Source organism: Tamandua tetradactyla, chromosome 6, assembly GCF_023851605.1.
Source record: "Tamandua tetradactyla isolate mTamTet1 chromosome 6, mTamTet1.pri, whole genome shotgun sequence".
NCBI classification, from domain to species: domain Eukaryota; kingdom Metazoa; phylum Chordata; class Mammalia; order Pilosa; family Myrmecophagidae; genus Tamandua; species Tamandua tetradactyla.
The window spans coordinates 152,424,565-152,645,619 of NC_135332.1; the positions used below are offsets into that span (position 1 = coordinate 152,424,565).

A 221,055-nucleotide genomic window follows, 5' to 3' on the forward strand; every position below is an offset into this window, starting at 1 on the left:
CAACTTATTAAATTCCCCTTTTTAAAAGCCATTCCATTTCTGGTATATTGCCTTCTGGCAGCTAGCAGACCAGAACATGTAATATATGTCTTGGGACTATATGTCTTAGAACAGATCAATCATCAAATCACATTGGCTTAGCATTTCTAAAGCTTTCTTATCCACTTTCAAAAAACATTCCCAACCTTTCTTCCTGTTTCAGTCCTCTATTGTTCAGATAGTCTGAGGAGTAGGGTACAGTTTCCCCAAATCCCTGTCTACCTTGCCATTTCTCCACACAAACACACGTGCTCTTTTTATTTTAAGGTTTTGTTGCTCAGCAATTCTAAAAGGTAATAAACATTTAAGAAATCTCACCTATTTCTTATGGTCCATAATTTTTCCTAGTCTTTATCAAAATGTAAATGGATTTGGATCATATTTCTCATAGTCTTATGTTCTAGTTTGCTAGCTGCCGGAATGCAAAATACCAGAGACGGAATTGCTTTTTAAAAGGGGAATTTAAGAAGTTGCTAGCTTACAGTTCTAAGGCAAAGAAAATTACAATTACAACAAGTCTATAGAAATGTCCAATCAAAGGCATCCAGGAAAAGATACCTTGGTTCAAGAAGGCCAATGAAGTTCAGGGATTCTCTCTCAAGTGAGAAGGCAGCACATGGCTAACACAGTCACAGTTTCTCTCTTGGCTGGAAAGGCACATGGCAAGCAAGGCATCATCTGCTAGCTTTCTCTCCTGGCTTCCTGTTTCATGAAGCTCCTCAGGAGGTGCTTTCCTTCTTCATCTCCAAAGGTCCCTGGCTGGTGGGCTCTTTGCTTCTCATGGCTATGTCATTCTTCTCTGCTCTCTCTGAATCTCTTTCATTCTCCAAAATGTTTCCTCTTTTATAGGACTCCAGAAACTTATCAAGACCCACCCAAATGGGCGGAGACATGTCGTCACCTAATCCAGCTTAACAACAACTGTTGATTAAATCACATCTCCAGGGAGATGCTCTGATTACAGTTTCAAACATACAGTATTGAATAGGGATTATTCTACCTTTATGAAATGGTATTTTGATTAAAACATGGCTTTTCTAGGGTCCATACATCCTTTCAAACCAGCACACCTTACATTACAGCTACTTACATTCTTCCATTTCTATGAGTGAAACTCATTCATTTTCCTCCAGTTCAGGTAAGAAAAAAGATGCAGTAGATAATTTAGCAGAATGAAAAAATGGAAGAACACCACTAAAATATTCAAATCATTTGCAATTAAGAAAATCTCCAGATAGGTGTGTTCTATTCATTTTCTCTTGTTTTTATAAAAGACAGGTCAAATTAGGTTACTATCTACATTATCCCATCCATGGGATTCCTTCAGAAGTTCTAGATATGCAAAGGATGGCTGCTTTGGTTTGCTAAAGCTGCTGGAATGCAATATACCAAAAATGGGTTGGTTTTCCAATGGGGATTTTCAGGTTACAAATTTAAAATTCTAAGGCCATGAGAAATGTCCAAATTCATGGCATCAATAAGAGGATACCTCCTCTGAGGAAAGGCCAATGGAATCCGGGATTCCACTGTAACAAGAGAAGGTACCTGGCAATGTCTGCTGGTTCTTTTTCCTGGGTTCTGGTTTCAATAACTTCTTCTCTCAGCTCCTGTGGGTCCTTGCTTGTATCTCATGGGGAATTTCTTTCTAAGCTCTCTGGGCATTTACTGTCTTATCCTCTTCACAAAGGACTCCAGTAAAGAACTAAGACCCACCTTGAATGGGCTAAGTCACATCGCAATTGAAATAACCTAACCAAAAGGCCCCACCCACAACAGGTCTGTCCCCACAAGACTGGATTAAAAGAACATGTTTTTTCTGGGGTACATAACAGATTCAAACCAGCACAATGGATCACAGCCTTATCTGATACATAATACTCTTCTTGGATTTGCAGTAGATTGACATACGGCTAGCAGTAATCCCACTTCTAAATAGTGACTCTTCCTTACACTAGACAGAAAGCTCCCTGAAGGCAAGAACCTTCTTTCCAAGCAAGCATTTATATTCTTAGATCCTATCAAAGAGCAATTTAGTAACTCTGTTGAATAAAGAAACCCTTAACTTTTGCTCTTAACGGACACTATTAAAAGAGATTATATACTGGGACAAATACAGGCAAATCACATATTTAATTAAGGACTTCAATCTAGAATATATAAAGAACTCAACAGAAAAATGGGCAAATTATTTGAACAGATACTTTATCAAAGGTACAAGGATAGCAAATAAACATATGAAAAGATGCTCAACATGCAAATTAAACACGAGATACCATTAAACACCATTAGAATGTCTAAAGCTAAAGACCGTCAGTATCAAGTGATGGCAAGGATATGGAGGAAAAGGATCGCATACATCACCACAAGCAATGGAAATGCTATAATCACACTGAAAAACAGTTTGAGTTTCTTAAAATCTTAATATACACCTTCCATACTAACCAACTATTGTACTCCTAGAAACCTGCCCAAGCAAACGTAAGCAAATGTGCTAACAAATACATACACATAAATGTTCATAGCAGCTTTTTTAGTAATAACACAAAACTGGAAATAATTCAATGTTCATCAACTGTTGAATGAATAAATTGTGGTACAGTCAGAAAACAAAATACTATTCAGCAATAAAAACAAATAAATTAATGATACACACTCAAAATAATCATACTGAAAGAAGCCAGACAAAAATTAAGACTGCATTGCGTATGATTGCATTTATACAAAATTCTAGAAAATGCAAACTAATCTATAGCTAGATAAAGCAGAACAGTAGTCACATGAGGATGGGGAACGCTGAAAAGAGAGATTACAAAGCGGCACAAAGAAACTTTTTTTGGGGGGGTGATGTTCCTTGTTTTGAGTGTAGTAATGGTTTCATAGGTGTTTACATATGTTACAACTCATCAAGATATACACTTTAAATAAGTGCAGTTTTTTGTATGTTAATTACCCTCAAAAAACTGTAAAAAGGAGGAGGAAGAGAAGTGAAATCCTTGCTGCTGTTCACTGTACTCAGGAAAACTGATAAAAAGGAAAAATATAAATTCAGAAGGACACTTGCTTTTTTTAACAAAAAGCTGCTTATGGAGTATATATAACTGTAAGAGAAACTTATTCTTTCATTTAACATGTGTTTATTTAATACATGTTATCTTCTAGGCACTATTCTAGGCTCCAAGATGTATCACTGAACAACGTGGGATAAGTTCCCACTCTCCTAGAGATTACATCCTATGGGAAGGGGAAGACATTCTTAACACCGAGACAAATAGACCCCAGTAGGAGACAGAGAGGAATAATGGGAATGAAGGATTGCGTAAGGATGGTCAAGGAAAGCCTGACAGGTGACATTTGAGAAGAAAATACTTTCAGACTATTAATGCTTTTATTGTAGAACAATATGTAATTTCATAATTTTTTAGGATTTTGGAGAATAAAATAATATTCTCCATAGTAACTGGTAATTCTTAGACCCTTACTAAGAGGTAACTCACCTTTTTAATCCTAATAAAGAATTTTGGTGGGTTCACTGGAGGTAGGGGTGAGCTATGGAGAGTTAAAATATATATAAATTAGAGCCCTGTGTGACTTGTAAAAGCCAAACATCAATTAGGAAACCTGTTTCAAATTCAAATCATTTCCCTTAATTACCGCTTTGGAGACAATTATCTTAACCCTCATAATGGAACATGTAGCTCCCTTTCATTTTGCAACTGTACCTAAATATTCTGTTTTTCTTTACCTTTTCTTGTCTGTACTGATTTTTACGTGTTGGAATCAATACCATAGAAATGAATGATGAGACTGTCTCTCTATGATCATAGTGGACTATCTATATTATGGTTCATCCATTCACACATCCACCCACCATAACTAAGCAGCCACTATGCACTTGGTACTGACTGTGTGAGGCTATGAGGATGAATAAAACAGGGACCTCGAACTACAGTACCCTACTGCCTACTGGGGGTAGACAACCTTATGTAAACAGACACCAGTGAAATTGTCAGAGTTACTGCAGTTGACTTACAAGATGCAAGAAGAAGCAGGAAGGTGGCTTATCAGGCCCGCTCTTATGTGACGACCTCCATGATCAGTCTGTGAACTGGAGCTTTTCTTTCTGTCCTCGGAACATCCTAAATCTAGTTCTTTGGAACCAGCTAGAATTTGATGAAATTCTTGTTATACTCTTTAACATTTTCCAGGTACTTAAACTCCTCCAGTCTGTTCACCTGTAAAATGGGAGAGATAGTAAAAAAGATTAAAGCATATAATAAAGAGCCTAACACATTTTAAGTATCCAACTAATGCTAGTTTCTTCCCCCCTTGTTCTGTTCAACCTTAAAACCAAGCTTGATTTTACACCTCAAAGTTAAAAAAAAAATGTTATGAACTCTTTGGGATGCAAAAGGGTTTAAAGAATAAAATGATAAACCCAGCTTCAGACTCTCTCTGCTCCCTCCCAGCAATATCCTCTTCTGAAAGAAGCAACCTCCATCCTGAAATTCATGTCTATCAACTCCATGCATTTCTTTCCGTTTTCACTATAGGTATACCTACTATCTTAGCTTTCCGGCTGCTTAATAACAATTCACTTAACAGGAATTTCTTTGTTTATGGTTTCAGAGGCCACACATTCAAACCGAGGCGCTGGCTTTGTTTCTTCCCCAAGTTAGCAGCGTTGTGGGAAGTCTACAGTCCTTCAGTTTTTCAGCGTTCCCACCGCAGGGTGAGGCTTTCTCCTTTCCCGTCCCGGTTCCTGGACTTCCGGCTTCTGTCTCATCCGGGCTTCTGGCTCCTCGGCGGCTTCCGGCTCCTCGGCGGCTTCCGGCTCCTCTGTGGCTTCCGACTGCTCCCCGTGGCTTTCTCTTCGCCAGGTCTGAATCCTTTCTGCGTATGAAGTGCTCAGGTGATTCCGTTTTAGGTTCGCCCTCATTCATTCAGGCCACGCTTCCACTGAAAAGAAAAATAGCATCTTCAAGAGGTCCTGTTTAAATGAGTTTACACTCCCAGGGGTGTATTAATATTAAGAACATGTCTAAATTGGGGTACATAATTCAATCCATCATATATACATAATACATATGCATGCATTGTTTGTTGCTTTGTGTGTTTTTTAAGCTTTACGTAAATGACATTTACTCTAGATATTGTTCTGGAAAGCAGATTTTTTTTGCAGTTTTTCAGCAAATGTTTTTGAGATTTGTCTTTGTGGATACATACGGAACTAGTTCAGTCATTTATCTGCTGTATATTCTTCAATCACGTGGAATTTATTTCTGCTCCTGTTGGTAGATCTTTAAGTCATTTCCAAGTTTTTGCTATTTCAGCAGTGCTGCGATAAATGTTCTAGTGCATCATACCTTGTGTATATATATATGAGAGTTTTTCAGGAGTATACTTACTTGGAAGTGGAATTGTTAAATCATCGACTATGTACAACTCCACCTTAGGGATGTTACATATAGTCCTCCAAAGTGATGTAGGCGGTAAATGAATTCCTATTTTTCTAATCCTTACCAAGTGCTACTATAGTCGTATATAAAAATCTTTTCAACTGGAGTGGTGTGAATTTGTACTTAATTGTAATTTTCCTTTACTTTTATTGACATGTCTTTTGACATGTACAGCGGTCTTTTGTTTTCCTCTTCTATGAATAATTATTCCTATTTCCTCAGTGTCTCCACATTAGAATAACGTTATTTTTTCCAATTTTAAATTTATTAAAATTTTGATAGAACACACTTGAAATTTTTTAAATACATACACAAAAATAAAATTTCCCTACCCTCAACTACTCAGTTATCCTCTTTGTAATTAACCTTTGTTCAACTTTGAAAGCTGGAAGCAATATATCGAGTATATGGTTTCCTTGATTTTGTCTGTGCAATGAGGAGGAGGAGTTTAGTCAATAGAGTAAAATTTAGGGTTCTATGCAAAGACCAGAACCAATCAAGAGGCTTCTCTTACTCTTTAGCAGAAAGACAGGATGGAGATAAAGAAGAGCAATGGAAATTGATGCTTGGAGGGCCCAGAGAAAATTGAGAATGGAAGGTTTCATGCCACTGGAAGGGTCAGGGTGGGACTATTCTCCAGTACAGCAGTGCCAGGAGCCACTGGCTTATGCTGCTGAGCCTGTCTATCCTCATATGGTATGAACACTTGGGATCACATGGACATGAGAGAGTCAGCACCCATTGACCACAAGTTGCTTATGAAGCCTGTTTAGTCATACACAATGCTGGACATTGCTTCAACGTTCTGTGACATTTTAATGAGCAATATAGCTATGACTATTATTTCTCACCTGTTTGCTACATAGGAAGCACTTTACAAAACATTAGCTCAGGTAAAACTATCACTGTTTGCAGATGATATGATACTATATGTCAAAAACCCTGAAAAACCCACAGCAAAACTACTAGAGCTAATAAACGAGTACAGCAAAGTGACGGGTTACAAGATCAACATTCAAAAATCTGTAGTGTTTCTATACACTAGCAATGAACAAGCTGAGGGGGAAATCAAGAAACAAATTACATTTACAATTGCAACTAAAAGAATAAAATACTTAGGAATAAATTTAACTAAAGAGACAAAAGACCTATACAGGCGGGCCGCGGTGGCTCAGCGGGCAAAGTGCTTGCCTGCTATGCCGGAGGACCTCGGTTCGATTCCCGGCCCCAGCCCATGTAACAAAAACGGAGAAACAGAGTACAATAGGACAAGAAAATGTTTAAAAATGTTTCCCTTTCTTCCTTCCTTCCTTCCTTCTATCCTTCCTGCCTTCTCTCTGTCTTTCCTTTAAAAAAAAAAAAAAAAAAAAAAAAAAGACCTATACAAAGAAAACTACAAGAAACTGTTAAAAGAAATCACAGAAGACCTAAATAGATGGAAGGGCATACCATGTTCATGGATTGGAAGACTAAATATAGTTACGATGTCAATTCTACCTAAATTGATTTACAGATTCAACGCAATACCAATCAAAATTTCAACAACTTACTTTTCAGAAATAGAAAAACCAATAAGCAAATTTATCTGGAAGGGCAGGCTGCCCTGAATTGCTAAAAGTATCTTGAGGAAAAAAAATGAAGCTGGAGGTCTCACATTGCCTGACTTTAAGGCATATTATGAAGCCACAGTGGTCAAAACAGCATGGTACTGGCATAAAGATAGATATATTGACCAATGGAATCGAATAGAGTGCTCAGATATAGACCCTCTCATCTATGGACATTTGATCTTTGATAAGGCAGTCAGGCCAACTCATTTGGGACAGAACAGTCTCTTCAATAAATGGTGCCTAGAGAACAGGATATCCATATGCAAAAGAATGAAAGAGGACCCATATCTCACACCCTATACAAAACTTAACTCAAAATGGATCAAAGATCTAAATGTTAGGTCTAAGACCATAAAACAGTTAGAGGAAAATGTAGAGAGATATCTTATAAATCTTATAATTGGAGGCGGATTTATGGACCTTACACCTAAAGCAAGAGCACTGAAGAAAGAAAGAAATAAATGGGAGCTCCTCAAAATTAAACACTTTTGTGCTTCAAAGAACTTCATCAAGAAAATAAAAAGACAGCCTACACAATGGGAGACAATATTTGGAAACAACATATCAGATAAAGGTCTAGTATCCAGAATTTATAAAGAGATCGTTCAGCTCAACAACAAAAAGACAGCCAATCCAATTACAAAATGGGAAAAAGACTTGAACAGACACTTCTCAGAAGAGGAAATACAAATGGCCAAAAGGCACATGAAGAGATGCTCAAGGTTCCTGGCCATTAGAGAAATGCAAATCAAAACCACAATGAGATATCATCTCACATCCACCAGAATGGCCATTGTCAACAAAACAGAAAATGACAAGTGCTGGAGAGGATGTGGAGAAAGAGGCATACTTATTCACTGTTGGTGGGAATGTCCAATGGTGCAACCACTGTGGAAAGCAGTTTGGCAGTTCCTCAAAAAGCTGAGTATAGAATTGCCATATGACCCAGCAATACCATTGCTAGGTATCTACTCAAAGGACTTTAGGGCAAAGACACAAATGGACACTTGTACACCAACATTTATAGCAGCATTATTTACAATTGCAAAGAGATGGAAATAGCCAAAATGTCCATCAACAGACGAGTGGCTAAACAAACTGTGGTATATACATACGATGGAATATTATGCAGCTTTAAGACAGAATAAACTTTTGAAGTATGTAACAACATGGATGGACCTTGAGGACATTATGCTGAGTGAGACTAGCCAAAAACTAAAGGAAAAATACTGTATGGTCTCACTGATATGAACTGACATTAGTGAATAAACTTGGAATATGTCATTGGTAACAGAGACCATTAGGAGATAGAAATAGGGTAAGATATTGGGTAATTGGAGCTGAAGGGATACAGTCTGTGCAACAGGACTGGATACAAAAACTCAGAAATGGACAGCACAATACTACCTAACTGTAATGTAATTATGTTAAAACACTGAATGAAGCTGCATGTGAGAATGATGGAGAGAGGAGGGCTGGGGACATAAATGAAATCAGAAAGAAAGATATATGTTAAAGATCAAGATGGTATAATCTACGAATGCCTAGAGTGTATAATAATAGTGAAATGTACAATGTACAAATTTTAAAAATGTTTTTGCATGAGGAAGAACAAAGGAATGTCATTATTGCAGGTGCTGAAAATAGATGATAATTAATACCTTAAAATGTCACCTTATGTGTGAGATTAAAGCAAAAAATGTTTATTTGTTACAAAATTTATATTTTGACTAGAGCATTTCCTAATATAACTCATGTAGATAGTTTGAATGTCGTAAGTACTTGGAATCTCAGGTAGGACATGAGATTTTGTTGGTTTGTCCAGAGTGATGCCCCGATGAATCCTAGAGTGATTTGATCAGTGACTGGAAAAATATTTGCAAGCCCCCTTTGGGGAATGTTGAGAGCGGGGAGAAATTCAACTTCCCCAAGTTGAATTCTTGATATTCTCACAAGCAGTGTGGACAACCAAAGCTATAGGCTGAGCCCCCAGTCTTGGGGGTTGTTCATATGAAACTTAACCCCACAAAGGATAGGTCAAGTCTACTTAAAATTTAGGCCTAAGAGTCACCTCCAAGAGAGCCTCTTTTGTTGCTCAGATGTGGCCTCTCTCTCCAGCCAACATGACAAGCAGTCTCATCACCTTCCCCCTCTCTTCGTGGGACATGACTCCCAGGGGTGTGGACCTTCCTGGCAATGTGGGACAGAAATCCTGGAATGAGCTGAGACTCAGCATCAAGGAACTGAGAAAAACCATAGAATGAGCTGAGAATTAACATCAAGGAATTGAGAGAACCTTCTCGACCAAAGGGGGAAGAGTGAAATGAGACTAAGTGTCAATGGCTGAGAGATTCCAGAGTCTAGAGGTTATCCTGGAGGCTATTCTTACATATTAAGTAGATATCACCTTATTGTTCAAGATGTAGTGGAGAGGCTGGAGCGAACTGCCTGAAAATGTAGAGCTGTGTTCTAATAGCCATGTTTCTTGATGATGATTGAACAATGATATAGCTTTCCCAATGAGACTCGGTGAATGTGAAAACCTTGTGTCTGATGCTCCTTTTAGCTACTATATCAACAGAAGAGTAGAACATATGGAATAAAAATAAATAATAGGGGGGAAAATGTTAAAATAAATTTAGTCTGAAATGCTAGTGGTAAATGAAAGTGAGGGGTAAGGGGTATGGTATGTACAATGTTTTTTTTCTCTATTATCGTTTTATTTCTTTTTCTGTTGTCTTTTTATTTTTCTAAATCGATGCAAATGTTCTAAGAAATGATGAATATGCAACTATGTGATGATATTAAGAATTACTGATTGTATATGTAGAATGGAATGTTATCTTAATGTTTTGTTTGTTAATTTTTTTAATTAATAAAAAAAGTTAAAAAAAAAAAAGAATAGCAGAAAAAAAAAAACATTAGCTCATTTGACCTCTCACTACTCTTAACAGATTCTTAAACCATTTCACAGATGAGGAAGTTGAGGTTCATATTGGGAAATAATTTGTCTGAAAATATTGTTTGTTTTGTGATTATGCCTATAGATTTACTTGAAATTGGTGGAGAGGAAAGTTTAAGCATGTATTCTCAAACTCAAGTTTTCTAATTGCCAGTTTGGAAGTGAAAATTACGTTTATTGGGAAACATCCAGGTTATTTGACACCACATCTCTCGTGATTTTCCATCATGATAAAGCTGTCATGTTTTCAGAGTATGTATGTTTCTGAGATGTATGTGGCATGTCACTACTGGAAAAGACCTGATTAGAAGCCCAAACAGTTTACAATTTCTAAAGATTAAGTGTTCTTTCCCAAGGGTACATGTGTAGGGAGAAAGTTCCATCCTCAATCATCCACCTCAGGATATCGGCAGGAAGAGTAACTCACTTTAAAGTTTCCACCTTTTGGATTTATCAGTAAAATTGTAAATCTCAGATTTAGGAAATTTGGAGCAGTTTTCATTTCCTCCTGATAAACAACAACAACAACCTAGTTCTAGGATCCCCAACTTTTGCATGCTGGCCAAAATGAGCATCTCGAGGATTTTCTTCCAGAGTCTCTAAAACATTCCCAATTCTCCGGAGATGTCTGGTCTCTGAGGCCATGAGAAGTAGTCTAACGTGAACTCCAGTCATCTAACAGCTGGTTCTAGAAGGTGAACTGCTCCATGAAGAAATTTCCCAGATGAAAAACTTCTTTTAAAAATAAATTTAACACTTGTTTTAAAAGGTGATATTCTCCTCCTGAAACTCTCTGTGCTTTCAGTAGAATGGGCCTAAGTCAATTTTCTTATTCCAGGAGAGGATTTTATTCAACTTTAAAACTCCAGTGACTACTAATCCACGGAAGCTGTTCATTCCTTTGAAGTTTTCCTTTCATTCTGAACTGACAGGTTTTAGCCAAGCTTGGCTTTAGGAGACCATGAGAGACTGTTCTCTGCCCAGGTTGTGTCCTCTTTGTGTGGTGATTGAGCCCTTTGCTTAAATTTCATGGGGAGGACAAAGTTGCTCAAGTCCAAGACAAAGTGGATAAATATTTCCAGCACAGAGAGAAGTTTGTGAGAGGGTTTTTGTTTGCTTTGTTTTGTTTTGCTGAAATGAGATGTATATTGAAAAAGGTAAATTGTACTTATGTGTTCTAAACGTTTTACATTTATCGGATCTGGAAATAACTTTGTTTCAAAAACATTAATGACTGTGCAATAATTATTCTCCATATATCATTATTTTTGCATATAATTATTAACTAAATTGAGATGATGAAATAATCTTAGTAAATAATCTAATAAAAAAATAGCATCATGCCAAATTGACTGTTAGCAGCAATGAAAAAGTAGCACATGAAAATAGTTAAGTGTATTACCCAAAGTTCCCATTACCATACTCAGTATCTCGCCTATATTTCTCTTAAATAGAGTCATGGATCATTAATTTTCTTGGCCTTGAAATCTCTTACTTTTAAAAGTGTTACTTAGCAACTTTTAGATATTGAAGTTAATCCAAATAAGAAAAGCCAAAAGGTCTGTTTGTCTGTTCACTCTTATTGTAAAAACCGATTGATGTCTTGTGCTGGAATATTTTACATTTGCTTTCTGAGAATTATATTGTCTTGACTGGGTTAGGAAAAATAAAGAGTAAAATGTGAATTTACTTGGCTTCCATAGATCAAGGAACAAATCACAATCATATTTGTTGTTCATCCCATATGTCTGCCTCACTATTCTTCACACATGAAAATAACTCTTCTAAATATTGGGTTGTCTTTAAAAGAACTGTACATGCTATCTAATACCTAGTTAATGCAAGCAGCAGAGACAAGTCTATTTTGCTTTTATCTTTTCCCCAGGTTCTATTCACTGTAGGCCGTTATTTGCCGAAAGTAATCAGGTTTGTATTGATTAGTACATACTAACTGGTAATTTCACTAGAATGGTCCAGAATGAGAGCATTATTTGCATTTGTTCCTATTATACTTTAATATATGCTTCCTTTTAGGCATTAACCATTCTGTACTGAACTACAATTGTGCTTACATTCCGGATTGGATTTATGGCCGTGTGACCTGTGCAAGTCACACAGGGCCAACACTTAGCAGAGTTAGCATTAAATTCACTTTTGGCTTAGTGCTCTGTTATGGATATTTTGAAGTTCTTAATAATTTTGAACAAGGGCCTTGCAATTTTATTTTGTGCGGGGCACCTCAAATTATATAGCTGATTTTGCTTATATGTCTGTCTCTACTGAAGATGAGTTATTTGAGGAAAGGGATTGTATTTCCATGTCCATTTCAGTGCATTGTGTATGGATTGATTAAGCTTCAGGGAAAAGCATGGAGCTTTGATTACTCCAAATGCAGTCTGATAATTCATCATTACTTTTTTGTAAGCTTTGGACAGAAACGTCTTTTTTCAAGTTGGAGTTTGTGTCCACCTGGTCCACTCAGTGTATTTTAAGCATATTGGTTATATTCCTGGAATACTTCTGGGTGCTGAGACATGAAAAAAATAAGGATCAAAGACAGTCTTTCCCAGAAGGAACTTAGAGTTACGTATGATCATAAAACTAACATATCAGGGTAGAAAGCTCCATATTATTAAATTTTAAATATCACTTATAGTTATTAAATTAACATTATTCTTATTGGAGAATGGGGTCACCAAGTAAATAGTGACCATCACTTCCTTCTCGGCTTACAAATCATGCTTGCTTTGGTAAATTTTTTTCCTTTTCAATTAAAATTTAAAAGTTACTGGTTAAGGGGTGGGCCATGGTGGCTTAGTGGCAGAGTCCTCGCCTGCCATGCTGGAGACCTGGGTTCAATTCCTGGTGCCTGCCCATGTAAAATACATAAATAAATAAAATAAAAGTTACCAGTAGGGCATTTTCATGTGCTGCTGGTAGAAATTGAAATTATGATATAGAAATTCAAAAAGTAATTTGGGCTCATAATAAAAAAATCTTAAAAATATGCGAGCCTATTGATTCAGTATTTCTATTCTAGGACTTCTTGAGGACGCATATTGCATCTAAAATATCAAAACATTGAAAACAGTTTAAGTGGCTAATAGGTAAATAATTTATTTAAAATGATATATTCAAGTCTTGTTGACATGATTTTATATATTTTGTATAAGAAGTTTTTTAAAAATATGGTCATAAAACATTTAAATCAAAATTTTCAAATTATATTTTGTAAATGTTAAAATGCATTGAAAAGTGGAAGTGCTAAAAGAGTGATGCTCTTTTCTGAAAGGGATTGTGATGGCTTGATGCTGTATGTACCCCAGAAAAGATCATGTTCTTAAAGCTAATCCATCCCTGTGTGCGTGTGTATGTGGTACCCACTGTGAGTAAGATCCTAACTTAAGATGTGAGCCACCTCATTCAGGGTGGGCCTTAATCCTTTTACTGGAGTCCTTTATTAGAGGATAAAAAAAAATGAGAGAAGACACAGAAGAAAACCCCAGAGAATCTGAGAGAGAAAAGACAGAAGCTTAGAGAGAAAAGCCAGAGTAGCTGAAAAAGAACACACAGAAAACAGAAAGAAGCCACAGAAACAGAGAGGAAGCCACTAAAGCCAGAAGCTGGGAGCAATGAAACCTGGAAGAGAATGGAGGGACTAGCAGATGTCACCATGTACCTGGCCATGTGACAGAAGAGCTGACGGTCTCTGGTAGCCATCTTCAGGGAAAAGGTATCATCTTGTTGATGCCTTGATTTGGACATTTTCATGGCCTCAGAACTGTAAACTTGTAAGTTAATAAATCCCCATTGTAAAAGCCAGCTTATTTTCTGATCTCTTACATTTTAACAGCTTTAGCAAACTAAAATAGGGATTATAAATACTTTTTATTTTCTTTAATACATTTCTATATTTTAAAATCACAAAAAAATAGTTTAAATTATCAGTCCTTGATAATTTTAAGAATATATCCACCTTTGTTAAATATATCAACCAAAAATTACATTTGTAGGTATAGATATAAAATATTTTTAGACCATAACAACTCTTAAGATGTATTTAAATTTTTCAAAAAGAGATGCAAACCACAATGAATCCTTAAAAGTGATGGTGTCATACATGGAAAGAGTTCCTATATACCAGTCTTTCAGAGAGTACAAGTTGGGAATCAGCATTGTGGGCAAACTCCAACCATCCAACTCTGCAAATACATTGCACTGTCCTGGGATACAGTAAGACAGTAAATCTCTGGAGGGAGGGCCTTAGAGTGACAAACCCCAGTAAAATGTAAGACTGTGACTATTGAGTTGATAAGAATATTTTCTTCTTAGCTCTCTGTCAGCCGTTTGTATTCTAAGTGCCTGAGTGTCTATTTGATGGTCTATTTCCATTGCTAAATTTTATGCTGTTTGAGGGCACAAGCCATGTATTTCTTCATACTTCCTCCCTCTCAACATACGGTGCAGGACCTGGTATAAAGTATGACTCCATGTATTTTGAGAATGAATAAGAAATGGGAAATTCAGATTGTCTTTATTTTAATATGTCATATTACTTAACATTTGTAGTTAAATAGGCTTCGTAAGTGCTTTTGATGAGATTATCTAAATGAAACAGAGCCAAGGTTTGGCACAAAACTTTGAGTAAAATGATGGAAGCATGCCTGCTTTTAAGTTCTGATAACCACTTAGCCCTGGAGAAATCATCTTTGTCCTATCTTTTTCAGACCATTTGCCCACTAATTCCAGGTTCAATTATTATTGAACAAACATTGATAGTCTGCTAAAAGAACTGAGGGAGCTGGATGAATCCATTCACTCAGCCTCAATTTGCTCTGATGTAAAATGGGAATACACTACTTGCCTATCCTACCTGGCAATTTTTTAGGGCCAAATTAAAATATATGTTACAAGCTATAAATCACTACAGAAACATAAGTTTAGTATATGCAAAAGAGTATGCCAAATGATCTGGAAAAACAATTATTCAAACCTAAGAACTCTCTTTATGAGTTTATAATCTCATTAACAAGCATGAATTGTGCAATCTAGTGATAGGAGTAATCAGTGGCTTTTTAGATTACAGAGCAAAAGCACCACCATGATGAGTCTAGCAAAGCTTCCCGTTACTACTGCAGACTTCACGAGCCTGCCCTTTAGCTGCTCAGACTTTAGATTGTTAGGAATTTTAATTTGCACATTTGCTACAGTGACAAGAGGCAAGGATTCTGATTGTTCTTTTCAGATGTTCTCTGCTTTGAATAACATGTCATTTCCAGCAAAAATCCGGGACCATAATTTTCCCTGAATTATACTTTTCAAGGTAAGTCAGTTTATGGAAATCTAGAGGGAAAGGGTAGGGGGAGAGGAGAAGGAGAGCGAAAAAGAGAAAGAGAGGGAGAATGAGAATGAAATCAGGACTCTTTTCTCTTAGGTTTGTAAAAATATTTGCCACTCAACTTATTTGTTAAAGATTTTTTTAGGAAAAAAATGTTATGATTAAACTCTCCCCAAATCATCCTCATCCATCATTCCCATCATCACCATCATCATCACCACCACCAAACAAAAGGAGGGATGAGGTTACATTTAAGAAGCACGTCCATGCAGTGGAATATAATTGGCACCACTAAGAAATTCGGCCACTTTAGGGCACCTCTGGCGTGTCCAATAAGTAAATTGAACTTAGATAGTTTTGAGTTTTACCTGGAAAAACACAGAAAGAGTTGCCCAGGTAATAATAGCCTGGAGATTTCTTGCAGAACACATGTGGGATGTGAGGGGGGAGAAAACCCCTCTTATCTCTCTTTTTTATCCGGGACCCGATTTCCTGTGACTCCATTATCTAGGGAGTGCAGACCAAATTCTAGATTTGCTAGAAACTTTGCCCAACCTTCAACTACATTCATTTTTATGTAGTTTTATATTAAATCATCCAAGGCCTTCACAGAATCATAGGGTGAATTTGTGATAGCATATCCCCCAAATTATTCTGGAATGTGTTTGGATTGGCAGCTGAGCACCACATTTGCCTCTGAGTGTAAATCAAAGAAATAACCATTTCTGAATAGATCAAGACTCAAATACCTCTAATACAGCCCTAGTTATATGCAACCAGTGGAATGTATTTCAGTTCATTTTGATAGAATAGTGTTTGTTTAAACATCAGGAGAATGTTTTAAAAGAAAACATTTCAGCACTATACTCAATCGGTATCGTGGAGCAAAAAAAAAAAAAAATTCACGTAATCTGAGAACAAATACTTAATAATTGGTGCCAAATTTTAGGAAGTGGTCTTTGGGCTTTTCTAAATTTCTTAATTAGGGTGTAGCAACTTTAATGACAAAGAACTGCACACAAGCATCTAATTACAGAGAAGCACCACTGATACCAAGGAGCTAAAGAAAGGGTAACCCACATACCATCCATTTCATCTGTTGCTATTCTAAAAAGCACACCAGAGTTCAAAACCATAAGATGAAACACATTCAGCCAGCCTATTTTCAAAAGCTCAACAGTCTGTGTTTTCAAACACACTAATTTAAATTTAAAGAAACACATTTAATGTTTCTCCCTTGTAGGATTTCAGCAACATACACACATGGGGTCACCATCTGTTTCCAGCCTGGTTATTACTGATTCATCCCCCTGCTCTGCATTATCAGATCAAGAGGATGGACATAAATTTGGCCACCTGGGCACTGGTGTCATTAACATGCACCCCAGCCACAAACTCATAAAATGGTTTTACTTGGAGATTTCAGTTCACTGTGCTTCATTTTTCCATTTGATCAATGTTGAATTGTACTCAGTCAGCTCTTAATAATGTAATTTCAGAACAGACTAGAGAACACCAAGAACTTTCAGGACTATTTTGACTACAGATCCGGGAGAAAATGATTTGTGTTTTCATGGACAGATATGGACTGATAGACAGACCCAAGGTAACATGAGTAGAGCCGAAGAGAGAGAAGCAGAAAAAGATACATGGAGAGGCAAGACAAAGACAGAGAGGCACCCAGAGAACTCGTTACTTTTTTATTTTAGTGAGCACATAGGTGAAAGAATTCAGAGTATGGCTCAGGATTGAAAATGGTCAAGCCACTTTTTCTCCTCATTTGTAAAGGAAACTCACAGCTATTCATCCGAAATTACTTAGCTCATCGCAGAATTGTGTCACATGTAAAACAGATGCTTTACTTCTCTAATTAAAACTTTAACTGACCTTGTGTCCACTTTGCAAACTACATAAAATTGAGAACTAATCTGATAAATTATGAAGTCAATTTAAACAGATGAGTGCCCTCATTCCTTTTTACTACCCCTTTTAAACATTGCACTAACTCACAGGAATTTCTAATTATCTTAGAAATACAAGAAGTAGTTTGGAGTATAACAATAACATCTTTTAAAGAAATTTAATATTATAATTGAAAAATCTAAAAAGTAATATAAAACTCCCACCCTTAACTCTCACAAAAACTTTCTTCATGGGACTCTGGGATAATGGAGTTTAGTAATCATAAAATAATTGGGGAGAAAATATTTGTCACAACATAATCCTTTTGATTAACCATGCATTTATGGAGTGACTACTGTACATGCAATTTTGAAGAAGAAGAAGATGGTACAAAGCCTCGTCTTTCACCTTAAAGAGTTTACAATACTGCTGGTGAGACAAGAAATAATTATTAAATTGTTGGGGAAAAAAGTTATTTCATTTAAAAGTTTTATTATCAAATTTTATTCACCTTAGAAATTCAGAGAAGGAGGGAATCAATGATAAGTCAAGGAAATAAGGCCACATGGAGGAGGGAATGACGAAAAAGAATCTTAAAAGATGGAATTTGGATGGGGATGTATTTTCTAGGGAAAGTGGCCAGTGATACAGTATGAGAGAATACACTGAAGGAACAGCCTCATCCACAAAGAACAATTATAAGCCATCACTAATACTGCTCAAGAGGTTGCCTCTACTTATTGCATGGCATAGGCACACAGAGATCATATGTTGTCTTGGCCAGCTAGCAAAATTGTGCAACTCCTCAAAGAAGTTTGACAACAAATGATTATACCACCATGATCGGAAAATCTCAATCCATTTCTTTTGTCCAAAGGAGACCCTTCATTTAAGGTAGATCTCACTGTCCTGGTTCTAAACTTCTGTATGTTGATTTTTCTGGTCCGATCTCCTTGACTGTTCTGTTTTCTGTATCTACTGATCAGGTTTCAGCTAACAAATAATTCTTAGATCACAAGGAAAAGCAAACTAAATAAATCAAAATTAGAAAATGGATAATAATAAATAAAATAATAAATAAATAAAAAGATAAGAAAAAAGCAAACTGAAAAGTTATATCAAGGTATAGGATATCTGTGCTAACACAGGGCGATGTTAAGGTAACAACCCCAGGATCTTAGTGGCTTAATACAATAAAGGTGTATCTCTTGCACATGCAAAGTCTCATTTAGGTTGCACAACCATCCAAGGCAACTGTTTCAATGCCGTAACTCAGAGATCCAGGCTACTTCCACATTACAGCTGAGCCAGAGTAGAAAAGAAATTGTGCGGAATCTCACCTGCTTTTATATGCCCAAGCCCTGAAGAGACACATATCATTCCTAGCTCCTTGATGGAGCAAGGCTCCACCTAACTGCTAGAGGGTTGGAAAGTGGAATGCTCCTGGATGCCCAGGAGGTAGAGAGCTGGATATGGGTAAGCATTCTATGGCTCTGTCACACTTAGTTTTTCCAGGGAGTATGTATAAGAGAATAAACTCAGGGGAAGCATGAGTGATGGGGAAAAAGATTAGGCATAGATTTATTAAATTTAAAAAAGTACAAATCTAGTTTTATACAGAAGACCTTGAAAAAAGTTACTTTTTAATATTTATTTTGCTTTCCAGATAAGTACCATGATTGTGCATATGTATACAATACCTAACTGTTCAAACAGGTATGCTCTCACAACAAAGACCTCATTTACCAAAGTACTTCAATAATTACAAGTCAGAAAATCCTCATCATTGAAAATTACAAACCTAAGGAACTGTAATTCACTGAATGCTTGTTGGTTGTTGTTCACTTAATGTTTCATCAAATTTAAAAGATATAAAAGAAAATTCTTTATCATGTCATTAAGATAATTGTTTTACTTTAAACATAAATGGAACTGGTAGGTGATATGGTACCTGGAATTAAGTACTTATGTGAAGAGTAGTTTCTGAAGTTTTTAAGCATTTAGGTAACTTATTTTAAATTATTTTTACATGGAAACATTTTCAAGGAGATTATAAACTATTGCTAAGTTTCACTCTTGGAGTGTAGACTGAAGAAATGAATTTGATGAGATCAAAAGATTAAATTATTTAAAAAAAATTTAATTGCCTTCAATTTCTCCTGATATTTTTATTCCAAAACCAGGGAGAAGAGAACAGGGTAAGTCTTGAGTCCCAGATCTCGGTCTCTCTAGAGACCTGGTTTTCTTCCGTAAACACTTTTTTCCAGTCTCTTTGTTGGTGCTGCCTCTTCTGATTGGTGTCTAAAGGTTGAGTGCCCATAGGTTTATTCTCTCCCCCTTTTAAGTTCTCCCCTCAGTCAGTCCATGAAGTTCCATGGCACTAAGTATCATCAATATGCTGATGTATCTCCAACTTATTTCTTTAGCCCTGACCTTTTCCTTAAACTCCAGACTTTCCTTAAATATGTAGCTGCCTACTCGGTGTTTCCAGGTAGATATCTAGCAGGCACCTCAAACCAACATGTGAAAAATGGATTTTATTATTCTCCAGTCTTCCCCATGTCCCCTGTTGTTTCTGTTGCTTAGGCCAAGAAACCTAGGAGATATCTTAGATTTCGTTTTTTCCTTTGCTGCATCCCCCACATCCAACCCGTCAGCAAGTCTTGCGGGCAATTCTGTCAAAATATGCCCTGAATCCAACCAGTTATCTCCTTCTTTACTGCCACCCACTAGCCCCACTCACATTTATTTCTCACCTGATTACTGCAAAAAAGTACTAATTTGTCTCTCTTTTCACTCTGAAAAATCCATCCTCCACACAACAACAGGAGTGAATAAAGCACAAGTAGACCACTGAAAAGTGCTACAATTAAAGGATGGAGAGGTCTTGATGTTGGAGAGATTCTGGCTCTTTTAAAGAGAAAGTTTATGGTTCTCCCATTAAGATGTCAGGGCTGGGGTTTGCTAGAAAGTAGTAGTACTACTTACAGCAATGAAGAGGTCAGAATGGAAAATATTTAAGTAGAGAAAACTTATTTTTCTATGGAGATGTTGATATTTCAATACAGGTATGGGGGAGAAATAAATATAATATTAAATAGCTAATAAGAGATAAAACTAGAAAAGGAGTGAGATGTCAAGAGTGGAAATGGAAATTGGAGACTTATCCCCATTCACAAGGTAGTTAAAATGACATATGCATTCAACACATGTATTGAACTCTTACCAGTCAGAGCGGATATACCAGACACAGAGATAGAGGCAAACTCAGAGAGGCTGGAAAGATAATCCATGAGCCAGCAAAGTTTATCTTCTATATCAGGGTCAGCTGACCACAACTTGTGGCCGAATCCAGCCTGCCACCTCTTTCTGTATGACTAGCCAGCTAAGAGTGGTTTTTATACTTTTTAAATGATTGAAAAAGAGTCAAAGGTAGAATAATTCGTGATATGAAAATAATATGAAACTCACATGTAGGTATCCATAAATAAAGTTTTATTGGAACACAGTCATGGCCATTCATTTAAGCATTGTCTATGGCTGCTTTTGTGCTACAACCACAGATTCGAGTAGCTGTGTCTAAGATCACAGAGCCCACAAAGCCTAAACTATTTACTCTCTGGCACTTTGCAGGGGAAGTTTGCCAAGCCTTCTAGATGAACATGCTTAAAAACAGGCCTAGAGAAGAAGATTTGTGGCTGAGTCTTAAAACTGAACTAGCAAGAGGAAGAAAGTGAGCCAGAAGGGAATAAAATCAAAGTCGTATGTGCTCCTCGAGAGCATGCTGCCACGGAAGCTTAGCTTATAAAACACAAGGCACAACCAGTGGGCAAAGCCATTAGGGGGATTCAGGGTACCACCAAAAGACCATTATTCAGCTTCATAAATGAGGATATGCATTTCTCCAAGGATAAGTGACTATGTGTCAAGGGGTATGTGAAACCACAGGACCCAATAAACACGGGACGTCTTCCTGGAACATGATTTTGCTCAAACATGTTGGGGACAGGGACCCCATTCAAATCTGGCAAGTGAAGGAGACTGGGGGAATAATTTAGTACTTAAAAGAAACAGTCATTTGAGTAGAATGTAAAAATTTGCATATTTTAATGTTAAAATCAGGAGACTAAAAATCTTTCAAAGTTGAAATACAGTTGCTTCAGGTTTTAATCCCAGAGTTATAAATTTGCTTTCTCTCACCCTTAGGGATACGTTAATGGAAAGTTTTGAAAAATATTGCATGGAATGCCCCAGAAGGGTATTTCTAAAGGAAGAGAGCCGTCATCCTCCAGGGCGTACACTTGAACCTGGGAAGCAAAAAACTGTAACTCCTCTGTCAACTCCAATTACTTGGTAATGTTTCCTTGCAGCACCTTGTTGAGAAGGATGGGCTTGGCTCAGCAGCCAAGAGTGTGTGAGTGAGTCGCAACCCTGGCTAGAGCTAGGGGAGGTGGTGCAAGGCAGTTGGCTGTAATGGCGCGTTATAGATTAATCATGGGAATCTGTCTAAATCATTATTCAACACACATTCTTCAGACTGTTTAACCTCTCAAACAGATTTAACATGTTTACCATGTGCTTTTTTTTTTTTTTGCATGGGCACGCACCAGGAAACAAGCCCGGGTCTCCAGCCTGGCAGGCGAGAACTCTGCCGCTGAGCTCCCATACACTGCCCAATCATGTGCTTTTAAAGCTATACTTGTCCTTACATTTCTACCTTCTTGATTCAACCAGTATGGTAAAAATGTCCGAATTTACCATAAAAGAGCCCTTGATGATTGGCTTTGCAATGATCATGATCAACCCATTCAGTTTTTTTTCTTGATCTCTGAAAGCAGTATGGATGAGATGGAGTTAAAAGGGCACCGATTTCTATGTCAAATTTTTAGATTTTTTTTCTGCAATTAACAGGGAGGTATTTAAACAAAAGAATGGAAGAATGAATATGTTAATAGAAAAATAAGTAATGAAGGAATAATTGGGGTGAATGAAGCAGGGAGCAAGAATGATATTTCAGAATAACGGTACAGTCCAGTTAAAAGACAAAGAGGACAAAGAAAGCAAAGAAATGGAGATAATTAAAAAGTTGTTTCTGAAGTAATTTAGTAACTGAGCAAATGATGAGTACAAGGGTCTTAGTTGAACCAATTAAGCAGGAAAAGATATTATTAACTATGAAATACGGAAGGTCAGAAGAGGAATAGTTTTAAGGGCATGTGTTGGTGGCTTTGCTGCTCAATTGCCTATTTGTCTTCGGATCCATTTCTCTGCCCTTCCCTTGTGCTATGCCGCACCACACGGAACTCCGTCACCCAGGCTCCTTTGCCCACTGACTTCTGGGAAGGTTTGAGCTCCGCTGGTGGTGCCTTCTGTGGGTGAGCAGCCCAGTTAGTCTCCTAGCTCTAGCTGAGTGGCTTTACTTCTGGCTCTGGAAACATCGTTCTGTTATCCTCTTACCCTAAGAGTGATAGTGGCTTTTTGCTGTTGCTAATCTCTGGGTTGTCTTGCCATCTTCTCTTTTGTTTCCTTTCTCTTGCATCTCCTTGAAACCAATCTCTTGAATTAAATTCACTGTTTGAGGAACCTAGATGGGTGAGGTTGGTCAGGATATAGACCTGTTTACAGGGTTATTATTTCTGCCTTTTCTAACATGATCGCATCAGCTAAGTATCCACAGTGCACAAACGTACTAAAATGAATTTACTTGACACTAACACTAGCATATTGAAAAAGAAGACATAGTTAAAAGATTGTTTTTTTCCCAAATGTTGATCTTTATACTTCTTAATTGCAGATTAGTAGTCTCATCTTTTGTGGAGTCTAAGCTGCCTGAAAATACTGGGAAGAAAGCTAGTTTCCCATATTCTATTTGTACACCATATCAAGCATAGGAATTGTATGGCTATTTGTTGTAAACCACCAGTCTGTCCCCCAACTTTGAATAATTACCCTGAAGCCATAAAAATTACACTGTAGTGTGCGCCTAGTATCTATAGTGTGTATGTGTATATAGTATACTGTATACACACTATAATAAGACTCAGAAACCAAATATACAGATCAATTCCCATAAGAATAAAATTTAAGCAAATAATACCCAGGCATCGAGTAGACAGATTGAAGAGAACTGATACTTTCACACATATATTCTATGTGCTGAAAAATGAGTATTTTTGAAAGAAACATCCAAGGAAAGAGATAATTAATATATGCAACAGCTAACAACTTGTGGAGTATTTAGTATATTCTATGCTTTGATAACCATATTTATATATTTTACCAAACTTAATCCTTAAATGCTAACTCTGTGACATAGTATTGTCAACACCATTTCACAGATGAGAAAACAGAGGCCTGGAGAGCTTAAGTAATTTGACCTAGGCTGCTGTCAAAGTTTGGATTTGAAACCAAGCAGATGGGTCTAAAATTCCCACTCTTACCCACTACACTCTAGTAATATTTACAGCTAAACTAGTAAGTATCTTACATATAGTACCCAGTGTTGGTTTTAAAAAATTGTTTCCTTGCTTTTTTTTTTTTGAGGACTATTATTTGGGGACAGAGTTCACAGAAACATTTTTCTTAACAGATCCCCAAAAGTCTGATTCCACATCTACTTTCCAGTATTATACTTTTTCAGTTTAAAAGGTAAAATCTAACATATTGCCTTTTCCTAACTTTATCTCTAGAGAAAATTTACACACACACACACAAATAATTTTGAAGTGTTTTAATGCACAAAAAGAACATTCCAGAACCAGAACAGGTATTGACTTATTAACAGTAAAGCACTATATAAAGGAGACACTGCCCCCCCCCCCTTAGTAAATACGAATATAGCGTCAATAGACATGAAAGGAAGTGAACCCTTTAGGATTAAGTGCAAACCCTAAAGTTGCATACAACATCCATATATGGCTTATTATCTCATAGCAATATTTTCATAATGATATATATAACATTTATACTTATTGGTAAGATGCTTTTGACTCAACAGTTAAACAAAAACGCTGAAGAGGTAGTTTTGCCAATGCAAGGTGAGAAAAAAGCTTTACCTTGCTTTTTATGCCTCAAAATCTGCAACCTTCTTCTTTCATAGATCAGCTAGGAAGACAATGATTCTTTTAGAAATAAGAAGCCAATTCACAGCCCTCTAAGAACCAGTTTCTCCAAGGGTGCAATGATGTTTTTCAAACAACTGCCCTCAGAGTTACCTGAGCATTCAATGTACTGTTTCTCTCTTAGTCTTGGATATGAAATAGATTCTGGCTTAATGGAAACTTAAGATCTGACCGGCAGTTGTGAAAATTCCCCTTAAATTCTACACCTGGTCTTATGATGGTGATTTCTACAATAACCAATTTACAATGTTGACAAATACCCTATTCCTGCAAGTCAGTGTTGGCTTTAAATTTAAAAATATATATATTAATGTCAGAAATAAAAGTTTGAAAATTTCTCTAGTTGGCCTGTGATATTGCATGATAAGTACTACAAAGTACCGCATGTGATTCTTCATATCTCAGTTGTATTCTTTGACTCCAAGGGAGTTTTGAGTGATCGCCAGAAGTTGCGTGTGGCTTTATCTGTGGGGGAAGACATGGTGGGAGGAAGGTCTGCAGATATTCCAACTCTTTGACAATGGTCTCCTGACTACATGTACTAACTAGCTTATCCTACCCTTACAATGAGAAATAAGCCCACAAAAGAAAGAGAAAGAGAGTGAGCTAGAGAAACAGAGAGCAAAAGAGGGAGAGGGGGAGAGGGGAAGACAGAGAGAGGGAGAGAGGTGTCAAGGGGCAACAAAACATTTGTCAATTTACAAAACTAGAACAGTCATTTACTGGACAATGGTTAGGGACCACTAGAAACAAAGTGATATAATATTAACCAGATATGACTTGTTACACATAAGAAAGCATAAATATACAGTAAATAAAAGGTTTACATAGCGTCAGCAGAATATATACATATTAGTGCTGCAGTGGAAGCAGCAGGAATTCCTGTAGCAGATCACCAGCTAAAAGCAGTTTCATCGCACAACAGTTTTGAAGGTTACAGATGCTGAGAACATGTGCTAACACTAAGCAGATATCCACATACATTTACCCTTGAAAATGCACAAGGTGAGAAATGAAGGTCACAAGTGAAATAGCACTTTGCCTGCCAAGCAGCTTCTTTCACATAAATCTGCACAAGTCCATTCTCCAATGCTGGTCGGCGGCCTTAGGCCTCTTGGATCGCCACGGTGCCCGGGACAGGCGCTCCTGGCAGGCACTCAGGCAGGTCACCTGTGGTGCACTAGGCCTGCTGCCACTGAGTCAGGTCAACGAGCTCCTGCCTTCACGGTCTCCAGATTCAAATCAAAGTTATAAATAACAGAGACCACGCTTGTGGCTCTTCCTTTCACAAAGTTACTGGGAACAGATATCTAGTGAAAGCCGTACCAGTGCTGTACACCAGTGTGTAGGAGTGGAGAGCAGCTTAGTGCACTTTTGCAGAAACAACCCCCCACCCCCCAAATCCACCAATGTGTCTTTTTTTTTATTTTACTGGTTAGCTTTGTCTGTAGCTAGGAAGACACTGTGCTGCTCCTGGGCTCTTTCTATCAGCTTCTTCTTCTTCCTCTTGTTCCTCCTCTCCTTTGCCTTCGGAGTTCTCTTCCCTGCAAGGAGGATTAAGGGAGAAAGAAATGAGACGTCAGAGAAAGGCTCTTTTTCTGTGAAAGAAAACACAAAGCACCGAGAGTTTTATGAAAAGCCCATCTGGAAAACATCACCTATGGAAAAAGCAGCCTCAAAGAGAAAATTGTTCACATTAATTTTGACGGAATAATAATAATTTACTAAATTGGATATGCTGTCTAAAACACAGACTGATCTTCCTGTTACAGGGAACTGGCATATTTTAAAACCTCCCAGTGGCCTGATCAGTCTTGCAAATATCATCCTGCCACAAAAATTCCATTTATCCCCTCCTTTAACAATGCTACCCTTTACTAGACATCTTTACATCTTTCTACTGCCCCACATGTCAGTGGGTCAAAGAAAATAAGCAGCTATCTATGGCAAATATACCAGAAGTTTCAAACTCCCCTCTCTCTGCCGCCGGAGAGAAGAAAAGTTTTCCTTTTTTATTAACATCATTCCCATCGTGTTCTCCAAAGGCCAATATATGAAATGACATATGTGGAATACTTCCTTATTTCCTATAAAAATTCATGAGGGCAACATTCATTACATGGCTTACAGCTTCTTGTACAAATCTGAAAATTTGTTCTTGTTGTTCATTGAGAGCAAGGAAAATGCTGGTGTGCTTTGATGAGCTGTTGGTGTGTATTTACCAACTACCCATCACACCAATTCACTCTGTTTCTCCTCTTTGCCTTTGCCGCTAGGAAGCCTAGAACCACAGGTTATATAGTTGAGAAATTCTTCCATCAGGAGTTTCTAGATACAGTTTCCCTTTTGCCTCGTGTGGTTATGGTTTATACTCCGTAAAGTCTCACCACTTCTTTCTAAGTATTTATTCATATGACTTAGAGAAAAAAAGAATAAAGGACCAAGAGTATTTAAAAACCCATTGCCTTCCTGAGCTTCTAAGGAGTCATGGGATTTTAGAATTGAAAAGGGCTTTAAAGTCACCTACATGTTACAGAATGCAGATCACCCCCCATGCACTTTCAATACAGGACCTAGACAGACTAGAAGGAATTCTATTGTCAGCTCTTCTTCCTCTCCCATCTGCCCTACTTCTAATTTTGGCAGGTAGGTCTACAAAACCTAAGTTACCTCTTCCTGCAACTTAGCTGTTATTGCAGCTCTTTTAGTCACCAGAGTAATCAGTGTCACAAATAGAACAGTAGATTCTAATCCATGTTCTCCAGCCTTCTTATACCTAAGAAACTCAATATTCCAGCCCCTTTCATCACAAAATATCACTGGCCGGCTTTTCAATCCAGACAACAAAGAAGGTAGCTGATTCCAGAAATGAAAAATAAACAAATCAGAGTTTAGGGAGATAAATGCCGTAGAAATCCAGCATCATACTAGATTAAGGGAGGCCATGAAATTTTTAAGCAAGGGAGGTATCTCCCATTTCTGCTCTTGCAGATAAGAAAGGGTCCGTTTTGTTTAAGGATGGAGAACTCTCTCACTCCTCAGGCTCCTAGCCCAGTGGCTGACACACAGTCAACACCCAAGAAATGTCTGCTAAATAAAAATCTTTATCAAGAGAAAAAAAAAGATGAAAAAGGCTAACTTACCTTTAATGGGACAGTACATTACAATAATGACAACACAATCATGCCAACATATTAAATAATAAAGTCCCTTGAAGTTAACTTCTGGTTCTCATTAAACTCTGGCATTAATGTTATAATGGCATTTTGCCATCTTCAAACCTAGTTAATCCTACCCAATGAAACCTTAATCCCAGCCATCATTAATCAAAACAGCTGTAAAGTTACAAATATTTAGTAACATTATGCGTAATGATGAGACACACCTCATAATAAAGGCAAGAGATGAAATACTTAACATAGCATTTTTTTTAACATAGTGTATTTTAAAAGAAGTTCCAATTTTAAAGTTTCATGAAAAGGTCTTAGTTCTATATTTTCTCTAAATAAACAACAAAAATTTTTTTAGTTTTTTAAAAAAATTACTGATGACTATATATTAAAATGCCTTAGGTTTATATAAAACCATGGGTTTCTTTTAAAAGCAAATCAAAATTAAGTAAATAGAAAAATAATGCTAACATTATGAGATTTTTAAAATGTGTTCTGCTAAAATAAAAATGTACTAAGTACATGTTAAAGAAAGCTTTTCATATTCACAAGTCCAGTTCTTCATATAAATTACATAGTCGAAAGTTAAATGTTTTACTTTTCATTAATAGCAAATCCATGCTAAATGACTGGAAATCTTCACTTTAAGACAGGGTCAATTTGATGTCATTTACCTAATATATTTTTTGATGTATCTGTCAATGTCAAATGGTCTTTGGGTTTGCTAGCTGATATGATATTTTGGAATAGACAGATTACTTACTATTTACATAAAATAATTTGTGCCTTGGTCAAATATTCAGCAATGCTTCAAATTGTATGATTACTCCTTTAGCATAAAGTTATGTGGTTCCAGGTAGAGTTATTTTGGGAGCTCTGATTACAACCCTAAAGATTTCCCCCCAAAAGTCTCCTTTCAATGACATCTCTTTATTATTGGTTGGTTGTGTTTTTGGTTAGTTCCATTTCTCAAGTAGGATATATTGCAAATCCCAAAGAATTAAGATGGTTAGCCAAACTCTGACCATGTGTAGGCCTCAACTGAATAAAAACATCTTGTGGTCTATAATAGGGTATTCTGACATTAAGCCAAACTCAGAGACATAAAAAAAAATTAAAACAACATAACATAAGGAATAGAAAGGGATTTAAATTTTCTTCTGGACACTAAGATTTTCAAACTTAAGGGCAAAATTAATCAGTAAGATTAAAACTAACAAAAAAATTCCTATTATCTATATATTTGAAAAATAAATTCTACTGGACCTAAAGGCATGGTAATTTATATTTCTACCTAACTTCCTTACATCTGTGGATATACAGGAAGCATTTAGAGACAAATATGATCCAGTTAGTCAAAGCACTACTCAACTCATGGATTCAACTTCATTGTTCACTGGAAAAGACTTGAAAAGATTCTGCCCAAGATCAGCAGAAAGGGTTTAAGTTTTATGTGGAGATTATCAGACTCCAGGCATGTCCAATTCTGATGAAAAATTCTGCCACTCTTTATCCTGAATGCTTAAAGAATGCATCTTAAAGAATGCATCTTGCCAAATCACTATTCAATGAATCTTCAGGATCAGGTAGAATCTGGTCTACAGAGCAGATCTTTACAGCTCTGTTATAAGGATACAAGAACTTGGCCCAGACATTACATATCGTTTTTAAGGAAGGCAGTGTGGTTTAATTAAGAAATACCCTGTCTGGGAGGAACCCTCAGAGCTAGGCATTAACTTGTAACTGAGATATCTCATAACATGTTAAACTTGTGACTCAGTTTCTATATTTATAGAATGGAGATGCTACAGTCATCTTTCACAGGAAAGTTATGAGACACAATGTAAAAAAGTTATGCTCCCAGGATGAGGAGATCTGAGCTATGACAGAGAGATGCGTAAAATTTCACTGGTAAACAAGATTATCATCAAAATGAAAGAAGTTAGAAAAATACTATCAAAGCCACACTCTAACCAACATAATTACATTAACTTGAACACATGTGGAAATGGCCCAAAGGATAACCTAGCAACTCCTCAAACTGAAAAAGGTGAACTGTCTCTGGGAATACTCCTATGGTCCAGTGTAGATTACTGCTATTAGAATCAGAAATAGGGTAGATTATTTTTTAACTGAAGTATCAGGAAGGCTCACAAATTACATGAAGCAAATACTGACTCTGTTGCTAGTTAGACAATGATTTCATTCTCTCATATGCTCTGCAATTCAAGGAAAGTCTTGAAATGCCTGTTCCTCTCACTAGGTTTAGGTAAGTCTGAGCACCTCCCCTCCACCAATACTTGCATTGGTGAGGAAAATTTGTTACAACTTGTGGTAGTTAGGTTCAGGTGTCAACTTGGGTAGCTGAAGGTGCCTGGTCTATTGCTGTGGACATGAGCCAATGGCATGTGAGCCTCATCTGTTACTGATTACATCTGCAGTTGGCTAGGAAGTGTGCCTGCTGCAATGAATGATGTTTGATTTAATTGGCCAGTGCTTAAATGAGAGAGCACAACGTAGCACAGCCCAAGCAGCTCAGCATACCTCATCTTGGCACTCGCAGCTCAGCCCAGGCCTTTGGAGATGCAGAAAGGAATAACCCCGGGGAAAATTCTTGGGACCCAGAGGCCTGGAGAGAAGGCCAGCAAAGATCGCCTTGTGCCTTCCCATGTAAGAAAGAACCTCAGTTGAAAGCTAGCTGCCTTTCCTCTGAAGAACTGTATGTTAGCTGAATAAATCCCCTTTTATTGAAAGCCAATCCATCTCTGGTGTGTTGCATTCTGTCAGCTAGCAAACTACAACACAACTGGATAGCACTTAAAAAAAATACTACTATTACATTTGTTATAATTGATGAAAAATTATTAAAGTTGTACTAGAAACTACTATCCATAACTTATGTAGGGTTTTTCTCCCACATTCCATGCCTATTATTATTATTTTCATGTATGTCTTTATTACTCATCTACCCTCAGACTGGATAAGGGGTATCAGTCACAGGAGGAAAAATGTTTTTTGTACATCAATCAGTGAGGCACAAAGGCTGTCTAGGGTTTGCATAATGATTACTAAATATTTGTTTTGAATGACTTTCTAAGGTTAAATACAATGAAAGTAAATAGAAAAAAAATTCAGTAGCTTTGATTATATGAAAAAGATAAAAGCGTCTAAGCCTATATATGTGTGTGTGTGTATTAACAAAATGGAGTGCATGTGCGCACACTAACTGGAATGAGTAAGCCACAATTATGACAAACCTAATTAATGGAAATTACCTTTGTCACAGCCATAACTATGACAATGGTAATCACCTGAAACTAGGACCAATTTTTAACAAATTTTGAGGAAATGCTTATGATGCTCTGATGTGAAACATGGGCCTCATTACATTTACGAAATTCACCATGAAGACCTCAAAGAGATTCAGGCATCCTCCAGAGCAGCTAAAACTGGGGGACAAGAAGCTCATGTCACTAACAACCTGGTGAATCTTGCCAGATTTCAGGGGACACTCTGAATATAGAAGGTTGCTTCCACATCTCACGTCACAAGGACTGAGTTGTAGACCTGAATTGCAATTGGGTTATTTCTTTCTCTCAAATGGGCAACCTGAGCTTGCTTAAGAATGAGGAGCAACGAAGATTTATTTATTTAACAGTGATTAATGGTTCTCTGGACAACTGCCAGCTGGTCCCTAAAATATTTTAAAAGCTCATATGAAAACAGACAAAAGACCTAAATACAATTCATGAAGGAAATAAAAAAAGCTCATAAATATATTTAAACAATCAGATCTCACTTACAATTAAAACTGTCAAATAAATGAGATGTCACTGCAAAGATTTCTAAAAGTGAAAATACCTAAAGATGGTGAGACTGTGGTGAGACAGACATCAGGATGCATTATGAGAATATAAAACTGATGCAACCTCTCTGAAAAGCCATTTGGCAACGTGCACAAAAGCACTAAAAAATATTCATAACCTTTGACTCAGATCCAGGAGTCTATCCCAGAAAAATAATCTAAATTTGGACAAAGACATACATGGAGAAGCATGTTATGATACCGAAAAGACTGTAAATTACCTAAATGTCCTACTACAATCTTTCATGGCCTTTTGTTTTATGATTACTGAAGCAGTAAAATGTACTTTCAAGCACAAATTGACGTCTTTTATGTTTTAAGGCCACGGCAATTAAATTTATGCCACAAAGTAGTATAATTGCATGTTCTTAAAACTTATCATAAATGGATATAACAAAAAGCCTGTAATACCAAAACATTCCTACTGTGGTGGTAAGTGATTCTTTAGTGGCATGATCAATGAGAATTGGATCTCAGCTGTAAAAATCCAAGAATCACTACCCTCAACGCATCAGATATTCAGTCTGGATGTTAATTCATGAAGCTTTCTGCTTTTATTTTATATATATATGTATCTAGAAAGCAGTCCAAGTGGGCAAATATGATGATCATGTCTGGGATCCCCTACATAGAATGGTATGTTCCATTTGGCCTAGGATGAAAATCTGCTCAGCCAATAATCTTGCAGAAGGACACATACTGATAGTTATTTATTTTTACATCAGCTGAGAAGTCAGAGGAGAGGGTAAGCTAGAGAAAGCAAGGCAAACCAGAGGCAACCCAGTCAATTCTGGTATCTTGTTTATGTATGGAGTTTCATAAGCGGCATTTTTTAGTGACACCCATCTGGCTTTTTTAGGCATACGCCTCTTCTTCTCACTAAAGACATTTCACAGAGAGACAGCTATCTTTCGAAAGAATTGGCATCTATTCTTTAAATGGTTGCCTGATGGCTCTGATGAAATTGTCTTTGAGGAAAAAAATAATAATCAAGAGACAAACAAAAAAATGGTCAAAGTATTGGAAGATAACAACAAGCTACCTACTAAGGAGCAGTTACTGGCCTTTTAAATTTCACATAGTAACTTTACAAAATCTACCAAGTGGTCACTGACTCATTTTAGGAAGTGCATGGGCTTTCAAAATTTACACACACCTAGAAGTAACTTTGAAGTAGCTGCTCCTCTTGCAATGCTATGAGAGTGACAACTATCCAAAAGAAATAGTAATTAGACAAAATGAACTCTAAACCTCTAAACATGACCATTCAGAATATCAAAATTCATATTAAGTACAGTAATTTGTAAAAAAGAAAACGGATTAAAAAAGCCAGTTTGACTGAATTCCAAGCCACTGATTATGTTTAACTTTTTCTATCTATAAAAGTTTGCCATATTTTTATTGAAAAAAAAAGACATAAAATGGCTTTTTGTCTTCAAGAATTTTAAACTCTTCTTATATAAGACATTTTGTTAGGCACAAGGTCTATTATCCTTATACAAAGTCCAATTAGGTTTTTAAATCTTGTTTTACATTCAAAATGACGAAAATAGAAAAAAAAACTATTTCTGAAGATAATCTAAACTTTTTTTTTTTTTTTTTTTTTTTTTTTTTTTAAGAGGGAGGAAGGGAAGGAAAGACAGAGAGAAGGAAGGAAGGATGGGAGGAAGAAAGGGAAACATCTTTAAACATTTTCTTGTTTTATTGTATTTTGTTTGTTTGTTACATGGGCTGGGGCCGGGAATCGAACCGAGGTCCTCCGGCATAGCAGGCAAGCACTTTGCCCGCTGAGCCACCGCGGCCCGCCCCAATCTAAACTTTTATGAATCAATTAAACCACCATAAGATTTCATGTACATGGTATATTAAAATGTCTTCATTTTATAGCTTTGAAGAAGGTCATTGTTCTCCAGGTGGATAATATAACTTTTAAAGATCAACAAGATCCTTCTACACCTCTACCAGCTCATTTAAAACAATAAGGACAACAGCAAAATAATCTGAATGAAATTTGGGCTTGTTCCATATAATATTGGGCACACCAGCTGATTTGTTTAACTTAAGCTCGTAGACATCTGTTATCTTAAAAAAAAAAAAAAACAGCTCAAAAGCAGAATTTTATGGAGTTGAAAGGTAGGTAAGAATAAACAAGGAGAAGTTTCAAAAGAATTCAAAGTTCTTTTCATAAATATTTTAGGTTCATTCATTGTAAAGAACAGAGTTTCAAAGTAGTGGATACTATATAATAATTTCACTTGCATTAGAAAATAAATATAAAACTCCACCACGAGGGGGCAATAACTCATTCTCAATGTACAATTACTTCAGGTTTAAAAAAATACTCTAAAGGGAAGCTTTGGGGCTCTAACCTTAAATACTCTTTTAAATCCAATTGGAAGCCCCCCACCCCCACACCTTTTTAAGGCTTCTAGCCAAAGGTAAGCTCTGTACTGAACAAAAGAGAAACATTAAGACCCAAGTGCAGCACAAGGAGAATTACGATTGTACTGCTGTTAAAAAGACATTTGAGGGTAGCAGGGGTGATGAAAGAAGGAAGAAAATTAAGACAAATTTGCTACTTAAACAGTGATTTAGGGGAAAAAGCACTACTCACAAACCTAGACTGCCATTTTTTAAATGTGGAAATTAACATAAACTATCTGCAAAGTTCTTTTTTTATGTATAGAAGTTACAAAACTAAAAATGACTTCCAGTATTTTCTGGTCCAGGGACGGCACATAGATTTTATGTCCAGTATGAAAGGTGATAGTTGTGTGGTGATTCCTGACATGGAATTCTGATAAGAGTTGGTCCCCCAGCACCTCAATCAGATGGCCAAGTTGAAGACGGCAGAAAGACAGCGAATTAGTGAACAGTCATTACCCCCTGCTCTGGTCCAACTCTGAATGAGACCACCGAGGTACAAAGAAACTAGAGTGACCTGCCTAAGTTCCTACAGCTAATTAGTAGCAGAGCCAGGCTTAGAACATAGGGTTCCATTTTTCTTTTTCTTAACATTCTTTCACTGCTCTAAATGTTACTTGATAAAGACATAGTTACAGAGTTATTTTACAAGAAAGGTATCGAAGCATTAGAAGACAGCTAATATTATCGTGACCAAGTTCTATGAGAACAGTTTCCACCGTATTACAACTGTGAAAATCCTTTATGAACTGTTAAATCATACATAAATAACTTATCTGTACCTTACACTTCCTGTAAATGTATGCCAGATTGATTCATAGTTTCTTCTTCTCACCTTGTAGCTAGAAGCAATCTACAAAATTTCCTAGGTAGGGTGAGGTGGCCACCATTCCTACCATATGCCAAGCACTGTAAATGCTTTATATACCTTCTCAATAAATTGAATATTGTAAAAAATTACAAGTACTCAATCCATGCTTCCGGAATGTTTTGCAGCTACTCACCTTAAATTTATGCAAAAGACATAAAATTCACAGAGAATGAGCAGGCTCATTTGGCACTCCTAAATTAAGTCAGAAAACCATCAGGATTTATAGAGAAAAATGATACAACTGTTTTCATTTGATTAGGAGGTATCAGATAACCAGAAAAGAATTTCAAGTTCCTCCATAACTGACTTCATCCTCTAATGGAAGGTACCTTTTAAGATAATTCCATTAGAACAAGAAGCTTTGATACCTTCTTCTTGGCCATAAATCAATAGCCATTACCTAAATGAAAAAAAAAATGCCCAAGAAATGACATTTAGGACTATCATCATATGGCAAACATTTATTAAATTTGGATTCAATACAATTTCTATGGAACTTGAAGACACATAAGCAAGCAAGAAGAAAGCTAACAATGGTTTCTACATGGTAGCTGTATAAGATCATGCGTCATATGTCCAAGCCCACAACTCACCTAAGCGGCAGGGTTTACATGAAGATATTCAACAAAGGATAGCATGAGAGGGCGTGTACTCGTGAAGGATCATAAATCTATTCCTTCCTCTGTGCCCCTATAATACACTGAACCTCCATCACTGTAAAATTTAGCACCCACTGTTGAAATTTTATGTTTGCATATAGATCATGAGTTACAAGCTTGTGAATAATTAAAAATAGCTCCAATTTAAAGCCAACATATGCCAGAGAGTCCTGCATTAGAGTCCTTCTTGGAATGTGTTATAGATGATTCACCCAAATTTGCCTCAACTAATAAGAGCAGTTAGAGTTAAGACATATGGGCTAGATCTAAACATCAAACATGATCTGGAACCAAAGATCTGTGGTCACTGTCAGCCATGGTTAAGACAAACTCTCTCACTCCTCTGGGCTCTCATGTAGCTTCTGCCTTCAACATCAGCTTAGAGTGAACTCTGTGGGCTACCCTGGCCCCGAGTAAACATGATCTTCCAGCTTATCTCTCTCATGTCTTAGTCTCTTTTGCCTTAACTGCATATTCCTAAGAGACAAATTTAGTATGCCTTGACCACCCCTGTAAACTAACTCACTGAGTCAGGAATGCCAGTTTGTGGATGGGTCACTCCCAGTTTAGGCTGGAGAGCTGGGGGATGGGGAGTGGTCCCATGACACTTGACTGGCAGATAATATTTGGGATGCATGCTTTGGTTAGACAGCTCTTGTTTCTCTGTTTGCCACTTAGAAGTCAGCAATCTTTTTTCTCCCCATGGGCAGGCACCAGGAATTGAACCCGGGTCAGAAGTCAGTAATCTTATCAGTTACTTTTTTAAACCTCAGTTTTCCCATCTGTAAAATGATCATTACAATCATGCCTACCTCTACATTGCTGTGAGGGGTAAAAGAGAATGTACATAAAATTCAAATCCTATACCTGGCATGTAAAAGCTAAAGAAATTATAGTACCATGTGAGGTACTTCCTGTGTATTATTTCTATTCTTTACAGCAACCTGCAAGATAAGCATTATTTCCATTTTGCCCAATGAAATAAGTTTAGAGAAGTTAAGTAAATAATTTAGCTCAAAATCACATAGCTCAGCAATGATTCAAACCAACATCTGGCAGATTCTAAAACCCATACTCTTTCCACTATACTCTTTGGATCCCTCATGCCCAGCAAAGCACCTCTGATCTCATAATCATTTAAATGGCTGCTGAACAAACAAATTAATAAGTAAATATTAGGCTAGAAAAAGGCATCAGCCTCCCGCCCAATCTCACACAGTATCAGGGGCTCCCTTGGGCCATATTAGCTCCCCAATGAGCCTGGCCTACAACCTATGGTTCTCACATTTAATTATTCCTGGGGATTAAGGCATTCAAAGCCTCAGTTTCCTGGGGTCAAGCAACACATTTAGCAGTTCCAACTCAGAATCAACGTGTACCCGTGGCAAAATCTAAAGGGAAAAATCACAGGTTGCTTATTTTTCAGTTGGCTGTCTATAAAGGTTTAGAGCTGTGGTTCCCCAAAGCCAGTGTATAGGCCAAAGGTGGTACAACCCACCAGGGAGCTTTTTTTTTTTTTTTTAATTTAGATTCGTTAGCCATACACAGGTTCCTGAAGGAGACCCAGAGGGAAAGTACAGAATTTTTTTTTTTAAACTTCAGAGGGGATTCGGTACACAGTTAAGATTGCATGCAAATCTATAGCATAAAGCTCTGGTGAGAAGGGTGCTGGCAGTTTTAGAACAGAATAAAGGAGAAAGTTCAAGGTGACAGTACCTGAAACTGCAACCATTTTACCAATTTTGCTAAAAATACACCTTCTAAATTATGAAATGAAACAAACCACATTCTACCTGGACTCTGTTCTCTAGGTTCTATTTGTGAGTGATGGCCCAAGAAGAATGGAGTAGAGATCAGACTGCTCCAGGGAAGGTGATATGTGAGCACCTGAGGAAAGGGCTCAGGCCAAGATGTTATAGGTCTTTCATGTTAAAGAAGATTCATTTATTCTCCTGCAGTTATATTCCAGAAACTGCTTTGCTCAAAAGAATATCTCAATTTATTCAATAAACAGGTACTGTTTAGAAAAGTAATCTAGTTGCTTTGCATAAACTGTAAAGAAGTATACAAAAAAAATTGCAGTTAAAAAAATTTAAACTATTGTCAAATTTGGAGCTTCTTCCTCAGTAGGGTGTAGAGTTGGTAGTCCACAAACTGGAGAGACAAGAAGAGTACCCCTCAGTCAAGGTGGCACAAATCCCAAAGTGTTAAGATGTTCTTAGCTGTACTGCAAAAAGAGGGAAAGAATGAAGTCTTTTTTCTTCTTTTAGGAAGGTGCTATCTACGGGTCTCTGCCAAATTATTAAATCATCATCATTATTACACAAGTGTTGGCTCTATGCCAGGCACTATCTAAGTGCTTTAGATATGTTAACTCATCTCATACTGAACATTTCCCTGTGAAATAGACACTATCCTTATCCCTAATTTGCAGAGGAGGAAACTGAGGAGCAAAGAGGTTAAGTAACCTGACAAAAATGGCACAGCCAGTAAATAGGAGAGTTAGGATTTGCACTCAGGTAGCCAAAGCTCACCTTCTTATTAATTATATAATAATGGCTATAACAGCAGTAAATGTAATCTCCAAAGGGTAATGGGTGTAATTGGGAGACAAGGGTTGAAGGAGGAAGTCTGTGTTACTCCCTTCCCTTCAATCATAGACTCATAAATCCAGTGAACTGGTCATTCCATAAACAGCTGTACCATTTAATTCATAAAGTGGAGCCTGGGCCATAATGGTTTGATACAAGACTAGGATATATTCTTAAGCGCATATATTCCTTGTTATTTTTACTGGACAAAAGGAAAGTAAACATTTTCCAAAGTAAAAAGTCTCAATCTATAAGCAAAAGGCAGCCCAATGTTTTGGTCACTGTAGAATCTTTGTCAACCATCCAAGTAGCAGCAATGGCTTTCAATTAAGAGAAACGATTTGACAAAGAACTCTAAATAGGATATTCAATACTCCTTGTGATTATGGGAAACATTACATTTCTAAGATTTCAAAAAATTCTGCCACCTTGCTGGATTATCTTCAATTCTAATATCTCTATGATTGCAGATAGTAAAACAACAGAACATGGCTAAATTATTTTTATAGACAGTATAATATTTAATAAAATGGGTTCATCACCCTCAAATGAAAGTGGTATTTTACTCTTAAAGCTATTTAACATAAAATGCAAATTACATGTGTAGACATATATATGCAATAAATTTCCGTAATATGTTTGCCAAGCATGTTATTGGCATGCCTATATCCCTAAATTCTTATCAGGTGCATTTAGGCATTAAAGAGGATATATGAGAAACCTTTATTTAAAATGTTACAGAAGTGGGCCACGGTGGCTCAGCAGGCAAGGACGCTTGCCTGCCATGCCAGAGGACCTGGGTTCGTTTCCCGGTACCTGCCCATGTAAAAAAAAAAAAAAAAGTTACAAAAGTGATTTGAAATAAATGACACCGAACCAGATACCCAAGGATATGAGCATTCAAACTATGCTTATAATTTCAGTGAGAGAAACTACCTGGAGGTCAACAAGAAAAACAACATAAAGGACATCAGTGGTTCACCACCATGTTATACAAGACCAGTTCTCTCCCCTCTCAGCAGGTTAACTCAAGGACCTGTTTAAATGGATCAGTACAGTCGAGTCGAGTTAAAGAACACTTCATGGGGAACAGAAAATAGTCCTGGGCACTGAAGCTGAAGCAAAGTGGATGGAGCACTGCACAGTTCTATGCTCGAATAACATCCCATTTGGCTTTTGGCAATTTAAGCCAGAGTACCCAAATGAGGGCTACAAAATTAAAAACATTACTAAAACAAATAGGGACTTTCAGGAAAGACTCTAGAAGGCTTTTCCAAGAAACAAGAAAAGATACCAGTGCTCTCAGGGTATGTTTTTAAAAAAAAAGTTTTTTTAAATAGAAATTAAAAAAAAAAATTTAACAAAGGAATTTTAAAAATAGAACTGTTTTCTATCTTTTGCTAAGTCCCCAAACAAAAAAACAGATAAAATTACAGGTACAGAGCTATAAGATAGCCACAATAGCGCCACTATCTACTAGGGCAGTTAGAATTACAGAAAACGGATGTGAAAGAGTTTTTCTTTTTTACTATTTTCAAAAATAAGGCAACCATTTTTCCAACAGTAGCTTAGAAAAAACTCAGCAGGAAGATAAGGAATGAATTAAGAGGCTTCTGGCAATCACCTCCAATCAGTTTGATTCTAAAACATATAACAGATAAAATGTGTGGGTGATAAAAGTTAAATAAGATTAATACTTACATTTGAATTCTTTATATGAAATAACTATACATATTTTAATTGCCTTTAATGTGCTCTCCAAGTTTTTCTGTAGAAAAATTAAAAATCCCACCAAAATAATATCCAGGGCTTATCATCTATAAATGTCCTATTAAAAACTAAACTAATTCTAGTGTAAAAGAAGTTTCTCTTTGAAAGACGATCATAGCTGTATTATAATGACCCTTAATTTAATCTTAAATTATGGATCACTGAAAGATTCAGCAGCAATGAAGCAAGCTACCTTAAAATTTGCAGAGACTGTACAGTTTCTGAGATGCATGTGTGTTCACAGGTGCACAGATATTTCAGAAACACCACTCTGGAGAAATGTGGGCATTCTGGTGAGAAGACAGTCTACTTCCATGTAAATGTGTGTGCTCATTCTATAGTAAAATTGTTGGTTTTTTTTTTAGGATGATGACCTACAAACTGTAACTTTCTTTAAAAATAAAACTAAAAATTCTGGGGAATTAAAAAGTATAAACTCAAGAAGAGTGCAAATGCCTATAGTAAAAAAAACTTTTGGCTTGGAGTCATAATTTAAGGTATTTTTCTGGGTCTGAAAAGAACATTTTACATTTAACAACAAAGCTTCTCTAGTCTATTAACTAAGGTCAGAGAGTGATTTGGGACCTCTTTCCCAGTATATGTACTTAAAAACAAAATACTGAAACAACTTAAAGCTGGATAAGGTAGGTTGTGTGTAGGGACAGAAGGTAAGGGGGGGGAGGTACGGACACATCTGCCAGATGTGAAGTGTTGGTTCTTAAAATTAAAAAAAATTGTAAAATTTAGAAATGAGTAATTATTATGGCTACCACTCAACTCAAAGTTGTATTTGTAGTGGGTTTTTAATGACTAGAAAAATACTTCTGATCTAAATTAGGTTAAAAGAGAGAGAGAGACTACAGAAACTGATACAACCAGTAAATTCATTTACATATAATATATATCAATTATACATACATATTTAGAGAAAAAAGTAGAAGAAAAATATGACACATATTCTTGAATAGTAAAATAATAGGTAGTGGTTATTTTTCCTTTATAAGTTTCTATACTAAGTTTTCTAACAGTGAACATGGCTTATATCAAACTTTTATAATTGGAAAAAACATTTTTAAACAAAGGAAATATTTTATATAAAACACTTACACTAAGGGCTACTACCTCTATTACAGTAGAGGTTAAAAATAATGAGTGAAGTTTCCCAAATTGTGTTACTAAGAACAATAAGGCTGCAAAATATTAAGAGTTTTAGGTCTTCTCATATTAATGTGATAACATACATATAGGTTCCAGTGATTCCTCTGCAAAATTTGGACTTCCTACTGATATTTCCTTTATTAGTGTTCCATGACACCAACTTAGGGAAGAACTGATGTAGCTAAAAGAGAGACTCATCTGGCTTCGTCGTAAGTTTTATTTATTTAACAATACTGTAAATATGCATATACACATTTAGTTTCTAAATTTGTTCATAAATGATGGATATTTGATATTTACATTCAAGCGTATTGCTTCTCATTATAAAAATAATACATTTTCATTTTAGAAAATTTATAAAATATATAAAGTAGTGGTAAGAAAAAAATTTAAAATCAAAGAATAATCAATATTAATATTTAGTTTGCCTTCCCACCACTTAGCCATGCTTTCTTTCATGTAAGTGAAATAATATAATAGATGAAAAGCAAGTTTAAAATTTTTTTTCAGAATTTAAAGACAACACATGCAAATTTTAGACAATATTTGAGGGGAAAAATCCCAATTCAGAATAATGAAGTAAATACAAGCCTTCCAAAATTCTACTATTCAGAGCCTCTGTTAACAAAAGGATAAATTTCTTTACAAACTATTTTTCTATTACTTTTTGTATTTACATAGCTGAGATCATACTGACTAAATGGACTTTTAAGCACTGTTAACATAAGAACAAATTATCAGTTCTGTGATACTCCCCAATGAAAACTTCAATTTAGTTATTGCAAGCCTAGGTTCCCTTCAATTCTGTTTCTCGCTCGACCGACCTCACTTCTAACCTGATCCTGCTGTCCCTTTATCTTAGTCTATTGACTATTGCTTTCTAACTGATTTAATGGTCTTCCCTGCATCCTATTAAGAACATGCTTTTTTTTCCCTAATTTTTTTTGTTCTTATAATGCAGCAATATCAGAAATATGAGCCCTGCTAAGTGTTCAGCATGATTTTCCCTCTTACTCTTCAATAGCTACACCCAAATTCATTTTTTTCTTCTTTAAATAAGTGAAAGTTTACTCAGATCCAAGAGACAAATCGTGGGAACTGCCTTTGGACCCTTTCTCTGCTCAAGGTTGATTAAATTCCATTTTCGTTTCAACAGCTGAGGAGCTCTTGATTTGCCCCCTCCCCAACCTAACTCCAGTGTTTAGCTAGCTTCCCTCTACTGCAACTCTGCTGAACTAACATGGAACCTTCTCCCTGCTAACACACCAAAGGGAGATAAGTTGAATTACTATCTTAAGCATTCGCTACTACCAGGGGTTCTTTCCGACATTCCTCTGACTTATAGCCCTTAAATGAACCACACCTTCCAGGACACAATGTGCCACCTCCTTCCTATATATTTGCTTTCTAGGAGTTGGTAAATATCTGTAGGAAAAGCAGTACCAATAGGCTTTAGAGAGCAAGGTGTAAGAAAGAAGGAATCAGGCTTCATGGGCAGTTCAGCATCATGATTAGGGGCAGAAGCCCTGGATCCAGAATGCCTGGATTCAAAGTCTGGCTTTACAATTTAACTTGCTCCAAAACACACAGCTAATATTTATCAATTTCTGTGCCTCTATTTCCTCATCTGGAAATCAGGAATAATAACAGTACCCACATTCTATGGAATTACTGAAATAATGAAATTAGTTAATACACTTAAAACAATAACTGATATAAGTAATCGCTATTAGTTATAATTATTGTTCTGCTGTTGTTATAATGCAAAGGGCCTGTAAAAAAAAAAAAAAAAGACATCTGCCCCTTCCTAGCTTTCATGTAGGCACAGTTGCCTCCAGCATAACACAAATGACCGCCCACTTATATTTTTGTCACTTAGTTGTTGGAACTTTCTTCTGGATTCTGAAACAGCTTGACTGTGGTTTTAGTTCACAGTGTTATCCATTCCATCCTTAATAAGCATTGTAAGGAGAAGTCAGGGAGGGTGGCGACCAGGACGAAACCCACCCAGATGCCATTCTACACCAGAGGCCAGGGGCCACTGAACCCGAGTACAGTCAACACTTTACATTAGAAAAAGTACAACTAAAGTTTACATGACTGCGAACAGCTCTCAAGTCCAATTCTGTTTTGATTATACCAACAGCAAATGCCAGATTCTCAAAATCTTCTGACTAATAATATTAAATACTGACCAAACAAAGAAAAAAATTACAGTGCTAGACAGACCTTAAGGCCTCATCTACTCCATCTACGTGTCTTAAAATATGACTACACCACCTATTCTGGAAAAGTATTTTAAAGACTCAAGAAGATAATTACATATTTTTAATAACTCAAAGTTCCAAGGAGCTCTTGATTGTGTGAACTCCTAATCCCCTTCTGTGGTTATTTATGTGGTTCTTCAGAGTGCGAAAAAGTGTTGGCCATCAGGTTCCATACAATCTCCATGTTTTTTAAACCTTTTTAGATCATCTTTTACCCTTTTAAAAGTATATAGTTAACAGATGTACTGCTTAGCTGACAAAGTTTGAATAAATAATTGGCTTTATAGAAACACAAACTGCCTATTCTTCTTTTGAGTTGTCATATTTATTTTAAATGCGACTAAAAATTTAGCTTTGCCAGATTATGTAAAGATTTCTCTCACATTGTGCTTCCAGCCGAACCTTTTAATTCCCTTTACTGCAGGTACTTAGATTATATAAAAGTAATGGAACTGGGAGAAATGCCATTCTGAATTTTTATATATGGAGCATTTACAAGGGGTGAGTTCTCAAAGCGGATACTTTCCAACAAACATCTTAGTTCAGGAAAACAATATAGCATAGAGGTTAATAACTTGCTCTTTGGAGACTGAGAGCCTCAGTTTAAATCTTGGCTGTGCCCCTTTAATTTCTCCAAAGGCTCATAGTTGTTATCTAAGGCTCAGCTTCTCCTCTGTTGAACGTGAGAAGCAACAGTTCCTACCACAAAGAGTTAGTACTGATTAAAGAAGAAAATGCAGTGAAGTGTTTAGCATGGCTCATGGCAAATAGTGGGCATTCAATAAATGTCAGTGGTGGTGGTGGGTGGTAGAGGTGAAAAGGTGGTGATGATTTAAAAAAATTATATGTATACATATCCACAGCTATATCTATCTATCCACTTAAATACACACATACATACACACATACATATCAGTGAAAGCCAAACAGCAAGAAAAGATCTTATGAGTTTTCCTTAAATCAACCACATAAAACAATCTAATTCAGAGCCAAACCACAAGGAAGGTTTGGCCACATGGCCTGATGCTGTTGTACGCCCAGCATCAAGGCAGAGCCGCACCAGCTGTCATGCCATGGACAAAACATAAAGATAACTATACTTAGTTATCTGCCTCATATTAGAAGCCGCTCTTCCTATTTCTGCTGGTTTGGATGGGATTCATTTTGCATCCTGTCTTAAAGAGGTTAGAAAGAGTAATTTTCACTGTTTTGAAAGAACATAAGTAACACTACAGAAGTACTTATGTCCAGCAAAGCAAAGATCAGGCAACAAAAGAAAAACACCCAGAGGAAAACAAACGTACAGAGGAGGTAAATCACTTCAGGATGGATGTTTATTAAAAAGAAATTGCATCCTCAATTCTCTCGGTTGGGGACCAATGGCAAGTTACATGCCCCCTGTTAAGCAGCTGAAAGCCAGCCAGACCCTGTGGCTTGGCTTCCTCACAAGCTTTAAATACACGAACTTACAGTACAGCGCCCAAATAAGCAAATAATGTCCACACTGCTCTTGGCTAAGAATGGAGGGAGAGAAGACAGAGACATTTTTCAATAACTATAAGCTTGAAGAGATTATGCAGATAAATGAGATCAGTTTTTGCTGTAGAAACCATTTTATTACATTTTCAAAATCTCCAAAGGGCACTATTCAAAACACGCACACACACATGCTTTCCTTAAAAGTATCTAACATAAGTTGTAGGACACTTCATCTTTTCAAGAGCTGCTTTTCTTTTTTTTATGTCTTCTACCCCTACACAAATAGGTTTCCCACCATGAAGAGAGATGCAAAGCAATTGTTTTTACTATTAATTCTGACTCATAAAGAAACTATAAGGCAAGATGTCTGCTCAAGAGGAGAAATATTGCCTGTGGGCACATCTATACCCATTCCTATATACTAAACGTACAAGATGAGGGGCAGTTACTAATTAAATAATTAAGAATAATATCAAAATGCAGAGAACAAGTTATCTTCCCAAAAACCAGAGGAAATACCACTTTGTCCTTTTTCCTACACAGTGGTATTCCATATGATGTATATTCCATATGATATGTCAATTTGTCATTCATGATGCTACAAAATCAGGATGTATCATAAGCAATCAGGAGGATGTTTTAAAAATACAGGTCACCAGGCCCCAAATCAGCTGTAGTATTCATAGAAAGAATCTGTTTCTTTCTTCCTATTTTTAAGTTCTCCAAGTGATTCTGATGCTCTCCTTGGTTTGGGAACCATATCTGTAGATCACGCAGTACCATCAATTGTTTTATTCATATTCTTTACAAGGGCTAATATTATCAACATCATCATTAGTTGATAGTAATATTTACCTGGTACTATGCCAAGCATTTTATACATATTGACCCATTTAGTATTCATTATAACTTCTGAGGTAGGAATTATTATCAACTTCATTTTACAGATTGAGAAACTAAGGGTTAGAGATGTTAAGTAAATGTCAACTTCACAAAGCTATTAAGTAAAGGAGTTAGGATATGAACTCAAGAGCTTGAACTCATAAACAATATGCTGTATTGCTTGGTTGTAAAAGACCTTAAAAAGTAAAGTAGGAGTGGGGTGTAGGATATTGGATTTGAAATAAGGAATAGGAATTACACTTTGCAGGTTTTATTAGCCTGCTCTCTGTCACTTAAGTTGCAGTATTTTCCCATTGTCTCCCAGCATTGAAACAGCAAGTCTCCTTCAACTGCTACCTTGCTGTTAATGAACCCTGCAGGTAGACTAAAACATCTGATCTAATAAAATGTCCTTTATTACACCCTACTGCCACTAGGTTCTCAGGATATGCAGATGCCTTCTGAACCACAACATTGATTAACAGACACCAGGCACTCAAATTACATAGTCTTGGTTTTATAATGATTTCAAAATATGTTGCTTCATGCCTACATAAGTCATCTAACTCATGGTGGGTACTCAATAAAGCCTTAGGAAATATACAACTATGATCTCACACTTGGAGAAACAGGATGATTGTCAGATGGGTACATCCAACTCCCACCAGATCAACATCAGAGCCAGGCATTGCAGCTGGCCCTCTTACCAGGCTCTTAGCTTGACTGCCACGTGTCACTTTTCATCCCATGACTGTATGATATGGTTCAAATCCTTACTTAACTAACAGACACGCTTAACTACCAAGTAGGGTTTTATAATCCAATTTGTTTCTCATCATTTAGGCAGCTATTTTAATGAAACGGTGCTAATTTGTTTCAGGGCAGACATAAAATCTAACATTTCTCCACCCACGCTGGAAACAGAATAGCACTTTGCCAGTGAATAAAACAGTTTAGATCACTCCCAATTAAAAGCCTGTGACATGAAATTAAGGCAACTGTAAGACACAAAATTTAAGTTTTAAACTACATATTAATTCTTCTTAATCTTACATTTTAAATTGGTACCAACAATGGACAAATGTTACTTTGTATACACTAGCTCTCTTCAAATTAGTACTATTTCCTTTATAGAAAAAAGGAATAATATAAAGTGGGTCTTTATTCTTCACATATCCTCAAAATCATAGTTTTGGAGTACTTCTGGCTCCAAGATAGCCAAAGTCCAGTAATGCCTTTGGTCATTTGAGAATTGCAGTATATTTTTGACACAAACCTCCTTTATTTTTCCTTTAAATGCTGTCAAAATACATGAATGTTATCACACCGCATTACTTTATATTTGGAATCTTGGCACTCAAAAATTAACCGAATCCTTTTTTTGTATATCAAGTTACAGAAACAAATAATGTGCTAACAAAAAAAAATGAATTAAAATAAAATAGAACAGAATTTTCAGAGAAAAGCTTTGTGTACTAAGAACTAACAACTAACATGAAGCAACAACTGACTGAAGTAAACTTTAGAGAATTTTGTGGCATTTATTCCACAACAGTTTTGTAGCATAAGAGTAGGAAAGTTCTAGGAAAAAGTCACATAAGATGCATTTACTTAATTTTGCTTTTTATCATCCCACCAGAGAAGTTTCCACATAGCCAGATAAATCTGAAATCTAACTCTGACATTCCCTAAATAGTAAAAAGAGAATATTATATATGCATGTAAGCTGTTCTCTGTGGGTCTGTTTTTACTGGAGAGGGGATTGAAGTGCGAAAGGAAGATCTTACATTGTACTTCTGCATCTGCTTCTATCACCACTTTGATACACTTCATTAGTAAAATATTAGAGCTCTAGGGACAGACGCTGGGGTTGGGGGTCCAGAACTCCAAGGCTTCAGCCCGTTTACCTGGAGCCTACCTATACCATTCAATCACACAACACTTCTTAAATCATCACAACATGACCTTCTCTTGAATGCTGCTTAATGGAGCCTTCACTTACACATTCACACACCTCTCTGATCCTATTCTGAGTTTAAATTAACCATGTCATTATCAACCAGAAAAATAACATGCCATCATTCTGCCAGTATTACAACCCGCTCCATGCACATGCTGGTCCTGATATAAAAGTAAACATAAAATCATATAACATAGCTAACTTTTAAAAAGAAATTGGCCAAAAGAAAGAAATTGGCCAAAGAAATTGCATACATACTCATATGAAATATACATGTATTTAAATTACCCATTCTGTTTCATTTTACTTCTTTGTTCATAAAAAGTAATGTTCTCAAATTTATCACCCATTCAAAGCATATACATTTATGTGTTGAAAAAATGTTAAGTGCCACCATATTAACAACTTCTAAAAGTGATGAAACCCATGAACAGATTTCTTGGAAAGCATATATGCCAAGTTTTACCTCTGAGGAATTTTTAAAAATTCATTTTTATAAAACAATTTTTCAAAACCAAGTTGACATGCCCTTAATTCTATTTGTCTTAGCTGGCGCCACTCATGACTTAGAAAGCTTAGAAGACAAAAGAAGCTAAAACTCTCACTGTACAAAACAACAAGTTATAAATCCAGCAATTTTAGTACAACTTTGAATCCATTTCAATCCATCTAAGAATTAAAGACCTCATTATTTGGAACTAATAATCTAGTCTTAAGTACTAACTGAAAATTTCAAAACTCTTTGCCACTGTGGAAGTGTTAAACCCTCATCTTAAAAATTAAAGTACCAAGTAACTTTGTATATTCCTGTTTTCTAAGCTTCTTAAGGAATGCATACTCTCTTTGCCCATTGTGGGCAAAGTTTACAAAGACAATTCACAAAATAGGAAATGCAACTGGTAAACAAAGAACTAGAAGAGGGTTCTCCCTCATTAAAAATAAAATAAATAGAAAAGAGTGATGAAGTGTCATTTATTTTTAACAGAAATTATGTTTTAAAATATAAAACAGTTCCAGCAAGATATAATAAAGTTGGTGCTATCACAGTTTTCTGGTACTACAATGAAAAACACATGTCCTCTGAAAAGATATTTGGCACTATGAATATGATGGGGGGGAAAGGTTCATATTCTTTTATACAGCAATTCTATTCCTCAATCTATTCTAAGAAAATAGAAAATACAGTATATTCATAATTATAGTCTCAACATATTTTCTTAAAATGTTTTTTTCCTAATTTTAACTCTAAAACAGTGTTAATCATACAAAATTTTGAAATAACAGAACGTATAAAGGAAGTACGTTTTAAAACATTAATCATTCCTTCAAACACTCACTACCAAATTGTGCAAGATTCAATAGGAAGTATGGCAATCCTTGCCATCTTAAACCATAATTCTACAAGAAACAACCATTAATTGTACAACTACATAAGGATACTGTAAGACACGGATTGTTTATTTTGGACATTATCCATGATGCCCAATAGATGGAGCCGAAGGTTAAAATGACTGAGAAACAGAATGGTGAACCATGATATATTTATATGAAGGAATAGGGGAAGACTACAAAATAGAAGGATATGGAGAGGTACACAATGAACCTAGGGGACAATGTGTTGTGCAAAATAAGCTAGAAACATAAGAATAGCTATGCCAAGGTCTCTTTCAGAAAATATTTGTAAGAAAATTGGAGCCTAGAGTGTAAGCCCTTTTAGCAGCCACACTTGCTACAGTCTGAAGCTGTATTTCTAGATTCTGAGACACTGAGCTGTATGTGTATCAGCTGGTATTTCCCTGGAACTTTGAGTATCTCTAAGACCCAGAAACATAGTGCGGCAGCCCTGAAAGACAGCATTGTTATACATGAGAACAGTTAAAGTAACTGAAAAAGAGATCAGGCCCCAATTAGAGATAAAAGGAAACTAATCAGGCTGGGACTAAGGTCAACCAGAATACAGGGTAAAAGACGACAGTATATGTATTCTAGAATTTCACCTACTGTATGAGACGAAAGGCAGAGAAGTTATTGTGTCTAGGACTTAAATTTTCTGTGACACAATCTAAATCAACATGTCTAGATAGCTTATTTAAACAATTCAAACTCCTGGAACCCAGAATAGGAATGAAGCCTTGTAATTCTAAATGGCTTAATGTAATATCAGGATATATCTCAGATGACAGTGGCTGATAATTAAAGAATATTGGTAGAGTACCTTGAGGGAATTAAGCTTTCCCACCTGGGAAACTCCAGGTACTCTCTCAACTTTGGGTGACTGCCAAGAAAATAGGCCAATCCCTTGATTTAGAGGCTTGCCCTTTTGAAAGGCATTTTTGTAGTGGAGAAGCTAAGACTACCTATAATGAGGCCTAAGAGTTGTTTCCAGGAAACCTCTTTTGTTGCTCAGATGTGACCTCTCTCTCTTAAGGCCAATCTCTGTAAGGAAAATCCTACCCTCCCTCCTATGTGGGTCATGACATCCAGAGGTGAAAGTCTCCCTGACAATATTGATCATGGCTCCCAGGGACGAGTCTGGCCCTGACACTGTGGGACTGACAACACCCTCCTGACCACAAGGGTGAAAAGATGTGCAATAAAATAAAGCATCAGCGGCTGAGAGAGATCAAATAGAATCGAGAGGTTATTCCGGAGGCTACTGTTACGCAAGCTTCAGTTAGACAGTGCTAACTGCCATGGTTTGCTGCTAACCCCCCACCAACATCACTCCTGTTAACTCTTAAGAACACCTAAGGCTCAAACTGAGACTCTATAAAAGTTTGCCTTTTACAAATTTGCCTTCCTGGAACCTATAATTTTCAGTTCCTAGGCCAGATAAATCCTGAAACCCATAGGGATCATCCTCTCCAAGGTTATCAACTAATTATATTCCCTGTGGTAGTTAGATTAGTTGTCAACTTGGCCAGGTGAAGCCACCTAGTTCTGTTGCTGTGGACATGAGCCAATGGTAGGTGAATCTCATCTGTTGCTAATTACATCTGCAGTCGGCTAGGAGGCGTGTCTGCTGCAATGAGTGACGTTTTGACTTAATTGGCTGGTGCTTAAATGAGAGAACGCAATGTAGCACAGCAAAGCAGCTCAGCATTCCTCATCTCAGCACTAGCAGCTCAGCCCAGGCCTTTGGAGATGCAGAAAGAAGTCACCCCGGGGAAAGTTGTTGGAACCCAGGGTCCTGGAGAGAAGACCAGCAGAGACCATCTTGTGCCTTCCATGTAAGAAAGAACCTCGGTGGAAAGTTAGCTGCCTTTCCTCTGAAGAACCAACAAAATAAATCCCCTTTTATTAAAAGCCAATCCGTCTCTGGTGTGTTACATTCCGGCAGCTAGCAAACTAGAATATTCCCCTATCTCTTAGTGTTGACGCCCCTTCTCAACATTGAAAAGAAGGAACAAGAAAAAAAGCAAAGGTATGGGCATTGTCTAAAGATCTCTATAGATTGGAAGAAGAATCAGAGGAGAAGGAGGAATTATAGAGAAAACAGGAGTTAACAAATGAGTATTACTGCTGATCACTATCCTGATATTTCTACTAGCTTCCAGTGTTTTGGAGTAGCTAGAAGGAAAAATCTGAAATAGTGGAATGGTGACACACAAACTCTGGAATCTGTTCTGCAACGACTGTTGAAATATGAAGTATGAAGTAAATATATGACATACTTCACAAGAAAAAACATTTAAAAAATAAACAATTATTATTATATTAGTGATTTCCCTTCCAATTCTTTTCCGTTCAAATATATTTATTACATTTTTTTTAATTGGCTGATACCCATGACTAGCAATGCTATTGATTTTGATTTTTTCACCTGGATCATTGGTCTAGAACCTTGCTAATAAAGACAACAAGATTCCCAAAAGCAGGAAAGTCTAAAGTACTCAACTTTAAAACTTTGGTATGGAAAAAAAAAAGTAAGCTTGTTACCTACAAAGCATCTCCTCAATTTGTGTGTATTCTTATATGCATATACTACAGCATATTATCATATGTATATAACAATACTCAGATATAAATATGCCAAGAAAATGTCTGGAAAGAGATAAACTTCTAAATATGACTAGAAATCTTTAAGCTATTTAAATTTTAAGCTTTAAATTTTAAAATGTGTTTCCAAAAACATGTATTAATAACCCAAAGATATCCATTATGAGAGAAGGGCCCAATAGGGATGTAATCTAAATATTTACCTTGGAATTCTGCAATCTCACAGCTTCTTCCAGGTCCTGCATTTGGGAGAAATGATCATCCTCCTGAAAGGACTTTCAGGATCTGGGGAAACCATGACCACATCTCTCAACACAGAAATTAGAGACAACTGCCCAAGTAGGTGGGGACAGTAACCCCACAGGGAGGACGAATCAGAAGGTACAAAGGTACAAAGGCCATTGTACCAGGGCTAAACAATTGTGATCTACACAATAACACCCTCTGTGCCGCATGAACAAAGGAATAGGTTTACCTGTATCACAGAAGAAGCCAGGAATCTGGACAGTAATTCTACATTTTTGGAACCTGAAAATCTCTAGAATCTTATTAAGCCAATCCAGGTCAGCTGAAAGAGTTGCCACACACACCACTGATCTGAAAAGCCATAAGAACCTAGCAAATGTTAGCTAGTGTACATGCTACACCGTACATTTTCCTTTAAACCTCATAACAGACCTCAAGGTAGATCCCGTAATTTGCCCCTACTTTACAGAAAAGTAAAACAAAATCAGGGATGTGTCCAAGGCCACCTAGCTATGAAAAGGCAGCACTGGGGATACAATTCTAGGGCTGTCCAACTCCAAAGCCTCTGCTCTCTTTACTCCTTTGCTATTGCCTCCTATCATCTGAAGGCTGGGAAAAAACAAAAAACAGAAATAAATGGAACAGGTAGCCAGAAAAGGAGCCTCAAGCTGTGGGAGCATCAAGATTGGAATGGGTTGACATCGACTGGAGATGCCAAGTCATCAAGGAACTGAAGAGAGGTCCAAAAGGTTCGCCCCACCCCCAGGTGTCTAAACTCATAATTCTGTATTATGACTTCTCTGTGAAGTTATTCTCACCAAGTCTTTTAGTAACTGAGAGTTTCCACATTGGAAACAGAGCTCCTTCTCAGTATTTGCAGCAGACTAAAAAAAAATACACACTTTCCTCATGCACATGTACAGAGGGAACATAAATAAATGACATATATGAAGAGTGATATTTTTGATATGTCTCCTTAAAATCCTGACCCTTTCTACAATAGGATCCTTAAAAAGAAATTGTAGTACAGCAGTGCTGTATCAGACAATACTCTTATAGCTACATAAAAATTTAGTGTCCTTTAGAGTTTAAATTTCAAGTTAGTAGAAGCAGATGAAACACTTAATAGAATCAGAAATCTTACTGTCACAGAAGAGATTTTACTTTTGCTACATTTCTTGGCATGTTTACTGAATCAAATATCTTGTTGCTGTTTACAGTAAAGTTTTGTGAAGTCAAGGCTTGAAAATATTCAAAAGAAAATTAACACAAAATGCTCAAGTAATTTCAGCCTTCTGACAGTTTACAACTGTTCTCCCTTTTCCTAGGCAAATGTCCCAGGCACTCTTTTAAAATGCATTATCTTAAGCCTTTCATTTATGAATTCCTGCAGAATTACTTAACATATTCAAATGAAAGGTTTTCTTTTCAAAATACACATTCCCTGTCCACAACACCATCAGCACAGAAGGCCATTTATTAAAGCTATAATATCCCACCTACTTAGTGAAAATAAATAAAATAAAACAGACCATAACTCTCCAGCCCATCAAACAAATGGATTAAAGGTTGGGTGGCTCACCTGACTGTGGCTATAGAAATGTCTAAAGTATGTGGAAGCTAAACACAAAGCATGGGTTCAGTGATTAGGAGTTCCTCCCAAGAGGCAAATAACCTCTGAGGAACGCAGGTGACAGATGTGGCTATGAACCAAAATAAAATAAAAGGTCTGGCCAAAGTAGCTGAGAAGGAATTTAAGTACAAAACAGCTCATGTTAGCACATGCTGGTGTCCAATGTATTCTGTAGCACATGTTGGTGTCCAATGTATTCTGTAAACTCTGAGAGCAGAGATTTTGGCAGTTAAGCCAAGAAGTTGAATGAAAATCTTCTAAACAGCTACCTCTGATTACCTCCCATAAATACTACCTACACTTTGCCAGTGTACAAGCTAACATTGCACTGTGGCAAAAGAATTGAGATTTTGCTGCTAATGTGTTTTTAAGGAATGGCAGAAATCAAAACAAAGCCTTGAGTCAGCACAAAATACATTTTGACCCTCTCTTAAAGAGTGAGCCAGGTCTTAAGACAGCCTAATGTGTCTACAGATGACAAGAAGAGGGATTGTGGAGAAAGGAAACATGTTTGTGAGCAAAAATAAGATTATAACTCTCACTTGTTATTAACTCTAGCCAAGCCTAAACAAACAATTTTTTTTCTTCCAGTTATTATTGAGTCATATGGCCACCGGCAGGAACTGTTATCACTTCATTTTCTGCAGAATGTTTCAGAAACTTGAAACCACCCACACTTTCCCCATGTGAATACTCTGGCTTTTTAAACAACCATAAAGTGTTTGCTTGCAAAACTGAATATATTTGATGGCCTGGTGGTACAGCTGATCCATCACAAGCCATTTAGCGGGGAGAATGGGGTGGGAAAATAAAACCCCAACAACCCTGAAATGTTACCAGACCAAAGGGTGTAGTAATGAAAAGGTAATAATGGGACAGTTACATAGAACAGCAACTTAAATTGATTGAATTAGCATTAGCATTAAAGCTGTCTCTTTTGATTGTGCTTTTGCCCATTTTGCTGCTTAACTCAAAATGGAGAGCATTTGCAAGAGCACAGCTGAGAATAAAGAAGAAGTATTTCAAAAATCTGTTCTCATCTTTTCCATTACTATCTGCCATGGAGAATTCTCAGCCTGTACAGGAACATGAGAAAGAAGATGCTGACTAATGAATTGCCAAGCATTTATCAAGAAATGGGGAAAAAGCTATCTGGAATCTCAAAGGCTAGTGTCTATTTCTAGCTTGGTTGTATAATGAAACTTTGATTTTCTTTTTTTCTGGGTCTCTTTTACCAAAAAAAAAAAAAAGCCCACTTTAGGTGAGTGTTTTTATAACAGTCTCTCTCCTAAAATATTGCAATTGCTTAATATCATCTTTGACCCTGAGGTAACTTTAGGGAAGTCTCTAACACCAACAGTTCCAAATTGACATGTGACAAGTCAGCAGAATAGAACCTGACTTCCTCAACATTATAAGCTGTAGCCCCTCCAGAACCTTCTGCTTTTGCTACTTTAACACGTTCTATTTCATCTATAAACAACTTGGGCAAAGTCCTGCCTTTTGCCACTGAACCAGCTAAAGAAACAGCTTTGTCCAGAGTGGATTTCCTCTTATACTAGTCTACTTCTTCCTGTACTTTGGGATAGTTCTTGAATTCTCACAGAGGTGGTCATTTCAGTTTAGCAGATAAAGTTTGGATTTTGCCTAAAAGGAACCTGAAATGTAAAACACCAGGTTTCCTAACTCCAGCCAAGTGAAGTCTGGGTGCTTTATAAAAGACACTAGCCAGAAATGCAAATCACTTCTACAAAGTTCTAATCCTGTTATCAATCCCTTGGGATACCCCCCTTACCCTTTCATCCCTCCCCTGGCTAGGGTTCTACATTTTTATTGCATGTTTTAAAAAAAGAAAAACACTAGTAAAGCTACCCTGGATTCTGGTTTAGGACTCCCAAGAGATGACACTGAGGTGTTGACTTGAGCAGTTTTCTAATTAAAAAGTCAGATGGTCTGTTTCTCTTAGAAAAGCTTCAACTCCAAGTGTATGCACAATGGATGCACTGCACATAGTTTCCTGGCCCAAGGCCACTTAGCATCTGCCTCAACAAAGCCCTTCCTGAAGTGGGGCCCCGCAAGCAATAGGGATTCGGGATCTCAAAGAAAGGACTTGGAAATCGGAAGAACCCTTCCAAGTACAACTTTCGAAAGAAAATTCATTTTATAGAAGAAGCTATTGAAAAATAAACATGTGCTGGTTTGAAAGGGTGTCTGTCCCCTATAAAAGCCATGTGTTAATCAAAATCCCATTTCATAAAGGTAGAATAATCCTTATTCAATACTGTATGTTTGAAACTGTAATCAGATCATCTCCCTGGAGATGTGATTTAATCAAGAGTGGTTGTTAAACTGGATTAGGTGACGACATGTCTCCACCCATTTGGGTGGGTCTCGATTAGTTTCTGGAGTCATATAAAAGAGGAAACATTTTGGAGAATGAGAGATTCAGAGAGCGCAGAGCCGAACGACATAGCCACCAAAAGCAGAGTCCACCAGCCAACGACCTTCGGAGATAAAGAAAGAAAATGCCTCCCGGGAGCTTCATGAAACAGGAAGCGAGGAGAATAAGCTAGAAGATGACACTGTGTTTGCCATGTGCCCTTTCAGATGAGAGAGGAACCCTGACTGTGTTCACCATGTGCCTTTCTAGATGAGAAAGAAACTGTGACTGTGTTCTCCATGTGCCTTCTCACTTGAAGGAGAAACCCTGAACTTCATCAGCCTTGTTGAATCAAGGTATCTTTCCCTGGATGCCTTTGATTGGACATTTCTACAGACTTGTTGTAATTGGGACATTTTCTCGGCCTTAGAACCGTAAACTAGCAACTTATTAAATTCCCCTTTTTAAAAGCCATTCCATTTCTGGTATATTGCATTCCGGCAGCTAGCAAACTAGAATAATACACAAATAGATGAATGAGGAGAATCAGATACCACTGAACTATTTTAGCCATTGATTAAGATCACAAATCACAGTTCCCTTCTGATTAAGTTTCTTGAGAAGGGTTTAATATACCTCCTTTATGAACTCGTTAAGCAATTGACATCAATGTTTTCCTATGGTGTTTGTGATCTCTGTTGTCAGCATTTGGTTCTTGCTTTAATTTCAGTTGCAGCAGCTTTTAAACTTTTACAAATCTTGAAGCAGTTCATCATATGGCTCATGGTTTTAAAAATACCTACTGTAATGAAAACTCATGCATCCAGTGAGGAAAAAAATAGATATTTAAGCAATTTCTTTCAAGCCTGTAGGTCAGGAAACCCTTATACCAAGAAGATGGCAATGATGTCCTGACTCCTAAATAACTATTTGAGATTCATATGGGGCTGGGACAAAAGATCACAAATCAAAATCCAGAAAAGAAGCTCAGTACATAACTGTAAGAAGTCAATCTCCTACATTCTTCATCTAGAAAATATCTTTTGTGTTAGCTTTACTTTAAGTCAAAATGGGCATACAAAAGCTTTACTACATCCTTGTTTAGATCAGAAGTGAAAAAAACATTAAGTTAATGCTAAAAAATTGATCAATATAACAACAGACAGATTCTGAAGTCATTATGTAAAGGTAATTTCTATGAATTATATAAATGTGAACCATTTTTAAATTGCATATTTTGGGGTTTCATCTGTAAAATCCATTAAGATAATCATGTCAGATAATTAAGTAAAGTATCATTAAATAATCTGAATATAAAATCAATGAAATTTACATCACTATAGGAATGTTTTCCATTCTGATAAATTTCTATGGATATGAGCCGTCAGCAGATCAGCATTTTGCTGATCCCATTCAGCAGTTAGCAGAATTTAGTGGTATTGTAATCCTAAAGTAGTTCTTGCTAGAGCACTCTATAAAACATAAAGCTAAGAAGTGAATTCTTTACTTAGTCATTAATAAATTAGGTTATACTCACTGAAAACTGACCCAGAAGAAAAAAACACACGAAAAGGGAAAGACATTTTAATTACATTATACAAAGGCATGAAAGCACATGATTTTGAAGAAATGTGCCATCTATAACTTTCTCCCAGGGCCGCCTTCTAAGAATTGAACTGCCTTCAATTATCTGCCACCAATTATCTACCTTCAATTAAACTGGCACCATCCATAAGAGTTTTGAACTGGGGAAGCTCTGTGCCAAGTTTTGGAGTTCAAAATTCTATGGTAACTTTAGGGAATCAACTCAAACCAGGAAACTGAGATAAATGGAGAATAACCTCTAAGTGTCCAGAGACCAGCCCCCATCTTCCCAAGAAGCTTCATGTGAGCTGGGCTGACCATGGTTACTGAATAAAAGCAGGATGTCCCTTCCAATGCCAGACCCAATGTGCATTAGACCTAGAAGACCTAGGAACAGCAAAAGATTGCTGATCTCCTTTGTTAGGAGGTAAAAACGTACTAGCTGAACAGCTAAATGTCATTTCAGCCCACAAAAACATTCCAAAAACTCTATTGCATTACCCTGACATCACCCAAAATCTCTTGGAATTCTAGCAGCAATGTCATTACATGATTTAATTATATAAAATTCCAATAACTTTTATTCTCTCCACATCATAAGTATCAGAAATTAAGATCTAAATTTGGGATATGGTCGACTCCTTTATAGTATTGGTTTGCAGCATTAATAGTACTATGACGTTCAATTAAAAACTCAAATTTTTTCTTCGCTCATAAAATGAAATAATATCTTGTACTTAAAGTACTAAAATCTTTTTTGATCCCTCATGAGAATCCAGCTAACTGGAACCAAAGTTTCTGTTCTGGTCAATAGGAACTATACATTTGTTTTTTTCCTAATTTGTGGATAAGAGTAGCTTGGGATAATAATTCATTCTGATTTCTTGTTGTCAAAAGGAACAGATGGCAAAACATTTTTAAAAACTGAAGTTTGAATGTGTATACCAGCTAGTTTTGAAACAAAGGTATAAAATGAACATAAATTGTGGTTGCTCTTTGTATTTGAGCTATCTTTGTTTCTTACTGGGCTTCTATCTCCAGTAGCGGACAAACACACTAATTTTCTCAATATGGAAAATGCCAGCATGAAAGCCAAATAAAATCAGGTTTAAGATGATTACACTAGATTTCATCAAAGCAACTTGGCACTCATCAAAATTCACTCCCAGTTGGCTGATGAGATTTCATCAAGCTCTCAAGAAGCAGGGAAATAAACAAAAGGAGAGACAATGAAAACAATGTGACAACTGTCAAATAAAATGCCAAACACATTGAACATTTCCCTAAATGCAATACTGAAACCACTAATACTTTCCCTCTTCTCTCTCTCTCACATACACACAAACATGCACATTTTGAATTTTCAATCATCTTTGCGCATTCATTGCACAATACTGGTGAGCATGGAATCATTTGTAACTTAGATATTAAAAGTTACATAAAAATCACCAAATTGAGGGCTGTATGTATAAAAAAAAGCTTTAAAATGTGGGTGCTGGGGAGGTCACCACCCTTGTTTGAACTCCTTTAAGCAAGTTCTTAATAAATGTAATCTATTATAAAAGGAATGGTTCACATTAGGCTATTACTGATGTTATAGTTTCGCAACTAGATATGTTCACATGTCATCCACCTGGTGGAATGATTTCACATAGAGGTTCTTGGGATCTATATGTCTTATGTTTCTGATAAAGTAGAGGCAAACTGGTAACGGCAATATAGAGTGCTCTGATTCAAACAAGCTACAGAAGCTAGCCAAAATAACTCTTAATTCAAAGCATATTTGATGACTGTATTAAGTCAATCTGTGCGCTTAGAGTTGACAATTATACTAAATAGAGGAAGATCTAAAATGCAACAGACACTTGACATTTGAAGCAGAAATTCCTTTAAACTACTCAAGTTAGCAATACTACTCTCAACATGTAAAATACAAGAATACTGTAAGAAATTTACACAGATCAAGACAGAGGCATGTGGTTTCCTTCTACAGGTTTTGACATAAGATGAAAAGAAGAGGGAGAACGGGAAAAGACCCTATACAATATACACCTGGTTTAGCACTTGGTTGCTTTTTATCATTTCATTTCATCAAAGGTTCATTTCCTTTAGGACTTTCAAGACAGATGTATAAGCACTAGGCTTTCTGGAAAAACAGATTTGTAAAATCAATCAGATCTGCTTGTACTTTTTCAATTATAAGTCCAATACAGTAATCAAAGACTTCTTGCTAATTCAACTTTCTAGTTTGGGTTATTTTCACTAGACATTCTAACAGCTAAATTTAGATTGTATCAGTGACTTAAAGTGACCACAGGACTGTATTACCAAAGAATGAGCAGAAAAAATGTGAGGTCTTCCAGAATTTTCTACTGTTCTACTGAACAGAATGCTAACGAGACAGCTAAACATGAAATACAGTGTTTTGAGCATATCATGAATTGTGCTTTCCTACTTTGTACCATAGTTATCTGTATATATTCTGTGAATCCAAATGAGAGACTGTAAACTCCTTGAAAGAAGATTGCTTTTAAAATTGGTCCATCATAGAATCTTGAAGAGTTCAACACAAATAATAGATATGTTACTGAATTTAGTTCATGGCTAAGTTTCATACTACAGGCATAATTTGAAGATACTGCAAGTTCAGTTCTACACTGAAACAATAAAGCAGATATCGCAATAAAGTAAGTCACAATTTTTTTTTGTTTTCCAGTACAAATAAAGTTATGTTTACACTATACCACAGCCCATTAAGTGTGCAGTAGTATTATGTTTAAAAACAAAAAATACGTTATGGCTAAAAAATTCTAACCATCATATGAACCTTCAGCATGTCGTAATCTTTTTGCTGGTAGAAGGTCTTGCCTTGATGTTAATGGCTGCTGACTGATCAGGGTGGTGGTTGTTGGTTGCAATTTCTAAAAATAAGACAACAATGAATCTACCACATTAGTTGATTCCTCTTTTCATGAAAGGCTTCTCTGTAGCACGTGATGCTGTCTGATTGCATTTTACCTACAGTAGAATCTCTTTCAAAATTGGAGTCCACCCTCTCAAACCCCATCAGTGCTTTATCAGTTATGCAACATTCTAAACCCTGTGTTGTAATTTCCACAATGTTCACAGCATCTCCCACTAGGAGCAGATTCCATCTCAAGAAACCACTTTCTTTGTGCATCCATGAGAAACAACTCCTCGTTAAGTTTTATTGTGAGATTGCAGTGATTCAGTCACATCTTCTGGCTCCACTTACAATTCTAGTTCTCTTGCTATTTCTACCGCATCTGCAGTTACTTGCTACCCTGCAATCTTGAACCCCTCAAAGTCACCCATGAGGGTTAGAATCAACTTCTTCCAAACTCCCGTTAATGCAAGTATTTTAACCTCCTCCCATGGATCACAAAGGTTTTTAATGGCATCTAGAATGGTGAAATCTTTTCCAGAGGGTTTTCAATTACCTTGCCCAGATCCATTAGAGGACTCACTATCCATGGCAGCTATAAGCTTACATAATATATTTCTTACATAATAAGGCTTGACTTGAAATTATTCCTTGATCCATGGAGTTGTGTTAGCAGGCATGAAAAAAGCATTAATCTCATTGTCCATCTCCAGTAGAGCTCTTGGGTGACCAGAATCGTTGTCAATGAGCAGTCATATTTTGAAAGAAATCTTTTTTTCTGAGCAGTATCTCTCAACAGTGGGTTTAAAATATTCAGTAAACCATGTTGTAAACAGATGCACTGTCACCCAGGCTTTGTTGTTCCATTTTCAGAGCACAAGACAGAGTAGATTTGGTGTAATTCTTAAGGGCCCTAGGATTTTTAGAATGGAAAATGAGCACTGGCTTCAACTTAAAGTCACCAGCTGCCTTAGGCCTTAACAAGAGAGTCAGCTTGTCCTTCGAAGCTTGGAAGCCAGGCATTGACTCTCTTCTCTAGCTATGCAAGTCCTAGATGGCATCTTCTTCCAATAGAAGGCTGATTCATCTACACTGAACATTTTTTGCTTAGTGTGGTCACCTTCATCAATTACCTTAGCTAGATCTTCTGGACAACTTGCTGTAGCTTCTATATTAGCACTTGGGCCTGTACCTTGCACCTTTATGTTAGGAAGATGTGCAACTTCTACTAGCTTCAAACTTCTCTTCTGCAGCTTCCTCACCTCTCTCAGAATCCATAGAATAGGGCCTGGCTCTGGACTAGGCTTTTGCTAAAGGAAATACTGTCATGGGTTTGATTTTCTATGCATACCATTAAAACTTTCTCCATATCAGCACTAAGGCTGTTTTGATTTTATATCATTCGTATGTTCCCTGGAGTAGCACTTTTAATTTCCTTCAAGAACTTTTCCTTTGTGCTCACAACTTGGCTAATTGTTTGGTGCAAGGGGCTATAGCTTTCGGACCCTCTTGGATTTTGACATGCCCTCCTCACAAAGCTTAATTATTTCTAGTTTTTTATTTAAAGTGAGAGCCATGGGATTCTTCCTTTCACTTGAATGCTTAGAGGCCACTGTACGGTTATTAGTTGGCCTAATTTCAATATTGTGTCTCAGAGAAAAAGGAGACCCAAGGTACAGGAGAGAGATGGGGGAAAAGCTGGTCAGGGACCAGCCCAAAAAACAGACATTTATGGATTAAGTCTGCTGTCTTATATGGGTGCATTTCATGGCACTCCAAAATATTGACAGAAGTAACATCAAAGATCACTGATTGCATATCACCACAACAGATATATAATGAAAAAGTTTGAAATATCATAAAAATTACCAAAATGTGACACAAAACATGAAGCAAGCACATGATGTTGGAAAAATGGTGCCGACAGACTTGCTTGACACAGGGTTGCCACAAACCTTCAATTTGTAAAACACACAATATCTGCAAAGTACAATAAAGAGAAATATGCTTGTTTTACTTCAAGAGGTAACACAGCAAAAATTAAGGTAAATCACCATAGAAGATATGTAAAACAGCATGTAAAATCCTAGCTATGCCACTTTGAGAAATTCCAAAAGAGTATTATGGGTGGAAAGATAATGAGGCTGTATGAGAGAAAGAACTCTGGGTTTGATGCTAAGCAAGAACAAGTTTTGCCTTTTCCTCCAACCATCACCTTGGGGAATTCACTCCGCCTCTCTGCACCCCAACTTTCAGAGGGAAGGATGTAAATGAACATGTTTTAAGGTTTTGTTTTATAGGAAGACATGCTCTTTTTTCAAAGTTGACTCATACAGAACTCCCAAAATCTAAAAGAAAACATGTACAGCTTCTCTGGTTGCTTCAACCAGGGTGAGGGGTCAGATCTCGACTTGCTAGGCTGTCCTTCCTCAAAAAAACCCAAATACCATGACTACCGCCTAGACCCTAGTTTAAACACCCTTAAATCTTGGTCTAGAGCTACCCTTCTGTAAGTCCCACCCTCTCCTCAAGAATAAACAACTGATAATCAATTTAAGGTGTTGGATTTCAAAACAAAATTGTCTCTTTGGGTACAGAGACACAACATACATTACTGAATTTATTGTATATCTGTATCCACATATTATTCTAACTTTAAGCTCATCATATTCCTATGACTTGGATGGCTAGTTTACCTATTATAAACCATGTAGCATATGCTATACTCATGCTTTAACTTTTTATTGAATATTAACATAACCAAAGCTCAAGGTTTACAAATGAACCACCACAAGCAGGCAGAAACTTCCTCTTCTCTGTGATAATTCTTCAGTCAACCTTCAAATTATTCTGGTACTGGCAAATTCATGAGGCTATATTTGGTAACCAACCCTACTGATTTTGACATCTCCTGACTTTATTCTTTCTACCTATTTCTATTACTTTTGTCCCTAAATTTCCCCTTTTGCTTATCGATACACGTTATTTCAAATAGATTCCCTTCATTTATGTAAATATTCACCTATGCTCATTCCACATTTCATATCTTTGCTTATTTTATCTTCGCCCTTTAGTCTCAACTCCTCATCACTTATTCCAACCCCCCATGACTTACGGTTTATATTCTGAAGTCTCGCCTCCTCAGTCACCAGTGGCCTGTCCTATTTATTCTACAATCTTCCTCCTTTTTCAATATCTGAGGTGTGCTCTGTACTGAGTACTAACTATGCTAATCCAGATACTCAATGGCTATCCCAGCCATTTTTGAATTTAGCATTTCAGTTTTGGCTTGCGATTACATTGTGAGATGAAATGAGTTCAACTCTGTACATGTTGACACATCTGTTAGCTGAAATGCAAACAAACCTTATTCCTTCTGACTACTGAAATATTTCAGTTAAAGAGAATTAAAAGGTTGCAACTAGAGTGGAGACAATGAAAATGAAGATGAATTGACAGTTGAGAAACAAGACTGGATGGGTAATTATAAAATTAAAAAAAAATAAGTAATAAAGGTCTACACTTTCTAATCCTTCACTTTGTGCAAGATGCTATACAAATGTCTTTGCATGGCTGATGTTATTTAATCCTCATAACTACCCTATGTATCATTATTGTCCCTATATTATTATTTACACAATATAGATACTGACACTGAAGCTTTGAGAAATTAAATAAACTTCTCAAGTTTTCCCACTTTTAGGTGGTTGAATTAAGACTTGAGTTCTGATCTGTCTAAATATGAGAAAGAGACTCAAAGGTGGGGCTTAGACTCTTACAGTAGTCACATCTATTCTGGGGTTGTAACTGTTAGTTTTAAATTCTAAGATGTTGAGCTCTCTGTGTATACCCTGGTGGTCCCTGAGACTTGGAACTAGAGTTCTGAAGCTGTGAAAGTCAAAATTACCCTATATAAAAACTATTAAAAACATGGAAAAAGTGATCAAACATCAATTAGAGATATGAATGAAGCTGATTCGGGTAGAACTAAGCTGACATAGACTAAAGCATAAAGGATGACATTGATTCTATTTTAAAACTTCATGTTCTGGGTGAGATCAAAGGAAGAGCTCTTTATTTGGTGCAAAATTTATATTTTTGGTAGCACACTATCTAATCTAACTTGTACCATCAGCTTATTCGAACACCATAATTACATGGAACCTTGAATAGGGAGTGAGAGCTTGTTGTTTTGTATAGGTCGGTGGGATGCCCTGATACATCCCAGATAAATCTGGGCAGAAGATTAAAAAAGTATTTTAAAAGTCTCCTTGAGGAACTGGGAAAAAGTTTGAAATAATAAACTTCCACACCTGGGGAAGACTTGATATTCTCACAGTCATTGGTGATTGTCAATTTGATGGGTCAGGCCCTGGATCTCGCCCCTATGAAACTATTCTTGCAAAGGAGAAGCTAAGTGTCCTTACGATTATGCCTAAGAGTCACGCCCAGAGAACCTCTTTTGTTGCTCAGATGTAGACTCTCTAAGCCAACTCTGCAAGTGAACTCACTGCCTTTCATGCTACATGGGACTTGATGCCCAGGGGTATAAATCGCCCTGGCAACATGGGACTTGACTCCCGGGATAAGCCTGGTCCTGGCATTGTGGGAATGAGAAAGCTTTCTCTACCTGAAGGCGGAAGAGAAACAGAACAAAATAAAGACTCAGTGGCTGAGAGGTTTCAAATAGAACCAATAGGTCATTCTGGAGGTTATACTTATACAGTATATTGATATTTCCTTTTCAGTTTTTGATATACTGGAGTTGCTAGAGAGAAATACCTGAAACTACTGAACTGTAATCTAATAGCCGTGATTTTCTTGAAGATGACTGAATAACTATAGAGTTTTTGAGGTATGATTGCGTGATCGTGAAAATCTTGTGACAGATACTCTCTTTAGTGTACGGACAGATGAGTAAGAAAATAAATAAATAAATAAACAAGAGGGGGAGCAGGGTATGTAATGTTTTGGGTGTTCTTTTTCACTTTTACTTTTATTCTTATTTTAATTTTTTTTGGAGTAATGAAAATGTTCAAAAATAGACTGTGATGACAAATGCACAGTTATATGATTATACTGTGAACCACTGAATGTACAATTTAAATGATTATAAGGCATGTGACTATATAATATATCTAAACTAAACTGTGTTAAAAACAAAAAACAAAATACAAAGATAGGGCTTAGAGTATGGGTGGCTGGAAGGCTAGTGATGCCTTAGAAACACTTACCATCCCAGGAAAGGTTCTGGAAAGACAGCAAGGTATATTTTAGCTATGTTTATTTTAATATGGTGGCAAGAAATCTAGGGAGAGGTGCCCATCAACACCTGGCTCTATGGGATTGGGGTTCAAGTGGAAGATGCACATCTGAATGAGAGCTGAGGTCAAGAGGTGGATGGAAATCAAAGGAGAGTGAAGAATCGTGAGTGAGCAAGCTATGGGAAGGATGGAAAATATCGGTAGAATTAACAGTAAAATCACTATGATGTAGAATAGAGAACTCACCTTTTCTGCATACATGCTCATTTACTCCTCACAATGATCTCTGTGACAAATTCTTCCCATTTTATACATGAAGAAACTAAGCTTTGGAAAATCAAGTAACTTGACCAATGGCATTCAAATAATAAGAGTCCAGGACTAGTAGATAGTTTAAATTTAAAGAAATTTAAAACTCTTTCTACTACTTTTGCCTGCTGTTTTTTTTCCCCCTAATATATAACCATCCGCCACCACTGAATGTACAAAATAGAAGCGAGATTATTTGTCAAAATGCCAGTGTATGCATAGGAGACTGGCAGGAAGGCAGGAGGAAGAGTCATGAGTAAATGGGTGAAAGGATGAGAATTAAAACTAACAAATCCATGATAAACACCCCACTCTATGTTGATAGCTACACTGTTTTCTACTGAACCTGGCACTAACTGAGAATTCTTCTCATGCAACACTCCAGGTAGCTGCTAGTAACATGTTGCTAGATAAAACCATCTTAGATGATACAATTGAAAGTGGGCCTCAAGGGAACATTTTCATCCTTGACTTGAATAATATTTCAAGGGAACATTTTCATCCTTGACTTGAATAATATTTCACTTGTGTTCTTTACATTTTCAAAACACTCCTAGCTGGCTGGTAAGAGAAACCCATTAGAAGGTTAGCATGGAAGGGTAGGAAATAAGAGACTAATACATCCAGAGAGCTTGGCAAATGACAAATGGAAGTAGCAGTTAGAAACAAATATAGTTCAGTTAGGGTGAAAGCAAATGTGCCTAGATTTTAAAAAACATAAGAAAAATGCACAAATACAAACTGGGAAATGGCCTGGCTTAGAAAGTTGGCAGAAAAAGATATAGAGGTCACAGTGGACTGTAAGCCAAGGCAAAATCCTGCACTCTTTAGAAAAGCAAGCATAACAGAAAAATGTATAAACATTAGAACCCATAACTATTTTCTGGTAATTTTCCCATTAAACTCGGACTCTGTTCAGTGCTCTTCTCCAAAATGGAGATGTACAGTTTATCCTCTTACATTCACCTCACCAGCATAGTCTTCAGTTTCTCCCATCTTAAATCAACTTTCTACTGAAATACCTCCATGCTCAAAAACCTCCCACAGTTCTCCACTGCATACAAGGTAAAATTCAAAATCTTTTTCCCTCTCCACAGAGACGCTTCAGTCAGTGTGCAACTTATATTTTCACTGTGAGCTTCTATTCTATGACTGCTGAGTCATTCACAAATCCTAAGCTCCAGCCAGGCTCAAGTGCTCCCTCTCCCTTGGACACAAGAGACACACACTTTAGTTTCCAGATCTTTCCTCAGAGTGTTCTTTCCATCTAAAATGATCTCCTCCTGTTTTTTACTCAGTTTCCACCCACCCTTCCTAACATAAGTTTCTCTCTTCTTGAAGCACTGTCTGGACACAAGAGCTAAAAATAATACTCTCTTTAATAATATCAACACTTATAACAATACTTAGCTGGCACTATTATATTCAACTTCGCTTCTTTTGCTATTTTATAATGTGAATTTTCTTCTAACCTAACTAGACTATAAAACTCTTGTTTGTATCACCACCTTCTCCCAATTTTTCCACTTCTCTAAAATATAATAACTAATGGATGTTTAAATTATTAATTTGATGACTCTACAGACATGACGATCGACAAATCATGGAGTGTGGTGGAATCACAGTTCTAACACTTACCACCTGAATTATGTTGGGGAAGTAGATTCAAAGAAGGAATAAAAAGGTACCTTGCAGCATAATTAAATAAAATCAGTTCAACTCAGCCAGCATTTACTCAAAATCCATTCAGTTCTCAGAGACATTTTTGACATAGATTAAAATGACTGAAGGCCAACTTGGAGAACAAACAAAATTCACAAAAGGATATCTAAAATATTAGTGCAGGACACACAAGATAATAACCAGGAATGACTCTGAAACTAAATATATAAATCTTGATCTTACTTAAGAATATGCTACTATCTAGACAAGACAGCAAACTTATTGACAAGTTTAAAGGGTAACTGCTTCCCAAAATAGTACATCTGTGCATTTTCTAGACCCCATGACATTCCAAATGTGTTCAATATTCTCAAAAAGAATCTATTAGATGATTACAGACAGTAAATATAACAGATCAGTCCAAAAAAAGTCCTGAGTCTGTATCACATGTCTCTACTGGGATTGTATATTACTGGGACTGGACCTTCAGCTTTCCTTGAGGGATATACACCAAGCTGCCTTCTGCCTCCTGGAAACAGATGATTGTGATATGGATGTAACTGAGGACACTGTCCACCTTACTACTCATCGTCCTGGATGTGATTCTACGTCCGAGAAATCTGTTCAAGTGCTGCAGAAGCTTTGTCTCCTTACAAACCCCATGATTTCTTTCCTATGAGAACTATCATTTGTTTCCTCAATTCCAAGATGTAAATTCCATACCTCTCACATTCACACAAACACAGGCTTTAAAATGTCTGAAACTGGAATGAAGTCTTAACATATACATTTAATGCAGTAGAGGTTTTTCTCCTCCAAAAGTTGTTACTAAACTGACATTTTATAATCAATCATTTCCTTTAAATGAAGACAGAAAGGGCCACATCTACTTTTCCCCTTCGCCCAGTAGGAAGCCCAAAGTCAAAGTCAAATTTGCGCTAAACTATTTCAACCATGTAGAACAGTATGGCCTATTTTCTTTATTGGTCCTGTGTTCTTACTTTAAGTTTTTCTTCTGATCTTTTTTAGTTTTGTTTTGTCTTCCTATATTAGTCTAGATCTTTTTGCAAGCTATCACTAAGTCCTTTGAGTAATGGCCAGGATATAAGTGTATAACGTTAGCTTTTAGATGTCCCATGACTATACAAGTTCAAATATTTTAATCCAAAGTCAAATAATATTGAGAAAAAAAAATACGGAGTCCAAGTATTACATAAAAAGGCCAATTTTAATGCAAGAACAACTGCCACTATAGTTTTGGGTTTAAATTAATGGTAATAATTCTTGCCACCTGAGCCTGTGTTTGCTCTTCTCTGCCACACAGAGTAATTTTATCCTCTTAATCACTTCTGTATGATGACAATGGGAACCATACTGGGGTTTTGGTAAAATTCTGTCATTATTTCCATTAAAATGTTTTCTTTTTGCCTCCCGATCCTGGAGGACATCCATGATCTCTAGGTCAACCCAGTAGCTGGAAAGTATTTACAGGAAATTTAAATGCGTGCATGCCAGTTCTCTTTTTATCAACCCCATTTAAAGATTCTAGAGAGGTGTCTAATGAGCAAAATAAAGTCGTTGCAAGAAACCATTAGGGTATTTATGCTTAAGATTCTCTTATCTTACAAGGGGGAGAAAAAAAGGCCAATAAGAAGGGGGAAAAATATCTACCACTGACACCATGTGTGTCCTATTAAAGCTTCTTTTTAATTTGGAGCGCTATAAAAATAGTTTTATATATTTTACATTAACATCAGAGTAGCTTACTGCTGTGTAAAATTCATAAAAGTAAGTCCCCTTTGGGATTTTCCTGTCCTTGCCTTGTTACACGTAGAACTTTGGGACTTCGGTGGCATATGTAGTTGAGAAATCCTTTTTTATAAGTACCCATAAAACAGACTAGTACACGCTGCTCTAGACTATAATTAAATAGGGCTAGTCGAGACTCCAGATGGGAAATGGTAGAGAATGGCACAGACCAGCAGGCAAAAGGTGTGGTCTCTTCTACTCACATGTTACTGGCCCCTATGATAAGTAAGGCTGGCACTACGACTGGCTCAAAATGAAACTGGGAGAAAAGATCGCCTTCTATCTTCCCTCGGCCCCTATGTTGTGGGTTTTCTGCACCCCATTAGATATCTATGGCTATGTCCATGTCTCTGTTTTGGACTACATTTCGTTTTACCCTCCCTGGGAAGCACAGGGGCTCTGAATTTTTCATTAACTCCCATGTACAGATTGAACCCACTTTTCTGCTCTCTCATTTCCTGAGACCATTATCCCCCACATGTGACCAGTGGTAAATCTGAAAGAATCCTTGCATAAAAACAACATAGGGGCTAAAAGTTTTACTCTACTAACTTTCCAGGAAACAAGAAAAAGAAAAAAATTTTAAAGCTGTGGGGGAAAGGCTAGGGACAGGGGAAAGAAACTCCCCTGGCATTGCCTAAAACCCCTTAGTTAAGATCCCTGAAGAAGGGATTTTGGACAGTTTAGCTACTAAAAGAAATGTTTGGAGGCAGGAAGAGTTTGTTAAAGTAAAATACCAAATTTATATAAGAAATATACATGAACATTTAAAATGTGGCTGCTTATGTAAACTCTCCTAGGTTACAATCACTATAAAATAAACATCGCAATTAGCTGCCATTTATCCAGAGTACCTGGGAAATAGTTTGACTTGCTTAATTTAAAGTGACTAACACAAACTATGGATTTTCAGAAATATATAATATTTAGCAGAGCAAAGAGAGGGGCACAAGAATTTCCCTTTCCCAGATGCTCTCTTCTTTACATAAAAATTTCAGTATCTACATTTCTAACAACTATAAAAGTTTCAAAAGAAAAGAGGTTTCCTCTTATCCTCTCTTCCAAACTACTCTAGGGGTTGGCATGTCTGAAACAGAGCACATAAATTGCAACTCAAATGTAAACAAAATGTAGAAAAATAAAGAACATATGTCTAAAGCATATTTTCTTGACCCTGTCCTACTGAAAATGTGCTTATTTCCTGCTCTCAGTTTAATCCATCACAATCTACAATCATCTTTTGTTATATCATCTTATATCTAGCCCACATGTTGCTGTCAGTTTACATACAGAAAACATAGATTAGAGAGGTCTCGTTACGATTGCCTTTTAAAAAATAGATGTTTGCAGAGATTAAGGTTCTAAGTTGCTAAATAATATTTTCTTTTGTTTCCTATCAAGTTAAAAGCCACATTTGAAAAGAAAAAAAAAAGTAGGTAGATAATGCTCAGGTAATGTCACATAAGAGCAAGAAATCATTTTCAAATTGAGATAGTATGCAGTAGCAGATTTCATACTTAACTTTTTAACACAGTGCTGAGGAAATATAATTAGAGCTTAAAGAACTGCCCAGCATTACTACCAACAAGCGCAGCATGGACTGGTTGTGGCAACCACACAGGCAAAAGAGGCCGAAAGCTTTCCGAGTATGTGTCAAAGCATCACATAAATTACTTTAACGGTCTGACTGCTGAAATGTGTCAGAAAGAGAAAAACCATGCTGGGCACAGAGCCATCCGATGGAGGGGCGGGGTCAGATCACCCAGGGCTTCTGTGCAGGGCCAAGGGGCCAGGGGTCCGAGATGATGAGTGCTCAACACACGGCAATCTCAACTAGAGGGCAGGCTATGAAAGACTAAAGGTGGACAGAACAATTTTTAAGTCACACTTTTTTTTTTTTAATTTCAACAAGTGAAGACAGATGACACATAAATCATAGAAGAAGAGGCTCTTAATATGGGCTGCTGAAACCACGCAAAGCCAGTGGCATTTAGGAACTGACCTTTGGGGTCTGCTTCACTAGCTATTCCAAGTTGGAAGATGTTAGGAGGGGGTGCTGATGGCGGAGTGTTATGTTTTAAAAAGGATTTCAGAGCAAAAATAAAATGATATTTAGGGGTAGAGGGAAAAATCATTAAAAGCTGGCAACTTTGATGTTGGACAACTATGGCTTTATCTTTGATCTTTATATAAGGAATATTGAAAAGGCACAAAAAATAAAGTTTCCTAGCCAGCAAGGCTTTAATCTTAGTTACTTGGCTCTACCCTTAGTAACTTGCTGTGTATCACCTTGGATCTGTCAGTTTCTCTCTGGATTTCAGTTCCTTCCTCTTTCCTAAAAATACGATGGTAGAATCATCAAGGATATAACCAAGGATATTCATTCACACACACAAAAAAGAGATGAAGTAACAACTTCAAAATAATTCCCCTTACATCTTAAAAAGGCTTGCTCCCTTCCTTCACTCAGATCTCTGACCAAAATGTCACTTCTTCAATTCCCCTGAGCATCCTACATAAAATATTACCCCTTCCCCTGCCATACCCAGACATTCACTAATTCCTTATCCTACTTTGCCTCCACAGCCCTCATCTCCACACGAGATTATACCATACACTCATACATTTACTTCTTTATTGCCATTATCCCCAATAGAAAAGTCTCTCTAAGGACTCCTTGGGCTATCCCAAGCCTAGAACAATGACTGGTACATAAACATGCTTGATCAACATCTGATGAATAAATTCATAAAATTACTTGTCATGCAGCTTTACAAAATAATGAGAAGCCCCATTTAGACTGGACAGAATATTTGACAATGAGGCTATCACAGAGGCCAATCCTGAAAAAAGTAGATGGTTGCAGCCACCTCTTTATAACAAAAATTCTCCTGCAAATGAGCACCCTTCAACTTCATACCTCAGCAACCACTATTTTGGTTTTTTTCTTTAAGCCATCAATTATTAAATATCTGATAATAGCATGTTTATATATATATTTTATTAAGATACAGCCCAATACACAGCATGATCCAGACTTTCAAGTTTCCTTCAATTTAAAGTTGAGTACAGCCTTCATTTTTAAATAGGCCATTCTATTTCTTTGTTTGCTTCCTTCACTGCCATTCAAAATTTCTCTCTCACCCACAGCCCATCTTTCTCTTTTCCATGATCTTTTACTCTCCCCTCTTTTTTCCCTTTTCTTATCCTCCACCCTCCTGCTCTCTTGGTAGCTAAATCACAGGTCATGCACAGCCATAAAAAGTTCTTTGAGGGCTGACTACAGAAGCAGAGTCCTTCATGGAGTAGGAGGGGGGAAACTGCCAGATGTGGAAGGTTTTGCAAATGCTCAATGTAACTCCTAGAAAAGTGCTCAGCTCCTTGTTTGTACAATGCTCTTGGCCTTCGAAGTCTCTTCCGCACCCTCCACTTGACCGCGGACTCTGCCCACATCTTCCAGCAATTAATCCAAAAATCATCAGATGTTTGAGTTGGACTGAACCGTCGGGAACACCTATCCCAATATCCTCAATTTACCAGTGAGGAAATAGAGGCCAAGAGAGGTTAAGTGACTTGCCAAGGGTCACAGAGCCAATGAGTTGACAGGCTGCAGAGAGCCAGATCTCCTGACCACCAGACCAGGATCCTGGAGAATGAGTATCCCAAGGGTCCAAGAAACTCCCACGGGTTAAGGCATCCGAATTGAAAGAAAAGATAACTAATCAAAAAGAAAAGAAAAGATTGGAAATGGACATTGAGTAACTTCCAGTGTAAACTATCCACTATTTAATTCAATTCAGATATTCTCTGATTTTTTTTTTAAAAAAAGCAAATAAGCCATATGACAGTTAAGGAAAAGAACAGATTTAGAAACAGAAGATTACACTCGCTCTAAAAATATATATCATTACAGCCATGTACTTTCAGTGTAATGTTTTATATACTTGGTGACTATTCCATTACACTGACCTCTAACATGCCGCTAACTAATCGAAAGCAGCTGATTTTAATGTGCCGGCGCTTTAGTGTGAAGGAGGTTAAGGCTGCGTTTGTATGCAGTCAGGTTAAGGCTGGCTCCAAAAGGAGAAAAATCCATACATATGTTGAAAAGATCTGAAAAATGCCTGTACTTTCAACCTGATTACGACTTAAATTTTTGCATGGTTTGTCAAAGCAGATCACTGAAATCAACTCAAGATGTAAAATGGGATAGAGTGGTTTTCATCTCCATCCTTCCATCCTTTCATTAATCACCGTGACTTACTGAAGAAAGGAACTTTCCTCTCTCTCACCTGAGGCAAGGTGGGATACTCCAGTGGAATGGAAGTTATGCCAATTTTTATCAATTGGTACTCAAGCTCCAAAATTAATTTTCAGGTTTTCATTTCCTACATTTGTAAACAGAAGTTATTTCATTGTAGAGTAATTTGCATGCTCTATCAAAAATTACATTTTAGTTCCCTTCTAATAAAACAATACAGCAAATTCTAATATAACTTTTAAAACTTACTTATTTTAAAGGCTTTATAAAAACCAAATCAATTATACTGAAAATGCAGGGAGGCCTGAAAATCAGCGATGGCCAGTCTTTCCTAATAAATAAAACTTAGTAAATCCTTGATAAAATCTAACTTTGAATGAAATCAAAGCCCATTACTATTTCACTTGTTAAAAATAGAATATTAGCAGATCATACATAAGGATTTGTTTGGGCATAATTTAAGTTGCTGACAGTATCAGATTATATTCCATTAAGATAGTATACTGTTGTTGGTAACAAAAATATAGGGATGCATTAAATATTTTGGGTTAACAATCTAGCTGTTATCTACAAAATTTTCAAGCAAGACTAGGGTCAAAATAATGAGTTTCAGTGGCGGGGTAGTGAATGTGCTGTCTCTTGTTACACATAAGCATGTTTGTTATAGGAGCATTTTCAGGTTAATTTTTGCTATTAACGTAAACCACAATTGAGGGACCACGTTGCTGGAAGAGGAATGGAGGGGTAGTTATATAAACAATATACAACAAAGAAAGCCTTTATTTCCAATACCTGAATACATCAGGTTTGTTTTTAGGCACAAAGTTGCAGGTTAAATGCTCTCAGCTATGCAAGTGGTGGCTTATTAGTCTTGTAAGAAAATATTTTCTTATATTTTGACTGAAAAATAACCAGTTTAAGTGAACAAAACGATCCTTGTTAGTGAAAAGCAGACCCCACAAAACTTTGTTTCAAAAACCCAGAGAGGAAAAGCAAAACAAATTCAAGAGGAAAAACTGCCTTCCTAATAGTAGCTTCTGAATCTGGATCTAACAGTTCTCAAAGGCCGAATGGAGTCTTCAAGTCTTAAAAATTTTGTCTTTCTCCATGGCTCATAGCTACTCTCTATGAGGCAGCATAATACAGATTTTAAGCAGATATATGTTCTCTTCTTGAGCTACAGTCATAAAGCTGAAAAGCTATGCACCAATAGAAACAATGAAGACAAACTAAAGTTCTGATTATTTCATAGGGCAGTTTTCCAAATTCAGTTTTTTCTTTTTTTTTGTTTTCCTGTTTTTATGCACTAGAAAATCCCAACTGTATCCCTGGCATTATATCATCTGCTTATGATACAATAAAAGGTGACAAGTAAGTATTGCTTTAAGAACCACAGTGACAGTGCTGAGTGTTACATTTTAACATACTGATCCTGCTTCACCCTCACCTTAGTTATAAACACTTCTCCTAATTTCTAAATGGGCCTAATCCTGTTACTTCAGAATAATTACTAAATCAGCACAATTACGACAAAGACATGGATAAACACACAATATCAGTAGCTGTTTTCTACAAATTATTATCAAAACAAAGAGAAATGGCTAATTGTGGTAAAGTTACGACAATGTTTATGGCCCCCAGCATTTGGGCAAGTTTATTTTAAGTTGTCATTTTCAACTAGTAACAATGTAGATGATTTTACAGATTCCATAAACCTTCTAATCTAAACTCTTCTCAAATGAAAGTTGGCTGCTTCCCTCATCGCAACATCTGCAAAGAACCTACTCTCATGGTACATTAACCAAAACACACACACTTTAGAAATCTCGTTTGTAATGTACCCTTCTAATTTATCTTTTTTTCCTAATTTATCTTTAATATATCATATAAGTAAACGAAACAGTCACTTTATATCCTTCTTGTATGAAGCATTTGTCTCTAAATAAGTACAATCGTGAATTTTACCCCCTCACCAATGTGTATTAAGAAGTTTCCTTCATGGATAGATAATCCTTTTTTGGGGAAAAAAAGGCAGTTTGCAAGGAGGAAAATTACCCACCCACAACAATGATCATCCAAACCTACCTCCTGGACAATGCCTCATGGTCATCTTGCATCTCCGGGACTCAGCAATGGTTGGGCATGGTATCGTGTCTTTTGCTGGCTTTTTAACAATTTGCCGTGTTCTGGTTTCCAGACCCCACTTAAATCCACACGTGCGATTATTTCTGCTACAAGCTCCCCATTCACTCCAATGACCAACTTCACAACCTTCTAAAATAGGGGAAAAAATTACAAATATAGATAACAATTTGGTATGCACTTGTTCCACAGTCATCAAATTTTATATAGCAATGTTTCTCCACTCCCTCTCCTCCTTCAAATTACAGCCCACAAAGATCTATACTTGCCTTCTGGAATCTAGATTTCTTTGAATACCATAAGGGTTACTTGTATTACAACAAATGGTCCATTCTAATGACACTGGAATTTATCATCTTTAATACATTACACAGCTAAAACAAGGCTGAGGCCACAATTTGCATATCATGACAGAAGATTAAATTTTACAGGTTAATTCTGAGTAACCCCTACCCTACCACTCTCCAAATTCACAAATGCATTTTCTTCATTTTGAAAGTGTCTAGTGAAAAGGATGAGAGGTTGTTTTGTATGCTCTTCTTCTCTGTATTCTTTCAACAGGCATTAGGAAATCATAGTATTTAGTATTTATTATTCACTACCTTGGTGTTATAAATTATTACAGCTTGAAAAGTAAACATCAGGTATTTGAAAAGCATTTAGCATCTTTTTTGGTAAATCCATGTGGTTGGAAAGCAGGCTTAACTCTATCCTCCTCAGGAGGTGGGTAGCAGTAAAAGATAAAAATATGGAAACTTAAACCCCATCAAACTTATCATTAAAAAAACCCTTCACCCTAGAGGAGCAGGACTCAGGCCCCGATTTCACATGCAATCATTTCAGCATTCCAGATCTTCAGCTGGCATCATGGCTACTCCGAGATTTTCAAAGCGATGGAAGATTTTTATTCGGGGGAACGCATAGGACTGTTTGTCATTTGTTTACATTTAAGAGTTTCAATCGAATATTTGTAAAGTATGTGGATCTTGCCTCTCAAAAGCAAACTCAACATTTTTATATACTCTTCTGTGACTTACTTTTAATAAGCTGTCACCTATGTGAATGTACTAACACAGATAAGTAATAACATAAGTACACTTTTCTTCAAAATCCCCTAATTTAAACATGTTCTCCTCCATGAGTTCTCAAATATATTACAGACTATTTCAGCAATACTTCTGCAGAAACAGTTCTCAATTTTCTTTAAGTCTCAATTTCAAGCAAATGGGAAGTCTCATTCAGAATACATAGTTCTGCTGTACATCATATCAGATGCATAATATGTCAGATAAAAGTCAGGGGTGGTGGTGAGAAGGAGGGAAGATATTTGTGATTAGATTCAGGAATTCATCAACACGTAGCTATTAACAAATCCTGACCTTTTAATCAGTGGTATAAAAATACCCAAACATTTTGCAAACACTCAAAAAATATAAAATTTATAAAATTTGTATTCCTAGTTATTATTTCCAAATGGTATATGTGTGTATACTAAATTATGCATTCTAGTTTAATTTAGTAAAAGTAGTAATAGTGATTTAATGCCCTTTGCAACATGCTGTCAGTTATCAATAAAATCTATTTGGCACAAATAATTTCCTTCCAACCGATTTTTTTTTTTTTTTTTTTTACACTTGGGCAGGCACCGGGAATCGAACCCGGGTCCTCTGGCATGGCAGGCAAGCATTCTTGCCTGCTGAGCCACCATGGCCCATCCCCAACCGATTTTTTTTTTTTTTACTCAAATGAATAAGTAAGAAGCTTCATAATATACCTAACAAAAGCAATAGAATAGATAACTGACATGATACAGCTTAAAGCATTTATTTTACTTTAAACAAAACTTTTTCTCTAATAGTTACTATTAATTTATTAAGACAATAAGAAGTGGAGGTATTACATAGATAAAAACTTTACTATCTAGCTTATCAGCACTTAGGTAGTTTAACCTGGCAAATGAACAATATACAAATTTCCTATCAAGATATAATATTTCATGCGATTTCATGTCATCACAATGCCTAAAGAATTGAGAAAGTCAGTTAAGTACTTAAAATTTTTTCAGTTTTAATTAACAATAAGAGAACTAATTTTGTTTTTTAGGCTGAATATACCTAGCATGCATTTTTCAAGAAACAGGTATTAAAATAAAAGTTGTAAGTTTGAGAGTTACATTAAAAACCACTCACCCACACATTCCATTGTTTCATCTAATGGTGCAAAACCATCTGGACATTCGTCAAAGCAACGGCCTCTATGCAAATAAAAGCCAACTTTGCACTTAGTACAAAAGTCTTTGCTAAAGCAAGAATCACAGTTTTCTATTCTGCATCCTAAAAAACAATTTTAAAGAGACAAAGAAAATTTCAAAGGAATTTACTTGTTTAGCAAATAAAGTTTTCACAAACTCACTGTTATGTTTATTATTCAGAGAAATACATTCATACCATTTGTTTCCTATTGCCATCTCTTTCTAAATCATACCTACCTCTTTCAACCGTTAACCACAACAACGAGCTAGGCAGAACTAGCTATTCCATAGCCCTAGGCAGCAAGAGACCCTTCAGATATTTTTGCAACTCTCCAAATGGAATTAAAAGGATTAAAAAGAAAATGAAAACACCCTCTACCACAATCATATCGTTGCTGGGACTGAAATGTGTTCTGCCCCTCAGATGACACACAATGAAAAATACAATTGGAACTCTTTAATTAGTATCTTCTGTTCAGGATACTAAAGAGTTAAGAATTTTAATTTTGAAAATATTTTTCAATGCTTAGTCCATTATCTAGGACATGGTTAATGTTGGATGCATCTACTGTCAGTCAGAAGGTAACTGGGCTTGGGGTACATATATACATATATATATATATATATGTATATATATGTATATATGTACCCCATATATATATTATATATATATATATATAATGAGCCTATATATATATATATATATATATATATATATAATGAGCCTATATATATATATATATATATATATATATATATAATGAGCCTATATATATATATATATATATATACATATATATAGGCTCATAATAGGTAGTCTGCATATAAAAACAACAGTGAATTAGAAGGTATTTTTCCACTAAACCACACACGTTATAAGAAGGTATAAGTAGAAGCAATAATTTATAGGATTGTATTCTAGGTCAAATTCCCTATTAGCTTAGCAGCTTCTGGGCCTGACATGGGCAGGTGAAAATAAACTCTAAATTCCTGTTTTCATGGAGATGAAGGAAGAGAAGGGTAGAAGACCGGTTATTTGAAACATCAGGTTTTCAATAGACTATATTACGTTATGACTTGACAGATTTAACTGATGACAACTAACAGCAGGCAAGGCTCTATGATAACTCTGTGACATCATATTTATTCATTCAACAGGCTTCTGAAGGGCAGCACTATGTTTGGTGCTTTAATGATACTGAAAACCTTTAAAATATATATAGTCCCTGCAAGCAATGAGATAATGGAGCAGAAAATACAGTTCAAATGTGAAATTATTGGATATTAAATTTTGAAAATTGAGAAAATAAAGCCAGAAAGTATTTTAATGGCTAAAAATTTTTTATTAAAATACATATAATAACCATCTCTAAAGACATGTAAAAAAGAAAATGGCAACTCTTTATTTTTCAATTTTGAGTCTAAACAGGGTTTTCATATACCAAATGACCACTATGAAAGAGTTCAATTTCTAAAACGTTACCAAGTTTACAATCAGAACACTAAACATGAGGGTTCAGGTCCACAGTCAAATTACACTATTGCTCTTCAGAGGGGGATAGATGGTGGGCACAACAAAACAGTTTATCACCCCATAAAAGGTTCATTTGTAGCCTTAAATGCTGTAACTTATATTTTAATAAAATGGTGGTCTACAGCTGGTCAGCAGCCTCTTAATCATGGTAAAAATACATGATCATTATGTCCGCAAATTGTGGGTTTTCTTGCTACACTTTTTTTTTTTTTTAGAAAAACAAGCAGAAATATTTTCCAAGAAATAATCATAAACATTCCAAAGAATAAAACAGAACTACGGGTAAAAAGAACAAAGCATTTATATTAAAGAGAAAAAAAAGGACTATACACTTCATAAATCAGCTGTTATCTACAAGGTCAGATTTCTCTTTAAAACCTGGTCTATACCAATAAGCTTTTGGCCAGAATGTTATAGCAATAAAGCATTTGGAATTAATTTTACAAGGTCCAGAGCTGGCTGATCCTTCATTGTTCCTCGTTTTATCCCATGTTCCTAATACCAGTTCATAGAATGTGGAATTTCTGAAACTCTCATCATTATCTCATAAGTCCCTTAGGACTTTCTTCAGGCCTAAATCCCACCTTAAGGAAGCTTAAATATTTGTTCTCAAAACTCAAGCAGAATAAAAACGATATACTTAAATAGTAGTAGGTTACAACCATTAAAATGCATAAAGGTGAATGATAGGCAATGACTGAGAATAAACTCTAAGACCTATAATTTAGTAAAAAAAAAGGTAAGCTACAGGATATATTTGGTATGATGCAACAAAACTCCGTTTGTGTGTATGAAATAGTGAGTGGGTAGCTTAGACAACTTAATTTGGGGAGAAGGCAGTGGAATTTTGAAAAGTTCTAAAAAATTACTTATCTCTGAACCACACAAATCTGTTAAATTCTGTTTACGTATTAAAAGCATAATAGAAAACATTATTTCAATTTGTGACCCACTTAAGTTTACACTCCCTCTACCCCCCAAAAAAGCCAAGATATTAACGTTTTGAAATAAACCCTTTCCAATTTTAACAGCAAGAATGAATAAAGGACACATTATCCCTCGCCAAATTTTTCAGATTTGGATGCATGAAATTACACTCTTTGATAATGCTAAACCTGTTGTGGCCTCCAAAACACACATTTATTTGACCATCTCTTGCCAGTAACCTTTGTTTTCATATGTTCAATGTTGTGTTTCCCTCACTCAGATCATAAGAAACCAAAATATTGTATATAAAATAAAACATTTGAGAAAAAAAGCTTAATTGGCACCAAATCTTAACATCCAAAGCTCCACTGACTTTCCTGGTCTCGGCTGCTTTTTGCCAAAACATAAAACCAGCACGGGCAGTTCACCCATTCAGCAGCCTGGACTTACAGAACTCATCTAATTGTAAACACTATGAATGCAAGGGTTTTTAAAGCTAGCACTTGCACAAAGCTAGCTCTCCTGGCAGCCAACTTCTTGTCATGCTTCAGCTCCTGAAAACCTTCGCTCAACTAGCTCCAGGCCCATCCACAACCCCTGTCATTTTCAGCTCCTTCTTCAACTGCTCACTCTTCCGTTGTGGGGAAAAAAACCACTGCTTGGTGGACCTTGTACTTCTACACCCTTTCCCTCCCAACAGTCCCTCTTAACGAGAATTTCTTAAACCTCTTTTGCTTTCATAAGTGGGATTCATGTCAATTCTATTAATTCATTTCTTAACACACAAGTAAAACATGATCATTACAAACAAAAAAATCAAGATACTACAGAGGCTTAACAGAAAATACAGAAATTTTCTTGGCCCCCTGAACAGAATAGCAAGCCTACTTCCCAGAGACAGCTGCTGTATTAACAATGTCGGATATCTACCTCAAGATAATTGCCATGCAAATTTTATAAATAGATGAGTTTTAAAACACTGATGGGGTCATATAATAAACTGTTTAGCTTTAGGAAACTTTATACAGCATGAGAAAACAGGTACATCAAAGCTTGCTAAATATGACTTTTTTTAAAATAAAAATCTGGGCTGTAAGTCACTGTTCAGAAATAGCTGACCCTGGTATTGCCAACTCATATGCTTCCAAAATTATAGTGCCTCCTCAAAAATGTAATCCATCAAATAAGGACTGCCAATACTGGTTCAAGTAAAATTACTGTCCAAGTGAAACTGTGTCCAAGTACAGTCTGATGGGGCTGTTACTCGGCAAGAAGGGCTTACCCTAGCCAACAAACAGAAAACTAGGCTGGGCATCCCTTCTTCTGTCCTTCTGCAGCACACAGTACAGGCTCTATCATAATATTTGTAAAGTTATATTGTAACTTACTTCAATGGTCATTCCAAACATTTCCCAAGCACTAGAATGTGCCAGGTAACGTGCCAGACCCTGAGAATACAAAACTAAAATACCCAGTCCCTGCCCTAGAGGCACCAAAGTCAAGGCAAAAAGCCATGTGGCACTTTCAGAACATTGCAACATGACATAGAGGTAAAGAGGAAGAGAACAGGGACCCTGGGTGCTATAGGGGCAAAGAAAAGGGACCTCTTTCTGTACTGCCATACAAATTTTCTTTGTATTTTCAATCTGTGAAATTCCTGTTTATAACACAGTGCTGGGCACATAGTGGTGGTTTAATGCTTGCCAAGTGAACTAACATGAATACCATTTAAAAACTCAATTCCTTTAATATTTGAGTGTTTGGCATGAGATTACATAATAAACATTGTACACATGAGTAAAGTTAAAAAAACAAAGAGAACCATAGTTGCTTTAAGGGTTACAAATCTCCCTGGAAGAACCAATAGTCAAACACCTGAAAATAATTATAATATAGGAGGTCAATATCAAAGTCTGGCAGGTAATATGTGCTATGGAAGCTGGAACTTCAGCTGAGCATCTTAGAGAGAAGGGGGGAAAAGCAGAACCTTTTACATTCATTTAAAAAGGCAATGGAAAATGTGGTATATACATACATTATTCATCAGTAAAAAGGAGGAACAGGGGAAAATTCAACCTCTCCAAGTTGAATTCTTGATATTCTCACAAGCAGTGTGGACAACCAAAGCTATAGGCTGAGCTCCCAGTCTTGGGGTTTGTTCATATGAAACTCAACCCCACAAAGGATAGGTCAAGTCTACTTAAAATTAGGCCTAAGAGTCACCTCCAAAAGAGCCTCTTTTGTTGCTCAGATGTGGCCATTCTCTTCAGCCAACACAACAAGCAAACTCACCACCCTCCCCCTGTCTACGTGAGACATGACTCCCAGGGGTGTGGACCTTCCTGGCAACGTGGGACAGAAATTCTAGAATGAGCTGAGACTCAGCATCAAGGGATTGAGAAAAACTTCTCGACCAAAAGGGGAAGAGTGAAATGAGACAACGTGTCAATGGCTGACAGATTCCAAACAGAGTCAAGAGGTTATCCTGGAGGTTATTCTTACCCATTAAGTAGATATCACCTTGTTATTCAAGACGTAATGGAGAGGCTGGAGGGAACTGCCTGAAAATGTAGAGCTGTGTTCCAGTAGCCATGTTTCTTGATGATGATTGTATAATGATATAGCTTTCACAATGTGACTGTGTGGCTGTGAAAACCATGTGTCTGATGCTCCTTTTATCTACCTTGTCAACAGACGAGTAGAACATATGGAATAAAAATAAATAATGGGGGGAACAAATGTTAAAATAAATTTAATTTGAAATGCTAGTGCTCAATGAAAGGAAAGGGTAAGGGATATGGTATGTATAATTTTTTTTTCTGTTTCGTTTTATTTCTTTTTCTGTTTTTTTATTTTTTCTTCTGAATTGATGCAAATGTTCTAAGAAATGATCATGATGATGAATATACAACTAAAAAAAGATCATGGTGATTGAATACACAGCTATGTGATGATATTGTGAGCCATTGATTACAACCATGTCGAGAATGTTTGCATGTCATGAATGTTAAAAAAAATAGAAGGAATGACATACTGATAATGCTACAACATGGGTGATCCTTGAGAACATCTTGTTGTAGGAAATAAGGCACAAAAATGACAAATATTGCATAATTCCACTTAAAATAACTAGAATATGCAAATTCATAGAGACAGAGAGTAGATTATAGATACTAGGGTCAGGGATTGGGGGGATGGGGAGTCAATGCTTAATGGGTACAGAGTTTTTGTCTGGGGTGATGGAAAAGTTTGGATAATGGATACGGTGATAGCAGCAAAACACTGTGAATATAATTAACACCACTGCAGTGTATACTTGAAAGGGGCTAAAGTGGGAAATGCTTTGTTGTATTTATATATTACCAAATAAAAGATAAAGAAAAGAGCAGTGGAGAAAATTAACATAGCATGTGATGTATACAGTGAAGAGGAGCTTAGGTGGAGGGGATGGCTATCGGGTTTAGAGGTTGGGGTGGGGAATTTCCTTATTTTATTTAGTACCCCCCAAAAAAGGAAGACAGGATTATAGATTATTTGTACTTTGGGTGGTTTTAAGTATTTAGGTAATTAAAACCAATACGAATGATGATAGGTTCCAGATCAGGGGCATGGTCTGACAATTAGTGAAGTTGCCCAACAGATTCTCGGACACGAGAGCAACATGACCAAAATGGCACCTTGTTTGTTCTCTAATTAAGGCAGATAAAAACACACTGAGGCCAGGCATATGAACAGATACAGACACACGGATAAAAAAGCAAGGTTCCTGCCCTCCTGAATCTTCAGTCTATTGAGGAGAAAGGTACACACAGGCAGGATATTAGGTAATAATGTGACTATTCTAAACCAGAAGTATAGACAGACTGAGCTGGGGAATGATAAGAATTTTCAATAAGTTAACCCTCCTAAAAGCAGGAAAAAAGTGGCGGTAAGGAAAAGCACCAGAAGACTAGACACTCTAAAAGGTAAATGGGAATAAGAGTTAGAATGAACCAATAAACCAACAAACTGGGAGGAGGCGATGAAAAACAGAGAACGCAAAGTTCACATCAATCAGCCTTCTTCCTTTGGTCCCACAGCTCTCAGGGTACTTCGGACACTGAGTTAGTTTTGTCTGACCAGCTAAATCTAGACGACAATTACTACCTCTTAATTGAATATCTCAGCATGGCCAATTTATCAATAAAAAATTAAAATTTTTAATTTAAAGCAGAGAAAAATCAATCCTTGTTTAATCCAACTGTGAAAAATATAATTCTATATATTATCAATCATTGGAGAAAGGGAAGAAATCAGTGAGGCAGAAGGGATTTCAAACATGAAGGGATCAGTTTCTATTAGTTCTTGATACTCATCAGAACTGCGGGCTTCTGACTGCCTTAGCACTCCATGGAAATCTAACTGCTTACTGTTCTTCAACGATTCTTAATTGTCAAAGTGCCAGTATCTCTATTTAGAATATGGCAGTCACAGACACCCACTAAGGGTCATTTAGTCTTCAGGTTACAGGTGCCAGGATCAAAGAGCATCAAGTCAACCCCCGGAAACTCCAAAAGGTTTCTCTGATTATTATATGCTAAAATTTGAAAAGACTAAAAGGACAGGTTATTCCAAAAGACATTTAAAATTAGACTTTTAACAATTTTTCACATTTAAAACTGTTTAAGTATTTTTAGGCTTCTCTAACAACTTCAACACTGCTGTTTAGCATCCTTTCTCAAAATTTGCAATGGTTTATAAATATCCATAAAGAAAATTTTTATGCTTTGACAAAAATGTGCATTCCTAAAATGTATTATTATAGGCATTCCAATTGAGCAAGGACTGATGAAAAACTTGACCTAAAGGCTAAAATTACAATTTCTGTACTATGTCCCAGTTACACACAGCTCCTGAGAAGCTTCATTACATTTCAACATGAAGAAAATATAAAGGACCAGTCCAGATGTATCAGGGATCAGCTCATGAGAAGCTTCATTACATTTCAACATAAAGAAAATAGCAAGAATTAGTCCAGACATTTCAGGGCTCAATGTTCACACAACTGAGTTAGTTGTGTGATGACACCAAAAAACAGCATTAAGTTAACAAAAGATCTAGGGTAGAAGTCTGTGCAAACCCTGTGGAACAAGTTTAGGTTAAAACTGCCTTCACTAATTAGGAGAGTAAGCATAGAATGAAATCCAACTATATCAAGTGCTAAACAGGATTCTTGAATCAAGAACCAAAGGCAGGAAATAAGAATTGGGCTGAGAATATAGTGGTCACTCAAATAGTACTATGGGTAGCTGACATGAGTTAGAATCTTGGCCCACTTACTAGTTGGATGACCATGGCAAAACCACTTTTTTAAAAGCACTTTGCCTCAGTATCCTCATCTATAAAAGGGAGGTCGCATTAGCCCCTATCTCATAAGATTGTTGAGTGGATACTGGCTTAATGAATGGAAAGAGCTCAGCACGGTATGTTCTGTGTATTTAATTTAAAAAAAAGTGAGCAATTATGAATATATAAATTGACCAACCAGGTCTTAAAAGAGGACCAAAAAAAGGTAGTCCATGATGGTGGCTGGAAGGAAGTGCAAGCATGATACTCTATGTAGAGAAGTGTGTAGCGTGTGTGTGTGTTGGTGTCTACACATGCACGAGCACACGAGTACTACTCAAATGAACAGCATTATCCAAAGACCACTATCTGCGTTAAATACCACTAAACAAACTGGATACAATAATCTGTTGAGCACCTACACGAAAAATCATCTGCTTTAAACATTAGGGACAGGAGTTAGGAAAGCTGAGCTCTAAAGGTAATGTTGAACTTCAAGGGGGAATCACTTCCTCTCTTTATCCTACTCCTCTCACCATCTGGTGGAAGTGGAAAATACATGACTTACCTATATCAGAAAACTGTTAAGAGTATCAAATAAAATATGAGAACAAAAATAATAGGTTAAAGTATACCAAAAAAAGTTGGATCACACTCCAGAGCCAAACAATCCTGTTTTCATGGTTAATACTTGAAACATGCACTATCCTTGTCTAAGCAAAATGAAGACGTTCAATTTATGAATAGAACAAAGATATTCTCTAACACTCGCAGGGGCTGTGACCATGAGGACATTAAAATACCACCCCAGGCAGTGAATTTAATCCTCAAGGTACAGTGGGGTAAGAAGAATGGGCTACTTCCTGAAATCTGTATATTATTACATGAAACATTTCTTTTAGATAGCTATAAAGTCCTATCTTGTATGCCTTGAGTGCCCTTTATTTCAAAGCTTCTAAGGAAATAGAGTTAAAAATATTTTTCTCCTGATACATTTTAACTTAAAGTGTTATAGCAGTTCATTCTAAAACACCCCAGACAAACTGGTGAAATATGTTGATAGTAGCTTCATTGTAATGCTTCAATGTTTAAATACTATATCTTGCCTAGCCACAAGAAGTAATCTGAAGAAACACTTAGGCTTGTATAAAATCATATGGTCAAATAACGGGAAACTATAAAAATGTTGGCTTTACTTCTTATATATACAATTGCTTATTTGAAATCATGCTCAAAATGAGTGAAATTAAAGCTTAAATATATTTGCTAGAAATACAAAGCTCTAGGTATTTCAAAGAATTTTTCCATTTAAGGGGAGTAGGGAGATGAGGGTAACTACCTCAAAATAAAAATAGGAAAGGAATGTGATAGCAATGAAAAAAGCAAAAAAAAAAAAAAATTATAAACCAAATTAATACCTCATATCAGATTTTAAATTCCTGCCAGTAGCAAACCCCTCATCTTTTTATTTCTTGTACTTTTCCTTCTTTGGTAATTTGTCACCCTTTCATATTAAGGTTGAACCAGAACAGTTTAATCAAGTTCAGGCCTGAGTCTTATTTGGATTTTTCCAAATGCTGAAAAAGGTAGGTCTCCCCACCCAAATAAATGGAAAAGCATTTTTAAGTTAATATATGTCTTGCCCTCTCCTCAACCCCATCCAAGGAAAATGAGAAGAATCTCTTAATCCCTTCACACTCCAAATAAACTAGAGCAGGGGTCGGCAAACTTTTCCTTTAAAGGGTCAGATAATAAATATTTTAGGCTTTGTGGGCCATACGGTTTTTGTCTAAACTGTTCAACTCCTATTTTAGTAAAAAAAAAAAGCAGTTTAGACAATACATAAATGATTACATATAAATGTTTTCCAATAAAACTTAATGTATGAATACTGAAATTTGAATTTAATATTGTTTTCATGAAATACAGGTTTTTTTCCCCCAACAAGTGAAAAATCTAAAAGGTATTCTTTGCTGTAGGGCCCTAATAAAAAGGTAGCAGGACATATTTTACCCATGGGCCATAGTTTGCTGGCCCCTGTGCTAGAGAATGACTGAAATCCCTGGTGGACCTCGAGGGGAAAAGGGAAAAAGAAAAAAGGTTTCATTTTTAAAACACCAAATGGTAACATTTAAGCTTGAGGAAGCAGAGTGATGCCTTACATACACCATCTGGCTGTGTGTGTAAGATAAATAATAAAATGAATCTGAGGATGCTGGATTTGATATCTCAACAAAGGAACACTTGTACCTCAATATTTTCACACTAGATTGAGAAATTAAAAAAGAAGACTCACAATTACCTATCAGTAGGTCAAAATGCCACTCTATTTTAATAAGACTTTAATTTCTTTTGAACTGTGACTCTGCTTCCTGAACAAAAGGACTGGCTAGAGAGAAAGAAGGAAGATAACTAAAAACAATGCAATTTAGCTGAAACCTGCACAATTTTCTTGTCTAGCGTATTTATCCAGCTAGATTTGTAAAGGTGGCTTTGTCATGTTTCTCAGCCTGGTTTAATGATAAATGTCCGTAGAGTCTCAGCTGTGTCATTTAGTGGCAGCGAAGCCTTAGCCTAGTCAGTGGACTTCTCAGAATTTCTGTTACTTGATCTGTAAATGGAGATGATGCTATTTCCCTAACAGGATTGTCAGGACCAAATGAAATGACGCATGAGAAAGAATTTTAAAAACAAAAGTGCTGAGTACGTGCCTTACTTGCACAAAGGAAAGCAGAGCCCAAGGTAGCATTTGCTTTAAAATATAACGTTGTGTAAGTAGGGGTTATCCTACAATAACAGGCACATTCATGAAAGTTACTAAACCTAAAGGAAACTTACAATGCGTGCCTGAAAAATAAGATTTCCCCTATGAAATATAAATAGCACGACAGGTTTTTTGCTTTCCAACAATTATTACCATTAATAAAAATAAAATCTTTTGTAAAGAGCAGGAAAATTGCATAGTTACCTTTGCCACAGGAAGGAAAATATTTATTCAGGCTTGTAAGGAATCTGTTTGGTATCACTTATATTTCCAATCAAACAGAGAGAAAGAGTGCCCTTTGAGTCTTCTATACAAGGTTATGTAATATAATTAAAACAATGCCTATCATAAGAAGCAGTTGCCACATTGTTACTATACGCCAGCAAATTAAAAATCTACAGTGTGCAGGAGAACAGCCATTATTGAACTTATTAATAATATCCCTCAACTGGCCTACTTCTTAAATTCTGCATGGTTTAGCCACACCAGTGCCACAGATCACAATGATGAAACTAAGATGGCGCGACTGCAGCCAGACAACTGCCACTGTGATCTTTCAAAAACACACATTACCTCCCCTCTTAGAAATCCTTCAATGGCTCCCCTTCATTTTGGGATCAAGTTTAAACCCTTGATTTTAAAACACAAGCTCCTTCTGCTTAGAAATACCTGTCTATTTCCTAGCCTCATCTCCACATGTACCTTTTACTCTGGTAAGGCTGAACGACATATTTTTGAAGTTCCCTCAGAACTCCCCATGTCCTTCAAGCACCCACATACCTATGACCTATTCCTCTCTCACCTATCTCATACCTATCTCCTCTCTCAGTAGTTACCAACTGCATTCATCATAATTCTCCCATTCAACAGAGCGCTCCGTGAAGAAAACAGAACATGTCTTATTCCACTCCGTACTCACAGTGCCTAGCATGGGTATAACAGATATGTCTTCTGAATAATAAATTTCGTATTACATTTTTATTAGCTTAGAATTAACACTGTCACAGAGTCCACCTCCACCTTGTGTGTTTTAATGCAGTAACATGATATTATCCACAAAAACACCTTACATTACAAAGAGCTCCATTTCCATACTCGGCATCCATATGTACTAGCTATACACTAAACTGAAGCTCTTATGTCTCATTCTCTGTCTCTAAGAAACAAAATACATGCAAACCAGAGATGAGGGTGTGAGGCGAGACTGAATTTGGCAGAAAACTATACTTAGCATTCATATAAAGTCACAAAGACATAAATTTCAAAACATAATTGCCAACAGCACATAGTACTATTTTATTAAGATGTTTTTATAGACTTATAAGAGATACTAGAACTAGAAGGCTATTATTCCAGGGTGTTACATAATTTGTCTAATGTTGCAAGGCCAGTTATTGTCAGAGCTCAAATCAGAGCCAAGCTTTTCTTATGATCCCGTGTTGTTTGAAAGATGTGATTTATCACTTTAGATTTATCTTTAGAAGGTAATGATTTACATCTTCAAAAGGTAAAATTTTAAATCACTAAATCTGAAAAACTTAGACTTTTGACTGTCTCTTGAAGAAAAAAATAAAGTTGAAGAAACTCTGAGACGTTTCTGATAGTCAGGTTTGTTATTCTATGTAACACGTTCGTCTAGATCATGTGGTTTATTTTTTTAAGGAACAGTCTAATGAAAAGAACATCCCTTTGGAGTTTGCATTCTCACACATAAAGCCCACCCTGCTACTGATTAGTTGTGCAACACTGGGGAAGTATTTCTCTTATGAACTCCAGCATCCACATTTAAAAGAGATAGAGAAGACTATATAACCAATTCTATGGGTATCTCACAGATTTCTGCGTATAATTTCTAATTAGTTTATAACAACTTCTATATCTCTGACAGGAGCCTTGAAGGAGCATAAACACACATACACACACACACACACACACCACACTGGTTGATTAGCAAAAGTGTTTATTAATTGAACAAAACATCTTCTCCTTAAAGACCTATTTGAAATGTGCTGTTATTTCTTCCTTTCTTAAGCACAATGTAATAAGCTACTGCTTAACTATCTGTTAGAACTCCACCTATGGAATAAAGAGATTAAGCATATTGTGAGCTATTTCCTATTACAATTTTAAATAAAAAAGAACCATATGGTTGCCCTCATCACCATCTATTTGGAGCAGCAAAAGAATAATAAAGACATTGGAAAGGTCTGTCACATGATAAGTAGCAGCCTACTGGGTGATTCCATTGTACTACCTTATCACCTGGCCAGACACATGTTCCAGTATCAATTAGCTGGTGATCTGAACAACTATTTAACTTCTCTAGGCTTCAGTTTATTTATCTCTAATAGTCACACATCTATTGTATATAGCAGTTGAATGGATTTAGGAAAAAAAGTGCTAAATAAATTTTCATTATTAGTAGTAAATGGCATGTAGTAAACAGCAGCTAACATCACTGAGCCCTCCCTACTTTTCTCAGAGACCCTAAGCCACCTACAGTATTTCGATCATTCAGCTACTATGTACCAAGCACCTATTATATGCCATGCCCATGACTGGCTGACCTCAGTCAGATTAAACTGTGATCCTGGTGAGACCAAGCTTTTGGATTCAATCCCCTAAAACTAAAATCAACCAGAAAACATTTTGTATTTTCCATAAGACAGAGATGCATCCAAATGCAGCCAGCTATCTTACAGAGATGGGTTATCTTCAGAAGAAAACATAAGAAATAAGACAGCTCGTAACAGTTTCTCAATGATTTCCTGATAAGGGGACTGTTAGTGCCATCCTTACAGCTCCTCTTAGGAACTATTCCTGAAAATTAAGCTGATAAGAATGACCAGGGCAATTAGGCTGACTGGCAGCAGTTCTTACATACTGATGTAAAGACACTGAAAGGAAAGGAGCTTTTTCCAACTGGCAGTAGCCCATTAGCCAACTGAATGACTTCTGCAGAATGGACGGTAGGACAAAATTCCCTCTTTAGGGAAGAAATCAGCATAGGAAAATGCCCTTTCAAAGTATGCTCACTAAAAATAAAAACCTACAGCTCTCTACCCTCCAAAAAAAAAAAAAAAAACAGATTCTAAAATGCATCCAATAATGTGCTTTTTATTCTGTTTGCCACAAAACAAGCAGCATAGAATTTTAAAAAACAAAACTGAACACGGGAGTTAAGAGTCAGTGAGAATCCTAAATTCCATTCTTAGCTCTGCTTCATAATGATGGGTTTCTGAAACTCTTTGAGTGTGTCTTTTCAACTGCAAAAGGTATGAGTTATTGAAAGATACCTAAAAAAAAAAAAAAATGCAGGGCGGGCCACGGTGGCTCAGCAGGCAAGGATGCTTGCCTGCCATGCCAGAGGACCTGGGTTCGATTCCTGGTGCCTGCCCATGTGAAAAAAAGTAAAAAAAAAAAAAAAAAAAAAAAAAAAAGCCAATAGTAATTATGTCTCCATTTTCTCCCATGTATAAAAGTTCATCTTCAAAAAGTACAGCCTTGACTGGGACTGAAACTAAGAGAAGGAAGACTTCACACCAATAGAAGTGGCTGCTATGGTACTAGTGGCCAAGAATGCCACTGGGGAAGCCTTTCCCACCAGAAGGGTGAGGAATGGGGGGGCTGGTCTGGAATGCCAGGGGCGAGAACTCCTGCAGGCATTCTTCCAATCACAGAATGTTAGAGCAAAGATCTCAGAGTATTTCCTAATTTTTACAGAGGAAGACACTGGGGCTCAGAGACTATGTGACTCACCCAATACCAAAGACTGAGTTAGGACACTCAACTGACCTCTCCTGCAGGGGCCATCTGCAGGTGGAGTGATAAGGACTCACTCTGCCGAGTAGCTGCCGTGGTCACTATCTCCTGCCACAGATGTTCTTCTGCTCTTCCTTTTAAAGTATGGCATAAAATAAAGGTTTAAAATGCTTTTATTCATGTAGAATACAATTTCAATAAGAATATTTCATCAGGGGTGGGCCACGGTGGCTCAGCAGGCAGGAACGCTTGCCTGAGATGCCAGAGGACCCGGGTTCGATTCCCAGTGCCTGCCCATGTAAAAAAATAAAAAATAAAAATAAATAAAAAATAACCAATTGAAATTTGTAGGATTGCTAGTTTAAAAAAAAAAAAGAATATTTCATCAGGATTTTATTAACGAAATCAAAACAAAATAGTTAGTTTCTAAGATACCGAGACACAATTATAAATTAGAAGGCTATATGTACCTGAATATATTAAAGAGTGGTAATCTAAGGAAGAAGGAAAAGAGAGTTATGAGAAAGTACTGGGAGGGAAGAAGGAAGTGAAGGAAGGGGACAGTGAGGAGCACGAGAAGCCTGCCTTGAAAACCAGTTTATTTTGCTGTCATTAGCTCAGGAGAGTCCATAAATGTGTGTGTGTAAAATATTCTCCTAGGCTTAGGGTCACTAAAACTTGTCTTTTCCTAAACATGTTGGAAAGATGCTTCAAAGGCAGATGGAGACAACATATCTATGGCACCACAGCAGTGATTTTCAAAGAACAGTCTCCAAGCTAGCAATGTCAGCATCAGCTGGAACTTTTTAAAAAGCTAGGCCTCAGGCTCTACCTCAGATTCACTAAATCATAAACTCTAGTGATGGGTCCCAGAAATCTATGCTTTAACAGATGCTTCTAAATACAGAGTTCAGTTTGAGAATCACCTTATTCTAGTATGAAGAAGTTTCAAGCAGTACATGTCAAAAATGAACAATCACTGACACAGCAGACAACAACACATGGCCCAGGGAGGGGAGGAAAATACATGCCCAATCAGCAGCACAGGCGCATAAACGAGGTGGCAAGAGGCACGTAACACAAATGCCAAGCTCCACAAATTTGTGGAGGGTGGCCCTATTTGTCCTTACTTTGGATGGGAAAATTATCTTCCCAACATATGAGCCTCTGCTTGAAGGACTCTTGAAGGTTGCCAGTTTACCACAGACATATAATATTGCAGTTTCTTAACTGTACCATAGTATCCTGGTAAGCATGTAAACATAATAAATATTCCTAGTATGATCAGTATTATAAGGAGATGTAAAGTACAACAGGATAACAAGGAATTGTCTAAGACTCAGATGTCTGACTCTCAATTGTACATCTCTACATGGATGCGTTGCTTCAATCTCAGAGTTTCTAAACCTGTTTCCTTACACTGTCAATCAAAACCAAAACTAATACTCACAGTAAAGTAACCCTAAACCAACTTCACATTTGTATTCTCTCCCAGTGAACATTACCAGTATTTATACAACATTTAAAAGCAGAAACTTGAGAGTCATCTTGAACTCTTCCCTCTCTGTTACCTTCATGTTCAATTAGTCACCATCTTGTGCTAATTCTACCTCCTTATTTTCTTGAATAGGTCTCTTTCTCTCCATCTCAAAGGTTCAAGTCCTCATATGTGCCCTGGGATTAAACCAGCAGCCTCCATGTTCTCCAGCTCTCCATGCCTTCAATCCGGGCCACTCTCCAAACTATGTCCCTTGCTGCCACCAAATGACACTCTAAAACAAGAAGAAAATTGTATCTTCCCAGCATAAGAATTCACCATCCTCATCTTTCAAGATCGCATTCCTCAAACTTTATGTTCCAACTCCCTACTGACTCTCTCATATGAATGCTCTTCTGGTTCTAGCTCTTATTCACTCCTAGTCGTCCTTGAAAACCGTTTCAGATAAGACCGTCTCCAGGCAACCTTGAAATTCACCCAACCCAGGTACAAGTCAGCTGATCCCTATGGGTTCCCCAAGGGCATCGCCATCACAGTTATCACCCTACATTCCTTTTTGTTTCTCCAGAAGCACACATTCCCCTTCTCTGGTATATAGAAGGTAAGCATTAATGTTTGTTAAATTTGTAACTTTTATAAACAGCCTAAACCATCCCCCAAATTATAGTCTGTCCCTCTCTTCTCCCTCGGGATAAACACCTGCTAACAGTATTGAGAAAAACAAGCCAGCACCCTTCAACAGGCTTCCTCAACCCCAGCACTGCCCGTGCTCCAAAGTAAAGAATACCAGAGGCTCCTTACATGTAGCCCAAATCCACTTGCTAGTTTGCTAAAGACCAAAAGTAAAATAACTCTCACACAATAGCTTACTTCAACATTTCTGGTTTCTTTTAGGTGTAATCAGAATACAGTCCCTGAACTATATATGTTTGAATCTTATCACTTTAGTTGGTGTAACATCCATCATTTATTATCTCCCAGCTTCCTCTCAAGGTCTCATTATCGGTTTCCTATCTCATGCTCATTCATATCCTCTGAACCTGGAACAGCCAACCCTTTCCTACCTGGCCACGCAGGCCAAATTACAAAGGAAGGGAAGGATGCGGGAAGAATGCAGCTATGTTCTACAACTTCTGTAAAGTCCTTCACAACTGTTCCAGCCTAACCACTAACTCTTCCCTTCTCTGACTCCTTTTATAATTATAACACACCTATGCTGTCTACCACTTTACACCATGGTGCTGCAAAATACTGTTGTCTCATTCTATGCTATTATCACAAGCAACACAATTTGTCTTCAGTTCATTTTTAAGTATCTTCTAAAGGAAAACATTCTTAATTTTTAATTTTATTTTACTTTTATTAATTTTATTTTACTTTTCTTATAATCCCACAGGCACTCAAGTTGCACCAACATATTTATCAGAAGTCTACATCATTAAAAATCTTTAAACATGCAAAATATAAAATGTATGGTACTCGGAGTAATTATATAGAAGTCCCCTTGTTTTTGGTATACAATTGTCTGGATTTGGTTAAAAACACTTTAAACATATTTCTGTTCATTTTAAACACCCGGCCCATTTTTCAAATGCTTCATCTCTTCCTTTTTTTTTCAATCAATTGGGTCTTCCCTGCCCAAATATCCTAACATCTTACACACACACACACACGCACTTCTCAATCTATGAACCCTCTCGCTATCATCAGATATTCTTTTTCAATTAACTTAGAAGCAAAGGGAAAGAAGAGTGTCAGCAATTACTGTGGCTGCTTCCCCATCACCATGTATTCCTAAAAACTGTAACAATCAGGATAGGATACCCCAAGCTTACAATGAAACAACTCACAATAAGGTCAACTGCTTTATTATTTAAACATGGCAACTTTGACATTCACCACGTGCTCCTCCCTGAGCCTTCCTACTTCTGCTTCTGGGACAGCAACCTCTAGTTTTGTTTCTATTTTTCTGGTGACTCAGTCACAGCCTCCTCCACATGCTTGCTTTTTTTTTTTTTTTCTTAATATTAAATGTCAACATTCTTCAGGATTCAGTCCTCAGAATTCTTTTTCCCCCCTCTGTTTATATTCTCCTCCTCCTCCTGCCAATGATTCAGTTAAAACAACTTTTGAGTGCTCTGAATCTTTAGGTCAAACAGCCCACTGGACATCTATTTCACCTAGATGTCTCATAGGACCTTAAAGCATAACATATCCCAAATCAAACACTCTATGCTACTGTGGTCATCCAAAGTCAAATACTGAGAATTAAGAAATCACTTTCTATTTTCACTTTGTGTCAAAGGAAATTTGCTCATAATAATTTCTCATTTTTACCAGATAAGTGATGATTTCCTCTGTATCAGTAAACTACAACACTGATATATTTCACTTACATTAAGTATAACCGTAGCAAACCCATTCTCATGCACAGATTCTTTTCACAGTGTTGATTTAAAATTACTGCTTTCCTTTCCACTTCTGAAAGAAAATATTAACATTGCCAAAACATGCTTGTTAACACCTGCCCAGGGGTGTATCACTCTAAGGAAGACCCCATCCATACACTCAGAGCTATCGCTAAAGTGTCTAGCCATCCCAGTTTGCCGGAGACAACTGAACTTTCATCTGATGTCCCTGTATAATTGTTAATAGCAGCCCATTTCACTTCCCACTGTCCCAGGTTGAGCAATATACTATCTGGTCAGTCTATTACCTAGACAAAGAACATACAATTAAGGCCTTAAAATTGGAATATATGCCTTAAGCCATCCATACTCTCACCTCATCTTCCTTGAGCACTGAATGAAAAACGCACAGAATAATCATAATCTCAAATTTCTTCACAGATGGACTAAATCAATTAAGGTTGACCCTATCCTCCTATAAAATTTAATAAACAGAGACGAATTACTAGCTAGTCCAAATAACATACCCTCAGGACAAGGTCCATATTTGCAAAAAAAAAAAAAAAAAAAAAAGTCAATCCATTGATCCTTGTTAGGATTTGTTTCCCTCCAATTATTAATCCAAACAATTCCACAAAATGTAGGCAGACCCAAATTTTCTCTAAACTTATTTCAATCTCTGCTAATGGCAAAATTATCCACCCAGTCCCTTTAGCTAGAAAGCTCAGGACCAAATTCAGTTCTCTCTCTTCTCCCTAAGCAGTTACCAAGTTCCATTGATTCTGTTTTAAAAGCCCCTGGAACTTTGACCACAAACCTTTAACTAGACACTATTTTTAATCTGTGATTGCTGCAATAGCCTTCCTCTACTTTCCCTTGCTTGATCTCTCTCACTTCTGCTACAATTATTTTAAATAAATCAATTTCTGTAGTCTACTGCCTACTTTAAAACCAGACTTCATAGACATACCTCCCACTAAATATGTACTACTCAATTGTCCTCCTTGAGGATGGAACCACTCCCCTAGGAGGTGTCTGAAAATTGTGGGGGACATCTGTCCTTGTGATAGTGCTAAGAAGGCACAAAGGGCATTTATAATGGACACAGACCAAGGAGTGTGAATATCCAACTATGTAGGGTAAGTCCCTCATAACAGAGGATTGTTTATCCAGAATGCCAATACATTTCCTGGTGAGACTTTTTGTTCCCAGAATACATTATTTTTCTTTAATACATACATGGTTCTTTCTTTCTACAATCTACTTAACCTCCCCGCCACCACTAGTTCTGCCTCCTTTCAAAATATATTTTCCCTGGATGATACAAATCTAAAGACTTTCTCATGTGAATTAATAGGGTATATTAATGAAATAATTATATCACCCCTATAACACATTGGTTGCACTTGATGCATTAAGTTATGGTTAAACTGTTGACTCATTTGTTATTTCACTCCATGTTCCCCTTATCCCTTGAATCCCCTAAAATTTGAGCTCCTTGAGAATATTCCTTTGTTTCACATTCATTTTTTTAACATCAATTTCAACTGTTGACCTTTCAGATAAGAATTGTTCTATAAATGGTTTTTGGATTAAAAGACGAAAAACTGTACAAAATTCCAATGAAGAGAATGCCATTTCTTAACCTTTTTTGTAGTTGTTGAACTCTGAACTGAGAATACTTTGAAGTAAACTAAGTTATTAGTGATAGTACTTTAAAGAACCCTAAATGCATATATTAAATTACAGATTAGATGAAGGTAGATATTATAAAATCAGGTATAAGAGGAAAATAAGCTGTAGAAATCATGGCAAACTAAAGAGAATGTTTCCAGTGTAAAGGTATTTAAATTCCTTTTCTTTTATGACTGCTGAGTAAGTACACCTTACAAAGATCTGCCTAACAAGCTTGCGTTTGCAATCCTTCTTAAGAAAAAATATTTTGGTAACCTAAAAAGACAAAAGTGTGTGGGGGGTGTTGTGTATGTTATGTTTCTATATAAAAAATAAAGTAGAATCCCTCTTATCCCATCCCACTCAATTTTTTTTTTTTTAATTTGAGCTTAGACTATTTCTGTGGCATATTGCAAATACACCATATTTTTTCAGGCAATTTTTTTTCAACTTAGCACATCCCTAAGTTGCACAAAAAATTAAATAGAGCACACAAAACAAATGCTCACTTGCACATCTGTTCATATCTGGTGCTCGGTGTCCATAGTATCCTGATGGGCAGGAATGCAGGCACTCTCCGTACTGACGCATCCCTTCTCTTCGAAGAAAGAAGAACAACTTCTGTTGACATCGGCTGCACCCATTGTCCTTTGAACAAGACAAACAACCCTTGCAAATGGGATTTGATACATAACTAGCTGTAAAAGAAACAAACACAAAACAAGCTTAAATATGAATATGATCAGACTTCTAGTCAGTACAACATCAGAGGACAAGTGACCCTTATTCTTCTGCTCTAATAGCACAGAATTGCTAAACAAAATATATCCCCGTCTTCCCAAATTTTTTAGGACATAACCCAGATCAGAAACAAAGAGCTGAAATTAGAGGAGAGTTGTGGCTAAAAGTTTAAATGGAATGGCTCTTGGGGATGCTGAACCAAGCAGAGGCAGATCTTACAGCAGGATTCTGAGTCTAGAACAAAACATATGCACTTAAAGAGCTGAAACATAGCTCCCTTTTTGTAGACAGGAATCATAAAGGTTTTTCTGCCTATGAACTAAATAGCAGAACCAACACCATAACCACCCAAAACTAGCCAGAAAAGAAGCAGCTAACCCTGCATTGGAGGCATGAAGAGATGAGCCCAGGAGAGAAGACGTACACCCATGAGAGGTAAGAACCCCAAGCCTGTAAGACATTCAAACGTGGGATACAAATTCAAATGATCAATATACGATGAAGTTTCTAAGTCAAGAAATTAACATTAAACCTTATCCAAACCCAGGAAAACCCACAGAGAATAAAATAAAGAACTACCCTCTAGAACTTATCTACAATTTTAAGACCTGAGACTTTCATGGAAAACCAATTTAACCTTAAAAAATGAACAAGTCATAAAAGGAAGAGTCACCTGTTTCAGTAAAAGGGAGATTTTACAACTGAGAGCCAGATATAACAGAATTATTGCAGAGAGCCTTCAAGATGAGTGTGTTTAGAATATTTGGAGAGAAGGACTAGAAATCACAAGGAGAGAAGTGAGAATAAACAAAAATGTACAAGTTGGAAAAGAAAATTCTAAAACTGAAGAATATTTCTATGGACAAGCTGAATGGTAGAACAAAATACTGCTGAAGAGAATGAATTAGCTGAAGACAACTTTAAAGAACTACAGCATAACAAAAGATAAAAATATGAAAACATGATAAAGGTAGGAAGTATATAAGAAAAAAGTGAAAAAGTTTCAACACGTGATTAGTAGGTATTCCAGGAGAGAATGAGTAAGACATAATAATAGAGAGAAAATGGAAGAATTAACAAATGAAGATGGGTTCTTAGATGAAAAACTGAGAGTCCTTGTCAGAGCAGTAAAAAAAAATTCTGCATCTAGACACAGGATATTTAAACTAAAGAACAAAGACAAACCAGAGAGAAATAGCAGATAACCTTCAAAAGATTAAAAAGGTGACTATGACTGGCAGATTTTTCATCAGAAACAGTAAGTGCTAGATAGTGGAATATATTCTGCAGCATACTGAGGGAAATTAATTATCAAACTATAATTCTATAAGTAGTTAAATGATAATTTAAGAATGAGAACAAAATGAAAATATCTTCAGGCAAAATAAAGGGAAGAAATTTATTAATCAAAAACATTCACAAAAAGAAGGAGCAAACTGTATACTGGAGAAAACAAAATGAAACCCAGAAGTGTAATGATTAAACCAATGGATAAATATAATGGTATCTCTATAAAAGTATAGTTTTCAAAAAATAAAAGAAAATGATTTAATTTTCAGGGTTTAAAAATCAGAAAATATCTTATATTCAATAAGAATAACATGGAAGACTTGAGGGGGTAAGCCAAAGTTAAATCATTTAAAGTTTCTATGTTATTAACAAGGAAAACCAAGATAGGTTAAATTTGTTAAGTTAAATAAACTTGCTAAAACTTCAAGCTATCCACTATAAGTAATAGAATATAGAACTTCCAAATCAATGGCAACTACAAACAGATGTAATAAATATATAAAATATGAATAGGAGGAAGGACCTCAAATGTCCATGAACAGAAACATGGGATAAACAATTTGTGGTGCATTCATACAATGAATTTTACTCAGTAACAAAAAGAATTAAACTACCAATATACATAATAACATGAATGCAACTCATAACCCTACGTTGCACAAAAGAAGCCAGACACACACAAAAAGTACTTCCTGTACAATGTCATATATATTAAGATCAAAGACAGGAAAGGTTAATGTATGGTGATGGAATTCAGTACACTAGATGGTTGTATTTGAAAGGTGGGAACTGACTGGAGAGGGGTACAATGGAATTGTTTGGAGAGTGATGAAAATAAAATGTTCTATATTTTGGCTAGATGCTGGTTATACAATGTACACATCTGCAATACTCATCTAACCACACATTTAGGACCTTTGTGTTTTTTACTTTATGTAAATTATATCTTAATTTAAAAAAGAAAAAGAAAAATGGGTAGGAAGCCTATACATTAACTTTAGGATAATACAGTTTTGAATACTTTGTCTATTTTAAAGATTCTATAAGTTACACTGGATAGTAACCTATTTGATACTTTTCCATGTTTAGGTTATTTTTTAAACAGAAATATCCTATTGGTGATGGAGGGGGCAGATGGGGAGAAAAAGCTGAAATGTTGTAATAAAAATCTAAAAATCAAAATATAAACCTCATGAGAAGTTCACTACATCTAGTGGTGAGAAGGGTAATTAAAAAGAAAATACTCTTTCTAAACTTTCTGGTATAAAATTTTAAAATGATATCATCTGAAATCCTGGTATAAATTCTAAAATATTAAAAATTCATGTAACTTTTAGTTATCACTATACAAAGCAAGGTCATAAATATAACAAGATACATGAGGTCATGGTGACTTCACTTTATTGGGTTAACCCAAAAAAGGAAAGAAGAGAGAAGGAATAGAAAACTCATCAATTATTGAACTCTCTAACTTTGAGACTACATCCTGTTTGCCCTACATATAATATTTATTGCATATAAAATATTAGGCAAGTATTGAGACTAACAGCTATACAAGAAAGTACATTGCACATCACACCATTCCTTCACTTACAATGATTCAACATCTAATATATTTATAGCCTCTTGTAGTGAATCAACACAGGTTTTAGTTCTACAAGATGCTTCCCCTCTTTTCCCCAGGCTCCTATAGCCCTGATTCAGTTTTATACCCCTTCTTCCAGAGAGACCCAAAACCAAGGGCTTACCCTAACTTTCAGAAGAGGCTGAAGAAAAACGAAAGTATTTTCAGACAGAGAATCAAGGCCTAGATAGTCTTTGAATTAATCATCAAGATCTACTTATTTCCACCTAATCCAGGCCCTGGTTCTAACAATTGCTCAAGTGCTTTTATCTGTATATTCCATTTATTTTATGGCCATCTTCTTCACTTGCAAACCTATGTGTGCCGTCTAAATACTTTTTTTAAACATTTTTTATTGTGAACTATAACACATATACAGAAAAGTAATACATTTCAAAGTACATTGTAGCAAGTAGTTATAGAACAGGTTTCAGAGTTTGGTATGGGATACTGTTTCTCAATTTTAGGTTTTTCCTTCTAACTGCTCCAAGATACTGGAGAATGAAAGAAATATCATTTGTAACGATTCAGCAGTCATACTCATTTGTTGAATAACAAATGAGTCTTATTTATTATAACTCCCGCTTCTCCTTTGAACCTTCTCCAAAATTTTAGGGTAATTTGTGCTATGACCATTCTAACTTTTTCATTTTGGAAAAAGGTGTCAATAACATAGGATAGAAGGCTAGAACTAGTTAATGTTCTTGGAGAGGCTGGCCCCTCTGGATTTTAGGACTTATCTGGCCTAGGAACCTATCTGAAGGTTATAGATTTCTGGAAAGTAATCTTAGTGCATGAAACTTTTGTAGAATCTCAGATAAAGCCCTAGGTGTTCCTGGGTTGACAGGAACGGTTTTATCTGGGTTTGGCAAACCCTGGTAATTCACATTATTGAGCTGAAAGCCAATGTAAGCGTGGCCTCCAGAAAAGCCTCCAGATTCCACCTGAATTCTCTTAGCCACTGATACCTTATTTTGTTACGTTTCTTTTCCCCCTTTTGGTAAGGAAGGTGTTGTCAATCCCATGGTGTCAGGGCCAGGCTCACCCCTGAGACTCATGTCCCACATTGCCTGGAAGACTTTCGCCCCTGGATATAATGTCTCACCTAGGGGGAATGGTACTGGTATTCCTTGTAGAGTTGAGCTTCGAGAGAGAGCAATAAGAAACTTTTTGGAAGTAACTCTTAAGCATAACCATAGGTAGCCTTAGCTTCTCTACTACAGAAATAAGTTCACAAGAGCAAGCTTCAAGCCCAAGGCCTTAGTCTATTGACTTGGGAGTCCCTAATATTTGAGACAGTATCAGGGGTTTCCCCTGTGGTAAAGCTTAATAGTTCCATTTTTTTTTCTCCCACCCCTCCAGGGACTTGGCCAATGCTTTTTAATTATCTTTTCAACATACTGTGAGATGTATCTGGGTATTACATGAAGCTATGCAAAATGACAAGCCCTTGTTCCCACTTTTGGTTTCATGTATTTGGGTTGTTTAAATGAACCACCCAGATACGCTGAGCTAGATTATGTGCTACAGAAAATTTAGGTTTTTGGACAATATAAACCTATCTTCCTCTGGTCTCACCCAGAAGCTGAAGTTTTAAAAAATACAGTTTATATCATCCTTTACCCTTTAGTCTGCTTTACTAGTCCTACCTGGAATCAGCTTTAATTGTATCTCTAACTGAAGCCTGATCTCTTTTTCAATTTCTTTAACTGTTGTTACGTGTAGCAATGCTGACTGTCAGAGTTGCAGAACTCCGCCTCTAAGTCTTAGGTGTCACACAGTAGCCAAAGTTCCAGGGAGATGCCAGGTTACACATATATAGTACAGCATCTCAAAATCTAGAATAACATTTACAGCTCTGAACTAAATGTGATTGCTAAAAGAACTTACAACATAGGCCCAAATTTTCTTATAAGAATTTTCTAAAAGAGATCACACAATATTTGTTCTTTTGTTTCTGGCTTATTTTGCACCACATAATGTACCCAAGATTCATTCACCATGTTGCATGCTTCATGACCTCATTACTTTCTGTAGCCACACAATATTCCATCAAATGTATACACTACAGTTTGCCATTCTACTTCTCAATGCATCCTTCAGCCACCTCCTTCCATTGGGCATATAAATGTTCACAGTCAAAAATCCATGTCTTATATTATCATCACTTAGTTGTACAATCATCACTCTAAATTTTAGACAATTGTCATGCTCCAAAGAGAAAAATAACCAATAAACACTGTCACCAAATAGAAAATCCAAACCTTCCCTTAACTCTTATCTTCCACCTGCCCCCGCCACCAATTATTTACCGCTGGTATTGCTGTGTTATACTGATGTTTTCCTGTTATATATAGACCATAGCATGCATTAGCAGTTTTTCCCCATAGCCTTCTATTATTTACTTTCTGTACAAAATTCATACCTTTGAAATAGTTTGTGCAGGAACTTATTTATATTCATAGTGTTAATCGGTGGGATACATGGCTCTATACAACCCTTTCCAATCATGTTCACCTTTGATATGGCAATATTACTTACGGACCCACTAATGAACTGCCTTCACTCCTGTCTATTCCCTTACAGTTAAGTTCAACCTCATTAGCTAACCTTTCACCCATCTCTAGCTTCTCTATATCTATAGGTTCCTATATTCTATATTATAAGTCTCTGAATTTACCTTTATCAAGGTCATAATAGGGAAATCATATAGTACCTATCCTTTTGTGTCTGGTTTATTTCACTTAGCACTATATCCTCAAGTTTCATTCATATTGTCATATACTTCAGGACCTCATTTCATCTTAGTGCTGCATAATAGTCCATTGTGTATATATACCATATTTTGTTAATCCACTCATCTGTTGATGGGCATTTGGATCGTTTCCATCATTTGACAACTGTGAATAATGTTGCTATGAACACCGGTGTGAAAGTGTCTATTTGTGTCACTGTTTTCAGCTCTTCTGGGTATATTGTTGGGACGTAGGAGAACTCAATATTTAGTTTTCTAAGGAACCGCCAAACTGTCTTCCATAGTGGCTGACCATTATACATTCCCAAAAGCAGTGCATAAGTGTTCCAATTTCTCCACATCCTCGCCAACATTTGTAGTTTCCTGTTTGTTTAATAACAGTCTTTCTTATAGGTGTGAAGTGGTAGCTCACTGTAGTCTTGATATTTATCTCCTTTATAGCTCATGAAAATGGTCATCTCTTTTATGTACTTTTCAGCCATCTGTACTTGCTCTTCAGGAAAACGTCTATCTGTATCTTTCACCCATCTTATACTTGGATTGTCTGTTCTTTTGTTGTTGAGTTGTATAATTTCTTTATGCATATAAGATATGAAACCTTTATTCATTACATGATTTTCAAATATTTTTCTCCCATGGAATTGGCTGCCTCTTCACCTTTTTGACAAAGTTTTTTGAGGCACAGAAGCATGTTATTTTGAGAAATTCCCATTTATCTATCCAAATAATTTTTTAAAAAACACACTTTGTCCCAATCCAAATCAATTCCAATGAAAAATCACTCCCTCAGATATAATTACTAATTAATTTTGGCAAACAACTTTCCACATATCTCTTTACAATGTACGTTTATATGTGATATATAAAACGCATTTTCATTAACGTGATCATACTTTAAAGGCTGTCTCATAACTTACTCAATTTCAGTTAAGTTGTGACCATCTTTTCGTAGCAATGCAACAGGACCATTATCATTATCTTACTTCTAGGAAGTGTCTTATACCTGCTGCCTAGGCTTACCACCACCATCCGTTTGGTTATCTCCAACACTTTTTATGGGGACTACTATCAGTTTTCCAAGCACTAATTCAAGACCTAGTCCTCAGCTTCTGGCCCTCACAGTGCCTGCAGTGTGGGTCAATGCTGAAAGTGTCCTTCCTTCTCCGGCTGCCATAATTATGTCACCTCCTGCAGACTCAATACCACCCTAACTCTTATGATTTCCACAAATCTTCCCATAACGGGCCCTTATTGCTTCTCACTTGGTCTCCCGACCCCAGGCCCACCTCTTTCTACCTTACTCTGCATTCTATACTTAGGTCAATTTCCTCCTTTTATACTACATCATATGGTCTTTCTTCCGCACCTTACACTGACTAGATCATTATGATTTATAAAGTTCTTTTATAGCACTGACAGGAAATAATTCTATGACTATCTACAATTTCTCCAGCTGCCTTCTGAAGACATTTCATCCTGGTATTGGTATTGGTGACATGAGTAGGGTATAAAGGTTAAGTATGGAAGTTCAGGAAAACCAGGGTACAACTTAACTTCCCCACATAAGAAAGGACAAAGACTGAGGGTGGAGTGGGTCGAGTATAGAAAGCTAGGAGAGAGAAACAGAAACTGGGAATATTCAGAGGCTTTTTGAGGAAATGACTATATCTGCCATAGCAGGGCAGGCGGTGATAGGGACAGCCCAACTCATTTTAACTTTCAGGGACATTCCAAGAACATAAACCCACCTTAACCATAAAGACCCTAAGGCCTAATATCTTGGAGAAAAGCAATAATTATTTTGAGTAAGGAATATCCCTTAAATTTGATTTAATGGAAGACTAAGGCAAAAGCAGGGGGTACTGGCTAGAGTAGCACCACAAATAGTCCCAAAGTGATGAGTTCTCTGGAACATATCTGAGAGTAGTTCTCTGGCTACTTTCGGCTCTTGAATTTAACTAAAAATTTGAAAAGGCAATACCAAGATTATCCAAACTCCTAATTTAGTTCTGTAAATGAAGAGAATTTAGAAGGTTTACATACATAGCAGGAAGATTTAAGGAGAATGCTCCCTGTGCCATGGGCATCACAAACTAAAGCTGAGGATGGGCTTCCCTTCCCTTCAAAAGTTAAACCAGCAGCTCTTTAGCACCATAAATCTCACTCCAGAGAAAGAGATATGGAGGGAGAAAAATTACAGAGGGAAGAGCAGCCATATAAATTAAAGTCTGTTTGTTTCATTTTGTTTTTATGTATCAGAAGCCAACTTTCATCTTGCTTTCAAGCATTTCAGAGTCAACAAAGTGTGCCCTACATTTTTTTTTAAAGGGCACTCTTAAAAGCACTAAAAGCATTGCTTTACTTACTTGAACCTCGAATGACTTAAACAGTGAAAATGACTTAGGGAATACTTACCTGAGTCCATATCTTAGATATCTTTAGAGACCTATATATGAGGAATTCTCTTAAAATAAAAACAATGCAGGCCACACCAAACTTAAGTGCTCTCTCTTCCCTTCCCCCAATCATCTTCAGTCATCAATAGTATCCCTCCATCTGAAGGACAAGGGAAACATGTTATTTTTAGCAATTTGAAGCTTCACACGGCAAACCTCAAACAGATTTTTCTGTTTAATTAACTGTTGCCCAGTGTCACCTATCCAAGAATTCTCCTCTACGCTGTATATCAGTAGTTTAACAATTCAACAAGAACTTTCATCTGTGATGTGGTGACTACAACAACCTGTGTGTCTAAAGCCCGGCAAAAGAGACCTATAAACATGACTAGAGAAATTTATTTTGTCACGATCCTAGTAAGTCAAATCGTTCTGTCTAATGCTATGAGATTTAATTCAATTGTGCAGGTGAATAAACAGACCTTAATTCCCGGCTTTGATGACCATATTTATTTGCTCTCTCTGTAAGCTTCAACTTTTCCAACCCTGAAGCCTGCTGAGCTCCAGAGTTTCACCATTCCAATCAAAACAGCTTTTCAAAATTGAGATCTACCCAAAACTCTAATGATGAAATATATCACATAAAACCTAAAAGTCATCAAAAAGATGATAGGTACTGATTTAAATACAAATTCATCTCTGTCACAGGGAAAGGAATATAAAGCTTTAGAGAACAGGGAAAATCATAAGGAGGAAAGCAAGTAACAACCCCTACATCACTAACAATTGTATCAAGAGATAGAAATTCAGCATAAGTAGAACTCTTTACTCTCAACTGAAATAATGTTAGTGTTCCTCTTAAACTGCAAAATATTTGGCCTTTTTATGAATCCTTTGTTAAATCAAATCCAGTTACTCTCAGTCTATCCCATGGCATTTTATGTGGGTGTTGAATGCCCATCTGTTTCTAATATACTCCTGACACTTTTTTAAAGCGCTCCCGTGTTTCTGGATTTAGTCCTTGCTAAGTAAGATGAATCTTAAATTCCTTCTAGGTGAAGGTATCCATTCCAGAAAAAGAACACTGACTTCTAATTCGGAAAATGATAGGACTGAACAAGGGCTACTGGCATCTCCACCTCTCTTCACTGGTTCAATAATAAATCCAATATAATCGGATTATATTGGATTATATATAATCCAATATATAATTGGATGAACAACTGCTATTTAAATTTCAACAGCCAGTATTTGAAATAAAATTGTTAATATCTGTCTACCCTCTATCCCTGAGTTCAACACACACATTTAAAAACAAAAGTACACAGCTATCTCTGCCACCAACAACAGGGACCTTACATGTCAAATCCTATACAAATCTAGCTGGGTGTTAAACCTGACAACATGAGGATAAAAATCCCCTAATCATGTATATCAGCAGTCCCCAAACTCAGTTAAATTCCCAATATCAGTGTCATGAATTAATGTACCTCATAAGATTGGACTAAAATGAAAAATGCCTGTCCAGGATGCCTTCTTTCATTTAACATGAAGTTGTAAATATTTACATTAAATATCTTCATAAAATATGCAATCTTATATTTGTTGTCAAGCCAAATTTCAATACTCTCAATCTTCACCATTGCAATCATCACATCCTAGACAGAAAATAAATGTTAAAAATAACAATGCCAATAACACTTAGATAAATTTCTAGATGACTTCTAAAGATTTAGAGAAGCTAAATTAGCTTAACATGTATTTAATCTAAAAAAATAAAAATCAACTTCTAAACATAATAATCAAGGGCAAAATTGTATTACAAATTCCACAGTTTAAAAACTTCTAGAAATAAACCACATTTTCTCAGACTCTCTTTTTTAGCTTTTATCATGATTTCTTCGAGAGACAATAATTTAGGTGAAAGGCTTTAACTTCCCAAAGAAGTATGAGATATGAGAAAACCATATTAACTGGTTGCACTAAAATGCTACTATTTCATACATCTAAATTATATCAATTAGGATTGAAACACTGGACATTTCCATATTCCTAGATGTATTTCTTGGGAAAATAATACTTCTAAAAATGTACAAGCCCCCTAAATATGGAAATCACCTCCCAAAATGAATATTCTTAGTAACATCAGGATTAAATGTCTTTAATTAGATTATTTTGCTTCTCCTATCAAAATATGTATCTCACTGTACACTCAAATAAAATGACAAGGTTTTAAACTATGGGAGGAGGGGTGGAGTATGGGAATCCAGCATTTTATGCATGATTCTTCTGTAAACACACAACTTCACACACACACACAAAATTCTTAACTAAAACATATGGAGGGAGAGAGATAAATAGAGTAACAGATTTATCTGCACCTATGAAATGCTAAGATCTTCAGAAAAACATGAACATTTTCCACAATTATGACCTCTCCTCCCCAATTACTCTCCAACAGCAGCACCACAGGAGCCCCAGTCCTCATAGGTGCTTTTACAACAATGGTAAACAATGGCCATGGTTTGGCCTACTAGGCCGGATGTTTTTCTATATCACAAGGAAGCAGAATGCGTTACATATCATGCGTGCTCCAAGTCCAACTGAAACGTCACCAGGAAGCTCAGAATATTCAATAACTGCAGGTCAGAAGGACAAAACAAGATACGACTGCAAAATAATCATGGCTGGAATCTTACATGGTTCTCTTTGAAGGTACAAAAGACCTGTCCAGAACATGATAGGTACATTTTTTTTCTAATCTAACTTCTTTTTCTACAGATATCACTAGCATTCAAGACAACGCTAAAGCTGAAGGAGATTGAAATGCTATACCCAAAGAAAGCAATCACTGCAATCATAAGAGGAAAATAACTTTGGTTTAACATATTTTATCCTGAGACAAAGCAAGATCTCTTTAACCTATTTCACCCAAAACATAAACAGCTGAAGCACATGGGGTTGCACATTTGACGGTGGGAGCCAGAGGTCCCCAAAGAAGGTTCTGAATGCACTTTAATAGCAAGGTAAGGCACACTGAGTGCCTATTTTTTCAGAGAGACTCAAGGAAAGGTAAAATTATCCCTTCAATGTGTCAGTTCTATATGCTTATCAACTGAGAGTGTATGCCAAAGTGAGAAGCTCAAGTAGAATAGAAAAATTCAAATGAAATAAATGGCATTTAGAAATTCTCCGAACACGTTTTCAAAACAGTTGTTAATACTCTAAGTAAAAAGACAAGACATAAAAAATAAAAGTAGCTAGGTACAGATATTGATAAGAAATTAAAATCATGAGCCCTCAGTTTAGCACATATAATTCTCAAGTGATGGAATCTGTATTTCCCATAGTCAATTAACCCTCATTTTGGAAGATCAAGCCCTATAAGTATCACTCCTCCCCCCTCCACAAATTATTTGATGCAAATTTTAGCATATATCCTTCCACTAGATATTAGTTCCATCAACTAATGCAAAAATGTACAATTAAAGCTCAAAATGCACTCATCACAAAACTACCCTATTAAAGCAGGCACTTGGGTCATCAACTCTCCAGCTTCTACAACTGGTAACACCACTAACAATGAACAGTATAGAATGGTTAGGGATTGCCTACTTTTCTGAAGATACATGAAATTTTAAAAAAAAAAAAAGGAAAGAATCATATTCTGTGTTCTATAAAATAAACTTGAATTTATGAGCAAAAAAAATTATTCCATGAAACTATTCCAATGCCAAAAGAAAAGTAAGTTTAAAATTACAATGCATACAATCCTATAAGGCTAGAAAAGCTTTATTCCAGTACGGGTTACTCACTCAAGAGCCGGCTTGGGCTTTCACAATCCACTTAAAAGACCCTGTGGGAATCTTGACAGTCCACTGGTGCTAATGGTAACCCCAATGTGAGCAAATCTAAATATAGACATTCGTGAAAATTATGAAACCACCACTATGACATGGTCCCCTGTTTATATGAGGAGATAATCCAATTATTTAAAGAGAAAAAAAATGCTAATAGAGCCAATCCAATTATTTAAATAGAAAAAAAAATAACTGCTCACAGAGCCAGAATTTTATTCCATAAAGTTCTTAAATATGTCTTATATGAATCCTATTTCTAAACAATTTCACATACTTACTAAATACTAAACATAAGCGCTATGGTATCTAACCTATCAAACTGCCTGTAGGAAAATCTCCCCTCTGTTACAAAAGAGGGGATATTGGTGGTGGATTATATTCAAGTATATTCCTACAATATACCGGTCATTCAACTACCCCTTGTATTCTACCTTCTTCCAAAAATAGAAACTAGTTGTTAACCCCTTTTTTACACCACCACTTTAGTTTCAAAGCAATAAACAGGAAAGTAAAGTGCTTAGCTTATTTGGTTATCATAAACTCAGTCCTCAAGCAGAATTACTGCCCAAATTAAAGATTCCACGTGGGTTTGATGTGGAAACTTCCTTGGGCCATATCACTGTTTTAAAATTGGGAATGAAAACTGTGGGCTACATTATCTTAAGGAAAGCCTTCTTCAAAGACAATAATTAAAATTATTTTTTGAAAAAATTGTCTAAATGCAAAACCCATTAACAAACCCTTAGGCAGACAAACATTACTATGCTATAATTATTCTGGAACACATCATAATGCAAAAAATTGAAAGTTCCATTAACTTCAATATTTGTAATTACTGGTAAAGTATCACATATTAACCAAAGTCAGAATAATTCACTATTCAATCTTCAAACGTCTACAGGATTTAGTACTCAATACTTCCATCAGTAGTCTACATTTAACATTTATTAATGGTTTGTTTGAAATGCTTTGTATTTTGCTAACTTCGCAACAATTGATATCCTAGGCCCAGTTTGATATCTGCTTCATTAACCTTGCTCTAAGGAAGTTCTGTCTATTCAGAACAAGAGAAAATACGCAAAAGTAGAGTTTAAGAAAATCTCCAAGGTCCAACAACATGTTAATAACAAATGTGAATCCATCTTTGACTTCAAATCCATGCTTTTTATTTCTCCAGTAATGATATATGCACATACAGCATGTTTGGTCGAAAATGCATTATAACATGATTAAAACTGAGAACTTCCTTTTAAATGCAGCTGTGCCCTTGTAATTTACTTTCTTCCCCTTTCCTCTGGTTTTAACTATCACAAAATAATCAAACTTCCTTTTGATGATTAGTCACTCAGAATAGTATACTAATTCCTTCCTAGCATAACTAGTAATGTAAAAGTCCTATAAACCAACAAAACTGAGATGCCACCCACAAAAACACTTCAGAATACAGCTCCTGATACATCAAAAAAGATAACGGGGGAAACTGAGTTACAGGTTTCCTCTGACAGAGGTTAAAGTGTTCAGAATCCTAAATGGAAAGTCTTTAACTGGACATATACATGAAACTTTTTAAACTTTTAAAATAGGATCGCCACTTGGCAAGTTCAAAGAAAAAAATCACCCTCAAACCGTGCAATTTCCTGCAAATGGGTCATTCTCCTCACAGTCTTTGAAGACAGATCCTGTCCTGGTGAAGGAGCCTTTGAAGTAACACAGCCAGCATACCTATGTAATTATAAAGCCTCTCGGCACACCATTCAAATGACCAGAACTAGACTTTAAAGATGCATGGAAGGGAGGAGATGGACTGATGGATGGATGGACTGACACAAAAAAGAAAAGCCTCTGTTCCAAACAGATGTGGAGAGGAATGTGCCGCTGTGTCAAGACTATCATTCCCCACCATTTCCTCCAAGCGGGAGGCCCAACAAATCTCCAAATATATTAATGGAAAACCATAAGCAGCGTTTGGCCACTCTCAAAAAAGTTGCAAAACTGAAGACAAATTCATACAAGAATTGCAGCAGTACCAGTTACTAGGCATAAAACATTATTCTGCTAAGCTCACCAGAACTTGTTCTTTCAGTGTGGCAATGTGAAAACTTACTTTACTAAAAGAAAACAAATGTCAATAATAGACTTTGCTTCTATATGGAGAGACAAAGTGTAAGTACACACGTGTACTATTTTAAACAACTAAATTAGGAAGGGATGATTTACAGTATAGAAGAAAAAGTAAAATTATCCAATACAACATTTGTTTTAAGTCAGTTACCCTACTTTATTCAACCCGAGTCCTAGAGTAAGGAGGCTGAAACACGTCAGGGGAAGGAATGGTGGTGAGAATGAAGCAGAGATTAACAATGAGGAAAGGTGGGTGTGGAAAAGTAGACCATGAAAGAGTGCGTAGGTATCCTGCACCCCAGGCTTCAATGATTCAGCTCTTTCTAAAACATCAGAAAGACATCTTGACTTCTTATTCTGTGTGAAGCTTCCTCCAAGCGGTGAGCAAATTATATTTAACAAACGAGATCCTTCAATTTATTTATCAACAACACTGATAACAGATGATTAAATAAAAAGCAGAAAGGAAATTTTAGAGAAAATTCCAAAATATATATTATATACCTATGTTATGTACAAGAAAGACACCAGATGACAAAATCTAACCCTGCAAAAATACTGAACATTAATTCATTAAATCTGACTATGAAAATTTGGGCAATTTAACAGCTCTGTGTCTGCCCCAGTTTTATAGATTAGAAAGCCTCAAAAAGCATTCTAAGGTGTAATCAGTATGTAAAATGGTGGAATTAAATAAGATGTTATTCATAAGTATTTAGCACAATATCTAATACATAATCAGTGCTAAAATGGTAGTTACTACTATTGTAACCACTCATCATTTAATAAGACTCAACAATGGTACTAGGCTCTGGGATTCTCTTATTCAGAAACTGTAACCTTTAAGTGAAATAAACACAAATACACTACAATGACAAATACTATAACAAAAGTGATGTGTGAAATTTTTGGTTACTTTTTATTTGATTTAATTTCAAACTCCAGGAAACTTGCAAGAATATTATAAAGGGCTCCCAGGCATCCTTTATCCAGATTCACCAATCATTTAGTGCCCTATTTGCTTTAACACTCTTGTTTGCTTGCACTCTCTCATATGTTCTCTATCTCTATACACATACACACCACTTGTTATGTGTGTATTTTTCTAACTCATTTGAATATAAATTGCAGACACGCTGCCGTTTTATCACTAAATATTTTAGTGTTCAGTATGTATCTTCAAAAACAGGCATATTGTCTTCTATCAACCATACTGATACAATATCATAATCCACAGTCCATATTCAGTTGTCCCAATAACGTCCTTGTGCCTATTTTTTTCTAGACCAGAATCCCTAAGTATTTTAGCGTTCAGTATGATCTTCAAAAACAGGTACATTGTTTTATATCAACCATACGGATATAACACCATAATCCACAGTCCACATTCAGTTGTCCCAGTAATGTCCTTTGTATTTATTTTTTTTCTAGACCAGAATCTCAACCAGGATTATTGTTTAGGACTGAATCATGTACCCCGCAAAAGACATGTTCAGGTTTTAATCGGCATTCCTGCGTGTGTAAACCCATTTGTAAACAGGGTCTTTGAAGTTGTTACTATCAATGTGTGGACTCATTTGTTGAATAGGATTTTCAAAAATACTATTTAGATGAGGCTAAATTAGATCAGGGTGAGCCTTAATCCATATGACTGGAAGCCTTATGAAGATAGGAAATGTAGATGAAGTCAGAGAAAGCCACAAGGAGAAGCTGGAACTCAGCGGAAACACAAAGAGCAGATACAAGAGGTTGTAAATTTGCAAACCACACAAATCTGGCATAGATCAGAGTCTAACTGTCTTGCCACATTGGAACAGATCATGATCCGTCCTGTTCAGGATTCTGACAATGACACCAAGAGACATGCTGTGAGAAGAATGGCTGTTCTTTGATGTCAATCTCAAAGGTCAGCAGTGTACCCGAAACATCTGACTTCACTGTAATGACCCCTTATGGATCTGTCATCTATAAATTTAGTTAAATCATTTTTGAGTTATTGACGTTTTCCAACCCTACCTCCTCTTAGAGTAATGGGCTCCATAAGTTTATGACTGGTTGCTTAAGGTGATATTTTCTAGTCCCATTTCTCACCGAATCCTAGAAAAAGGCAGTGTTCATATTATCAATACTATTCCTATTATCCATGAGGTTAAGAAGCTTAGCCATACACTCCTTGCCACCCTTGTCTTTCTACATAGATCCTATTTTTATTTCCCCCTCATAGGGCAGGTACTTTCAATTCTGACCATTTCAGAATCCTCTTGTATCTTCTCCAATTCTATTACAGATCTCTGTGGGGGTTATCAATTTATTATGAGTTATTCAAGCAGCAGATATACTATTAATTTGTTAAAGATAAAGGAATGCTCTCTACATGATTTAGAACTTCCCTTTCCTGATGAGTCAAGACCTCAGCCAGAATCCTCAGGGATTCTGCAATCCCTCCCTTTCACTAGAAGCCAGAAACTTCACTTGAAATACTTCTAATTTGTTTTACTTTCTCTTTCTTTTTTTGTGTTTGTGCCTGGATCCTTACACTTGATCAAAATCATGAATATAAATTCATTTGCCTGTTTCTGTTTCTCCACACAGAGGAAAATTCAAGAGCTTGTCCTACAATTCCCCATACCTCCACCCCCATTGGGTTGGTCTTCTGCTATCTGGCAGAGATTAGTACTAACAGACAAAAGCAGAATCTGCGCACTCTTTCAAAAGAGTAAATAAGTTAAAAGTCTATAACGCATGCCTTACACTCCTCAGGCTGCTGTAACAAAGTACCACAAAATGGATTACTTAAAACAACAGAAATCTATTGTCTCAACAGTTCTGGAGGCTAGAAATCTGAAATTAAGGTGTTGGTGGGGCCATGCTCCATCTGAAACTTCTAGGGGAGGAAGTTTCTCTTCTCTCCTGGCTTCTGGTGGTGGCTAGAAATCCCTGACACTCCTTGCTTTATGGTATAACTCAATCTCCACCTTCCACCTCACACGGAGGACACCAGTCATACTGGGTTAAGGGCACACCCTACTCAGTATGACTCTATTTTAATTAGTTTAATTTCATCTGTTGTGATTCTGTTTCCCAAGAAGGTCACATTTTGAGGTACTGGCAATTGGAACTTTAATATATCTTTTAAGGGAAACAATTCAACCCACAAAATTGAGCATCAATCTTTAAGATGCCCAGTTTGCTATATATTCTCTTTGTAGAAAAGTATCCCATATTGCACCTGTGATTCCTAAACTTTTGTTTATTGACCATAATAGCAGCAGTAGAAGTATACTTTCTAACAAAACAGTGACAAAGTGTTTTGGGACAAAGTTGTATCACCTTCTTGGAATATATATACATATTTGCAATAAATTCTTCCATATGGCTAATAGAAGAGCATAGTTATAATTAGCCTTAGGAAAACAGAAATTATAATTTTCCCCAGCAGGTTACTTATATGTGTGCAGTGTTTCCCTTTACTACATGTTCTAATAATTAGTCAAACAAAAAGATAAGAATTAGCAAGAACTACTTAAGATTTTTTACTACTCCTTGACCCTATATGGTACAGTTCCCTATGCAAAAAAAAAAAAAAAAAAAAAAACACAAGAACTTGAACCATGAAGAAAAGAGAGATACCAACTATCAGCACCTATGATAACTTTTGAAGGTGGGAATGCAGAGAAAGGAAAGATACTTTTCTAGAGAATCACATGCTCCCAACTTCTACCACCCACTTCGGTGCTGGAGAAGAACTACAGATGAAACTAAAATAGTTAAATACAGTGAATTATTAGAAGAGGTCTCATGCTAAGTTTGAAACTTGGGACATGAAAGAATGGAGATAGAAATCTCCAGAATGACCCAGGAACAAGGACAGATGGAAATCCTAGGAAAAATCAGCATTAAGCAGTTCCTGGTGCCAATGTGGGGTGGATACAATTGAGAAGAAATAGGTGCTGGGCTCACAGAGAAAGGAAGAGCTGGGATTGAAAATTTACCTTCCTAAATCTCTCTGGCTTCCCACGTATCATGGATGTATTGCAAGTGCCTCTGTGCAGGAAGCAAATGAAGCAGTGTGAGCTAGCTAGACAACTCACCTCCATCGGGACTGCCCCAGGGAAGGGGAAATGACCTCTAACAGGAAGCTGTGAGTGAATTGCCAGGGTTAAGACCAGAAACTCAACCAGACCTGGGAGGAACCGCAATGCCAATAATGGCCAAGGGACAGCTCAATCAATTTAGGGCAATCTCCATATGTTGACTACATCAAGAGAATAGAACCTAAGTTACTCCAGCCATTATGAGCACTTCAAAGCTGAGTTCTGACAGCAGAAATAAATTACATTTCTGTACGTGTCTCTTAAATTTTAAACCAGCCATACTTATAATTGAAATAGTTCAAAATCAAAATTGAAATGATTAACAAATTAAAAGACCTGCACTAGCCATCACAATTACTTTTAGAAAGACAAAAGTATTAACAGGGAAGAGTAAGGGAATGAGGCTTTGGGTAGGGGATTATGTAAAAGCTGAGAAGTACTGATGGGCCAGAAACAATGAGAGGTGACCAAGATACGAAAACAGATAGCTTATTAAAGCAATTTTAATTTTTGCAAGAAAAAGCATAATACAATTTTTTTCTTTTCAACAATGAGCTTGGACTTTCTATTAAATTTAACCATCACATTTAACTCTATTTATTTATTTATTTATGTTTTTTTGCTTTTAAAAAGGGAACTTATTAAGTTGCAAGTTTACAGTTCTAAGGTCGTGAAAATGCTCAAATTAAGGTTACCTTCATTCAAGAAAGGCTGATACCATCCAGAACACCTCTGTCAGCTGTGAAGGCACATGGTGACATCTGCTAGCTTTCTTTTCTGGCTTCTTATTTCATAAGGATTCCCCAGGGGTGTTTTCCTTCTGCATCTCCAAAGGTCTTTGGCTGTGTATGCTCTATTGGCTCTGAAGTTTTTTCCAAAATGGTTCCCTTTTAAAGGACTCCAGTAAGCAACCCCACCTTGAATGAATGGAGACACATCTCCATGGAAACCATCTAATCAAAAGGTCCCGCCCACAACTGGGTGGGTCACAGATCCATAGAAACAATAAAAAAGATCCCACCCAGCAATATTACACGAGGATTAATGAACATGGCTTTTCTGGGGTACACAAAAGTTTCAAATCAGCACACTTAGCATTATTAAAATGAAACAAACTTACAACATATGCCTCCTGATTTATGCAACAGGAAGTACACAGTATTATCTGTGTACTATTATTGCAAATACGTTCACCTCAAATCTACTCATGAGGAAACAATCCTAGACAAACACAAATTGTGGGACATTTAACAGACAACTAAACTCTTCAAAAATGTTAGTGACATGAAAAAGAAAAAAAAAAGGATGGGAGACTGTTCTAGTTTTATTAATGAAGACAAAAGAGACAAGACAACTAAATGTAATGTGTGATCCTCAATTGGATTTTCCTTCTTGCTCTCTGCTTCCTTCTTCTGCTGAAGGCAAGACCTCAGAGATCCACTGGCTATCTTTTATTTTTTCCAGGATAGACTACAGGTTTACTTCATCCATGGTGCGCCCCTCAAAGGACAGCAATCTATCCAAACTGTATTTGAGTATCTCACTCAACTGCCCTGGTACTCAGGAGAAAAATAAAAATGGGCTGTTGCCCAAAGTTCTTAATGACCAAGTGCCTCTCTTCTCTCACAGGACCATCCACACAGTCATAATTATAGCTTCTGTAATCCATGCAGTCCTGGAGAATACCCACATGTTGGTCATTTGGGAGAAAAGTAAGATTCAATGACCCCTGATATACAGAAATGCCAGCAGCTTATCCAGCAGGTGAAGTTTTCCATTAGCCTTAATTAAATGGTCTTCAATTTCAAAAGGCTCTGGCTCCACACCATCAAATACGTATGCATGATCTACACACTTTCAAAGCTGGGATAAGATGTTCTGAAGTTTAACTTTCTTTGCCACTTCATTTTCAAATGCATCTGACTCATACTCCTTCTCAATATCCTGCTAATGTTTAACAAAATCTTTTGCCTGTTCCTTAGAAAAGAGATCATGTGCCACAAAAATGAGGAGGAAGCAGAGCTTTTGAAGCCTGTTCCTGATGGGAGCTCTGGTCAACAGGAGACAGAAGACTAATGAGAAGATTTTAGAGATGATGCATCATCTTTCAAGCAAATCTCATGGGTAGTTTGCAGCACATGAAATCACGACTCCTGTGTTAGGCTTTGCAGTAGTTGAGTTCTCTCCTTTCTTCGCTACTTGCATACGTGGAAAGGAAAGACCTGGAGCCAATCACTCAATCTCTTCTTTCTCATTGTTCAAAACAGACAAAGGCAAAGAATCAGAAATGGTCCATCATCATTTAATCTTCCTGCTAAGTAAATGAAGAGGACAACAGTCTCTCTGCTGTATATTCTGACTGCACTGATATTCTTTGATCTCCTATAGATAAGAAAACCCAGGGAGTATCTGCGTCTGGGTTTTCCATCAATTCAAGCCTACCACTGACATCTGGCAGGTTTTACACAGGTCCATCTCATCTCCCAGGATGCAGCCATTCTGACAAAGGAGTACCTTGCCAGGGAGGTGCCTCGCTCCAGCTGATAAAAGAGAACCCCTGTCAGGCCCCATAACATTACATCCTCCTCCTCCATCCATGCCCAAGTCTCCTCACTTCTGCTCTTAGTCTGCAATTTATTTTTAATGATATAATAAACCCCTTAGTAGAAAGAGAACAAGATTTTTGAAATGAGAAAGCTAATGCTTTGTGAAACTAAGTTAGCAGACCCTAGAAAGCTAAGCTAGGGGTGAAGAGAGACAAGAGCATCCCAATTTACATCACAGAATGAAAAAAAAAAAGCTTCAGAAATTGGCACCAAATGCCTTTGGTAGTGGCACAGAGTTGGGACTAAAACCAGGAGCAATGGTTAAAATTATGTGTAAGATACAGCTTGTCTTCCAGGTCTCCCACACAGAGCCAGGTAACTGTCATTCTATAACACTGGAAAACAGGAGGGGTCGAGTGGAAGTTTGTCTATTGAAGGTTGAGACCCCTGGACTTGTGGGGCTGCAAGCTGGCTCCCAGCAGTAACACAACCAGGCATCTCTAGGCAGAGGACCAAAGAGCACCTTCTCTGGGATACTCAGCCAGCCTAAGGGAACAGACCCAGAGATACCAACAAAAGGGCTTTCCCAGGTAAATGGCCCAGACATATCATACCACAGGAAAGACTACAGTTGACATGCCCCTTTGCTTTGAACATGCATAATGCTAATCAGTTTTCTAACAACCTGCTTTTAAAAATATTACCAAGCATTTAATTAAAGCATCCAATATGAGAGACAGAGACTAACTTAAAATAGGAGGTTGGCTAAAAGAATATACCAAGTGGAAATTTTTCTTTAAATGGATTAGTATTCTCAGAAGACAAAAGATATAATCATGAAATGAAAGCAGGGAAGGATTAAAAAATATTCAGAAACCAAAAAAATTGCCTAAAGAAATTTAAAATTGCAAAAATAAAACTCAAAAGTTGATAGATAAAACTCAAAAAAATCTTTCAAAGTAGAGAAAAATTGGAAAATGAGAGAAAATATCGGAAAATGAGGACCACTTCACAAGTTTCCACCTCTGAAAAAAAAGGAGTTAAAGAGAAAAAATTGAAAATGGACTGAAAGTGATCATTAATAAAATAATTAAAGGAAATTTACCAGAACCAAAATGCAAGTTTCCAAGTTGGAAAATATACATACAATGCACACACACACACACTGAAATGATGCAGCAGAGTAGATGAAAATATAGTGCATCTTTATAAAATTTAAAAACACTGTTGAAGAGATCTTACAAGCCGCAAGAAACAGAGAAAAGTAGAACAGCATCCAATGGACGCTAATAACTACACAAAAACTAGTAGAAGAGATGTAGAATGACATTTTCAAAATCCTGAAGAATAATAATTTCCAAACAAGCTTTCTCTACCTATCCAAAATAGTCAACTGTGAAAGTATAATAAAGACATTTCTGACACTCGTTGTCCAAAAAATATATATATTCCATACACCCTTTCTCAGCTACAAAAGGATGGGCACCACGAAAACAAGGGAATAAACCAAAAAATAATAAAAGATGGACTCCAATCCAAGTCAGGGGCAGAAGGAATACCCAAAATGTTAAAGTGAAATCCCAAAGTAAAAGCTTCACCTTTTTCAACATTCTCTGAAGAGACTTAGGCAAACTTATAATTTAGAATTGAATCAGAGATGTGGACAGAGCAAAAGTCAGCTCCTGAAAAATCACGCAGAAAAGGAAATACTTTACATATAAACATACACATGTGCACGCGCATGTGCTATGTGGCTCAGATGTAGATAATGTTTTCATAGTTATAAGAATATAAACACAGGATATACATCCATCAGAAATCACAGTATAATTATACTCAAAGAATAGGGAAAGGAAGCGTCCTCATGTGTGGTAAGGAAGGAAAGCAGTGAAAAGGAGCTAAATCCTTCTTGTTATAGGAAAATAGTGAATAGCTAATGCCCAAAGCTAAAAAGTTGAGGAGTGATAAAAGCAAGAAAGTAAAAGCTATGACTATAAATACTTAGTCTCTAAAAAGAGCTGAGGCTCTAAAGAGACCAAAGGGGTGAGTGGAGGGGGTGACAGGAGGGTACAGCCAGGGACAGCAGTTTCTCATAACAATCCTGGTAGAACTATTTGACTCTAATCGATTGTGTGTATAAATTTGATGAAAAAAAATTTAAAAACAAAGAATACGCTTATTTCCTTATAATATTATTAATGATTGATCTATAATTAGGAACATTCCAATTTATATCATCAAATTAGAAGAAATTACAAAGTAAAGAATCAATTACAGAACACATACAAAGTCAGACAGAGGAAGCATACAGCTGAATGTTGATATTCTATGAAAGGTCAGCAGTAAGTATCATAATCTTTTGATTCAACATTTTTTCCAGTTGCTACCAACAAAAAGTCCTTCTAGAATTTCAAATTCTATCCTATAGAATCTTGCATTATTCAGCAATTGAAAAAAATGTAATTTGTCTGATGAGGAAAAAGCAAAAAACAAAATATTTGGTATATCACTTGTATTTACTTGTGGATAACATTATACCCTTAATTTTTATTTCTATCTCCTTGTTAAAAGGGGACATCACTTAAATCTTGTCAGAAAGCAAGAATCAGAATTTCAAGACAGACTCATAGCTAAAACACTTGAAGATGAGTCCCTTTGAGGGTCTCTTATTTTATTCAAGGGGAGATGAGGGATTTGATCCAAGTTATGAAGAATTCTTATATAAAATATTGGTTTATAAGGACATAATGTCTATATTAATGATATACAGCATTTGTAGTAAATCCTTCTCACAGTCTGGCACATTAACCAATACTTCACAAACTTTAGTCAGCCAATCAGATTAACTAGGACTACATTAAATAAAGTCAGGCCATACTCTTATATACTTTTCTACATAAGAGGCAAAACAATACATGTACAATTTCAATGGTTTCTCAGACTGTTCCAGTGTTGGCTAAAATTTAAATCTTTCCAGATTTAGCAAAAGTATAGATATCACTCAGTCCTAAAGAAGTTCATATTCAGTAAGAATTGAATCTCTTTAGTTCTTCTTTTCCAAGATGACTCAAAGTCTTATTAAATAGAAATGGAAAGATGGGAGGGACATGATAGAAAATCCAGATAAAGCATCAAAATTTAAGTCATGTATCATCAAATGCTAAGATTTTTGTGTAAACCACACAGAATCAAAAAAGTGCCAGTACTCTAAATTGTATGCCTTCCTGATCATTTAGTGAACCTGGCTTTCATATTTAACAAGTCACATTTTAGAACAGAGACTTCAAGCCAGGACATAAATTGCGTATATGTTATTGCATATATGCTAAAAAAAGTTTTTAAAAAGTGACTTATGGCAGTATGTTTAAAAGTAGTTAATGCAATATAGGTAATTCTAAGTATAAAAGCGGAATAGATATATAAAAGGAAACAAGAGAAGCTTTATATTATTTACCGTTTTTTTATCTCATTGTCCCTAATATTTTCAAGTGTACAATATGAATTCAACTAAAAATTATTACAGTGAGCCATCTGATACTTATGCTTATTTTTTAAAAAGTCAAAGGAACAAACTGGGGAGGCATGCAACACTGTGGATGAAACTGTGGGACATTTGGTGAGGCTAAATAAGCCAGAAACAGAAGAGCAAATATTGTACGATCTCATTTAGAAAATACTGAGGCCTAGATTGGAACCTCTTACAGCAGGCAAATTTAGTCCTGAGTGGTAAGTGTTATTTCTGGATTTTGAGAGGCTGTTTAATATACATATAACCTGGTATTTAGAGATAAGAATGAAGCCAATCAGGTCAGGATTAAGGTAATTCAGAATACAAGGATAAGGAAGACATTGTCTATATTATAGAACTTCACCCACTCTTGAGACCAAAGGAAGAAAGGTTCATTTTGTCTAGAACCTAAATTTTCTAACTCAATCTGCCTGTATAGATCATTTAAGCAATCCAAACAGGGAGCCCATAATAAGAATGAGAGCCTTTAACCTTGTATAGCTTAAACGTAATGCCTGGATACATTGCAGAGTATATTAAGCAGATAATCAAAATGTATTGGCAAAGTCCATTGAGGGATGGAAGGAAAAACATGAACCATTAAACTTTACCACTGGGGAAATCCTTGATACTGTGTCAAACATTAGGGACACCCAATCAATAGGCCAAGCCCTTGATCTTGAGGCTTGCTCTTGTGAAGATTATGCATATAACAGAGCAGCTTAGCCTACCTACAGATACGCCTAAGTGTCACCTCTGGAGGACATCTTTTGTTGCTCAGATGTGGCCTCTTTCTTGCTCTAAACCCAACAATGCAAGTGAAACCACTGCCCTCCCCTCTTATGTGGGACATGACATCCAGGGGTGAAAGTGTCCCTGGTGGCATGGGCCATGACCCCAAGGGATGAGCCTGGCCCTGGTACCATGGGATCATCAATGCCATCCTGACCAAAAGAGGGAAACAAAAGAGGGAAAAGAAGTGTAACAAATAAGGTATCAGTGGCTGAGAGAGTTCAAATAGAGTCGAGAGGCTACTCTGGAGGTCACTTATGCAAGCGTCTGTTAGACATTGCTACTATCATAACTTGCCAATCCCCAACCAAAACCATTCCTGCCAATCCTAAAGAACACCTAGAGCATTATATCAGATTCTACAAAAGTTCCATGCACTAGGGTAGTTGCCAAAACCTACAATCTCCAGATGGGTCCCTGGACCAGATAAGTCTGGAAATACAGAAGGGCCAGCCTCTCCAGAATATCAACTAATTCCATCCCCCTATCACATATTATCAACGGCCCCTTCCAACATGAAAAAGTTAGAATGGACATAGCCTCAAACCCTTAAAGAGTGGGAGAAAGATCAAAGGTGATGGTGGAGTTTTACAGAAAGGGTAGGGTTTAACAAATTATTATGATTGCTGAATCAATATACTAATATTCCTTTTAGTCTGCTACCTTAGAGCAGCTAATAGTAAAAACCTAAAACTGTGGAACTGTAACCCATACCAAACTCTGAAATCTGCCCTACAGCTAATTGTTGGGATGTACTCTGAATTTTATTGTTTTGTATATATGTTACTTTTCACAAAAAAAAAGAAAAAAAGAGAGAAGGAGGAGTATAACAGAGAAGATAGGACTACTGAATCATTATTTTGATATTTATCTTGATCTTCAGTGTCTTGGAACAGCCAAAAGAAAAAATGAAAAATCAAGGAACTGTAACCCATAATATCTGTTCTATAACAACCTGTTAAAATGTACTTGGGAATTTATTGTTTTTTTGTATATATGTTATATTTCACAGTTAAAATAAATGTTTAAAAGAGTCATACAGCCCTTTCTCATTTATGTCTTTATCTCCTTTACACAAAGTACTGCCCAGCAGTCTTTCCATTTCACAGTTTTTTTTTAGTGTTTTATTCTGAGTGACATTATCCATCATTTACATGTGCTTTTAAACTTTCTTTTGCTAGTTTCTGGTTCTTTAGTTTTCACTCCTAGCTGGTTGAGAAAGACCCAATGATCTCCTTTTGTTCTTTTTTCTTTTGCTCTTTTGTTACTCTTCAGTGATGAGAACAATAATCAATTTCAAGAAATGTAAAAGTACTTGCTGACTGAATGCATGTTAAAAATACGACAGCCAATCTTTTCTTGTAAATTTGATAGTCGCTCCCATTCATAAATGATGTGATTTCCAAAATGTTCTTTAAAAGAATAGACTTCATGTTCTTTAATACTAACGTTAGTAAGACTAGCGCATAACTTATCACATCAGACATTCCTAGTTGCCTACCCTTCTTTCAGAACTCCAGTTCCCTGCGGGGAGGCAACATGCTTGCCTAAAACACTGATTCCTCAGGACTGCTGGAGTTAGGAGGCATTCACTGCATGACATTCTAGGCAGGGCAAGGGTAAAGTCATATGCCAGTTGAGTCTCTCTCACATTTTTAAGAAACAAATAGGTTTTCCATAAGCTATTTTCGTACCTAGTAAACCACAATTCTCACTCCAGAACTTGGGCTATTCTGTCAGTTTACAGATTTTTATGCCCCTAATCTTGCCTTATCTAATTCATTTCTCTACTAAACTGTAAAAGGGATTTATTTTTAAAGTAAGTTGAAATCCTATCTGCCCACGCCCAAATTAAAACCCTATGATTCTTCTTACTACCTAAGAAGTAAAGTCCAGCTTTATGTCTGAACTATTGCTGATCCCTTCACAAAAGAAGAGTTCCTTATTCTGAGCTTCTGCTTCTTCTCTTCAGCATCCATCCCTAGAATTTCTTCACCTCCACTGGCCCTTAGTTTTCTATTTTCTATTCATAATTGAAGCCTCATATCAGGATTTCATTCATTCATTTATTCATTCATCAAATGGTTTTCATTACTTATTAGGGATACAATGATGAGTAAAATGACATACAATATCCTAACTAGAAGATGCATATAAAAATGTTGATAGTACGGAAAACTGGGGAGATACGTGGGAACTCCACCCTTCTATGTGATTTTTCTGTAAGCCAATAACTGCTCTAATAAAACAAATTAAAAACAAGCAGAGACCTATAATCCCCTCCAAGAAACCTTCTCTGGTACTCTAACCACTTTTAAGGGTTTTAGGACCACTATAGCATGCTCATAAGCATGCTGGACTGCCTTCTGTAACTATGACACTTTACAATGGAATTACCCTGCTGTCTTCCTTAGTAGACAATAAACTCCTAAAAGATAGGTAACACTTCCTATACATATTTTTATGTGCCCAGAGTCAATCCTCAGCATTTGGCATCTATTAGGGACATTTGTTATTGTGCAAGAATATATTGCTAAGATACAGTGTCCTTCAATTACCAAGTTTTAATGCATTTTCTTTTCACTTGGCTTCTGGGAAAATAATGCTTCTGGTCACCAGCAATGTACAAACTAATTTAACAAGATAAGTGTGCATGCTATGCCAAATTTAGGATAACATTAAATAATAACGAGGAGAAGACCTCAGGTTTCACCTCAACCGTTTTGAACAATCTTATGACAATGTTGTATAAATCATTGATTTGAAAGGCAAATCAATGGTATTTCTTTGCCAAACAAACCATTAACTAATTTACTGAGATGGTTTGAGTCATTGGGACACGTTAATTACAAGCACAACCAAAATGACAATGAGAGTAGAGAAAGAGGGAGAAGGGAAGGGAGAGGAAGGGAGGGAGACCGATCCCTTATAATGGAATCTAACTCAATAATCAAGTTGGCAAATTAAAGTCCCTTTAGTATTCAGATTACTATTTATTAACTTCTTCAGAAATAGAACTTCCTTTCATTATTAAGACAAATATATAAAATCATACCATTTTAACCAAATTCAGGAAATTAAGAATTTAGAAAAACGTCACAGGACCAAGCATCCCTGAGGAGCATACCACGTTGCCCTCACAGCCCACTCGGAAAAGGAAGCTTAGAAAGCACCAGCTTCTGGTTAAAGTCAATCAGCCAAGCCAACAACAGAGTCTTTGTCAAGGAAACCCGAGTTCGGGCGCATGAGGATCAAATAAAACACAACACATGGCATCTGAACCAAAATGATATGCTTTGATTTCAGATAAAAAGGTAAGAACCCAGCAAAATGTGAACACTTAAGAGAAAGGATGTACAAATAAAATTCAGATTGCTTCCTCTTAGGTGGTAACAGTTGAACAGAAAACTAGTAATAGTGAAGGTAATTCAGAGCAAGCCTACAAACATCTTTACCTGTAAATCTGTAAAGAAATTTACATTAAGAATGGTTCTACTTAGTAGGACATTGTAGTATACGGTCACCGGTAACACTTACTAGATAAAAGTGTTAAAAAAAATTTATGGTTTCTATGACTACTGATAATAAAAGAACACTATTAATTTGGAAAATGCACGTGGCCACGCTATCGTCTTTAAGACCTAAATCCTGTACAGGGAGGAGGAAGTAAGTGGTGGATGGAAGGAGTTATGCAGTACTGTGTCTCAATTACGGCTATAAAACCAGTTACCCAAATTCTTTTAGAACCTCTCATTAGAAGCTACTCAGATTACCTAAGATAATAAAAAGCCAGGAAGCATAAGAGCTCTTTTGACCACACATTAAACATGAATTAAATTACTGAAATTTCACGGTGGGTAGTCACAATATGGTGATTTTCTGTGCCTAAAAATAGGAGAATTTAACAATATTTTATACACTGAGCATATTTCCAAAGAAAGATAAATTAAGACATACACAACTCCAAAATTCTCTTCATCTAAGCTAATTTGGAAAAAAAAAAAACTTGAATTAAATTGGTCTGATGAAATAATAATATTAACCTGAGAAAACATACGCACAAGGTTATTCTTTACAGCTCAGTTTGCCCCTACAAAATACTGGAAACAATCTAAATGCCCACATATAAGAACATAATTGGATAAATTATGATATATCCACACAATGGAGTACAATGCAACCATAAAAAAATGAGGAAGCTCCCTAAAGTGATACGGAATGATATCCAGATATACTGTTTACTTAAAATCAACTGCAAAAGTTTATCTAATGCATGTTACCTTTGGTATAAGAGGGAAAAAAAGCAAATTAGAAAATAAATACACCTCCTATTTGTGCAAAAAGACACATAAGATGAATAACTGAGATTGCATACCTAAAGGGGGATAGATGGAAATGAAGTGAAAAAGTCGGGAATGTGAACAGAGTGGAAGGGATGAATGAGGGAAGCCTACACACCTCTTTTCTTATCGTTCCAGTGTTTAGAATCATTTTATTATTTAACATACTCAATAAGTAAATAAATTAAATTAACAAGGATGGGAGTAAACAAAACAGAAGAAAAGAGAAATTAATACAACTGAATTTAAAATAACTACAATAAATTGGGAGGGGAACTCATCTTAAGTAAATAACTTCTGAACACAGTATTTTTTAATAGTTCATATTTACTGAAGCTATTAAAATACAACATACATTCCATAGCACCATCATCACCTTTGAGTCCAGGCTATGACCTCTTACAAGATCTCTTCTCAATATGCCAGCAGTATTAGGAAGTAAATGATCTGTAGATGTTTCATTTCTCTTTTTATAAATGGCAATGAAAGATTAATAACATGAGAGATAACAAAGGGAATAGCCTAATAATGCACAAACATTTTGCTCCATAGACTAACTTCTCAATTGTCAGTCTTACTTTTAAAATAATCTTTGGTGGCAAAGGATAAGTCATTTCCCTCTTTCCCTCCAGGATTTATAATTATGATATGGCACCAATACATGCCTCTGTATGTATTTATTAAGCCAAACTAATACAAAGTATTTTTATTTCTTTTACGGTTCCATCAACAGTCGAGTTTGGCCCTGAGTATTTTGATGGTCTCTTTAACTCTGGAGAAAACCTTAGAATTAAAGGTTTGGTACAAGGGCAACCGGTATCTTGAGTAATTTGGTTCAAAGACAGAGTAGAAATTGAAAAGAAGATGACTATGGAAACAAATGACACCCTTGGATCCACCAGCCTCTGTTTTTAAGACCACCATGGTGCATACACAGTTGAAGCCAAAGCTGCATCTGGTTCCACAAAAGCAGAAATTACAGTGAAAGTACAAGGTACTTTAAAATATCTTCTTAATTTTCCAATTTATGGGACTTAGAGAAATGCCTAATTTAATGGACAGAGAAAATGAAACTAACTCTGGGACCTTTTTCTTACAGATACACCAAGAAAAGTAGTTGGACAAATAAGATTCACCAACGCTCTGGGCGAGAAGAAGTGATAGGATGCCCCACTCAGTGACAGCTGTGCTGCTGTGACACACTACATCAGAGAAAGACAGGAAACCAGCAGACTTGCTTGGGCACAAACTGAGGGTAAGTGTGAAGCCCGCAGTTACACTGTCACTAAATTAACAAATGGCAATGCACACCAATTCCGTGGACACAGTATTTTGACTGCCCAAACTCAAGCTAATGACAAAAAGCACTGTAAACAAATACTGATTCCTAGTAGGTTTGTTCTTCACAGTGGTATGACTTAGCAATTCTGAAATTATTTTATGTATATTCTAATACTGAGCAAATAAGAAAATACGCTGTGAATAATGAGAGTTAGGTTTCTAAGTGATGGAGAAGAGAGCTAAAAATATGGAAAAAGGTAACATTAGAGTGAACTCTGTGGTGCTGGACTGGGATTGGAGGCCACAGCCTGACCTCATTATTTTTAACACGATTGATAGATAGAAAACAATAGAGATGTCTGTAAAGAGATATACACAGACATATATCTCCTAGATTTGTTTGCTGAGACGTACCTAGAAGTAATGATACCCCAGCAGCAATGAGCATTTCTAAAATTGAAATTTTGTTTTCCAACTATCATTCTTAACTAAAAGGAGCCTAGAGAAACAGCTGACTCAAAGTCTGGGTCAGGAAAAGTGCAGGTTCAGCCTGAAACATCTGGTGCCAGAAAGAGGGAGGTGTTCAAGAATGATGGGAGCATGATCAAAAGAGAGAAGTTGAAAGGGGCATGCAGTGGCCCAATGTGTGGCAATTTGAGCAACAAAATAATGATAGCAACATTAAAATCCATAGAATTAAATTAAAAACCATAACTGTATAGATAAGTAAATGAAGGAAAACAGAAAGCTCTTTCTTGCAGTACAATTCCAACTAATGAATATAAAACAAGTGATGGGATTAGAAGATCCCCACATGGAAATCACCATCGTAGTAATTATTTCAGGCATTAGCTAAAGCTAGTGAGAAAATGTATGATGAGAAACAAGATATTTATGTACTCCCAAAGTATCTCCCAAAAGATACTGATCAATTTCAAAGGGAAACCTCACAACTTTATCATAAGAAACTTTAACATCACCAGAAGTGGAACAAACCAACATCATGTTCTTCCTAATACGATGCAATGCCAACACAACATCCTTTTGTGGCACCCCCTGGCAAAAAAAATGCAGAACTACAATCTAATGGAAAGATGAGACAAACCCAAACTGAGGACACTGTACAGAATAAACTGGCCAGTGCTCTTCAAAACTGCCAACATCGTGACATAAAGAAATGCTGAAGAATGGTACAGATTAAAGAATACTAAAAAAACACAGCAACTAACTACAATGGATGATCCTGGATTGGATCTGAACCAGAAAATTTTCTTCCTTTCATTTCACACACACACAAAAAAACATTAGTGGATCGATTGGCAAAATTTCAGTGAGTCTTATAGACTAGAAAACTGCATTGTATCAGTATAAGTCTTCTTATTTCACTAATTGTATTGTGGTTATATATGAGAATGCCTTTGTTTTCAAGAAATATACACTGACTTTTTTTTTTTTTTTTAAATGTGGGCAGGTACCAGGAATCAAACACACGTCTCTGGCATGACAGGCAAGAACTCTGCCTGTTGAGCCACGGTGGCCCACCCTACACTGACTTTTTAAAAGTAATGGGTATCATATCTCCAACTTACAAAAGAAAGAGAGGGGGAAGGAGGTATGGGGGGATAGAGAGAAAGAAAGAATGATGTAGCAAGTGTGGTAAGATATTAACATTTCAGGAATCTGGAAAAAGGGATACAGGAATATTTCATAAAATTTTTTTTTACTTTTCTATAATTTTGCAATATTTCCAAATAAAAAGTTAAAAACAGTATAATCAATCCAAGTATAAGCAGAAGAAGCAATAACGAGCCAATCCATTTCAAAACAATTTACATAGTAATTACCTGTAAGAAACTACAGCAACTAACACAAACTAGTTTTGTGAAACAGCTCCTGATTCTTTTAACTGTATCACTATATCACTTCTATATGTCCTGGAACTTCTATATAAAGCATGAGCTCAACCTCTGGTAATTCTTAGACAATAAGGCTCACTATCCAAAAAATGAACATACCCAAACATATTGCATTATCCTCTTATGTTTCTCAGTAGGAAATATTATCCAACTGATTAAGTCATTAACAAATAGTTACTGAACGAAAGACACAATCCAGGTGTAATATACAATATATACATCTTGTTCATGCAGTTGATTAGTTCAGTGCCAAAGACAAACCACCAAGCAAGTTTCACCAAGTGAGCTTTGCCAAATGAATTACCAATTCAGTCAATCTGGCAGGATTACTAGATGCAAGGAAAAACATACGATACAGTCAAGGGAAATAAAATGATTCTTGAGAAATAATTGAAAGGAATTTATGGAACTGTACCCATTACAAAGGCATTTTCATTTGGGAAAATGCAAGGGTAGAATGCTTTCATTAAAAAAATAATCCATAACTTCAATTATAAAAATTCATTCCATATCACCATTATCCATTAAAATGGACAGATCATATAAATGTAGATTTAGGAACTGAATTCTAAATCACTCATTTCAGAGTCTAATAGGAACAATAAGAAGGGATCCCATTTATTTCTTTAAGGATTTTATCCTTCTCAAAAACCGAATCCCTCTCTTTTGTTTTAATTCACTCCCTAGTACGTTCTCATCTGCCTTTGTATTCAACAATTCACAAACTCCTTTTTACACATTTACATACTCTAAGATTCAACATAACTCTCACATCTCTCAAAAGTCTTCACTGACTCCCAACGTATACTGCACACAGCCTTTGGCTACTTCCAGCCTAGTGGCTCACCAGGGGAAACACCTAAATATAAAAGTGCAGTGTCTAGTCACACTGACCTGTCTATGCATATAGCCATTCTATATACTGTTCTTACAACAAAATAAAGCAAGTTTCCTAGCTTGGCACCCAAGGTCCCCTGCATGGAGACCAACCCATCCAGTTGCCTAGAACTAAGGGGCTTCCTGGGGCACCAGCCTTCCTATGCTAAAAACCCCAGACAATATCAGGCAAGTCAGAACAGTTGGTCACTCCAGCTCTGTGATTTAGTAACTGACCTCCTTGATCTCCCAAATGGAACTTTCCTTCTGCTTTCCACTTCCTCTGGCTTATTCTGCCCTTACCATCTCCACATATCCAAGTGAAAACTGTTCAAGGACCTGTTCAAATGCCACTTTATCAAACTTTTCCTCTTCTCCGAACCTAGAAGCAATTTTTCTCCACTGTAAATTCCAAAGCAATGTAATTGTTCTTGTCCTTGTGACAATGGCGCTCTGTTGGGCAGAGGCAGGGAAACGTTCAACTCCCATTACTGTTTCCTTCCTAATGGAGGAACATCTATTCACGTACTAATTAATACTCACTCTCTCCATCCCCTCACTAACTCTTCCCCAAGGAAAGGGAAGGGAGCTCTTTGAATGGAAAGGGAAGGGAGCTCTTTGAATGGAAAGGGAAGGGAGCTCTTTGAATGGAAAGGGAAGGGAGCTCTTTGAATGGAAAGGGAAGGGAGCTCTTTGAATGGAAAGGGAAGGGAGCTCTTTGAATGGAAAGGGAAGGGAGCTCTTTGAATGGGGTGTTTGGGACAAGGAACTAAGTAAGCCCAGTGGACCAACACCCTCCTCCTCCTTTGGAATCTGCTCATCATTCCCGAAGTGCTGCAGGAAGGCCTCCATGTGGAGTCACACGGTCATTCCGAGCTGACGGGCCTCTTAGAATGGAAAGCAGCAGATTAGGAAGCTCAGTTTTACAGTACACCAAAGTGTTCTTTTGTATCAGCTTCATCAGTAACAAACATAACATTTGTCATCTGAAAATCCTGGTATCTTGTGATCACACAAAACTTGGGCAAGTAAGAAGGATGCTACTGACTGACTATCTCACCCTCTAAACACAGGATCCTATAACTGGTTCTTTATTGCCTTCATAGCACATAGTGGCCATTCATAGCTAAATGAGCAAATAAAGAGCAGATATCTTATTATTGATATATATTTTTTTGAACTGTGACACAGTAGAGCCAGTTCAAATCTTGGTCCAGGTACTTGCTGGCAAGGTGATTTGGGGTGAGTCTCTTAACATCCAAGTCCCAATTTTCTCGTCTAAAAAGGAGATGCTTGGCAGCAGGAGTCAGCAAACTATGGCCCACTAGCCAAATCTGGCCCACTGCCTGTTTTCATAAATAAAATTTTATTGGAACACAGCCACACTCACCCATTTATGTATTGCCTATGGCTGGTTTTGCACCGCAAACGGAAGAGTTAAGGAGTTGTGACAAAGACCACATGGCACTCAAAATCTAAAATATTTTTCTTCTCACCTTTTACAGAAAGCTCGTTGGCCTTTGTATTACAGGGTTGCTGTGAGAATTATAGAAAAGATGCTATTTATTGATAGTGCCAGGGTATAATAAGTTACTATAATCAATGTAAATACTATGGTAATACTTAAAGTAATTTTAAAATTTCTGAGGCTATACAAAATGAGAAGATAAAACATTCAATATTCAACACCTAAAATAGAGGAGAAAAAGATTTCAAAAGAACCACAATTTTTAACTTGCCACAATTTTGGAGGTTTAGGAAGGATTACCTACCATAAAATTCTTACACTGCAAAACATCTATAAGACACTATTTATCACAGCATTTCCAAGAAGAACAATGATGACTCAAGTGAAATAAAGGCCAAACATTTTTCCCACTGAAAGGAATCCTGAAACATAACTTGAGCAACAAGAAGAAGTATATTTACATATTTAATACTTTTTAATGGATGAGAACCAGAAGGTACTGGAAGAGTAATTCCAGCTTCAAATGAGTTGTGAAAACTATTAAGTCTGATTGAGTACTGATTTCTTATCTTTGACCACCTTCACACTGTGTTAAGTGCTAGGGATCAAAGATAAAGACAGTCGCTGTTCTTGCAGAGTTCAGAGTCAGGTGAGGAGCACAAACTTGCACTTACCAGAGTATCTGAATTCTATGACCAGAGCAAACACTTTTAGCCCATGAATCCCTATCCTTTTCTTAGCTCCTTGTCACTTTTGTTTGGTAATTAGGGATGGAGGAAGGAGTTTTGTGAGGTAGGGCTCTGGGACAGATACAATGACAAGACAGCTAGGTATCTTTGTTTTGTTTTTCCCATGAAAAACATTTATTTAAAAGTAAGAGGAAAGGTGCACGGGTGATTCAGTGGTAGAATGTTGGCCCTCCATGCGGGAGACCCAAGTTCAATTCCTGAACCATGCACCCAAAGTAAATAAACAAACAAACAAACAAATAAATAAATAAATAAAATAAGCAGAAGCAAAAATAGAAGAGGACCGTTTTAGAAATTCATTACAGTAAGATGTATTGACAATTTTTTATTTAGACAATTATTTCATAAGAATTTCCTTTCTCTTTTTTTAAAGCACCTCTTATTGACCAGCCCTTTAGACGGGGTGTGAGTTCCAGAAGTTAGAAAAGTAAAGAATAATTGCTGGATGGGCTGTTGGATAAGATTCTTTGTGCAGAGACCCAACCAGTGTCCTTTTACATGACCAAAGTACAGCTCACAGTCTGGGAGGGTGTCAGTGGGTCAACCTCTGCGTGGGCTAAGTTATAGCAGTTTTGAAGTGTCAGATGCAAGCATATTTGATCCTGCCTGTTAACCTGCACAGTCATGTGCAGTGACTTGGTGAGGCCCCCCCAGATGATTTCATGAACAACAGGTTCCTTGACTAGTGGGTGTCCAAATAAGGGAGGAACATCAAGATGGGTGCCACACAGTGACTGCATGTGATGCCCAGAAGTCGCTGGGAAACATGAAGGGGGATGGGGCCAGAATTCCTTCTGTCATCCCTCTCCTGATTTAAATATACTCAATCTATTTAATACAGATATGAAAATAAAATCAATAAGGCAAATGCTATGACAGAGCATTTATCTATTTAATCTCAATCTCAATCTATTTGATACAGATATGAAAACAAAATCAACACAATAAGGTAAATGCTATGACAGAGGAGTGTGAAAACTCTAAGGGAATCCAGAGCAGGATTCTTAATCCAGCAAGTTGAGGTTAATCAGAAAAATCTCAGAGGGAGACCAGCAATGCTTTTTCTTTCTTTTTTTTTAATGCTGTATGGGTCATATTTAATTATTTTTCCATGTGAGTATCTTGTTATTTGCAGCATCATCTGTTGGATTTGTATTTGTTTGTTTTTTGTTCTGCTTGCTTGTTTTTTTGGAAAGTGCAAGGACTGGGAATCGAACCTGGGTCTCCCATATGGCAAGCAAGAGTTCTACCACTAAACTACCCCTGCAGCCCCCAGCAATGCTTTTAAAAATGGAACAAGGAAAGCCATTCCTTGATCATCAGGTAACAAAATTCTGAAATGGTTTTCTTTTACATTACTGTCTGCTAGTCTGTTTGTCTCTATATACTGTAACAACAGAATGTCTTATCATGAGCATCTAATATTCATTGAGAACACTCAATGAATAGCATTATGCCCAAAGTCCCTGAAGAATTGCAAGCATTTTGCTACTGATGATTATACTCGAGTTCTAATCTTCTTTAAAGATAACTTTTCACATTCACGGAGAGAATTAGTATCTTTCATCAATTAATTTCCTTCAGGCCCAACTAATTCCTTTATTAAATTATTCTTGTATCTAACAGGATGTGCACCTAACGTGCATTTCCAAACTAGAACAAGCAGAACTTGAACCAATCTATTTATAAGTCATGGTGTTAGAGACTTGAAGCTATACCACCAGATTAACCTTTCTTCAAATAATGGCTATAAAGAGGGTACTTAAAAGATTCCAAAGATGTTGCAGCACTAATGGATCACCATCACATGGTGTAGAAAACTTGAGTCAGGAAGTTGTAAGAGTAAGCAGATGGAGTCCATTATGGCTTTCCTTTTTTGTGGTACAACTAAATGGCCTTATTATGCTACCAACTTTAGAAAATAGATGGCAATGTTTATTGCTGATTATTAAAAACACTATGCATCCCATGCACTTTGGAAAACACACAGAGTAGACTGTCGATGCATTTTAAAAGAAGAAACTAAAACTTTCATGTTTGCAAAAGTTTCCTCAGGACAAGAGGAATTTAAATACCAAGGGCCGCCTGAGTGAGAATGATAAGAAATGGTGTAAAAGTTAGGGAACAATAAAAAACCATACTTTCCTATGTTGAAAATTCAACATCAGAGGAATTAAAATATAAAAATAATATTTACTGATACTGGGAATGCTAAAGATTGAAGCTTTTGTTAGAGAGTTTTGCTTCAGGTTCTCTGATTAAGAGAGAAAAAAAGTGACCTTGAACCAGCAGATACATCAGACTGCCAAAACTATTTGCAATTTTTTGGAGACAGTGACTAGTTTCTCCCATCTTTGGCATGAGTGGGAAAGAAAAGGGGAAGAAAGGTTACAGGAGAGGATTAGTGCCCCACATCTTAAGCATAATGCAGACTGGCGCAGCAGCTACAGTGGTGGCTTACAAGTGACAGAGAATGGGGTAGGATTGGGGTACTGGGGGGGGTGGAGATGGGGGTGGGCAACTGCTACCCTATATATGGACACACAGCCTGTACTAACAGTAGCCTTAGCCCAGCAACTATAACTGGACCATAGGCATACAGTTCTGCCCCTTAAACCCAACAACTTCAGTAAAATACCTTATATACATTTTTTTCTAGTTTTAAAGTTAAAATTCCAAAAGAGAAAAGTGGATAGGAAAGAAAAGAAAAAACATTACAGAAAAAACATATATTGATTCTACCTAATTTAGGCCTTCCTATGTTATTCATAAGCATTTATCTCTAATATTTGTTATCCATAAACATTATATTATAAACATTTAATAACATACACAGTTTGCACATGGTCTACCCTTCCAAGAACTCATTCATTTACTTTCATTCCCCACAAAAGATAAAGTTTTGAGTGTGGACATTTAATTTTTTTCATCGTTGCTTTCATACAGTTTCTGGAATATGAGGGTTAAAGTATTATATAAATGAGTAAATGACTTTATTCATCTTTCCAAATCAATAATTTCCATGACTCTCCTGTGTTCTGTCACATATTTCTGGACATTTACTAAGCATTTGCTCCCTGGCTGTCTAAGATTTCAAAGTTAAGATACTGAAATAAAAGTCCAAGTCCCTCTACCAATTTTCATTTCTCTTTTCAAAAGCATTAACAAGCCTCTCTGTACTGCAGACAAATTCTCGGTCACCATCTTCTTTCATTCCGCAGGTCCAGAAAGTTGCCAAATTGAGAGGCTGTTTATAAACCTTTCTGCTCCTCTTCTTAGCACCCAAAGTCAGGACTTTCACCCAGCTGCTGATTAACTTACAAAAGGATTACTGCAGGAACTTCCAGGTGGTCTCCCTAATTCCAGCCCTCTCCCCTCCAAACCTCTAATCTTCCCTTTGCCTACATTCATCCTCCCTCAGAAGAGAAGCATGCCTCCACAGAAAGCGCCACATCATACTCAACTGAGAGTGTCCTCTCACATGTGTGCAACAAAAACATTCAATTACCTATGGATGGAGGTGCTGCCTGAGCAAAAATTTATGTTCAAAAATAGATCTTTGCGAAGACTCTGGATAATGTTTCTTTAAGTAAATGTATAGCCTTACAAATCTTTGCAATCACAAGGGAACTGATAGCTTACTTCTGAGTAAGCAGGGGTGCTTGCTAGGGAGTTTTACAATCTACCTGTCTCCTGTGCTTCCAAGATTCTCGTCAATCTTAAAAATAAATAAGATGATGAAAAGGAGGCTGGCTGTGCTTGGGGCTGGTAATGGAGTGCAGAAAGAAAGGCATGGGGAGAGAAAAACAAAATACCAAGTTGTACATTCTTTATGCAATTTCCTCATAACTGGAAAACTAAAAACTACAACCCACTGGCAACACTCTCTGCTGAGTCACTGTATTCTTTGTGTGCATTTTTCTAAGGGCAATCAAAATGGTAATTGTGGGACTAACTTTAGAACATGAAATCATTGCATCTGCACTGACATAGAATGCAGTGGGAAAAGTAATCTCTCATTAAACCAGAAACTGTGGTTTATACTGTTTAAAAAGTGCATCAGTTCGCTCATTCTCAAAGAATACATCATAGTGCTCCCTAAGGACAGAAAATTGAGAGAAAGTATTAGTTCCTTCTACAAAATACTTATAAAATCCCATAAGTTCTGGTTCTACTCTACCCCCCGCCAACACACACACATACACACACCAAGGAAGTGTTCTTTAAGGATGTCTTTAGTACTACCTTTAAAATGTCCTTTTCCCAATGTGAAAACATTAAGCTTCTCCACCTGCAGAACTCCAGATATTCTCACAAGCATTGGGGATACCAATTTAATAGGCCAAGTCCTCGATTTGGGGGCTTGTCCTTATGAAATTTATGTCTGTAAAGATGCTAAGCCTACCTACAATTATGCCTAAGACTCACCCCCAGAGAACCTCTTTTGTTGCTCAGATGTGGCCTCTCTCTCAAAGCCAACTCTGCAGGTAAACTCACTGCCCTCCCCCACCCTACATGGAACATGACTCCCAGAAGCATAAATCTCCCTGGCATGAATCCCAGGGATGAGCCTGGAACTGGCATCATGGGATTGAGAAAGCCTTCTTGACCAAAAAAGGGAAAGAAAAATTAGACAAAATAAAGTTTCATTGGCTGAGAAATTTTAAAAGAGCTCAGAGGTCATTCTGGAAGTTATTCTTATACAGTTTACAGATATCCCTTTTCAGTTTTTAGTTATTAGAGTAGCTAGAAGGAAATACCTGAAACTGCTGAATTGTGATCCAGTAGCCTTAATTTTGAAGATGATAGTATAACTATAATGCTGTTGAGGTGTGACCGCGTGATCGTGAAAACCTTGTGACTGATACTTCCTTTATCAAATATGGACAGATGAGCAAGAAAATAAAGAAAAAAAATAGGAGGGATAAGGGGTATGGGATGTTCTGGGTGTTGTTTTTTATTTTTATTTTGCGGGGAGTACAAAAATATTCAAAAATTGATAGCGGTGATGAATGCATAACTATGTGATGATACTGTAAACCATTAATTGCACACTTTGGAAGATTATCTGGTGTGTGAATTTATCTCAATAAAATTGCATTTTGAAAAAATTTTCCCAAATGGACCTTAAAAAGCATTTTTGAGACAAACTGAGATATTTGCTTCTCATACGTAACAAAATTAACAACATTCCTTGGTACCAGTTAATATGGTGGATTTTAACTGGTACCAAGGAATGTTGTTAATTTTGTTATGTATACTAATGCAATTGTGGAATAAAACATCCATTTTTTATTCTTAAATAATAAAGAGAAAGGTTACATTCAAAGGAAGGTAACCCAGCTGGTGGGTGGAAATGCCAGGTCTAGAACCAAGGCATTCTGGCTTTAAAGGAAGGAATGAAAGAAAGAAAACAAAGAAATGTTTGAAAGATGATTTACATTAAGGTTTCACTCAAAAAGGAAAACAGAGGCAGGTACTGAAGAGGCATCCGATTACCCACGCGGTCCCCACACTAGGCTGGCCCTACTGCCAACCTCAAGAGCGTTTCATTGGCCACTGACCAGCTAAGCACACCCTCCCTTTCTTACTGTTGTTCAAATAATAAACAGTATAAACAAAGCATTAATCAAGAAAATAATACTGAGTACCTGTTATGAGGAGGCTGTGAGGAATAGGGAAATAGAAGACATGACTGAAGTCCTTGAAAAATATCCAATCAGAGGAGCTGTATAAACAGCAATAAAACAGCTAAAATAATAGACAAGGTAAGTGTTATAAATATAAGTTCTGGAATCTCCTATTTTAATCCACTAATTTCTCACCTGAGGATGATCACTGAAGGCATCTTAAACTCGGTTTTATGGGCTAGATTTCAAAAATCAGAATGAAGGTAAAGGAGAAGGAAGGGCACTCAGACAAGGAAAAAAATCAACATATGAGCAAAAGGCACAGAGAAATAAATCACAGGCACACTTGGGAACAGTAAGTCCTGCTGTTCAGATAGAACACAGTGTAAACTTTTGATGGTCTAACAGGAAAGTTGAAAATGTAGGCTGGGTCCAGACCCAACAGAACATAGAATATCACACTAAGTATGAAAATCAATCTCTAGGAAGTGAGAAGTTCCCAAAAACTGATCAGGGGAATGAGAGAAACAAAGAGTAATAAAGCAAGATAAATCTGGTTTCATTTATGAGATACAACTAATAGAGGGAGGGAGTGATAAACATGAGAAAAAAAAATCACTTAAAAGACTTTTTGCACTAATCACGATTAAAATATTAATCCAGACCAGAGTGTTGGCACATGCAAATTTGGGAAAGGGTATATATTATTCACTACAAATCAAAAAACGGAGAAGTGCTAGTAGTAGATTATGTGGGGGTTGAAAGAGAGGGAATATATGAAGATGCACTCAAGATTTCCAACCTGAGTGAGGAGAATTGAGGCATCACTAAAATCATCAGCAAAGACAGTACCAATCAAGAAGGCAGTAAGAGGCATGGGGTTTTTTATTTGTTTAGTTTTTTTAGAAAGTTAATTTGGCCCCCAAAATGGAGCTGTCCAGCATGCTAATAAATTTTCAAGCCTGTCTCAAAGCTAGAGAGAGACGTTAAAGTTAATGAACAATTTAAGAGAGCCTTAAAACATGAACTGAAATTTGGTTTCTTCTCATTGCACTATTTTTGAAAGACTTCAAGAATGAATAAATGGCAAGAAAGAAGACTCCTATGGGAATAGCAAACAATCTTCTCCAAGAAGTTGGACAACAGAAGGAAGGGCAAGGGTCAAAAATAGTAAACTGCAAAGGTTGTGAAGCAAAGGATATTTTTATTGTACATATAAGATTCAGGGTACCTGCTTTAGCTTCCTGTGCTGCTCAAGAAAATACTATGCGATGGTTCAGCTTAAACGATGGGAATTTATTTGCTCGTGGTTTTGAAGCTAAGAGAAAGTCCAAATTAAGGCATCATCAAGACAACGCTTTCTCCCCAAAGACTGTGGCACTCCAGGGCTGGCTGCCAGTGATCCTTGGTCCTTAGCATGTCACATTGCAAGGTACATGGCAGCATCTCTTGATCTCTCCCTTGGCTTCCAGGTTCTGTTGATTTTCACTTATGGCTGCTTCACCTGTGGCATTTTCTCTGAATTTCATTCCATTCCAGTAACAGGATTAAGACCCATCCTGATTGAGGACCTCACCTCAACTGAAGTAACCTCATCAAAAGGTCCTCTTTACAATCGGTTCACACCCACAGGAATGGATTAAGTTCAAGAACTTAACTGGGGTACATACATTTCCAAACGACCACTGCATAAACACATTTGAAAGTAAAAGGAGATGCTGCCAACAGAATGAAAGACTGAAGATAGATATAAAACATCATATCTGGGTGAGCAACGGTAGCTCAGTAGCAGAGTTTTTACCTGCCATGTTGGAGACCTGGATTCATTTCCCGATGCCTGCCCATGTTAAACAAACAAACAAACAAAAATCATACCTGAGCAAGATCCAGAAAAATGGTATGGGATCAAAAGTATAAGTGGAAGCAACAGGCTCTACTTCATGTGGAAAAAGGAGGAAAAATAATTTTTTAGAAAAGGTGAGTGAATCAATAATGCTGTTTTTAAGAAGAAAGTAGGGAATAGTAACAGGAAAGTACAAGCATGGTAGTAATGAGTGGGAAGATAAGTGAACTCTCACTGCATCACTCGGGTCATCGCAGTAAATTATGCGACAAGGCTATCTGTGTGATAAAAAAAAAGACAGTAGGAAATAAAAAACCTAATTGTATGAAACCATTTGGAAGAGTCACTGTGGGAGAAATTCAGTAGAGTCCAAAAATAATGATTTCCCAACTGAGGCCAAAGCATACAGCAAACATTCCTCTACAGCATGGGATTGGCATCACCAAAGGTCAAAGGGGAAAGGATCAGGGTATCAAAGACAACAGCCAGGAGCTGACCATGGGTCCAAACAGAATCCTGAGGCTACTGATATGATGACAGTCTAGAGGCAGGTAGAGGAATGAAATTTAAGGACCTGAGGTTACAAGGTCAAAGACAAATTTAGTTAAATGATGTAGGAAGAGCTAAATGATATAAACTATGTTCAAGAGAAAGAGATGCAAATTTGAGACATGAGAGTTAGAAGGGTTCTCGAGATACAGCCTTGAGGAGAAATTGAGGAGGAAATGAAATCAAACATACGATCTTGTGGGCCACCAATATAGTACCTAACGGTGCTGAGTTCAGAGGAACCCTATATACAAATGTGAAAGAATTAGTGGGGACAGTGAAGGAAGGTCTTGAAGGCATATGTTTGATATGATAATGTAGGGAAAGCAGCATAAATGAGTACAGAAGACACAAAGAAGACTGTTCAACCGGGATGGTGGAGATAATGGCGAAGATGGGGCACAAGGTAATAAGCAGCAGTCCTTCCTTTTCCAAGGAAATCTGGAGAAATGAGAGAAGAGGGAAATTGTGAAAAATTATGAAGGCATCATTGCTTACTACCCTGTTTTCATTAAAGCTTTACAATGGTATTCATTAAAAGAAGAATTAATGAATAGTAAGATGATGGAAGTAGTTGTAAAGAAATACAAGCCACGTTGTCATCAACATAGCTGTCTCCTGACACCTAGGGAACCTAAGTGACAAAATGGGAAGATGGGGAAGTAAAGAGCCAAGTTTTTACAGATGATGACTGTTGGCAGGATCAGAATAAGTTTACCAACAAGGATGGGTAACAGAGGAACAAGACATGAAACTGACAGAGAACGAAGCAGCACAAAACTGGGAAACTAAGGGATCAAAGACTTTGCTTGGAGTCAGGCCCAGCTTTAGAACCTGGTTCCATCACATGATAGCTGCAAGAACTTGTGTGCCTCACCTCTGTGCTTCCTCCAACTCCTCAGCTATAACTTTCCAAATCCTTATCAACTACACATATGGCTGTTTCAAGGAGTAAACAAAAATAAAGCTGAAAAACATATGGCTAAGACTAAATATAAAGACAACTGCAACAAAATAAATGATAATTACAGCCAGAATCTAGAACCGAAGTTAGCAGGGGATAGGGTAGAGATAGGGAATGGGAAGTTTAAGGCTTAAGATACACAGTTCCTATTTGGAATGATGGAAATGTTTTGGTAATGGATGGTGGTGATGATAGCACATTGTGAATGCAATCAGCAGCACTGAAATATATATTTGAATATGATTACAAGGGGAAATGTTAGATTGTATACATGGTAACAGAAAAAAATTTTAAAATAAATCCACCGAACTACACTACACAGTGGACCTTAGGTTAAACCATGGACTTTAACAGTACAATTATAAAAATGAGCTATCATCAATTGTAACAAATGTCCCACGCCAATGCAAGGTGTTGATGGTGGGATGGTGCAGGAGAATCCTGGATTTTATGCACGATTGTTCTGTAAATCCACAACTTCTCTAATAATAAAAAAAAGTGTGTCAATTAAAAAAGAAAAAAAATCTCTAATAACTTTTATGTTGATGTGTTGAAATGTTGGACATAGAGTCAATATAGCATTAAAATTTTAAAAAATGATAGCTATCATAACTAGAGGAGAGGTTAGAATACTCTCAGAGGCTGTGAAAAGTGAAAACAGCCTAGGGCAGCCTGTAGGTGAGGGAGAGGAAGATTAGAGCAGTTTCCTAAAAGCAAGTACCTTGATAAATGAGGCTTTTAAACATTAAAGGTAAGTATACTCAATTTGTAGTGCCAAGTTTGGTTTGAGAAAAACGACTGCATCTGTTTACATGTAGTGCTAATGTTTCATCACGTTAAAATCCTGCATATGTTTCTGTCTAAACCTGAGAGATAAAGTCAAGGCTGTGCAGTGGAAAGCACTGGTCTGCACACACAGACACCTTGACTTGATCTCATTCTTGCAAGGTAAGGATTATGTTTTGTCTGCTTTGCTTCTCTAACAGTGTCAAACAGGAAGTTATGCTTAGTTCACAGGAATAAGGAATAAAATTAGTTCACACATTATTTCTAAACTTGTGTCTAAAACGTTATATTACTGCCACATGACTAAGAGCAATTATTATTTTAATTTGATTATACTCCTTACTACTTGATCAAAAAGAAAAAAAGTGTTATCCTGGAAAAAAAAAAAAACCGAAAGACTGTCTTAGCACCCCTCAGCCTGAAGCATGCCAACATTCTCTCAGTTTAATTTGAAAGAAAGTTAAAGAGCTACTCATGACAACTTGGCTGAACTCTGCAATTATGATAGCCAGGCAAGTAGCAGAGGAATGTGAGAGTTCTGTGGCCTGGTCACAGCTGTCCAAGGAGGGATGAGTAAAAGGAAAGGAGTCTTTGAGTGGCCAAGATTACGACAGAGAAAAGTGAAAGAGCCACTTACGCAAAACATTGTTTTAATGATCAGAAGTTTTAAGAGATGTACACAGATAGGACTGCATTTGAATTGTTATCAAGAATCTATCTTAGGAGAAAAAAAATAATGTTCTCCTAAAAAAAAAAATACGTTTTCATCCAAAAAAACTTTTTACTAGCTTACAGATAATAACCCCATAAAGCAGAATGCCTGGTACCAGTAAGAACTCAAGAGATCTTTACGAATCTATGTCCCACGAAGACGATATATCCCAATGATTATGCTACAGTTCTAAAACAGGTTTACAAACAGATCTAAAATGCTGCTGTCTCTGCTATTTGGAAAGAAAGCTATGAGTATTTATTCAGGAAGTAAGTAAGAAGGGAAATTTTCTCTCATCATATCTATACTAATTCCTCAGAATGCTACTGAAAGGTAAATTCAATTTCAAACACTAAAGTTCTCTTGATTACATAGCCCTTGGTTTAGATACCTGGGTTCAAAATCCAAATGCACTGAGAACATATATTCCTCTCCTTTTAAGCTGTAACATGACACATTTATAATCATATAAGAAGTGTTTCATTCACTATCCACAAATATGGAAACTCAAAAGTATTAAACTTTTTTTGGAGAGAGGGGGCATGAGGTAGGGGGTAGAAGTCTATCCCACACATAGCTGCAACACAAGGTGAGATGAATTACATTCACCTTTCCAAGATATTAGAAGATAGCCATCTTGTTGGTATATGTTACACTGATATATATACATCTTAAACAGTTAAAGACTTTTTTCCTACATCTACATAAATGAAGTACAGGGGAAAACATGTGAACCATTTGCTAACTGCTTACTCCATTCAGACTGCCACAGAGTTGGCACTCCAGGATATGTATATGGTTGGAATTAAACTGTGTAATATAAAACACAGCTACATTTTAAATCTCTCCTTCCTACCTGCCATTTTTATTCATTGAAGTGGAGAATCCACGTATCTCAGGTTCACAAAAGTAAATATTCAATGAAACACGAAACACCTCTTATCTTTAGGAGGAAAAAAGCCAGGCCAGGTACAGTTAAATGCTAAATAACCTCCGATCCCAGACAGTGCAAAGGCTGATGGCTGTCTCTTCAACAAGGCTTGCCCACAAACGTTTCATGGAGTATGGAAACCATTTGTTAATGAGCAGCCATAATTTAGGCCTAGGGCCTTCTGAAAAGTAAACGTTTCATACATTTGCAGAGCACTGTAATAAGATTTCACAAATGCAAAGATAAATGTGCTATCATTTATCTGGGATTATAATATCTGGGGGTTGATTACCTTGTGAAATGTCTAAATCAAGTACAATTACAGATTTTTCTCACACCACATATACCATGAAACATTTAACAAGGACATTTTTAGAGTGCTCAAAAATTAAAATGGATGAAAATTTTCTATTCAGTGGTAGACAAAACCATAAGACGTACATATGATATGAAAAGGGGAAAATAAAGGCACTAAGGCTAGCAACGAAAATGATTACTGATAATTTATAAGACGTGCATATGATATTAAAAGGGGACAATAAAGGAACTAAGGCTAGCAATGAAAATGATTACTGGTAATTTTTTAAGTCATTAGCTTTGGGGAGGAAAAATTCTCTGTCATATTCTGCTGTATAAGCTTTTTCCTGGGGTTAAAACTGTGCACTTGGAGACAAAAAGCATGCTTTGGAAAATATTACTCTATTAACTTCACAGGTACCCAGTGGTCTGAAACAGTGCATGATTCAAGGCCATAATTTAGTATAATGATGCAATTCCACCAGATTATACATAAAGGGGACAAGAATGTTAAATACTTATCCTACGAATGTCTTTTCCCAATACATTTGTCCAAGACAATCCATACATGCTACAAACCATTTGGTTACATAGACTAAGTTTTTTATCTAGCCAGGAGATTTAACTGAAAAAAAAATATCTACTCATTCTCAACCTCATTAATAAATGAGAAGATGGAAAGATTTAAGACAATTCTGAGAAGGGAAAACTGACATTGAACCGAATCAGAGGAAACACATAGTAATGACATCAGTTGGTTTTCTCTAGTCAATACCGATCCCCCTTCCCTGGGGGATAATCATATCTGTCTTTGGGAGCCTACTGCAGCCACCCCCCAACGCCCACGATCTAGACCTGGCCACCACTACCCACCCCCCCACACACAAGGGTGGGCTTATGAGAGAGCCCAGCAGGGTATTCCATTCTCTTGTCCTCTGTGATCAGTTCAGGGACAGACTCATAATCAGGGGGGCCAAAAAGCACCAGCCCTAGAACTACTGCTGAAACTTTTGGAAAACAAAAACTACCGGGACACACGGCTTGAAAATCAACAGCCCCGAGAGAAAAGCAAAATGATCATATACTCTCAGGCGTGAATCCAACCAGATCTGCAATATATGAGCCAATGCAGTCTTCGTTTTTTGTTTGTTCATTTGTTTTTGTTTTGCTTAAATCAGTGAAAACTGGATTTAGCTCTTACCACTGAAAATATCCTGAATGCTATACATAAGCTTTAACACATCCTAAAATGTTCATTGTCTCAACAAAGGTGCAGTAGGACCACTACATTACCAATTAAGTTGAAAATGTATAAATACAGTAAACAAGAAGTAGTTCTTTGGAGCAGGGGCAGCACCTGATTCCAAGTGCCTAGAGAGAAAAATTCAAGAGAGGTAAAATAGGGAGAAAAAGAAAAAGGAAACCACAAAGATGGGGATTGGAAGCTGCTGGGACAGGCAGAGGCAGAAAGCAGCGCCTAGAGACACGGGTGTTAGAGAGGCTCAGAGGCCAAAAAGTCATTTCCTTACCAGAGGTCACCCAGCAGAAACAGGACTAGCAATTGGTAATACTGAATGAATATAATAATATGAAGGGCTTCCTGCCCTTCAGTACTAATTATAATCTATGGACATGATCCAGGATATGAAGTATTATAAGTGAATGTGAAATTTAATCATGTACCAAAAGATACTATTCAAAGCTTTTGATCATATTGTAAACATCTAAATTGCAATTTTTAATCCTGCTTATGTCAGAGACCAGGCCAAGTATATTAAAGTAAACTCTCGGGAATTTGTGACTTAACGTCTGGTCAGCACAAGTGCTATCTTCTGATAATGGTGATGAATTTGCAGGCCTCTTACCGTACATACTCTTCAAAGCACTCAGGGAAATTCCTGAAAGTTTACTGGGCAGTGTTTCTTCTCATTCAGTGACTACCCTTGGTAAAGGAATAAAAAGTATGCAATTCAAAAGGGAGCCTATGATCCACTTCTTTATAATATTCACTTAACATAATGGGACAAGTTAACGAATCGACACAAAGTTTTTTGGAGACAAAAAATATCTACTTACAGAGTACCATTTTCTGTGAGTTTGCTAAATAATTCTGCAGAAAATTAAAGATAGCTAAAACTTGTTTAACCTTATGATGTGCTTGATACTACTTAAGGCACTTTGTAAGCATTGCTATCTAATCCTCACAAATGCCCAAAGAAGGTAAGCACTATTAAATTCATTTCACAGACGGAGAAACTGAGGCTGGGAGAGGGCAGGCAACTGGTTGAAGACACAAAACTTAGATCCAGAGTCCATTTCAGCACCTGTGTACTGTCCATAAGCTCCTGCCTCATTTTATGCTTCATGTCAACTTTGTGAGAAAGTCATGAGGAACGTAAGAAGGTAAATTTCACAACCACTGGAAAAGGAACGTGGATCTGACCTGTCAATGTCTAGTCACCTGTATGTCCACACTACAATACCGTGCAACAGCTGCTACTAGAAGTAACAGAAAGTCACAACAGAACTCTATTGAAGTCAGGAAATTAAAGGTAAAAAAGACATACATCATTTTTGTTTTCTAACACTTAAGGTATTTGCTTTCATCTACCTGAAATTCTGACTTTTCAAAATGACTCATTTTCTAGAGCCGCAAATAGCTTAGGCCTTACAGTGCCTTTAAAACCCTAAGGTTAACAGTGTCATATCTGTTGGGAAAAAAAACATAAAAAAAGTTCTTTCCATTCCATATTTTTTACTCCAAGCTGGGAATTATAAAACTCAAAAAAATTTTTCTATCATGTACATAATTCCATAAACTCGGAAGGAAAAAAAAAAACTAGACCACTGTTTTATTTTTTCCACTACAGTTAGTCAACATTGAGAAATTTTCAGTATCCTACAAAACATCTGTGTTTCCAGGATATATTTGTTTTATAAATATGACCTTTTCAAATAGACACCCACCTCCAGAAAAGCCTTGCAAGAAAAACAAATTGCTTTTCATTTATAAACGTTTAATTGCTAGAATGTTAGCTTTCACAAGATTTTGGACTTGGAGTATGGACCAATCACTATTATTTTAATTTTAAGGAGAGTATATCCAAGAGTAAAACTCATATTTTTGGATAATCTGTCACCCCTTTCATGGACCACACCAAATAACTCTAGTTTACCTGCTAGAGAGGAATAACAAAGGTAATGCATATAGAGAATGAGAGTGTAAATATGGCAACACTTTAATGTTTGATTCTAGGCTGTGGGCATGTGATGTTTACTTTACTATTTTCTCTACAATTTTTATTATTTAAAGTTCTTTTAAATTAAAAGTAGAAATTCGTGTTAAGTAACAGAAGGCAAGGTGGCATTCATAAAGTCCCATTTGGAATGAACAAAGCAAAGAAATAAATTGTAGGCATGAATAAATGAAAGAGTCTCCAGGGAAAATTGTAGCCACTCTCTGGTAAACATTGAGCAGGACTTCAAAGTTGGCTGGGCTTCACAATCTACCCCTGCCCCACCAGCCTCTCCATTACAAAGAGAGAGAGAGAGAGAGAGCACCCCTATAATACTCTCTGTGAAATCCAGGAGAAAGTGTTACTCCAAGAACATAAGAGTCACCTGCGGGGGTGTGGAGGCAGAAACACTGCTCAGCAGCTTCCCCCTGGGCTCTCTTTTTCACTGACTTGAACCTTCAGAGTTCTCTCCAGGAGATAAATTACAGTGATGGTTACAACAACAGACCACAACTGAATCAAGGAGTGAAGAACCCTCTTACACCATAAAATCAAAACCACATGTAAGGACATGTACAAGAGCCAGAGAATGTTTCAGGGCTTTAAGCAAGGAGCAAAGTCTTCCCTAACCCACAGCACCCTAACCCTACCACAATAGCATGTTTGGTAATGAAAAGAGAAAACTAATTGGAATTTTAAGGGAGAGCTTCGAAATCTATGGTTGACTTTTTAAAAATCTCATTTAAATGTTAAAATGGGATGCTTATCAGTATAAAACAATCTAGACAGCATGTCATGGCGGTCACCAAGCTAAGAATGAGTACTGCAGAGGCAGTTTGGGAGGAAAAATATATATTAAAATCAAAGCCTCAAATTTAGCATAGTTAAGGTATAGTTCTGTCAGCAGAAAAAAGAAATTTACTTTTTTCTTTTGAACCGGCTACTTCTTGCAACATACAGAAGTTATGGATACCAAGATATGACAAGCATTTTAAAAGAAAATTTTAAAACATTTACCTATTTCCTAAAAATTTTCATCAATAAAATTAGCAAGGAGGCAAACTGCACGAATGTTTAGGAAGAAGGGCAGAGGGGTCAGGTCTTATCAGGCTTGTGAATTAAGACCTTTTGAAAGGACAAGTAGAGCGGATGAACAAAGTAGCTTTGAATACCATCCCAGTAAATGAAGAGGAAAGACAGACAGGGAAAGAGTCTTAAGTGACAGAAGGGAAAGTAGCTCAAATTCATTCTTTTAACAGGAGTCCCAGAGAGATGCAAAGACCATAGTCACAATGAGAGCTAGTGCCCCATCTGGTATTCCTGCACAGGTCTCCTGCCTTTTAAATCAATGTTTCTATTTAAACCATCACCAAAGACCTACAGTTACATTTCTCTGGGCTGCTCCATTCTATTTCTTTGGTAACTTATACCAAGCTAAGCAATATACATGTTAAAATACAAGTTTGCACATCTATTATTTAAAAGCCAAAAATGCTATGATAATAAATATAAAAAGGAAACATTTAGCTTTCTCAGCTGGTAGAGTGTTTCTAATGAGACTCATTTTCACAGTGAAAAAAAACCTCTTTATATAACAAATGGATCATACGGGAACTGGAACATACAGAAAGCAAGGAAATGGAAAAATGCTGACCTGGAGCTCTAGATTTACGTTTCTCTGATTTTTATAAGGTGTATTATGTACCTTAGCAAGCAGCATTTGATCTCTCTAAACATGTACATTTCCTGCTCTTTACCAGAAGCAGTTTAAAAGAAAAAGTTCTTGCATTTGAGAAGTTCAAACTTACGACCTACGATTTTGATGCAGACTTCCAACAGGAATGTATTCCTCAATGCCATGCTTGACAATGCCAGATTAATAAAACCATACCTCTTGCCGACTCCTACGTATTTTAAAAGTAAATTAATGGCTGAAATTAAAAATAGAATAAATGTTAAAGGATACTATTGCAGGGAATCTTTCAAAACCATGAATGGAGAATTTATTAGGACCTGGTATGGAAGGCAAAAAAGGAGCAATCGACCAATCAATCAATAGAAGTAGGAGAAAATTTAATCAGCACCACATCTAAGAGTCACTGCAGGCTTGCTCTGTAGGAGGCTCTGGGCCTTACAGAGACCATCTATTTAATACTCAAAAGGAAATTATAAAATAGGTCATTGCTAATATTCCCAATTTACAAATAGCAAAACTGAGGCACAAAGACATGAAATAATCTCATCAACATCACAAAGCAACTAAGTATGGGAAGATTTTCATCAGGGGGACAATCTGGATGAAATTAAATAAAGAAATAACTATTATATTGTTAGAAGGACTTGGGTATTTTTTTTTAGTCCAGATCGTTTACTTAAAATAGACAGAATATCTAATGAAAGAGGTGAATTCAAGTTGCTTCTCTCCCTCCCTCCTTTTTTCTTTCCCTCCCTCTCCGCATCTCGTCTCTTCCCTTCCCCCCTTTCTCCCTTCCTCTTGTGCACTCTTTCTCACACTCACACACACACAGAGCTGTGGCAGTTACTTGGTAGGACAAATGTGGGCAAGGTATTACTTTACCAATGACTTTCAAATATAACAGGAAGAAAGGATTCAGGCATATGTTCTAAGACTTAACTGGGCTCCTGGATCTTGTACATCTGGATCTCTTAGGTCACAAAACGTGTGCCATGTGCTACCAGCACAAGACACCTTCTCATCAGGCTTGCGGGTGAGGCATCAGATGCCCTCAGCAAGCAGGACATCTCCCCTCTTCAACCCCAGGGCAACCCAGGAACTCCATTAGCAGAGATTTTCATTTCCTCTTAGCTATCCTCACCTGTGCCCAGAATCTCAAGGCTTCCAAGAAATGAAAAACTGGTTCTCTTCTCAAAGGGCTTAGAAATCCTTTATCTTGACCAAAAAGCCCTTCACATCATCCAGAGTACAGTACCAGTACAATGTCCAATGGTATTTCTGGAAGGAACACAACTAGAACCTAAGCCCAAACTAATGTTTCTATCACTAGGCAATCATAACAATCTACTGAACCTTGAACATCAAGGAATTTCACTGTCTAAGTAATAAATGCAGACTCTGTTATATCAACTAAGAAATTCTGAAAATAAAGTTCAAATACATATTGGGCATAATAAGATAAAAAGAGAAGACTTTTCAATGCTTTCTAATTATAGGCATCCAACTATAAAAATGACTTGGTATAGCTTAAACATAAGAGTTAAATCACTGTCCTGAATCTTTGGAATATGTTTTCAAAATATTTTTAGCTATGAAATGTAAAGACAACTCTATAAATAGTGAATATCTTAAGCTTAAGAGTCAGCTGAAGTCCCTGTTTTCATGAAAACTTTTCCTATAAAATCATCCCACACTGCTCTTTCCTCCACTTTATCCAAAAGACGTTTCCTATCTATAGCATTCTTTTGGGCGTTCTGCCTTGAGTTATTCATATATTGCTATTTGTATGCTACTTTTGTTCAAAAAATATTGAATACCCACAACTAGTGGGTTGTACTATCCTGGGCTCTGGTGATGTAATGTGAAGAAGGCTACCACCCTTTCATGTTCCAGCCTCTGTTCCAAAACCCTCGGTGGGGACGAAAGCCTATACTGGACAGGCCCATCATGCTAGCTTTTGAAACAATCCTCAACATTTCAGTGGCTTGACATAACAGAAACTTGTCCTTGCTCATACAGGATCAGGTGCGGATATGTCAGATGAGCAGGGAGACCCAAATTCTTTCTACCCTGTGTCCCCCAGAGGCTCAAAGTAGGGTGCTGGATCCTCTATACCAGTTTGACAGATGAGAAGAACAAGAGGCTCTCCCATGTGTTGGGGTTCATCTGGAAGTGATAGATTTATCACTTCTGCCCATTCATTTTCCAGTAGCCAAAACTCAGGCCCAAGGTTACATCCGTGTCTAAGGGGACCTGGAAAATAAACACTAGCTCCATGCCCAGGAGTAAAAAGGAAGCAGGTTTTGATGAACACAGCACTCTCTACCATAGGAACAAGAAGAAAAATAGGGAAAATTCAAGAGTGTTTAAGAAATAAACAGTTGATAGAACAGAGGGCAGGGGAGCCTCTAGGGTGAGGTGAGTGAGGCTCCTAGGGTGTGAAATTCAAGGAGGTACTTGCGCTCAGATTTTATGCCCTACTTCCCCCTCTTGCCTCATTCTCATCCCAGCCCTGATAAAGAGTTTAACTGCAGGAGATGGAGAGGTAGAAAAATGTGCTGCTTTGAATACAGTTATCAGGCAGACTGTTCAAGAGGGGCATGTTGATAGCCTGGTCTATAAAATGACAGTAGACTTAGAGGGTGGAAGAGGGATTCAAAATACACTGGAGAGGAGATACTGAAATCACAGGTATTTCCAAGGAAACATGGAGTAACAGTTTAAGCAACTAGGTGGATATTAATGTTATTTGACAACAAGAAAAAAACAGGAGAGAATTCTTTTTTCTTCTTATTTAAATAGTGAGTTTCTTGAAGATAAGGGAGAATCTTTTTATTTTCAGCATGAATAGTCTAATAAGATGTTTTAAAAAAAGTATCAGAAGCTCAGGACAATGTGCATCCCATATTCCACCTACAGAATAAGAACCAGCACAACATACTGGAGAACAAACGGAATTAAGATCGAGAGCCTCATTTTGTAAGCTTGGTGGTGAAGAGCAGACCCAGAATGCCTGCACTGAAATTCAAACTCTGCCACTCACTAGCTGTGACCTTGGGAAGTTTTTTAACTTCCTGTGTCTCAGACCGTTTATCTGTAAAATGGAGGGGAAAAAATAGGATCTGCCTTACAAGGACATTCTTGAGAATTAAATCAGGCAATATGTCACCTTTAAAACTGTATCATTCGCACTGTAATGATTAGTGTATTAATTGTTACATCTAGTTCTGAGAAATGATTGTTGTGGGAAAATATACAAAAATAGTTATGTATAAGGGTGTTCACAGCAGTGTTAATATTAAAAATGTTTAATAATGAGCTATTTAACTCACCAGCAATAACGGAATGTTAACAAAAATCCATGGTAAGCAATAATTTATGCAGATATTATAAACAATGTTATTAAAATAATTAAGAATGTATGCTTATGATGTAATAAGGGTCAAAAATCCACATTTATGTAGGAGGAGGAGAACACTCTAGCAGGACAAAAACCAAAATGTTAGCAGTGATTATATCTGAGTGGCAAGATTTTTAGTACTTTTACTTTCCTGTTTGTGTTATTGTCTATTTTTCAAATTTCCAATATGAATACATGTTGGGCTTATCCAACGTGTTTTTTTTTTTTTTTAACCAACTACTTACATGAACACAGTATTAAGACTTCGCCACTTTTTCTAAGACAAAATACCTAAATGCCTCAACAATATGGGGGTTTATTACCAAAATAATGTTCAAGAACAAATGGAAAAAAAATGAAAAAAGGTGGGGGGGGGAGCGTTGCAGTGAAGCACATGAGCTATGAGCCCTGAATAACCGATAGGCTCATTTGTTTTCTTACTTAAAAACATACTGGTGAAAGGGGCAGGAAGGAAAAAAAAAAAAAAAAAAAAGGTCCTTCTCAAGAACTCTCATTAGTGAAAGAAGCTGCCTGCATTCCCAGTTCTATTCCCCTGGCTTGCAAAATATAAACAATTTCTTCAGTTCCTGATACTTTCTGTACTTTCAAAATATTGTGAAGGCATTTTACTCATAAGAAAATCACACATCTACAGTGCTATATTTCCTCCAGCAACAGGTCTGTTTTGTGAGTCATATATTACATGTGTTTACATTCAAAGTTCCTAACAAGCTATTTAATTTAATCCTCCCCATAGACATTTGTGTGAATTAAATTTGCAACTTCACTACATAATAAAATAAACGTATATAATGCAAGTGTCTTCCAAAGGTCAGACAAAATCTACACCTGTGGAACATGAGTAGCAGCAAAGAGCTAAGTTTTTAAATAGATTTCTGTAATTAGAAAGAATCGGCTGTAGTAAGTAGGGGGGAATGCTAACTTTTTAAAAACTCAACTGCCACTTAACCACTAAAAGCCAGTAATCCTTAAGTACTTTCTTTATATGCCTGTGAGTTAAAGACCCAACAGCACAAAAAAAAAAAAAAAAAAAATTAGCAATTGATGGGTTAGGAGAGCAAATTCTAAGCGGCTAGCTGCCATTCGGGTCAAGCTTTGGGGAAACTTGAATCCTTCTCAGGTGACATTACTCATACTCTACCACATTCAGTTGATCTCAAGTATTTTCCTTCCTCTCCTTTCTAAGACCTCCAGAGAATGTTTAAGTAGCACAAAGTACTGTTTTTCTACCCAATGAGCCTCAGATTACACCAGGCTACTGCACATTCACTTAGTAGCTTTTCTGAAAGCTGTTAACAGAAAACATTATCAGAAGATGTCTAATAGAATTCAGATTTTCAGAAGGTTTGCATTTCATTTCTGTTAGCAGAAGCCAAAGAGACTTTTTTTTATGTCATGCTACCACTAATGCTTTAGTGAGCAGAAACTGCTGGAAGGCTTTGGGTACTGCACCTGACAGGGAATGGCTTTAAACAAATAGAATTTTATTCGCTTGTAATGAGGTTGCCCCACTGGCCAGACTAATGCTTAAGACGAGCCTTGTAGATACTGTCGGGAAGGACAAGTCCCTGGCTGACAATCTGGATCCCAGGGTGAAAACCAAAACCACCATGGAGTTTGATGGAGGGGCTCTTCCCCAAGGACGAGCATTCTTTGCAATTGTATTGAGATACGTTCACACACCATTCAAATCATCTGAAGTATACAATCAGTGGCTCACAGTATCATCACATAGTTCTGCATGCATCACCACAATCAATTTTAGAACAGTTTCAACACTCCAGAAAAGAAACAAGAATAAAAAAAAGAACAGCCCTATAATGCATCAACTCCTTACTTTAAAAGTTAGCAATTAAAAGGGAATAATTCGCCTTTCATGTGGCAGACCTGGGTTTGATTCTTGGACTATGCACCACCACCCCCAAATAAAAGGGGGAATAATTAAGCTTACAGTCTGCTTTTCCTATATGAACTGTATTTCAGAGTAACAAAATAGCTACAGTTGAAAATTGGTTTTTTTATAGTGATAATTTCAGCTAATAAATGTGGAAGGAATAATAAGTTTAGAAAAAATTTCTATTTTGAAACCCCTAATGAAACTGATAGTTCAGACAAATATCATCAATGGAAGAAACCATTAGATAAAAGGCTAATGGGAATCTTAAAATGGAAAGATGAGGCTGTTACATCATGGGCCTACTGATTAATCAGTGTCATTAAGAATGGCACAAAATGACACTGCGTGTCTCCTAATGTGGTGTCATAAGAAGCACACAGCACCAGCTGTGTAAGTGTCCCTTTCAAAAACAGCTGAACCCAAATCTACTTAAATCTTCAAGAATTTCTAGTTTACAGGAAATATGAAGGCTAGAGGAATAAGTTATATGACCTCCACAAGGAAGCAAGTGGGAAAACTCAGAACGTCAGACATTCTGTTGAAAACTGACCTGGTTTCTTCATTAACTCAGTGACATGGAAAAATGGGTGGGAAGGAAATACTGTCCTACATTCAAAGGAATTTGAGAGATGTAAATGGTAGCCATTACTTAGTATCCTGATTCAAACATACCAGCTGTGTAAAGGCATTTGAGGCAACTGGGGAAATTTGATTACATACTCATTAGTATTAGGTATTACTAAGGAATTACTAATTTTGTTAGGTATGTTAGTGATGCCATGGTTTTGTAAGAAAATGTCCGTATTTGTAAGAAATACATACAGAAATATGCAAGGTAAAATGGCATAATACCTGGGATTTTCTATATAATATTTCATGCAATAAAAAGTAAATATGATGACAAAAATAGATGAAGCAAGTGTGGCCAAATCTCAGTATTTGTTCAATCTGGGTAACGGTGCTAAGGGGTCTCACTATACATTTCTCCCTTTTTTCATAAGTTTGAAAACTTTTGCAATAGTTTTAAAAGGATGTTCTTAAGCCCTTAATATACAGCACACAAGTAAGACTAGATGAGGCCACTTGGCAACGCCAATATTAGATGCTACCCAAAATGAGAGGGGATTAATTTAAGGTACCTTTAACAGCAGAAGCAATCTACAGTACACAATATTAAAATTGTAGCAATGCTCCACAAAGGATGCTAACAGTTCTTGGAAGATGGTAAATTTCAATAGGAGACCAGGGAAACAGAATGCTCAGCTACAGCTGAAGGAGATGAATATCTAGAATCCAATTTCAAGCATTGATTTATTCAAAAAAGTAAAAGCAAGGGTGATTCATTTGATTCTTGCAGTTTCACAGAACCTTGGGTGCAGAAAGCACCTGGCCCAGACCGTTTGTATTTATAAACCACAGGGATATCTAAAGCATCCCCAGCTCCAAGGCCACTGTATGCCCAAGTCCAGAGGCTACCATTCTCATCATGCTTTACGTGCGGTCCACAGTCTGTAGCTCTGTGCAGTGGCTCTACTCCTACTAATTACCCACTTCTACTATTCCATTATCAATAGCAGAAATAATAACAATACTAATAATTCTTATTCCACAGACTTCTGAACACAAAACTGAGGATTTAAAGGACCTAGAGGGTCTGACACAACATTATAATCAGTTCTGCCAATGCCCAACTGAAAGTAATGGCGTCTGGAACAAAACCATAACTCCGGTGTGGGTTGGGGACCTTCATCTGCTTTATTCTTGACTCTAGATAAGCACTTTTCTTAATGTAGCCCATTTATTTTTGCAACTCCATCACACTGTAACTTCAGGATGAGTCAAGGATCGATGAAAACCCTTTGTCTCCAATGTCCTATTTTTCCATCATTGGTTCTTTGATCTTAAGAGCTACCCTGTTAAGATTTCATTCTTAAATTCATCCTGTCATTCCCACCCATCAAGATCTTTTTGTAACCAGTCAGCCAACGTTTTAAATGTTCTGTTCAACTTCATTAATAAGCGAAAGTGTGATGACTAAGCCATCTTTCCGCAACCAAATCTTTTAAAAAATAAATCTTGTTCCAAAAAAGGATGAAGACATGGTCCTTTACTATACCCAAGGCCTCTCTGTAAGTTGACATCAATACACTACTCACTACTATCTGCCAAATGTAGTTCAAGTAAGAAAACATATCGTATACCTGCCTGTCTCTTCTTCGTCCAAAAGAATTTTTAAAGTTTATTATGTTTGCGTAAGTGCACGGTATTATTAATGAATTTGTCAACTGCTTCTTAATCTTCTGATCTAGTAACCCCATTAAAAAAAGCAATTTATTTGTATGGCATAACCCTGCTGGTCACTGCAGCATTGAGAGCTCAGACTTTTTTATAATGTAGCATTATTTTGAGAAGGATGCCTGTTTTTCAAGAATTTGGATTGAACTTCAGTATCCATAGTATTATTTATTACAGAAGTTTAGAATGATGACTTAGAAGCATATGATGCAGAATCTAAAAAAGCAACTGTATTTAGTGTCCTCTATATAGGAAGTCATGTTTTATAACTTTCTGTCAACAAGGATTTATATTTGAGTATCTGTAGGACGCAAGGTGCTTCACAGATGTCCTTGTGGCGCATACACTGTGAATGGTGTTTAGTGTGGTTCCTTCAACTCAGTGCAGACACCTGCTTTACAGACTTAAGAAACACTCTCTGCTATCAGAAAAAGGCTGTTTCCAAAGTCAGAGAGCAAGGGCGTCAGCAAAGGGTATCTTCCATTAGTGGACAATTTCTTAAATATAATCCTTAATCCTTCTCCCTACGACTTTCTTTATTTTGCCTTAATTCCAAAGGGTGAAATAAGTCACATTCTTCTTCCACATGACAGGCCTCTAAGTCTCTGAAATGAGTGATCTTATTCCTGATCATTCTCTCCTCCCCTAGGTCCTGCCTCCCATTTCTTCAAACCTTTCTCTCTGAATTTAACAGAAAGACTTCTGTGTAGAAGCTTGCCAAAGCCATTAAAACACTCATTATTCACTGAGTCACTTTGAAAGTAAAATCATATTGAAATCATCTATAGCAGCTGCAAAAGAAATAAGTCTCTTTTCCTTTGCAAAAGGGAACAATTAAATTGCCCCAAATTCATAGTTTTGGACAATTTTCAAGAGAGAATTTTTAATGTCTAGATCAGTTTTCAAGGTAACATTATTTGAATAAGGGGACAAAAAGATCTTTCCTAATTTACAGAATCAGGAATCACATCAGCCACGCCATCACTATGTGACCACCAGGAGTGCTACATTTCACATCCTTAAGTCCATGAGGAACTAACCTCAGCCCGCTGATGCTTCCTGGAACCACTGGTATCAGTGGAAAAGTTACTGACCCCAAGAAAAGTTTCTCTACTACACTGAGCTGGGGGAAGGAAAGTGGGCACAAATGCCCTGCATTAGTGGAAGGTATGCTATGAAACAGGATAGCTCTGATTTCTCTCAAAGCTTTACGACAATGTCCAGATCCTTAGATAAATAGAAAACTTGAAGCTGGTTTGTTCACTTGTTTCACCCAGTCTACAGCTGTACTCTACCACTTACTCATATTTACTTAGAAAAGCCCAGAATATGAGTAAGTGGTAGAGTACAGCTGCAGTACTGTATGAGTACTACTACTGTATGAGTACAGAATATGAGTAAGTGGTAGTGTATCTGTAGGACTGTATGAGTACTACTACTCATACCAGAGAGTCCCTCAAAATTCCTTTATACCTGATTCTTAAACACACACACACACAAGTACACACTCACACAAAGAAAGTAAACTTCAAAAAAAAAAATCATCAGGGAGCAAGTGTCAAGAATGAGCATTAATTATAACGAAGTCTCCTTTCACCTCCAAGGACCAAAGGACAGGACAAATCAGAGACTAGTCACATCATTAATTTAATCTGTATTTGGGTATAGTAACCTGGAACCCCTGGAAGCAATTTCTCCCAATCCACTAGGCTACCACCTATTTAGAATAAGTCTTCAAAGATCATCAGTTGCACTGAAAGAGCTATCAACAACAAATACCATAGTGTCTTCTGAAAATGTTTTCGGGTAGGCATAGGGTATGGCAAATTTGGCCGCAATATATTCACATAATGAATCCACTAAGATTTAATTAAATTAAACATGGTCTTGCAATTAACGATGGTACAGCAAAATTTCTCAAAGTTAAAAGCCAGATTTTGACAATGAGAAAGAAGCAAACACAGCAGGTGAGATGAACCACAAATAAGGCACCAGACAATTTTTAAACCCTGTCACAGTTTATTACATGAGGAAGCATCTTCTCAAAATTTCCAAACCATGAATTTTCAAATGAAGGTCAAATTTCACCTTCTTCAAAGGGTTAAACATATGAGAGACCAAATCCATTTACACAAAAGGGTCTCTTCAAAGAAATGACAAGCAATTAGTTGGGAAATATTAATTTGGAGTTATTTGGGTGACTCAGTACTTTACCAGATAATGTTCAGACATACACTTAATGAAAAAATATGCTTTTTAAACCTTAATGGCTTTCAAAGCATCGTGTAGAAGCTTGAATCTACCTCCGCCAGGCGTACTCAAAGTCTGGCTTTAATATCGGTCCCACAGGATGCAAAACTCTAAGGTTGGTTAAGTTTGCCTTTCAGTGAGATGGTCTTGTCAGAAAGAGATTAGGAACCAAAACCAGAAATGCACAGTAAAGCTAGAAGCTCTTTTTATTCGTTCCTTTTTTTGTTTTGTGACAAGATGATCACAGCATCACTCTTCCTCAAGAGAGGAGAGCAGGTTTGTCACATGAACCAACACGGTGAGGCGAAGCACAAAACTTCAGAGAACAAAGCAGAAGGAAAAGAGTGCAAAGTGTGCCCTCTATTGGTGTGTGTTTTATTGCTTGACGTCGGTTGGCAACTTCTAGCCAGCAACAGGTAAGACAGAAGGACAAAGATGATCACGGTACAAAAATTCTAAAATGCGCCGATACAGCAGCAAGGATTTATCAGAACCCCGTTTAGCCGGAAATGAAGGGTGCTATACTCTGTCTTTTTGTGTGTGACCATTTTGTGAACAGGCAGCATGATATATACGTCAATGCCAGAAACACATTCAGTTATTTCTAAAACTATATGCTAACTGTTTCATTAGTAGGATAGAAATTAGAAATTAGATCATAAGAGAAGTTTTAACAAAATATTGTATACTTATTTATTTTTTTATGAGCTTGTCTGTAACAGTAGAGAGGAGAATTTAATGACTATTATCTTTGACGGGATTACTGACAGAGTAATTATTTATTAAAATAAGTTTTGAAATAGTGCTTCCAACGTGGTCTCATATTTTTAAGTATACACATGCACAATGGCTAAAACCCCACACAACAAAAACTTTCAGAAAATTAATGTCTGCATCAATGTGAAACAGCCATTTGGCATCATCTTAATTAAGGTATGTCATCATCCTAATTAAGGTCTACTTCCTTTTTCTTTAACCAATGCTTCTTAACCTGTTGAAGAAAAGAGATGAACCATGGACCAACTTTGAGATTGCAGTGAAAGTTCTAGATCTCCACTCCCTGCAAGGGTTTGTCCTCCCCATAGGGATACCAGGGGAAAAAAGAGGTTCCTATCATTCATACAGAAGAATAATAACGGTAGAACAAATTTAGCAATACAAGTAACCGAAGGTATAGAATTCCAAGCCCTAAAGAATTCAGGTGTTCAAATGTTTACTAGGACACACTTGGGTGCTATACCTCAATTCCCCCACTCCCTCAGCCTTCAGTTATTTACATCCATAACTTAATTAGCATAAATTTGAGTTAGAGAAAGTATTGACACTCAACAGTCTACGGTCTGAAGAACTTGTGAATGGGTTCAGAAGGGACTTCATTTCTCCTTTTTAAAAAAATGAATGTGTATATTGAAAGCGTACTGTGAATAGGAAGAGCCAGTGAATTCAAAAGGTTGGATTCCACTTCTAGCTCTCTTACACTTAACAGTTTTTAAAATCACACAACATTTCAGTGCACAGCTCACCTTCCTTATAAGTCAAACCAGCCCAGTCCCACCTCCTTCCAAGGGTAGTGAAATGTGTACAGCCTTCCAGGAAAGCACTAACAACAAATACTACATAGTTTATTTGCAGCTACCTAACTTGTTCTAAAATGCACGGGCCCATCGGCATTTCTCATATATATATGTCTGTATAACTACACTTATCATCCTAAGTCATAAACAAAATAACACTGATTAAACATATTTATGTTATTAAAGGGAATGCTTTTTAAGGATATAAATGCCACTTTCTTTTTAGTTTCCACTAAATGATTATTTATATGCATGAAGTATTTAGGAGGAAAAAAAAAGCCCTGATTGGCCTGTTTTCTAGAAAAAGTGTTTTAAAAGTATAAGCTATCCCCACAGTGTTTTCCCAATCCTATCCCAATCTCAATTGCCATTTGGGAATCATTTGGGAATTACTTAAACGATCAGTTAAATAATAAACAGGCATACGGATGCACAAACAGGCACAAGTATACTCGGTGCAATTCTGAATATTATAAGAAGAGACTTCAGAATGAGTGCTGGAATGGGTGTGCTTTTACACTTCAGCGTTTTGTTTAAATTCCAAAGAAATATAGCAAATAATGTGACTACACCTATTATAAGTGATATGTAATCGTTCACTCAAACTTTATGTGCAAAGAACTTTGAATTTTCAAAAAATATATTTCTCATTAAGTCATCAAAATTATTTTAAGATCAAATAATAAATCTCATATTCAATGACTTTTTTCAGCCACAACTGATGGCTGGGGTTAGGCCTGGAGTGGGGAGTACAATGACCAGGAAGCCGTGGTCTTGACCTAGAAAAGCTTAAAATATAATGAGGATGAGACATCTGCCAAAATAACCAGAAAAAAGGGGGGAAATAAGAGTCCTTTAACAGCAGCACAATAAGCTTAGAAATTCATGAAGGAATCATAGATTTTTGGCTTCGGCAAAGCAGGCAAAAAATTCCAGGGAGGCTTTCCAGAGGCAGTCGCATTTTAGCTAGGCACCATCGCATGCTAAACAATACATAGAAAACACATAGTAGGCTTGAAAAAAAGTAATCTGGGATAGCTTGAACATATAGTGCTTTCGGGGTAGAGGTAAGATTGGAAACAGGCTGCAGTCAGATGGCGGGGAACTCTGAGCCATGAGAAAGAAGCTGGTGTTTATCTGTAGGCAATACTGAAGACATGAGAGGTTTTGAGTTGATTAGCAGAGAGGTAACATGACCACATCAGTGGCTCAGAAATATTCAATGTGGCATCACTGTCAAAGATGGAGTGAAGAAAAAGTAGATGTGGGAGATCAGGAGTAAGAAAAGGCCTGGATTAGGGAATAACTTTGGAAAGAAAAGGATGAAATGGGTATAAATAACATATTTGAGGTAGACTCTCTAGGACTGAATGAACTGATAAAGAAGCAGCAGAAAAATCAAACGCCACAATGAGTCTTCCGGACTAAAAACTCAGTAATTCTAAAAACAGAAATAAGGAACACGGGTAGAACCACACACTGGGAGACAGCATAGAAGAAGAAATGAATTGTTAAGTTTGAGTGTGCATGGAATACCTTTGGGCAATCCAAAGGTAATATAATGAAGCTTAAAAAAAAGGCTGGGTTAGAGTTGACAGATTCTATATAGAAATAACAGTTGAAGACACAGGTGTGGATAAAATTCCCCGAGGAAAAGAACAACAGGGAAGCATTACTATTCTACACCCACCTTGAATAAGTGAACCCATAAACAGAGAAATGGGCAGAAAAGAGGAAGGAAAAAATAGAGTATAGTATCACTAGCCAAACGAAGAGACTTTCCTTGGGAAGAGGCAATCCAGAGGAACAAAGAAGAGAGGACTGCAATGATGCTATTAGAGTTGGCAGTGAGTATGGATGGCCATTAAAAAACTCTGTCAGCAAAATGAAGAGGGAGGAACCAAGTTGTAACACACTAAAGAGTGAATAAGACAGAAGTAAGAGAAGTAAAAGGTAGAAGTGAAGAAAAAGGGAGGAAATTGGTCAAGAATGTGGGGAGGAAGGAAATTAAGAATTTAAGGATTAGAAATACAGTGGCATACATCAAAAGTGAGTGATTAAAGCGGACATGTCCTAGAGCAGAGTAAAACAGGAATGAGGATGGTCCCTGAAAAGATTTAAAAACTCTATTCTTACTCTTCATTCTCTATTTCTTTATCTCTATATAATTACTTATATCAAATGCACACCCATATAGTCACATACATTTATACATGTTATGTATATATATATATACCTTTCCTGTTACATATACAATTATATATTATATATAGACTTTTGTAAAAATACCTTCCATATTTATTCCAGCTGAAAATAAAACTATAAACATGGACATGAAACACTGTATTCATCTAGTGATCAATTCTTGATTGCTAGTAATAATGGGAAAAAATTGGTGAACATCATGACATCTTTCATGTCATCCTGAAAGATACAGAGAATGTGAAGTTTATTTTCATCCCAAAGCTTACCACATCCTTGTAGCAGAATGGTTATCAAGTGTTATAGCAAGTGATTTCTCTCTCATCTACTTGCCTGTACTTGGGAGGAGTAAAAATGCTTATTTTCAGGGAAAAAAAGGCAGTCAGTTGGAAGCAAAGAAGTAAGAAAGTAGCCTGGATAATCCATAATTTGGCTAGTCAGTCTCTGAATAAATCAAGAGGTACTTTTGCATTAAAGAATTAAGACGTGTCATATCCAACTTGTGATTTCTGCTATATTGGCATCTACCCAAACTGAATTTTAAAAGCAGATAAATAAAGTCAGGATGAAATGGAAGCCTGTGGGAATGCCACCTATTGTGAATCATTTCCAAATTTCAGTAGCAAAATAAGATGTTGATTCGAGCATGGCAAGTTTCTGACCTCACTACGCTGGTAAGTCACTGGCCAGAAAAAAACTAAAGGAATTACACTGGAAGAAAAAGGAGCCCATTAAAAAAAGAGAGAGCAAAAGAAAAGAAACATGTCTATGTTTTTTTCAGCTTTTCTGAAATACTTAGGAGTCTAAAAAGGCAAGCACACAAAATATTTTGAAGCTTTTTCCTTTAAGTGTAGGTTAATATGTTCCATGTGCCATTTTGTTTTGCCATGTTTCAAAAGAATACCATGAGAAATAAACTATTATTAAAAGTAGTTGTGAAAACAAATCTCTCTAAATTTCTTTGTTTAAATTTTGAAAAAACAATTAATTTATAAGGTTTAAGAGAAATTGTTCATTTGTTTTTCCAAACTCAGTTGCCAGAAAAATACCACACTATCTGTGACAAACACTTCAATTTTATGGAAGAAGCCAAATCTAATCTTCTGAAAATGATATCTAACAGAGGAAGTTGAGACTTCAACATGGTAAAGGTATGGCAGGAAAATTTGTCATATCATGTGCCCTATCACCTGATATGAATTATATGTTTTGGAGCCTTGCTGCTATTAAAGAGTTATCAAGAAATTATCATAAATCCCTGGTTGAACTATGACTAGAAACAGAAATAGAATGAAAGAGCTATAAAATTAAGTCACTGCATATCAAGCTCAAGAAATTACAGGAGACCATGATAAAGCTATGACTTGTGTATCTACTGAATTTTCAGTAGTTCAGCCTGACGTGTGGTTTACGACTGGTCCAAAAACAAAACTAACCAAATAACTCTGTATGCCATACAAATAAGTCATTAGCACAAGAGTTCCCAAGACATATAGAGAGAGCAGGGGATAAGAGTAGCTAATAATGACTCTGCCTTCAAAGAAGGGCCAGCAAGTCTTACTACTACCACCACATAGATGAAACATTAAGTCAACCAGATTTTCAAAAAGTTGACATGTCTCTCCCCTTCCCAAGGTGTTCCTTTTCAGTACTGTGCTTGTGTCTAACCGGTTAATAAAAAATGATTGCACCCAGACCCCATTAGTGATTATTGAATGAATTATTTGATGATTTTGTTTTCAAAATAATGGGAAGAAAGAACGGTAAGTGACTGGTACTGTTTATAAAGGTCTCCTCCATACAAAGTTTTGCCCAAAAGCAGGGAAGGCTGACATTCTATTCTCTCAGTTTTCTGCCTATATTTTGAAATAAAACATAGAGTTAGATGATATATTTGCTCTCTATTCCAGACTAGATGCAATTAATTTTAACTTACTAAATTATCTGATCCCTGCCAAGAATTTTATTTCATTAAGAAAATGATATTATGGAGCATCTGCGATCATAGAGTAGACTAAACATAATGCCAAAGAAGTTCTGAGAATGCTCCACAGGAAGGTTTGATTATTTGCAGATGGAATATGTAAAAAGAAAAGAAAAGAAAAGAAAAAGAATCAGGTCCCAGGCATTAAACTAACAACCTGGTGCCACTACTGCCTGCATACTAGGAAAAAGCCAAGAAAATAACTGATCTTCTAAGCTATAGCACCTTTTTTTAAAGGGTACAAATCGCTTTTCTTCCTAGAAAGTAATATTTAACTGCCACTATGCAAAACAAAGGGAAATGTTGGTACCACAATAGGCTTTAGCATGTCAACTGTCACTGCTGACATGATTTGGCTAGTAGTCAAGCATTCACCAAGGAACTAATTTAAATCAATCTCCTTGGGGAGAGCCAATTGTTTGGTATGCACAACAATCAGTGTTGGATCAATCAATGAACATGAGATCAATTAAAACCAGCTTAAGTTTGTGAAGAGGGACAATTCACACAACTTGAGTTAGATCTCTATTCATTTCAGTCTTCTCACAATGCAATCCTTAAGCTTTCTTGCAAAGTAGAAAAGCTACTATCACCCTACACTGTCTAGCCAGCCCTTTAAGTAGTTCCACTTTTAATTAAAAGCACAGTATACCCTTTGTTGGCACAGATAGTGTGGTCATTTTTAAGGACCGCAGATATTTTAGCCAGAAACATGGGATTTGGAAAGGGACATCTGTTGAGAAAGGAAAAAAAAGAGAAAAAAGGAAAAAAAAACTTTGTTTTTTTTTTTTTTTTTTTACAATCTTACCAATTTACATGCACTTGAAAGCATTTCAATTTCATTAAAACGAAAAGGTTGGTTTGGCAAAACTTACTACTGCACACTTTAGAAATAGGTTTCTAAATGTCAGTGCTTGAGGATGCGGATGGTAATTGCTACAAAGGATTTTGCTAAAGTAAGCTTTGAAATAAATAGGTTTTGCCTCTGATACATAAGGCATAGGCAGAACGTCAGAGACGGCACTGCTGAGAGATGCCTGCAGTAACGTGTCTGGCCACAGGAGTGCTGTAATGTCATTCTCCACCACACAGCAACTCCACATTGAATTCTACTATAACATTATGCGCAGTTCTTCTCCACTCAACCACAATGTGACAGTGTGCATCAGAAAATGATGGTTGAATTAGTAAATAATCTAATAAACAAAAAAGAATTTAGTACAGGAGTTTAATATCTGCATTTCACAAACTTTAAGCATATTTTTTTTTCAACCAAATAAACTGCAGCTTCTGCTTAGAAGAAGGAAAAGGACCCTCCCCCAAATATTTCTGACCACAGTGTAATAAATAATTGCCAGCTCTGCAGAATAAAACCTTGAAAGAAAACACTGATGTGGAGAAAAGAGCCAGTTGGGAGTGGAGGTGGACAGAAGAGATGGAAAGACATTTTGCAGACAAATATCAATATCGAACTTTCATGGCTTCTGGGAAGAAAATTCTCCCTGGTATTTTTACATGGAATAATTTCTGAAAATAAGAAGCATTTTCCAAATGTCAGAAAGGGGAGAAAGAGAGAGAGACGGACAGACCAATATAGAGAGAGAGACAGAGATCCACAGATCCATCACGGTTACTGGAGAGGAGACACTACCCAAGTTGCACACCACCAGCTAACTGGAGCTCTGTCTTAGGCTGGCCAACTTCCAGTCCTGCCCATAGATGAGAGCATTTTAACATGTCTTTAAAAAACCAAATCAAGAAAATGAGTACGGTAAACCTCCAAAGTCTGGATGCAGGATCAGAGATTCCACAAAATGAATAATAAATAAATCATATCACAGGTAGAGCAAAATATTTACATCCCAGGAAAACCAAGGTCTATTAAGCCTCTCTACAAATACAAAGCGTGCAGAAGTCCAAATTGCTGAACGAAGACAGACAGCTGACACCAGGTAATTGCAAGAGGCCGCTGCGTACTTTCCACGCGAGGGTAGGGCAAGAGTGTGTGTGTGTGCATGCTCACGATGAAGTCTGTGTTTAAAATCCCCAGAACACTTAATTGTATCTTGCAGTCCTTTGCCTAAAATGAGGCTGGATTAGCTGTAACCCCAACAGGACAAAATAAGCCCCAGGAGAATGAAATTAGCCAACACAAAATCTGCAGGAAAACTAACTCTGAGACCTTTTTGGAGGCATCCACCGCCTTCCTCAGCACACACGCGAAGGAGAGAGCTAAAAAGGGGGTTGGGGGGGGCGGTTTTAAAAAATGCAAGTGAATTTCATTCGGAAAACCCTCTCCTAAACAGCTACTTCTGAGGAAGGTACCGGAGTCAGGTCGGTCCCAAAGCACTCACCGGAGCGCTACCCGGAAAACCAGCGCACGAGCTGCCACCTAATACGCAAAGTTCAATGGATCATCCCACGATGATTTCGTGTTAGGGTCTTAGGGATCAATGTTGCCTTCTACCTGGAAACGTGGGTCTCCCACCTCGACTTGGTACCCTCCCCAGATCCCACATGCACACCCTCATAGACACACGCGGTGCTAGGCCTAGTCCAAGGGCATCTGGGGCTAGGAATTGGCGGGCACGCGTGCGAGGAAGGCAGAGACAGACGTGCTGCAGATGGCTAAGAGGATAAAAAGGGCAGAGAATGGGGTGGCAAGAGAGAGGGGAAAAGGAATAAAAACTAAAATTGGATACTAGATAAGAAACGCGACCGAAAGAGAAAAGCGTTCCGGGGCGGGGGCGCGGCCGCGAATGTGGGTGTGGACCGCACGACTTCAGCTGAGAGCCCGCGGGACGCCCGGCTCACTTTGCTCTCGGCGAGTCACTTAGAGCTCGAGGCGCCGACTGGGGACAGAAAAGACCGAGCGTTCCGCAACGCAGGACCTGGGAAGCGGAGAAGTGTGGCGCGCAAGGGTGGGGTGGAGGCACTGTCCTACCCAGCTGGACCCTAGGAGCCCCGGCTCGAGTGAGCGCCGCGCGCCTCACACCCGCACGCACCTCCGGCAAGGTGGGACCCACCTCGCTTGCTGCGCCTCCACCGGTTGCCTTGGCAGTGGCCGTAATCCATACAGTTCAGAATGATGAGGGCAAAGGAGAAGAGGCGAAACTGCATTTGGGCGGTCAGGAAGGGTAGAGACGTCTCTCAAAGTCGGGGAACTGGAGGGCTCATCCGAAGAGCCGGCGCCGGCCGCGCTGCTGCGGAGGACGCCGAGGAAGAGTCGCCACTAGTCCTGGGGCCGCCCTGGTCAATTCCGCGCGCTCCGCATCCCTTCGCTGCGAACCTGCGGCACAAGGGCGCGAGAAACCGAGTGAGACCCGCAGAGAGAGCCCCGGGGAAGCAGCTACTGCGCCTCAGCGCTTCCCAACTTAGAGGGGAGGGGAAGAAGCGAACCCACTGCCTGGCACGAGCCACGAAGCAGCTTAACCCCGCGCGCTCAGCTGCCGACAAATTGGAGAGGAAGGTGATTACAATCAGTGAATTAGCAACCTCTGCGGAGCCCAGGCTCCGACCCCCGAGAAAGCGCGTTGTGCCGGCGCACCGGGAACGAAGGCGCCGAGTTAAAAAGGAGCGTTCTTCGACCCCTCCGGCCCCACGGTGGGGTCCAAGGGCACCGCGGCGGCCGGGCGCGGGTCGCCTACCGTGCGCACGAACGTCTCCGGCGGCGCGGCGTACCTAGGCGCTGCGCTCCGTCCAGGGCTCAGGAAGGCAGCCGCCTAGCTAGCACGTGGACTGAGGAAAAGTTTGCCCAGACCCGCCAGGAGCGCCTAGCAGCTTCGGGATTCCGGCCGCCGCCGCGAGGTCGGCGTGCGCAGAGGGTCTTCTGAGCCGGCGGCGCCTGGCAGGAGCACGGCGGCGCGGGCGCGTCTGCGGCCACTTGGATGCTGCGTCCCCGCGGAGGAGTTCGAAGGGAGCGTCCGCTCGCGTTCTGTGTGGCCCTATTCCAATCTCGCCGTTTCCCGGCGCTCTTTCCGCGGTCACTTCACGGCTAAGGTCAAGATTTCTGTTCTTGCAAGCCGAGGGAAACGAAACGCTCTGGGGAGTCGGAGGGGATGTGGCGAGCGCACTTTCCAATGGAGATGCAGACCCGCTGAGGCTCGGGATGCTTCTTCTATAAGTAGGTGGTGCTGTGGTCCAAGGCATCTAAGTCTAGACTGCCTCGGAGTTCCTGGGTCCTAAAGCCGGAAACGCTTGGGTTTCCCTGAGGTCCTAAAGAACGCTGACCGCTTTAACGAACTAAACCCTAGCGCATCCCTTCGGCTTTCCAGGAGCGGGTGGCAAAACTGAAGAGTAGCTGAAATGGGAGTGCCCCATGACCCGGCTGCGCCCCGGAGCCCCACTATCTGCACTACAGGCGGCCTTTCGGGCGCTCCGAGATCGATTCTCAACCTCATCGCCGACCTTCCTGCAGGGGAATCTGACAGATGGCTTCCCGAGCTCCGGCCTGGACTAATGCTTCTGACAACTAGAGTTTAAACATGAGCTGTCTCCTGCAAGATGCCACACCTCTGCCACTTTTTAATTTACGTCTTGGTGCTTTGTTTTATGGGAAAGTCTGTTAGCGAGGCTGATTAGAGCGTGCTCTCAGTTTAGGGAGTGAAAAGAGGATTTCCGATAGCTTTGCTTATCCTCAGAAGCGTTATTTCTTGAGTTTGTTTCTCTTACAGGAAACGAACAGAAACTTCTGATCCCTCGTTTGTAGTACTCAAGGAAATGAGAAGTTGCTTCTTTAAAGATAAGTTCAGTTTTCAGTCATGCCTCTCCCTCCTCCCTCCCCTTCCCAACGAAATCTTATGAATTAAACTTTTAGGTGCCTTGGGTTTGGGGAAATTCTCTGTTCAACAGCGCTACATTAAATACTCTTGATGTTCCCTTATTCATTCTGGTGAAATGCCCTGCATTCATTTGTTGCAGGAAAAAATGTAAATACTCCTTATTTAAAACATAAGATTTTATACTGCTAATCAGGGCCTAAAATATCTCTGTAGATATTTCCACAAGTATGTTGTACTATTTAAATTCCCTTTACTATGCCTACAGTTGCGGATGTCCAGGAATGTGGCAATGTGAGACAATCATGAAAGCAAAAGGAATCAATATTAGACTAGTCATGTTTATTGACTAATCCATTATTACCTATCCATAACTATTTTATAAACATCACTATTATGTAACAGTATTTTTGTGCAAAGAGTTTTAGTGCTGCTCCCTTTATGTGTGTCTAGAATACCCATAAATGTGAGTTGGGGTTACCTATTCATAAATAAGAAAATTCAGCCTGGGAGACTGGCCCACAAGGCACAAAACACATTGCAGAAACGGTGCAACATTCTGTGTTCTTGGTTTTTAATGCAGAATTTTTAAGTGATTTCACACATTTCAGCTGAGGGAGTAGTCCAGCATTTGACATACTGATTTGATAATTCCAGTGAATATTCCTGCAGCATCATAAATATCACTTCCCCTAAATATACACACACCACATTTATTGCATTTATAAAGGAATTCAATCAGTGGGAGAATTATCTTCTCTTAGTAAGCCCCCTGCTCTCCTGTACAGCTTTGGAGCCCATTCAAGATCCATAGCTATCAGTGTCCTTTAAAATATTTAAAGGCAAAAATAAGCACAAGACAGAGCAGATCCAACTCCACTTGTGTGGCTTTGGGCAGTTCTCTGGATCTCAGTTTCCTCAGCAATATTTTCAGGAAATTAGACCAAGTTCCGTTTCACCTCTACTCTGTCTGGTTTACAATCAATTTTCTGTTCTTATCAGGAAGTTTGCCATAGAGCCTTACCAGTGTCAGGACAAATTCATCAGTGATGGCTTTTCCGTGTAGAAAGATGAGAAATGGCCACTGTCATCCTTAGTTAAATTGACAAACTACTTTCAACCTTCGCTCTTCAAAGATAGCTTTCCATAATTTTAATCATTTGTGCTGCACAGTTTGACATTTTAAAAATCAGAGATCCTTTCCACTTTAGTGAGCGCCTAGGTCTGAAAAAAGAATTTTAATAGCATCACTTCTTTGGAAGATAAGCTAATGTGTTTAATAAACCAAGAATAGGTTCTGGGGGGGGGGGGGAAGAAGACCCCTGATTCTTTTGGCGCTCACTCCCGGTCTGTCTCTGCTTTTTGAAGGATAGCACTGAACCTCAAAAATCTAGGTCACACTTAGCTGTTGAAGTGCTTAGAGTTTCACACTTAAACTCTTTGGGGCCAATTTGTTGATAATACTTTTTTTCTTTTTCTTTTTTCATCATTCATTGAATATTTCTCCTGATTTCAAGAACCCAGGAATGTGCTTGCTACTGAAAAATACAACCCCAGTGGATCCTAAACTATCATTAACTTTAATCCCATATCTCTGCTTTCTTTTATTTCTAAACTCTGAATGTGTTGTTGAGGCTCAGATCTCACAGTTTCTCCGTTTTGGAGATCCAATGCACTTTTTCTTCAAACTAAGTTTAGAGAGGAGAGTTTCACTAAACTAGCTTTATAAATAGGTATGTGTCTGGTGTCTGGTGTCTGATGAGCTTGACTCCAATACAGCTCAGCAATAGAGGGCTGAAATGGAGGATAAAGTTATAGATGATGTACTATACCAGGTTTTGAGTATAACTTATGAAGTCTAGATGATATACTATACTAGGTTTGAGTATAGATGATATACTATACTAGGTTTGAGTATACCTACAGAGATATTTTGTGCTTATCAAATATGTGAAATGCATATATGTGTGTGTATTATATCATCCCCTCTTTCCTTTCTGCAATTAGTAGTATACTATATTCACTGATCTGCACCTTGTTATTTTTTCAGATATGTAAGAGTTCTTTCTGTATTAGTTCATAAAGAACTTCCCTTTTCTATTTTTTACAACCATGTATCATTTCATTATATAGATATATCCTAATGTGTTTAGCCATGTCCCTATCAATAGGCAGTTTTCATTGATTTTTGGTTATAAGCAATGCTTAAATTAACAACCTTTTCATGGGTTGTTTACCTTTATCTGCATTATAAACCCCTAAAAGAAAAAATAAATAAACAATGGGATCAATCAATCACTTGTGTTTTGTGTGTGTGTGTGTGTGTGTATGTGTGTGTGTGTAGACATATAGTCTACAAATTGCCTTCCATAGAAGTTCTAGCAAATTACATTACAAATTACATGAGAGTGCCTATTTCCCCCTGTACTGGTCAACACTTTTCGATTTTTGATACTCCTAGGCAAAAAGTGTTATCTTAGTAAAGTTGTACTGTGTATTTATTTTCTTTTAAATGAAATTATGCATCTTTAATATACTCAAGCCATTGATAGTTCCTTTTCCATGAACTCTCCAAAGATATCATCTGCCTTTTTTATGTTCTTGGTCATTTATTTTTGCTTTTTACAATATACATGTAAAGATATAGGTATATAGATATCTATTAACTATTGTGATTTGAGTTATAAATTTTTTCCAATTTATCATGTCTCTTAACTTTGCTTCTAATATTTATGACTATGCAGAGAATTTAAAAATATCTTTATATAGTTTAAATTTGTCAGTCTTGCTTTTGTTGGCTTCTGTGTTTGTGCCATATTTGAGAAAACTCCTCCCTATGCTTTTAATTTCTTTTTTTCATTTGGGAATTTTCGGATGCATTTTTCTAAATGTTGAAAACCATAGGATGAAAAAAAAACATAGGATGTGAATGATTTTTATGGTTGTACAACAGATGCTATAATAGAATCAATTTAAATTTTCTTCTGGATCATTCCCGAGTTAGTATTTATATTCACAACTTTGCTTGACTTTGGCACTGACTTTTGTTTTCTTTAGCTAATTTATTTAGGGTTCTCCTATCATTTTTGTTATCAGATATTCATATTCTCAGATTTAAAGTTTCCCACAATCCTTTTATTCATTGTTGATATTTTTTTAATGTCATACTCACACTTCCAGTCTCGATTTATCTTTTAATTGCTTTAGAACAAATACGACATTTTTGCCACTGTATCAATATTGATAGGGTCATTTTCCCTGTTAAATATAAGCAGAATGTGCATTTTGATAATTTCATGTGATGGCCTATGTTCATTTATGATTTTTTGTATGAAGTAATTAAATTAATTAATATGAAAGCTATTCAGCAAGGTCACTGACCAGTCTTTATCTAGGCTAATTTGTTGTTTTAAAAGTCCACATCATAGTCACTTATTAAAATTTGAAAAGTATGTAAACATTTGACTCCTCCAAATGTTAATACTGTGTGCTGCCACTTAGGCCCTCTTCTGTGGCTCAATTTAACTGATGTGATAAGGTCAAATTCTCATTTTGCTCTCTATCCCCATGGAAGAGATCCAGGAGGAAGTTTTTTTGACTTCAAAGGAAGTCGAACTCAGATCAGCTCTAAAGTGAAAATTCAAGATTTGACCTGAAGTTTTAAATGCTGTGTGCCCTGAACTCTTTTGAATTAAAGCTATGTGTGTCTTTTCTATTTTCTTTTATGTGAACATGGTAGCTGGCAGAAAGTGTCACTACACCCTAACAATATGAGATACATAAAGATTTTCAGCTCTTAAGAAGTAGGCTCAATTTTCATTAATAGGAGTAGAATGTCTGTTTTCATTGTATTTGAAAGCAATCAAACAAGTAATCCCCAAGAATAGAACTAGCCTCCCAAGAACTTTTTCAGTCCTATTATCTTTTGCTAAGTTTGGGAAGTTCTCTGTCATTTTTTCTTTTACTGTTCTTTTTGTCCTTTTCTCTCTCTCTTCTCCCTCAGGGGCTGCCACAGTGCACACATTGGGGTCCTTAATAGTGCCCCATAACTTTCTTAAGCTATTTTCTCTTTTAATATTTATTTTTTCTTTCTGCTCCTCAGCCTGACTCATTCAAATGTCTTGTCTTCAAGCCCATTGATTCTTTCTTCCGCCAGCTCCAAACTGCTCTTGAAACCCTCTTGAGCATTTTTCATTTCACTTATTGTGGTCTTCAACTCCAGTAGTGCTGTTTGGTTCCTTTTTAAAATTTCTATTGACTAAGTTTCTCATATTGTTTATTCATTATTTTCCTGATATCCTTTAGTTCTTTCTCTGTACTTTCTTCCATCTCCATAAGCATTTTAACAATCATTTTTTTAAAGACTTTCTTGGTATGTCCACATTCTCATCTTCTTCATTGGTGTTTTCGATATCTCTATCCTCTCCCCTTGGATAGGTCCTCATTTCCTGTTTCTTTGTTTGTCTTGTACTTTTGTTGCACATTGTACATTTTAGTATTTTAAAATGTAAACTCTGGGATTTACTCCCCGGGATGTCTATTTCTTGGTTTTGTAACTAGTTGGTGATAAGACAGTTTTTCTGGAGCGTCAGCCCTCCTGTCAAGAAGGTCTTTCCAAGGCAAATGCAGCGTGTAGGGTTTTCCCTGCCCTTCCGGACCTTTGTCTTGTCCTGGGCTTTTGCCTTTTAGTTGTTTTGGAGTTCCCCTGTTGATAGAAGTTTGGTTGTGCCCTCTGCCTCCCAGGAACCAGAGCTCCCTCACCCAGGTATTTGAAACCAGACGACATGGTTTTTAACATTCTTTTTGTTGTTTCACACTGCTTTTGCCTGGAGGACAATTTCTGGGAGAAATTGATTACTTTCCCAGGTTGATCTTTCCCAACCAACACAGGGCCAGGAAATCACAAAGTGGGTGCAGGCTGGCTCCAAAGTGCCCTGGGGAGAAGCCCAAGAAAGGTACCAAAATAAACTCTGACGGCTCCTCCAAGCTGAGCTTTCCTGGCCTGCCCAACAAATGCAGCCCTTCAGCTAGCTGGGCAGGTTGAAACAATAGCTGCCCTCAGAGCCAGGACCCAGAGATCCGAATTTGCTCATCAAAAGCCGTGATCAGTGATCAGCTCTGCCCAACTCCGGTCCTGGGGAAGAGGATTTTTATATCCCTCTGTCACCAGTGAGCTAGCCAGCGACTAGACCTGATGGCAGCTTGCCTTGTGAGTGAGGGATGAGCACCATTCGCTGCCCTGAAGAGAAGGCAAATTATAGTTCTTGATCGCATTTTTTCAGAGTCTTTCCCTCACTCTTCTCTGGGTGTTGTACAGTGTTCTTTTGGGCTCTGGGGTTTCAAAATAGTTGTTTCCGACTGTTCCTTCTTTTTAATGTGTTCTGGTGGAAGGACTGAGTCCTGGAGCTCCCTACTCTGCCATCTTCCCGGGAAGTTGCTTAAGTATTTTGTGTAGTTTTTCTGTGACTGCAAAAATTTCAACCACAAAGTCCCTTCTGGACACCTTGATCATTCATACCAACAGTCTATTAATTTCATCTTCTTCAAGTCCCTCTTGAAGGCCTCTGGCATGCTTCATCTAGACGAGGTACCCTCTGTGCCTGGTGCACATGGTCATCCTGAGGTGTCCATTCACATCTTCCTGGGGATTCCCTCTCACTCTGGTGGGTTTTCCAGTTCCTGTGGCCCATGTTGTCCCCTTTCCCAGTTTTCCCCTTCATTGTGGTGGAGGATAGTCTCTAACAGTTTTCTGAAAAATTTGTTTCGGAGTAAACTTTCTGAGGCTTTGCATATCTAAACATGTCTCTGTTCTCCCCTCACAGCTGATTGTTTGGCTGACATAAAATAATAAATTTGAAATAATTTTCTTTTAGTAATTTGAAGACATTATTCCATTGCCTTTTACCTTCAAATGTTGCTTTTGAAAAGTCCGAAGCCATTATACTGATCCTTTTTCTGTGCCTATCTGCTTCCCACTCCCAGAAGCTTGGAGGCCTCAAATTTCACAGAAAGTATTTTGGTGTGGGTCTTTTTTCACAGATGAATCTGGGATTTTGATTGCCCTTAAAACCTGAAAATTCATGTTCTTTAGTTCTGGAAATATTCTTCAGTTATTTGTGGATTTTTTTTTTGCTCCTACATTTTCTCTTCTCTTTTTATGCTTTTTAAACACCTTTTATTAAAATATTAGACATCCTTGACCGGTCCTCTTATTTTCCCATATTTTCTCTTCTATTTTGCATCATTTTGTTCTTTTCCTTCTCTTTTCTGAAATATTGCCTCAACTTTATCTTCAAAGTTTTCTAATAAGTTTTCCACTGTTGCTCTCATTTACTTTTAATGCCAAGGTCTCTATTTTCTTTTTAAATATTTCTTTACTATATGAAGACTCTGTTTCTTCCAAGTTGCTTTGCTCTGTGTGTTGGTTTTTATCTTTATCTTTAGTGTTTGAGACTTTTCTTAATATTTAGTCATTCTTGGCTATTTACTTATATTCAAAAGAGAAAGACTAAAAAGCTGATTAAAAACGCTGAGTATCCACAGGTGATGCTTGTCAACTTGACCTTTACCATAGAGTAAAAATGAACTACAAAAAAAAAACTGAGATATTTATTGAAGGTCAAAATGTAACTTATTTATTTTTACTAGGGTTGGTCAGATTTCCCAGAGAAAAGTTTTCAATATTCTGTGTAAAGGGTAACAGCTGGAGGAACAGAGCGTGTTGGTGGCAGCAGGTGCTGGCAGGGAATGTTTTATTTTATTATTTCTCTCCTTGTGGATTTTAACCCTTTTGAAAAAATAATTTTATTTTAGATTTAGAGGAATTTCAGGAGAGGGCAAAATAAGAGGCATGGAAATCAATTCCAGTGTTTGTCTTCATATGGTTTTCCATTATTCATTCAGCAAATATTTGTTGAAATCCTATCTATTGACACTGTTATGGGTGCTGAGGATACAGAGGTAAAAAAGCCTTTTAGAAATTTTGAACTTTCATTTTCTAGGGAAGACAGGGGTCTCTCATGGGAAAAGAAATAGAAATGAAAACCTAGCGTCCACACCAGTTGAGCAGTTGAATAGGAGGCCTCCGAATAAGCTGGTACCCCAAATGGCTATACCCTAAGGGTCAGGATAGTTCAGCCCTCCCCGCAACTTGCTTCCCAGATTTACATCATGTGGATAACCTAGGAAATCTCAAGCATTAAATTTAAGTTTATCCTGGATCGATAATGCCCTCAGGTGCTGGCAGGAGCAAATTCAAAACTTATCTGGTAATAAAGTGTCTTCATCCTTGGATTCATATTATTCCTATGAATAATTTTTCAAATACAAGGACTAGCACAAAATAAAAGAAATGTGATGTGCACACACACACACCACACACGCACACACACACACACACACACACACAGTTGGCAAGAAATAACAGACAACATAAACAAACCCACAAGATTCCAAATACTTGTGTAATCAGACAAACTATAAAAACCATGCTTTTTCATGTTTTTAAAGAATACATACCCTTTTGCTGTTGAAGCCTGTTTGAATTGGGTTTTTATATCTTGCATACAAAAAGTCTTGATTTATAAGAACGTCAGTCAGAGCCTTGGGCAAAGCATAAATGTTAAAAATAGCTGAAAGAGGGAAAGACAGTCAATGAAAGGAAAAAGAAATTTAAAAAGAAAACATGGTAAGAAAAGTCAGAGGATGGAGCTGATTACCAACCCATCCTAAAATAATTTCCTTCTTCTGAATTTTCATAGCACTTTATCAACTATACTTAAAACAGTTTACTTTGTAGTATAATTAATTTTGTATATCTTTGTCTCCCCTGCAAAGCTGATTATTATTGGGAACAAATAATCATAGGATTTCAGAGCTATAAAGAACTTTGCACAGACTTAGTAGGACTTTCTCATTTCATAAGTCGAGAACGGGAATATGTCTATTTTATCTTTACATCTTAGTCGTATTCAGGAGGTAATACTGGCAGAATGAAGGAAGGAGTTAATGAAATGAAAAGATAAAAAGGAATAGGAAAGAGGGCAAATTATGAAAAAGGTATTAAAAAAAGAAAATTTATGTATTTGGGGGAAAGGAGAAGATTAGAGGACAGAAGACATAGAAAGAAGGAGAAAAAGAATGAGAGAAGGTGGAAGAAACCAGTGACATTGAGCAATACTTGAGGTATCGTGTGTGTCTCCAGTTGTGGGCTACATTATAATACTTTTATTTTAGAATATTGATCCTTTTCATTTTTCTCTGCTTATGTAAATGATAAAATCATTGTTAGTATCCTGAACACACGCCAAACAACAGGAAGAAGGAGCTTTGGATGTGTTCTGGATGTCAGGGGAAGTCCCAAGTCAAATCCTGAGCATCTGATGGAGGCTGGAAGTATGTCAGTGATGGGTTTACGGAAGTTCCTTTTGCTCATCCTGGTAGATTGGACTATGGTTATCAGTAACTCGCTCTACCTTTCCTTTAGGGTATATATTCATTTCAGACATTGCCACGGGACCTGCAGTGACTTCTTGGGGGGAGAATCATACTTCTAAGACCTACCTCTGTCTTGACCATGTGACTTGGTTTGGTCAACAACATGTGTGACCCCCATGCCACACCCAAGCAGAAAAATAGCGAGCCATGGTGTGTTTCTATCAGCTCCCTTGCTCTTTATCTTTAGCTTTGAGAATGGCATCTCCCAAATAAGGACTGCTCCTTTACCCTGTCTCCAGTAATCACAGGGCATTTGCAGTGAGCCACAACTGAGCCTAAGATGCAGGCACTCAGTCACAGCAGAGCCTCAGATACCTCCGACACTGTTGTTGTTCTAATTCCCTGAGATTTGAGGAATCATTTGTTTCTGCAGCAAAGCTGACTTATACATCATTAAATAGCCTTTAAGGTACAAACAACAGTATTTTTAAAAGTAAAATGAGTTATCTGATCCCAGGACTGTATCCTCTGAGATAAAACTGATTCAGAAAAAAAAAATGCAATATTTGAAGGATATCTTTGTCTAGGTTTATAAACCTTTCCTATTTCTCAACAATATCTATATTGTACATGAAAGAGAGCCACAAAATTCAGTCCATATCTGCATAATTCACAGGCCCATAGTGTCTGAAAAGGCAATAAAAAGGAATCATCATCATTTCTCACAGCAGAGACTTAGATTGCTTTGCTCTTGTTTCATGAAAAATAGACTTTACTTTTAAATGTTAAAAAAAAATCATAAGGCGGTCAGTGTGTATGGGGAAGACCACCCCTTTCTTCACCACGAGTGCCATAAAAATATTTACAGACTATAAATATCTTGGTTTCAGGACCCAGCTGGTCATCTGATAGTTCAGTAATAATCTTAGTGCAGAAAGAAAAATATGTTTCTGGTTTTAGAGGAAGGAAAAGGAAAACAACTCCAATAGTTGCATTTTTTAATTCCAAACTGCAAAGGAAATGTTTTCTTTCATGAAAAATCAGTGAAGCAAGACTCCCCAGAATTATTATATAAAGCTCCAAAAAAGGAAAAATGGACAAAAAGGCAAGAATAATAACCAAGAGTACCACCCGGAATACTCTATTTATGTAAATGTATGACTAGATATATACAATCTGCTGCACTGCCTCTTCTTCAAAAATACGAAATTATTTTTCCTCTAAATCTAACAGACTAACATGTCATTTTTTCCCCTTTCTTTTCAAATCACAGAAAAAAAAGAACTAGAGAAAACATAAAGGCAGGACTTTTATAATTCATTTGCATTTTGGTTCTAGATTTTTTTCATGAGGCTAAATACACATAAAAGTAATAAGAAAAATATGCAGCACACTGCATCCTGAATCTTCAACTTTCAAACTGGACCTGTTTGCAAGTGTCAGTTAGAGTCTGCCAGCCGTAGAAGCCATATTCCTGTTGGAAAGTCCTAGCTCATGAATATTCTATTTCTTCTGGAGCGAATCCATTGCAATTTGCTAATATTCTTAAGGTGAAAGGGCAAATTCCAGTTTGCCAGCTGTAGCCACCAAGTTGGTTTTGGAAAATGATGACTGTTGGGTCCCCAGAAAGAGAATTTTTAGATTCCAAATACTTTTTGTTTCTTAAAAGAAATACTAATCCGTAAAATGAATGGGTTAGATTTCCTTTTCTGTTTGGGAAAGAATCTTTTCTCTCCCTCTTTTAACGAATTGGTGGCAATTCGTTATTTTTACAAGGTTAATCACTGACCATAAATCTCAAGTGTCTAAGGTACTTGGCCTGTTCTTTGCTGCATCACTGCAAAATATTAGTAAATCTAATATAACAGATTGTGTCATCCAATGTATGTGTTTTTGAAAGTGAAAGCCAAATGTGAGTAAATTGAATTGGCTGACTTCTAAGAACCAGAGAGCTGTATGAGGTAGTTTGGATTAAGTACAACCTCAGTCCTCCTGCATCCTGCTCTTCCCTCTTCAGTAACCAAATCCTTTAATTGCAAGCTCCTGGCTGCTGAAAGACTCTTCTTCTTTGCTTACTATGAAAGACCATTATGTAGTCTAATGGAATGGAAGTTGGAATTTTCTGGTGCTTTTCCCTTCCTCTCTTAATGTACAAACAGTTGTATCAGATTTGCCCCCAAACACAGTTGCTCTGCAGGTATGTAAGTGTTCCCTCCAGCTCTAACCACAACTCCCTGTCAGGTCCAATTGAACTTCATGCAGTACTTTTGGAAGAGGAAGAGGAAGTATCCTCTTCTTCCTTGTGTTCCCTTTTGGTGCAATAGTCACAAGCTCAACCAGCTATTAGGGATCAGGTGAGAAACATATATGAGTAAGGTGAGCAGGGGAAGGGGAACCGTTTGAGTCAGGGATTGCATGTCTCATCTACAGAAGGCAGCCACTATTTACTTCTGACCAATTTTTTTCACAGGAGAATTTGACCTACTGTTGCCAGATCTTTCCAATTTCCAAGAGAAATGGTATATCCATCAAGATTCAATCAAATCCGAATTTGATTGTTCATCCTGGTAGATTGGACTATGGTTATCTAAATGGCCCTTAAAACCTGAAAATTCATGTCCTTTAGTTCTGGAAATATTCTTGAGTTATTTGTGGATTTTTTTTTTTGCTCCTACATTTTGTGTATTTTTTTAACACGTATTATTCAAATATTAGACATCCTTGACTGGATTTTATGCAAATCTGTATTTTATGACATCTCCTAATTTTCACACCATGACAACTAATTTAAATTTTTAAAACACTCATATACATAGACATTGCTTACTAAATTAGGCTTGTGAGCCTCCAGTTTGTGATGTGAGTGACAACATCTCTTGAGATATGTAAGTAGAGTTGGCCTCAAAATATTTTGCTGCAACCTGAAGTTATAGTGGCTTTGTTTTATCCAAAGTCTCACCTTTTCAGAATTGAAAGACACATTCAACGGGCTAACCTTAGGATAGTTAACCTTGGGATCATTGATTTATTTATTCATCCATCCATCAAACATTTTGGCGTGCCTATGATGCTGGGGGATGGATCTACAAAGAAAAATAAAGCATGGAACCTTCCTTTAAGGAGCTTACAAACTACCCAAGGAAACTGACATATACACTAAATGTGTATGGGTATAAGCAGTATATTATAGGAATTTATGGAATGCAAAGAGACAAGCTGTCATAGTGTTGATTTTAAAATCAGCTCTCAAAATCCTGATGCTGTTTAGCCTCCTCTTATGCCCAGCTACCCAACCCCACCCCACACTGTTCTTGTCACATACACTAATTACTATATACAGTGAAGGAGTTGGGAATGTCTATTGGCTGCTTTATACTCACTAAACTCTTATTTGACCAAATTGTGAATGGCAAGAAGCCAGTTATACAGGCCGCCTTGCCAGACACTTTGCATATGTGAATGGGCACACATAACTTAAGATGGAAAGCAGAGTGTTTCTTATTAGAATCACTTTTTTCATTGTAACTGATATCTCCCTTTTTCTCCCCCTGATCTTTCACCTTAACATTCATTGCTTATATGTAGGTAACATGTAATAAAATGCCTGACATGACGTTAAGCCACTAGAAAACAATAGGATGAAATTCAAAATCTCCAAAAAAAATATTTGTATATCATTTATCCTTGATACATCCCTCCTCAAACCCTAAAATAAATATATATCTAAATATACTGGGACTGAGGAAGGGCGTTAGATTAGAAGGGTTTTCAGATGCTTTGGAATCATTCCCTGTGTAATTTGCAGCTATGTTTGGGGTCTTTATATTGTTAAAAATCAGTAGGTCAAGAGTTTTCACTCAGGACAGAAACAGTTGCCCTTCTCTAAAATAAATTATAGGCCTATCTTTAAAGGACATTTAGTGTTTATTGAGCACCGTCTATGTTTCAGGCACTGTGTTAGAGGATTTATGGTGTGTAACCTAATTCAGACAATTACAAAGTGGTATAATCACATTTTCAGATGGGGAAAGAGATTTGACAAAGCTGAGTAACCTTTGCAAAACTCACACACTAGTCTGTGACAAGGCCAGGATGTTAATGCAGGTCTGTCTGGCCCTGGGCCCTTGCTTCTTTTTCTAAACCACACTGCCAGCAATTCAATTCAGATACTTCGTTCTCCGACTACCATCCTCTATCCTTCCAACTCCCTTACTTCAGCACCGACACTCCCATTAGTGCCAAGGGGATCTCCACTCCATTATTCATACTACTTTTTTTCGTTATTGATCACTCTCATTTAGTCTTTACTACCATCCTTACTATCTTAATTTCTCATCTGCTAAAACAAATACCACACAATGGGTTGGCTTAAACAATGGAAATTTATTGGCTCGTGCTTTGTGGCTAGAAGTCCAAAATCAAGGTGTCAGCAAGGCCATGCTTTCTCCCCCAAAGACTGTGGTGTTCTGAGTCCTTGACTTTTCTTTCACATGACAACGTCCTCTCCTTTTTCTTCCAAGTTCCAGAGTCCTCTCCTTTCTTTTCTGGGTTCTATTCCATTGATGTTCAGTTTATGCTCCTCTGCCAGGTTTTATCTATATACAGCCTCCAGTAATAGGATTCAGGGCAGTGTCAGTCAGTTGGTCCACACCATAACTAAAAATAACAGCCTCAAAAGTCCTGTTTACCATGGGTTCACACGCACAGGAATGGATCAAGATTGAGAATATGTTTTTTTTCTGGGGTACATAGATCAACCTACCGCATTTACCCAGTCTAATTAGATTCCAAGGCTTAGCACTACCAATATGTTCCTGCAGTTCTCTTAAGTCCCCAGCCCCTCTTTCATTCTGTCATGTCTACTTCTACAAAACACACTTCTGAAATTGAGTCCAACATGCTAAAAGTTGTCATAAGCAATTATATTACTTCAGTTTAAATTCCAACTCTGGTTAACTTAAATATCTAAGAGCTAATGGTTGCTGAAGAAATTCCTAAAACCATACCAACTTTTCTCATTTTGACCATTGATCTCAGAGTACTCATCAGTGCGGGGCAATTTAATGATATTCTCCCCAACATATTGGTTTTCCCATTCTCCCAGGCCTCTATTTCATAGATTTTTTTTCTCTTGAGACCTCAAACCCTTGTTCCTATTCTTTGGTGTTCTGCATCCATGCTTTCTTGCCAATCTCAGAGCTTCTTGCATAGTTAAGGCTGTATCTCCTGCAACATCAATTTCTCCCAAGCAAACAAACAGGGCTTGTCACTGTCAATCTTTTTTAAAAAAGGAAAAACAAACTTTCTTGGATTTCAGTTTCTCTTCCCAGGAAAAGCCCCATTTTTTACCCTCTGTCACAACAAAACCACAAGAAGACAAAAAGACAAAATCGACAAAAATAGAACACTTGATTGTTCACCCCACCAAATGTGCTCGACTCTTTCTTGCCTATTTGTTAATTTGTTCTTTTTACTTCACATCCAGCTAATCAGCAATCCTCCTCAGCACTACATCTGAATTGCTTTCCACCACAGCTACTGTGACTGTCCTAGTGAAGCTATCATCATCTGTCCCCTTAACTGGTCCCTCTGCGCCCACTTATTTCCAGCTATGATCCATCAGCCACACAGTCTTTTAAAAATATAAATCCGATCCTGCCCCTCCCCTCCATGATCTCTCCAATGGCCTCCTATTGAAATTGATCCCTAATATGGTCTACGAGCCCCATACGCCTGATTCTTGCCTGTTTTTCTTTCCTCAGCTCTAAACACTCTGATCCTTAATCACTACCCTTCAGCCATTCTGGCCTGTCTTTTCCAATAAAATATTATACACCTTCTGGCCTCTGCAATCCTTATTGGTCCTTCTGCCTAAACACTGGACCACCAGATCTCCATGTGGTTGGCAACTTTGCATCATTCAAATCTCAGCTCTTGCGTCTCATCTCAGAAGGACTGATCCACCCATTTCTATACTAACCCCTCCACCAACTCCAGACACCATCTCTGACTTTACCCTGTTGTGCATTCTTTATAGCAATTGTCACCTCCTAAAATCATCTTTGCTTTTCATCTCCTCTCGCTAACATGAAACTCCACGAGACCAGGGGTAGTGTCTCACTTGTACACTATAACATCTTCAGTACCATCATGCCTAGCACATATAGTATATCACATATATATATATATACAATATCTTAATTTTATTTATAGCTTATATGATTTCAGAATATCAAAAGTCATCATGACATGTATTTATTTAAAAAAGAGTCATACCATGGATCACAGGTATTACACAGAATTTTTTAAACTGGATTTATTGAAGTGTCATTTACAAATGGTAAAGTTCACCCTCTTTAAGTGTACAGAACAATTACTTTTGAAAAACATACATAGCCCTGTAACCACAACTACAATCATGACATTGAGCATTTCCATCATCCCAGAAAGTTCCCTCTAGCCCCTCTGCAGTCAATCCCCTCCTGTGATACCTTGACTCCTGTCAACCACTGATCTATTTTCTGTCACTATAGTTTACTCTTTTCCACCATGTCATATAAAGGGAATCACAATATATAGTCTTTGGACTCTGGCTTCTTCCACTCAGAATAACATTTTTGAAATCCACATGGTTGCATGTATCAGTAATCCGTTCCCTTTTATTGCTGTGTAATATTTTATTGTATGGATTTTCTATAATTTGTGGATGGACATTTACATTGTTACCAGCTTAGAGCTATTATAAATAAAGCTGTTATACACATTTGCATACATGTCTGAACATGTATCTTCATTTATCTAGAAGTGGATTGTTGGGTAATATAGTAAGCATATGTCTAATTTTATAAAAAACTGACAAATTGTTTTCCAAAGTGGCCCTTCCATTTTGCATTCTCCCTAGCAATGCAAAAGAGTGGCAGTTGCTTCACATATTTGCCATCACTCGGTATTGTCAGATTTTATTGTTTTGTGTTCTTTTTTTAGATATTCTAGTAGGTGCATAATGGTGTTTCATTATGGTTTTAATTTGTATTTCTTGGATGACATGATGCTGAGCATTTTTTCATGTTCTTATCTGACATCTGTATCTATTCCTTGGTAAGAAACAAGTGGTCAGTTAAAATCTTTTTAGAATTAGGTTGCTAGAGTTTTATTATTATTATTTAGTTGTAAGGGTTTTAAAAATATATAGAGTCTGGAAGCAATCCTTTAACAAACATACAAATATTTTCTCTCAGTCTGTGGAATAGAATGCTTTTTTTTACATGAAATTTCATGCTAAAAGTGCAGGTTTAATAAGAATATCATTTAAACTCAAGAAACCCATTTTATCAAAAATTCACTAAGCCAGTATTCATTCCTTAAGAGTGATTCCATCATGGGTGATTTGAATAAAGAGTAAAGAAAAGTGAGAAAAAAGTGTTTTTATATTTAAATTAAAAATCATTTGGACTTACAAAGCAGTCTGGAAAATCCACCACAACTATGTGGATAAAAGGTTTATTCAAAGATACAACTTTATTTGCCCAAATGAAAACTTACTTTTATTTCCCACTCTCACTCTTCCCCCAAAAGCAGCCTTATCAGATATAACTTGTTTTGCAGTGAAGGTATTATGATATTCTTTTAGAATGTTTTCAAGACATTCTAGCCAAGTTAGAGTAGGCAAGGATTATTTAAAGAATTTTAGATAGTGATTAATTCAGATAAACCCTGATTATTATATATGATTTACCTCATGAATACATCAGAATGCATGTCCACCTAAATTATCTCAATATAAAACACTGCATCTTTTTGCAAAATATTCCATAAGTTCAAAGCAGATGCAAATTACCTGAATGCTGGTAAATACATTAAAAATGGGAATAAATTTCACACACCCCCATTGCTCATATATACTTTCTTTAAAAAATTGTTATTTAATAAAGTTATTATAGATTTTTAAAAATTTATTCATCTTCCTATCCATTTTTAACCTTTTATATAAAAGGGGGGAGTATAAAGAGAGAGATTAACATAATACTTATTTATACAAAGAGCTAATGAAAGATATTTCCATCTTATTTGCATTGCAAATGCATCACCAAAGTATTTTCATAGTACGTTTGTCCCATAGTAAATACTATACTAAGATAAGATTTAAATAAATCCAGATAAGTTTGTCTTTCTCTATCATCTACCTAATTATTCTATTTTAATACTGGACACTGAAAGTAGCAAGTACTCCTTTAATAGTGAAATGTAATTAAATTAAATACTGAAATGTAACCGAAAAGACTCTCAACAACCATGTTTAAACAAATACTTTAGAAATACATATGCCTGTTTTTAATTTCTAGTGCCACAATAAAACTACTCTGAACTTCAATGCTGTACACGAAGTTCACATTGCTATATATTTATGGCTGATTGACATGATTTATTTCAACAGCATTTTTACTATCCTTTTTTTAACCAGACATTTACTAGAGTGTCTAAGAAGAATAGTGATGAAATATTGATAAAAGTATGTAAGATCATGTCCATCCACAAGGAGATAAGTATCTAATTGGAGAGAGAAAATTAACAAAGATGAAGAGGTAAGAGAATTAAATAATTGACTTGTGGTGTGATATTGACTCTAAGTATATGGGGGTATCAAGTAGGGATTGTATTAAGCTGTGAATTACCTAAAGAGGAGTTTATTTTTTCTTGTATAACAAAGTCTGTCTGGATAGACAGGCAGTGCAGGGCTGTATAATCAGTCCCTGATGCTATCAACACCCGGACTCCTTCTCTTTTTCTACTCTTCCTTCCTAAATATTTAGTTTTAATTCCCCTGGTTGTTTTATAAGCATAAGAAGGCGTCTCTACCTGCAGCTCCCAGTCCATGTTCCAGAAAGAAAATGGAAGAAGTGTCCATGAGGGAAAGGTTGTGCCATGTTTATACCAGGAAAGCAATTCCTAGTAATTCATTTATGTCTCACTGGCCAGAATATAGTCACTCCTTGCTACGAAAGAGCTACCCAGATCGAAATTGGGATCCTATGAAGAATGAAGAAATGGAGAGTGGATGTTGGGTAGATGACCATTTGTATCTGCAACTTCAACAAAGGGGGACAATTTTTTGACAAGTATTACTGGAAAAGGCTTAAGAAAGGAAGTGGGGTAAGAGCTATATATTTTGAAATATGGCAGATTTTAAAGGAGGACAGAAGAAGTCTATTCCTGTATGAACAGAAGAAGCAGTTAGGTTTGAATGATTAACCTGACATATGCAGGGAACAGATTACAGTGGACACTGCATAGGAGCAATGAGAGAGGACTGAGTGGGTGGAGTGAGTTAAAGTTTTGGATATCCTTGACAGGAATAGTTTGGACTTGGTATGGTGCACATTAGGGATCCAATGGAAGTTTTGAAGCGAGGGGAAGAATATCTTTAACTATTATTTTATAAAGCTTGCTGTGGTTGCAGAATGTGGTATAGATTAAAATGGAAAGAGATTGGCTCTACTTGTCTATGAAATCACTGAATAACATTCAAATGCTTTCACTGAAACAATTATGATTGTGGCCCAACTGAAAGTCTTCGAGTTACCCTAGCACAGTGTGTCCTGACAAATGGTTCACAAACTGGCAATCGTCCATGGCACGCTTTCTGATCCTCCCAGAAAATGTGCCACATCAGTTTTTGAGACTTCAATAACAGTCATTATCAGAACATATTATCACTATATTTTTCAATTTATGAGACATTCTTTACCTTGGGTTGTGGCAATTGAGCTTTTGAGAAGAATAAGTGGTGCTTTTTTAAAAGCAGGCATTTATTTTGGTCAACATGTTTAAAGTTAAGTGTTGATGGCCTCCATGTGTGTAAAAGTGTGTGAAGACTAACTTTTATGCCAGTGCCCTTTGCAAACTATGTGTATCCAAAGCCTAGTGATAATGGCCTATCTGAGTCATGTTACTTTCCTTCTCCCATCTCTTTACTCCCCATCCCTGGGACAATTTGGATTTCTGCTTCAGGCTGGAGTTCAGCCCCACCTCCAGCTTGGGAACAAATCTTCATCCCTCCTATTAGGGTGGAAACGCTGGAACCATAGTCAAGTAACTCCATGATTCAGCAACACCGCATGAAGTGAGCCTTGCTTCTGGACATGGTTAGACTTTGGATCTATTTCTGGTAATTAGTTTTTCATCCCTCCAGAGCCAAGGTCTTACTGTGTCCCAGTGGTCCTCCAAATTGTTGTTATCCTATCCCTGAGTCCCAATCCATCTACCCTCTAACAAGCCTTCCTAGGCTGTAGGCTACTTCTCTTCTTGCTAACATTTCTAGCTATTGCTTGCTGCCAAATTCCCAGGAGCTCACCTGCCAGTACTAATTTCCTATTTGCTATGACTTAGAGTGTTCTGGTCTCCTGAGCCAGTTCAATTGAATAACTGACTACATTCTGGTGCAGACTTATCATCTCTATACACGGTCACATCTCAGCACCTATTAGCTAGGCTCAGGCTTTTTTTGTGTGGATGGTATTTTTATTTATAATAATAAAAAAAAAATATCATTTCTATTTTCCCTTCCTTTGCTATTTCAAGCAGGTAACCAAGCCCAGAGAATTTTTCTGGGAAGAAAGCAGAAGCTGTTTGAAGAAGATAACTCATTTTTGTCTTTTGGAAAAATTTACCGAAGAGTTTATATTAAATATCTTAAGTCAATTGAATAGAAAACCATGATCTGTGGAAAGTAAGAGGAATACGAACTTGGGCCTTTCTCAGAGGAGTACCTGGAAGTTAGCAAGACCTCAGAGGGTATGGCTATATGAGTTACCAAGAAATCTTGGCCATTAACCCTCAGTGCCTAAGTTTCCCACACCCCGAGTGGTACGGATACTGCTGAGTTTCAGAAACTGAAAGCTCCAACTGGGACAAAGCAGTGAGTGGTAGATATTGATGGTGGGAAGGGAGCAAAAATTACTGAGATCCTCAAATCCAGTAGGATAGAGATTCAAAGAGGGCTTCAATTTTATTTCTTTAAAAGGAATTTCTAGAAAAATGGGGAAAAACACCTTACAAATATTGTGTGCGCATATGAGATCAATTCCATGAAATATCTTTAAAAATTTACCTATGATCGGAAGGCTCAGAAACATCTTTACAGAGACCTAACAAGACTTATAAAATTCACATGACTGAAAATAGAAAGAAAGTAAAAAAGCTCAAGATGGGAAAGAACAAAGATGTTTAAACAACATTTAGAGAACTATCCAATTGGCTAGAGCCTACAATGGATGATAAAGTTAGAGATGAAACAGGATATGTTGATACTTTGTTCTACCAACAGGGCAAATAGAGTATGCAAAGTAATCAGAAGAATGGTATTAGCGATGAAGGAGACAAATTCCAGACAATAGAGCCATCTTGCACCTTCAAGAATTAGCTGGGACATAAATACAAACTAACAATCTTTTAAACCACTTATAAAAAATGGTAGAATCAATAAGCATAAAATAAGATTGGCAACTGCTGTGAGAGCTTCAATTTGACCTGGGAAAGATAGATTTAGTAGACACAGGGACCGAAAAGGACGCAAAAATTTAAAAAAAAAAAATTCCACCCCCTCTTGCCAGTATTTAGGTATACCTGTATATAAAATGTTTCTGTTTCCCTGCCCTTATGAGTTGAATTGTATCCCCATGAGGCATGAAAACATTACTCATTATAAACAGCCTGCTAAGATGGCCTTCATAAATTCCAGGGGAGCATGATACAGAATAGCTTACATAAGCAATGATGTAATATGCATGTATCTAATTATGTATCCCACAAATGAAGTCACTTTGATGTAATATGCATATACTAATTATGTATCTCATGACTGAAATTGCTTGTTGAAAAAATGCCACATTTGTGTAATTTAGTATAATAAGGGACTACTGCTCTGTAAGCATCAGAGTGGAGCAGGGAGGAATGATTAAAGAAGACCACTCTGCCAGCGGCATCTTGTGCTTTCTTTCAATTTGCTACTGGACCAGTGTGACGGTTCCTTAAGCTGGGAACTGACAGTCCCTCAAAGATATGTTCAAGTCCTAATCCACATGTGAATGTGACCTTATTTGGAAATAGGGTCCTTGAATATATTATTTGTCAAGATGAAGTCAAACCTGATTAGGGTGGGCTCCAATTCATTATGACCAGTGTCCTTCTAAGAAGGGGAGAATTGGACACAGTCAAGGAGAAAAAGACCAAGTGACGACTGAGACAGAGAGTGCTATGGATTCTGGAAGCCACAGTCAGAATCCAAGAGAGAGGTATGGCATAGATTCTTTCCTATAGGCTTCAGAGGAAGCATGGCCTTGATGACACCTCGATTTTGGGCTTCTATCCTCCAGTACTGTGGAACAATAAATTTCTTTTGTGTTAAGTCACCCAGTTTGTGGTACTTTCTAACACAGCCCTAGGACACTAAGAGACCAACTTAGTTAAAGGTTGAAAAATGAGACTTAGGTATTACAACAGCAGGCAAATTAGAATTCAAATTTGACTTAAGTCCAGTCCCACTAAAAATGTATGTAATTACTCCACACATAGAAATTATGATCCTTGCTGCTTATAACTTTATATTTTGTCATTAAAAAGCAATTGAATTATTTTCATAATTAAAATCAAATAATCCTTGTCTCCCCATATATTTTATCAAAAATGTCCTCTCCTTTATGTCTTCCAAACTATAGTTTCAGGACCTGAGAAGTGATAAAAGCCTTCCTCTTCAATTTGTTTCAGTTATGAAAAAAATATATATCATCTTGGGACCACTGCTGACAAGCACCAAACTACATGATCATGTTACAAAGGAAAAAAGGCCATTAACTTTGGGTTCCTCTTGGAATATTGTGTTAGTCAGGATTCTCTAGAGAAGCAGAAGAAACAGGAGAGAATAGTAAATACGAGATTTATAAAGGTGTCTCACACAATTGTGGAAATGGAAAGGTCCAAAATCCATAGGGCAGGCTGTGAAGCTGGCAGCTCCAATGAAGGGTCTGGACAAACTCCACAGGAGAGACTCACTGCCTGAAGAAGCAATGAAAAAGTCTTTCTTCTTCTTTAAAAGCCTTCAACTGATTGGATTATTTCATTGTGGGAGGCACGCCTTAGTTGATCGTGAATGTAATAAGCCATACATGCAATCAACTGATTGATGATTTAACACACCGCCTTCTGGTTTATCAATCAGCCCCAAAATATCCTTGCAGCAACGTTTAGGCCAGTGCTTGCCTGACCAGACAGCTGGGCATAATCACTTGGCCAAGTTGACACCAGAACCCAACCATCACAAAAACCAAAGTAAAAACAGATTTAAGTTCTAATGTAATACCCCAACCGTGTTAGTACAGAGAAAGGTTGAGCTTTCCCACTACCCCTAATTTCTAAACTTAGGATGGCAAAATAATTTGATTGTGGAGAGAGCAGTCACCAGCTTTGGCGTCCCAACAGTGTGGCACCACTGAATTCCTCACTTTCTCCCAGCTCTTTGCCCCCATTTCCATCATCATCCACTGTTTCCGCAAATCCTAGCTCATCCAGTTAGCACACATTCATGGAGCATCCACATCACTACAGGTGCTTGTCATAGAAGAGAAAATATACTTATTCCTTTTCTGTTCTCTCTTGTCATGAAAATCTTGGCAGTATGTTTGGGGTTGGGGCTGGAGGCAGGGGATGGATAGGCATGACACTGAGTCCAAGGAAGGACCCATGAGACAGCCCAAGACCTCTAATTTTGCCCATCAACATGCAACAGGATTTAAAGGTCCACAAAAAGAACAAAGTAATTTAACAGAACGGTCCCTTTTCTGCTCTACTAAATAAGTTGCCACATCACCATGCTTTGAAGGACCAGAACATGCCTTTTATTAATCCTATTACCAAACCTCAATCCCTTTAGAGCAAAACCTAAATCCCACCCCAATTCTGACACAATAGAATTCTCAGAAGCAAAGCCTTCTTAGGGAAAGAGCAATAAATCAGGACACAGCTACTCCCTGAGTCTTCTCCAGCAAATGTCATATTTTCCAGGCAAACAGAAGCAAGTAGAAAAAAAACAAGTGAGCTCAGGTATCCCTGTGATGTGATTACTACCTCAAGGGAGGGGGAGGGGGTTAAAGGAGAGAAAATCTGACCCTAGCTTAGATTAAAAAAAAAAAAGAAGAAGCTGGCATTTTGGCAGCCCATCTACAATTGCTTTCTGAATGCCAAGTTCACTGTAGAACACAGCCAGAAACAGAGACCTCCGGAGCCTTGTGATAAGCCACTGTTTCACTTGTTCCTCTTTTCAATAGTGTCAGGTGAATAGAGCCTTGTGCTGCAACCTTAGAACGGGGAGAACAGCGGCTGCAAAGCAACTGGACACCCCTTCCACCACCCTGCCGCACCACCAGGCAGGGCAGGAAGAGGCAGGGCTTTCATTCTTTGAAGAAAGATCTTACTATTTTGCCCTTTTTCTTAACCTTTCCTTTTCTGCACTGTACTTCAGTCAAGTTTATCAGGTAAGGTTGGATCAGCTCATACCACACCTTTGCCTGGGCAACTGCACCCTCAGGGTTTTTCAAGGGTGGAGAGTTTGACTTCTACATTGCCCATCCTGCCTTCACACTTAAGTGTTAGGAGCACTGATTTGGGTGTCTGACAAACTGGATTTGGACTTTGGCCATATGTCCTTGGGCAACATATTTAACCCTTCTGAATCTCAGTTTCCTCATCCGTAAAATAAGCATAATTATCCTTTTGCTTCAGTGCCTTGTTAGAGGTTAATAAAATAATAGCCAAAATGCTTTAGCATGTAGAAAGTACTTGGATAATCAAGTATTGAAAATAGGTGTGTGCACAGTAGGTATGTAAAAACATGGATTTTATTTTACCTGGAAGTTTCTTTAAATGCCTTAAATACAGTTACCTCTTCCTACAATGATCCCACATTCATTTGGTCCTCCAACTAACTGTCAGGATTCAACACAAACTTCTCTCCCTCTAAAATATCTTGCTTAACTTCATAGAGTTCAGTGATTCTTGTTTTGTGTTATCAAAGCCCATTGTTTCTGAGTCTACACTGCAGCAATTCTTGCACTGCTGAGTGCAGTCATTTCCTTGTCAGTCAGCCCCATCCTGCCTTTCCCTGAATACTTGGAAGGCAAAGGAGAAATTGTTCATGTAATGGTTACACACACGGGCTCTGGAGCCAGATTGCCTAGGACTGAATCCCATTCACCTTTTGCCAGTTAACTCTGTGGCTCAGCATTCTCCCTTCATCTGGAGTGGCAATAATAGTATCTACCTCCCAAGCTTAGCTTAAGAGTACCCATAACATAGTAGGCACCACAGTGTGAGCTTTTATTCTTCTTCTCCTTTGCTCCCCCAGAGGCTGGAAATAACTGGGGCTTGATACATGTGTGCCTTAGTTTTCCAGGCTACCAGGACAAATACCACGCAATAGGTTGGCTTAAACAATGGGAATTTATTGGATCAGAGTTTCAGAACTTAGAAGGCTTGCTTTCTTCCTGGGTTGGTAGCATTCTAATATTGGCTAGCCGACAATCCTTAGGGTTCCATGGCTGTGTATCTCTTTAGGTCACATGGCGATGTCCTTTCCTTTCTCTTTTGGATTCCACTTGCAGCTTCTGGCTTGCAGCTTCTGGCTTCTTCCTATAGCTTTCCCTCTTTATAAGACCTCCAAAAATAGGATTAAGACTCATACTGATTCAGTTGGTCACATCTTAACTAAAAATAGCATCTTCAAAAGATCCTATTTAGAATGGATTCAAGCCCACAGGAAAAAAATTAAGACCATGTTTCTTCTGGTTACATAACTTACCCTATCATAATGGAGGTTGGAGAAACCAGAGAACTGCAGCAAGTTTCAAGGTGAGTGATTCTGTGCATTTCTTTCAGGGCCACCACATTATATAGTGGTTCAAGAATAACTAAATTGGGTGTATCAAACTTAACTGTATAAGCTGATTTCTGCACAGCCCACTGCTAAGCTAAGTGCCAGTTTGCATGCGACCCTCAATTCTTCATCAAACCTGACACTGAATCATGGTTCCTTCTTTATGACATGGATAGATGTATCTTCTCTGCACAAATGTGTTCATTTTTGCTGAGCACCTACTAACATCACTTGAGAGTCCTGAAGCATTCAATTTAGGAAAAATTATACAGAATGAATGATACCGGAAGCATCGATGCTTTACTTTTTCTTTCCTCAAGGAATATGTGGTTTTCCAAGCAAGTCTTCTACTAGTTGTCTGCATTAGTTTCCTCACAGCACTTAGCTCTTTTGGCATTGCATAATATGTTCATTTGGTTTTCTGTTCCAACGCCAGTTAGTAAAATATAATTCCATGAGAGCATGGACTTGGTTTTGTTCATCACTGTATCCACAGCACTTGGAAGTATTTCTAGTGCCCAGTAGGCTCAATAACCATTTGTTGAATAAATGAATGAATGAGCGCTCTGGTATGAGAAAGACAGGTTAAAAAAAGAACTGTTCTTTGCTCAACTATCAAGGTTAAGGTGCTAAAGTTGAATAGAAAATTGTCTTTGGAAAGACAGAATTCCTAAATCTCTTTGCATTGTATTGTTTTACACATTTAAACAGGGGATACAGGTCTCAGTGCCACTCTGCAACACAGAAAATATGACTTTAGTTTTAATTCTTTAACTAGACAGGTCCAGAGCACACTTTATAGACAATTTAACTACCAGATAATTCCAGGAATTGAATTTAGCTACAAGAACTCATTAGACATAGGGGGAGAGAGTGAATCAATCAGGTGGGGCCAAGAAGACAGGTATAATTATATTCTGAGTCATTTTAATATACTCTCAGATAACAGCACTTGCAATTGTATCCAGGCACAAAAAAAGGAGCTGTGTTTGAAATGCACAGACTTAGAGTATTGCCCCTGTATTAGCCTTATCAGCCTTAGAAATTGAGTCCTCACCCTGAGTTAAAATTCTCTTTCTTTGTTCCATTAAAGCTAACTAAATTTTCCAACCTAAGATGTCTGCTAGCTTTGTAAGGATTAGAATCCTGGGATTGCAGAGTCACTCTTTATGTATCTTGATGCCTTTTTTACGTGTTTATTCTGAGAATGTCCAAATTTTCCTCACTCCAACTCTGGGAGTTCCTGTGCAACCGTCAAGAGGGAACTGTTGGTACTGAGCCAGCATTTCAGTCTGTAGCATCTAATGTCATCCCTCCCGTTGCCCACCAAGGATTCTTTTTATTTTCTTCATTTGGGTTTTCTTATGAAATACTGAGTCAAAGCTCTCTGTAGAATGATAATTGGGACAACTACGAAATCTTCAGAGGGAGATGATACAAACAGCAATTTTCTCTTTGTTTTCCTCTGAAACAGTCCCGAGGAGGAGGTTTGGGGGCATCTTGGTTGAACTCATGATCTCCCAGCCAGAGAAGCTGTCAGTAGCTCACTTAGCCAGCAATTTCAAAACCAGAAATCAAAATAAACTGCCAATAAGAGCTGTTTCACTGCAAGATTTCATTGCATTTTTCCATCTTGTTTAACCCAGCCTTCCTTTCACCCTCTGTTTCAGAAATCATTTCACAGGAGGGATCATTTCCCTTTTCCCACCCCAAGCATGTATCCTATGGATGCATCTGTAGTTTATAAGACTCTTCAGATAGATTGGATGTGGCAGGAAAAGACTTTGGAGGGATCAGAGCGTGAGACAAAGATCTGAGGCTGTGGATTCTTTCTCAATCTCACTAGTGATCAGGGTTAAGGGACTATCACAAAAAGTGAACACTCGTATACAAGTAAAATCCAGATTAAAAACAAATTCAGTCACAATACTCGAAGGGGAAATGCAGTAGAAAGCTGCCAACAGATATGAGTGAAAGAAAACGGATTTAATCACAAGTGCGGCAATAGGCAGACCCACTGAGGAGTTGTGTGCCTGTGGCTTCAACATTAAAGATAATAACAATAACAAGAGCTATCATCTGCTATACTCCACTATGATAAGTTCTTTCCATACAATAAATCATTTGGGCATGATGCAAGTGTGCAATGATCTTAAACTTCATCTCCTTGAAGAGGGAACTAAAACAGAAAAATTAGTAACTTGAGCCTGGTTGTTCAGTTACAAAAAAGAGCTCAGGTCCGTCTGATTTCAATTGTGTAATCCTATTCCCTACGCAGGGCTGCCATACTGGGAGCTTTGAAATGGCCTTTAGATGCAGCATTTAGGTTCTGACCAATGCCCTCCTTTCCAGCCATCTGCCTAGCAAGTTAATGCATAGAGGGAAAGGAGGGTAAATGGAGGATGCAATATCTGCTTTATTCCTCCACTAGGGTCAGCTCTGCTCTAGTTCTAGTATTGGGGCTTGTGATGCTTGCAATGGGATAACAGATAGCAGAGAAGTCCACAGAAGGGCCATTTTGTCACACCCTCTGCACAATATACCTGCCCCAGGGCCTGTGGGACGTCAGGAGGTCTCCCTGCACTCAGTCTAGATGCCTTCCTTCATCTTCCCATCTGGAAGCTGAGTTTGTCAGTTACTCCTCTGTTTCTAATGACACTTTAGCCCAGCTCAGCTCTCGCTGACGCTTCACATGGCTCCCCATGTGCATTGCTTCTTTCAGGGGCTGAGAGTGCAGCTGAGTGGGAGCACTGAGGGGAAGACTGGAAGCTCTACTACAATCACTTCATTGGCAGCCAGTGTTTTGATTTGGTAATGGACATGCAAGAGTGCCCAAGCACGCAAATATTCCCATTTTTATTTTTGGCAGAATGAAAGAATAAATGTTTAACAAGGACAGGGAAATGACAAGGTTAGGTGGGGGGTGGGTGGGAAGGGGTGAAGAGGAGAGACCTCTGAGTAGATAAGAACCCCTCAGTGGAACTTATCCTCCAAGCTGCTAGGATTATTTGTATTGTATATTTTAAATTCACGCAGACAAGAGTCGTGTCTCCTCTATTCTCAGCTGTAGTTACCACATGGTCAGAGCTGCACACCTTTGGGCTTTCTGCAGTGGTAATAACAATGCTTCTCTTCCCCAAAGCTATTGATAACAATGATAATAGCTCTAATTATACATACATCATCACTTCATGTGATGACGGCAATGCTGAGGGTGAGGAGAGTGAGGATGATAACTGCTCATACTTTCATAGCCCTGCCATGTGCCAGGCAATGTTCTAAGTGTTTCACATTTATCAACTCATATTTAATAAGTAATATTGCTATAGTAATTAATCTTCACAGCAAAGCTATGAGGTAGGTACTATTATTCTCCCATATTACAGATAAAGAAACTGAAGAACAAAGAGATTGAGTTGCTAGTCCAAGGTAAGAGTGTGAAAGGAGGGCATTTATTTCCTAGGCTACTAAGTTTCCAAGGGGCTACATAACCTGCTCAAGGCCACACAGAAAATAATGAAGCCAAATCTCAAACTAAATCTTCCTGACTCCAAAGCACATGTTATGAGCCACTATGCTATATGAACTACAACACTCTCTCTCTCCGTATGTGTATGTATATACCCACATCCTAGAAAACTAGAAGTTTGGTGTGTTAAATAGCCATTTTGTGTTTCTATCCATGAACTTGAGATTCTTAGTTTCTAAGGCAGCACTTGTCAGAGCACTACCTCAAGAACACAATCTTGTTATGTGTAGAAAAGAATAATATTTGACCATAGCTTGGGCGCAGCTCGAGGCCCCCTTTTGCTGCTACCCTCCTGGCTGCAAGCTGAAGGGACCGCTATTTTGGCACACTTGAAATCTACCCTTGGAAAGTTCTGCTTCAGAGAATGTTCCAGGCATGCAAGCAAGTGAATTCAGAACCTGTACCAGCTTCTCTACTTTTCACCTCTTCCACTTCTCTGCTCCTTCACTCACTCTGAATGTCAGTGTCCCTGGGTATATAAAAGGTAATGTGTTGAATAAGATCAGGTTCACCACTAAAAGAAAACAAATACACCCCACTACTGGAAAGAGCTCAGTTTCAACTGTCCTTTTTTTCTTTCTTCCTCTAGGAACACACAACAATAGCAATTAAAATGGAAGCCTTAGGAGGTCCACAGCATACTGCAAATGTCATTTGCCCCAAAGACTACCAAACTGCAGAATCCACTTTCTTCCTGCCCCAAATAAATAGCAACTACCATCTTTTACTGCCTGCTGGATCGAGAAAGCCTTCTTGAGACAAAAGGGGAAAGAGACAAAATAAAGTCTTAGTGGCTGAGAGATTTCAAAGACTAGAGAGGTTATCTTGGAGGTTACTCTTAAGCATTATATAGATAGCCCTTTTTAGTTTATGGTATATTGGAGTAACTAGAGGCAAGTACCTGAAACTGTTGAGCTGTGTTCCAGAAGCACTGATTCTTGAAGATGATTGTATAACTGTATAGCTTTTACAGGTGTGACCGTGTAATGGCGAAAACCTTGTGTCTGATGCTCCTTTTATCCAAGATATGGACAAATGAGTTAAAAAATAGGATAAAGGGGGTGCAAGGGTAGTTCAGTGGTAGAATTCTCACCAGTCATGCAAGAGACCCGGGTTCAATTCCCGGCCCATGCACTTTCCAAACAAACAAACAAGTGAAAAAACAAATAAACAAAAAAAAAATCAGTAAATGGTGCTGCAATAAGGAATACTCACATGGAAAAAGAAAGAACTGTGATGTCCACCATACAGCATACCGAAAAAAAAAAAGGATAAAAATAAATAAATAGTGCTCGCTTCAGCAGCACATATACTAAAATTGGAACGATACAGAGAAGACTAGCATGGCCCCTGTGCAAGGATGACACACAAATTCGTGAAGCGTTCCATATTTTTTTTTAGAAATAAAAAATAAAAATAAATAAATAAATAGATAAATAATGGGGGGGATAAGGGGTAAGAAAAATGGGGTAGATTGAGAAACCAGTGGCCAATGAGAGTAAGGGGTAAGGGGTTTGGTATGTATGTATGCTTTTCTTTTTTCTTTTTGTTTCATTTTCTGGAGTGATGCAAATGTTCTAAAAACGATCATGGTGATGAATACACAACTACGTAATGATATTGTAGCCATTGATTGTATGCTATGGATGGACTGCATGTGTGTGAAAATTTCTCAAAAAAAATATTAAAAACGAAACAAAAAAACCTGCCTGCTGGACGTTCAGCAGAAACGGCAGGGCAGCACTTCACTTCCCTCCAAGCCAAAGGAGTATGAGCAGCACCACTTGGGGCATGTTTGTTTTTTTTTTTTTTTTTTTTTGCCAGAACAGACTAAGCATTGGTGTGCACATGATTGGGGACAGGTGTGCTCTAGCAGAAGGACATGCTGTGTGACTAGCAGTCAGGTCCTCTCTGGCCTTTAGTTTTGCAGTTCCCAAATTCTAATTGACTTGCAAGGCACTGGAGATCTGCTTCACTTCTGCATTACACAGGCTGAACAGCCCGTGAGTACACGGGCTAGTGAATCTCTTTGTAGCTCAGAGTTGGAGTGAATGGACCTGTTCCCAAAGCTGCCATTATCCACAAGAAGTGAAAAACAGAGGATGGCAACTGTAAGCCTCCTCTTCTTTTCGGTCTTTTTCCCCACAGAGGTTGCACAGTGAGAGATGCTCCGTAGACCCTGTGGCTTCTGATGCCAGATGCAGTGTGCATGTGTTGTCAAACTAGGATTAGTTTGTTATATCTCCTTTAAGTAGGTTAAGCCTTTTAAAGCAGGGGTAATTAAGATTGTGACTAGACGATGAATGAAAGAAATCATGGGGCTTAATGAGAGTACCAGACTTACCCTCAAATAGAAAGGATAACAAGTTTGCTTTTCCTGGTGTGAGAAGAGGGGGAAAAAAAAAAGACAGCAAGGAAAGGAGTGGAGATACATAACTCCATCCTTCATTGCCTGTTGGAATTGGGAACACGCCTTACCAATGTAACTTGACCTTAGATTTTGGAACTGGTTTATAAGAGGGTTTTCTCCCCACTTCTCCCACTGCTTATTGGTTCCTTAAATTCTCGATGGTTCCTTATTTCAAAATACTAAAAATATCTATCCTTATGCTCAAAAGATAAACATGGTGATATTAGGGCATATACTTTCTGACTACAAATTGTAGGTATCTGTGAAAAGAATTTAGTGGGAAACAGGAGGGCATAAGAGGAGAAACTAGAGCAGTCAGAAAGGTTGAATAAACCCTTACAAACCCTTTCTCAATTGATCCTATCCACAACCTGTTTCTCCCATCTGTCCTCTACTCACAATACCCAATATTAGTGCCCTTGAATAGATTTCACCACCTCTCACCTGAACAAATGCAAGAGACTCTTGAGAGGTCTCCTTGCTTCAAATTACTCCCCCTCCACTCCATCCTCTACGCAGCTTCCAGAGTGATAGCTCTAAAATGGCAATTTGCTTATGCCATTCCCCCATTTAAATTCCTTCCTAGGGGCACAGAAATTCCATTTCTATAACAACTGACTGTAGGTAATGCTCACACATGTGGTCAAAGACAAAAATATTCAAATCAGTATTGTTTGTTGACTGGCACGACATTGTGTGTCCATCATTAGTGGACTGGTTAAATAAGTCAAGGTACAACCACATAATTAGAAAGCATGGAGTTATGGAAAAGAATGAGACAGACTGTCCATGTGCCAGTATGCTCCTAGGCATACAACAAAGGTTGAAGAAAATATGTAAAGATAGACAAGAAGTTAATAACAACAGTTGCTTTTCAGCAGGAAGGCTGTGGAACTAAGGATTTGGGGTGGTAAGTAGATTTTTTATTGTATACTCTTTGTAGATTTTGTAATTTTGTGTATATATTACCTTTTAAATAAGAAACTCTAATTTAAAATAAAAAAGAACTTCTATGTATGAAGACACTTCATACCTGGCCCCAACCTACCTTTGATGCCCCCTCTATGGGCTCAGGTCATGCCACACTATTTGCCACCATCTGATCTGCTTCTGCTACTCAAGAGTATGCCACACATACACACACAGCTGCATGTCCTCATCTGTGGGGGGTGGGGTTGATGACAGTGCCCATCTCAGAAAGTTTTTTGAGGATTAAATGAGATAAAACCTAACAAGTGCTTAGGACAGTGCCTAGCAAATAATAAGTCCAGTAAATGCCAACTGCTCTCAATTTGTTTTCTTATATAGCAATCCTCCTCTCCAGAAAGGTTTTGCCCCATTCTTTGCCTGGTGAAACGTTACTTAGACTCTAAAGCCTAGTTCAAATGTCACCTCCAAGTGCTAAGCATTTTGTTCATCTCCTGTGGGCAGTGATTTTCATGTTCTATCATAATAGCAGGAAAGTCTATTTCTTTCCATAGCTTTCAAGTATATACGGCAAAGACTGTGAAATATATGTTTTTCCAGAGTCTAACACAGTTTTTCAATAACTATTTAGAGAATTAAATGTAATAAAAGCAACAGCTATCAAAATCCTCTCCCAGTGTGTCTGCTAATGGTTTCCCCACTTGTGACACCAGAGGAACCTTCTGGGAAATGGGGATTAGCATTCGTGTCGGGATTCTGCCCAAGATGATCTAAGCACTTGACACCATTTTGGTTGTCAGGCCTCACTGTTCACAGCTCATCCTTCTTGCCAGAAAGCTGGGCCAGCTTTTAGCACTTAGCAATATAGATTGTGAGCTAATACTTGGCTAATGTCTAATTTAAAAGATGGACTGTACATTAAAAGCCCTAGAAGATGAAAAAATAGACTTGAATAAACTCTTACAAGAGGAATCGCTTGGCTGATTATTGTTGTGGATTTGAGTCTCTAATAGTAGCACAGCAGCATATTCAATCATCCTCCATGCACATATGGAAAATTATATATTATTTAGAGTTAAAAATACAATTCCAGGATTAAAGTATCCAAGAGGTTATTCAGATGAAATTTCTCCATGGGTCAGGGCATGTGTTTCCATAATCATTTCATTCAAAACACAGGTTCTCAAGTTCCACCCAAGTCCAACTAATATTAGAATCTCTGGGAATGAGGATCTAATATCTGCTTTATCATATAAGATCCCTTGGTGATTCTTAAACATATTAAACCTTGAGAGCCAATGACTTATAAAAGTATTCAAGGAATCTCAACTTGAATAGAAAAGTACTACAAATATAAAAATGTCATGAAATGTCAAGCTTTACCAAATCATCGAATGCCTACTCTAAGGAAAGGTGCTCACAATAACAAGAAAGTTCCCCCGCCCCCAATTGCATGTACCCTCCATGCAAGGACTCTGTTTTTTTGGTTTTGTAAAGACTTTAAGGATATAGTAAGGTTTGGAAGACTAAAGAGTATTGAAATGTGGTTAGCTGGTGATTGATTCTCTTTGTCTTAGGCCCCACGTTGGATTTCTCAATTTTAGTAAGTTACACTTTACTGGCCCTCAAACTCAATTGGGGGTAATGGTCTCAGAAAGGAAAAGGGCAAGGAACATAGTTTCTCTTGGGTCTCAAAGAATCTGGAACCCAAATAATGAGAATTGACTAAAAAAATGTACCTTACCCTTCTTGTCAGCTTGTTTTGCAATTATAAATGCCTTTCTTTTGAGTAGATCCACTTGCCCTTCTAGGACTTCTTTACACAGCCTTGTATGAACATGGCATAATGTTAATAATCAGAAGCAATACCCTCCACTCAGCATATTTCTCTTCCCTGAAGGTAAATGAGTCAGCTCAGTATGGCTTTGGGGTTATTGTGTTTTATGAATGAATTTATATATTAACTGACATTAACTGCAAAGCTATGGTTTCCAGTGGAAAGAGCATTTGTTTAAGACCTACTTCACCTTAAGTGTACAACCTTAAGCAATTTACTTCTCCTTTTGAATAACTGTTTCCTTAACTGCAAAATGAGAAAAAGAATTTTTACTTCAGATTGTTGTCATAAAGATAAAATAGATAATATTTAAAAAGCACTTAGAAATAGTACACAGTAGATATTTAGTAAGTTGTAAACTCAACCATGAATCAAATACAAAGCATCTATTGATTTCCAATTATGTGGTATCAATAAACTGTATTGTTATGGTAAATACTAATAGTACAAGTCTTACTTAAGCTACTAAGGTGCTTGCAAACAAGATAAAACTGAAGCACATACACTATAGCAATATTTCATAAGAGCTAATTACATAATACAAATACATCAATAGGTAATATGTGGTTAATCACTAGAGTAAAGATATAACTTAAAAAGTGTAATAAAAAAAAGAAGGGGAGAGGGTGCTCAGGTAGTTCAGTGGTTAGAATGCCTACCTTTCAGGTGGGAGACCCGGCTTAGATTCCTGGATCATGCAGACTCCCACCCACCCACCCCCAAAAAAAGAAGAGGAGAAATAATTCAAAAACCAGGAAAGAAATGTGTTGAAATCTCCTTGAATATTACCAAGGCATTTGTGAAAGTGTATTTTTATTCATTCAACAATATTTCCTGAGTGCCTGCTATGACCAGGTACTGTTCTAGGCTCTGAGATGCAGTTCTAAACAAGATAGAAAAGTCCCTGTTACCATGAAGCCTATATTTTAATGGCAGGAAAAAGAAAAAAAAATAGAACAAATAAGTTCATGCTCAAAACTAATAAATTTAAAGTAGTGAGTGGTAAGTGCTATGAAGAAAAAGTCAAGTGGAGTAAGGGATTACAGTAGGACCAGCTGGTAGTGATTTTAGAAATGGAGAGTCAAAGAAATCCTTTCTCAAGAGGGAATGCTTGATCAGAGACCTCAATGAAGTTGAGAGTGAGTCAAGAAAGACCAGGGGGAAAAAGAGGGATCAGTAAGTGCAAAAGCAGGAATGGGCTTGGTGTCCAAGATCCTGAAGGAAGAGCAATTCCTGGGGTTGGTTGGTCAGGAGTAAAGTTGAGACAAGAAAGTAGAGACCAGATCACACAGGACCTCTAGGGCATCAAAAGAGAGAATTTTACTTTTGATGAGAGAGATTTTGAGTCTATTGCAGGATTTTGAATAAAAGAGTGGTATAATTTGAGTTTTTTTCCCCTTCTCAATGATCATTTTGGCTACTGTGAGGAAAACAGACTAAAAGGGGAAAGGGTATAAATATTAGACTGGTTAGGAGACTAAAGAACTGATCTAGGAAAGATGATGGTGTCTTACCTAGCTCACTGGAGATGAGAAAAGCAACTGAAAATACAGTCATTGAAAGGAGGAATGGTAGTGAATAAGATAAAGAAATATGGCAAGATGACGGACAATATAGGCAAAGTAAAGAGAATAAAGAAGAAATTAAATAGAGCTGAGAAGTAGGAAGTTCAGGAAAAAAAATATTTGGTAAATAGAGTACCTGGAATCCTGTGCCTTGAACCCTTGAATTTGAATCCCAAGAATCGCATGTGACGTTACTTAATCTATGCATTTGGACATGTTACTTAACCTTTCTGAGCCAGTTTTCTCACTCGTAAAATGGGACTAAAAAACATCTACATCATCAAGTTGTAAGAGTCAAATGAGAAAGCATATTAATTACTTGACACATAGCAGGTGCTCCTTGAATTTAAACTTTATCCATCCCCTTTTCATTAAGACACCTAAGGGTGCACAGGTAATTCAGTGATAGAATTCTCGCCTGCCATGAACTCAGGTTTGATTCCCGGCCCATGCACACACACACAAACAAAACCATGCTGATCAAAATTCCCTATGATATATGTATATCACGTATTTGCCTCTGTGTGTGTATGTATAGATATGTACACCTATGTAGGGGGACACATAAAAAAATCCTCTAAATACCACAAATGTCATTCAGAAACATGTATGACTTCCTCATAGACACTTTGAGTGGATCAACAATTATAGTTTATCTTTGTTAGGTACTGTATTCTCTAATAACGAAGAGAGAGCTCTAAAAACTGGCTCAGCATTATTGCAAGAAAGGAGAAGACGTCTAGAGAGAGCCCTGCAAGGCTTAACTGTGTGGTGGGACTTCCTTGAGGGGGATCATTGTGCCGAGCCCTATTTATCAGACAGCTCAATCTTAGGAACAGCAGTAGGGAACTGTTTAGCGGGCACACTGCAAGTCAACCGTGCTTGTCTGTGGCACTGCATAGGAGGATGTAATCAAAGTATAAACTCTATAGAGCTTTATGGATTAAGGTCACAGCCCCTTCATGAATACATAATGCCTCAAATATGATTCTCATTTGCTTATCCAAAAGAGAAATGGAACAACAGAAAGGAGGTGGCTTTTATTTCCATTCTGCTGTACTAAGTGACTCCAGACTCACTGCAATTTCTTGTTAGGACCTCCTTTTTAGCATGGCTTCCTTTTCATCATATAGTATATAGAAAAATAGAACAACTTTCTAAAAATTAGAGTGAACTCCATTAAGCAGTTGAAGGTGAAATGTTGAATCAGAGCATCTGGGTGTGAGACACAGCCCAAGGCTTGGCCTTTAATACTGCGAGAAGCACTTTATGAAACAGTGGACACACCGGCTGCTGATGTGTGATAATTTTAGGGACTATCCTTCAGAGCAAGAGGTAGGGGTTCTAGGAAGAGCTTTCTGCAAGGGAGGAAGGAACACCCCTGTTCACTTGTGTCAGCAAACATGTATCAGGGCTCTACTTGGTGCCCATTGGCTAAACAGCAATATACCTTTCTATATTTCTTCAGTGGTCTAGAGCCTAATAGGTGTGATTGAAGCCTAGAAAATTTCACCATTAGTCAGAATCCTGGAAACTGATTGTACATGTGGTGAGGAAGTAAGTGCCCTTACTCGTCCTATCGGGTTACATTTCCCTTATCCCCCGCCCATCCTTACTCATTGTCCAGATGACCCCGTGAACCTTGCTGTCCATCCTTCTTACCTTAAACCATAACATCTACCCATACAGCAGTACATTTATTATGTGCCTTTCTCTTCTAGAATTCATCTGGCCTCTGTTATCTTAACAGATAAATGTGTTTCTCCTTGTATGTAACAAGTTGTCATAAATCCCTTAAAATGGGCAGGAGTAAATGCAGTTAGTGTCTGGTCATCTGTATCCCTGAAACCAACCTTTCTGTTATTCTAAAAAACGTTCAGTATAGTCGACTTATTTAGGTACTCTGGAAGTATCAAGGGTAGAATGAAATTTCGGTTTTCAGTTAAGAAACAAAACAATAAAAATTCTCTCTTCCACATTTCAAGGACTCTGTGTTGTTTTGCCATCTCAACAAAGGTATCTAAAGATTACTCAAATGTCACACATCAAATAAATATTTATGAGCTTCTATCACGTTTCCAGGTGATGTGAATGAAAGACAAAAAGATAACATGCCTGTCCTCAAGGAACCTACAGAGTAGTAAACAGAGATTCAACTGCTTTTAGGGAGAAAAGCTATCAAATGCAGATTAATAAGGCAGGGAACATAAAAGAGAAATAAGAAATTTAGCAACACTTGGCCTAAAACCATTACAGTGATCACCGGGATCCGAGTAGCTGCTGCCCTCTTTAGATTATATCGTTCCCATCACTCTTATCTGCTGTTCTCCCCTGAGACAGTGCCACATACCACATCTCTTCATGCATGTGCTTTCTTATGGCAAAAACACATTTCTTATAAAAATGAGAAAACAAAAGGGCAGAGTGTCAATTTACACCCAGCCCATTTTACTTATTTAGGTCACTTTAGGAATTTGAGTTTGTGATGCCCAGTACAAGCCACTCTCACATTAAAAAAAAAAAAAAAATCTGTTTGCATATAAAAATTGGCATTTTGTAGAGTGCTGCAGTGCAGAACCCATATAAACTCTCCCTGTCCCAACCAATCCTCCCAAACAGAATTTTTAAGACTAAATTCCTTTCTTGATTTATTTAACCCAGCTGACCTTTTGCTGAAGCAGAGATCTCCAGCAGGAGCTGCCATTCTCCTAACCTCCTCCTATATTCAGTGTTCAGTTGGAGTCTCTCAGACCATTCTTCTAGCTTTCAGACAGCATGTGTTAAGGTCAGGAGCCTCCAAAGGGCCATGCATGAATGTCAAGGAGTACAATGGGGTACAGGAAGAAAATGCTAGCAATTTTATTCATTTTTATCTTATAAAATGAAAAGAATTAAGACTTATGAACATTTAGCTTATCACTTGACACTGATATCACCCCATTCATGTGCTGGGCTGTTATGGGTCCGAATACCCCCACCCATTTTTCAATTTCAATGAAATGATGACATATTGGAGTTTACATTTCACAGGTTGGTGAAGTGATTACCCAAGGTTTGCTAGTATTTTAGAGACAGAAATGGGACCATAATCGATGTCTTAAGTTGGCCAAATATACTATGTTGAGTCTTTCCAATTTGGGGGCCAACATCACCTTCTCCCATTTGTTTCAGACTCCATCATTCCCTTTCCTTTAGGAAGTTGCTTCCCTGTGCTTGCTAGTAAATAGCTTTCCCTCCTCTCCCCACCCCTGACAGATTTCATCAGTGTATTAGTTAGGGTTCTCTAGAGAAACAAAATCAACAGGGAACACTTGCAAATATAAAATTTATGAAAGTGTCTCACGTGACCGTAGGAACGCAGAGTCCAAAATCCACAGGGCAGGCTCCGAAGCCGATGACTCCAATGGATGGCCTGGATGAACTCCACAGGAGAGGCTCACCAGCCAAAGCAGGAATGGAACCTGTCTCCTCTGAGTCCTCCTTAAAAGGCTTCCCATGATTGCATTTAGCATCACTAATTACAGAAGACACTCCCCTTTGGCTGATTACAAATGGAATCAGCTGTGGATGTAGCTAACGTGATCATGACCTAATCCTATGAAATGTCCTCATTGCAACAGACAGGCCAGCGCTTGCCCAATCAGATGAACAGGTACCACAACTTGGCCAAGTTGACACCTGTCCCTAACCATGACAATCAGTATAGAAGGATACACCAACCCTCTGGGAACCAACCTCCTGCCTATCTGACCAGCTCTGATACAATTCTCTTTCAAGTTGCCCTCTTAAGAAACTAGTCATCGTCGATAACTACCATTTTGGCTTGTGCTCAGCCAGAACTCAGTTGGCATACTAGTTCTGCCATATGTTCTTAGTCAAGTTATTTAATCTCACTGAACCTTAGTTTTCCTATCTAGAAAAATACTAATTTTCCAAGATTTTTAAGGGATTACATGGCATACCTAGCACTTCATATACCAACCAGAATAAAAAATTATTATAAGAAGGCAAGATATATCTTCTATGGTAGTCTAATATTCCTCTTACTTAGTCTTGAACATTTCCTTTGTTCCCAGAATAATATTCTACAGAGATTGAGTGGTGGGAGGAGGGAGGTTGATTTTGATTGAACCTAAGTAATACAGAAATACTTCCAAATATTCATTTCTTATTCAATTGGCTGTTAAAAGATACTTAGGGACTCAGAATGGATTTTTTCCCATGCAGGCTAAATTCTAGAGGAATTCAAATAGAATACCAAACTTTTAGATACTAGTGCCCACCTGCTTGGATTGCATCTTATTTCCTTAATGGCAGGCTTAAAAGAAAGAAAGCAATGAGCAATGGAGTATCTGGGACAGATTTCAGAAATAGGAGATAAACTGCAAGTGTCTAAACTTGCAGATATATCAGTTTATATCTCTATCTGATCTTCATCATAGAAGTACATTCCTTTGGCTTATCTTCACTCAATCTTTTCCATTACCCCACTGAGGACAGACCAGGCTCTTACTTTGGTTATACCCTGTATAGCAGGATGAATTCCATCACTCCCTTCAGTGGGGTGTCATTTGTCAACTGGAATAAGGGCCTCAATTGTGAGTGGGAAGTTCTTACTATCGACAGACAGTTCCTGGCTATCAACAACTCACTCCTGCCTTGTGCCTGATAGGCTAGCCCAGCTTGGTAGGTGTCCGAAGGAACAATCCTCTTAGGGGGTTCAATACCTTCAGTTGTGACCCCTTGACTCTGCCTGATGACTCCCATTATTTATCTCTGTATATGAGGAAGGTGAGATTTTTAAGTTTACAGAGGGAAAAAGCAGGCAATTGGATGCTATTTAGCACTCACAGAGAAATGGATTAAATATCAACCTATTTGTTTTTAATTCCGGCTACTCTGGTTGGGCTTGCTGTCTTCTTAAATGCCATTCACATTTACTTTTAAGTAATTTTACCTGTTATTGTGAATTATATTATCCACTGAAAAGGTGTATATAGCATGCACATACATTTTAAAAAACAGTTGTAATGCCATTGGACCTCCAATTTTGCTCTCTTTTTTAAAATTGTTTTGGTTATTCTGGTTGCCTTGCCTTTCTATATTCATTTTAGAATCAATTTATAATAATCTACAAAATATTTTGTTGGGATTTAGATTGAGATTGCATTGAATCTATAAGTCAATTTAGAGAGAATTGACATCTTACCAATATTGAAATTTCCAAGTTGTAAACACGGTATATATCTCTCCATTTATTTAGGTCTCTTTTTTAGTTAATATTTTGTTAGTTTTCAGCATACAAATCCTGTATAGATTTTGGTAGATTTATATCTAAGTGTTTCATTATTATTGATGTTACAGTTTCCATTTACAATTGTTTATTGCTCATATATAAAAATCAAACTGATGTTTGAATATTAGCCTAATATCCTACAACCTTGATAAACTCACTTAGTAATTGTAGAAGGTTTTTGTTATTCTGTGGGGTTTTCTACGTAGACAAACATGCCATCTGCAAATAAACATAGTTTTGTTTCCTCCCTTCCAATTGTAAATATTTTCTTGCGCTGTCTTTATCTGATTTTGACATCAGAGAACGATACATTCTCTTCTATTTTCTGGAAGAGTTTCTGTAGAATTCATATTATTTCTTCCTCCGAAATGTTTTGTAAAACTGTCAGGTTTTTTGTTATGGTTGGAAGGCTTTTAACATAGAAATTCAATTTCTTTAATAAATAATACCTAAAAACAGGTAACAACAAATCAAGTTACCTATTTCTTCCAGAGTGAGTTTTGGTTGTCTGGGTCTTTCAAAGAATTTGTCAGTTTCATCTGTTCCAGAATTTATAAGGCATAGAGTTGTTTACTGAATTCTCTTTTATCTTTTTAATTTCTTGAGGATTTTACATATCCCTTTTTTTCATTCTTGATATTGGTAATTTGTGTTTTCTTTCTTTCTTGACCAATCTTGCTAAAGGTTTATCTATCAGAATAATGTTTACAAAAAGTCAAGTTTTTATTTCACTGGTTTCTCTATTGTTTATCTGTTTTCAATTTCATTAATTTTTGTTTTTATTATTTCCTTCTTTCTGCTTGCTTTGAATTTAGTTTTCTGTTCTTTTTTTTTTAGTTTCTTTAAGTGGAAACGGATTATTTATTTGAGACCATTCTTCTTTTCTAATATACTCATTAATGCTATAAATTTCTCTCTAAGCAGTGCTGTTGCTGCATCACACAAATTTTAATGTGTTGTATTTTCATTTTTATTCAGGGCCAGGGGATTTAAAAAAAAAAAAGAGAGAAAGAAAAAACTTAGGAATTTCCCCCACTCTTTCTTACTTGCAGGGGCCACTTTTCCCAAACTTTTGGTCATAATGATAAGGTTTTTTTCTGAGTTTGTACTACCTGTGCCAGCTGAACAGGTCCCCAGTTTGGCTTTTTAAGTTATGAGATAGGAGCAGGGGGCACAGGAAATTTGTTACTGCCCTACTGATTTTACTTTTCAAGTCCTCATGCAGTGAAAGAGAGAGGCACTGATAGGCTTATTCCACTTCGGCTGGCACTGGAACTAAGAACCCACAAAGATTCTGACACTCATGGTTCCAGAAGAAGAAACACACAGGGCAAGGTCTTGGAGGATCTTAAACACAAGCTTCTTCTAAGTAGAGCCAGAACGTGTCACCCTTATCTTGTATATCTTATCAATCATGGAAGGAATATATCTTTTCAATCATGGGATATATCACATCAATCATGAAAGGGTACTCAAGTTTGGGGTGTTCAGAGTTTATATGGGGTTTCATTATGTAGGCATGATTAGTAGAGTCAGTGTCCACGTGGTTGAATTCAAACTCCGACATCCTTCCCCTCCAACGAGGAGATCAAACTGACATGATAAGGCTCAAAGCCACAAATCCCTAATCATGTAGTTGGTCTTTCTGGTGTGGCCAGTCACCACCCTGAGTACAGGTCTGGCTTGCCCTACCCTGTCTTTGTGTTATCATATGAACTATCAGATATTGTCCTGGGCCTACTACCATAAATGAAAAAAGATACTTCTATCTTGGGAAATTCCAAAGATTTAGAGGTGATGTTCCAAGTGGCCGAACAAAGAGCAGACTTCCTTTTTGGAGATCGAATTCATTACTCTACAAGCATTATTAACATTAAGAGTTTCTCTACATATTGATGCATAGAAAATTAACAGTTCTTGACTCGCATATGCCTAATAACATGGCCTTGAAACATATAAAGCAACAATATAAAGCAACAGACTTCAAGGAGAGAAAGACAAATCTACCATTACAATGGGAGATTTTAATACAATTCTCTCATAATTGACAGTCATAGCAGGAAAAACAGGGAAATAATATAGACAATAAGACTGATCTAACGCTAGTCGAGAACAATGCATCCAACAACTGTAGAATACACTTTTTCATCAGCACATGTAACCAAACAGTACATAAAACAATTTCAACTAACTTGAAAGGAATCAACCATCTTGAAGGAGTCACAGAACTTCTCTGACTACAACATGCTTATTAGAAAGGTAACTAAACACAGATATTAGAAACAGATACCTCTCTATAGTTACTCGCTATATGGCAGAAAAATCTACTCTAAGGAATTCAAACAAAAAAAGAATTTTGAAAGTATATTATATGGTCACTGAATTTCTGGGAGGATCAGCTATCCCAACTTGGAGACTATCCAGACAGAAACGATGCCCCAATTTTTCTGCTAGATCATCCCAGTGGACAATTTTGCAGCCACAGGGTAGATACTGCAGCTGGTCATATTCAGCAGTGGACATTGTCACTAGCATCTCCAACCATGGAAACTGCACAGCCCTGCTCCCACCAACAGTGGAATGGAGTTCTAGAACATGAGCTTCTTTGTGACAGTAATTTAAAAATGATGGAACTTAAGTCATATGCTGGAAAAGTTGAATACAGCAAATTCTGCAGAGAATCCTTATCATTGTGGGTTATGTGAATGCCATCTCCTGACATTGTGCAGTACAGTCACAGGAATGTGTAAAAGTTCTGGCACATGCTTGAAAAGTGAATTTATGTATTCTATCTTATAAAGATATGGACCTCAAAAAGTGGGAAACTTCCTAAGTACAGGAAGGGTGTTCAAAATTTGGGGGTGGCCAAAAATAAGTGTTTACTGAAACTACTCATAAAAGAAAAAAAATGGGGATAAAAAGTATTTAAGAATTTTTCATATCAGAATAGTGATTATCTTTGGAGGGGTTTTAATTGTGCTACTGGAAACCTTCTGTATCTTGATTTTGGGGTGGTAACATAGGTGTATGTGTGTGTGTAAAAATACATGTCGGTATATTTATAAAATTTCATTGAGCTACACACTTCAGATTTGTGCACTTTACCATATGTATGTGCACTGGTTTGAAATTGTTGTGTACCACAGAAAAGCCTTGCTCTTCTAATCCTGATTCAGCATTGTAGGGTGGGACCCTTTGATTAGATTATTTCCATGGAGGCAGAATCTACTCAGTTGTGGGTGTGGCCTTTTGATTAGATGGAGCTGTGACTCCACACATTTAAGAAGGGTCTTGATTAGTTTACTGGAGCCCTTTAAAAGGGGAAACATTTTGGAGAGAGTTCAGAGCCAAAATGAGACCCTGACATTTGGAGATGAAGAAAGAAAAGCTGTTTGAAACCAGAAGCCAAAGACCCCAGCAGATGCCAGCTATGTACTTTTCCAACTGACCGAGCTGTTCTGGACCAATCGGCCTTTCTTGAGTCAAGGTATCTTTCTTTGGATGCCTTAGTTCGGACATTTTAATGGCCTTAGAGCTGTAAACTTGTAACTTAGTAAATTCCCTTTTTGAAAGCTATTCCATTTTTGGTATATTGCATTTTCCAGCAGTGTTAGCAAACCAAAACAGTATGTTATACCTCAAACAAAAAGCAAATTTTAATAAACAACCACAAAAAATTCTCTGTACCAGCATTACTGGCAAGTTCTTTCATATTTTCAAAAAGTAAGTATTTCTCAGGCTATACAAACTACCACAGAGTTATAAAAAATGGAAATCTTTTGAATTAATTTTATGAAATCAGCATATGTCTGGCTGTGAACCTACAGAATAGGCTCTGTCAAAGTTCAATGGGCACTTAAAACTGAAAAATGAAGCAGGCCATTCCATATAGCAAAATATTAACAGTTTTTAAGGGAACTTATAGCCTGGGAAGCAGCTCCTGGGAGGCTGCAGTATGTTCAGAGTAGTTCTCCACACTGCTGGACAATTACAGAGGGCTTTTTAGGGTAAGAACAAGGAAGGCACAGAGCCAAGTTGAGATATGCGATACTGCAAACATATCTGTGATATGTAACAGAAGTGGTTCTAGTACAGATAGCTATCATGCTTAGGAATGCGCATGTGCGCTTTAAGATGTGTTTATAGGGGGATGAGTTGTCCTATCTAGGAATTCATGGTTTATATGGTTGTTTATGGTCTCAGCATAACTCTGAAACTGAGATTAAAGAACTGTAGTTTCACATCAATGCAAGGTGTTGGTAGTGGGTGGGTATGAGAATCTTGTGTTTTATGCATTACTGCTCTATAAAGCCACAACTTCTCTAATAAAGATGAAAAAAGAACTGTTGACCAATTTTACTTAGGAATAGAGATTTTTCAACAGTTCATAAAAAACAAATTCTTTACCAGAACAATAACAAAATTATTTCAAGAATGCAGATAGTTCACTTTAGAGAAATTCATTAAAGTATTCAATCATATGATAAATGTTATAGATGTCAAATGGTGTACCACAGGATTTCTGGTTTTAGAAATGAACAAGCAAAAATAGAAGTAGCTCTGCAAATTTAAAAAATGTATAGCAAAATCAGCAAACTGAAAAGGCCCTTTATTATCATTCTTGGTTAATACTACATCGATAAGAGATTTGAGAATAATGAGAGATGAAATAAAAATAAGAGTAAAGAAGAAGGGTTAAATATTATTTGTAAATAATACAATCATAAGCTTTGAAAACTAATGTAAATCAACTTTAAGAAGTCTTAAAATTAATAGGTTTTCAGCAAAGCAGCAGAAGATAAATAGGCTTAAAGTAATAGCTAGCTTTCTTTTCAATGGGCAAAAAAAAATTTGAAAGAGTGATTCCATTTGCCTTAGAAACAAGAAACATAAAAGGGTACCAATAGAAATTAGGTAGTGCTCAGATGACAAAACTATATCACTTTCTTTAGATAAAATCAGATTTGAGTAGAAAACATACTGTGTTCCTGAATGAGCAGATGAATTTTGCAAAGCAGTCATTTCTTCCCAAGTTAAACTAGAAGAAATATAGGTGTGTGGTGGCTTTAAAATGTATCAACTTTCATTTATGTTTCTCAAGAAAAATCATAATGGGAAATTTAAAGAACAGCCGTGAAACGGCAGCTATTTTGAAGTTTAGACACATTGTCTCTGATCTGCCAACTTACCTCATTGGTGTGAGGCAGTGGCCAGGGCTGCAGGTGTTCTACTTTTGGGGCTGCAGGTGTTCCAGCTCATCCTCCATCAGCTGCTTTGACTCCTGGGCCATGTGTATGTATGTTTAGTCCCATGACTAAAGGCCATGGTTTCTGCAGACACCCACACCACCAAGGTTGGAGGCCACAATAACTGTCATGAGTTTCACTCTCTGTGAGGCTCCAGCTCATGTTGGTGATTCCAGCCTGTCTTTGCTCTTCCCTATTTATTTCCATCTTCTTTTCCCAACTGTGGACTTCAAGTTCCAGCATCAGATCCAGAGATGGCAGCCTTGCAGAGACTGCTTAATGAGCTCCTACAAATGCACAAGATCAAATCCCTGTAACAAATCCGTATGTGTGTATATGGGTTTCCTAGTGATTCTGCTTCTTAGATTGAACCTTGACTGATACAAGGAATCCAACTGGGGAAGCATGATGTGAAGAACTTTTAGAATAATGGAAGAAATCAAAGACAGTGAGGATTATGCCTTTTCCTGCAATTTAGGATCTTACTACTTTATTTGAGCGATTCATGAATGGTCAGCATTCCATTCAGAATAGCTCCATTGAGGGAGTGGAAAGGGAAAGATCACATAGTTTGAACACAGAGGCAAGTGAGGAAATGTCTGATTACCTGCCAAGTTTCTCTTTTACAAGGGGGTGTCATAAGGAGTGAAGTGCAGTTATACATTGAATTCAGAAAGGGCTTCCTCTCAGCAATGTCCAATGCAGGTGGCCATTTTTTTATACTTAACAATACCAATGAAAACTTCTGAATGTTAAAATCATATTAATAAATTTAAAGGTAAATCAAAAGAACAAGTCATTCTAAATGTATTATAGATAAAAGTTTACTATCCTCAATATAATTCTTATGGATAAATTCATAAAAAACTAACAGTACAGGCAAAAAGAAGGGAAAATGTGAATAGGTATGTTGCAGCAAAAATGTAATTGGCCATTAGACATATGAAATAAATACAGAATCCCAATTTTATTCCAAGAAGGAAAAATTAACATAAAAATTGTCGATATAATTTACAAAATATAATTTACCAAACTATTTAAAAGCACAAGGCCTATTTTCACATAATGATAGTAAGAAAGTAAATTGATATATGGCTTTCAGAGGCAATTTGGCCATTGTGGTAGTTAGGTTCAGGTGTCAACTTGGCTAGGTGAAGGTACCTAGTTCTACTGCTGTGGACATGAGCCAGTGGTATGTGAAGCTCATATGTTGCTGATTACATCTGCAGTCAGCTAGGAGTTGTGCCTGCTTCAATAATGATGTTTGATTTAATTGGCTTGTGCTTAAATGAGACAGTTCAATGTAGCACAGCCCAAGCAGCTCAGCAAACCTCATCTCAGCACTCGCAGCTCAGCCTAGGCCTTTGGAGATGCAGAAAGAAATCACCTGGGGAAAGTTGTTGGAACCCAGAGGCCTAAAGAGAAGGCCAGCAGAGAATGCCATGTGCCTTCCCAGGTAAGAAAGAACCTCAGTTGAAAATTAGCTGCCTTTCCCCTGAAGAACTATACATTAACTTAATAAATCCCCTTTTACTGAAAGCCAGTCCATCTCTGGTGTGTTGCAGTCCAGCAGCTAGTAAACTAGAATAGCCATATATACCAAGAGCCTTGGGGAAATTACTAGTTCCACTTCTGAAATATAACCTTACAAAATAAATAGCATTTGAATAATTAATAATACACAAAATTATTCATCACAGTGTTTGTTGCCTATGTTAACAAACCACTGCATGCCATAATTATCTGTGAGTAGGAATTGGGTCAAATATATCAATCAAGGTACATTTATAAGATGGAGTCATACATCTGCAATAAAAGTTATGTATTTGAAATATTAAATAATGAGGTAATATAATGCTATCTGAAAAGAGTGGCCTATAAAACTTTGTAAGTTATGAGCCTGTCTGACTAAAAATGATAACTGCATAGTAGAATATAAGATTGGAAAAGAAATACATCAAAATATAAGTGGGGATAACATATAGGATTATGGATTATTCTTACTTTTGTCTCTTACTTTTCATAGTAGTTAGTTAGGGTCAGGCATCAACTTCACCAGGTAATGGTACCCAGTTCTGTTGCTGTGGACTTAAATAATCAGCATGTGACATTCATCTATGAATTTCATAGATTACATCTGCAGTTGGCTAAGGAGAGTGCCTTCCATAATGAGTAGTTTAATTTAATTAGCAGGAGGCTTAAAAGAGAGAAGTCAGAAAAGAGCTCAGCAGCACTCAGCAGCCCAACACATTTCAGCTCAAAGCTGGCTCAGACCCAGGTGTTTGGAGACGCAGCGGGAAATACTCCAGGGAAAGCCATTTTAACCCAGAAGTTGGGAGAGAGGGCCAGCACATATTGCAGTGTGCCTTCCCATGTGACAGAGAAACCCAGATGAAAGCAAGCTGCCTTTCCCCCAAGTAATTGTTAATTGGTAACTAAATAAATCTGCTTTGGTTTTAGTTTGTTAATGCTGCTGGAAAGTAACATACCAGAAAAAGAACAGCTTTTAAAACGGGTATTTATCAAGTTGCAAGTTTACACTTCTAAAGCCATAAACATGTCCAAATTAAGGCATCCATAGAAAGATACCTTGGTTCAAGAAAGGCCAATGGGTCCATGTTCTAGTTTGTTAGCTGCTGGAATGCAATACACCAGAGATGGATTGGCTTTTAATAAAAGGGGATTTATTTCATTAGTGCTTCAGAGGAAAGACAGTTAACTTCCAACTGAAGTTCTTTCTTACATGGGAAGGCACAGGATGGTCTCTGCTGGCCTTCTCTCCAAGCCTCTGGGTTCCAACAACTTTCCCTGGGGTGATTTCTTTCTGCATCTCCAAAAGCCTGAGCTGAGCTGCGAGTGCTGAGATGAGGTGTGCTGAGCTGCTTGGGCTGTGCTATGTTGAGCTCTCTCATTTAAGCTTCAGCCAATTAAATCAAATGTCATTCATTACAGCAGGCACACCTCCTAGCCACTGCAGATATAATCAGCAACAGATGAGGTTCACCTGCCATTGGCTCATGTCCGCAGCAATAGATCTAGGCACCTTCACCTGGCCAAATTGACAAGTGAATCTAACTACCACAGTCCAGAACACCTGTCAGTTGGGAAGATCTATGGCTGGCATCTGCTGGGGTCTCTGTTTTCTTGTTTTCAAACATCTTTCCAGGGGCATTGTCTTTCTTTAGCTACAAAGGTCTCTGGCTGTGTGGGCTCTAAAGCTTTTTCCAAAATGATTCCCTCTTAAAGGACTCCAGTAAGGAAACCCACCTTGAATGGGTTCCTTGAATGGGTGGAGACACATCTCCGTGCAAGCCGCCAATCAAAAGATCCCACCTACAATTTGTGGGTCACAACTCCATGGAAACAACTTAATAAATGTGAATCAACTTAATAAAAAAGATTCCACTAACAATACTGAATGAGGGTTAAAGAACATGGCTTTTTTGGGGTACACAACAGCTTCAAACCATCATACCTTCATAAACACTGATCCGTTTTTGGTGTATTGCATTTTGGCAGCTTTAGCAAACTAAAACACTTTTCTAATATTTGTTTCTCTATTTAAATGTTCTATAATATTAGTTTTATAAGAATAAAAATAGTCACTATTAATATACCAAACAGTTGAAAATGATGGTCACTGAGTGGTGGGATTAGGGGTAGATTTCTGGTTGTGATTATGCTTTTTATATAAGTTTATGATCAGATTTTTAAAAATTAAGTTTCTTCACACTATAACCTCATCTCAGGAACCAGTGACCAGTTGAGAATCTCTGACTATTTTGCAAAACAATGAGCTACCTTTCCTTTCCCTGAAAGGATTAGATCTTTGAGCTAGAAGATGATTTCAAATACTTGCCCTACTACGTACTAGTTGTATGACCTTGAGCATGGTATTGAAACTCTCTATTTCAGTTTCCTTCTCTTGTAAAATAGATGGTTATAATAGTAAACATCCCATAGACATTGAGAATGAAATAGGATAATGTATGCTAAGCACTTAAGTCACAGTGCCTGGCACATGATAAAGTCTTGATAATTTAAGTAAAAACAGTTTATATACATTCTTAAAATAATACAATAGCCCACTTCAAAACAGGTCTATTTGTGAAGACAATTATAAACAGCAGTATTTCATTTCCCAATCCTAAATGCATGATTTAATTTGAAAGCATTGCTCTTACAAATTCAAGTCAATAGATACAGAAATTTATTGTGAAGGATGAAATAAATAGGACAAGGGGACCAATTAGCTAAATTTAATATTCCAGGGGAGAACTAATGAGGGCTTGATTAAGGAGAGTGGAGAGGAGGAAGCAGTTTTATGACAATAATGAAAACTATCATTTTAGGGGACTTCTGGACAAGATGGCAGAGGAGGGAGCTCAGGATGCAGTCCTTCCACCAGAGCAGCTGTTGAACAGGCAGGAACTGTCTGAGACAACTGTTCTGGGTTCTAGAGGCCAGAATAACACAGCATAGCATCTACAGAAGAGTGGGAGGAAGAAGCTGTTAAACTACGGCGGAGCATAGTGACTTCCTCTTCCCACGCAGTGGCTGTGGATACTCATCCTCCACTTTTGCAACAGGTCACCTTGGGATCCAGTCTCTGGCTAGCTCACTG

At 37.2% G+C, this 221,055-nt stretch overlaps 1 protein-coding gene, 1 long non-coding RNA gene, 1 other non-coding gene and 1 pseudogene across 4 annotated transcripts; 1 reads left to right on the top strand and 3 right to left on the bottom strand.

The window, feature by feature from the left end:
- Positions 1-3,528: 3,528 nt before the first annotated feature.
- LOC143688955 (uncharacterized) lies at positions 3,529-4,804 on the bottom strand. Its single transcript, XR_013178416.1, has 3 exons — positions 4,600-4,804; positions 4,070-4,271; positions 3,529-3,585 (listed from the first exon to the last, which is right to left on the bottom strand). It is a non-coding gene; the product is annotated as an uncharacterized LOC143688955 (long non-coding RNA).
- A 19,218-nt stretch (positions 4,805-24,022) lies between these two features.
- On the bottom strand, positions 24,023-170,026 carry RSPO2 (R-spondin 2). 2 transcript variants are annotated; one of them, XM_077163236.1, is made up of 5 exons: positions 169,512-170,026; positions 98,371-98,559; positions 77,908-78,051; positions 75,662-75,850; positions 24,023-25,972 (listed from the first exon to the last, which is right to left on the bottom strand). In XM_077163236.1, the coding sequence occupies exons 1-5, from the start codon at positions 169,603-169,605 to the stop codon at positions 25,857-25,859; spliced, it is 732 nt and encodes a 243-aa protein (XP_077019351.1). In that variant the 5' UTR covers positions 169,606-170,026; the 3' UTR covers positions 24,023-25,856. The 2 variants fall into 2 exon arrangements, with proteins under 2 accessions (XP_077019351.1, XP_077019352.1); XM_077163237.1 differs by lacking the exon at positions 169,512-170,026 and adding an exon at positions 98,981-99,032.
- On the bottom strand, positions 118,169-119,463 carry LOC143686433 (chromodomain-helicase-DNA-binding protein 1-like; annotated as a pseudogene).
- Positions 170,027-200,438: 30,412 nt separating the features above from the next.
- On the top strand, positions 200,439-200,545 carry LOC143689127 (U6 spliceosomal RNA). Its single transcript, XR_013178594.1, has one exon. It is a non-coding gene; the product is annotated as a U6 spliceosomal RNA (small nuclear RNA).
- The last annotated feature ends 20,510 nt before the right edge of the window (positions 200,546-221,055 follow it).

What these genes read in the sequence shown, in the direction of transcription:
- RSPO2 (XM_077163236.1), bottom strand. Translation starts at nt 169,605, where the DNA reads ATGCAGTTTCGCCTCTTCTCCTTTGCCCTCATCATTCTGAACTGTATG. An exon ending in AGATATGAACAGATGTGCAA is followed by an intron (nt 78,052 to 98,370) that starts GTGAGCATTTGT and finishes ATTGTTTTTTAG; the next exon opens with GATGCAGAATAGAAAACTGT. An exon ending in TGAAACAATGGAATGTGTGG is followed by an intron (nt 75,851 to 77,907) that starts GTGAGTGGTTTT and finishes CCCCTATTTTAG; the next exon opens with AAGGTTGTGAAGTTGGTCAT.